This window comes from Myotis myotis, unplaced genomic scaffold (assembly GCF_014108235.1).
Source record: "Myotis myotis isolate mMyoMyo1 unplaced genomic scaffold, mMyoMyo1.p scaffold_m19_p_3, whole genome shotgun sequence".
In the NCBI taxonomy this organism is placed as follows: domain Eukaryota; kingdom Metazoa; phylum Chordata; class Mammalia; order Chiroptera; family Vespertilionidae; genus Myotis; species Myotis myotis.
This window is the reverse complement of record NW_023416335.1, coordinates 53984819-54273176: the sequence shown is the minus strand read 5'-3', so window position 1 is coordinate 54273176 and position 288358 is coordinate 53984819. Positions and strand designations below refer to the sequence as shown.

Here is a 288358-nt window from a genome sequence, read left to right as displayed (position 1 = left end):
TGAAGGGTCCCAGGTTGGATTCTGGTCAAGGGCATGTACCTTGGTTGTGGGCACATCCCCAGTGAGGGGTGTGCAGGAGGCAGGTGATTGATGTTTCTAACTCTCTATCCCTTTCCCTTCCTCTCTGTAAAACATCAATAAAGTATATTAAAAAAAATATTGGTAAGGGGATTTTCAACTCTAAAAAAAAAGGAGGAGGCATGGCTGGGTAGCTTGGTTGATTAAAGCATCTTCTCAATATGCCAAGGTTGAGTGTTCGATCCCTGGTCATGGCACATACAAGAATCAACCAATGAATGCATAAGTGAGTGAACAACAAATCGATGTTTCTCTCTCTCTTTCTCTTCCCCTTCCTCTCTCAAATAAAAAAATAAAAATTTAAAAACAAATAAACAAAAAAGTGAAGAATATTTAATTATAATATTTTTAAAGCATAACAAGAAAACAAAGAAATATATAAACTATACATACTGGAATTATGATTCTTTAAAAACATCTCTTGACATTACAGACTAATGCAAAGATTAGTGGCTTCAACTCTGCTTGCACTGACAATACTTGTCATTCCAGGAGAGGTATTGTATGTAAAGCTAAGAGTAAACAGAACCTAAGTAGGACTCCTAAGATTGCATTTCTATACCTTAATTTGGACAATTATTGATTATATTTAACAGGAAATATAGTTGACTTCCCATAGGAAATAAGCTCCTCCTGCACTATTTTTCCTCCCACTGGAAAGAAAATATTTTGACTGAGAAAGTAGAATAGAAAGCCAGTTATATAGATGGTGTTCAAAACAAAGTTATTGATTTTAGACTTCATTATAGCTTGTGTTCAAATAAATCAAAAGAGACCTACGAGACAAATGAAGAAAATAAAATAAAAATAGGGGTTATTCCTGTCTCTTTAAAAGATCACTAAAGAAAAAAAGAGGATGAGTCACAAACTACCTCAGCAGAGCTGAAAATTGGGGCAATTCCCTAGAACTCTGTGTGGGGAAGTGGGGGTGTAGTGTGTTTCTACTTAGCAAACAAGCACCTGGCAACAGCAGGGCAGTGACTCAGGACAGTGACTGCTCCAGAGAGGGAGGAAATGGCTCAGCCACTGCTAGAGGCAGGTCTGAGAGCTGTGTCTGAATAATCAGTACATGCCAGGCTCCATTGTCTTAGAAAGAAAAGGTCAGACTGTTTATCCTTTATTCTTCTTAAACAACACTCCAGTCGCCTCTAATTTTCACATTAAAGGCAATTCTATTGTATGCTGTGATGTTAGTCTCTATCCAAACTGTTCTAGAACTTCATAAAGGGAAGTTAATAGAGTTAGATTACCTTAAGAATGAGAGAGAGAGAGAGAGAGAGAGAGAGAGAGAGAGAGAGAGAGAGAGACTAATCTGAGGCTAATTTGACAGATAATGTGCCAAGATTTTTGGCTTCTTGGTTGGTCTTTTAGGAAAGACCTAAAAACCAAAAAAAAGTCAGAAACTACAAAATGTAAGTTCAGCCCAGTTTTAAGGAAGGGTCATAAACAAGAAAGAAACTAAGGTAAATCATTCCAAAAGATAAAATGTGTGGACCTCAATTGTTATTGTGCATAACATCAAAACAAGCTGAGCAAATACCTATCATCTCTGGGAAGCACTCTGAGTTGCTTCTGAACCTAAGGAATCCTGTAGCCAGACAATTAGAAGTCAAAATGAAATCTGAATTTATCTTTTGGTATTGGTGAGAGCTCAATAATAAGAAAGTCTTATTTTGCTTGAAATCACTATCCATTAGATTGTCTAATGCCTGCTGTGACCTATTTGAGTTGTATCTGAATTTTAAAAATCGTTGTTCCATAGATTTAAACAGGGCAGTCCTGAAGCTCTTTGAAATGTAAGAAGTCTGATCCTATCTTATCCCTGGTGATCTTCTTTGAAAGCATGCAAGTGTATTTGTTCCACATATTTCTCCAAAGGAGGTTGCCAACCATCTTTTCTTGACTTGATCCCCAAATACTAATGTCCTGGTGCAGACCTAACCTCCTGTAAAATATTGCGTCTCTATGTTAAATGAACTAAAAGAAAAGAGTCTGGAGGCTTTGTTGGAAATAAATAATAGAGATTTGTTCAAGGGTCTTGGAGTTTGCAGATGGGATACACAGCTAGACAAAACCTCAGATGTTTTCCAAAGAAGAAAGAAAAGTTTAAAACTTCTTATAGTAAAAGGTACATTCTTGAGAAATATCAGTCCTGCATTCTTAGACCTAGGGTTGGTCCAGGATGTCAGGCAGTCAGGAAGATTCATGCCATGTGGTCTGGAAGGTGGGTGCCAATAAGTCTGGTCAGTCTCAGACTGGTCTGGATAATGGATGCCTGATTGGATGTATATGTGAATATTTCAGAGGGTAATCACTGGGTACATGAGCCCTTCAGGGGATAATTAGAAGGTTACCTAGAGGTCCAGATGTATATCTAGGCATTGATACAGGACTGGAAAGTTAAAAAAAGTTGAAGTTCCCAGGCTAGTTAAACAAGGGTGATGTCTTTCCAAATGCCTCAAACTTCATATGTTAATTATTTTAGCAGCTCGGTGAAAATGACTCCATTTTATATGTTCCATATTTTCACTCTTTCCTCACCTAAAAAATAAAAACAAAAACAGAGTGAAATGAAAAATGACAAACCGGTTTGGCTCAGTGGATAGAGCGTCGGCCTGCGGACTGAAGGGTCCCAGGTTTGATTCCGGTCAGGGGCATGTACCTGGGTTGCGGGCACATCCCCGGTGGGAGATGTGCAGGAGGCGGCTGATCGATGTTTCTCTCTCATCGATGTTTCTAACTCTCTATCTCTCTCCCTTCCTCTCTGTAAGAAATCAATAAAATATATTTTAAAAAAAAAGAAAAAAGAAAAATGACAAAGAAGAGCTCTTAAAAATCAACAATATGGCCCTAACCGGTTTGGCTCAGTGGATAGAGCGTCAGCCTGCGGACTGAAGGGTCCCAGGTTCGGTGCCTGTGTTGCAGGCACATCCCCAGTAGGGAGTGTGCAGGAGGCAGCTGATCGATGTTTCTTTCTCATTGATGTTTCTAACTCTCTATTCCTCTCCCTTCCTCTCTGTAAGAAATCAATAAAAAAAAAAAATCAACAATATGGCTTTGCCAGCTATGCTCAGTGCTTAAACGTTGACCTCTGAACCAAGAGGTCACAGTTTGATTCCTGTTCAGGGCACATACCTTGGTTTCGGGCTCGATCCCCAGTGGGGGGCATGCAGGAGGCAGTCCATCGATCAATAATTCTCTCTCATCATTGATCTCTCTCTCTCCCTCCCCTTTGCTCTCTGAAATTAATAAAAATATATTTTTTAAAAAGCAACATGCTAGATAATAAGAGATGAAAAATTATCAGAAAATAAGATAAAAGGATAAAGAAAATGTAATATACATTCTAGGGATTAATGTAGGAGAACATTTGAGGAAGGAGGAGTTTCAGAAAAAGAGCACAATAAAATTTCCTGGAACTGAAGCCATGAGTCTTCAGATTGAAAGGACCCCATTAAGTGTCAGCAGAATAAATGAAAGGCATATAGTCATCATATTACAGAACATGAGGGATGAAAGAATATTGAAAGTGTATTTCAAATCAGTTAACAGGCAAGGGAATAGGAACTGCATGGCATCTGACTGGTTAGAAGCAATTCAGCAACCTAGGAGAAAATGAAGCCATTCTTCAAACATTTTTGAGACAATGATTTTCTTTTCTTTTTTTTCTCCTTTTATTGAATTTATTGGGGTGACACTAGTTAATGAAATTATACAGTTTTTGGTGTACAAGTTTGTCAACACATCATCTGTACACTATATTGGGTGTTCACCACCACAAGTCAAGTCTCCTTTCACTACCATTTATCCCCTGTCCCCAAATTTCCTCCTCCACCTCCCACCCCAGACAATGATTTCTCTTAGACAAATTAATGGTTAAGTATGAGGATAAAGAAAAACATTTGAAGACAAATGATACTTTAAATGTATAGCTTTTGTAGGAAACTACTGAAGAATATACTGCAACAGATGAGAGCGTACCTCTGATCACAAACTTCAGGGACCACAGAAAGGAAATAATTTGACATAGGTAGGAGGCAAAGGAAAGTCCCAGAGTAATAGCGAAAGGACACCCTAAATGATAGCTGTGCAACAAACCCACAATCAATCAATCAAGATTTGAGCAGAAGTTGGGGGTAGCCTCTGGGGAAAAAAATAGAATTGATAAATTATCTGATATGTTTGAACACTGGAAAATACTGGTATTTGACAGATATGATGGAACATGTATAACATTTTTCATGAGAAATTATAAAATGAGGCTGTTATTGTTAAGAAATGACAAAATATGGCAATGATTAATTCTAGGAAAAATAGTGTTTTACAGGAAAGAACATGACTCTGAAGTGTCAACATTTACACAGACATGCAAACGTAACTCTGAATACCAATTTAACCAAAGATGCTATATAATAAAAGCCTAATATGTAAATTAGGCTAATATGCTATATAATAAAAGCCTAATATGTAAATTAGGACCAGGAGTTCAACCAGGGGACGAGACCAGGCCGGCTGGCCAACTGCCTGCAGCACCTCCCCACAGTCGGCCCTGCCTTGCGGGCAGTGGTGGCAGGTGGCTAGGGGAAGGGAGGCCCTGGCCAGCAGCTGGCAGCTGCTAGCATGTTAAACGTCCAGCCTGTTTTGTCTTTTGGACGGAAAGTATAGAGTCAGTCACTGGTGACTGACATGGCGCTTAACATGCTAGGGACCTTACCCATGCACGAATTTTGTTCACTGGGCCTCTACTTGCATTATAACTATCTTCGGAGAGTGACAGATATAAGGAAAGTGGGATTGGTAGTAGAAGAAATACAAATCTTAATTTACCTTTACGGGACATTAATAAATAAATTTGAAATTGATAAATAAGACACACCAGTATAAACAGATTACTTAGACATATGAAGCTAAATACCAGGGGGAAAAAAAGGTAAACGTTAAAAAGAGTTTCATCTGGGATAGGAGATGGAGATGAGCAAGGGATTACAGTAATCATAGTAAGAATACTGTATATTTAAAAGGTTATTACTTTAGCCCTGGCTGGTTTGGCTCAGTGGATAGAGCACCGGCCTGCGAACTGAAGGGTCCTGGGTTCGGTTCTGGTCAAGGGCATGTACCTTGGTTGCGGCACTTCCCCAGTGGGAGGTGTGCAAGAGGCAGCTGATCGATGTTTCTCTCTCATCGATGTTTCTGACTCTCTATCCCTCTCCGTTCCTCTCTCTAAAAAAATCAATAAAATATATATTTTTTAAAAAAGGTTATTACTTTACTTAATTTCTCTCTCCCTCTTCTTTTCTCTTACACACACACACACACACACACACACACACACACACACACTTCTGTGAATTATGACTTTGAATGTCCAAAGAGAGAAAACCATGAGCAAAGACTGATTTCCATTTTTATCACAATTTAGCTTATGGACTTCCTTGTCTTGACTGCTAAATGATAGCAAGACCTTGAATGGAGATGACAGAGTTAATCCCAGGACGTTGGAAGTTTTCTGGGACATAGTTTGTTGGGTTAAGGTTAGGATATGAGTGAGGCTAGGGCTCTGGGAGGGCTGTTGGGGTGCTTTAGGTAGTATATTACAAGTTAGGTTGCCCAGAGTGGAGGAGCAGAAGCATATAGCCAGCCTTGCCACTAGCCCAAATCATGTTTTTGTGCAAATTAGAAAAAAAAAACAACCACTTTCTCAAGCCATTTTACTGCCATCTGCCAGAAAATCATGGAAATAAGTTCATAAATCAGGAATGACTACTGATGTGAACCAAGACCTGTAGAATCCTGTAACAGCTCTGCCTATAACCAAAGGTGAGAAAAGTCTTGCTTACAAACTAATAAAATGTCTCGGACTCAATCCCTGAGAGGATTTGAGTGCTCTGAAGAAAAGCCTTCCCTGTTTCATAATTTCCTTAGGATTATTAATATTCTTCGGAATATTTAGATGATTCATTTCCCCTAAAGTAGGATCTATAAAAATGGGATATGTGTCATATTCATTTCTACAAAGCTCATACTAAACACTGATAATTTCACAAATGAAGGACTAATGTATTAAAAATTATAAAATCTGCCCTAACCGGTTTGGCTCAGTAGATAGAGCATCAGCCTGTGGACTGAAAGGTCCCATGTTCGATTCCGGCCAAGGACATGTACCTTGGTTGCGGGCACATCCCCAGTAGGAGGTGTGCTGGAGGCAGTTGATCGATGTTTCTAACTCTCTATCCCTCTCTTCCTCTCTGTAAAAAATCAATAAAATATATTTAAAAAAATTATAAAATCTTTGCATTCTGTTACTAGGATTTTATTCCTTTCACTTTTGAAAAGTATAGAGCCAGGGCTCTCATGACAACCTGTTTTGTTTTTTTTAATTATTAAATGTATTGAGGTAACATTGGTTAATAACATTATATAAATGAAGAGCATTCTCATAGTAAACTTCAACCTTAACTTTAACTATCAGGTCATAAGCCACACATCTAAGTACCTCATGTAAGTGGAATCATACAGTATTTGTCTTTTTTGTGTGACTGGCTTATTTCACTTAGCACAATGTCCTCAATGTTCATACATGTTGTAGCCAATGTCAGAATTTCTTTTCTTTTTTTTTTTTTAAGGCATATAATATTCCATTGTATTTACACACCACATTTTTCTTATCTATTCCTCTTTCCATGGACACTAGAGTTACTTCCGTGTTTGAGCTATTTGGAATAATGCTGCCTAACCATTGGTGTACTGGTCTCTTTGAGACCCTGCTTTCAATTCTTTTGAGTATGTACCTAGAAATGGAATTGCTGAATCATATGGTAGTTCTATTTTTAATTTTTTGAAGAACCATCATACTGCTTTCCACAGTGGCTGTAGCATTTTACATTTCCATCAAAGGTGCAGAAGGGTTCCAATTTCTTTATATCCTCACCAACACTTATTTTCTGATTTTGGATAGAAGCCACCTTAATGGGTGTGAGGTAGTAACTTGTTTATATTATTAGGATTATTTGGCCTACTTTGAATAGTTTTATAGCCTAAGTACTTTTGTTTCTATTGATTATTTTTTAGTCTATTTATAAAGCTTTGTTTTGTTGTTAGCAATTAATAGATAAAACATACTGCTCTCATTTTCTGAATATTGATCTATAGCATTTCTGACACGAAATAATCAGTGACCTTGAATTGATGACAATATCACATGTGCTTTCCAACCTTGAAATTTGATGTAAAAGTCAGAAAAACAAACCGGTTTCTTTTGTTTGTTTAAGGATTATATATTTGATAATATTAAGAATTACTTATAGGTAGACTATTATTTTAGCTATGACAATGGATATTTTGTGATTATATTTTAAAAAGTGCTCTTATCTTTTATAGATCTCTACTAAAATGTTTAAAGACAAAAGAATATTTATGTTTAAGATTTGCTTCAAATTAATTCAGTGGCAGGTAGGGAATAAGAGTAGGTAGGTTATAGATGAAAAAAAGATTGGCTATCAATTGATAATTGTTGAAACTGGGTGATGTATTCGGGGAGGCTTATTATATTAGTCTCTATTTCTGAGCAAATTGTGATTTTTTTTCCTTATAAAAAGTTTCTAAAGCTGTGTTTAATCTGTTAAATATTATTTAAAAAGATAACATTGCTCAATAGGTTGAGCATCATTCTGTGCACTGAAAGGTCTCTGGTTTTATTCCTGGTCAGGGCACATACCCAGGTTTCAGGTTCGATCCCTGGTTGGGGTGCATACAGGAGGCAACAAATCTATGTTTCTCTCTCATCTCTCTCTCTCTCTCTCTCTCTCTCTCTCTCTCTCTCTCTCCCCCTCCCTCTACCTCTCTCTTCCTGTTTCTCCCTAATCAATAAAAATATTTTTTAAATAAATAATAACATTTGTTAAGTATGGTGAGAGGAGCTTTTTAGTTAATTCAGAAAAGAAAAATGTGAAATGAAATGTGTATATTACACTCACATATTGCTTTTCTTGCATTTGATCCTTACATAGATGATTGTTCTCAAGTATATTAAATTTATATTTTTAAAAATGACTAAATATGCATAATTAGTTGAATGAAACTGAAGCAAAAGCACATTACGCTTGAATTGATGCATAATCAAATCATGCCACTTTCTGCCTACAAACCATAATACAGCTCTATCCAACAGAACTTTCTGCAGTGATGGAAACATTCTATGTCTACTCTGTCAAATATGGTAGCCACTAGCCACATATGGCTATTGCCCTAGCTATATGAGCAAGTGCTTAGTGGGACTGGGGAATGGAAGTTTACATTTTATTGATTTTCATTTATATTTTTAAACACTGTCACTAGAAGATCTGACAAGTTATGTTTTTCAGTGAAGATATATATCCCTCTGACAAGTGAAAAATAAAATTATAAAGTTAATCCATAAATTAAAAATTTGAATTAGAAGTCATACTACTTGACCTAATATACGTTATAGATGTTAAATGTTAAACTGAGGTAGCATTATAAATAAATTGCTTATAAATAATGTTACAGATTTTAAGTGTAGTTAGTCAATTATTATGTGTCTTGTTTTAATATTTCAGTAGAGTACCTTATTAAGGATTTTAAAAATATATATTTTTTTTGATTTCAGAGAGGAAGGGAGAGGGAAAGAGATAAAAACATCAATGATGAGAGAGAATCATTAATCAGCTGTCTCCTGCATGCCCCATACTGGGGATCGAGCCTGCAATGCAGACATGTGCCCTGACAAGGAATCAAACCAGGATCTCCTGGTTTATAGGTTGACACTCAACCACTGAGCAACACCAGCTGGGCCCATATTAAGGATATTTAATAGCTACTATTATTACTACTCCTACTGGAATGCTTAGTATCTGAGGCACTATTAAAGCACGTTATATCTATTCAGTAATTTTATATGTATTTAATGTGTTAAGATTAACACATTTAATCCTTATACCAGCCCTATCAGATAGGTACACTCTTAATCTTCCCATTTTTCAATTAAGAAACCAAGACACAGCCCGGCCGGCATGGCTCAACGGTTGAGCATCAACCTATGAACCAGGAGGTCATGGTTTGATTCCTGATCAGGACACATGCCCAGATTGTGGGCTTGATCCCCAGTGTGGGGTGAATAGGAGACAGCTGATCAATGATTTTCTCTCATCATTGATGTTTCTATCTCTCTCTCCCTGTCCCTTCCTCTCTGAAATCAATAAAATCAATTAAAAAATAAAAAGAAACTAAGACACAGAGAAGTAGTAACTGACTCAATTTTATGCTAGTAACTGCTGGGACTGGGATTTGAATCCAGAAATATGGCTTAAGTCCACATTCTTGATTACTTTGCTATTTTCCTCTCTTGCAATGTGTTAATAAAGAATTTTTCATCACTTTGAAAATAAACCAATGTAGGGTATTGTATTATAAGATTAAATGAAAAAAGGTTATAAAATCAAATATAGAGAATTATTCACTATGTTCACTTCTCCGGGCCCCAAGAAACTATACTTAGGAAAAAAGTTTAAATATGCTTTTGTATCTTTTTCTGTATGTTCAAAATGTCTATAATCAGAAAAATGTTTATTATTAAAATTATAAAGCATATTTAAACATTCTTTCTGGTTTACATTAATATTTCATATTAGAGACAATCTAAATCTAGATTTTATAAAAGTTCATTAAAAATTCTCCTGAGAAGTTTGGTCATATATGTTCCCAGATCCTCACCCTGAGAATTACATTGGTCTTAGTTTAGTCTGAAGAAGCTTTTGCTTCCAATAAGTTATTAAGTCCATATTCCTTAAAGATATGATTTTTATTTGTCAGATACATAAAGTTAAACTTCATTTTTTTCTTGAAGAGAAAAATCATTGGTACTCCATAAAACTGAACTCTTTGAAATGACATTGTAATCTCTCTGATGTTATTATTTAAGATTAGGTCATACTGAAGTAGGGTAGGGCCCTAATCTGATATGACTAGTGACCTTTTATTTATCACTAGAGGCCCGGTGCACGAATTCGTGCACAGGTGGAGTCCAGCTGGCCTGCCCCAATGGGGGCTGATCAGGCTGGCCAGCATGAGGGGGCAGGCCCGGGAGGTTGGCCAGCCAACCCTGCCCCTGACCTGGGGGGTGGGGGCAATCAGGGGGAGGGCCAGCTGGGGGGAGGGGCTGAGGGCCATTGGGAGGAGCCGATCGTGGGCTCCCAAGTGCATGTCATAGTGTCCGATCATTGGTCATTCCGGTCGTTCCGGTCTTTTGGCTTTTATATATATAGATTATTTTTTTTAAAATATATTTTTATTGACTTTAAAGAGGAAGGGAGAGGGAGAGAGAGAGAGAAACATCAATGATGAGAGAAAAATCATTGATCTGCTGCCTCCTTCACGCCCCATACTGGGATTGAGCTTGCAACCTAGGCATGTGCCCTGACCTGAAGTGAACCAGGATCCTTTAGTCCACAGGCCAATGGTCTATCCACTGAGCCAAACCAGCTAGGGCATTGGTGACTTTTAGAAACAGAAAATTTGGAACAGATATGCACACAGGGAGAATGCCATGTAAAGATGAAGGCAGAGAACAGGTTAACCCTTCTAAAGCCATGGAATGCCAGAGATTTCCAGAAAACCACCAGAAGCTAGGGAAGAGGCATGGAACAGATTCTTCCTTACATCCCTCCAAAGGAACCAACCCTAGTCTCTGACTTCTAGCCTCCAGAACTGAGAGGCAATAAATTCCTGTTGCTCAGGCCACTCAGTTTGTGGCTCTTTGTTACAGCAGTCCTGGGAAAGTAATACAAGTCAACTACAGACAACTCAAATGTCCATCAGGTTTTAAAATATGGTATATTTATACAAAAGGGTATGTTGATGCAAGAAATGTCCAAACCTGTAGAGAATTTTTATAAGTTCATTTGAGCCATTCTGACTATATATGCCAGAGAGCAAGATCTTAAATACTCCAGAGAACAGTTTGCAGCTTCTTTTATTCATTTGAAATTAAGGAGAGAAGATTACATGGAGGTGGGGGAAAACAAGTCAGGGAATGGATTATAGGATCACAATTACTACATACCAACAAAAATGAACTAACTACAGCTACACTCAACACCACCAATAAATCTTACAAACATAAACAAAAGAATCATACTCAAAAGTATACATGTAATATAATCCCATGTATACCGAGTCAAAACTATAAATTAGTCAAAACTAATTTATGGCCCTGGCCAGGGTGGCTCAGTTGGTTGGAATGCCATCCCATACACCAAAAGGTTTCAGGTTTAAATCTCAGGCAGGGCACATACCCAGGTTGTGGGTTCTATCCCTGGTCAGGGCTCATATGGCAGGCAACCGATGGATGTTTCTCTTTCTGCCTTTGTCTCATTCTCCCTTCCCTGGTCATCTGAGTAGTCATTTTTCAGGCATACAGCTTCTTAAGTAGAAAATTGATCTTTACCTTAAGCAAGCTCTGTCCATTTTTTTTTTTTTTGGTGCATTTAGTGTAACACTTCTTTTAATATGCCCTTTTTCAGACCCCTCAGAAGCAAAACCGCCTAGTTTAACACCTTTGAAAGAATTAAAACTGCCCTTAAGAGAGCACATAATTTTGTTAACTATCTTGTAATCCAAGCTCCACCTTACTTTCCCCCTATCTTCATGTAATCTTTCTTTCTTTCTTTTTGTTATTTAATTCAAAATGCATTAAAAAAGCTGCAAACTGCATTCTGAGAAACATTTTCTCAGTCTGTTGAAGTCTTGCTCTCGGCCTATCCATTGTTTGGCTCAAATAAATTTTTATAAAAATTCTCTATAGGTTTGTCAGATGTTCTTACCTTAACACTGTTTATTGGACATTGATCTTATTACTACAGGGTTCTTTGTGACTGAGCTGTAAAGAATTTCATCCTAGCCCTGGCTGGGTGACTCAGTTGGTTGGTGTGTTGAACTGTACACCAAAAAGATTTCAGGTTCAATTCTGGTTGGGGCGAGTAAGAGAGGCAACTAATTGGTTTTTTTCCTCTTAAATAGATCTCTCTCTCTCTCTCTCTCTCTCTCTCTCTCTCTCTCTCTCTCTCTCCCTCTCTCTTCCCCTTCTCTCTCTAAAAAAAAAGTCAATAAAAACATGCAGGCCTCCCCTGACCTTGTCAAGTTTAGTGTGTAGCCCCTTTTTCTATTCACAACCCTCAAGAGAGCACATAACCTTGTTAACTATCCTGTAATCCAATCCCCTGCCCTTTTTCTTCCACTTTAATGTAATTTTCCTTAACTTCCTCCTTAATTTCAAACGAATAAAAGAAACTGCAAAACTGTCCTTCTCTGATGCATTTGAGATCTTGTTTCCAGTCAATTATCATTAGTTTGAGTCAAGTAAACTCCTAAATTCTTTACAGTTTTGGACATTTCTTACAGCAACAATATTGTTTAACAAATTAGGCCTGATTCCTGTTATGGGGAAAAAAGATAGCAAATGATCATCAACATGTTAAAAAAGCCTTGACAGTATAGGAGATATTTTTCTCTCCCAGTATTTTATACACACAGCCACACCCACATGCATATGTGTTTGTTTCCTTACCTGATGAACACACACTAGTTAGTCAAGAGAAACCTGTTATAATAGGCAATATACTCAGTGCCAGCCCTGCCCTTCTGTGACAGGAAAAAGGAGACATAACACCATACAATGTTCTGCTTTAGAATGGTCAAAGGGCCCGCTCTCCCTCCTGGAGCATTCCTGTGCCTTTCCCTCTCTATTTCCCCAACAGGCGTGTATCTCATAAACTCAAAGGGACCCCACCTGGGGAGCAATGGGCAGGGGCAGCTCATCTCAGGCTAATCCCCTGAACCTGTCCCTAAGGCTCCCTTTTCTCTGATTCTACCCACCTAGTCTCTCTCCTGTTGCTTCTCCTATCCTAGGCCTTTCCTCGTTTCACTGTCCCCAGGTTTAATAAATGCACTTTCAAATTAAAAAACAAACAAATCAATGAAAATAGCCTTCTGTACTCAAGGTAAAGCAAAGCCATTTCAATAACTAATGATTTAGCCCAGTTTAAAATATGTAGTCCCTAAAGCAAAATAGCTATTGATTTGCTCACATTTATTACTCATGACCAAAAAAAGGAACAATTAAAATGTAAATAAAAACGTTGTTAGGACTGAGATGTGGTTTTTAAGAATCTAAGTATTTATTAATTGTTGCCTGGTGATGCCCCTCTATATAAATGTACCTATAAAATATAAAGCCTGGCCAATGTGACTCAGTGACTAGAGCATTAGTCTACACACCGAAGGGTCTTGGGTTTGATTCCTGGTCAAGGGCACATACATACCTGTGTTGCAGGTTCTATCCCTGGTTGGGCATGTGGTGGTGTGTGCAACTAATAGGTGTGTTCTCTCTCTCTCTCCGTCCCCCCCCCCCCCCCCCCCCGCCTTCCACTCTCTCTAAAAATCAATGGAAAAAATATCCTCAGGTGAGGATTAACTATATATATATATATATATATATAACTTATTTTCTTTCCCATCACCATTTACCCTCCCATACCCTCTTCCACCTCCACAATCACCACACTGTTGTCTGTAAACATGAGCTCTTTCTCTTTTTTTCTCAATCTCCCTCCTCCCGCCCCGCTTCCCACCCCAGGTGGTGAAGATATCTTGCAGGTATGATACATAATGTCACATAAGAAAATAGCAACAATGGAAGATATTGAGGGTTTTTCTGAAGATGTGAAAGAACAGTTGTAGTTATTTAACACAATTTTGATAATATTAACAGTGTTCTATCACTTTACATCTTGGTACTTGTCTAGATTGGATTCTCTAGGAAGCAGATGCTGATAAAAAGTTATGAATTTGAGATATTTATTGGGAAGTTAACATTTGGGAAAGTAAAAAGGTTTGGGCAGGAAAAATTGTCACAATATACTGCAGAGCTGACAAAGTCTCTGCCAGTTCAGCAGGGAGATCTGAAGAAAAGATAGGCCCTTACAAAGGTCCAGTGTCAGGCTAGGCCTATACCGCCACCTGTTCAGTCAACGGCCCAGTGCCACCCTGAAAATAGCATGACCTCTATTGAAAGCTAAAGGAAACCCCTACAAAACAGCTGGAGTTCCTTGTTCATCACACTCGTTGCTGCTGGAAAGAGTGCTTTCTTGACAGGGAATCCAGGCTGCTTACCTCCGTATCTACCCCAGGACTGTAGGATGGCATGAGTAACATTTTGGTGGCTGTGTATTTGGAGATGAAAATTAATTAGGCTAGAATAAGAGTTGTTCGCGAAGTGCACTAGAATTCTAAAATTCCACCTGGGTAATTTATAGTGGTACATGACCATCAATTCCTTAGGCAACTAGAGTGGTCACCACCACTAGATTAGGGATTTAAAATATTGGATGTTGCTTAAGACCTCTAAAATGATAACAATATTGTTATTCCCATTTCATCCCAAATAAGTTGCTCCCAGTGGGACAACTCAGGATTTGTGCTTGTGATGGCTCATAACAGGTCAAACTGCCTCAGTTGCGAAATGGGCAAAGTGAGCTCAGAATGGCTCTTGGAGGATGATGAGAATCATTTATTTTATAAAAATCAAGAAGAATTTAAGAAAGCCAGATGGGTTCTTTTTGATGCATCACTATTTTTATTTGCGTGTTCTGTGCAAGTTTCACAGTAGTGATGGACAGAAAAACAAGGGTTTTTGTGGGGGAGGCCAGGTGGGGGGAGCGTGCATTATAGCATAGTGCTCAACATAGGGATGGTTCTGGAGTGTCAGCAATTACTAGTGATTGGGCTTTGGACAGATTTCTGAACCCTCAGTGCCTCAGTTTCCTGATTTGTTAGACAAGGACTGCAATTGTGCCGACATCATGGAGTTGTTATGAGGATGAAATAATGTAACACATGCAATCCCTGGCTGGGGAAGGGCTCAATACCTGTTAGCTATTATTCTACTTCTCTTTCTCCTTCCTCTTCCTTCTCCAATGGGGGGTAAAATGCTTTCCAGTTGAATTTTGTCACCTGCTCTCAAGATTAGCAAAACGTTAACAAAACTTGGGAGGAGGGTAAAATTGAGAGAGTCCATAAGTCTGACAGAATTCAGCATGTCTGCTTTGGGCCACGTCTTTGTTTTTCACCACTATGTTCTCAGTACCGTTCTGTGTGAGGAGCTAGGTGTAAAAAAATGGCTGCTACCCTGAGCAGCAGTCTATTTGAAAAACAAATGGACATATAAATGATTAATGAAAATGAAAGTACACATAAAAGTAAGTTCTAAATGTACTGTATAGAGACCATAAGCAATGTAGGAATCTAGTTTCATTTTGCTGAAATTGGCTGGTGTGGATTTTTTCCCCCCAAAATTACATACGATCTTTTTTATTTTTCTTAATATATTTTTTTTATCAGTGTCTATTGTTTTGATCATTGAAAGGTGATACCATTTGGGGTGAAATTGTGAGGGTGAGCTCTTGTACAGTAATACAAGGAAATGTCATATGTTTATCTTAGAATTTAAAATACATTAAGCTAGCTCAAAAGAAAGCAAGCTTAAATTTAAATATGATATCATTATATCTTAATATTGTTAGCTTATTAATGCTCTCAACCACCAGATGTGTTAAGATGGCAAACATAGGAAGAACTGATGAATGCTTTGAAAAAAGACTACCAGGAAGGCTTAGATTTTTTTAGTTGTTGATTTCTCAATAAGTTTGTCTTTAATGTATTTTTACTATTTTACCTAGCCAATCAGGCTCATCCACTGGCCTTCTTCATTCCAGGAATCCCTTTTGGTCATTCAGTAGTTAAAGTAAAAAAGGTAGCTGGGCCAGATCATGTAGGATCACAGTTTTCAGACTATAGAAAGCAGGTCTTTGGGTTAAAAGGTACTTTACATTGCCCATCATACTCTTCTCCTCCATGGGTAAACATGCTCTGTGCCTTGTGGGAGATACATACACACACACAGAGTAGGTATGGATGAAAACAAAAAGGGGGTTCTATGGAAAGTAACCTCATCGGGCGATCTGATCTAAATTCCTAACTGGGCAGGTTATGTGGGGTAGTCATGCCCTAGACATATAATTTTAGTGAAAGGTTTTAAGCCAGCCCTGTCCATTGTTCTTATGCATCTAGGTTAACACACCTGTTAAATACTCTTCAGCCCTAGCCGGTTTGGCTCAGTGGATAGAGCGTCAGCCTGCAGACTGAAAGGTTCCAGGTTCGATTCAGGTCAAGGGCACATCCCCAGTAGGGGGTGTGCAGGCGACAGCTGATCGGTTTCTCTTTCATTGATGTTTCTAACTTCCTATCCCTCTCCCTTCCTCCTTATAAAAAAATCAGTGAAATATATATTTAAAAAAAAAATCCTAGCCCTAACCGGTTTGGCTCAGTGGGATAGAGTGTCAGCCTGCGGACTGAAAGGTCCCAGGTTCAAGTTCCCAGGTTCGATTCCGGTCAAGGGCATGTACCTTGGTTACAGGCGCATCCCCAGTAGGAGGTGTGCAGGAGGCAGCTGATCGATGTTTCTCTCTCATCGATGTTTCTAACTCTCTATCCCTCTTTTTTCCTCTCTGAAAAAAAAAATCAATAAAATATATTTTTAAAAAAATAATTAAAAAAAAATCCTAGAGATGGACCTGCCTGCACGCTCCCCGGCTGGGTGAGTAATGAGAGGAAGTGCTGGTAAACGGGAGGCATGTCCTCAGGTGTCCTAGGAACGCGCTCCCTCCCTCCTCCCCGTCTGCTTCTGCGTGGCGTGACAGTGCACCAGCCCGCGTCAAGAGACCAATCCAGGACGGCGACACCTTCCCCCGCTCGCCCCACCCGCCCCTTTCGCCATCGCCCACTCGGGACAGGCTGACAACCTAGACAGCGCCCGGGCTTGTCTGACTGTTCCATCTCCTCCCACCCGGCCAACGCCCCCGCCGCTTGCGCGCGGCCCGGCTGCCGCAGTCCCCAGCGAGCATGCGCGACCGGCCGAGCATGCTCCGTAGCGCGCGCGGCGCCCGGGAGCCTCGCCGAGCGGCTGCTGACGCGGAGGTCTCTGCGGCAGCGGTGGCAGAGACAGGAAGTGAGGCGGTCCGACCGTGTGACCGCGACGGCGGAGACCGAGGCGGAAGGGCCCCTGCGGCGACGTCGTCTACCGGGTGGGCCGAGGGGGCTGAGCACTTAGGGGACTCGCCGGCTCCGAAGCCGGATCCCGAACCGGGCAGGATGGATCATCACCAGCTCGGGACTGGCCGCTACCAGGTGGTGAGTTCCTGGCCGCCGCCCCCGCCCCCGCCCGGCCTCCGGCGCCGCCGGTGGCCCGGGGACTGTCTCCCGCCGCGGCCGCCGGAGTTCCCTCCCTCGGGTTATTCCCGGAGGGGACGTGCTGGCTTTCCCCTTTCCTCTCCTGGCCGGACTTGCTTCTTTCGCGTCTCCCGTGGAGCCTGTCTCTGCCCTCCTTGGAGACCCTGCCCTCCGGACTCGGCTCCTTGCGTAGCTCCCCGCCCCGCGCCCCCACCCTCTGCGCCGCTGTCAACATCCCCTCCATTGGAACACGTCTCTCAGATATATTTTCTCGCTTCCTCGATCATTTCCTCATTTCCTGACCCAGCCACTTGGGAGCCATTCCCCTGGATTGTCTGCTGGAATGGCACTGAGCTCACGTACCTGCTGGGAAGGTGATCGGCGTCACAAGTGGAAGTGGGGGCGGAGCGGGGAGGGGGGATGTCAGCATTCCGGGGCGCGGCCCGATGGGGACCTGCCAAAACATGGTGGGTTTAAACACGGTGCAGCTGGAGAGCAGTGGTGATGCGGCTCTGGTCTCCGAGCTCTAGTTAACCTTGTCATTTTGTCCTTTTTCATATTGCTGGTATTAAAAGTGACTGTATTCTTTTTTTTTTCTATCCCCGTATCATGTATGTATGTATGTGTTTGCCGGTGGGGAAACAGGGAGTTTTACTAGAAAAATGCTAATCTTGTTAGAAAACACATTTTTCATTCCGTACATGGTTTTCCAGTTGAACCTTATAAACCTTTGTGTGTTGAAATGAGTGAAAAGTGTTCCATTTTCAGTGTCATGTTGTTGAATATAGTTTTCCCTTTAGTATTCTGGTAGTATCATTGGAGATTCTTTTTAAAAAAATATATATTTTATTGATTTTTTACAGAGAGGAAGGGAGAGGGATAGAGAGTTAGAAACATGGATGAGAGAGAAACATCGGTCAGCTGCCTCCTGCACACCCCCTACTGGGGATGTGCCCGCTACCAAGGTACATGCCCTTGACCGGAATCGAACCTGGGACCCTTGAGTCCGCAGGCCGGCGCTCTGTCCACTGAGCCAAACTAGTCAGGGCTCGTTGGAGATTCTTATTGTGAACCCTCTTTAAAAAATTGACCTAGCAATAGTTGGCTATTTTGTTGCAGCTAAGTAGCATGTTATTCCGTAAACTTTGATATAGTAATTTATTTCGTTAAACCTATTTTACTGAGAATGGAGAAAAACATTAATACGCTTATGGTGCAATTAAATAGTACTCTGTGACATTTTACAAATGTATATATGTTAGTGGAGATTTCACCTTTCAAATCTATTTGCACATGTGAAAGTTAGTTGTGAACTTGGAATTTCAGTTAACTGCATTTTGAGAAAAATGAAGGCTACTGGAAGATGAAATCCCAGGGTATGTAAGTTTGCATTTTTCTAAGATAAAAGCTCATGATACTTCCATTTCATCTGGTTTACATCTTGTAAAACCTCCAAATGATCCATATTCTGAATTCTTTGGGAATTTATCTTTTTTTTTTTTTAGGACAGTTTGGAAAATATTGCTGCCAACATGTAAGGCATTTTTCAAGTTGTCAGTGTATATGGGTTTGGTGGTTTTATTTTTTTAAAAGGTATTCTTATTTTTGCAGACATTAACAAAAATAAAATGCAGTAGGTAAATAATGAGTACTATTGCCAGTGGGACTTCTGGTTTTTTTTTTTGTTGTTGTGTTTTTGTCATCTTGTTTCTTTCCTGTTCCTATTTGCTTTCCTTAATGGCATTAGCTGATTTGAATTCTTTCTCTTTGGGGATTTTGCTTATCAGAATTAACCACGTTCTCATGCAGAAGTCACTACTCAAAACATTTTTAACTGATATAGCTGTGCCTTAAACTAATTTATTATATTGTCACATTTGCTTTCAGTGGTTACAACTAGTTAAAACTTAACTATTAGCTTTTAAAAGTTTCTAACACCAAAGTATTGAAATTTGCTCTTTCAGTTTTAAGGCTTTTGTTCCCTCTACACCATCTTTCAAAATAAGTGGACAATATCATATTTTATTGTGTGTGTTTTGTTTTGTTTTCAAACTGGAGATATGTCCTACATAGACTTTGAATGGGTGGAGGCATTCCCTTAGAGTAGAGGGCAAAAATCAGTTCTAAAGATACTACTCACTTTAAGTAGATAGGGCATCTGTTTGTTTTCCTTGAAGGCAAAGTGTTGAGAATCTTAGCATAGTTTAAATTTGGATTTTAATTCCTGTTACTACATAGTAATTTCATCTGGTTTTGTTAAAAACTGCCTGATCAATAACTGTAACTAGGTGTATGCCAGAGAAGCAGCTGACTTGGTTTCCAGTAGGCTATTATCTAGGGACCAATCTGTAGTTGTGGCTCATATGATGAACACAACTTGTGTGGCTGCCTTTAGCTCAGTTTTTTTTTTTTTTTTTTTTTTTTAATAAACTCTGGAAAGATTAATAAACTTGAGTAATAAACAATTTAAGTTGTAAAGCTGGAGACAGGCAAGCATGCTTAGGAGTGAGGTATTTGGCATTCCATATTGGAGATTTAGCATAGATGCGCAGGACCATCAAAATGACTTACGACCATTAACCAATGCACAAGTTTTATGTGGAAACTTTTTCCCATGGTCTCTTCCCTTCCAATGTTAAATGGGTCTGAATTTTGTTAAGTAAAGCAGTGGATAACAGTGTAGAGCTACAAAAAGCCTTGATTGTTATCTGTCTAATTTCAGAAAAAGTCAGGTATGATAGGTAGTTTCATTGTGTTATGGGAAATTCAGTTTTGTATAGTAGGAAATGAGCAATGTTGCCAAACTATGAAGTAGTTGACATGGCTTGAAGCTGTTAGGCCACATTCTACTTTGATGTTCTGTATTTTAAAGGATTATAGGCCTGTAACAAGCTAACTGCTAAGATTTCAAAGGTATTCTGTGTCAAAGTTAAATTGGCACTGTATATTGTAGCAGCAGTTTCCCAAACTGTATTTCAGAATGATGAAATAGTCTTAGAAGATTTGTAACATATGTTAACATAATAAAACATACATTTGCATTTTAAAACCATGAGAAATTCTGAAGTATGATGGTTTGGATTTGTTTAACCTAGCCTAAACCTTGGCCACAGATTTTTGAAAGAAAATTTTAAGATTATATTAGCGCCAGCACCAGTTTGGCTCAGTGGATAGAGTGTCAGCCTGCGGACTGAAGGGTCCCGGGTTCGATTCCGGTCAAGGGCATGTACTTTGGTTGCGGGCACATCCCCAGTGGGACATGTGCAGGAGGTAGCTGGTTGATGTTTCTCTCTCATCGATGTTTCTAACTCTCTGTCCCTCTCCCTTCCTCTCTGTAAAAAATCAATAAAATATATTAAAAAAAAAGATTATATTAACATTTCCAAAATGTTAGTTTTCTATGAACATAATGAAGTGTTCATATTATAAAGATACTTTGCTGTTTTATCTGGAGAATTAGTTACCCTTGATAAATCAGCTGGGAAGGAGTTTGACTATTAATGGTTAAAAAAATGTGTTAAAGTCATCGGGGCTTATATTTAGGATGTGTTTTTTACAATTTGCGAACCCTTGGCTTCATTAGGATTATTATGAGTTATATAATATAATATACTTATTATATATAGTATATATTATATATACTATATGTCTACACTATATACATAGTATAGAGACTGGTACATGAAAAATAAATATTACAAATAATGTCAAGTAAATAAACTATAAAATATTAAAAATATTTTGGAGAAACCAATATGGCGGCATAGGTAAACACCGGAAATTGCTACTTCGCACAACCACTTCAAATATACAACTAAAAGACAAAACGGACATCACCCAGAACCACAGGAAGGCTGGCTGAGTGGAAATTCTACAACTAGAAGGAAAGAGAAAAGCACACTGAGGCTCAGAGGAGGTGCAGAAGTAAAGTGCAGAGGTACGGAGGCACACGTGGAAAGGGCTGGCAACTGAGGACGCTGTTGTCTTTTTCAGTTGGGAGGGAGACACAAGCTCCCGACTGCTCTGAACTCCAGTTCTGGGCGAGTCTCTGGGTACATACGGGGAGAAACTGGACTGTCTGGCATCGGTCAGAACTCGAGGGTGGCTTTCTCTCAGAGGTGCTTGCAGCGATTACCGCGGGACACTGAGACCCAGGGCCTCTTAGGGCAGGGCTGAGGATCAGCCATAGCGGTTTGCTCTGCCCTGTTGATTCCCTGAGACCCCGCCCCACCCAGATTGTTCGCAGAGGCTTTTGCATATGAATGGCCTGGTCCTGTGCAATCTAAAATTACCTAACAAACTGCAGCTGGGCCAGACAGACCCAGAACATCCAAAAGAAGGCCCATGTCCCCAAGCAGCTTGCATTGCTTTACAGCTGGGCCTCATTTGGGCACCTCAAAACCCCAAACAAAGAAGAGGAATCTGCAGATCTCTCCATAGCTCCTGCTGGGTAGCCTCAGGCAGAGGCTAAATTAGCACCTCGTTAGACATCCAAGAGCCAGTGTACCCAGTGATCAGAGTGGGACCATCCAGATTACACCTGGGTAACCCAAACGACTTCCAAAATATAGAGAAGGTATTAGCAAACTAAGTTCCAACTTTTGTTTTTGTAAATAAAGTTTTACACAGCCATACCCATTCATTTACAATGGCAGGAATGAGTATTTGAGCCAGAGTCCACCAAGCCAAATCTATATTTGTTATTCTGCCCCTTACAGAAAAAGTTTACTGATTCCCCCATATAGACCATTACCGTCATCTGGAACGTTCCCTCATGATCCCTCCCTTTCAATTTCTACCCCTCACATGATCTTTATTCTGTTCCTCCCCACCCTCACACTTCAAATTAGTTTTGTATATACTAGAATCATACACCATATTGTCTGCAAAGTTTCTTTCACCCTGCATGAAGTTTTGGAGATTGATCCATGTTATTGTGTATATCAGTAGCTTATCTCTTTTTATTGCTGAATAGTACTGTATTTTATTGTATAAGTTGTATAACTATACTACAATTTGTTTATCCATTGCTCTGTTGATAGACAGTTGGATTGTTTCATGTTTTTGGCTATTTTGGATAAAACTGTTAGGAATATTCTTATTCAAATTTTTTGTGGACATGTTTTTTATTTATTTCTCTTGGGTAGAATTACTGGGCAATAGGGTAAGTGTATATTTAATTTTATGAGAAACCACTAGACTTTTCCCCAAAGTAGTATCATTTTTACTTCCACCAATACTGAATGAAAGTTTTGGTTGCTTTACCACCTTTCCAAAATTTTGACATAGTCAGTATTTTTAATTTTAGCCATTCTGTTAGGTTTACTGGATTTTTGAGGTATAAATTTCTGTTCTAAACATACATATCCCTTGAATTGACCTTCCTATATTGTACAGTGCCATATCTTTTTTTTTTGTACAGTGCCATATCTTAGCAGTTCTTGTCTCCACCCCCCCCCCCCCCCTTAATTTTTATGCACTAACTGATGGAGTCCAGCAGAACATCCTTATTCTTAAACCATAATGTATTCTCTCTTACATTCCTGTCGGGGTTTTTCCTGTTTATTTCTCATTTAAAGTTCTGTTCCACACCCTTCTAGGTTGTTTGCCTCAAAAAATCCTATTCTTTAATGTAAAAACTCCTACGAAACTGTAATTGGTAGAAGGAGGCATCTGTCATCAATGTCAAGGTAGAGGAAAAATTGAGAATCACCATATTAGAGAACTTGTTATCCTGAATTATCTTTTTTGGTGTGTCTTTCTACTTCTAAACTGGTGTTCTTTCTCACAGGTGTTACAGAGGTCTGTGAATATCTGATTTTTATTTCATCTTTAAAATAGGTTTAAAAAACTGTAGTTGAGGAAATTCACACTCCAGACGTGTTTTATACTAAGCTTCCAAAGTTTGAAGACTAGTATTGTGTTAACTTGTGTTGCCAGGGTAATTTGTTTTGGAGTGGACCCCAGATTAAAGTTTCTCTGGCTATTTCTGTGTGTGTAGTGGTATTAACTGAAAGTATGTCATTGAGTTCAGCTCATTAAAAAAAATTATATGGATGAATATACTACATCAGTTCATGTGAATGATGCTGAATCAAATGCTAGCCATTACTTAGGCATATTTGAGCAGTACAAGATGTAGTAATGGTATAATATTTGTGTACTAACAAGTAAATACATTGGCATTATATCATGAAAATACAACATTATAGATAGTTTATATGCTTATTTTATGTTTTGAGTGCCTCTTGTCAGATTTATGCATAAGTAAGGTTTTAGATATCATTAAACTATGGCGCAAAGGTCCTTTGACTAATTTGTTCACTTCATATATAATAATTTATAAAGTATCTCTGTATGCCAAGTTCTAGGTACTGGTGAACAAGACAGTTAAGTTCTTGTCTCATGTCACATACTTTGGTGGAGGAGAAGTAGATAAGTGATTTAAAGAAAATGAAGCAGGTTGATGGAATAAATAATATATTTTATCAATACTAGTGTAGAAGTAATAGAACAATAATGACTGCATTATGTCAGGAATATGCTGAGAACTCTACTAAATGCTTTAGACATATGAGCACATTTAATCTTAAGTTTAAATAACTATGGAATACATTCTGCTTACATGTATTAAATGTAAATTTACTGACAAGACATTGTAATTAAGACTAGACTATCTACCATGTGATTGTCAGTCATCCTATGTCTCTGTTTTCATGCCATGTTGTTATGGTTTCTTCAAAAGTTTGATCACTTAGCTGAAATTAATGTGTGGGGAAAATTCTTGTTAAAGACGTTCCAAGTGCAAGTTGGGAAATGTTGCAGTACTCTTAAGACTTACTATCAGATTATTTCAAGGTTCTGACTTGCTTGCTTTTAGGATTTGTTTGAACATGAATAATTAACATTTTGAAAGTTTAGAAATGTGCTCTGGTTTAGATTGTCTATGATGTTTCTCCAGAATTGCCCATTACACCATGTAAAGAAATTGTGCTGTTTGGCAGAGGCTTTGAGACTAAGGAAATAAACTGAATGGCTTTATCCCATTACTAATTTTGAGGCTCTAAAGACTTGTAGCCTGTTGGATGTTGGACAGAAGAAATCCAATAGTGTTTTTATAGGACAAATGTTTTTATAGAATATTTGTTCTCACTTGGGTGGGACTTACATTTATTTCAGCATGACTTTTTTTTGTGGTTTCCTCAAAATGGAGAGGGATATGAAATATTACTTGAGACCCTTTTAAGTTTTTGTTTGTAACCTTTAGAGAACAAATGAGCCTTTGCTTAGCTCATCACTGCTTGATTTGTTATTGTACTGCACATGAGCTATACATACTTTTTTTAGTTAATTTTTTTAGAGGAAGAGGAAGGGTGAGAGAGAAACATTGATGTGAGAGCAAAACATTGACTGACTGCCTCCTGCACCCATCCTCCCAGAGATCGAGCCCCCAAAACCCAGGCATGTGCCCTGACCAGAATAGAACCTGGAACCTTTTGTTGCACTGGATGATGCCCAACCACCTGAGCCACACCAGGCAGGGTGCTATAAATATTTTTATTTTTATTTTGAACTATAATACTTTTTGTTCCCTTGTCTAATCCTTCTCCATCCACCACTTCAAACCATGGTCTCTCTTGCCTTCTGGCTTTTGAACATAGTATTCCCATTTTCTCATTTCTCCAGGACTAATATCTATTCTTTATTTAGGTCTGTTTAGATGTTCTTTTCCTCTCCTGCCTCTCCACCACCATTTCCCACCCTTTAGTACCAAGTTCCGTGTTCTTTTAACACTGTACACTTATCCCTATCATAGTCCTTATTCCATGGTATTTTGTAAACTCAGTGGGAAATAGGGCTTAGATCTTATAATAGTGTTTAGTATAGTTGCCAGTCCATTAAAGGAGCCTAGTAAATAATACTATTGAAATAAATGAATGCCTTTTCCAAATGATTTCAAGAGTGTGCATGAGGTTACTGGTATATTATGTTTATAAAGTGAAGTTTCCTATATTTCTATTATGTAAAAGTAACTATGTCTTGTCTATCTTATACAGTGTTGGTACTCTTTTTTTTTTTTTAAGATGAAAAGACATTTTATTATTATTTTACTGTATAACATAGTAGTGAATATACCTGATTGCATTTTCCCAAATGGCAAATGAGTCACAGGATAGCATTTCTTTTTGATTACTGAAAACCTCAATATGATCTGTCTTTTGGAGGATTCAGTTTCTCAGACATCTATGATACTGCCACGAAGATACCAATGGTGCTTAGTAGTAAAGAACATTTTGCTAAGTTCTATTATGGGTCCTTGCTCAAACTGTTCATCTAATCTGGTTTTTATGACTTGATACTGTGTTTCTTCATAATCATGCACATGATCTGACCAGGGATAGGTTTTATGTGTTCATATGGAATGTCCACAGAAAGATTATAGTAAACTATTCCCCTACCTTCAGATGTCAAAGCAAGCTCTGTTTTGCAATTATAGCAATCTGGAAGAGAAGAATATTTGGGTTTATGACAGACACAATATAAAGTTTCATTTTGAATTGGAAATAAATGTTTCAAGATAGTTCTGTTTGATATTGCCCATTTCACTGCTGATACTGCCATGGTGGATCAAGATGTTTATCAGGCGGCATGGAAAAAGATTTGAAGAGAAAATGCTATTAAATGCTTTTAAAATTTGCTTCTAGGCATATCTATTTTCATACCTTTTCAGCAGCTCATGGCAAGCCCACCATCTTGCCTTGATCCGGGTCCTACAGAGTTGATATTCTTGTTGTCCACTATTAGGATATGTATTTTGCTTTTAGTGTGTAGTGCCAAGGAATCTGTTTTGGAGAGTTCTGGTACTTTTGCATAATTCCTCACTTGCTTGGTCACTTGCAATTGCAAAATATTTAACCATGGTTAGGTTATTTGGTCTACCTATGGAAAGAAGGAAAAACTGTTTCCAGATGTTGTAGAAGTAGTTAGTGGTCATTTTCTGCAGCCTTTTAATTTTATAGCAGGTTGTCCAAGGGAGAATCTGCTTAAGGTTATGCAGTGAAGCTTGGAGGGCAAATTTTATTTTATTCTAAATTTATCAGTTGAGTTAAAATATATCAAAGATCCCGGGAAAGAGAACTTTTATTATAGTTAACTTTCTTTTATTCATAGTGATGCCAGACATGAAGAGTATGTATGGATGGTATAGCATGAGTCTGGTAATCATGTAGCTAATAAGTGGACCTAGCTGGTTATCCAGAACCCACAACTCAGCAATAATTGAGTGGGCTGAATTCAGCTTGTGGACAAGTTTTCTTTCACCAGCATATTTTAAAAAAATCAAAATAATGCAGATATACAGTTTAAAAAGTTAGAGTACCAAAAGATAAGTAATGAGAAATAGCAGTTCCCTTTTCCATCCCCATTGTCCTCCAAATCTTTCTCCTCAAAAGACAGCACCTTTAAACTGCTTTAACTCTATTTTTAACATATATGTATATTCAGCCACTTGTTGGTTCATTAATTTTACTTTTGTTTCTTACGTGTCCTGCTTTCCCTTCCCAGATCATGATCTTCGTAGTCTCATCTCTTGGGTTCAAATCTTGGCTCCTCACTTGTAAGCCCTATAACCTTGAGCCAATTACTTAACCTCTCTATGTCATAGCTTCCTCATCTATAAAGTAAGGATAGTACAGGTCCTTACCTCATAGTATTATTGTGAGGATTAAATGTATGAAAAAATCTAATCTTTAGTTAAATTGGAAATTAGTATTTACATTTTATGACTGTGAAAGTACTGTTCACAACTGAGTCAGGGTAATGTGTATAACTTTTTAAATTTTTCATTGAGTTGCCTAATTTTAAGTCTTTATTTTTCTATATATCTATTGTTAATTCTGTGCATAGCCTCTGGTAATTTTTCAAAATTTGCTCTTCAGCTATATTTTTGCATGGTCAAATGCATAAAATAATTATTAGTTCTTTTATTTTGTTCTTCGAACACATTCTTCCTAGGCCCCCTCCATCCTCCTGTTTCTGTCTGTACTGTTTGTTCTGTAGGCCTGATGCACAGCTGTCATACCAAGACTTTCCTTCATCAAGAAAGTGGAGTCTCTATTTCTTGAACTCTAATCTTTCTCTGTTTTTAGTTTATTCCCCAACTGTAGTGGGAGATATTTTCAGTAGGTTTCTTAAAAAAAGATGCCTAGAGGTAAAAAATTAAATTAGTTTTTGAATTTGTTGGCATCAAGTTCTTAATCTCTTATTATCATTTTAATGTGTGTAGGTCTGATGATAACCCCCTTTTCACTTCGAGATTTGGTTTTTCAATTTTTTCTTTGATAGTCTAGCTATAATATTTTTCAATTTTGTTGATCTTTTCAAAGAACCATCATTTGGCTTTGTTAAATGTCTCTGTATTCTATTTTACTAATTTCTGCTTTTACCTCATTTGTGTACTATTTCCTTTTGTTCTTTCTGGTTTACTATACCTTTTATTTTCTAGCTTCTATTGGTGGAAGCTTTGGTCATTGACTTTAGACCTTTTTTTCTAATGTAACATTTTTTCCCTAGTGTAAGCATTCCTCTAACAGTGTTTTTGCTATGTCCTGCAAAGTTTGATATTTTATATTTTTGTTATTCAGTACAGATGCTTTCTAATTTCTCTTATGATTTCTTATTTGAACTATACATTATTTAGAAATGTGTTAAATTTTATTTAGTTGGGATTTTCTTAGATAATACTTTTAAAATTTCAAATTTAATTCTTTTGTGAATCTGTAATCTCATTTCTTTTAAATTTATTGAGACTTGTTTTGTGGTCCAATATATTTATCTTGCTAATATACTATGTGCGTTTAAAATTTGTATACTCTCCCATTGTTGGATATAGTATTCTAGGAAATGTCACATAAGCTGGTTCATAGTATTATTCTGATCTTCCGTGTCTTTACTGATACTTGTTTTTTTTGTTGGTCTATTAGTTACTGAGTAAGGGATGTTAAAATCTGCTGTGATTATAGAGTTATCTCCCTCTCAATTTCTTGCTTCCTAAATTTTGAGGTTCTCTTATTATGAAATACTCTCTCTTTATCTCTGGTAGTGCTCTTTGTCCTCAGGTCTATTTTATTTAATATCAATATTAGCCATTCCAGCCTTATTTTTTTGCATGGCATATCTCTTTCTATCTGTTTACTTATAACCTGTCTGAATCCTTTAAGTATTTCTAGCCGTGGCCGGTTTGGCTTAGTGGATGGAGCGTCGGCCTGCGGACTGAAGGGTCCCGGGTTCGATTCCGGTCAGGGGCATGTGCCTTGGTTGCGGGCACGTCCCCAGTGGGGAGTGTGCAGGAGGCAGCTGATCGATGTTTCTCTCTCATCGATGTTTCTAACTATCTCTCTCCCTTCCTCTCTGTGGAAAATCAATAAAATATATTTAAAAAAAAAAAAAAAAAAAAAAAGTATTTCTTTCTTGGTATGATATGGTTGTTTTTTTGCCATGGTATTGTTTTCTGGTTGTTTTTTGTTGTTGTTGCTGTTGTAGTTTCTCTTTTCAACCTTTTCTGTGTTTTTATGGATGATTTGATTAAAATTTTTTTTTTCAGTGCCCTTTTTGAAATTTCCAGTTTTTAGATTATTTCTATTTATATTATTTTTTGCTTCCTCTAAGATGATAATAAATAGTGAAAAGTTAGGTATGTATATATAACATTAGTGTCATATATGTAGAACTTTGTAACCAACCTTGATGTTATATGTATTATATATACATTTATTGAAAACCCTAACAATGTTACAATTTTTGGTTGAGTGACACATATTTTTAAAAACTTCAGAGGAAAATTTATTTTTATTTATCACCCCCTATGCTCTCCTCATTCCTGAAAAGTTTCTCTTTATTAAATGTTTCAATCCCCCCCCTCCCTCAAAAGAAAAGAAAACACACGAAACAAAATAAATGTTTTCGCCTAAGGAACTTCCTTTACCATTTCTTAAAGTGTAGATCAGCTGTTAATAAATTCTCTTATCTTACTTTCATCTGAAATGTCTTTATTTTGCCTTTATTCCTGCAATATATAGGTATATATTTTGGATATAGAATTTTTGGCTGAGTTATTTTCTCTCAGCCTTTTAAGATGTTGTTCCATTTTATCCTGACAACTATGGTTTCTGCTGCAAAACCTGTAGTTATTTGAATCATTGTTTCTCTGTATGTAATATATTGGTTTTCTGAGGCTGCTTTCAATAACTATTTTTGATTTTTAGACATGTTATTATGCTGTGTGTAGGTGTGGTTTTCTTTGAATTTATTCTGTTTTAGCCTTACTGAGGTTGAATTTATAAATTTACTTCATCCCTTTGAAAAGTTATGGACATTATTTCTTCAAATTTGTTTTCCTGTTTTAGTCTCCTTTTTTTTTTTGTTTCCTTTGAACCTCAAATTACATGTATTTTTTAGATCTTTAAAATTTTTAAAAAGTCCATTTGTTTGCTTATTTAATTTTCAATCCTTTTCTGTTCTTTAGAATGGATAAATTCAAAAAAATCAATTTAATTCACTGCCTCTCTCACTCTGGCCAGGTAGCTCAGTTGGTTAGAATGTCATCCCAGGATGCCAACGTTTGGGGTTCAGTCCCTGATCAGGGCACATATAAGGTCAGCCAATGAATGCATAAATAAGTGGAACAAGAAATCTCTCTCTCTTCCTCTTTCTCTAAAATCAGTCAATAAAAAAAATTTAAAAAAAATTAATTTACTGGTTCTTTTCCCTGTCATCTTCATTGTGCTGTGGATCCCAATCATTGGATTTTTTTTTTTTCATTCCAAAATTTCTGTCTTTTTTGTTTGTTTGTTTATATTTCTCTGCTGAGATTCCCTGCCATTTTATTAATTTCAAGGTAATTTTGCTTTACTTCCTACAACAGCAATAATAACTGCTTTAAAATTGTTATATGATAACTATAATCTGAGTCATCTTGAATTTGGCATCTCTTGGTTGCATTTTCCCTGGAGAATGATTTATATTTCATAGTATTTTGTATTTGTAGTAATTTTGGATATTTTATCCTGGATCTTCTGAGTGTTGTGCTATCGTCCTCTGGAGAATATTTTGTTTTAGAAGCAGTCGACTCAGATTTAGATTGCAAATACTGTTTCATACACTGTTCAGTGGTTCAAATCTAAGCTTAATTTCTTAGTCCTTTATAATCTGTTTTGTGTAAGATCTACACATGCATTGTTCGAGGGTTAGAGATTTCCCCTCACTTTCTGGCTTTCCCAGGTGCCATTCTATGCTTTGTGTGGCTAGAAATAGCATGATTTATAGTGGGGGTTTAGCACCTAAGCCATGATGCCTTTCCACAAACAACTATGGTTCTGCTTCTGAGCAAAACTGCAAAAAGAAAAAAAATGGGGAAACTCTCATCTGTACAGGTTGCTTCTCCAAATTTTAACTTCCCTCTACATCCCTGTTTGTTTTTTAATTCAGAATGCTCAGGTACTTTTTATTTTTTTGTATTTTGTTCTAAGTTTATAGTTGCTGTCAGTGGGAGGGTCAGACTGTAGGGGGCCTACACTGTCTGGAACTTGAGGCGACTGTCGATTTTTGTTATTGTTGTTAATTCTCAACCTAAGATCATTTTCCATTGATTTTTAGAAAGAGTGGAAAGAAGGGGGAGAGACAGAGAAACAGCAGTGAGAGAGAGACATTGATTGGTTGCCTCCTGCACAAGTCCAGACCAGGAACCTGCAACTGCAGTATGTGCCCTTGATCAGAATTGAATTGAACCTGGGACCCTTCAGTTTGAGGGCTGACACTCTATCCACTGAGCCAAACTGGCTAGGGCCAACTGTAGATTTTTGTTTTTGTTTTTCTACTCCTTGCATTAACTTTCCTCCTAAGTGGGGTGTGTGTGTGTGTGTGTGTTTCTTTAATGTTGGAAGTGGTTTTTTTGTTTGTTTGTTTTTTTGATGGGGGGGTGGTTTATTCCTTCTCTGTCTACTTATATTCTATGAGTTATGCTTGTGTGTTTTTGACTTACTCATCAGTGGGCCTCAGTGTTGTGTCAGTTCTAGGTGAGCCAGCCTTTTCATTGGGGGCCTCCCAAATGTCAGTGTTTGCAGTTTAGTTAGGAAGCTATGGCAGTAAGTTTAGGTAAGAGATAATGGGGCTTGGATTAGAGTAGTAGCATTTAAGAGTAGTAGATGAGTAGATTCATAGGTGTGTGTATAGTGTACCCATAGTATTGGAAGTAGTCATAAAGGTAATCTTGTGCCAGGGTAGATTACTGCCTATAAATTTTTATTGGAGGCATCTTAAAATAGAAAGAGCCTGAATTTAGTGACAGTAAAACCTGAATTTGAATCTTTCTTTGCCCCTAATTAGGTGTGTCAATTCAATTATTTAAAGTTTGTTCCATCTTACCTCAAAGGGTTGTTCTAGGAACTAAAGTAGATGATATGTATAAAGTGCTATTATTTATTTATTTATAATATATTTTTATTGATTTTAGAGAGTAAGGGAGAGGAAGAGAGAGATAGAAACATCAATGATGAGAGAAAATCATTGATCGGTTGCCTCCTGCACACCCCACACTGGGAATTGAGCCCACAACCGGGGCATGTGCCCTTGACAGGAGTCGAACCCAGGACCCTTCAGTCCGCAGGCTAACGCTCTAGCCACTGAGCCAAACCAGCTAGGGCTATAAAGTGCTTTTTAAAAAAACAACTACTAACATTTATTGGGCTTTTACTATGTCAGGCATTATTCTGAGTATGTATAGGTGTTCATTTTTGTACTCTACATAAACCATGTGAGAAAATAGACCCCACTTTGTTGATGATACTAGTAAAAATGCGTAAGTTCTGGAGCTTAGGTTGAATATAGAAAAGTTTATTCCAGCACCTCTGTACTTAACCAGCATGCTTCTTATTCTTAGCTCCATTTTAGCGGTTGAATAGTAGTCTCAGAAATAGTTGTTCCAGTATTTTTATTTTTCTGTACACAACATTTTCCTACACAGTGCCTTTTTTTTTAATGCACGGTGCTTTTTTCATTGACCTTGATAAGAGCAAAATTAATGTATAACACAATACTTTCAAGTCTTTATCAGTGTTTTAATTATGCTAACTAAAGGATTCTCTTTAAAGCAGAATTGTCTTTCAAAATGTAAAGTTAAAATTTAGATTACCAGGGTTTTTTCTCCTCCAAAACTACTTGGTAAATTTGTTTTATTATGTGTGCTAACAATTGGAATTTGAGTACTAAAGAAAACTACTCATCTTCTCTCTGGTTCCTTTAAAGGCACAAGTTATATTTTTTGTCTTGTGCATCTGTACTTCTAGTGCAAATCAATGCAGTAATGGAATTCACGTGTTAATTTTTACTGGAAAATGACAGTCATGTTAAGTTTTGTGGAAAACCTTGGTGTAACAGTGTTTTTGTATTGACTAGTACTTTTAGAAATGTGGCATTATAGTGATCGTTGTAATATGAGAATAAGTATTATTTATACAGGAATAAAGAAATATATAAATATTTATATAAGAATAAATATGTTTATTTAAAGTTAGCACATGTTTGCTAACTTTTTGAGAGAGAATGTGTATATGTGTGTGTGTGTATATATTTGGCTTCTGCCATTATGAAATTATTCAGATTATGTGTATATTTTTATCAGCCAACTTTTGAGGGTTTGTTTTGGCATATAATACTTTGGTGGATGAGCCCTTTAACTGTTGCCTGCAATGGCCTCTTGGCATTTGCTATGCTTCCTGGATGAATCATCAACAACAACATGTCTTAGTAATTGATATTACTCAGTATTTAGTTTTGCTTGAGGATTCTGTTCTTAGCTTCTCTCTGTTTGCTGGGGAAGAATGAAACTTTCTCTGAAGAATGTTGGTGTTTCAGGCCTGGGTCTTGCTGGTCTTGGTCCCCAGTTTACCTATGATAGAATATGTACCCTTATATTTCCCCTTATTCCCCACGTTGCAGCCCTTGCCTCAGAGGTCCTAGTTGCTAGAAGCTGGAAGTTCTAGAGATTGATGGCCTTGGATTTGTACCTATTTCTTGCACCCAATATAGTACCTAGAACATAATAGTAATTTTGTAAAGTTTGTTGAGTGACTGATTGATAACTGACTGAATGGATGAATCACAGGAACAAGGTGAAGCTGGAAGACCCAATCAGTTTTATGTAGCTAGGAGGTGGTAGATCTGTACCTTAAAATTTGATCTTCTAGCATCAAATATCTTCTTTTCTAGTTATTCATGTACCATCTACCTAATCATCTAAAGAATGAAATCAAATAAGACATTACACCATACTAATTTTTTAAATGACAAATGAATGCTTGTAATAGTAACTTTAACAATATTACATGGAGTTAGTTGTCTTATGCCCTTGCAAATGAAACCTATTACACAGCATTTACCTTCTATTCAGTCTATGTATTAGAGGTAGCCTCCACAGTTCTGGATTCAGTTTTAGCTAAGACAAGATGGCAGAGGAAAATTAGGGTCCCTATAAAAAGAAGCAGAATGAATAGTGAAAGGAAAGAGGAGAAGCAGAAAGGAATAGTTCTCTGGAAGCTAAAGAAAAACCAGTTATAAACACTCAACTGTGTTGAATGTATTAAAGATTTTTGGAGTAAGGACTGAAAAAAAAAGGTTTTTGGATTTAACAAGTAGAGGATCAATATTCTTAGCAAGACCTGTTTGAGTGAAAGCCAGTTGGTAATGCATTAGAGAGGAAATGAGCATTGGAAGTGCACAGAATGACGATAAATAACTCCCCCCCCCCCCCTTAGGGTATTTGTCACTGAAAGAAAGTGGGAGATATGGAAATAGTTTGGAAAACACTAGAGAAAGTTTATAATTTTAGCTGGGGGTAGGTTTTTTTCTTTTTTAAGTAAGACATGAATAGAATGTATGTGTGGGTAGAAAGAAGTTAGTGGAGAAAAGGAAAGATGTTATTTAAATGAAAAACAATCTTTTAGGAGGTAGGATCTTCTCTATACAGCTGTCTGGCATTTCAGAGCAAAGAATATGTTAGGATGGATGCCATAATGATAAATTTAGAGATGCAGAGGGAGATAAGTTGGAGGAATTTTTGCTTGAAAACCTGTTTTCCTCTGTGAAGTAGGAAGCAAAGATTTTGACTGAGAGTTCCATGGTTGGAAGTGGGGAATAGGAGAGTGGTGTAGCTGAAACACCTGCCATAGTGATGACTGGTTCTGACAGCCCTGCTAGGATCAGAAACCAAATTTGTACTGGCACCTTTCTACACAGTTATGTGATGTGTTTTTATCTTTGACAAGGAAAGAGTAGACAGAATGTCCCAGATTGGGTTTCAGTGGGGTAGATGTGGCAGAAGATATGGGAACTAGGAATTGAGGATGAGTATCATGCAGGTTTTTCACTGTATAGTCTAGACCAGTGGTCGCCAACCGGTGGTCCGAAAGGTTGGCGACCGCTGGTCTAGATTATATAGGATAACCTGGAAAGTAACCAGGTGGCAGCAAATGGAAGGCCCAAAGAATAGACGTAAGTGGAAGCAAGGGAGTGAGGTAAAAGCCAGGAGGAAGTTGTGACCAGGAAGTAAAATGTATAAATCAGTTATTTTCTAGTAGAAGCAGTTCTAGATGAGGTCATGGAAGAACTGATGTAGTTACTGGACCACTCAACTCTGGGTATTATTACTCTTCCTGTTTTATAGTTGAAGTGTTAAGTTGGTTTATCTTGTATTATAGTAGGATTTAAGGTAGAGGAGACAATATTGGGGGTATAGACCTGGCTTGTCTTACTCCCTGGGGAATGTTTGGAACCTTATAAATACAATCAGGATGGGAAAGCATCTGGCAGGTTGTATAGATGTGTGAACTTGAGAGATTCTTGATCTAGAACTGGCAGTATTCAAGAAAATTTTCCTTCATCAAGGATTAACATTCTTCATTGAGAGGCCTTTGAGGAATGTAGTGCCATCATAGAAAACTAGATTTAGATTAAAAGTGGAAAAGTCGCAGTGCGGAAAATACAAAGGTGCGGAGGTATGCGCGGAGCGGGCTGGTAGCTGAGGGCGCGGTTGTCATTTTCAATCGGGAGGGAGTCTCAGATTCTGAGCTCCAGTTCTGGGCGAGTCTCTCGGGACCCAGACTCAAACGGGAGAAGTGGGACTGTCTGGCATCAGTCGGAACTCGAGGGCAGCTTTCTCTCCGAGGTTTGCAGCAGTTGCTGGGACTCTGAGAGGCAGAGCCTCTGGGGACGGAACTGAGAGCAGCCATAACTGCTCCCTCCACCCGCTCTGTTGATCCCGTGCGGCCCGCCCCACCCAAGCCCTGCGCAGAGCCATTTGCCCGATAGCCTCAGGCAAAGGCTAGATTAGCACCTCCCTAGAGGACAGAAGTTTTCCCACTGCAGACACAGCTGATTCTCACAGCCAGTTGGCCTGGAGGTCAAATCCCCCTAGTATTAACTACAACAATCAAGGCTTAACTACAACAAGACTGCGCACAAAGACCACTAGGGGGTGCACCAAGAAAGCATAAAAAATGCGGAGACAAAGAAACAGGACAAAACTGTCAACAGAACCACACTTTTAAGGTCTCTCAAGAACTGTCTAGAAGCCGCCGATAAAGTTGAGATCCTCAAGAAATATAATGAGACCCTCTATGTTATGATAAAGAACCAACTAGAAATTAAGCATACACGGACTGAAATAACGAATATTATACAGACTCCCAACAGCAGACCAGAGGAACGCAAGAATCAAGGCAAAGATTTGAAATGCGAAGAAGCAAAAAACACCCAACTGGAAAAGCAAAATGAAAAAAGAATCCGAAAATACGAAGATAGTGTAAGGAGCCTCTGGGACAGCTTCAAGCATACCAACATCAGAATTATAGGTGTGCCAGAAGATGAGAGAGACCAAGATATTGAAAACCTATTTGAAGAAATACTGACAGAAAACTTCCCCTACCTGGTGAAAGAAATAGACTTACAAGTCCTGGAAGTGCGGAGAACCCCAAACAAAAGGAATCCAAAGAGGACCACACCAAGACACATCATAATTAAAATGCCAAGAGCAAAAGACAAAGAGAGAATCTTAAAAGCAGCATGAGAAAGAAACTCAGTTACCTACAAGGGAATACCCATACGACTGTCAGCTGATTTCTCAATAGAAACTTTGCAGGCCAGAAGGGAATGGCAAGAAATATTCAAAGTGATGAATACCAAGAACCTACAACCAAGATTACTTTATCCAGCAAAGCTATCATTCAGAACTGAAGGTCAGATAAAGAGCTTCACAGATAAGGGACATAGAGAGGGAATGGACTCACTATTCTTGGTGGGGGAAGGGGTGTGGGAGATTCGGGAAGAGACTGGACAAAAATTGTGCACCTAGGGATGAGGACAGTGGGGGGGGGGGGGTAAGGGCAGATGGTGGGGTGGGAACTGGGTTGAGGGGAGCTATGGGGGGAAAAAAAGAGGAGCAAATGTAATAATCTGAACAATAAAGATTTACTAAAACAAAACAAAACAAAACAAAAAGTGGAAAAGTCATTTTGTAAAGTGACTGAAGGTATTAGAGGTTTTTAATGATATATAGGGCTTCTAAGCAATAGAGTGGAAATTGTTAGAAGCTGGATTATAGAGTCTTAAGTTAATCTTTCATTTTATACAATATATATTTTTTATTTCCTTATATCTTTTTGTTTTTTTTTTTAACTTTTTCTTAAGACTAGAAGCTCAGCACACACAAAATAGTGTGCGAGTAGCTCACTTCTGCTTGCCTTAGCTGGCCGCCCTGCCCATCACTGCTCCTAGCTCACTGTCCTGCCTTCTGCTGCTGGTAGCTCTCCTCTGCGAGAGCCGCTGCTCCTGGGCAGGAGGGAGGGACTGAGAGGTGCTCAGTGCACCTCCTGGTGGTCGTTATGGCGTTATGGCCACGGGCCTTTTATAACATAGATAATTTTAGATTTATAGGTGGAGGGGCCGCCTCTGCTCCCACGTCCATGGCGGCGCCTCCTGGCGCTGCCGGCCTTCAGCCCTTGCAGATGCTGTGGCTTTGTCCAGATGGACATCCGGAAGACGTCCGGTCTAATTAGCTTATTACCCTTTTATTAGTATAGAAGATTATAGGTGTTAGCATTTTGCTGTATTTGTTTAAGGTGTTAAACTTTTATTTTTAATCCTCAATGATGAGAGGGAGAGAATCATTGATCACCTGTCTCCTGCACATCCCACACTGGGGATTGAGCCCACAACCCGGACATGTGTCCTGACGGGGAATTGAACCATGACTTCCTGTTTCATAGGTTGATGTTCACCCCCTGAGCCACAACAGGCCGGGCAGGAACTGTGCATTTAATGTGAAGTTTACTCTATTCCCTAAACTCTGCTGCTTGTTTCTGGGGGATACCAGTATGAATAAAGCATACTTTCTAAATTTCAGAAGCTTATGATCTGATTGGGAAGATAGAAACATTCCCAAATCTAATCAGAGTTTGCCAGGGTCCCTAAGCCTTCAGGACCTCATGAAGCACAATTTGCAACTTGTAGTTTCCTGGAAGAAAATGGTTGCAATGAGAATTTATTAACTCTTGTTTTCCATTCCTGTGCCTGAATAGTTGTTTTTAAAATCTCTTGAATGTTCAAATTCTGATTGGTGTTAAAGGGGCTTATTTCAAGTCTGATGAAACCTATTTTGATATTTTTACTTTGAGATCTCAGTTCTTTATTATGAAATACTAGAGTCCTAGTGCACAAATTTTTGTGCACTGATGGGGGGTGTCCCTCAACCCTACCTGTGCCCTCTCACAGTCTGGGACCCCTCGGGAGATAACCACCTGCTGGCTTAGGCCAGCTCCCAGGGTGGCAGATGGCAGGCCTGATCCCCCAGTGCCTGCCCCGCCTCCCCGGGTTGCACATGGCAGGCCCGATCCTGGAATTGGGGTGACGCCCCGGGTTGTGCACACGGCAGGCCCGATCCAGGGGTTGGGGTGGGCGGCAGATGGCGCTGCCCCGCCCTGCTTGCAGTATGCAAATTTAACGGCTGTCTTTGTTGGGGTAATTTGCATACTCTTCTGATTGGCTGATGGGTGTAGCGAAGGTATGGTCAATTAGCATCTTTGTCTTTTATTAGTGTAGATAATTCTTAGCCAATTTTGCTTTTTAAACTTTATCCGTTACCACCTTTGCTGACTAATTTTGGTGCATGCAGGTCAGAAACGTTCTGAAGAATCTGTGAAAGTGTTCTTATTTAATTTGATTAAGGAAACAGAAAGGAATAAAACCTTTCATTACAGCCCTAACCGGTTTGGCTCAGTGGAGAGAGTGTCGGCCTGTGGACTGAAGGATCCCAGGTTTGATTCCAGTCAAGGGCATGTACCTTAGTTGCGGGCACATCCCCAGTAGGAAGTGTGCAGGAGGCAGCTGATCGATGTTTCTCTCTCATTGATGTTTCTAAACTCTCTATCCCTCTCCCTCCTCTCTGTAAAAAAATCAATAAAATATACATATATAAAAAAAACACCTTTCATTACAACTCGCATTTATCATTATGTTAATCAATGCCTAAGTTAGATAGGATATGTTAGCTTGTAAAAACCAGAACATTGGACTATTTTAAAAACTCTGGATTTTTAGTAGTTTTATAAATTAAAACATCACTAAAATTCCTTCTGCTTTTGAAAAGTGCATAAGAGCATTTTCTCTAGTGGGATTTCTAAATTATGGTCCCCAAGCCATTTATGGAAATTTTAAACACTGGAATGACTCTGTATTATTATTTGTGATAAACCATAATATGATGAAAGGCACATCTGTCTTGGAATTATTCATCTGTATTAATTTAAACAAATACTAAAAAGTGCTGTGGTGTTTCCTTAGCTGTGTTGAGGAAGGAAGAGAGGGTCTCATCTCTCTCCCAACTTTTACTGTTTTGTTTTTTTTTGTTTGTTTGTTTTTTGCCAGTCACCAATTCTCCCTCCATCATCCATTAGATATCCTCTAAGTAGATCATCTTAGCTTGTTTCATTGCCCATCTTTGACTCAGGCACCCTGCCCAGAGGGAGGGCCATGCTGGTTGGGAACCAGTTGCTGTGCCAAAGAAGTACATTATCCTGACTGATGTAGATAGTCAAGGCCTAGTCCTGGAGTCAAGTGGCTTCAGTCTCACCCAGATTACTGTTGTGGGGAGGAAAAAACTTTAATCTCAAGGTTCTTTTCCTGGTCTTATCAAATAAACATGAGATAGATTAACAGGAGAAAATAACCAAATTTAATTACATATATATGTATGGTAGCTCCGCATATATGAGGGAGTCAGAGAACCCACATACATGAGAGGTTTAGAGACAGAAAGGGAAATTGAAGGATATATGTCATTCTGAGCTAGGAATGAGGTATTGCACTTCAGAAGGTAATTGTAGGGAGAGCACATGTTCAGTAATTATTAGTTTGCCCTGTTATCTCCACAGGTAAAAAGTCATTTCTAGTGATAAGTCTTATCGTGGGCTAGGCTCCTAATTTAAATTCTTCTAGATAGTGAACACTCAGACTTTTCTTTTGGATCTGCAAGGTCTTGACAGCCTTTAGCTCAAAATAATTCTCATAGCACAGAGGCATATCTTGGTGTGGCTTCTTCTGAACACCTACACTGTGAATCTATAATGAAAGAGGGGTGGAAGGGAATTTTAGGAAAACAGTCGCATATCTACCATAGATAACCTAATTGCTTAAGCCCACAGCGTAGTCACTAATAAATATATCTGAACAAATTTTGCATTGTAGAGAGAAGAAAACCCAAGTTAGTGGCCAGACTTTGAAAAATGCAATCTTTTTAAAAATATATATATTTTTTATTGATTTCAGAGAGGAAGGAGAGAGAGAGAGAGAGAGAGAGAAACATCAGAAACATCAGTGATGAAGGAGAATCATTGATCAGCTGCCTCCTGCACGCCCCACACTGGGGATTGAACCCGCAACCCGGGCCTGTGACCTGACCAGAATCGAACCATGACCTCCTGGTTCATAGGTTGACGCTCAACTACTGAGCCACGCCGGCCAGGTGAAAAATGCAATCTTTTAAAAGTAAATTTAAAATGTGTTACATGTAAAACATATTTTAGTATAAAACCACAAAAGGTGAGGCAGAACAATTTCCTGTGATGAAATATATAAATGTTTATGGCATATATATGGTCTCATGCTAAATTGATGTGAGCTAGATTGATAGGTTATGAGGAGACCTTAAGGAGGCTGGCAGGGAGAGCAGTGCCCTAAAGACAGTCTTAGATAAAAGTATGACAAGGTGCCCACAACGCCTTTAGCTCAAAATAATTCTCATAGCACACTCAAATACTTCTCTGTCTGCCTTTTTTTCTTTTGAGGACTGTGAGATCAGCAATCTTTGTTAAAATCATATTGATCTATTGATAAAGAGGCATAATTGTAGGGCAGATCTTCCTTTAGGGTCTAGCATATTTACATTGATGTTTTAGCATTTAAAAGGTATTTAACCAGAAATTGAATTCTTTTGAAAATAGAAATTTAAGATATTTACTCCATCTGTTTGGCTTTTTGTTCTTGGAGGTCTTTGGGATGTGAGTATATTCTTCCTCCTTACTAAGTAATAGTTGCTGTTAGGAATGTCAAATACTTGGGTTAACAAGGTTATTCTCTCTCAAGGCTTTTTATTTTATACTATTGTGACTGGTGACCTCTATTGTATTTTCTTTTAATTTTAACCAAGGCTGAATCCAAATACTTTGGAGCTTACTTTTATTTTCAGTGTTTAACAAGACATATATAACTTCCACTTTTGTAGAGCTCTCATTTTAGCTGGGAAAGGAGACTGTAAATGAATGAGTACATAAATAATTACTATTGTGATACATGCTCTGAGGAACATAGCCTTTAAGATTATATCAGAGAACCCTAATCTGCTTTTGGGAGATAAGAAAAGCTTTCCTGAGAACTTAATTTTAAGCTAATATCTGAACAGTATGCAGAACTTAGCTAGGCAGTGTAGTTTGGGAAACAAAGAATTGAACATACACAGCCCAGAGCCTTTATGTAAGAAATGAATTAAATGAATAGATATACAGGTCTGAAGCTCAGAAAAACAGTTTAGTCTGGCAATTTAAACTTGATCTATTTTTTAATCACTTTCTTGCCCCATTATCCCTCTATTTTTCTTAAAAAGCATACATTTTCTTCCCTAACTGGTTTGGCTCAGTGGATAGAGCGTCAGCATGCAGATCAAAGAGTCCCGGGTTCAGTTCCGGTCAAGGGCACGTACCTTGGCCTGGGGCTCATGCAGGAGGCAACCAATTGATGTGTTTCTCTCACATCAATGTTTCTGTCTTTCCCTCTCTCCACTCTCCTTAAAAAAAGTCAATGGAAAAATATCCTCAGGTGAGAATTAACAACAACAACAACAACAAAAGCATACATTTTCTGATTTGAGTTCTTTAAGTATGTCTTTTTGTGTTTACAGTGACAGATTGTATCATTTTCAACAGAAATTGCATAGGCATATATATTAACCTGTGAGAGCTATTGTAATGATATTACGTAATATTTTATATTAGAGAAAGTTTTTTATCATAAAATATGGTGTCTACCATAACATTGTTGCATATGAAACATGCCAAATCAGAAATTAGTGATTTCATTTTATTGCATTTTGGTTTTATTAAAAATTAAAAACTTCAAATTATGTTTAGGGTGAAAAATTCAAATAGAAAATGATGGACTATCTTTCCCCACCAGCCCCTCTTTGCTGTTTGTTGTGTATCCTTCCAGAAATTTTGATTACCCACCTATATAATAAAAGCCTAATATGCTAAGTGTCCAGTCAGCTGGTTGGCCGTTCAACCAATCAAAGCATAATATGCTAATGATATGCTAAGGCCTGTCAACTGCTCACTATGATGTGCACTGACCACCAGGGGGCAGATGCTCTGACCAGTAGGTTAGCTTGCTGCTAGAGTCTGGCCGATGGGGACTGAGCAAGATGGGCCAGACACACCCTGGAGCCCTCCTGCGGTCCCTCCCCTTTGGCCAACCTCCCACATCCCTCCCTGGCCCTGATTGTGTACTGCTGGGGTCCCTTGGCCTGGCCTGTTCCCTCTTGCAATCTGGGACCCCTTGGGGGCTGTCGGAGAGGCAGTTTCGGCCCTATTCCACAGGCCAGGCCGAGGGACCCCACTGGTGCATGAATTCGTGCACTGGGTCTCTAGTATTTATTATATAAACAATATCTGATTATTTAAAAAATTCAATTATACTGTATATATTACACTTTTCTTTCAGTTGACATCTTGAGCAGGTAAGAATGGCTAAAAAATGAAATAAAAACCCTTATTTGTTTAAAAGAAAACTTAGTTGTGTCTTGATAAAATATCTTGTTAACACTTGGTTTTGAACATTTTTTTTTATATTTATTCCCCCCCTCCCCCCCATGCCTCCCCTCCTCCTGCGGCCCGCTCCCGCTGTGCGCACACCCGAAAGGGCAGGGTAAACTTTTTTTTTTTTTGCAAATTTGTTCAGGTGATGGGGCATCTAGAACTCATGGTGCTATCTGTGGAATACCATGACATGGTATTCTCTCATACTAACAAGAAAGGTTTTTACTAGCAGAAATATGCCTGTTTAATTTTATGAAAGTGGTTTACTCTTTTTTGACACCTTCACTGTTACTTGTTTTAGTTGATTTTGCTTAGCGTATATCTGTACTGTTATTTTCCTTCACTTGCTCATCTAACATTTTTTTCTCTTATAAGTATGATTATAGATGACTAAATTAGGATTCTCCTGGGTACCCTGTAATGGGAAACATGGGAGATGGTTTGTGACACTGCGGAGAGTGCTGCTAGTCAGGAGAGTGGTCATTTAGTGCCTACTTAGTATTGAGGTTGTATCTTTAGAAGCTTTACTTTTCTTTCTAATGCACAGTGATTGATCCATGGTAGACAGTGTTTACTGTGGGACTGAATTAATCTGAATCTGTAGTCAGACTGTTTTCTCTTCATAAATTCTTAACAGTTTGAACTTCATCTTTATTGTAAAGAAACTATAATTCTAAAGCTGTTAGAGACGGACTAGGTCTCTTAAAATGTTTGTTCATCTTTTTAAATACTATTTTACTTTCTTTATAGCTAAAAAGTGACCCTATGACTGAAATGATCTTCAGTCTGCAGGCCGACGCTCTTTCCACTGAGCCAAACCAGTCAGTGAAATGATCTTTAAAAATTAACATAAATTTAAAAAAGAATCACTTTAATATGTCTTCTTTTCTTTGTTTTCTTAGCTTTACAATGAAGAGGATAATTCAGAATCATCTGCTATAGAGCAGCCATCAACTTCAAACCCAGCACCACAGATTGTGCAGACTGCTCCTTCAGCATTAGTATTTGAAACTGACTCTTCTCCTCCACCTTATAGCAGTATTACTGTGGAAGTACCTACAACTTCAGGTATTGTTGTGTTTTTTGTTTGTTTTAAATATATTTTTATTGATTTCAGAGAGGAAGGGAGAGGGAAAGAGAGATAGGAACATCAATGATCAGAGACTCATTGATCAGCTGCCTTCTGCACACCTCCTAATAGGGATCAAGCCCACAACCCGGCCCTGACCTGGAATCAAACCGTGACTTCCTGGTTCATAGGTCAACACTCAACCACTGAGCCACACCAGATGAGCAGTATTATTATTTTTATTATGAAACAACTAATGTTTTTAATAGCTCATGTTTTTTATTCATTTGTTTTTTACCAGTATGGTTACTTTTTTGGTTTTATGATTTAAAAAAAAAACTGTTTTCCCAAGGATAGTTTGTAAAATATTTACTTCATACATTACTTACCTCATATTGTTCTTTTTAAAATTTAATTGAAAAATGTAGCTATTTAAATTTTTTTATGCTTAACTAGGATCTGTTCCCAACGGACTAGCATGTGACTTTTAGAAGAAATGAACAAACATATATACACACATGCATATATATGTATATACACACACATGTGTGTGTATATACGTACATAGTCATAAAACAAGGTGTTATTAATGATGAGTGTGAGTGAGAATGTGGAATGTGTTAACAGAGGTTAGGGTGTACATAATGTTATTCCATACTCATGGTAATAATTCTTAGACATAAGGCAGTGACTCCTGCTTGCTACTGTTCATCTTATCCTTTCAGGTCATTCTAAAGAACTACCCTCATCTATTTCTCTGGCCACAATTTGCTTTTTCCCAGCCACACTAATTTAATTATTATAGTGTTTTAAGTATGACTTTGTATATACTATTATAAATAACCGAAGTATTTTATATATTCTTTATGAAACATTTAAAAAATCAGTTGTTGAAAAGCATTTAAAAAAATAAATAAATAAAAAGATGAATGAGCCTGGCCAGGGTGGCCCAATGGTTGAGCATCAACCTATGAACCAGGAGGTCACTGTTTGATTCCTGGTCAGGGCACAAGCCTGGGTTGTGGGCTTGATCCCCAGTAGGGGGCATGCAGAAGGCAGCCGATCAATCAATAATTCTCTCTCATCATTGATGTTTCTGTCTCTCTCTCCCTCTCCCTTCCTCTCTGGAATAAAAAATATATTTACAAAAAATTTAAAAATAAATGAATGAGATACATTAAATTTTAAATGACAGTGTGTTCTGGCCTGGGTTGATGAGGGAATCTTTTCACTGTCTTTTTTATATTCCAATTATATGTAAGGTTAAATTACTTTTGTAGAAAAAAACACTGAACAGATTAAAATATCAATGCATATTAATTAAACCTTTTTTTCTAACAAAAAAAGAAAAAAAAAAGAAAAACATTTTAATGTAAAAAATCTTTCATTGTTCTATAATTAGTGTCATCTAGCTTTCTCTGGTTATCATTTTTGCTTGTCCAAATTGTATTTAGACCACATAGGATGTGTAAAAAGAGTGGTATTTTTTACATCAAATTTATTTACTTTTTTTATGTAGTTAGTGAAAATCATCTCTATAAATATGTTCTCACTGGTTAAATTAATAAAGGCTTACTTCTTCTATCTATAATAATAAAAGTATAATATGCTAATTAGACCAGACAGCTGAATGACCTTCCGGACGATCACGCTATGACACTCATTGGTGCCAGGCCAGCCAAGGCAGATGTGATGTGATTGGTCGGCAGCCTGGCCATCATCCCATGATTGCCCTGCAGAGGGTGGCCCAGGCCAATGGCTGGCCGGACTATCAATCAATTGGGGGTGCTCCACGATCGTCCCAAAGGAGGAGGCCCAGGCCACCGACCGGCGGGCTGTGGTGTGTGGTCGGGGTTTCCCTCTGTTGGGTGAGATCGATCACATGATTGCCCTGCAGAGGGAGGCCCAGGCCACCGGCTGGCAGGGTGATTGATCAATCTGGGGGCTCCATGATCGCCCCAAAGAGGGAGGCCCAGGCCACCAACTGGGAGGTGGCGGATGGGTGGGGCCTCCCCTTGTGGGGGCACAATCAACTGCCTCAAAGAGGGAGGCCCAGGCTACCCCGAAGCAATGCTCCATTGTGGAGCCCCGGCCGGGTTAGCGGAGCCTACCTCTTTGGGGCAATTGATTGCGGGGCTCCTGGACTGTGAGAGAGCACAGGCCAGGCTGAGGGACACCCCCCCCTCCTCAGTGCATGAAATTTGTGCACTGGGCCTCAGTTTGTATATAATGTTATTTGATCAACATGCTTGTTCAGCGCTCAGTTTGATACACAGTTTTATGTTGATTTATATGTCTTTGGCTATAAGATTTAATGACTGCTTTCTAAAATCTATTATGGGCTAACTTTTCTTCATTATTTTACAAGTTTCCAGAGTATATAGTACAGTGAATTTGCTACCCTAGATTTTTTTAAAAAAAATATATTTGATAGTAATCTTGAAGGAAAAAAATCCTGAAGATGTCTATTTCTGAATGATGGAAGATACTAAAAGTGGAAATTGCAATCCTTTTGTTGTGACTACCATTGCTGTGCTATGTACCAAACTACCTCAAACTTATTAGAGTTATGTAGCAAATCATTTATTATTATTAATTCTCATAGTTTTGACTGTGAGATTATTTGGGCAAATAAATTAATTCTTTGAGCATAGCACTGTTGTTTACTTCTCTTATCTTGCACTCCTTTTCAAAATCTTTTTCTTAAGGTTCTTGTTTTGTGTATGAGCCTTTAGATAATATTTATTAGTCCTTTTTCTTTATAATAAATATAGGACTAAAAACATATGATTATAGTAGTAATTTCTGGGTTTTATAGCTTATAACATAGGACTACAATAGCAATAATAATCCTTAGTGGCCTGCCTGTTGTAAATTATTAATTATGTATTTGGCTATAAAAATTATATAAAATAGTTCCTTTTAATGGTTATCCTTTTTAAATTCCTTTTCTTCAGATGCAGAAGTATACAGTGAGTTTTATCCTGTGCCACCTCCATACAGTGTTGCTACCTCTCTTCCTACGTATGATGAAGCTGAGAAGGCAAAAGCTGCTGCAATGGCTGCTGCAGCAGCAGAAACATCCCAAAGAGTAAGAAAGTTTTATTTCCCTTTGAGAATATTATTTTTATTAATTGATATGTCTATTTAGTAATATCAAAAATAGTGGTCTGTATTTGAGTGTTTGTGCCTGTGTATATTTTTCATATTTTACTACTACTTATATGTGTCATTTTTAGTGAAATAGGTACTCTCCTAGTTAAATTTACCTTTTTCATTCCTTGACCTCCTCATTTCTATTTCTGTTTCTTTTGATCTTCCCCTTTATCCCATCTTACGTTGTGGTCATCCTAGACCTTACCTTTACCCATACAATTATCACTTCCGAATTCTTGATTTTAGGCATCTCACGCACTGGCCTTAACCTCCCATCCTTCTGACTCACACTAGTTGTTGTTCTCTTTCACTTAGATCTCAAGTCCATCAACCTCTTCACTGTTGATGTCCTTATTTCCCTCCTTATATAGTTTACAGTCCATGGTCCATCACTGTATTCAAATTATCTTTTTTTCCTACTCATATTTTGTATATTAGCATAATCTAAATTCTTCAATATCTACTCCAACCCTTCAAACTAACATTTCCAATGTAGTCCCAAAATATGAAAACTCTAGTGTCTATGAATGAACTCAAGGTAGGTTAAAAAGCACAGAGAAATAACTAACAAGGCCTTTAAATTATGTTTGTCAATTCACTTTTTTCCCAAATTCACTTTTATTTTGTCCTTTTAACACATCCCACCCTAGAATTTTGAATGATTCTCCTTCCCTGTTCTCTCTCATCTTCCTATCTTAGTAGTAGAGATAATCAATGATATACATAAATGTTATTTCTTGTTTTGGTAAAAGGAGTGGCTGTCTCAGTAAAGATATACATGTATGATCTTCTACAGCCAGGTAAAGGCAGAAATTATTTACATTTTAGTTTGGCTGCAAGTAGGACTAGGGTTTGTTGCCCTTTTTTTGCTTCAGACTTTGGGATGTTATTTCAGATCCCTAAATTCATCCCATTTTGTTCAGGAAAAAGACAGAAAAAAGTAACTTCACCCAGTGAAGCTAGAACTAGGTTCAGGGCTAAGAGAGAGAAAGAGGCGTTTCTATGTATAGCATTTTCCTCTTGCCGCTGTTAGGCCAGAGCCCAGCAAGTAGATTCTCTGGTAATGAGCATTTTATTGGATGGATTTCTTTCATTAGCTAGAACCCTTTCCACACCTGCTCCCACTCCCATCCTCCCAATACACACAGAGTTAAATGTCAATATAAATAGCTTTGGGCACATAAGTAAAGATAGTAAACCCCAAATTTAATATTTATTCTTTTTCTCTCTTAGGGAGAAAGTAAGTCTCTATTAAGGTGGTGCATAAATATAACTCAGTCAATAAAGATTTTTTATACTGGGAGGGGAGACTCATAAAGAAAGAGGATAGATCTATGAAGTGTGGCGTTTCTATCAAAATCTACTATAGGTTGCTTAGTACATATATGTTTGTACGTGTATTTGTATACATGCACACACTCTCAGCGACGTAGAGGGACAGTAACCCCTTTTCTCAGCTAAGTGTCTCCCTAAAGACCTTGGAAATACAAATGTGCTTAAAGGGTGTCATGAACTTTGTGTCTTTACTGCCCTAATTTCCATGCAGTAGGATTCCTCTAAAGAGAAAGTAGGAAGCATTAAGTCTTGTTCTCTGTGCTTTGAGAAAAGCATAAGGGATTTTACCTTTTGAAGAAAAAACTCCACAGAGTTTTACTGTTCTATCTTCCACTATCATCATTTCCAGCACCTGTTTTAGAAAGTATTTGATTCCAGCCTGAATTGGGAACATGTTTATAAAGAGACGTTTTCTGTTTTAACTGCTTTTAATATAACTCTACCTGTGAGGGTTGTGGAAAATTTCATGGAAAGCAAAATAAAATTGTACAGGAGACTTACTTAGATGTTTATAAATAATCTTTTAAATTCATCAGTTTCTTCTTTTTTTAATCCTCAACTGAGGATATTTTAGAGAGAATGGAAGGGAGAGGGAGAGACAGAGAGAAACAGTGATGTGAGAGAGACACATCAGTTGGTTGCCTCCCACATGCCCCCCACCAGGGTCGGGAGCCTGCAACCAAGGTATGTGCCCTTGAATAGAATCGAACCCGAGACCCTTCAGTCCGCAGGCCGGTGCTCTATCCACTGAGCAAAACCTGCTTGGGCTTAAATTCATCAGTTTCTAACCCAGTGCTCTATCACTTTTTTCTACAAAATATGATTATATTTCTTTTTATTATTATTTTTTTATGGATGGATTGATTTTAGAGAAAGAGGAAGGGTGATTTTAGAGAATGAGGAAGGGGGAAAGAGAGAAAAACAAACATCGATTTGTTGTTCCACTTATTTATGCATTCATTGTGTGTGCCCTGACTGAGAGGAGATCGAACCCACAACCTTGACGTATCGGGACGACACTCTAACTGAGCAACCTGGTCAGAGCTCTAGTATGTGTTCCTATACTTGATTCAGATTTTTTTTTTAAAGTTCTAATTAGTTTTGAGTATAGGCATACCTTGGAGATAATGTGAGTTCAGTTCCAATCCACACGATAAAGCAAATATTGCAATAAAGCAAGTTGTAATCTTTTTGTTGGTGAAGCATTTTGCCTTCCGTTCAACATTTGTGAAATGCAGTAAAGCAAAGTACAATAAAATGAGGTATGTCTGTATATTCACTTGTCAGTGAACCTCAGCTGGGTGACCTGAAGCCTGTTTCTTGAATTTGTTCTTCTTGGGAGAATGGCAAGGAGACTTGGAAACACTATTTTCTATTTCTTATGTATAGGGTTGCATGTTTCATAAGAAAAATTATAAGCTTTATGAAAATAAACTTATTTTTAATATTTCTGTGAAAAATATTTGAATTCTAAATAATCCACTTTATAAAACTTTTAGAACATGGCTTGTTCTTGTTTATCAGTTAGTCTCACTTTATAACCCTGTCATGGGTAGGGTTCGGATGTTTTTGTAACGTGTTTTATTTTTTATTATTTAAAAAAATATATTTTTATTGATTTCAGAGAAGAAGGGAGAGGGAGAGAGAGATAGAAACATCAATGATGAGAGAGAATGCCCTGACTGGGAATTGAACCATGACCTCCTAGTTCAGGGGTCCTCAAACTACGGCCTGCGGGCCACATGCAAATACAAATATTGTATTTGTTCCCGTTTTGTTTTTTTACTTCAAAATAAGATATGTGCAGTGTGCATAGGAATTTGTTCATAGTTTTTTTAAAACTATAGTCCGGCCCTCCAATGGTCTGAGGGACAGTGAACTGGCCCCCTGTTTAAAAAGTTTGAGGACCCCTGTAGTTCATAGGTTGATGCTCAATCACTGAGCCATGCTGGCCACGCACGTGTTTTAAATTGTGTGTCACTAACTTGTCTTTTGACATAAAAACTAGCATTTAATAAATTGTGAGCAAATCCAGGACAAGGACCTTATATTTATGATTCCAGCACCTATCTATCATCTGGGACATATTTGGTACTTAATAAATGACAGTTAGTTAATGAATGCTTTCTTTACATTTGCCAATGTGGGAAATTAAGAAGAAAATACCAGAGTTGTTCTTCATTTTAAAATATTTTAGTGCCTTTTGCCAATTTTAGGATTTATAAATCAGCATGAAACATAGTTATAGTTGAAATTATTGCACAGATACAATCTTTTATTTTTTAAACATTCTATTTAAATGTTTCTATTATTTTAATGGTTGAATAAAATTCCATGGAATCAATCCTATATAATAAAAGCCTAATATGCTAAGTGTCCGGTCATCCGATAGGCCTTGCAACCAATTAAAGCGTAGTATGCTAATGTATGCTAAGGCCTCTCAACCGCTTGCTGTGACATGCACTGACCACCAGGGGTCAGACGCTCCGACTGGTAGGTTAGCTTGCTGCTGGGGTCTGGCCTATCAGGACTGAGCGAGATGGGCTGGACATGCCCTGGAGCCCTCCCGCAGTCCTTCCTTGGCTGGCCAACCTCCCATGTCCCTCTCTGACCCCAATCGTGCACCAGTGGGGTTCCTCAACCTGGCCTGTGCCCTCTGATAATCTGGGACCCCTTGGGGGATGTTGGAGAGCCAATTTCGGCCCAACGGTGAAACGACTGGTGGCTATGATGTGCACTGACCACCAGGGGGCAGACACTCAACACAGGAGCTGCCCCCTGGTGGTCAGTGCACTCCCACAGGGGGAGCGCTGCTCAGCCAGAAGCCAGGCTCATGGCTGGTGAGCGCAGCGGCAGTGGCTTCTCGCGCCTCCATAGCTGTGCTAAGGATGTCTGACTGCCAGCATAGGCCCACGCCCCATGGGGAGTGGGCCTAAGCTGGCAGTTGGACATCCCCTGAGGGCTTCCAGACTGTGAGAGGGGGCAGGCTGGGCTGTGGGACCCCCCCCCCCCCAGTGCACAAATTTTGTGCACCGGGCCTCTAGTGTACTATAATTTAGTGGCCATTTCTCTCTAAGAATCTTAATAGCCATTTCAATCTAAGTGAAAATTAGATTGTTTAAAAATGTGTATCTTGTGTGTGTGAGTGTGTGCGTGTGCGTGCATGTGTATGCATGTGTTTTCTGGTGTTAACCTTGTAAGGAACATCTTTGTGCATGCATATTCTTCTGTCTTTTTAAAAATGATGTTCTGCCCAGCCTGTGTAGCTCAGCTTTGACCTATAAACCAAGAGGTCATGGTTTGATTCCCAGTCAGGGCACATTCCTGGGTTGCAGGTTTGATTCCCAGTAAAGGGTGTGCAGGAGGTAGCCGATGAATGATTCTCTCTCATCGATGTTCTATCTCTTTCGCCTTCTTTCTTCCTCTCTGAAATCAACAAACATATTTTAAATAAATAAATAAATAAAATGATGTAAAAATCTCTGAACTGGTGTTTCAAAAGAGTTTGAAATATTTATATTCTTCCCATGATATTGACAGGTTTTTCCCCCAGGGTTTGCTCATACTGTACTTGAATATTTATTTCTTAAGTTAACTTGGAATTATATAAAATTTCATTAGTATGTATTTAATTGTTGCCATTACATTTACCATAAAGGATAGCCTAGGATATAAATGCAGAGTTTAAGGAATTTTTTGCCCAAATAATAAGAAATATGGTTTTAAAAGTCTTTTTGTTTTATGAAAGCAACCTATGTAGTGAGGCTATTATGATTGAATGGAAAGATCAGTGTCCTGGATTCAACTCCTGTCTTGATGTAACTATGTGATCCTGGGCAGGTCACTTAGCTTCTCTGATCCTCTCTGTGTACTAACACAAAATTGATACATCCAACACCCAGCTGAGGTTATCTATCTGTAACATGGAGATAATGTATATGTATATCAGGTCATGCCACTCATTTGATCAAAACCCAGTAAGACCACTGAATTCACTCAGTAAAATATAAAGTCCTTCAGTGGACTTCCTGACCTAATGTCTTCCTATTTCTCTCTTAATGGCAAGGAACTACCTCCTTGCTATTTTCTAGCATGCCAGGTATGATCCCATAAGGTCCTTGTGAGGCACTGCTTATCTCTCTGTCTGAAACACTTTTCTGTGAGATATTTACATAGTTAGTTAACTCTTATCTCTCCTTTAAGTCTTTGCTCAAGTGCCATCTCAACGAGGTTTCTTGACCACCATATTTAATACTGTAACCTGTAACTTCAAGCATTCCTAAACCATCCTTTCCCCTTTTGTGTAGAGCATTTACACCTTTTAATAATATATAAGTAACTTATTTATTATGTCTTTCTTTATTGTCTAACTCCCCTTACTGGAGTATAGCCTCCAGAAAGGCAAGCATCTTTGTTTTATGTACACTCATGTATCCCCAATACCAGGAAGCTAAGTCTTGGGTAGAAGGGATATTTTGTCAATATTTGTTGAATATTAGACAATCAGTGATAACAGTCTTGTACATACTTTCAGAGAAGTTCTCTACATTTACAAGCAAATACATTAATATCTTAGTATATTTTTTGTACACAAAAGGCATTGTACTATACACATGATTTTTATTCAATATATTTTAGAGATTGTTAAGAGAATACTAAGAACTTTTGTTCTTTTTTATTTATTTAAAAATTTTACCTTACTTTTTAAATTTCATCAGATATTCAGTAACTTATTTAATTGGTCTGTCAAGAATTGTGAATCATCTGAGACTTTACCATACTTGGCAAACTACCTGATTAGCTTGTCAATTTTGGGAATGTTGGCAGAAGACACGAGACTGCTCAGGTCAGAGACAAAAACTTGATTACCATCAATGGTTTTAGCCAGAGTATTAGCATTTTCTTACACCAGTTTCTTGAGCTTTAGTTCCCACAGGGCAACTCAAAGATGGCCACATGATTCCTCCACACACAGTGTGGAACCCTGAATGTAGGGAACCCAGTATTTTCTAATGGTAACTAAGCACGCCCACACTTTGCTCTGGACAGAGAGACTATCTTTCTCTTTCGGAGCAGCCCACTGTATATAAAGATCCTTGAAAAGATAGTACAGAAGAAAGGCAAGCAGTGCCTCTACCTGGAAGACATGCAGAAACATGAGAAACTCATGGAGAATTATCTCTGACAATGGTCCATTATTGATGGGCATTTATATTGTGTCTAATCTTTTGCTTTTATTAACGTTGCTGCAGTGAATTATCTTTAGTACATTTCTTATAAGCGAGAGTATATGTACAATGTATTTGAAGAGCTGGAATTGCTGGGTCAAAGGATATGTACAATTTTATTTTTGATAAATATTGCCACCATTGATGTTTAAGGGTCCTGTTTTCCACTTGATACTAATGCAACAATGTCACATCTATCTTTCTTAATATAATTTTCATTAATTCAGTGTTATTTAACTTTTATGTTTTTTGTGTTTACCTTTGAAATTACTCTTTTCAAGGGTGCCCATTAAAAATGAACACTTGCTAGAGATTGTACTCATCTGTTTTGTCTATACAATAAATTGAGAATATTAGATTTTATTTAAATTCTTATCTTTATATCCAAGGTAATAAAGTTGTAATTATTTTAGTGTGTTCTAATGTCTCATGTTTTACAGATTCAGGAGGAAGAGTGCTCACCAAGAGATGACTTTAGTGATGCAGACCAGCTCAGAGTGGGTAATGATGGGATTTTTATGCTGGCGTTTTTCAGTAAGTGATCTTTCCTTTCCAAACTTTTTTTTTTGCATATATTGGCTATGTATTTTTAAAATAACAGACAGTGAAGAAAGGCAAATATTGTTAGCATGTGTCTACCTTTTTTAAAATGTAAATTGTTCCTGCTACTAGCTAAGTGTGATCAAATGTTACAGTATAAACCCTAGAATTTATTAAATACTTATCAGATAACTGTATTGTAGTCATCATGCTAGATGCTGACAATATAGAGATATATAAGCATCTTTAAGTTAAATACAGTTTTATATGAGAAATGCTGCATGTCCATTCAGTATTGTAGGAGCATGTAGAATGAAACTATAAATTCTGCTTTTGAGGCAGAGGACTTCCATTTGAGTGTCTTCAAATCAGAAGAGAAGTTAGAAAAAGAAATATTCTGGGCAGCTAGAACCATGTGGTTTGAGACACAAAAGTATGAAAGTGTAAGTCTTATTTGAAGGGAATGGTGAGTAGCTAGAAGCCCAGAAACCTAAGTTACATTTTGTAACATCTTGCAAAATTAATATTTAACTTATAAAGAAAATTTAAGATACTTGTGGGAAAACTGTGTTATAGTCTTTATTATTTCAGTTTCTAATTGGCACAGTGTAAACAGTAAATAAGATTATGAAATTCATTTAAATTGAAACTATTTAAATTGCTAAAATAAGTTTTGGAAACCTGATATTCATGTAGTCTATATATGGTTAATTATGTAGTCTATATATGGTTAATTTCTGTCCTCAACTTAGTTAGATGATCAAGTTTTTATACCTTCTTTGATAGAATGCTAATATAATTCATTTTAATTCATGATATTTTGATAATAAAACCCACAAATAGTTTACTTACTTAAAGTACCACATTTAACTTTAAAAATAGAAAATACATACTTTCTGAATTGAATTACTTTTGAATCTGAAAAATTACTGACCTCCTCCTCTATTTTTTTTAAAAATTGACTTTTAGAGAGAGAGGTAGAGAGAGAGAGACAAACATTGATGTGACAGTGAAACACTGATTGGCTGCCTCCTGCACCCGCGCTACCAGGGATCAAGCCCACAACCCAGGCATGTGCCCTGAGTGGGAATTGAGCCGGCAAACTTTTGGTGCACAGGACGACATCCAACCAACTGAGCCACATCAGCCAGGGTTCTTGCTTCCTTTCTTCCCATCTTCTGAAGAACAGAAGTAGATAATCACTCAGAAGTGGGTGGGTGAATGGGTGGGCAGTTATATTTTTCTCTTCAAATTTATTAAATTATATTCAGGTAGGCCAGCTAATATAATACAGTATTTAAATCTCATGGTTTTAGTTAACAATTTCTATTTAAATATGATGTTAGATACAATGCAAGGAAATGAACACTTTAGCTACAAATAACTACTGTTTTTTAATGTTAGTTTAGTGAACCTTGTTTGTTTTCTTAGTTTTAGTTCAGCTAATAGTCCTTTAAATTGATAGTACACTTCCCACATATTTTGATTATGGTCATGTAAACTTTGATTCCTTAATTAGAAAAGAAAGAATTTAAATTTATTGTACTGTGTGTAGTATAAAAACCTGTTTTTTAGGAATAAAAATGTTATTTGACACTATCTAATTATTTGACTCAGAGCTTAATTATTACTCCTCCATTTCTGTAGTTCACTAAATCATAATCTTCTTATTTTTTTTAGATTTGAAAACATTTTATTAATGTAACAGTGATGTAAATGCATGGTAACCTAGACACTTGATTGACTTTATTTTTGGCCACTGGTGATATATTAATTAATGTAAATGCAAGTATTTATATTAATGTATATAACGGAAATTATCTGACTTGTTTTAAATTTTTACTGAATTATGTTTCTACAGTTTATATTTTTGTACTATTTCATAGTCAGCAAATATTGCACTGATATTATAAAGTTAAATTATAAATTATTATTTATCTTTATTTCCTTATATATTTTTTTCTGGTGGCTATAGGCCAGAGCTTGAGCTTATTTGCCTTAATGAGCATAGATTTATTTGTGTTCACTACCACCTAGTGGCTGTTCTACAAATTGCAACTTGCTATATTTTCCATGCTTAAACTGTCTAGCAGTTGTTGTCTAAATTGTTCTGTTGTCTATTTCTAAGGTTCAGAAATAGATTTTCTTTCGTGTGGCTTAACTTAAGCATTTTAGGTTCTATAAGTTGTATAAGTAAAACTACAGTAAATATCAATTATAACATTTTAGTTAAAACTTTTTGTTGGTTTAATTCTTGCTATCTGTTTTTAATGTCTACATTTCTTTCTCTTATCACATGAAACCCTATAAAAAGTTTTACCCTTAAATATGATAAAATAATTGCATGTTCATGTTCTGAAAATGTAAAGAAAGAAATATATGTATCCCTGATAATGTTCTAGCTTCTATAATCCCTTGAACTGTCATTGCAAAATGCCTTTTACACGCCTAACTGCCTCTGATCTTATATTTAACAGGTTTTCTCTTTGAGAGAAAGGAAGTAAGTTATTTATCAGTTAGAAACTAGAAATTAAGATTTTTATCACTGGATAATTGACAGTCTGTGGAAATGAACCTGAACTCTATTACTTAAGAATGTATTGGGCTCTATCTAGAAATTGTTTCTTCTAAGGTTGAGCCTTTTGTGTCATGTGTGAATCTTCACTTCAGTGTGCTATATTAATAATTATTTCCATTTTAGATGTGAAGATCACATAACTAAAGAAATATTAAGTTAATTGTGCCTTTAAAAAGAATTAGAAGAGTGTTTCGCAATGTAAATTCTGACTTGTAAGAAATTACCAAACTCTCTTCCAAAGAGGCTGTACATTCCCACCAGCAGGGAATGAGAATTCCTGTTGCTCTGATACTCATTGACATTTAGTGTTAATGTTAAAAAAAAAAAAAAAAACATTCCAGTAGATGTGTGGTGGTATGTCATTGTGGTTTTTATTTGTATTTCCTTAACAATTAATGATGTTGAACATCATTACTTAGTAAATTCCTTTGAGCCCCTCCATGGACAAGTCATGAAAGTTATAGTTATTAAAGGGATTGTCTGAGCACCACACATATGAAAAACAGTATATTAATGATTTGTTTTGTGCATGCAAAGCTGTGGGGTTTTTAATAGGTTTTAGATGACATTTCACATTGTAAGTGAATCCAGAGAGAGAACATTTAAGCATTGCAATCATATCTTTAAAAACTCACAATATTTGTGAAGTATTAAATTGTATTGAATTTGTTATATTTACAAGAAAAAGTTTTTAATTTAATTTTCTATAATTTAGTGGAAATATCTTAAAACAATGTCTGTTTAAAAAATAATTTTTATTACTTTTTAGAGAGAGCATGGGAGAGGGAGAGAGAAACATCAATGTGAGAGCGAGACATTGATCGGCTGCCTCCTGCACCCCGCCTACCAGGGATGGAGTCTGCAACCCAGGCATGTGTCCTGACCAGGAATCGAACCAAAAACCTTTTGGTGCATGGGACGACACCCAGCTAACTAACTGAGCCACTGTTGAGGGCTAAAACAATATCTTAATACATTGCTATATCATGTCTTTCTAAATGGCTGATAGTTTAAACAAAGAGCCTAGATAAGACAGAAATTTATCCCTGTGTAGTTCAAAATGAAGTATAATGAAATTGATTATTCTTTGAGAACCTATTGTCTTAGAAACCTTGTGTATTTATATGTGATGAAATTTTTCCCGTGATCAAAATATTAATAAGTTCCCAATGTTTGCATATTTATCAAATATACATATATATCATCTATGATTTTCATTTGTTTATTTTCAAAACAAGTATCAAGTTTTTTTAATTTTAAAATGTTTATTTTGAAATACTTTAAAACCTAGGAAAAAGGTTGTAAAAATAGTGCAGTTCCAAACTTTTATCCAGCTTTTCCAAGTCTTAACATTTTACATGACTTCAGTTCAATAATCAGTATTTGGTAATTAATATTAATGAAATACTAACTGGTTTACAGATCTTACTCAAATTTTGCCAACTTTCTCATTAATCACCTTTGCCTGATCAAGAATCTAATCCAGGATTACACATTTTTTTTAGTTGCCATGTTTCCTAAGTCTGCTTTAATTTGGAGGAGTTTCTTAATCTTTTCTCTTGTTTCTTATGACTGATTCTTTTGAAGAATACCAACTAGGTGTGTGTGTGTGTGCGTGTGTGTGTGTGTGTGTGTGTGTGTGTGTGTGTGTGTCTGTCCTTTGTCTCTTTCTCTCTTTGCAAAAATACCACAGAAATGATGCGCCCTTCTCAGTGCATCATAACAGCAAGGAATGATCTAGATATGTCTAACTACTGGTGATACTCTCATCAGGTTAAGGTGATGTCTGCCACCTGTCTTCACTATAAAGTTGCTATTTTCACCTTTTTAATTAATAAGTATCTTATGGCTACTGAAAATTAAAAGTATAGTCTTCCTAAACTTTTAATGGATAAACTGTAGCATACAAAATTACTTTCTGGGTTATCCTGATAACCTTTTTGGGTAGGTGGGAGGTATAGATGGTAAAAAGAAACAGAATATAGGTAAAAGACTTGGATGTTTCAGTCCTGGCTATACCACTTACTTGCTTTATGACTTTATGTGCAGCTTAATTGTTCTGAGTCTCAATTTGTCTTTCTGTACAGTGGAATTAACTTGACCTTGCCCTTCTTAAAAAGCTAATGTGAAGAACAAAGGAGTGAAAATATATGAAATGTCATAATTATAGCATTCTATTAAGTGAAGGTGGTGATAATGTTCTCCTTCCCCATCCTTACCTGAGAACTCACCTTTTAGCTATAATAAGTAATATGATTTAAAATGATTTTCAAATGTCATTAACTTGTCCGAACCTGCCTAATTTGCTTTCTTACAAAGAAGGGCACGCTGAAGGTGAATGTGGAGAAGTGTAATCGGAGCAACAGTAAGCATTCTTTACCAACTTTCCTGAGTTTATTGCCTTGCTTCCCTGCTGCTTGCTTCCCCAAATCTTACCTAAGGAATATAGGCTACCTAAGGTTGTTGCTTCTTTGGGTTTTACCATGGGCCTTGTTATAAGGGGAATAGGTGCCCTATGCCCTTTAAGCTTCCTTATTTTACCCTAGGTTTCCAGGGGAACATGCATGAATGACATAGAGTTGAAGGAAAAGTATTGTCTTCTTTCCTAGGCATGTATAATATGTTCTCCCGCCTCTACTATATGTTGTTTCTTTTGCAGATTTTACAGGTCTATGGTTTAGTGTACAGTTATTAAATTCTCTTTTTTGCCAACTCTGACATGTCATAGAGGATCCAGAATTGAATCCAGAAATGATTCTGTCCTTAAAGACCTATCCTGCTTTACTTCCTACCTTACAGGCCAAGGGGCATAAAAGTGAATCAGTCTATGCTCAAGTGGTCACTGTTTTCCTAGTGCTTAAACCAGTTAAAGATGATTAAGTCATGTATTTGTCTGTTGGGTCTGCCATAATGAAATATTGCACACTGGGTGTCTTACAAATGGAAATTAATTTTCTCCGAGTTTTGAAGGCTAGAAGTTCAAGATCAGGGTGCCAGAAATTTTGGTTTCCGGTGCAGAATCTCATTTTGGCTTGCATGCAGATGGCTGTCTTCTTGATGTGTCCTCACATGGCCTGTCCTCTACATATATGTGGTGAAAGAACTCTCTAGACACCAACCCTATCAGATTAGGGTTCTACCCATATAACCTTGTTTGATCTTAATTACTGCCCTGAAGCCCCTGTCTCTAAATACAGTCACATTGGGGGTTAGGGCTTCAATCTACAAATTCTTTGAAGTGGCACAGCTCAGTCCATAATAAGGTATTGTATCTGAGCATAGTTTGTAGGAATCGATACCACTGGCAGATAGCAAAAAGAAAACATGATGGTTTAGTAAATACTATTTTGTTCTTTTGGATTTTATTCCTAATGAGGGTGCAATATGTATAATAGATATTGGTAAGTCTGATTTGAAGAAGCTAATTGGACAGTATTTGAGTATACTGTATATGCAAATATAAAAATATACTTTTGAAATATTTTGCTGTTTTGGATTTTCTCCATCAATGTGTCCTATGTTTTAACAACATGGCATGCTTATAAAATGATAGCATATTTACAGCATACTAGGATAAAGGAAGAAGGTGGTCAAGACTCATAGCAGTCTGTCCTCTGTCCTAGCCCTCACCCGTCTGCCCTGAGGCCTGAGGAGAGAAATATATCAGCCTGTTACTAACACATATGTGGCATATGTAGGCAATAGAGTTGGGAATCTCTGCTGCTACTCATTGGTATAAATTCTTTATTTTAAATAGATATAAAATTATTTTTGATTTGTTAAGTATTTTTTGTTTTCCCCTACAGCTACCACAGATATTAGCCAATTAGGTATAGAGCAGTTATGTCTAATAGAATATTCTATGATAGTGGAAATGAAATATTCTGTATATCAGCTGACAATATGGTAGCTGCAAGCCACATATGACTCTTGAGCACTTGAAATGTGGCGATTGCAATGGAAGAACTAAATTTTTAATTTTATTTAGTTTTAATTTAAATTTAAATAACCTCTTTTATAGAGGAGGATATGTTCCTGGGGCACAGTAAGAAGCAGTGTGGCTGGTGGCATTGGATAGCACAGATAAGGAAGATAGCAAAATACTGATCGATATCTAGGTTTAAAAAAAGTAGAAAGTTAAATAATCTTTATTTCCAATAGTGTCTCCTGAATTTTTTTTCTGCAGAAAAGAGGACCCACTTTGTAAGGTGAAGATATTTTATATGGCTAGTAATGATAGCTAACACTTAGGCAGCTACCATGGGTGAGGTTCTGTACTGTGCTAAGCTCCTTACATTCATTATGTCACTTAATCCTTTTATCAGCCTTCTGAAGTAGGTACTTACAGATCAAAGAACTGTGGCTCACAGAGGTCAGCAGTGAGTCTAAGGTCACATATCCAGTAAGTGAGCACACCGAGACTCAAATATGGGTCCTTTATTTCAAAATGGATTCACCTATGTCAGAATGGTTTTGGCTACAAGTAATAGAAAACCGCTACTCAATTGTTTTAAATAGGAGATTATCCCACAGGACAAGAAGAGCATGGATGAGCAACCTGAAGGCACAGACGTATCAGTGTTGTGGCTCTGCTTTCCTTTGCTTTTCTTCACTCTCCCCCACTTGGAGTGAGAGTTTAATCCTCAGGCTGATAAGAGATCCCAGCAGCTGTTCAAGATATTATGTCCAAACATCCAGAGGAAAAGGAGGGACCATTTCTTCTTTTTTTTACATAAAAGTAGGCAATAGTATAATAATCTCCATGTATCCATCACCCAGCTCCAAAAGGGATCAATTTAGAGCCACTGTTACTTAATCTGTATTCCATCCTCCTTTCCCTTGCTATGTTCTTAAGAACCAAGGAATGTTTTTCAAAAGTCCTATTTAAAAAAGAAAAATTGGAAAGGAGTTTTGGCCTCCTGTGATTTTCCCCCAGACTACTTGGGACCCACCTTTTGGGGTTAAGTGTGGGATCCAGCCTTCCGCAAGGAGTCTGCAAAGGTGGGTGGGTTCCTGTGGAGGAGTACAACAGGTTTTGCTAGAGAGGAGGAAGAGACAGTGAAGAATATCTGTCTGGGAACCATCTTTTATAATTTATTTGGCTCAGCTTTAATATTGGCTGATTGGTTGACTGACTGCTGAGGCTGGGCTTCTTGGGTGGGATCTCATGGAAGCTACATTGTGACGTGGTTTTTATCTGGTATAAATATGTTTCACCCATTGTGATAGGCTTTAAGGAATTGATTCTTATTGATTAAACTAACAAGAAACCAAGCTTACTCATTTGTTAATGTCTGATAAATAACTTACATTTGCAAAAGGTAAACTGTAGTCTACAAAGAAGGCTTAATTGGTACAGAGTTAAAAAAGAAAAGGGAATTGCTATTCCCATTGAGCAATAAAGTATTGCTAATATCAATCTCTGTTAATTTGTTTCCAAAGTATAGTTTTTAAAAGAACTGTTTCTCTTGCTTTTAGTGGCGTTTATTTTCAACTGGCTTGGATTTTGTTTATCCTTCTGTATCACCAATACCATTGCTGGAAGGTATGGTGCCATCTGTGGATTTGGCCTTTCGTTGATCAAATGGATCCTTATTGTCAGGGTGAGTGTCTTGATAATGTCTATCATTTTTATCTTTAAAATTAAAATATAGGAAATGTCCTATGTAGTTCATAAATTTTATGCATATAAATTCAATTATTTCAAGACTTATTCTTCTAGACTTTATTATTCTAGTGATCTCTGTGGTGTGAAAATTTATAACTGTATTTATATGAGAGCTTGCTGGTACAGTAGTCCCTTCATCTGCAGTTTTGCTTTCTTCGGTTTGTGTTATTTGTGGTCAGCCATGGTCTGAAAATATTAAGTGGAAAATTTCAGATATTTTGAGAGAAAGAGAGCAAGCAAGCACATTCATATAACTTTTATTATAATATATTGTTATAATTGTTCTATTTTATGTTGTTAATATTTTACTGTGCCTAATTTATAAATTAAACTTTATCATAGGTATGTATGTATCGGAAAAAAACATATTATATATAGGGTTCAGTGCTATTCAGTTTCAGGCAACCACTGGGGGTCTTAAGACAGACATATCCCCTAATGATAAAGGGGGACTACTGTATATGGAAAGAACTTTGAAAGCAGAAAAACTTGTTTGGACCTCATCTTTTTTATATCAGGGTGCTAACTTTAAGTTTTTAAATTCTTCTGAGCTTTAGTTTCTTCATAATAGGTTGATAATAGCTGCCTTTCAGGATTTTTGTGAGGTATGGAAATAATATAATTAAGCTCCCATGCCTAGTTGCAGCACAAAAACATGTTCTGAGTCACATCACGGCTACCACTATTTTGATATAGTGCAGGCATTTCTAAGTCAGTTAAAAAATAGTTTCTATTAGTTAGTAAAATTACCATGGATTTAAATATCTTCTTGCTCTTTATGCTTTTTTTAATAACCTAAGAGCTCAAAAGTAAAATTATAGGCTTTTGAAGTGTTATCAGAACTCACCTTTTCTCCTTTATGTTCCTGCTAAGTCTTCTCATTTTCCTGTTGTTCCTAGAAATCAACCTCTGTCTGCTGCTTATGTACAAGACTAGAGGCCCGGTGCACAAAAATTTGTGCACTCGGGTGGGAGGGAGGGTCCCTCAGCCCGGCCTGCGCCCATTTGCAGTTCAGGACCCCTTGGGGGATGTCCACTTGTCGACTTAGGCTCACTCTCCGGGGGATCAGGCCTAAGCTTGCAGTCAGACATCCTCCTGGCAGCCAGGGAGCCCTCGGGGGATGTCCGACTAAAGGCTTAGGCCCCCAAGGGATTGGGTCTAAACTGTTAGTTGGACATTCTTAGTGCTGCCACGGAGGTGGGAGAGGCTCCTGCCACCACCTCTGCACTGGCCAGCCATGAGCCAGCTTCTGGCTGAGTGGCACTCCCCATATGGAAGTGCACTGACCACCAAGGGGCAGCTCCTGCATTGAGCGTCTGCCTCCTGGTGGCCAGTGCACGTCATAGCAACCGGTCATTCTTCTGTTCAGTCAATTTGCATATTAGCCTTTTATTATTATTATATAGGATGTACCTATTTCCCACCTTTTGTCCCCTCTACCCAGCTCTTGCCCCCCACTTCTCTCTGACCATCACTATACTGTTGTCTGTGTCCATGGGTTGTGCATATATTTTCTTTGGCTAATCCCTTCTTTAAATTCACTTCTTTAAATTTTTATTTTCAGATAAGTGCTTATAAATGCACTATTATATATTTTCTATTATATCACTTAGAATTAAGATATCCTTTAATTGAACCCTTGTAAATTTTAGCACAGTTTAATAAATTATGCTAGAAGCAATTAGGAGATTTTTCATGTAATGCAGATATATTTCAATTAATATTTTATTAATTTTTAATTTTTTAATATTTTAATTTGAAATAATCTCATACATGTAAAAAAAACTATAAAATACTACAGCATATTATATGAACCCTTCACCCAGTTTCTTAGGTGTTAATAATTTAAACATAACCATTATACAACTAACAACATTTGGAATATATTTTTCTTATAATCTCTTTAATGTTACTTAATCCATTTACTTTGTTTTTGTTAATCTTCACCCAAGGATATTTTTCCATTGAATTTTAGAGAGAGTGAAGGGAAAAGGAGAGACACATTGATTGGTTGCCTCCTGCACATGGTCTGATAGGGACTGGGGATCAAGCCAGCAACTGAGGTACATGCCCTTGACTGGAATCGAACCTGGGACCCTTCAGTCCACGGGCTAATGCTCTATCCACTGAGCAAAACAGGCTGCAGCTTAATTCATTTACTTTTAACCTGTAGGTGTCTTTATATTTAAAGTGGGTTTTGTTTTTGATTCACCCTCATAATCTGTCTTTTAATTGGTGCATTTATGCCACTGACTTTCAGAGTGCTTACTGATAGAGTTACTGCCATATCAGGTGGCTTCTGGGGCTTTTGGAGCCCGCCTGTGACCTGGGATCGGATCCATCACAGGGGGCAGGCAGGCGGCTTCTGGGGCTTCTGGGGCTGGCATGCGACCCTGGATCGGATCCATCACGGGCGGCAGGCAGGCGGCTTCTGGGGCCCGCCTGTGGCCTGGGATCAGATCCGATCACGGGCAGCAGGCAGGCAGCTTCTCGGGTCACACACGGGGTCCTGGGTGGTGGCTCGCACTCACGCTGTCCTGCCCTGCCTGCAGTATGCAAATTAGCCGCCATCAGCATATCACGCTGATTAGCCAATGGAAGGTGTAGTGAAGGTACGGTCAATTACCATGTTTGTCTATTATTAGATAGGTCTAGAGGCCCGTTGCACGAAGATTCGTGCAATAGGCCTTCTTTACCTTGGCTGCCAGCACCAGTTTTCCTCTGGCACCTGGGACCCAGACCTTCACTCTGGCCACCGCCTTCCATTTTCGCTCTGGACACAGTCTTCGCTGCGGCTGGAGCCTCCAGTCTTTGCTCCTCACTCTGGCCGGAGTCTTCAGTCTCCGGCCAGAGCTGCTCCTGTAGCTCCTTCCGCCCCCCACCCTCCCCCTCATAGCTTGATCTCTGCTTCGCCTGCAAACCTCGCCAATGGGTTCCTGGGTCCCGGGGGGCCGCCTAGCCTGCGGCCTGGCTTTCTGATCATGATCACAATCATGATCACGGGCCGCAGGCAAGGTGGCTCCTGGGTCCTGGGGGGCTGCCTTGCCTGAAGCCCAGCTTTCCGGTGGCTCCTGGGGTCGCACACGGGGGTCTGGATGGCGGCTTCCAGTGTCCCGACCTGCCTGCAGTATGCAAATTAGCCTCCATCTTTATTGACAGTCAATTTGCATATCGCGCTGATCAGCCAATGGCGAACGTAGTGAAGGTATGGTTAATTACCATGTTTGTCTATTATTAGATAGGATAATGTGTAGGGAGAGAGCAACGACACCTCCTTTTCTTTTTCCTATCTCAGGAACTTTTCTAGTACTATTGTTATCATAATCTCCCAGCAACTCTTTACTTTTGCCTCTTGAAGGCCCTTTTTGGCTCCTTTTTACAAAGCTTTTTTCCTGGTTTCCTTAGGATAAGGCCCAGGAAAATTATCAAAAGTACCTTTATTTATTGTTTTAGTAAGTCTTTTTAAAAGTTACCACACATTTAAATGTAGTCAATAAAACATATACTTTCTAGTAATCAAATTTATTTAAACATTGATTTCTAATTGAATGAATCCAATTCTCAAATTTTCAATAGAATCGCAAACCTAATATGTCAGCTGCTCTTAAGTGTTTCAGACACTTCAGTTATGCACCTACATTATCAAATTGATTAAAACATTACTAACTATGCCCTAATGGTTTGGCTCAGTGAATAGAACGTCAGCCTGTGGACTCAAGGGTCCCAGGTTCAATTCTGGTCAAGGGCATGTACCTTGGTTGTGGGCACATCCCCAGTGGGGAGTGTGCAGGAGGCGGCTGATCGATGTTTCTCTCTCATCGATGTTTCTAACTCTCTATCCTTCTCACTTCCTCTCTGTAAAAAATCCATAAAATATATATTTTTAAAAATTACTCACTACAAAAATATTTAAACTATGGATTTAATGTGTTTCTTCATTATTTTAAAACCTATTTTATCACTTTTCAGGGTTTCAGTAATCTTACCAGACTCTTTTCCTGTTAAGACCAAATTACAGGTTTTGGTTATTAATAAGTTGACTCTTAGTTGGGACCTGTGGATTGGCTTCTTCTAAGATGTTAAAATTTGAACCATTGTAGGAATAGCCTTTTGACAGACTTTTCTTCTAGTTTCATTTTAAAAAAATGTAAAGTGGGTTCCAACCTAGAGCATAGATCTGTTAGGTGTTATGAAACATAAAAAGATAGACAATTCCTATCCTTGCAGAAGTTATTATGAAAAAAACAAGAGTTGGAGCTAGGTAAGTCCAAACTTGGTTATATTAGTAATAAAATTACTTAACTATTATTCAAATGGTATTTCTCATCTAAGTTACAAAACTCAGAAAATAATTTGAGGACATTTTTCTCATTTCAGCTAAAGCTGGCAAATTTTTAATATCATTATAGATTCATAAAAAAGAAATTAGCCCAGCCCTGGCTGGCTTGGCCCAATGGATAGAGCATCAACCTGTGGACTGAAGGGCCCCGGGTTCAATTCTGGTCAAGGGCATGTACCTCGGTTGCAGACTCCTCCCTGGCCCCTGGGGCTCATGCAGAAGGCTGCCAATCGATGTGTATCTCTCACATTGATATTTCTCTCTGTCTTTCCCTCTCACTTTCACTTTCTCTAAACATCGGTGGAAAAATATCCTTGAGTGAGGATTGAAAACCAAAAGAACCCAAAAAGAAATTAGCCCTTTATATGCAACCTATCCCTTTAGGGCATTAGGTCCTAATTCTCTGATAGAACTCTATGTGATTAGGTGGGGAACTTAAATTCAAAGACTGGAGTTTCTCAGAGTTCTGTAAGGTATGTATTAGCAGCCCTAGCTGGTTTTGCTCAATGGATAGAGCATCGGCCTGTGGACTGAAGGGTACCGGGTTTGATTCTGGTCAAGGGCACATGACAGTGTTGTGGGATTGATCCCCATTGGGGGGCATGCAGGAGGCAGCCAATCAATGATTCCCTTTCATTGATGTTTCTATCTCTCCCTCTCCCTTCCTCTCTGAAATCAATAAAAATACATATTTTTTAAAAAGGTATGTATTAGCATAAAGTTTGATTATCAGGACAATTTAATTTTCCTTTAAAAATACCTTTACTGAGCTAAGGGTAATATTATACCTTTAAAATATATCCTATCTAATAAAAGAGAAACATGGTAATTAGCCGTAGGTCCGCTACCCTTCCCATTGGCTAATCAGGGCGATATGCAAATTAACTGCCAACCAAGATGGCGGCCCGCAGCCAGGCAGCTTGAAGCTAACATGAGGCTTGCTTGCTTCAGTGACGGAGGAAACCAACGTTCCCCGCCTGCCTTGCCGGCCTCTGAGCTTGCAGTTTGAAACATTGTTACAAATATAGAAGCTAAACAAAACCCCTGAAACCTGCTTTCAGCCAGCCAGGATATCAGAGCTCGAGTTGATTCAGAGTTTCAATTATAGAACCCAAACAAACCAGATACCTGCTTTCAGCAGCAGAGGCCTCAGAGCTGGAGCCAGAGCTAAAGCTGGCCCAGAATAAAAAAGAAAAGAAAGAAAGGAGCAGTTGGGAGCTTCAGTCACCCACCAGCCTGAAAACAGCCCTCAGCCCCTCACCCAGACTGGCCAGGCACCCCAGTGGGGACCCCCACCCTGAAGGGTGTGTGACCAGCTGCAAACAGCCATCATCCCCTCACCCAGGCTGGCCAGGCACCCCAGTGGGGACCCCCACCCTGATCCAGGACACCCTTCAGGGCAAACCAGCTGGCCCCCACCCATGCACCAGGCCTCTATCCTATATAGTAAAAGGGTAATATGCCTCCCAGCACTGGGATCAGCGGAGCCGCGAGACCTCCCAGCACCGGGATCAGCAGAGCTGAAAGGCCTCCTGGCACCGGGATCAGCATGACAGGGGGCAGCGCCCAAACCCCCTGATCGCCTTGTGGCTCTGTGTGTGACAGGGGGTGGAGCCACAACCTCCCTATCCATCCTGTTCTGTTCGTGACAGGGGAAGGCGCCCCAATCCCCTGATCAGCCCTGCTCTGTGCCTGATAGGGGGGAGCTCCCCAACCCCCTGATCGCCCTGCGGCTCTGTGTGTGACAGGGTGAAGCGCCCCAACCCCCTGATCGGCCCTGTTCTGTGTGTGACAGGGTGCGGTGCCCCAACACCCCCCCCCCCCCCACGGGCCCTGCTCTGTGTGTGATGGGGTAGAGCCATAACCTCCCCATCGGCCCTGCCCTGAGTGTGACAGTGGCGGTGCCCCAACCCCCTGATCCACCCTGCTCTGTGTGTGACAGGGGGCGGTGCCCCAACTCCCCTATTGGCCCTACTTTGTGAGTGACAGGGGGGAGCTCCTCAACCCCCTGATGGGCCCTGCTCTGTGCGTGACAGGGGGGAGCTCCCCAACCCCCTGATGGGCCCTGCTCTGTGCGTGACAGGGGGTGGCGCCACAACCTTCCCATCAACCCTGCCTTGAGTGTGACGGGGCGGTGCCCCAACCCCCCAATCGGCCCTACCCTGAGCGTGACTGAGGGTGGCATCGCAGCCTCCCGATCCGCCCTGCTCTGTGCATGACAGGGGGCGGTGCCCCAACTCCCCAATCGGCCCTGCTCTGAGCCCAACCAGGGGCTGCACCTAGGGATTGGGCCTGCCCTCTGCCACCCGGGAGCAGGCCTAAGCCAGCAGGTCGTTATCCCGAGGGGTCCCAGACTGCGAGAGGGCACAGGCCGGGCTGAGGGACCCCCCCTCCCCGCCGAGTGCACAAATTTTTGTGCACCGGGCCTCTAGTGTGTGTGTGTGTGTGTGTGTGTATGTATGTATATCATATCAAATACATATCAAATTTATTTAAACATTGATTTCTAATTGAATGAATCCAATTCTCAAATTTTCAATAGAATCACAAACCTAATATGTCAGCTGCTCTTAAGTGTTTCAGACACTTCAGTTATGCACCTACATTATCAAATTGATTAAAACATTACTAACTATGCCCTAATGGTTTGCATATTAGCCTATATATATATTTATGATACAAGAAGGATATTTTTTAAATCTTTTGTATCACTTTGTCACGTACACTAGAGGTCCGGTGCACGGATTTGTGCATCGGTGGGGTACCTCGGCTTGGCCTGTGGGGATCAGGCTGAAACCAGCTCTCTGACATCCCCTGAGGGGTCCCGGATTGTGAGACGGCGCAGTCCACACCTAGGGACCCCACCAGGGGTGCACGATCAGGGCCAAGGAGGGGCCACGGGAGGGCTCCAGCGTGTGTCCAGGCCAGGGAGGGATCCAGGGGGTGTCCAGCCCATCTTGCCCAGTCCCAATCAGCCGGACCCCAGCAGCAAGCTAACCTACCGGTTGGAGTGTCTGCTCCCTGGTGGTCAGTGTGCATCATAGCGACTGGTTGAACGGTTGAACAGTCAGACACTTAGCATATATATATATATATATATATATATATATATATATATATATATATATGACCACTATGCTGTACATCTGAAACTAATATATATATATATTTAAAAGCCTAAGTGACCATTACAACCGAATGACTAACCAGTCGTTTTGATGCACACTGACCACCAGGGGAGAGACGCTTAACATAGGAGCTGCCCCCTGGTAGTCAGTGCACTCTCCTGCGGTCCCTCCCCCTGGTCGGCCAACCTTCAGCAGTCGCTCCACCCCTGGCCTGCCAGCCCCAATAGGCCCCTCCTACCCCCCACCTGCTGGACCTGATTGGCCCCAATCAGGCTGGCCAGCCAACTTCCCACGGTTCCTACCCCCTGGCCAGCCAGCCCAATAGGGACTGGGTGAGATGGCCCCAATTGGCTTGGATCACTGGCCAGGCTGAGGGACCCCACCCGTGCATGAATTCGTGCACTGAGCCTCTAGTACAAAATAATATTGAATGTAAACTGTAATCGAAAAATTAAATTTTAAAAATATTTTCTGTGGAATAATAATAGCTGCCATTCATTGAGTACTTTTAATATGTCCCAAGCATAATTTGTTACAAACACTAAATTCTTTAATCCTATCAGTGATGCTGCTGATAATCTAGCCATTTTATTAATGATGAAACAAAGAATGAAAAGATTCTAATAGCTTGCTTAATGTCCCACAGTTTGTAGGTGGGTTAGAATCTAGCTTGTTTTCTTTTTTAAAAAATATAAAAAAACATTTTTATTTCAGTTGAAGTTAACATACAACGTTATATTAGTTTCAGGTGTATACCCCAGTGATTAGACGTTATATAACTTAGTGATCATTCCAATAGATCTCTTAGCCATCTGACACTATACATAGTTATTAGAATACTAGACGTCCAGTGCACGAAATTCGTGCACTGCGGGGGTGGGAGGGAGGGTGTCCCTCAGCCCAGCCTGCACCCTCTTCAATCTGGGACCCCTCAGGGGATGTCCGACAGGATCAGGCTTAAACTGGCAGTCGGACATCCCTCTCACAATCCAGGACTGCTGGCTCCCAACCACTCACCTGCCTGCCTGCCTGATTGCCTCCTAACCCCTCCCCTGCCAGCCTGATCGACGCCTAACTGCTCCTCTGCCGGCCTGATCGCCCCCAACTGCCCTCCCGGCCTGATTTCGCCCTCAACTGCCCTCCCCTGCCGGCCTGGTCACCCCCAACTGGCCTTCCCTGCTGGCCTGGTCAACCCTAACTTCCCTCCTCTGCAGGCCCAGTTGCCCCCAATTGCCCTCCCCTACCGGCCTGGTTGCCTCTAACTGCCCTTCCTGCTGGCCTTGTCACCCCAAACTGCCCTCCCTGCCAATCTGGTCGCCCTAACTGCCCTCCCCTGCAGGCCTGGTTGCCCCCAACTGCCCTCCCCTGCCAGCCTGGTCACCTCTAACTGCTCTCCCCTGCCAGCCTGGTCCCCCACATCTGCCTTCCTCTGCTGGCCTGGTCACTCCCAACTACCCTCCCCCATCAGCCTGGTCGCCTTCAGCATTCCTTCCCTGCTGGCCTGATGGCCTACAACTGCCCTCCCTTGCCGGCCATTTTGTGACCACATGGGGGCAGCCATCTTGTGGGAGGGTGTGACGGTCAATTTGCATATTAACTCTTTATTATATAGGATTACTGACTATATGTATTCCCTATGCTGTACTGTATATCCCCATAACTATTTGGTAATTACCAATTTTTACTTATTAATCTTTTAATTTTTTTCACCCATTCCCTGAATCCCCCTCCCATCTGGCAACCAACAAAATGTTCTCAGTATCTATGAGTCTGTTTCTGTTCTGTTTGTTTATTTATTTTGTTTTTTAGGCTTTTGTTGATTGATATGTATTGCCATTTTATTGTTCATATTCTTCTTTTTCAAGAAGACTAACATTTCATGTAATGCTGATTTGGTGATGATGAACTCCTTTAGCTTTTTCTTGCCTGAGAAACTCTTTATCTGTTTTCTATTCTAAATGATAGCTTTGCTGGGTAGAATAATTTTGGTTGCAAGTACTTGCTTTTCATCACTTGAAACATTTCTTGGCAATTCCTTCATACCTGCAAAGTTTCTGTTGAGAAATTAGCTGACAGTCTTATGGGAGCTCCCTTGTAGGTAACTAACTGCTTGTCTCTTGATGGTTTTAAGATTCTCTTTTTGTGTTTAACATTTGTCATTTTAATGATGATGTGTGGTCCTCTTTGAGTTCATCTTGTTTTGGACTCTCTGCATTTCGTGAACTTGTATGTCTATTTCCTTCATCAGGTTAGGGAAGTTTTAAATCATTCTTTTCTAAAATAGATTTACAATTTCTTGCTTTCTCTCTTTTTCTCAAACCCCTATAATACGAACGTTGGTATGCTTGAAGTTGTTCCAGAGGCTCCTTACACTATCTTAATATTTTTGCATTCTTTTTTTATTTTGGTATTCTGATTGGGTGTTTTTGCTTCCTTATATTCCAAATCACTGTTTTGATTTTGGACTGCATCTAGTCTACTATTGATTCCCTGTAAATTAATCTTCATTTCAGTTGGTGCATTTTTCATTTCTGACTGGTTCTTTTATGGTTTCCATGTTCTGCCCCCACCTCCCACCTCCAAATTACAAGATAAAGTTTATTTAGAAAGTTACAGAGGTAGCAAAGTGAGCCAGCTGGGCTGTGTAGGCTCAGGAAATAAGTTACAGAGGCAGAAGAAGGGCCCATGGAGCCTAGGCAAGAGAAAGGCTTAGGTAATGCACCTAGGGGGAAGAAGAGGGTGAAGGGAAATGTGCAGGCATACTTCCAAGAGGAAGAGCGTGCTCCATGTCCTTTTTTATGCTGTTAAAGTTCTCTCTGAGTTCATCTACTCTTCCCCTACGTTCATTGAGCATCCTTATAACTAGTGTTTTGAACTCTGCATCTAGTAGATTGCTTGTCTCTGTTTTGTTTAGTTCTTTTTTTTGGAGATTGGTTCTGTTCTTTCACTTTGGACATGTTTCTTTGTATCATTTTGGCAGCCTCCCTGTAGAGCTGTTGTGTCTCCCAGGCTTCATAGTAGTAGGGGACTAATGTAGTGGCATTACAAAATTAGAAGAGACACTGAATTGCCCTAGTGGCTTAATGTAGTAGGGGACCTATAGGATCCGGTGGAATAGCCTTCTTATTCACCCAAGCTGGGCACCATGGGGACGCCCCTCCCTGCCCCCCAATATGGCTGTGTATACCCTCCTGTTGTAGTTGAGCCTTGATTGCTGTTGGCACCTCATTGGAAGGGATTTACCCCGAGTCTGATAGGCTGCAAGGACTGGCTGCGGCCACTGACCTCTGACCACTGTGGAGGATCAGCTGTGCAGGGGCCCAACCCATGGAGCAGGACTTAATTTAGCAGGGCTCTGGTGCCTGCTGAGTCTGATCCTTGAGTGTGTCCTTTGTGGAGGTGGTGGTTTTGTAGGCGGCAAGAATGGCACCAGGTACTAGACTAGACCGGTAGGGTCAGACCAGATCTGGGTTCAGCAACCTCAGTACTTGAGTTCTGGCTAGGAAGAATTAAGAGCCAAGACTCAAACTATAAGAGAACATTATAATATCACAGAAGTGGAAGAAATAATTCATAGAAGAAATGGGCTTAGGAAATAAGTTATAGAGGCAAAGGAAGGGCCCTAGGAGCTTGGGAGTGAGGAAGCTAATGGTAAAAAGCCTGGGGGTCAAGAAGGAAAAGGGAAAGGCTTGGGCTTGCTCCCTGGAGGCGAAGCTCAGTGGGTGTTCCATCCAAAGGGTTTTAAGGGTAGAGATTTTAGGGGAGGTCCCAGGAGAAGATTTTAATAGAATATTCAGCAGCTTTCCAGGTGTGTCCTTTCAGGGTCTAGGTCAGTGATGGCGAACCTTTTGAGCTCAGCATGTCAGCATTTTGAAAAACCCTAACTTAACTCTGGTGCCGTGTCACATATAGAAATTTTTTTATCTTTGCAACCATAGTAAAACAAAGACTTACATTTTTGATATTTATTTTATATATTTAAATGCCATTTAACAAAGAAAAATCAACCAAATAAATGAGTTCGTGTGTCACCTCTGACACACGTGTCATAGGTTCGCCATCACTGGTCTGCTCCAGGGCAGGGGTCATTATTCAGTGCAGCTGGTCCTTAGGTCAGCCTCGGGGTTGCTGGTCTGGTTTTGTTGCTTTTCTGGGCCTGGAGCTGAAATACAACTGAGGTCTAAATGTTATCTCTAGAGAGGAAAGGTTAGGGAGTCCAAACTGCATGACCAGTGATATGCTAGGGGAGGAAAGGTCACCCTGGGGGTGAGGTCCCACCCTCCAAATTGTCTTCTGCTAGACACCCAGGGCTTTCCACCCTGGTGACCTTCTGTGCCTGGCCAATCATTCTTGCTGTGCTCATGTCTGTCTAACTGCCTACCACAGTTGGGTGGTGCTTCACTGTGGTCTGAAGTTGTCCACCAGGTGTGCTGGTTCTGGGGTCTCCTGGAAGGTGCAGGCCAAGGTCAGCCACTATAGTCTGCCCGGGGGTCTCCCAGCATGAGCTACAAAGTGATCTGCAGATGACTGCTACTTGTATTGGGCTTGGAGGTGCCCAGGTGTGTCCTAAACTGCAAACCAAGGTGGCTGCCACTAGTGCTGAGCATGAGGCCACTTAGCGAGAGGTATGAGGCTCACCAAGACAGGCTTTTCATATGGAAAAGTCAGTGGAAACAGCTGAGTGGGCCTGATAGTTGGGCATGGTGGGCTCTCAGGGAATCACCAGGGGGCAGGGTGACCAGGGTGACCCAGGTTGCTGGAGACTCAGATATGGCCCCTGCTTACTGACTCTTTGGCAGAAGGGCTCAGAAAAGGAATAATGGCTCTGCTCACACTTTTATCTGGGAGAAAGCTGTCCCTTCAGCTCTCACCTTGATTTCAGATAGTTCAATTCCACCCCATATGTCCCTGGTGCCTTTCAAGCTGCTACCCTAGTGGTGGAGCTTAGAGTGAGTGAGTCTGAGTGAGTCCGAGTAAGTGCATGCACCTGTATACAGGCTCTTTAAGAGAAACTGGCTGGGACTCCAGCAGCCCTCCATCTTATTCAGCCTCAATCCACACTGGTTTTTACAGTGAGAAATTATGGGGACTTCTCTTCCTAGTACTGGAACCCTGGACTGGGATGTCTGGTGTGGGGTTGGGATCCCTCTTTCTTTATGGGAGACCTCCACAGCTGAGATATCCCTCCTGATTTTTATCCGCCACCAGCCCATTCACGTCTCTACTCCTCCTATCATTCTCCATGTGGCTCTTCTTCATATTCTTAGTTGTAGGACTTCCATTCTGCTAGATTTCAAGCAGCTCTGAATGATGGTTGTTCTGTAGTTTAGTTGTACTTTTTTTTTTAAAATATATTTTATTGATTTTTTACAGAGAGGAAGGGAGAGAGATAGTCAGAAACATCAATGAGAGAGAAACATCAATCAGCTGCCTCCTGCACATCTCCTACTAGGGATGTGCCCGCAACCCAGGTACATGCCCTTGACCGGAATCGAACCTGGGACCCCTCAGTCCGCAAGCCGACGCTCTATCCACTGAGCCAAACCGGTTTCAGCAAGTTGTACTTTTGATGTGGTTGTGGGAGGAATCGAGTACTGCATTTTCCAGTTTGTTCTCAATTCAGTGTCTCTTCTAATTTTGTAATGCCTCTGTACTTTACTTTTATTATAGTGCTCCAAGCAATAAATTCCCCTTCAACATCAGTGCTGAGAGAAAGGTTTTCTCCCAGAAGCTTGAGGGTTTCCTTTTATTAGACAATAAGTAATTTCTAAGTCATACTGCCTTCTTTTTTATTTCTGAGTTGCATGAACTTCAGATTTATTGTATCTTTTGTCCAAGATTCTGATATTATTTCTACCTAAGGCTTTTGATGTTTTTATTATTTCTTTCATTCATTCATTCATTATTCACTTTGTTAATTCTCATCCAAGGATATTTTTTCCATTGATTTTTAGAGGGGGCGGGGACACAGAGAGACAGAAAATAACATTGGAGAGAGAATCATTAATTGGTTGCCTCTCGTATTCACCCTGACCAGGAAGTGAACCGGTGACCTTCTAGTGCATGGGATGATGCTCAACCAACTGAGCCACACCAGCCAGGGCTACTTTTTTTTTTTTTTTTTTTTTTTTAACAACAGCTTGACTCAACCCTATAATTTGTAGTGTTTTAACACATTTTGATAACTCAGTAACGAACCCAAAAGCTTATTTATCTTTTTTACATAGTGAATTTCTTTGACTTCAAGTTGAAGGTAATTATATTCTTTTCTTGGGAGTAAATAAAAAATAGCTTTAGGTAAATATTTTGGGTGAAGAATGACATTGTTCTAATTTTCTGGTTGCTTCTTGCTATGTAACATTATGTATTAAATATGTTTTCAAATTATCAAGTTAAAAATATATTGCTTTGATTCTTTTTCTTAGCCTATAAAATCTGTATAAAAACCTTTCTTTCTAATTATTACTTTATTAAAAGTAGTTTAGTGCTATACGTTACAAGCTATATTTTCCCAATTTTCTAGTTCTCCCTTCATAGTACATATTTTAAAGGTATTAGAGTATGTGGAATTTGTATCTTTAATGATACTAGTAAATTTTTAACCTTTGAAATTTCTGACACTCTAAGCTGAGAATTTATAGCATGGTTCATTTATAAATTATAAATACTTCCTGTAAAAGTACTTAAGAGGCTTTAAAAAACAGATTAAAAAACAGTTATTTTAAGTGTTCAGATGCTAAAGGATAATAGGGAAGAATTATCTGAAGTAGCTCTGAAGAAAATTAGATTGAAGTTTTAAAAAGCTTTTAAATAATAAATCTTGATGATTAGAGTCTAATCAAGGGAAAGTACCCATGTCCAGTATCATCAAACCCTGCCTTCCAACTGCCTTTTCATATTCTCATTTCAGAGAGACTATAAAACTGCCTACCATGGCCACTAATAGGAACTGTTGAAATGCCACTTCAAGGCTCATTTAGCTGTTCACAGCTCACTGTTGGGAACTGAAAGCTGGCCCATCAGTTTGAAAATAAAATGACTAATGAGTTGGGGTCTTTCTGTGCTTGGTATTCTTGGCAGTAATTAGCAGTCGGGGGTGTACAGAGGGTCAAAAGCTCTTCCTTTTAGAGGTCATCAGAACATATCTGATAAGATTAAACTAATATGGCTTTGGTGCTAATATCTAAAGTAGGGAGTCGCTGTAATGTATTTGGGATGGTAGTCATGGCTTTGAAAGATTATGAAAAAGGATCTAATGTGAACTCTTTAATGAGAAAATGTTGTATTCAGTTATATAGCACTTACCCTTTTTTTCTTTTTTTTAATTATTTTTTTTATTAATGAATTAATTTTTTTATTTTTTTTAATTAAATCTTTATTGTTCAGATTATTACATTTGTTCCTCTTTTTCCCCCCCATAACTCCCCTCCTCCCAGTTCCCACCCCACCCTCCGCCCTCACTCCCCACCCACTGTCCTCATCCATAGGTGCACGATTTTTGTCCAGTCTCTTCCCGCATCTCCCACACCCCTTTCCCCCCCAAGAATAGTCAGTCCATTCCCTTTCTATGTCCCTGATTCTATTATGATCACCAGATTATTTATTCACTTGATTCTTAGATTCACTTGTTGATAGATGCATGTTTGTTGTTCATAATTTGTATCTTTACCTTTTTCTTCTTCTTCCTCTTCTTAAAGGATACCTTTCAGCATTTCATATAATCCTGGTTTGGTGGTGATGAACTCCTTTAGCTTTTCCTTATCTGTGAAGCTCTTTATATGACCTTCAGTTCTGAATGATAGCTTTGCTGGATAAAGTAGTCTTGGTTGTAGGTTCTTGGTATTCATCACTTTGAATATTTCTTGCCATTCCCTTCTGGCCTGCAAAGTTTCTGTTGAGAAATCAGCTGACAGTCGTATGGGTATTCCCTTGTAGGGAACTGAGTTTCTTTCTCTTGCTGCTTTTAACATTCTCTCTTTGTCTTTTGCTCTTGGCATTTTAATTATGATGTGTCTTGGTGTGGTCCTCTTTGGATTCCTTTTGTTTGAGGTTCTCTGCGCTTCCTGGACCTGTAAGTCTATTTCTTTCACCAGGTAGGGGAAGTTTTCTGTCATTATTTCTTCAAATAGGTTTTCAATATCTTGCTCTCTCTCATCTTCTGGCACCCCTATAATTCTGATGTTGGTACGCTTGAAGCTGTCCCAGAGGCTCCTTACACTATCTTCGTATTTTCGGATTCTTTTTTCATTTTGCTTTTCCAGTTGGGTGTTTTTTGCTTCTTCGCATTTCGAATCTTTGACTTGATTCTTGCGCTCCTCTGGTCTGCTGTTGGGTGTCTGTACAATATTCTTTATTTCAGTCAGTATATGCTTAATTTCTAATTGTTTTTTTATCACAATATCGAGGGTCTCATTAGATTTCTTGAGGATCTCACTACATTTATCGGCGGTCTCACCAGTCTTTTCGAGGGCCTTACTAAGTTTATCGGCAGCTTCTAGACAGTTCTTGAGAGACCTTAAAAGTGTGGTTTTGAGCTCTATATCTTCCATTTCTGACATTTGCATCCTGTTTCTTTGTCTCCTCATTTTTTTATCTTTTCTTGGTGCACCCTCTAGTGGTCTTGTGCAAAGTCTTGTTGTAGTTAAGCCTTGATTGTTGTCGGCAATAGTGGGGGTGATTTGACCTCCAGGCTAACTGGCTATGAGAGTCCCCTTTTTTTCTTATAAGCAGATGAAAATTGATTTTTCCCAAAACATTTTATATATGTTTATTACATATAAAAGGGTTTTTTCAGATAATTTTATATGTATGTCATTAAGTATTTTTTTCTTCTCTAATTTTCTTTTTATGCTGCTTTTAAGTGCTAAAGATTATTTGAGATAAATCATTCTGAAACTGAGACTAATCTATGATTTTCACATTTAAGTACACAGACATGATTAATATATTTATGTTCACTCCATAGTTTTCTGATTATTTTACTGGATATTTCAATGGACAGTATTGGCTTTGGTGGATATTCCTTGTACTTGGTAAGTTTATTCTTAATGCATTTTACTTTGATTAGTTTGTATTTAGTTTAACTTTGATATTTCCTAAAATTTTAAGGTATAAATACATTGTGTTACAAATTATATGGAAATAAATCTACTGTAAATTTCTCATGTCCAGATACTTCATCATGTCAGCTATTCATATAATTCTACATAGTACTCCAGGTTTCTTAGATTGGAAATTCAGAGCCATTCAACTTAAGGACTCACTGGTTTAATGACAATTGAATGTTACAAAACCTGAAAATCCTAATATGGTTAAAAATAATTGCCTTCAGTATTTATCTTGGAAAATATTCATACATAATTTCTTTTAATGAACTTAGAAAATGTTGAGAGTAGGATAGTTGGATGTTCTATCCTGTTATTTTTGGATCACTGAAACATTCTTTATACTTCTGAAATGTACTCTGCATTAGTCATTAATCAGCTAGACATAAGGAAAGGTTTCATGCCTAATGATCACTGTACTTCTTTTGAGTTGTCTCCTTACAAAGCATGTCTTTTATTCGTATTGATGAATTTTGGACATCCAACTTCTGTTCTCCTGTGTTTTTCATGATGTATAATTAAATTAATCTTAAAATCACATTATACCTTTAACCCACATTTCAAATTCATTTACTGACATGAAGTGTACATTTTGTTTCTACTTAGGTTTCAAAGCCCACATTTCTATAGTGGAGTAATTGTACCAGAAAATAATAGCATTTCAGTAGGTGGCAGTCTTCTCCTTGAGATTTTATTTAGTCCTGCTATTGGGTCTTTAGGGTCTTTGGGGACATAACTTCTTAGTGGTCAGTTAAGGTCACAAAAGACCCTGGATTCTTTCTCTAGTAATTATAGTGAAGTTACTATTCTAGTGTTGTGATTTTGTTGGGGAGTAAGACTCATACAGGTTTCAGCCAGTTTTTTATGTTGTTAGTTATATTTTGACTGCCTGAATTCTGTGTTGTTTTTTTTTTTATTGAGTTTCTTACTTTAAGAAAAAAATGTATAAAGTTTATTATGTAGTTAAGCATATTAATTGAGTATATTTGCTTATATGTATTACTAGATGCCCGATGCATGAAATTTGTGCAAGAGTAGGCCTTCCTTTCCCCGGCTGCCGGCTTCCCTTTGGCACCCGGGACCTGGGCTTCCCTCCGGCCACAAGCAGGCACCTGGGACCTGGGCTTCCCTCACAGCCCCCGCTTTGTCCGGAAGGATGTCCAGAAGGACGTCCGGTCTAATTAGCATATTATGCTTTATTATTATGGATTAAGAGATTGAGGAATCTTAGAAAAACAACTGTGGGTTAGAGGGGAGTGCAGAGGACAACTCCAGTTCCACATCAGAGTCATGATTTAGACTTTAGGGCAGTGATGGTGAACCTTTTGAGCTCAGCATGTCAGCATTTTGAAAAACCCTAACTTAACTCTGGTGCCGTGTCACATATAGAAATTTTTTGATATTTGCAACCATAGTAAAACAAAGATTTATATTTTTGATATTTATTTTATATATTTAAATGCCATTTAACAAAGAAAAATCAACCAACTAAATGAGTTCGCGTGTCACCTCTGACACACGTGTCATAGGTTCGCCATCACTGCTTTAGGGGAATGTGAAAATTTACTCCATGATAAAAATGTTGCTCTCACATACACTCAAGAATGTTGAGCACTTTGTAGAACTCAGAAACAATAACTGCTGAGTGGTTTCTAGGTATTTTAAAAAATGCTTCACCAGAACAAAATGTCTTAGAAATAGCAGCTTCATAGCCAAAAAAGAGATTTCACAAATAATTTCGGTTTACATTTTTTAATAATACTTTTACATTTGGATCACAGTGTCCATTATCTTTGAACAGCATCTGGAAGGACATGCAGTGGATTCAGAGTGCGAGTCACAAATAGAAGGAGTTAGGATATAGGAAGCAGATGGGATCAGATTTAGCTAAAATTTAAACCACTTGTTTAAGTCATTGTTTGTATATCTCTTCTATCTTACCATTTGTTTTTTTGTTTTTAGTGCTTTGATTACTTGGAGTTGGAGCACAAATTTAGTTTGGGACTTCGCATTTTAAACTAACAAAATCTTCCTCCTTTCGAGGAAGGTTGCATGCATACATGTCTTCTGTTTTTGTTTTTGACCCCACGATTACCTGGTTAAAAATTTACTGCAGTTAATAACTGTTTTTCTTAGAATTGTATGCTTAAGTATATTAAAATTTAAGTCTACTAATAATGTTACTGCTTTTTATATTTAACTAACATTTTTCATCTGAAACTTTGAAGCATTTCACAGGTGTTTTTTAAAATTAATTATTAAGATACCTATGATGTAAGTGGCTATTATTTAAAAATACTGTTTAACTGAAGAGAACACTGAGGTAGATATGAGATTACTAGAGTGCTGCTTCCCAAGTCTTCTTTCCTGATTCTTTTCTTAATTTTTATTATAAATTCATCTTTTATTACTTAAAAAATAAGAACTAGTATTTAAAATTATTTACATAATGCACATATCTTTAAATATAGATTTCACCGATGACACTATACACTTGATATTGCTAGACAGGCTAATTAGTGTTATCCCACAATTGTTATCATTAACATGCATACATTCTCTCTTGAACACTATTAGATGTCAGTAAAAATGTCTTAGTTTGTTTAGTAGCTATATTAGTCGAAAATTTGGTAAAATGGGATTTTTATAAGTTGAATCAGTTTAAGTACCCTAGGTAACTTTGCTATTTAAAGAAGTCAATTAATAAATTTATATTTTTGTGTAATTCTAGATTTTCATGGCTGGATTTTGCTTTAATTTAATTTTTACTTTAGTTATATTTAGGATTAATAAGTTGAAATAATTTTTAGGTGGCAGTAAAATTTTATCATATTTCCTGATGATGGAGTTATCATTATAATGTTAAATATACTATGGAATGAATGAAATCCTACAGATAAGTTTCTTAAGCCAAAAGGATCTTGTTTATAATTGTCTATTTTAAATATATCATGCCACCTTTCTGTATAAGAACATAATATATTTGTATTATTTCAACCTCAGGCCTGCTCCTTTTCTTCAGGGGATTTGTTAATTATCTGAAAGTCAGAAACATGTCTGAAAGTATGGCAGCTGCTCATAGAACAAGATATTTCTTCTTATTATAGAGGTAAGACCTATTAATATATTAACTCTTTTTATTCCCTTTATTTATTTATATTCCCCAGATACATACTCAATGTTTAATATGTACTCATGTTATTTACTCAAATATAGCATATTAAATATTTTATTCTGTTAACAATCAACTTATTTAAATGTAATATGTTGTGAACTGTTAAAGATAATTTAGATTTGTAAACTTGAATTTCATAAATTTAATTTTTTAAATATATAATGAGTAAACTGAAACTTTGACCACAGGATATGAATGAAATAACCTCTAGCACAAAATTTGAAGGCTTGAAACAAACCATGACAAAGCACTTACACAGAAGGGATAGACATTTTGCATAAAACAATGTGAAATCCAATAGACATTTGGTTAAAAGAACAAAAAGCAAATCTGTGATTGAAAAGCAATTTCCCATGCACTGATCTTAACAAACTGGATCAAGGAATTAAAGGTGTATGAAAAAACTAGGAGCTCTGTTATTGTTTTCTTAATGCGTGACAGTTTGTATCAATAATGAAGGCTACAACTTGAATAAAAGGAAATATAAAGAAATGAGCAGAGGTGTTTTAAGGTATTTGAACTGCATAAGCAAAATATCTGCTAAAACACTTACCTTCTGGATTTATCTACAAGTACAAAATGTTTCAAAGTTGCTATATATACTTAATAATCTTTTAATAAATTGTGTGGTTTGTAATTTGGTTGCTTAAATTTTACTTTTAACTTAAATGAGTTTTATGTAAGCTACTATACTTTACTTATTTCTGCTGGAGAGTACAATGGGTACAACTGTATTTCTGGATCATATTAATGTATCATTTTAAATATTCCATTAAGACCTCCCTCCCAAAGATGTCATATTTTCTCCTTAATCAGTAAAATGTCTTTGCACACAGTGACATTAAGAATTTGTCAGTTTTGACTGTAAGATAAAGGCAAAGTAATTTTGCAAATTTAAATAATATTCTGTGAGTATTCAGTATGATTATTTTGTTTGCATTTTCAAGAGTCTAAAACATAATATAAAAGTTTTCTAGATGGTCTCCTAATCTTTAGAATATATTTTGATAAATGCTACTCTATGTCATTTTTATTAAAAGAACATTGTATACTTGATATAGTACTGCTATAAATGGGTTTTTACTGTACTATCATTTAGATAAATGCAATGTAATACATTTTAAGACATTCTTTCTTTGTCTCTAGACTGCATCAACCAGACATTCCTTTCTTACATCAATGTGAAATTTCCAGATCATCTTGTAAACCTACAACTTTAATAGGATAGAAGACTACTAATAACAGAAGACAAATTAGTTAAAAGATAGAGCTTCAAAATTGGATGACAGGGTGGTTTATGCTTAAAAGCCACTTCTGTTCATTCTCTTAAATATTTATATTTCATTTGTTTTGTGCAGTTGCATCTGTGCCCCTTCAAAAGATTTGCATATACTTGAAAGACACCATAAAGTTGTAGCAGTAAAGTACAGTCACATTTTGTTAATCAGTGTTTGATGTATTTCAAAGAGTTGAGTGATAAACAGTCTTCTAGCATGTAAATGCCATTGACTTCTGACCTGACTTTTAGTATAATAAAAATGAAATTATTAACCATGTCAAATGCTTTAGTTTCTGGCTCTCAGATTTATCTAGTAACTACACATGAAACATCCTTTGGTAAATATAAAGTCTTTTTGAAACCTGCAGTGCTGATTAGAAAGGTTGTGTCAGATTTTTGAACATGATTTTTACATCATTATTTAGTAAAGCTCTTTCTGTAAATAACCATGCATAAACTACTTTCTGCATTGTTTTCTTAGAAAATTGTGTCTAGATATCTTTTCATTAATTTTAAAATAAGTGAACTTAATATATATAGGAAATTTGGATGTTAAAGATAGAGTTTGTTTTAGGACAAATTTTAAGAAAATATGGGTATTCCACATATCCTTTATAAGAAAAAAAATTTAAGGGACTTGCCAATTTTAGGGATTCTCAAATGAGAAGCTTGGTTTTTTAGCATTGACCATCTTAAAGATTCTTATAGGAAACGATTGTATTAGATATTTATTTTATTTCATTTAAGGCATTTTTGAAAATTAATTTTTTGAGTATGATTCTCATTTGCATTTGTCTTTTAAAAAGCCAATAAAAGTATATTTCAGTACCATTGTAATAATTTTTAGATGTTTAATTTGTTAAATTTAGCAAGTAAAAACTTGTACTATTAATAGCTTCTTGCTTTGTGATTGTAGGGTTAACTTGTAAAAATCATAACCTGATATGCAGAATATGTTTTCAAGTATGGAAATGTGTCTGTGGAATATGGGGGCGTGGGGTGTGTTTGTGTGTTGCGAGAGTGTGTGTATCACCATTATTACAACTGGAATCTACTTTACATTCATAAGCTACTACATTTTGCAAATCATTTTGTGCCTCATTTATTTTTATTTTTAGTTATAACTTTGCTTTTGAATGTCAACATTAAAAATAATGGGAATTATATACTCTTTAAACTTAAAAATCATTTAATACAGGTAAATAGAACATATGCATACAATTGATTGTTTATTATTAGACATGACTACTACAAAAAGATACACCAAAAACTATTCAGGGACATTTTCCATTTTGAAAAAAAAAAATGATTATGCTTTATACTTTCTTTGTATTTATCTGTATTTTCTGATTTATTTTATTGTCTTTGATAATAAAACATACATTTTTGTTTTTGCTAATTGAGCCTATTTTTTGTTTGCCCTCATTCAGTACCCTCCCCTGCATAGAATTGTATTATTGATTTAAGTGCCTGTGTTACACCCCTTGAAGTAGAACAATAGCATGGGATAAAGAAAATAATACTTAATTTAGTTGCCTGATTTTGAAATTAATTAAAATTAGAGTGTACTAATAAGAAATGTAAACTCATGCTAGATCCCTTATATTAATTTCCTATAGATCTATACTTTGTCTTTTAATAATTTTTAAATGAAATTAGGCTATGCTGCATGCTAATTTTAAATTATTAGATCAGATAGTTGGTTTCTGAGTATGTATGTGTCACTTTTGATCCATCATCAAAACTTCACTCTTTGTTTTGATTTTTGTTTCACCAAATCATAAGATTCAAGTGTGTAGGTTATCTAATTTTCTATAATTGGTACAATTCAGTGGTAGGCTTAAATCCCATCACCCACTCGGAGGAACCAGGATATTATTTTTTAAAACCTTTACACCCCCTTTCAAATTTATCAGATCCTGTACATTTCACTTCATTTCCTGTGAGCTTGGATAGAACAGCTGCTGGTGTGTTTTGGGGACATATCCACCTTTGTACTATGCCTTAAAGATTAAAAATCAAAACCTTGTTAGGGTGTCTAAATTTTTGAATGAATGTGAACTTGGGCTTGGAAGTTAATGAAAAATTTTATTAAATTTCTGTTATATTTGAATAAGCTAGTTATGGCCAGATAATCCATTTTTATGTGTTTATGAAATAAACTAATATTAAGATAAAAATATTTTTCTTTGTTAAGGATAGATTTTAGAAATTTAAAAGGATAGACAAATCCTATTGTATTCAGTAAAATGAAAATTGTTTACTAGGAAAAAATACTAATCTCTAGCCCCCTTTTTTTTGAGTCTATAAGATATATCCATTGCCTTTGAGATTGTTTATGATTTCAACCTGTTTAAACAATATTTCCAGTAAACCTCTCCTAACAGGAAGAGTGGGATCTAAAGTCTATTTGCAGAAAAATTCAAGGTTCCTTAATTTTTTTTTTTTCCAACTGGTCTACACTGTCCCCTAAAGCACAAAAGTAATGATAGTGCATTTGATACTGTATTTAACTAGAGTGACATATTTCCTGAGCTTCCTCAGAACAGTCCTGGTTATTTCCATTCCTGGTTATTTCTCATCTTAAATAGGACATCTTCTCACTCTCAAATTGTCCTAATTTGGAGGATAAATTATATGATCACCTTATATATAACTATACTGGACTGAGAAGTGACCGTCTGAACCCCTTGCCTTTTGAGAGAAGAAACTGGAGTATTAGGGCAGAAGACAATTATTGTTATGGCCTTTCCTAGCCAAATCATTTGTCCGGTTTATAGAACATGTGTAGTATCTTTTTTTTTTTAAATAGAAATTGTTGTATTTGAGTGGTTCCAGCTTATGATAAATAGGAAACAATGAGCTTTATATTTTTAAACTGCTGTTAAATGTTATTTTAATTGTTTATTATTGAATTCTTCAAATAGTCATGTGGAATATTAGTGTATTATTTTTTAAAACCTCATTCTTGATAAAATTCAATTGTTAGTTGCTATTGTGCCATCTACTATAGGAATGTCCTTGCCCATATATAAAATATGCTGATGTGTTTTACTTATTAATAAAGTTCTAATGATGTGGAAATATGAACCTGTTGATGTGTCCTTTTGAAATCAATTTAATTCACAATATATTATCACCACGTTGGCCTCACTAAAATATTTATATGGCAGACCACACAAGATTTGCGAGGAGAACAACTTGCATGAAATTAGGTTGGAGTATGCAACATTAACTTGTCTCTGTAATTTATATGTTAGGAGATAGATTGCAGTTTAATTTTAATAAATACAAGAAAATCAACTTTGTGAAAATTATGTTCATTTCTATTTTGCAGTAGATCAGTGGTCACCACAGGTAAGATCTGCTTTGGGACTTGTTTTCTTATTTGGGACATGAGACTTAAAGTATAAAAACTTCCCCCAGGTTTTAAAACAAATAAAAAAAAAGCTCATTTCATCATAAAAATTTAAAAGGTAATGTTTGTCTTAAACTCAACATGTTGGCTTGTTTTAAGCTTGCTTTCTTGATGTCTTCAGGCTAGCTTTCATTTTTGTTTTGTGAGATTGAGCTACTTGCTTCTAAAAATCCCACTTGGTTTTCACGAAAACCAGTTAAAAAAAATCCATTAGCTAAATAGAAAAGAAATGGGGTATTACCCTTTTAACAGCTTAGGTTATAATAAACTGAAATCACACACTTCTGGTTCACAGAATCTTAGAAGTTGCTTCCCTATCTCTCATGCTTGTAAAAAGAAACATCTTATTACTTCCCCACACCTTTTCTGTTTGCTTTAATTAAATCAACACTTTTACCTTCAGTGACACAAGAAGGGGTATAGGCTGTCCTTCCTTAGAACATATAGTTTTTTTCTTTTAGCCTTACCAGAATCATAGCAAGGTCAGCAAGTAAAACAAAAGTTTGCCAAAGCTCAGAAGAAATTTGGAGGGCAGCCTCTGTCGTTGGAATATAAAAAGTTAAAAACAAACAAAAAAAAACCCCAAAACCAAAAAGTTGTAAATAATCTTGTTGGAAAGCATGAACTCTTCAGAGGTGCAAGAACAAACAGTACATGTGCATAAATACCTTATATATGTGGAAATAAATTTATTACTCCTTTAGCATCAAACTTAGATTCTTTCAGACATCTGAATTCCTGCATAATGATTTGGTTGGCTTTTCACTCCATGGGACTTGGGCTCTAAAATTTTAATTCACAGCTTATTCCTTCAGAGATAAGACCTGAAGACTCTTAATTGCTAGCAAGCATTGGTGAGCACTCATCCTGATATAATAGGTGGTGATGAAACAAGTATGAAGAATCACTGATTTGTAAAATGATGAGCAGATTATGGAAACATGTAGCGTCAGTACATTGAGAGTTATGAACTTTTAAAAGACAAGTTTTACATCTTAGTCCTATGAGACCTCCTGTGATGAATGATTGATGGAATGATTCTTAGGACCTCTCTAGAGCTATGATTGTTATTCAAGATGGTGCATTATAATCAACTGGGAGTTAGGGGGAAAGTGACAGTTCCGCTTCCATTTCCTGAAGTTCCAATGCAATACATATGGCCCATGACAGCACATTTGCTTCTCCTAGTTTGAAGTTCTGGGATTTGGGTCTTAGTACAGCTGATTCCTTTCTCATCATTGTGCCCTCTCTATCTCTAGCTCCTGGTATACACATGATAGAAAGTTACAAATGTTAGGATCAGCCAGCCTTCTTGCAGGGAAAGGAAAAGACACATAAAGCTGATCTTAAAGAGTTAGTGAGCATTTCATGAGCTCTTGCTCTGTGACCTCTGAATGAGAGCCCTTCTGGTTTTCATGCCTTTATACACGTAACATGCCTCTGCAGGGAGTGTGGCCAGGCCGTGGGGGCATGGTGACCATGGAACTGTCCATGCGGAGAAGGCAGTTATTTTCTCCATAATCTTGCAGAGCAAGCAGATTGGATTATCATATAGCTGATTTTTCATTGGCTGAAAAAATACAACTTCCCAGTAGCATCTTCCCTTCTCTAGTCTTAAGGAGCCTATGGATTATTAAGAGAGGCAGCTTTGTGTAACAGGAAGACTTGGGTTTTGGAGCCAAATTAACCCTGGACTCAAATTTCAACTCGCATGCAAGCTCAGGCAATTTGCTTAACCAAAGCCTCGGTTTCCTCACCTGTTTGTTTGGAAGCACCATATGTACCTGAGGATTAGGTGAGATTAATGAAAAGAAAAAGTTAGCATTATTATTACATCTTTGCTGAGTGTGTTTCCTGACCAGGCTGCCTGTTAGTGTTAAGCAGATGCCTCCAGGACTTGGAATAAGCCCGTGCCTGGTGTGAGCATTGTATCTGCCAGCCCCTTTGAAAAGAATGATTATAATAGGATCATGTTGACCTAGCCTTGGCTCCCTACATCTTCTCTGCGGCAAGTGGAAATAAAGCAAAAGTTGCTTAGGTGACAGTTGATATTAAGGGAGGGAGTAATCTGTTTACCAAGCAATAAAGCATTCCAGCTGGTAGGAAGAGCAAAAGCTGACACAGATCTCTCCTGGTTGAAACTTGGAGGGCCTGGAGGCCAGTCCCTTAGAATTTAACTACAAATTGATGAGATGATTGGTGACTCATTGCTTTTGCTCAGGGCAGTGAAATTCTGGTTGGGAAGTGATCAGAAAATAAGTTACTGGGAAAAGAAAAAAAGTTACAGGACCGGTTGTTTCTGATTCTAGGCCAAATTACTTCTCCAGTGTTCTCCTATAATCATGGGGTCTTAATCTTTAATTTGTTTTTTAAAATGTCTTTTACTGTGAAAAGGAAATACTTAGATGGGAGTTAAGTCCCCTAGACTCCACCTTGATCATAATTTGGGTCAATTAAATATTTTTGAGTGCCTATTTGTAGTTCTGAAGGGTGATGACCTGGCCACCATATGGTATTCCTCTCCTACTCTCTTCCTCTGTCCACCTTCTAAAAGAGCTTAAATGCCAGGTCTTTTGAGGAGCCTTCCTCATCCTCTTACTCTGATTCTGGTCCTCTGGTCCCATAGCCCTATGTATGATTTTTGTCAAGGCACTGACTGTCATTATTGATTTTTATGTTGCTATCCTCAGTGGCAGATACTCAACTTTTTTTTCTTTTTCTTTTTTATTTATTTATTTTTTTTATTGCTTAAAGTATTACAAAGGGTATTACATATGTGTCCTTTTTCCCCCCCCCGCCCTTGACAGTCCCCTGGCCTCCCCTACCCCCAGTGTCTTATGTCCATTGGTTATGCTTATATGCATGCATACAAGTCCTTCGGTTGATCTCTTACCCGCCTCCCTCCTGCCCCCCAACCCTCCCCGGCCTTCCTGCTGCAGTTTGACAATCTGTTTGAGGCAGCTCTGCCTCTGTATCTATTATTGTTCAAAAGTTTATAATGGTCTCTATTATCCATGAATGAGTGAGATCATGTGGTATTTTTCCTTCATTGACTGGCTTATTTCACTTAGCATAATGCTCTCCAGTTCCATCCATGCTGTTGCAAATGGTAAGAGTTCCTTCTTTTTTACAGCAGCATAGTATTCCATCGTGTAGATGTACCACAGTTTTCTAATCAGATACCCAACTTTCCATGCCTCTCAAACACTTAGCACAGAATTCAAAAAATTAAATGGATGGATGGATGAGATGAATGGGATTGGTGCTAGTGATGGTCTCTGTGTGAACTGGATATGTAAAATGCATTCTGCCCTTTCACTCATAGTCTAACGGAGGAAGATTTATAAATAGGAAAATGTGCTAGTGTTAGGTGGGAACAAAAATCATGTGAGCAAGTGATTGAACCCTGGGAGAACCAGGGCATCCTTCACTAAACAGGTGACATTAGCACTAGGTCTTAAAGAAAAAATAGAAATGTGCAAGTATGTTTAAACATTAATATTTTGCCATCTCTTGCCTTCCTTGATCCTCCTCAAAAGGAAGTAATTTTCTAATTCTCATGACACTTCATTTGAGCCTCTTGTTTCAACCACTTTCTACTGTGTGTCACAGTAATCGCATTCATGAGTCATCACTTCTGCTTGAGGACAGGATCCATGTCTACTTCATAGCTTCCAACATGCTTTACACATAGTAAGCACCTTTAAAAATCAAGTCCAAGATTTTTCACATCATTTTGAGCCACTCACTTTGCCACTGTCAATACTATTAACTTCAGAAGTCAATAGGCACCCTCTTCTTCAAATACAAAGATCTCCCATGTACTACTCTCATGTTGATTACCTGTTAACAATTTGTTGTATACTTTTACAGATTCTTTCCACATAATTTTTACTAGGATGATCCTGTTTTGTGATGACTTCTGGTCCCAGGTACAGTGTTGGAGACGGTGCCTTTTTCTCTGTATCTCAAGAGACAGCTTTCAGGAGAGCATACTATTTCTTCTTGCAAATGTACTTTATTTCTCCTGAGAAACCAATATTTATTTCCTTGGTTCTTTAGTCTCTAGATAAGGGTAACTTGTGTCTTCAAGGCCTTTGGGAGCTGGGCTATTCCAGGATCTGATATTTGCAGCATTTAAATGTCCTGCTTTATGATCTGATAGCTCCATTTTGGTGAGAAGGTCTCTGGAATCAGGTTATTAGGAAGAGAGGGGTTGGAATTGACAAAATCCAGCCTGAGTAGGTTTAGAGAAGACCAAAATTATTCTGGGTTTAAAATTAATTTCCTGCCCTAGCCATTTTGCCTTAGTGGTTAGAATGTCAGCCCACAGACTGAAGGGTCTTGGGTTCGATTCCAGTCAAGGGCACATACTGTGGTTGTAGGCTCAATCACCAGCCCAGCCCCAGTCAGAGAGTGTGGGAGGCAACCAATTGATATGTCTCACTCACATGGCTATTTCTCTCATATATATATATATATATTTTTTTTTCAATGAAAACAATTTTTTTCCTTGCTAAACTAATACATTTAGAACCCCTCCTTTCCTCTTCCCGAATTCTTCCTGCCTTGAGTTTGTGTGACACATGTGCCATTGAGGCAATAGTTGATAGATTAAGAATAAAGAGATAAGGACAAAGGAGCTTTGATCTTCCCTGACATTACAGAGTACTGCACCAGGCCTGGACCTGCCTATCTTTAATATTTTGTTCAATGAGAAAAATTAATTCCTATTTGCTTAGTTATTATTAGTCAGATGTTAAATTATTGATATTTAGGAACTATGCTTCAAGAAGAAAGTCTAGAGAGCCACGATGGCAGGGTAGGTAAACCCCTGTACTCACCACCTCCCACAACCACATCAAAATTACAAATAAGTACAGAACAACCATCATCCAGAACCACCTGAAAACTGGCTGAATGAAGTCCTACAACTAGAAAAGTAAATAAAGTACATTGAGACTGGTAGGAGGGATGGAGGCATGGAATGGTCTGACACCTACATGTTACGTGTTTTTAATCGGGAGGGATATCTTGTCTGCAGGGGCCACTCATGAGGATCAAGGGGTCCCAGCCCCACATCAGACCCCAAGCCCACACTCCAGAGCTGGAAAGAGAAGTCCCCATAGCTTCGAGCTGTAAAAACCAGTGGGGATTGTGGCTGAGTGACAGGGAGGCTGCTGGAGACCCAAGCAGTTCCTTTTAAAAGGCCGGTGCACAAACTTACGTGGTCCTGCTCCCTCTGAGCTCCAGCACTGGGGCAGCAGCTTGGAGGGATCCAGGGACATATAGGAGACATCGATAGTGATGCCTCCTGCACAGCAGCTCTTCCACTGTAGTTGAAGCTGGTTCTCACAGCCAGTTGGCTTGAGGGTCAATTCCTCGCCAACTACAACAAGGCTTAACTACAACAAGACTGTGCACACAACCCACACAGGGATACACTTAGAGTGCCTAGCTCAGGTGACTGGAGAGGCTGAACCACTGAGCCATATAGGACACCTAATATACAAGGCCACTTTACTAATTCCGAGAGATATAGCAGCTCCACCTAATACATAGAAACAAACACAGGGAAGCAGCCAAAATGCAGAGACAAAGAAACATCTCACAAATGAAAGAACAGAATAAATCTCTAGGAAAAAGCTAAATGAAGTAGAAGGAAACAAACTACTTGATACAGAGTTCAAAACAATGGTTATAAGAATGCTCAAGGATCTTAATGAGAGCTTTAAGGGACTTAGTAAGATTTCCAAAGATCTTAGTGAGAATTTCAAAGACATGAAAAAACACCAGTCAGAAATTTTAAGCATACACTAACTGAAATAAAGGATAATTTACAGGGATTCAATAGTAGAGTAGAGGATTCTGAGAATCAAATAAATGCTTTGGAATATGAGGAAGCAAAAAACACCCAATTAGAGCAAAAAAAAAAAAAAAGAATCCAAAAATATGAAGATAGTGTAAGGCAAACATGTCAAACTTGTGGCCCATGGGCCACATATGGCCCACAACGAATATTTTTGTGGCCCAGCCAATATAACGGTATGTAAGAAACATTTTAATAAAAATTTCGTAACTTAATTTTTACAATATCCTGTTATACATAGTTATTAATAATGAACTACAACATTCACTAATGACTGATTACTATAATTGTGTTGCATTCATTTCCCTTATGCACATTATGTGCTTTATGTGCAGGCACACCATTTCTCTCCACTAATACTAGCAGCAAATATGTTTGCAGCCAATTGCCACATCATTAGTCTTGTACTGACTTGTTTGGTATGTGCAACAGGAAATATTTCACTTTTGGAGAACAAGAAAAATATGTTTATTTGCATTATGCTTATTAATTTGTGCAGTTATTCAGTGTCTGGTAAGTTAATGTTCAAGAAAAAATATTAATTTTTATTAAAATGTTCTATTAGTTTATGTTAACAATTACTCATTTATTTCAGCTCTTTGTATTCAGCATGTCTCTATAGAAATAAACCTATGTTTCTATGAAAATTGAAGCTTTTGTTTTTTTGCAGCCCACATAAACTTAAACCTTGTTTATTTGGTGTTAGCTTTTGAGTTTGACATGCTTGGTGTAAGGAGCCTCTGGGACAACTTCAAGCATACCAACATTCACATTATGGTGGTACCAGAAGGAGAAGAGAAAGATGAAAATACTGAAAACCTGTTTGAAGAAATGATGACAGAAAACTTCCCCTAACTAGTGAAAGAAATAGATTTACAAGTCCAGGAAGCTCACAGAGTCCCAAACAAGAGGAACCCAAAGAGGCCCACACAAAGATACATCATGATTAAAATGCCAAGGGTTAAAGACAAAGAGAGACTCTTAAAACCTACAAGGGAATGCCCATACAACTGTCAGCTGATTTCTCAACAGAAACTTTGCAGGCCAGAAGGGAGTGGCAAGAAATATTCCAAGTGATGAAAAGCAAGGGTTTACAACCAAGATTATTCTATCCAACAAAGCTATCATTTCAAATTGAAGACCGGATAAAGAGCCTCACAGACAAAAAGAAAAGTTAAAAAGAGTTCATCACCACCAAACTAATATTACTTGAAATGTTGAAGGGTATTCTTTAAGAAGAGGAAGAATGAGAATAAGAATAAGAATAAGAACAAGAATAAATATGAACAATAAAATGTCAATAAATACATATCTATCAACAATTGAATATAAAAATAAACATACAAGAAATCTAATGAACAAAATAAATGGATGAATAAAATAAAATCAGAGGCATGGAAATATGGAACAGACTGAGGAATCTTAAAGGGGGGTGGGGGAGAGATTAAACAAAAAACGTATATACAAATATGCATTACCTACGGACACAGACAATACGGTGGTGGAAGCCTGGGGCAGGGCAGGAACTGGGTGCAGAGGGGTAGTGGGGGGGAAAAGGGGACATCTGTAATAACAATAAAGAAAAACACACAAATAAATTACTGATATTTAGGAGCAATCTAAACTGATACACTGGCATAACTATCTATGTCCCCAGAATTGACAGCAAAGCTGCTCAGGCCATCAGAAGCAACAACAGGAAAAAGAAGAGTTGTAAGTCTTACCTGCTTACAGGGGTTGCTGTCCATCCTAGCTCCAGTGTGTAAGCAGTGGGTTTATTTCTGCATTATTCACAGCCTTTCTCTTTATATTCCAGTTGGGAGTCCCACAGAGAACTAACTACCAACAATTGCTTTTAGAGATGGGCTTAGTGAAAATGTCAGCAGCCACAATTCAACTGCTATCTCAAAGATTATTCAGTGTTACCTACACTATCTATCAATTATCATTGCCAGAGAAAGCAGCTGCCATTTTCAAATATCTTATTGGTAAACACACACACAATAATTGCGAATGGGTCAGTTGAAATAGGCACTCTCTTTTACAGTGGCAGCTCCCAAATACATGAACTTATTTTTGTTTTTTTGAAATGAAACAAAATCTTCTTTTGCACCAAAGGGGTCTAGGTAAAGACCCCCTTTGTTGATAGATATGTATTTATTGACATTTTATTGTTCATATTTATTCTTGTTCTTATTCTTATTCTTATTCTTATTCTCATTCTTCCTCTTCTTAAAGAATACCCTTCAACATTTCAAGTAATATTAGTTTGGTGGTGATGAACTCTTTTTAACTTTTCTTTTTGTCTGTGAGGCTCTTTATCCGGTCTTCAGTTGTATGGGCATTCCCTTGTAGGCTCGTATAGGCCCAAAGAACACCCATGGTCTCCAATCCCACTTGCTCTGAGTTCTGCTCTCTGGCTAGTGCAGGATAAATGACCCTGAGATTCATTGGTTGTCCACACCATGAAAGTCTTGCACAGACACTTCCCTATAATGTATTTGCTTCTGTATAATGTATTTGCAGTGATTACTTAGACTGTTACTTCATGCTCCCGTTAATATTAGCTAGGAATATATATTTTCCGACCCCAAACTATCTTCCCCAGAAAAAAATAATTTTTCTCAGAGAAGAGTTAAAGAAAGAACATGTAAAGAAGTCCTACAGAGATAAATACCTCTTGCCTGTTCAGGTTCCAGATTCTGAAATTGACACTTTTAACTCTGGGGAGCAGGAGGCAGGGAAGATGGATGGAAAAAGTCTGGGACTGTTTACACCTGCTTGTTAGCAGTGACTACCTCCTACCTTCCCCTACCCCTTCTCTTCTTTGTTCCTCCTCACTTCCTTCCTTCCCTTTCTTCCTTTTCCCCCTTCTGCCTTTCTCACCCTTTCCTTGCTAACATAACCCTGGTTTATCATTGTCTGATGTCAGGAGGCAAACCAGATATAAAAAGTTCTGGCAGATCAATTACTTGTAATATGAACTCCGTCCTATGTATTAACTTCAGCCACTCATCTGCATTGGCAAATCCCTGGTCCTCAAATTCCAGGACAATTTCTCCAATAATGCTATTCTCTTACATGTTTGTGAACTAGAACTTTCTTTGTTTTTAGAAATTTTAATGTACTGTTGGAAGGTGAGGAGGAAGTTTCTCTCCTACCTTGGATATTGGTGGGAATATAATTAGTGTAACTCCTGACTGCCTTCCCTCTCTTTATTAGCTCTTCCCCCGGGGAATAATATAGTTGATGGGTGAGAGAAAGCAATATATGTTAAAAGCTTAAGCAGTTCATTGTGCTGAGCAAAAAAGCTAGAGGGAAGGTGTAATGGGAGAAGAGCCTGGAGACTTAAGCAGGCGATAAAGTCTTAGTACCAGAGAGCCAGAGAGCTGGAAGAGGTCAAGATATGGAAGGATAGAGGAGAGGAGTCTCCTGATGGATCAAGTTTCCTAGCAGAACAATGGGTGGTAGAGTTGATTCCAGGTGGTGGAATCACCTGGGCATGGATGTAGGACAGCTTATAGGGGTCAGTTAAGCAGGTATTTGCTTGATACCTTTAATATTCTCAGTTACAAAACACAGCTTTTCAAATTATAGTGTACTTACTGATGGTAATAATATAAGTGGTTTAATATGGTTATAGAAAACTATGTTGTATAGCACAATACAGACCTTCTGGATATTTTTGCTCATAAATAAATTAAAAACAAAATTATTTAAAGAAAAATATTATGTATGTAAGTGAGAGTCCTGGATAAATGATTAGGGCAGAAATTATGAAGGCACTAATTATGGGGTTGGGGAAGCTTGATAAAAGAAGTTAGGTCTTGATAAAAAGGACCGCAGGAAGGTTGTGGAGCTTGAGAGGTGTGGTGAAGGTTTGGAATAGCCACTGAAGGGGTGGGCCATGGAGTTCTAGGACAATGGTAGTGTTGTGGGCTTTTGTACTTTAGCCAATCTGTGCGGTTGTAAGATTTGTCCCAGCAGCTCAGTCACCTGCAGCAAGGACCAAGAAGACAGAATGGGGTTTTGCTGAGAGGATATGAGCAAAGGTTGGAGATACAGGGGAATTGAGGGAACCTCTGAGAAAGTGATCCAAGTCATCAACCATAGAGTGTAATCCCACTTCTCCGTATACAGCCAAAAGAATGGAAAGCAGGGACACAGAGCTATTTTCACACCCATGTTCATAGGAGCATTACTCACCAGAGTCAAAAGGTGGAAGAAGGCAAATTCCCATCAATGGGTAACCAAACTATTGTACATACATACATACAATGAAATATTATTCAGCCTTAAAAAGGAATGGAATTCTGATCTATGCTACAACATGACGTTGAAAACCTTATGTTAAGTGAAATAAGGCAGCCACAAAAGGAAACGTGTATGATTCCACTTCCATGAGGTACCTAGTGTTGGAGGAGGTCATGGAGGAGACATAATTTCCAGTTGACCCAAGAACTGCCAATCAGAGGCTCCTCAGCCCTCCCCTGTCCTTGGAATGCACACATTGCCCACCATTCCCCCAGCGGGAGCCATTATCAAGGATGCAGGCTTGAAAGAGCAATGTGTTGTCCAGGCACCATCTGGGCTGTGTAGGTGACTGAATCCCTTTAAGGCCTCTATATAAACGTTGATGATTCTGACAGCAGGTGCGGAGATCTGGTTTTGTGATTCCCCAGACAAGCCTTGTAAGTTTCCTACTTATTAAACCTACCATGTTCATAGGTCTCTCCTTGCCCTGTGTTTGGGGCCAGTTTCATATTTCACCTGAGTTTACAAATCAATACTTCAAGTAGTCCCATTTATAGACACAGTAGAATAGTAGTTACTGGGGTTTGAGGGGAGGAGGAATAGAGAGTTAGTGTTTAACGGGTATGGAGTTTCGGTTTGGGATAATGAAAAGTTCTGGAGATAATTGATGGTGATGGTTGTACAACATTGTGAATGTACTTAATGGTATTGAACTGTACATTAAAAATTGTTAAAATGGTAATTTTTTGTATATTTTACCACAAGGACAATAATAACAAACAAACTTTGAATGTATTAATTCGGTGAAAAATAACTAATACAGTAACATAATACTTGAATACTTTACCACTTGGGCCACTAAAACAGTCCTGATAGTGCTGAGGGTCTCACAAGATCTTTCAAAAAGTTTCTCCACTTCTTAAGCTACTCCTCTCTCAGAGAGACTCAGAACCGGCCTGGGGTGTGTTACAGATACCCACCCTCATTCTGTATCTCTCCCCCACCCCTCAGGAGCCTCAACCCACTAAAAACGTAATGCCTGCTTCCTTTAGCCGAATTTCTTGTCCCCGTTATCATAAGAAAAGCCAGAAAACCACAGGCTGATTGGTTCAAGTAAACACATGACCATAGTCATTGTCAGCTCCCCAATTTAAGATCCAGGTTTGAGCCAGATAAGACCCACTGCTATAATAAATAAGATAGATCATACTATTCTGAAAATAATGTTTATTTTGTTTGTACTCCCTTTACAGGGAGCTAGTCAATTGCGTACATTCTTAGTGCCTTACACTGGGCCAGACACATAGGAGCAGACAGGCATTCAGCAAATTTGTCCAGCTGAGCTAGAGATATTCAAGCAATTAAACTAAACATTTAGTAAGTACCTCTATTTTTATTTTTATTTTATTTTTTTATCTATTGCTGTGAAATAAATGACCTCAAACTTAGTGGTTTAAAACAACAATAATCATATATTGTCTTTTACAATTTGGTGGGTGATAAATTCAGGTGAAACACAGGAGAGATGGCTTCATGATGACTGGGGCCCTTAGTGGAAGACTTGAAGCCTGGGGGCGGGAATTATCTGAAGGCTCATTCATTCACATATCTAGTCCTTAATATTGGTGTCACCACATGTGACTCCTCCATGTGGCTTGGGGTTCTTCCCAACATGGCGGCTGGGTTCCAAAGTAAGCGTCCTACAACAGAAACATAGAAAGAGGCAGTAACCAAATATTGCCTGTATGGCTTATCTTCAGAAGTCACACAGCATCATTTTTGCAATATTTGGGACAGTTACAAAGTGTGGCTAGGTTCAAGGAAAGGAGACACAGACCTAATGGAGGCATGTCAATGGCACTTTGTAAGAAGAGCATGTGAGATGGGTTATATATTAAATGTGGCCCTCTTTGGAAAATACCTTTGCCACGGGGCTTTTAATGTGTCAAGCACTGTGTTAATGCCTTTTTCTAGGCTTTTAAAAAAAGAATTATTTATTTAAGAGTTCTTTTGGATGATTGAATAGAAATCAATGATAGTAACATTCTTTTGTTCTTGTTCTACTTCATGCTCTCATAAGTCTAAAAAAGCAGAATATAATTGGTTATCTTTTTTATGATTCAAGGGTGATTTACTTAGTAACTTGTTTGTTCAACAAGTATTTATTGAGCACCAACTGCCAGGCACTCCATTTAGGTGCTGAAGGAAGAGGTGAACAAAACAGAAATAGTTTCTGTCCAGGTGAAGGTTATAGTTTGGTTAGTGATGGAAGAATGAATTGTGACCATTGTTTTATTTATGTTCAAAGTCAATACAGAGACAAACAATAGAATGATAGATTGATAAAAGCATAAAGGACTCTTTTCGTGAAGGCCACCTTCCTTTCCTGGTAGGCCATGTCGACCAGAGGGTTGACCATTCTAATTTTCAAACTATCTAGGATACAAAAGAGGAAGTTTCTGACGGCAATAAAGCCTCATGGCAATTTAAGCTCATTTTTCTCTTCTCTGCTTTTCTGTGAAGCCACAGAAGTGGTCAGTTCCTTCATTACAAAAACTTGTTATATATTAAGTAATTGTTATTAAGTCATTTATTAGCTTTTCCCTTTTCTGGCTAAACTTTCTCAACTTTTAAACTTTTTCTCATAGGGGTATTGTCTATTCTGTAATCATTTTAATGTGTAGTCTTCTCTCAGACTGTACACAGTGTTTTGAATAAAGCCAAGGAGCCAAGAGAGTAAAAAGGTAACTTGTGGTCCTGCACATGTGAGTACACACTGATAACACTGACTTTTAATGTGAGACCACATTGTATGTGTTTTCAGGTTCACTGACTTTTCTGTTCCTCTTCTTGTAACATGGGTTCCAACTCATGTTTGTAACCTAGCTCTAATTTATGCTTTGTTCTTACTAGTAAATGTCCATGTTCAACCCCACTATGAGAATTAACACTTTAACAAATGAAATAGGCTCTGAGATCCTATTTCCTTACCTTGATAATTTAAATATTTTAGCATTCTTTCTTCCCTAGAATTGAATGCCTGAATTAAACAAACAAGTTTTGTTTTATTATTATTATTTTATTAGAGGCCCGGTGCACAAAAATTTGTGCACTCGGGGGGGAAGGGGGGTCCCTCAGCCCGGCCTGTGCCCTCTCGCAGTCTGGGACCCCTCGGGAGATAACGACCTGCTGGCTTAGGCCTGCTCCCGGGTGGCAGAGGGCAGGCCCAATCCCTAGGTGCAGCCCCTGGTTGGGCTCAGAGCAGGGCCGATTGGGGAGTTGGGGCGCCGCCCCCTGTCATGCACAGAGCAGGGCAATCGGGAGGTTGTGATGCCACCCTCAGTCACGCTCAGGTTAGGGCCGATTGGGGGGTTGGGCACCGCCCCCTGTCACACTCAAGGCAGGATCGATGGGGAGGTTGCGGCGCCACCCCCTGTCATGCACAGAGCAGGGCCAATCAGGGGGTTGGGACGCTGCCCCCTGTCACTCACAGAGCAGGGCCCATCAGGGGGGTTGGGGCTCTGCACCCTGTCACACACAGAGCCGCAGGGCGATCAGGGGGTTGGGGAGCTCCCCCCTATCAGGCATAGAGCAGGGCTGATCAGGGGGTTGGGGCACCTTCCCCTGTCATGAACAGAGCAGGGTGGATAGGGAGGTTGTGGCCCCGTCCCCTGTCACACACAGAGCTGCAGGGTGATCAGAGGGTTTGGGCGCTGCCCCCTGTCACGCTGATCCCGGTGCTGGGAGGCATATTACCCTTTTACTATATAGGGTAGAGGCCTGGTGCACGGGTGGGTGCCGGCTGGTTTGCCCTGAAGGGTGTCCTGGATCAGGGTGGGGGTCCCCACTGGGGTGCCTGGCCAGCCTGGGTGAGGGGATGATGGCTGTTTGCAGCTGGTCACACACCCTTCAGGGTGGGGGTCCCCACTGGGGTGCCTGGCCAGCCTGGGTGAGGGGATGAGGGCTGTTTTCAGGCTGGGGGTGACTGAAGCTACCAACTGCTCCTTTTTTTCTTTTTTCTTTTTTTATTCTGGGCCAGCTTTAGCTTTGAGGCTTGGCTCCAGCTCTTAGGCCTCTGCTGCTGAAAGTAGGTTTCTGGCCTTTGCTTACAATGTTGCGATCCTGCTGGCTGAAGCCCGGCGGACTAAAGCAGGTTTCTGGGGTTTTGTTTAGCTTCTATATTTGTTACATAGTTGCTTAGGGTTGCAGCTCAGAGGCCTGCAGCGGCAGGCGGGGAACGTTGGAGTCCTCCGTCACTGAAGCAAGCAAGCCTCATGTTAGTTTCAAGCTGCCTGGCTGCCGGCCGCCATCTTGGCTGGCAGTCAATTTGCATATCGCCCTGATTAGCCAATGGGAAGGGTAGCGGTCATACGCCAATTACCATGTTTCTCTTTTATTAGATAGGATTGATTTCAGAGAGGGGGAGAGATTGAAATATCAATGATGAGAGAGAATCACTGATTGGCTGCCTACGAGGGATCGAGCCCGCAACCCCGGCATGTGCCCTTGACCCGAATCAAACCTGGGACCATTCAGTCCGCAGGCTGCTGCTCTATCCGCTGAGCAAAACTGACTAGGGCTAAACAAACCAGTTTTATACACCCTTAGACTTGGCTTCAGTGATTCAGCAAATATTTATTGTGCACCTACCTGTATGTGCCAGGCAGTGTGCAAAGTGCGATGGGGCCTAATGCCCAGCAGAATCAAGCATGGTCTCTGCCTTCGTAGAATCTAGTATCTGGTAGGGGAGCTAGACATTAAATGGCTTGCAGGTCAAAAAAAAAAAAATTCTTACTTAATTAGAGGTAGAACAGTATTGATATGGGTTTGACCAGAGAACCTGATATTTTAGTTAAATGAACTTTTAATTTTTGAATAGTTTTGTGGTAGGCAGTTAAACAGACATGAGCAGAGCAAGGGCGATGGGCCAGGCACAGAAGGTCACCAGGGCTGAAAGCCTTGGGGGTCTAGCAAAGGACAATCATAGGGTGGGACCTCGCCACCAGGGTGACCTTTCTTCCCCTAGCATATCACTGGCCATGCGGTTTGGACCCTTGCCCTTTTCTCTCTAAAGATAACGTCTAGGCCGCAGTTGTATTTCAGCTCCAGGCCCAGAAAAGTAACAAAACCAGCCGTGGCTGACCTTAGGACCAGCTGTACTGAACAATGACCTCCTGCCCTGGTGCCAGCCAATCAAGCAGTGGAGACTTAGACCCAGAAAGGACACACCTGGATGGAAAGCTGCTGAATATTCTGTTGAGACTTCCCCTGGGATTGCCCCTAAAATCTCCAACATTAAAACCCTTAGTATGGAGGATCCAGTGAGCTCTTCCTCCTGGGAGCCTCTCCTTCTCCCTTTCCCTTTCCCCTGGCCCACCTCCCTCAGGGTTGTTACCATTAGCTTCCTCACTCCCAAGCTCCCAGGGCTCTTCCTTTACCTGTATAACTTGTTTCCTAAGCCCATTTCTTTTACCAATTACTTTTTCTACCTCTGTGATTTACCAAATAAATAGTCTCTTATAGTTTGGGTCTTGGCTCTGAATTCTTTCCTAGCCAGCACTCAAGTACCAAAGTTGCTGAACCCAGATCTGGTGTGACCCCACTGATCTAACACATGGTGCTATTCCCACTGCCTACAATAGTTTTAGATTTACAGAAAAGTTGAGAAGGTACTACAGAGCATTCTCATATACCCAGGGCCTACTTTTTCCTATTAAAATTTTATACTAGTAGGATACAATTGTTACAATTAATATACCACTGCCGGAAACCAATTCCAGCATGTTCAGCAGGGCTGAATCTGGGAATGGCTGATGGCATTTCCCCAAACCTGAATAGGATACATTAAATTGATTGCTTGGCTGCCAGACAGCTCAGGGCATCTTAATCTACATGTTATTGCCTCCTACTGGGCAAACACCTGAACAGCTGTAGGCTAATTTTTCCATTCTGACAATGCTTGCATATACCCTTTGAAGTGTATATTTCTGCCTTGCCTCAGGACAAGTTGTGTTAATAAAAAGCATGGGGTCCTGAGATGAGGAGAATTTAGAACTTAGATCTTAGCTCCTTCAGCTAGGCTCCTATGACCCCCAATGCCTTTCAAAATTATCTTTCGTCTCTGGACTCCTATTTAATCTACGCACAGCCTTCTCCAGATTCCTGAACCCTTCCTAATGCCGGAACAAGAGCACCAATATACCACTTAACACATTATCATTGATATGTAGAGTTAGGGCGCAGACTTGCTTTGTGGGTTCTTGTCCTACAAAGTCTGAAGAATAAAATTTGAGAACTAAAATGTGGAAGTTTATTGGAAACATACACAAACTCTCCCTGTGGTGGGGTCCCCAAATGGGAAAAGCCTGCTCTCTCTCTCTCTCTCAAATGTGAAAAAACCTAATCCTGTTCTGAATCTCTTTGTCTCCAGTTTATATAGGTCTTTGTCTGAGCATGACCTTTCTAATTGGACCCCCTCCCCATTTTATGACCCCATGCTTTCCTAATTGGTCACTCTTTTGCAGGGTATCAATTCCAAAGTTCAAAGCCCACCTCGTGTTCCCCTCTTCCTCTTTCCCTTATTTTGTAACATTTCTCAATCCCCTGTGAATGTAAGATAAGCATTCCGGTGGCTCCAAGCCTTCACCTATGCCAGTGATGGCGAACCTTTTGAGCTCGGCGTGTCAGCATTTTGAAAAACCCTAACTTAACTCTGGTGCCGTGTCACATATAGAAATTTTTTGATATTTGCAACCATAGTAAAACAAAGATTTATATTTTTGATATTTATTTTATATATTTAAATGCCATTTAACAAAGAAAAATCAACCAAAAAAATGAGTTTGCGTGTCAGAGGTGACACCATCTAAGGTGTCATAGGTTCGCCATCACTGACCTATGCATTCCTCTCCCATGGACCCCTCTTATTTCCTAATTGCCTAGCCTGTCTCTAAAATCTCTTTCATCATTTTTTTATTTTTTATTATTTTTTATTAATTAAATCTTTATTGTTCAGATTATTACATTTGTTCCTCTTTTTCCCCCCCAGAACTCCCCTCCACCCAGTTCCCACCCCACCCTCCTCCCTCACTCCCCATCCACTGTCCAGTCTCTTCCCACATCCCCCTCACCCCTTTTCCCCCCTAGAATAACCAGTCCACTCCCTTTCTATGCCCCTGATTCTATTATAATTACCAGTTCATTCTGTTCATCAGATTATTCACTTGATTTTCAGATTCACTTATTGATAGATGTGTATTTGTTGTTCATAATTTGTATCTTTACCTTTTTCTTCTTCCTCTTCTTAAAGGATACCTTTCAGCATTTCATATAATACTGGTTTGGTGGTGATGAACTCCTTTAGCTTTTTCTTATCTGTGAAGCTCTTTATCTGACCTTCAATTCTGAATGATAGCTTTGCTGGATAAAGTAATCTTGGTTGTAGGTTCTTGGCATTCATCACTTTGAATATTTCTTGCCGCTCCCTTCTGGGCTGCAAAGTTTCTGTTGAGAAATCAGCTGACATTCGTATGGGTACTTCCTTGTAGGTAACTGAGTTTCTTTCTCTTGCTGCTTTTAAGATTCTCTCTTTGTCTTTTGCTCTTGGCATTTTAATTATGATGTGTCTTGGTGTGGTCCTCTTTGGATTCCTTTTGTTTGGGGTTCTCTGTGCTTCCTGGACTTGTAAGTCTATTTCTTTCACCAGGTAGGAGAAGTTTCTGTCATTATTTCTTCAAATAGGTTTTCAATATCTTGCTCTCTCTCTTCTTCTGGCACCCCTATAATTAATCTCTTTCATCATTACCTAAAGTCCATAATTTATTCAAATTTTCTTATTTTACTAAATGTCCTTTTCAGGTTCTAGGATTCCATCTAGAATATCAGTTATTTCTAGTCATCATGTCTCTTAGGCTCTTCTAGAAGGTGTGACAGTTTCTCAAACGTTCCTCCTCACTGATGAATGACCTGGACAGTTTGAGGAGAACTGGATCAGGTATTAGTAGGATGTCTCTCTGTTGGAATTTTGCTGATGCTTTTCTCATATTAGACTGGGGTTATGGGTTTTGGGGAGAAAGGTCACAGAGGTAAAGTGCCATTGTTACCACAGCAAATCAAGGGTCAACATGACTTACCACTGTTGATGCTGGCCTTGCTTGCTGTCTGAGGTTGTGTTTGTTCCATTCCTCCACTGTGAACTTACCCTCACAGGTCCATGCCATGCTCTTCAGAAGGAAGTCACAACACACAGCCTACATGTAAGGAGTGGGGAGTTATGTTCCGCCTCCTTGAGGCCAGAACATCTCCATAAATTATTTGAAAATTTTCTGCATGACAGATTTGTCCAGAAAGTTTGTTTTAATAACCAGCTTTGTCATTTACTAGCCCTGTAAAGTCTGGCAAGTGGCTTCACCTTGCTGAGTTTGTTTTCTTATCTTTAAAACTACAGGCCCAGTGCAGGAATGCATGCATGGGTGGGGTCTGGCTGACCCACCCCAATAGGGGCTGATTGGGGGTGGGGCTGGCTGAGGCAGGGGCTGGGGCGATAGGGGCCTGGATCAGGCCAGTTGGCTGCCGCAGTGTGCCTCATAGCCACTGGTCGTTCTGGTCATTCTGGTTGTTCTGCTGTTCAGGTCACTGGGTTTTTATATATATAGATGTGTCTTCACATACATTTTTAAAAATATATTTATTGATTTCATTTTTTAAAATATACGTTTATTGATTTCAGAGCAGAAGGGAGAGGGAGAGAGAGATAGAAGCATCAATAATGACAGAATCATTGATCTACTGCCTCGTGCACGCTCCCTACTGGGGTTGGAGACTGCAATCTGGCCAGGAATTGAACTTTGACCTCCTGGTTCATAGGTGGAAGCTCAACCACAGAGCCACACCAGCCAGGCTTTGCATACTTTTTTTTTTTTTTAATCTTCACCTGAAGATATTTTTCCCCCATTGATTTCTAAAGAGTGGAAGGGAGAGAGGGGGGTGAGTGGGTGGGAGAGAGAAATATTGAGGTGGGAGATGATGAGGAATCCAACCCAAGAGCCTTAGGTCCTCAGGCTGACACTCTAACCACTGAGCAACCAGCCAGGGCTCACATACATTTTCGAGACATGGTAGACCAACATGCTTTGTGCTTTATGAACTGGGACTAGATGAAGGTCTTAGTAAATCAGACTTCTTGTTGAGTAGGCTGTCCCACTCCCAGCCCCGCCATTCCTGGAGGTGATCTAGATGGTGTTTTCCCCAGGCAGTCAGAGACAATGGATTGGCCACTGGGGCGTGGGGAGAGGCACTATGGCTTCAGGCGGTGATTGCTGGCTTACGACAGACCCTCACGCCCCAGTAGGGATTTCTGCTTTACTTTAAATTCCTCCCCTTCCTGCCAGGAAAGCTCCTCATCTTGGGTGATTGCTGCCGTGAAGATTACCCAATATAGCCGTTTTAAGGCCTATTAACCTCGCCAGAGGTATGAGGAAAAGAAGGGATTTTTCTAATCCGGTAACACGAAGAGAGTCTGAGGTCAGGAGCGTTTTGGCCCAAGGATTTCAGCAGCGGCCTCCGTCCCTTACTCTTCGGGGCGTCCTCTCTCTGTCCTTGGCTTCTCCCTCAGACTCTTCAGAGTATTTTTGGTTTCAGTTTTGTGCAAGTTCCTCAGGCAGTTGCAGGTTGTGATTAGGATGATTGTCTTTATGAAAGACACTTGAAAGTCAGGTTGGAACAGGGCGTGCGCGCGTTCTTTGCAGAGGATGTTGAGCGTGTTGACTGAGAGCCTGCCTGCCAGAACAAGATCCTTCCCCGCGCACCAGAAACAATCTGCTATTGTCTCCGGGGATAAAACGGTGCCAATAAAAGATGAGCACTCCGCGCCAAGAGGAGGAATACCGCATTAACTGCTTCACCACTAAACGCAATGACGGGAAGGGAGAGGGAGGGCGAAAACCCTCTCCTCTGTTTTCAGCTTGCAGCCCCAGAGCACAGATGGGACCAGAGCGGTCTCATGGGTGCGGGTACAGTGGAGGGAATGTTCACAGGGCAGCGCTCTTGATGCTGCCAGTGGAGAAAGCGGGGCGCCCCCTTGTTTCCTTTCACACTTGTCTCAGTCCCAGAAACTGTGACCTCAGGGACAGTCCTGTGCCAGGACTTAGGGAAAGGGAGGGGCAGCGGGTAGCTTTTAGGGCACGTTAAGAGGATAAAATGCTGTATGCATGGAGGGAGCCCAGGAAGAAGACGAGAGAGAGAGAGAGAGAGAGAGAGAGAGAGAGAGAGAGAGAGAGAGAGAGAGAGAGAGAGAGACCAAAGACAGTACACTGAATTAGGAAATGGGAAGGCCTTTATGCTTTAATTGGCCACTTCATGAGCAAGGGGCCATGAAAAGACAGGAGGGGGAACTAACGTTTTCAGAGCCCCCTGTCTTATGGTCTCCCTTAACCTCTGATTAATGAAAAGAAAGGGGTATGAAGTAAGTCTTTGTGGGGACTCCATTTTCTTTCTTCCCACAGTCTGTGTCAGAATCTGATCCCCCCCTGTTTCATAGGAAACACTCAGGTGATATTTTGGGCCTCCTGTTCTTCGCCTGACCACTCACCCAGCCCACCCCTATTCTGTCCTCACACAACTCAGCTTTCCTGTTTGGAAATTCAGGTACTGTGCACCAGCTCAACACTGCAGGAGTTTGGGTCCTGGCTTTATGTGAGCAACCACTAAAGGGTAAAGATATGGGCAACGGTTTGAGTCCCCTCCTTTTACCAAAGGCCTCTCACACAGAACCACAGCTCATTTCTGAGTCAGCACGATTCCTAGCCAGTTCTAATGTCATGCATTCCAAGTTTGTCTGTGATCCTTTATGAACTATCTGTGGTGGTGGTGGGGGGGAGGGGGGTGGATCAGCTCTTCTTTAAAAGTTTGAGTCTCACAATCTCAATAACTGATTCACAACTGGTTCTGGTTCTATTACGTATATTTCTCTCCGTCCTCTCCCTAGGTGTGTCCGATAATCTTGCAGGGAAGGCTGGACCTCATGTACGAAAAATTGTAGCGATCTAGATGGCGTTCTCCTTTTTCCCAGAGAGAATGTTATTTAGCTTCTGGAAGGCAGTTGGTAGAGGAGCAGGTCACCTTAATGCAATTAGGGAGCAAACTGATTTGAGTCTGAGTCAGAGTCTAAGGCTTTGACTATTTTGGGTTTGCCCTTATTTCCAAGATGTAGAAAGTCTCAAATGGAACCCTGGAGTGTTTACCTGGGCACCTCTACTTCGGTGGCCCCTGAACCCCCGCCCCCCACGTTTTTAAAAATCTCCCCAGCACAGTATTTCAGCCTCTTAGCAGGTTCTTCTTGGCTCAGCGCCTCTATGTGTTGGTGTGTACCACAGACAAATGGATGACTTTTGTTTTGTTTCGTTAATCTTCACTTGATATTTTTCCATTGATATTTAGGGAGAGTGGAAGAGTGAGGGAGAGACAGAGAGAAACAGCAATGTGAGAGAAACATAGATTGGTTCCCCCTGCACGTGCCCCAACCAGGGCCCAGGCAGGGGAAGAACCTGCAACCGAGGTATGTGCCCTTGACTGGAATTGAACTTGGGACCCTTTGGTCCGCAGGCTGATGCTCTATCCACTGAGCCAGACCAGGTAGGGCTCAAATGGATGACTCTTCAGAGGGAAAGTGGCTTGGACTATCAGGCTTTTTCCCTGTATTTCCGTTTTTTCTAGGACAGTGGTTCTTAACCTTCCTAATGCCGCGACCCTTTAATACAGTTCTTCATGTTGTGGTGACCCCCCAACCATAAAATTATTTTCGTTGCTACTTCATAACTGTAATTTTGCCACTGTTATGAATCATAATGTAAATATCTGATATGCAGGATGAATTTTCATTGTTACAAATTGAACATAATTAAAGCATGGTGATTAATCACAAAAACAATATGTAATTATATATGTGTTTTCTGATGGTCTTAGGCGACCCCTGTGAACGGGTTGTTTGACCCCCAAAGGGGTCGCGACCCACAGGTTGAGAACCGCGCTCTAGGATCTTGGCTTCTCTCATCTTGGGTCTCTCAATAGCCTTGACCTCCCAATTTTGACGCTCCTGCTCCAGGAGACTGCTCAGAGTTTTGCTCAGTTTCTCTGACTGTCAGCAGCCACTTTCTGCCTCGCCTCTAAATTAATTTTCCTTCTTTCAAGGATCTTGACCTCTCAAGTTTTTGACTACTTTTGTAGTTTCTCAACACCATCAGTAGGTGTATGTGTGCCTATGTGTGTGTGTGTGTGTTGCCTTGTTTTTCTGTTTTATATTTTTGTTTTTAGCAAAAACCTGCCCTTGTTTTAAATGCCACTAATGGAACTGTTGTGCAGTTTCTGTTTTTTCTGCCTTGTTTTGAGTCTTTAATTTTAACCCAAGGAACTTTTAAAAAAATGTTCTTGTTTGACTTTTTACCTATTGTTTAAATGTGACATCTCACATTTGGGAGTGTGTGTTTCTAAAGGACAGGAGTTCATATTTCTTGCTTCTCCCATTATGACTTACAGAGTAGGTACCCTAGAATAATTACTGAATAAGTGGATTTTAGAGTTGCCATCTTTCTGGGAAGAAACCCCCCACCGCCCCCACAATCCAGCTGAATGATTCAGGGTGACAGCCAGACAGAGGCTTCCTGCCTGAGATGGGACAGACCATCTGCATCTCACTGAGGCAAAGGAGAAAGGAAGCCAAGAGACAGAGCACGTCAGTTTCTTCGGCTGTGAAATGAATAGGATGACTGTAGACAATATCGAAGTCCTTTCCGGCTCTAACAGTTTGTGCCCCTGTTAGCCAACCCACACGCGCTCTCTGGTCCCTTTATTGAGGGTTTTGTTAAGGACAGCGAGCGCCACATCCACACTTTTGTTTCCTCAGGCCACTCACGTGCTGGGTGCTGCTCTGTGATGAGGGAGCCTGCAGGCTGGGTGCTGATTTTTGTATGAACTCTGTGCACCGCTTTGTGAATTTCCTAGAGTTACTGTGACAAATTAATCATAAACTAGGTAGCGTCAGGCAGCAGCAATGTATTCTCTCCTGGTTGTGGAGGCCTGAGGTCTGAAGTCAAAGTGTCAGCAGGACGGGCTCCTTCTGAGGCTCCGAGGGCGAACCATCACATGCCTCTCCCTTAGCTTCTGGTGGCGGCTGGCATTCCCTGGGGTGTGGATGCATCATTCCGATCTTTGTCTCCATCTTCCCATCACTGCCTTCTCTCTGTGTCTCTCTATCTGCTCCTCTAACGACACCAGTCATTAGATTTAAGACTGTACTTTAAGTCCAAGTTCACTTAATCTCAAGATCCTTAGTTACGTCTACAAAAATCCTATTTCTAAATAAGGTCACTTCCTGAGGTTATAGGTGGATGTGCATTTTTGGAGAGCACTGTTCAAATCACTGTAACCGAAGTAAATCTGATTCTTTCTTTTTTCAGTTAATGACTAGATTTTAATAGAATGTGAAAGTTTGACCTCTTACACTTTATTTTTTAAAAAATATATTTTATTGATTTTTTTCAGAGAGGAAGGGAGAGGAATAGAGAGTTAGAAACATCGATGAGAGAGAAACATCAATCAGCTGCCTCCTGCACGCCCCCTTCTGGGGATGTGCCTGCAACCAAGGTACATGCCCTTGACTGGAATCGAACCTGGGACCCTTCAGTCCGCAGGCTGATGCTCTCTATTCACTGAGCCAAACCGGTTAGGGCGACCTCTTACACTTCAAACAAATAAAACCTAAAAGTGACTTGATTGGTTCAAAATGGCTTTATGGAAAACCTAATCCGTAATAACACAGCCTTGAGTGCAAAGCTCTATCGTTTTTTGAGCAAAGTGCACAAGGGGACAGGGCAGCAGAGGAGAGGGGCCCAGACATTTACAATAGCAGGCACTTTCTCTTCCTCTTCCTGACGGGAGGTGGGCAGAGAACAGCTCGAAGAGCCTTATCAAACAGTCTTGAGGTCTCTCGGTGTGAGAGCCCAGCACTCCAGGTACTTACAGCACCCATCTCCTTAGCCGTGGCTAAGCCCTGCGAGTAGGTGATAGTGTCCACTTCTTCTCCTTCAGCTTCTCAATTGTGTCTTTCACATCCCTAAGATCAAGCGTAGTCCCCTCCAGGATGATGGGAGTGTTGGCACAATGGTGTCACACTTCAGAAAACCACTTTGTAGGAATGTTTTCAAATGACACAGGACTCACAAGAGAAAAGCAAATTAAAAATACATCTGTCTGCGGGTAGAATAGGGGACATACTCTGTCATAATCTTCTTGTCCAGCAATATCCCATAAGCCCAAATACACCGGTTTTCTATTGACCATACCATTGGCAGAATAGTTGTCAAAGGGCAGTGGGGATATATTCTCCAAGAATATATCCAGGAAATGCATTGGTTGTATAATTGATCAGTAGGCAAGTTTTACCTACAGCTGTCTCCCACCACCACACACTCCCGCCCCCCCCCCCATTTTTAAATTACATATTTATTTATTTTAAATATATTTTTTGTTGATTTCAGAGAGGAAGGGAGAGAGATAGAAACATCATTGATTGACTGTCTCCTGCATGCCCCACACTGGGGATCGAGCCCGCAACCCAGGCATGTGCTCTGACCGGGAATCGAACCGCGATGTCCTGGTTCTTAGGTTAACACTCAACCACTGAGCCACGCTGGCCGGGCCCACCACCACACGCTTGATGGCCTGCCTCTGGGCTTCTCGCCGGCTGCAGCACAGCCATGGGCGCCGAGGTGAGAAGCAGCAGGCTCTGGTGCAGGGGCAGCTGCCACCAAAGTAACTCTTAAAACCGTAGGCTTTATGATGGCAGGAATTATGTTTGTCTTGTTCACTGCAGACATACTGAAGGCATTTAACATTTGTTGAATAATAAATGAATAAAATTGAAATAGGGTCCAAGTGGTAGGTGTGCAATACGTGTTGCCAGCTACAATCAAATTAAGATGTTCGGGTGCTTGCTCTTTATGGGTTTTCAATGCATTTATGTAAGGTTTTATGCTTTACTGGGCTTCTAACTATTAACCTAGGACACAATCTATCAGCTAAAAGTGAATTACTTTGTGGCCTTCTTTAAAAAATTTGTCTTTATATCATATATTTATTTCCCTACTTATTTTTTTAATCCTCACCCAAGGAGATGTTTTTGTACATTTTTAGAGAGAGGGAGAGGGGGAGAGAGAGAGAGAGAGAGAGAGAGAGAGAGAGAGAGAGAGAGAGAGAGAGAGAAACATTGATGTAAGAGAGAAACATCGATCAGTTGCCCCCATTAAGCATCCCCACCAGGGATTGAATTGCACCTTGATATGTGCCCTGACCAGGATCAAACCTGCAACCTTTTGGTGTACAGGATGACACTCCAACCAGATGAGCCACCTGGGGAGGGCTATTTCCTTACTGTCTGTCTTCTTATTTCTCTTTCCTTTGTTTTCTCCTAGTTTGTGTTCTAGTAATACCACCAGTTACAAGTCTGATTTCTTCTGAATTCTTTTTTCTTTCCATGTCTTTTTAATTTTTCCAGCTTCTTATAATCAGGCTTTTAAAAGGTATGGGTGTGGAGTATAAATATATATATTTAAATAAATATATATTTTAATAAGACTTAGATGAAAGGGATCCCAAGCGTTTAGGTAGATTTGAATCTGAAAAAATAAAGAATGGAACTTAATGATTTTATATTGCGTTTCCCTGAAGAAAGGAGAAGCAACTATTTTGCATTTGAAAGTAGTCATAAGAGGAAGAGAATTCCATGTTTTCTTAAGGTATTGCTGTCTGCATGTCTTCTAACTATTAACCTAGGACATAATGAGGGAGGCGACATTATATATAATAAGCTGCTAGCCATCCAACTAAGAAATCCTTTCTCACGCCATTTCCTGCAGAGTGAGATTGTACGGATGCCTGCGAATATCTAAACTTGCTGCACTGTTTAAACATCCCTATTACCTTTCTGAGCCTTAGATGTAGTCCTTTGATTTGTTCTCTCTCAAGCTCCTTAAAGCTTCTTCTATGCCAGTTTGGATAGTATTTAGGGAATCTTGATGAATATGCTCATTATCTAATACAAAGTGACATAAAACACTCCTGCCACGAACTCTGCCACATAACCATACCCTGCTGAACTCCCGCAATTCATTCAGTGCTAGATTAATAGCATTTATGTTATTCATGGATCTCGGTTGACCTTGATCTGCTAGAAACTCCCTCCTTTTTATCTCTGTTCCATACTGGGAAGGTTTTGTCCCACATTAACAATAGCTCTTTTGTACATCAAAGTACACCCCCCACCCAACATCCAAAGTTTTAATTTTCCTTGCATGCATAATATGTATCTCTCTTCTGTTCAATGTCTGTTATTTCTTACTTATATTTAATTGATGAATAATAGAAATTTCTATTTGTTTTGCAAAAGTACTTAAAAATTAACCTTTTAAAATGTGATTTAAAAAAAGCAGCTTTATGAGTGAAAAAAGTTCATAGAATTGACTTTTTCCCTTTTTTAAAATTTAAGAAATATAGATTAAGTAGAGATCTAACCTGCTGTACCTCCATTTGTCTGGTAGCTTTCAAATAATAGTATTTATTTGTCTTGGAAAATATAAGAGGTTTAACTATACTGAAATGCCCCTATTTGGGTTGAGTCCTAAATATATATGTGTGTGTGTATATATCTATACATATATACACATATCTATATATATATAAGTATATATACATATTTATATACAACATGTACGTGTAATAATACAGACATTGAATGAAGGTTTGTGGGCAATAATTGAGAGTTTAATTCAGTGAGCAATTTTTCCATTCCTTTTAGGAAACTTCTTTGCAAAGTACTTACCAAAAGCCAAACACATAAGTAAAACAGAAAACAAAATCTAAAAACAAAATCCTCATATCCAGGAATTACTCTGTAATGTGAATCTTCCCTCCTCTTAATAAAACATGTAATTATAAAGTAACCCCTTCAATTAGTTTGTTGTTGTTGTGGTTGTAATCAGTGACTACTTATCTGGTATTTAGTAGTTCTGTATAAAACATTTGCAGCTCAGTTCTCTAGCAATTACTCTAGTAGCAGCAGTAGGTGGATAAAATCTTTTAAAACCTTTAAAACTCAGCGTTTTCTAACAGTCTCTTATTTTCACTTGAGGATTCAAATATTTATTTGATGTATTTCTAGTTCTGGTATATTACTTCTCTGTGAGGAGATATCCCATAACTATTTATGATAGCAAAGTGGGAATTACTTTACTTAGAAAAAAAGTCTAAATTCTCCAAATATCAAATTTTAGTGAGAATAAATAGCACCCGGGCAGCTTTTTTAAAATGCAGATTCCTGGGAGCCACCTTGAGAAATGATGACTTAACTTAGTAGATTTGGAGGCAAGGATCCAAGCCTGTGTTTTAAGAACACAGGCCTGTTGATGCCAGTGTGCTTGGCTACAGATCAACTCTGAGAAACATTGTTCTAAACTATTATGGAGCAAAGAACTAGTTCTATTGCTGGGGACCTTATGGAGTTTGGGGACCAAAGTACTTACCAAAAGCCAAAGTACTTACCACAAGCCTTGGTCTTGTGAACAACACAGTGGAAATGTATTCTGTAATGCTTATGTTGTACCTAGACATACTACAAAGATGCATAAGACACATAAACTAGGGAGAGAAAACACTTCTCAGGTTTGGCTTTCAATACCTTGCCAAAAGCAGAAAGGGGAAACCTTTACAGAAATTGGTGTAGAAGGTAATATGGAATGAGGAATGTTGTTGGAGGTGAAGGTGGCAAGACATTTTCCTCTTTATATCTATTGGGCTTATTTAAAACGAGCTATTAAAATAATCATGAAAAATAATAGGACAAGCTAAAAACTGCTCCTTGAGAATAAAATTATTCACCAACTCCTCTATACTTGTTTTTGTTTTCTAAGTTTTATCATAGTTGTGTCATAAGTATATTTTGGAAATGAAGAGATTCAAATCATTAGTTTTTAACTCCTTCAAGATAAATTGCTCATTTCCCCTGATTAATAGTTGTGGGCTATTCACAGTCCAAATTAGCATAATTAGTGTAGAGCCTACTTTAAAATGAGATCATATAGTTAATTGTTTTTTTTTTAATCTACATTTGACTTCAGTAATTACATGAGATAGTATACATGAAAGCGCCTGGCACAGAATCTGACATATGCTAAGTATTGAGATCCAATTGCCTATTTAGCATCTCCCCTCGGATAACTCACAACCAGCTCAAACTCAATAGAAGCCAAACTGAACCATCTTTTCTGCCTCCTCTCCAAATGTTCCCTAGGCTACCAGTTACTCAAACCAGAGCCTTTGTTTCATCCTTGATGTCCTATGTCCTTCTCCCCTCCAAGTCTTATTTGATTTTCTCCATATCTCTTAAATTATCCACATCATTCATTCATTGCTCAGTGAATCAAACAGTGATGATCTGTCTGAAGCTTCTAGGCAGGTAATGTGTGATCACCTTTAGATCCAAAGAGATTACAAAGCAGATAGTATCAGTGTGCAAGGGGAAGAGGTGGGGGGTGTGCAGAACACAAGGGACCTTTAAGCCATGTTAAGAATTTTTGAAATTGTATCCTAAGAAAAATGAGAAAAGTTTGAAGAGTTTCAAGCATGGAAGTGACATGATCAGATTTGAGGTTTACCAAGATTGCTTCTTTCCAATTCTCTGATTGCATTTGTCACAACACAAGACCAGGTTACAAGCATCTCTCCTCTGGAGTATTTACACCTGGTCTCCTTGCCTTGTTCCTTCTGCCCTCAAACACATGCTCTGCATTTGCAAATAAACAACGAAGCAATACACACAAATAAAAATCCTAGAAATCTGATTATATCACTCTCCTATTTCAAATCTTTTAATGATTTCCTAATGCCCTCAGGATAAAATCCAAATTCCTTGACAAGGATTCTATGGTTTACGGCTAATGCTTTTCTTTCCAGCCTCTTCTCTCTCCACTTTCCCTCACACACACTCCAGGTACACTGATTTCTTTCCTGTATTCTAATGAACATCTTATCCCTTACTCCAGCCTTACTCCTCTCCATGCCTGGGCGCCAACCCAGTCCAGCTCCATTTGGGGTGGCAAATTCTTTAAGCTTCACTTTTCTAACTCTTGACTATGTGAAGTTCCCTGCTAATGATTGCCATCTTTTTCAATTGAAACATTTATGACATGTTTTCCTGTCAGACTTAAGCTCCACCATATCTGTCCTGATCAGTAAGTACTTCAGTCATAGATCCTTGAACAGTACCTGCCATATGGCAGGCTCTCAAGAGACCTAATAGGATTTCTTTTTAAAAAAATATATATTTTTATTGATTTCAAAGAGGAAGGGAGAGGGAGAGATAGAAATATCAATGATGAGAGAGAATCATTGATCAGCTGCCTCCTGTACACCCTCCACTGGGGATTGAGCCCGCAACCTGGGCAAGTGCCCTGACTGGAATTGAACTGTGACCTTCTGGTTCGGGCCTGTAGAATTTTAGTACACACCTGCCAAATAAATGAATAAGCAGTACTTATTACCTTCCTTTTTCTTGCCTTTTATATAGTGTCCTTCTAAAGAGTTCTAATGTGCTAATTGGACCGAATGTCCTTCCGGGCACCATTCCAGACATCCTTCAACGAAGCTGGGGCGGAGCAAAGATCAGGTCCCGGGCGCCTGCCGGAGGGAAGCCGGTGCCAGCACCAGGGGAAGGAAGGCCTACTCTTGCATGAATTTTCATGCATCGGGCCTCTAGTATCTCAATAACAACGTATCTGCTTTGAATTTAGATGATATATGCTAGTCCTATTACAGTGTTGAAGATAAAGGTAACAAGTTAAATTTTAGATAGGGATGTGGGTTCTGATAGATTAGGCAAACAAGGAAAGACTAAGGGAAATTACTTCTATTCTAAATGAGGGATGCTAAATTTGGATATTGTCAATAGCTCTCCATGAAGGTTGGATTTATTTTCATGCCCACCAGCAGCAATCTAATTCCTGGGTCAGCAAACTGTTTGAACTTTGGCAATCTGATAATGGTAAAAAATGGAATTTCATTATAGTTTTATTAGTATTTTTAAATTATTATTTGATTGAAGATTTTTTATATTTTCAAGAGACATTTGCATTTACTATAGACTTTAGAAACAGACTTCTCTGTTTCTAAACATTTTATTGTTTTTTTTTCTTATTAATATCAAGGAGCTCCAGATATTAGAGAAATTAGACACTTTTGACAAATTGCAAATATTATTCCCAGTTTGTTTTGGCATTTTGACTTGATTTATGGTATAGAGACATATACATATATACCTATATTTACCATGTAGAAATGTTATCTTGTAATGTCATCAAATTTAAAGTCCTACTTTATGATTTCTGGATTTTTGTATCAATATTAAAAAGAATTTCCCTGCTCAAAAATTACTTAAATTTTTGTCAGTATTATGTTCTTAATGTTTTATTTTCATGTTTAAATATTTGCTTGAACTGGGATTTCTTTTTAAAAAATATTTTTATTGATTTTTAGAGAGAGAGAAAGGGAGAGGGATAGAGAGATAGAAACATCGATGAGAGAGAAACATCATCAATTGGCTGCCTTCTGCATGCCTCCTATTGGGGATCAAGCCTGCAACCCTGGGTATGGACCCTGACCGGGAATTGAACCAGTGATCTCTTGGTTCATGGGTCGATACTCTACCACTGAGACACACTGGCCAGGCAAACTGGAATTTCTTTTATTGTAACTTATGAAGTAAGGAATAATTCCCTGCCCGCACCGCCCCCCGCCCCCAGATGGCTACCCAGTTGTCCCCTTATCTTTTATCAATGGAGAATACTTTTTCTCCACTGGTTTGAAGTCTTTGTCAAATATTACATTTTACATTTATTTATGTAATTTCTATTTTGTTGCTCTATCTGCATGTTTATATGACAGAGCCATACTGTCTGTAATACCTGTAGCTTTACAATTGACTTGACATTGAGAAGGACTAGTCTTCCTGACCACCATTATTATTTCAGAAATTTTGTAGTTTTTGCTGTTTTATTTTTTAATTTTTATTTGTTTTTCCGTTTAGTTTATGTAATTAAAAAGTTCCATGTATATGCTTATTTTTTAAAATATGTTTTATTGATTTTTTACAGAGAAGAAGGGAGAGGGATAGAGAGTTAGAAATATCGATGAGAGAGAAACATCTATCAGCTGCCTCCTGCACACTCCCTACTGGGTATGTGCCCCCAACTAAGGTACATGCCCTTGACCAGAATTGAACCTGGGACCCTTCAGTCCTCAGACCGATGCTCTATCCACTGAGCCAAACCAGCTAGGGCGTGTATATTATTATTTGAATGAAGCTGAATTTATAAGCTAACTCAGAAAAATCCTAATTGATACTTGTCTTTCTATCAAAGAGCATGGTGTATTATTCTACTTTTTTTTTTTTTTGTCCAACTTTTGTTTTTAAACTGAAGATGTTTGATTTACTTTTTCAAGGCAAATTTATCTTTAGAAAAAAGTATCATTTGAACTTGAATTTTTCCTTATTTTGGTTTTCGGTCTTTAGATTTGGTCAAAATATTCCTTTGAAGTCACTCACCCATTTTGTGACTGACATTATAATGGGGGGTGGCGGGGAGGAAGTTTGTTCTCATAATGTCTTGTGAATACTTGGTCCTGAAAGCCTGAGCGGGTGGATGGATCCTAGCAATGCCATCTGCTTTTTGTCCTCAGAGACTTGGCTGGGAAACAAACTGTAAGTACTAACTAGAGCAGTCTTTGCTGCTTCCCGGCAGTGTTCTATAAGCCTGCTGGTGTATCCTGTGGCTGTGTTTTCCAAGGATTAACATAACTTTTTGTGGCCTTGGGACTTCGATAGAAAGGCCAGGTCACCCAGTTCAGGTAATACCACGGCAAGCAGCATATTAACACTTCCTAACCAGCCTCACTCTCATGCCAACATTCAAAAAGGACAATCTAAACAAATACTTATTTATGTATTTAAATCTTGTCTCAAATTCTGCAAATGAAACCTGAACCTTTGAGAAGTCAACTCCCTGGGTAATAAGAAATTCCTTGTCAATGTTGGGCATGTGCTGTACTCACCGTGTCATTGTTTTGGGAAGTACATAGATTTGGCCAAATAGTATTTTCAGTTTGTAAGGAGCTGCTGTGCAAATCTTATGAAACAGTTCTGACTTCTCTGCATGCTCTGACTTGCCATGGAGTGAAGAACTCCCTCTCTCAGCTAACCAAACACTCCTGATTCCTCACTGCCTTAAGTTTTAAGAGTGCCTGCTTCTCTGAGATGTACTTCTTTTTATTAAAATTATCTCCTTGCAGCACATATGTCAACACCTCTATTCTAGGGAACAGCATTTTTTTCTGTTTTTACTGATTGTACTTTGGGGACAAGAGGAAAATTTGAGGTTAGTGGCAAATTAACCTTATTAATTTGTGGAGATGTTTAATTTGGAAAAACATCCTGAAATGTATTTACTACGTTCTCCTTTCTTGCTGTATGGCTGCGCAGGGTCCAGTCAGGGCCCATGGTAACAGTGGAAGTCAACATGAATTTCGTTGTGGATGGAAGGCACTGGTTGCTCTTAATTTACTTGATGCTTCACAACGTTGGGGAAGTCATGCTACTATCTGTCCATTAACCTGGCCAGCTCTAAGTGTTTTTGTTGTCATTTGTTTGTTTTGATTTGATTGGTTTTGATTTTGGGTCCTCTCAGAAGAATCAAAAGAAGAAGGGATTGTTTTGGTGAGTTGGTTCCAAGTAAAAAACAAAATAGAATATGGGCCCTAGCTGATGTGCTCGGTGGTTAGAGCGTCGGCCCACCAGCCGAAGCATTTCAGGTTTGATTCCCAGCCCCGGTTGGGCCTCATGAGGGAGGCAACCAATCAATGTGTCTCTCTCACATTGATGTTTCTCTCTCTCCCTCTCTTCCCCATTCCTCCCTCCCTCCCTTCCACTCTCTCTAAAAATCAATGGAAAAAATCCTTGGGTGAGAATTAACCAAATAATAATAATAATAATAACAACAATAATAAAAATAATACTAAGATATGGGGTAGAAAAGGACTCGAGGATGAAAATAACTTTAGCTAGTGTGTACAGGGAAAGGCAGTGTATTTAAAAGACAGGATGCAGGCCAGTGTGTCTGGAACCTGGAGAACAAAGGTAAGAGGGCTTAGACCTAAGGTTAGAGCAGCTGTGGTGTGCAGCTTCTGACATGCTCCAACCTCTTACAATTAACACCCCTGTGTCATCCCCTCCCCTCCTGTGTGGGCTGGGCTTAGCGACTCACTTCTAAAAAACTGCATGTGGCAAACGGGATGGAATATCACTTCTGAGGTTAGGTTGTAAAAAACTGCAACCTCCTTTTTGTTTTCTCTCTTCCCTGCCTCTTTTCAACTCACTCTCTCTGGTGAAGCAAGCTACAACGCTGAGCTACCCTGTGGAGAGAGCCATGTAGTAAGGAACTAGGGTGGCCTTTAGACTATGTCACCTGTGAAGAACTGAGGCCCTTGGACCAGCAGCCCTCAACAAACTGAACCCTGCAGGTACTGCAGGTGCCACTGTTTCTTTCCTAAATATAGTCTGCATTACTTCTGATATGAGTCATGAATTAATAACCAGTAAAGTTGGCATAAAAAACATTACCGTTTCTTGAAATTTTATTTTATTTTATTTTATTTTATTTTTTTTCTTTAATCACTATGCTTTAATTATGTTCAATTTGTAACAATGACATTGGGGGTCACCACAACATGAGGAACTGTATTAAAGGGTTGTGGCATTAGGAAGGTTGAGAACCACTGCCCTAGACACTAGAGCAAAGTGAGCCTGGAGCAAGTTACTGTTGTGGTGGGGGGTGGAGGGAAAGCAAAGGTGAGAGACATAAGTAAAATCAGAGTGTGTACGAAAAATTAAAGGGAAGATATCCTAAAACTTCCAGGAGATCTCCACCAATGAAGCAAAGGAAAAAAATGCCTCTGTGAGCAACAAACCAAACTGAGTTGGGGTCTCATACAATTTGCTCATATGATTGCAAAGACAGAAAGAAACTCCCGGATTGGAGAGGGCTCCCCTGAGAGCTCCCAGTTTGGAGAGGGTGCAGGTTGGGCTGAGGGACGCCCACACCCCCCAGTGCATGAATGTCATGCACCGGGCCTCTAGTATTTTATAAAATCAAATGTTATACAAAAATTTGTCTTAAAGGATTTATTTATTTGTAATATATTTGATAAGTTACTAGATACCTTTTATTTTACTCAAACAAAACTATATGTAAAGACATTTTGAAAACTATAAAATACCATGTAAATGTGAATTGAGGAAATTAATTCCCATTTAGTCAACGGTTATGATTTTTATGATGTGAGTATAATTCACCAAGCTAGTTGCCTTAAATGCTTTCTGAAAAAAGGTAGGGAATGAACAGATAGGTAGAGTAAATCAGGCATCAAGTATTCTGCTGAATGTCAGCCCCTACCTTATCTCGCCAGCACACATACATGTTGATATCGTATGAATAAGTTGATAGAAATTAGATACACTTACAACACCAAAATATATGCTAAGGTTCAATGTTTTACTTCTTTATGAGAGCCATTTTTGTTTAAATATATGGAAAATGACCCACCTACTCAGTAATAAAATGGCAATAAAAAACTGAATTTTTTTTAACTCCCATAATCCTGGATCCCCATTCTAAACTCTGCCTCACTAAGCTATGTTCTTCTTCCTATTTTGTTTTTTTTTTTTTTAATTAAATCTTTATTGTTCAGATTATTACATTTGTTCCTCTTTTTTTTCCCCCCATAACTCCCCTCCTCCCAGCTCCCGCCCCACCCTCCGCCCTCACTCCCCACCCACTGTCCTCTTCCATAGGTGCACGATTTTTGTCCAGTCTCTTCCCGCATCTCCCACACCCCTTTCCCCCCCAAGAATAGTCAGTCCATTCCCTTTCTATGTCCCTGATTCTATTATGATCACCAGATTATTTATTCACTTGATTCTTAGATTCACTTGTTGATAGATGCATATTTGTTGTTCATAATTTGTATCTTTACCTTTTTTTCTTCTTCTTCCTCTTCTTAAAGGATACCTTTCAGCATTTCATATAATACTGGTTTGGTGGTGATGAACTCCTTTAGCTTTTCCTTATCTGTGAAGCTCTTTATCTGACCTTCCGTTCTGAATGATAGCTTTGCTGGATAAAGTAATCTTGGTTGTAGGTTCTTGGCATTCATCACTTTGAATATTTCTTGCCATTCCCTTCTGGCCTGCAAAGTTTCTGTTGAGAAATCAGCTGACAGTCGTATGGGTATTCCCTTGTAGGTAACTGGGTTTCTTTCTCTTGCTGCTTTTAAGATTCTCTCTTTGTCTTTTGCTCTTGGCATTTTAATTATGATGTGTCTTGGTGTGGTCCTCTTTGGATTCCTTTTGTTTGGGGTTCTCTGCGCTTCCTGGACCTGTAGGTCTATTTCTTTCACCAGGTGGGGGAAGTTTTCTGCCATTATTTCTTTAAATAGGTTTTCAATATCTTGCTCTCTCTCATCCTCTGGCACCCCTATAATTCTGATGTTGGTGCGCTTGAAGCTGTCCCAGAGGCTCCTTACACTATCTTCATATTTTCGGATTCTTTTTTCATTTTGCTTTTCCAGTTGGGTGTTTTTTGCTTCTTCGCATTTCGAATCTTTGCCTTGATTCTTGCGCTCCTCTGGTCTGCTGTTGGGTGTCTGTATAATATTCTTTATTTCAGTCAGTGTATGCTTAATTTCTAGTTGGTTCTTTATCACAACATCGAGGGTCTCATTAGATTTCTTGAGGATCTCACTACATTTATCGGCGGTCTCACCAGTCTTTTCGAGGGCCTTACTAAGTTTATCGGCAGCTTCTAGACAGTTCTTAAGAGACCTTAAAAGTGTGGTTCTGAACTCAATATCCTCCATTGACAGTTTTGTCCTGTTTCTTTGCCTCTGCATTTTTTATGCTTTCTTGGTGCACCCCCTAGTGGTCTTTGTCCGCAGTCTTGTTGCCTTTAAGCCTTGATTGATGTCGACAATACCGGGGTGATTTGACCTCCAGGCTAACTGGCTATGAGAGTCTGCTGTGTCTGTAGTGGGAGGGCTTCTGTGCTGGATCTCTAGGGCAGTGCTAATCTAGCCTTTGCCTGAGGCTATCCGGCAAATGGCACTGCGCAGGGCTTGGGCGGGGCGGGTCCCCGGGGATCTACAGGGCAGGCGGAACAAGCAGTTATGGCGACTCTCAGTTCCTTCCCCAGGGGCTCTGCCTCTCAGAGCCCCAGCAATGGCTGCAAACCTCGGAGAGAAAGCTGCCTTCGAGTTCCGACCGAAGCCAGACAGTCCCGTTTCTCCCGTTTGAGTCTCAGTCCCCAGAGACTCGCCCGGATCTGGAGCTCAGAGTCTGAAACTCCCTCCCGATTGAAAACAACAACCGCGCCCTCCGCCGCCAGCCCGCTCCGCGCGCACACTCCGCACCTGAGTATTTCACTTCAGCACTGCGCCTCCTCTGAGTCTGGGTATGATATTCTCTTTCCTCCTAGTTGTAGAATTTCCACTCAGCCAGCCTTCCCGTGGTTCTGGGTGATGTCCGTTCTGTCCTTTAGTTATATCTCTGAAGTGGTTGTTTGAGGCAGCGATCTCCGGCGTTAACCTATGCCGCCATCTTGGTTTCTCCCCCGTTTCTTGAAATTTTAAATGTGATAAGATGAAATTACTAAATTAGTAATAGGAGGGATACACACTTTATTATGTCACTATTTAAAAAAACCCTCCTGGCCCTAGCCAGTTTGGTTCAGGGGACCAAAGACTAAAGGGTCCCAGGTTCGATTCCGGTCAAGGGCACTTTCCCAGGTTGTGGGCTCGATTCCCAGTAGGAGGCATGCTGGAGGCAGCCAATCAATGATTCTCTCTCATCATTGATGTTTCTATCTCTCCCTCTCTCTTCCTCTCTGAAATCAATAAAAATATATTTTAAAAAAATCTCCTGAACCCTTCCCCACTATTTTTGTGTTGAAAATTAATTCATATTATAAGTAACTCAACATTTAGAAACACTGATGGGAATCACAGAACCTAGAAAGAACTGCTCTTGTTAAAGAGCTGCTTAGGGACCTCTTCCTGCTTGTTACTCCACACCCAGCCCTAAGGCTTAATTGGGGTGAATTAGTCACTGCCTAAAAGTGCTCAAATGGGTTGTCCCCCACCAGAAAAAAGAGTTGACCATATATTAAAATGGCCTCTGGAATCGTGCCAGCCTAAAATATTTTGTCTCCCTCACACCTGCTGCTTGTTGATTTTGTCGCTGTTGCACTTATTGGTTTTAATTTTGGTCTCAGAGTGCAATTTATTTTTCTTATTTAGAAAATCCCAGAGGGCAGCCTCACTATAGTTTCTAAATAATAGTTTCAATACTTTCTATAGTATGCATAATTCACTGAGCATATCTTTTTACTTTCTTTAAGTCAATTTCAGACTGAGCTAATAAATTCTCTTTTTCAAGTTCAGTAAATTGAATGTGATTAATATAAGATTATTGAATAATAAATGAATGAGCAAAAGAAATGATCTCCCTTCAAATTCTGACCCTTTTAGGCTCGGTTCAAGCCCTCCCTTCATTACAAATTAGAAGTTCACATACTTGTTCAGGAATATTTCCCCCCAGTCTGAAGCATAGTTGACCAAAGATGTATGCTACTTAAACGTACATTGATTTCAGAGAGGAAGGGAGAAGAAAAGAGAGATAGAAATATCAATGTTGAGAGAGAATCATTGATTCACTGTCTCCTGCAGGCCCCACACTGGGGTTCAAACCCGCAACCCAGGCATGTGCCCTGACTGGGAATCCAACCGAGACCTCCCGGTTCATAGGTCAATGTTCCACCACTGAGCCACACCAGCTGGGCTACATTTTTATTCCTGAACTCATTTGGTATATTAAGCTTAGTGTTTAGCTGATCCAATATCTATGCCATTTTTTAAAATATATTTTATTGATATTTTACAGAGAGGAGGGGAGAGGGATAGAGAGTCAGAAACATCAATGAGACAGAAACATTGATCAGCTGCCTCCTGCACACTCTGTGCCCGCAACCAAGGTACATGCCCTTGACTGAAATCTAACCTGGGACCTTTCAGTCCGCAGGCCCATGCTCTATCCACTGAACAAAACCAGTTAGGGCTGCCTTTTTTTTTTTTATTATATTAGAGTAGGAATCACCTCAATAACCAAGCATATAAATACAATAAAAAAAGGGTCGGGTTTATCACTCTAAAATATATACAGTTAATAAAATTCTAAGAGTTTGTTTAGTTTTTTTTTTGAGGTAAGTGCTAATTTCAAATAGCATGATAAAATTGCATTCTATTATGAAAAGAGTAAGGTGTTTGCTTGTGTCAGCCTAGCATCTAAAAGAATGCCTGGCACATAGCAGAGGCTCAATAGTAATTTATGGGATCATTTGATATGTTTAAATTGAGTTTTGACAGTGAACATTGTTTTTGAAAGTGTTTTTTTACATTTCATTTTAATGATTTACCTGAATGACTAGGAGTGTATCTGACCTCAGGGACTTGAGAGTAAAATAATGTTGTTAGGTCTGCTCTCACTTTGCTTCTCTCTGCTGGTTGGCCATGTACTCCCTCTTTCAAAAGCACTTCCTGAGAGCAGTGGTGAGAGCAGGAGGTCCTAGCCAGAGACTGCGTTAAGTTAGCTTCTTCAAAAGGAAGAGGGAACTCCTCCCTTCAGAGTTCAGAGAAAGACTCCATTGGTCTGGCTTGGGTCACATGCCCATCTTTGGATCAAGCATGATGTGCTAACCAGAGCTTGGTCACATGCCCACCTCTGTGACTAAGGGCATGGTGACATCTGTGATAATCAACTGTGATTAGCATTTGGAGTCAGGTAGAGTGGGAAGATGGGGGAAAGGGCAACAGTCCCCCCTAAGTAGGATTGTTGTAACCAGAAGAAATGTTGAAAGGAGACTAGGCGACAAAAGGAAATAACACCTTTCCCTGGATCTGAGCTCGATGATGATCTTTCTGCCCTGAGGGTACTCAGTGAAGTCGAGAGAAAGGCTTATTTGTAAGCTGACACATAGCAATTCAAAGGGGAGAGTTCTAGGGGAGAAGGTCCACAGTGCCACGGCCCAGCAAACACCACTTGGCTTGGGAAACATTGAAATTTCTTCTCAGAAAGGATGCCATAAAGAGTGAGTTGGAGTTGGCAGGGAGGGTATGCATAGCATGCAACAAATATTTATTGGTGAATGAATAAAAGAATGTTAAAATAGAGTTTGAGACAGTGATCAGCTTGTATAAAGAGATAGGCTGTAGATAGCTGTTGTATTTGGGGAATGGTGAGAAAGTCATTGTGTCTGTCCTTTTAAATGAGAGGATTTAGAAGTGAAGGTAGAGGAAAGAGGTGAGTCTTGAAAGCTTAGTAGGTTCAATAAATACTTATTATTGCCAATATGTCTCAGGCACATATAATAAAAATATATGTAATAATAAATTTAAGACAATTGAACTGAATTTATTTGGTACGTACTAAGGAGTGAAGTGACCAGATTTTAGTTTTAGAAAGGTAATTCTGGCAACATGTGTAAATGTACCTTACCAAGAAAAGATCAGATGATTATTATGTATTCATTCATCTTTACCATTTATTTATTTCATTTGAACATGTCCACTTCTCTGGGTCTTTTGATTTCATCTCCATTATCATAGTACTTCTGGCATTTTTATTCGTCTAGGGAGGGCTACCACTTCTCCAAGCTTCTCTGAGCCACCCTCAGCACTATTAAGGTATACTGTCTTTGCTTTGTCGGAAGACCCAATACTTGTTCTGTGGGATTATATTTTGACTTAATTCCAGTTATTGGTCTGATGGCTAAGAGTTGGAAGTTGGGATGTTTTGTGTATAATCTTGTGAGGCAGAGGTCTCTTTGTAATTTTTTAGGAAAGGGAGGTTAGTCACTAGCCTTTAACAGGGAGAAATGGGCTGCTTCTACAGGCCCAGAGGGCTCAAGAAAATCTGGGGACTCAAGATTTTTTAATGTATCAACTCAGATGTCCCCACCCAATATCTTAGGTTCATTCCTACAACTTCACAGTCGGGGTCTTGACCTTGGTGTAGCAAATGGGTCGAGGTTGAGAATACAAGCTCTCCTGTAGCTCTGGTACTCTTAAATTAAGTCCTGGGCCTCTCCCAAAATTTTCTTGTCTTTTGGTTGTAAGAGATGAGGATCTTTTAATATATTATTGCTGGAGGAGGCCCTCAGCTTGAACACTTTTACTTTAATTTGGTGATTAATCTCTCTCAGCTGTTTATTGTCTTTTCCCCAAATCATCGATTGATCCCAGCAACATGCATTCAAATGGCTGATGTATTTGCATCATCTCATGCACTTCCTTCCACCAGTACACAGGCCCAGATCTGCACTGGTGAAAGTTTTAATAATTGCACTGCTACCTATGTGAGGACTCTCTGTGCTCTTCTTACCAGTGAGGGGGTCCTTATGGCTGGCAGGTGAGCTGCTCATCCTTCAGAGTCCACTTCCTTGGACCACACCTCATCCTTGGAAAGTAGAATCTGAGACAGAGATTCAGGGTAGGAAGTTCATTGGAGAATTCGGGAGTTCTGTGGGGAATGAAGGAAAAGGGTTGGGCTTAGGGGGAAATTAAACTACAATGCGCTGGGGTGGGGGTGGGGGGGCAATGAGGGGATGTAATACCTGAATCAATAAAGAAAACAACAACAACAACAACAACAAACTACAATGCGCTGGCAACAAGGCCTCCACCAATTCTAAGGCTTTAAACATCTGTAATTAACCAATCATTGGATAAAGGTGAGTGGGTTGGTGAACTCTGGGTGAGAGCGTTGTTTCTGATGCAAAGCCATGACTGGAGATAGACACAGCTGAGAACTGTTGGCAATCCACACACCCAATAGAGGGTGAGTGGTTCAGGATCTGGGTTAAGCTTCTGGTACATCTGAGGATTCCGTGAGAGTGGGGAGGTGAGCGGGTCTTTTGTTTTTACTAATGAGTTTAATCTTTATTCTGTGATGGTTGTAATTGCTAGTAAGCTGACAACACTACCAATACGGTAGTGTTTAAGGTGGGGGAGAATGTGTCAAAAATGACGTAGAAAAGATATGGTTTTACTTTTGAACAAAAGCCGCGAAGTATACAATATTGGGTATGTTCAGTAAAATGGTCTGACTTTTTTTTAAAGCTAGCTATAGCAAACACCTTTATCTACAAATGTCCTGCATAAAAACGTAACTTTTTTGTTAGTGAGTCTGAAAATCTGGATACTCTAAATTCCTTTCCCTTTAGAACTTCATGGGAAAAGTTGCTTTTGTTTTTAAGACATAAGTTTTCATAGACACACAAAGGCCGCTTCTTAGGAGTAATGAAAGGATCGACACAGACTGAGTGTGCACATTACTCTTCCCTGTTAGGACTAGAGTCAATGTCATCTACAGTATTTAAACAACAGATCCTTCATGATTTTAAAAACGTTTTTTCAAAAAATTTACCTTTATTGTTGAAAGTATTACAGATGTCCCCTTTTTTGGCCCCAATGCCCCCCTCCACTCTGCTCCCGTTGAAAACTTTTGAGGGAGAAAAACATAGCACTCAGATTACCAGTAGTATTCCTTATTTATGTACTGTTTACTTTTGTGAAGTCATTTTGTTATCTATTTTTTTCTAACGAACCCTGAGTTAGTATAAAAAACAAAAAAGCCTTACTTTATATAATTCCTTAGATTTTATAAGTAATTTTAAATATTTTTTCTTCTTATTCTATACAAGTTCTTATTTATGTTATCACACACTTTTAAAGATGAAGGCACTAAGGCTTTGGAAATTAAGTGAACTGCAAGAGTCTGTGCTCTTGCCTCCTAGAGCCTGTAACCCAGCGGTTTTCAACCTGTGGGTCGCGACCCCTTTGGCAGTTGAACGACCCTTTCACGGGGTCACCTAAGACCATGCTGCATATCAGATAGTTACATTATGATTCATTACTGTAGCAACATTACAGTTATGAAGTAGAAACGAAAATAATTTTATGGTTGGGTCACAACATGAGGAACTGTATTTAAAGGGCCAGAAGGTTGAGAACCACTGCAAAACCTTTCTAATTACAAGACCTCAAATTTAATTATTTATTTATCTTGCAGCCAGATAATTTGACAGTGTATCTGTAATTCATACTGGAGAGTGGGGGAAAGGTGCGGGAGAGTGTGAACTTTTCTGAAATGCAATTACGTTGCATAAAAGAAAAGGAGAAATCTCATTTTGCCTTGGGCAGTGAAATACCTTGGACCCACCCTGGATATAGGAAGAGGGGGAAAGACCAAAGGGATGTGAAGAATTCAAGAGATTTACCCCAGGGTAGGGAAGTGATTCTGATGAAATGGCACCTGAAAACCACATTTGTTCTGGGAGCCAGAGACCAGGGAAGATGTAGACATTTTCTTGGAAAAAGTTCAGATAAGAAGTCAGGAAGATGATTGAGGGGGTTGGAGGGACTGACTTAGGAGGACAGGTTAAAATAATGAAATGGGTTCACCTTGGCTTAGGGACAGCAAAGATAAGCCTTGATCACTATCTGCAGTTATTTGAATGTATAAATATTGAGAAAGTCAAGTGGAACAAAGGAGTATAATTACCTAAAAATTAAGGCAATGAAAAGAAAACTTAATATGGAACAATTTATATTTATAAGAATGTTCTTGAGAGATCTATGATAAACTTTGTGGCTTTAAAAGGCCAACTCACCATAGATAAAAACTGCAGAACATAGTTTATTACCTCAAAAAATAATCTTGTTTTAATGCTGTGATTGTATTGAACTTGGATTCAAGTATTATCTAAAAGCAAACAAAAAAACCACTATAGGACTGTACTAAGCAGATTGCACCATTAGCCCACTGGGTGCCAGGGACACCATTCCTGATCTGTGGAGTGACCCAAGGTGACCGGCATGGCAGCGGATGTTCTCTCCAGGAGAGAGGTTCAGTGACCTAAGCGGATGGCTGACAACCAGAGGACACCTGGACAGGTCAGCGCTGGGGCTGTGGTCAGGCAGGCTGTGGGTTTTGTTTGTGTGCCGTGAAGAAGGAACTATGTCTTGTCAAACTCATCCTGCCTTCATGGTAACATTTAACCTGGATGTTCAGATTCTGCCCTTGGTTCTTCTGCTATATTAACCTGCAATCTTTACCTCTCTATGCATTATATATTTCTTTTATAACCTGGTTAGAAGTTTCTCATATTTTGTGAATATTTGCTTTCATCTATTATTACTTAGACACTATTTTGAGGCAGCAGTATATGGAATTGCTAATCTATGATGATTTTCACCCATACTCATGTAAGGGTTGATTTGTTTTGGGGAGGAATTTTAGAGTTCAACCGTGCTTCCCACACTTCCTATGGTGAAGAATTAAAGTTTTTCCTTTAATTTTCAAGTTCTTGAGGACTGATACTTTTTAGAATACAGTAAAATTATGAGCAAAATGAAATAAAAACTCTAAGACATACAAAGTGCAAACCCCCCTTTTTATTGTCTCTTTTTAGATTTAACAAGGAAAATTTACTCTGTCAATTATTTTAAAACTTTCTAAACACTCTTAGTTCTGTATTTCACAAAAAGGTCTAGGGTTCTTCTTTTGATTCTGTCATTTCCTAACTATGTTGCCTCAGGCATCACACTTTACCCACCCAGAGCAGAAGTTTTCTTACACCTGCAATGGACATAACAAGTCCTGTCCTTTCTCTCCAGGCAAGGACTGTGAAGATCCTGTCGCAGGCAGGAAGGAAGCTTGGTTTGTAACTAGTGAGGTGCTAGTTACACATTATAGCCCATATGGGTGAAATGGTGCATGTGTGATGAATGTGCTTCAGAAAGTTTCCATTTGTCCTAGCAAATAAGTAAGTTTTTCATCAAAGTAAATCTCTTACATTAAGGAATTGTCTTAAAATCCATATTTAATTTCAAATATTTTTCTTTTAGGAATATTTTTTACATCTTACTGGTCAGTGAAATTTAAAAGCCAGGGAGTCACTAATGTATCAAGTTAAGTGTATCAGGATAACTAGGCTGTTTCAAGACATACAGGTTGGCCCCTGTTCCAGATTCTGACCTATTTCCCTCCTCCCAGGGTAGGATAACATTTTTGGAAGTTCATATGTTATGCCTTTCCCTCAAGATCTTTGTAAGTGTCTTACAGGTATACATCAAGACATCAGAGGGAGAAGAATGGGGGCAGGGTTGTACAGGTTCAAAATATCACACAGGAAATTCTGCTATTTCACCCATGCAACCCTGCGCATTTTGATACCCTACCCACTCAACTCTAGTTTGAGAACAATTACTTTCTTCATAGTGTTAGTTTGTAAGGCTCACACATAGATTTTAGGAATTAAGAGATTGAGAATTTAGGAAATAGAGGTATTAGCTAATAGCATGAGAAGTACCTGCAGACTAATTAAGGAAATAATAAACTGGGGACAACTCAAGTAATATGGAGACCATCTGCTTAACTTGAAATATCAAGGTGGATTAAGCTAAAAGAGATTCGTCATCATTAAGGTGTAAAAAAGGGGAAGGTATAATAGCTTTCAGTGGGTAGGAATCTGCTAAATTACTGAACTTTCAAGAAAGTATATGGTGGATCTGATTTTTCTTGGCTATTTCTTGGATTTTTCTGTGCTTCAAAGATTTAGTGGATCATAGAATGTTTGTCTTTTGTTTCCTGGATCCTAGATATGTGTCCTGAAATGGGACTCCTGACTCTTCTGGAATCCCCTTAGTGATTGTGTGCCATTTCATTACTTTTTTCATTTATTCGTGTTTGTGTCTTCATTCAATTATTAAAAAAATCTATAGGCATTAAATGTAGATGATATTAACAAAATAAGATTTTGACACATCCCTTTATACAATACTATTAATTTGTGATTCTACTGTATGAAAAATGGTACATACATGCAAAAGAAAACCTTAAACTGTATTCTAGAATACTTCATTTAGAATTATGAAGCAGCTCAGAAAATATTGCATATATAATCTCACATTTTTTTCTTTAGCGTGTAACATTGAAGTAAGAATTTCTAAAATTTAAGGCCCTGATAAAGGAAGAGTGTGGGTTTGAGATTCAGATAAAACTGAGTAGTTAGCTTTGCTTTATCACTTACTAGATGTGTGACCCTGGGAAAATTACCTAATTTCTCTCAGCCCCAGCTCCTTTATCTGTAAAATGGAGCTAATCTTGCTATTACCAGTGATGTCGGCTCATGGTTCTTGAATTTGGCAAAGAAAGAATTTAGAGCCAAGAACTCTAGTGCAAGATAAAGTTGATTTAGTATGCAAAGAGAAAGTATACTTGAAGAGAAGATACTCAAGATGCTCAGAGAGCTGCTTTGGCTTTTTAGAAAGAAACTCACAGAGGCACAATAAGTGAGCCAGCTGGGCTGCATGGACTCAGGAAACAAATTACAGAGGCAAAAGATGTTTTCTTGGAGACAGGTTCAGGGGTTTAGCCTGGGATGAGCTGCCTGCTGGTCCCCTGGTTGCAAGTCTCATGGGGACCCTTCGAGCTTAGGAGAAAGAAAATAAAGATACATACTCGAAGCAAGAAGGCATGGCTATGCTCTAGAGAAAGAGCATGAACTGGGTCCTTTGTCCTAAAAGTTTTTATCTGTTTTCTAAAGGCAGAATTTTAGGGGAGAACTCTGGGGAAGATCTGGTAGAGTATTCATCAACTTTCCAGGTGTCCTTAAATGTACTGACTCACCAAAATGAATGTATAGGGTCAGGGTTGTGGTCTCTCTGATGGATTGGTGCTAGGGTAGGGAGTCATTGGTCATTGCATCTGGTCCTGATGTCAGCCATGGTGTCACTTTGTCTGGTTTTACTACTTTTCTGGGCTTGGAGCTGAATCACAACCGAGGCCTAGATGTTATCTCTAGTTTGACCAAAACTCTGTCTCTATGGTCAACAGACCTAAGGCTTTGTTCTTAAGATTATTTGATGCTGATCAGAACCTCATTGTCCTAAGGGTTTAATTCTTAAGAGAGTGGTCACAAGAAGGAGGCAGGTGAGTCAGGGTGCTGGGTAAGGCCAGTTTGAATCAGCTGTCTCAGTTTCCCTGTTCCACTTGCTAGGGAATTTTCCTAGCTTCTTACTATCCAGCCTCATTGCCTTCCTTACAGAGTTGTTACAGGTTTAAATGAAAAGCATACGAAGACATCTAATATTGTGCCTAGTACAGAAAAGGTATTAATATTGCCAGAGGGAATGGCATGGCAATGAGGGGGCCTAATATATGGTGACAGAAGAAGACTTGATTTTGGGTGGTGGATACATGGTGCAATATACAGATCTTATAACATAGAAACCCACACCTGAAACCTATATGATCATATTTGCCAATTTCACTCCAATAAATTTAATTTTAAAAAGGTATTATAAATATGAGTTTCTCTTCTTTTCTTTTAGTGACCTTTTGGGATTTTGGATTTGTATACACATTTGTCACTGTTGATCCAATACTTACAGTGAAATGAAAATTGTGAAGTTCATACAACTTTGGATGACTGGAGATAACAGGGTCAGATTTCTACTTCTGAATATACCAAGACTCCATCTCCATTTCATTTCAGAAAGCAGTTTCTTGACTACAATGCAATTTTGATTTACATTTTAATAGTAGTGATTTTTAACAATCCTTTTATTTTATGTTAATCTTAGGCCCCACAAAAATACTTTGGTTTCATTAAAATTGGAGTAATTTTAAAGCTAACTTGAATGCAATAATCGGGAGCTATTATCCTGAACTCTGTTGCAGTTTCTGTCTGACTATTTCTGGCAGTTCTTTTCATGGTTTCGGCCCTATCCCACAGGGCAGGCTGAGGGACCCCACTGGTGCACGAATTTGTGCATAGGGCCTCTAGTTGAGTATATTAACAGAGAATGACTTAATAAAATGTTCTGAGCAGGGAATATAATGTTTGGAGACTGCCTTTTTAAAATATGCCTTTTGTTAAATTATATTACACTAGTGGCCCCATGCACAGATTCATGCACATTGAAAGGAAAATCATTAGAAGAAATATTTTAATATTGCTATTTGCGCTTTCTCAGTGCCTGGGAGCTGGGCGGTGGTCCCGTCTCCTGCCACTGCCACTGGTTACCATCTGCAGGGCAATCGGTGGGGTGATTGGGCCCCTGCTTGCACCCACCTTGGCCTGGCGCTGCCTGCTCACCTGCTCCACCATCCCGCTGCAGTCCTACTCTCATCAGGGCCCACTGGGGCTGGCAGTGCCTGCCATGTTCCGCGTCACCTCCTGGTGGTCAGTGCATAGCAAGCGGTCGAACTCCCGGTTGAACTCCTGATCTCCTGGTTGAACTCCGGGTCTCCCAGTTGAACTGTCAGTCGAACGACTACTCGAGGGGATAATTTGCATATTAGGCTTTTATTATATAGGATTTTTGTTGTTAGTTTTCCCATTCAACAGGAATGTGAGTTGCTTGATGTTGCAGTTTTTTTCATGAATGTGTATCTGCAGCACATTTAAGTATAGGATTAAAATAGAAACACTAGTTCATAGTAACATTATTCACAACAGCCAAAAGGTGGATGCAGCCCAAGTATCCATTGATGGATGAATGGATAAACAAAGTGTGGTATATACATATAATGAAATACTATGCAGCCTTAAGAAGGCAGGAAATTCTGACACAGGTACAACATAAACACAGGACATTATGCTAACTAAAGTAAGTCATAAGATAAAACCTGTATGATTCTACTTATATATGAAGTACCTAGAATAGTCAAATTAATAGAGATAGGAAGTAGAATGGTGGTTGTCAGGGGCTGGGGTGAGGGAGGATGGGGAGTTGTTGCTTAATGGGTATAGAAATAGTTCTAGTTTTTCAAGATGAAAAGAATTCTATAGATTGGCTATACATCAGTGTGGATGTACTTAATGCTAACCTGTACATTTAAAAATGGTTATAATGGTAAATTTTGTATTATGCATATTTTTTAAAAACCATAGTTTTTAAAAAGACTATAATTTTAAAAGGCTTTACTGTATTCTAATTCCCCCCCTCTACTTTATGACCTCATATAGTCCACTGTATAATCTTCTATATATATAAAAACTTAAGAGACTGTTTGACCGTTTGACTGGTAGCTATGATGCACACTGACCACCAGGGGCAGATGCTCAATGCACAGGCATGGAAACATGGAACAGACTGATGAATTTCAGAGGGAAGGGGGGAGGGGGGAAGGGTGGGAAAAGATTAACCAAAGATCTTATATGCATACTAGAGGCCCGGTGCATGGATTCCTGCACTGGTGGAGTCCCTCGGCCTGGCCTGTGGGGATCGGGCTGAAACTGGCTCTCCAACATCCCCCAAGGGGTCTCAGATTGCAAGAGGGTGCAGGCCAGGCTGAGGGACCCCACTGGTGCATGAATCTGTGCACCAGGCCTCTAGTTTAACTATAATAACCTTGGTATTAGGACATCAAGAATGTAATTTGTACAATTAGAAATGTTCTCTCTCCAAATGACCCTCATTGTCTGTTATCAAGATTGTGTGAATAGAATATAGATACAGAGGCAGAGAAGCATTGAACAGACTGCCAAATTTCAGTGGGAAGGCAGGGGAGGGTATGTGGGGGGGGGGGGTAAGAGATCAACTAAAGGGCTTGTATGCATGCATATAAGCATAGCCAATGGACACAGACACTAGGGGGGTGAGGGCATGTGCTGGAGGGTGGTGGTGGCTAGGGAGAGGTCAATGGGAGAAAAAGGAGACATATGTGATACTATATGTAGTACTTTAAAAAATAAAGAATTAGAAAAACTATGACAAAAAAAAGATTGTGTGAACAGGTTGTGGAAAGGTTAGAAGAGGCTGCTGGAACTTGCCCATTTGCTGAAATATATAATGTGTATATTAATTTTCTCTGACCTTAGCCATGGTAGAGTACAAACCTCATGAATTCTGTTACTATCTTCTCTTCAGTGTGTTTCTTCATCAGTTTTCATTTCTGTCAGTCAAAGTCACACTGCACTTCCGGTTTTATCCCCATTTGACAAGGTTAAGCCAGTTAATGATCTGCAGTTTCTATTCAGCTTTATTTTCCATAGATTTCTCCTGATAACCATAGCATGAACTCTACAATGTGTGTTAAGAACTGAAAAGAGGGCAAAAGGTCTTTATTAGTGTTTTTTATTCCCATATTCCATAGTTTTCTGAGGGGCAAAAATGTGTCAGGGTCCTCTCTGAAAAAAAAATGTAGTTGGGCAAAAGAAAAATGCTTTTATCCTTACATTAAACAAAATGCAAAGTAAAATCTTACTGATGACATCTGCCTTTTATGCTCTTTCAAAATCTATTTACTTTTTAGAATATACAGTAATTAAGTGTTCTGTTGCTCTTTGCTCTGACATATTCTAAGCTAATATGGAAAACTGCTATGATTAATCTGATATTTTAGAAGTATTTGCATTTGGTATCAGGTGTTAAAATGAGGAGAGATAATGCTTCATTTTACTCTTAATTATTTTGTGTTGAGTAACTATAAATATGTCCAGTGGATATTTTTATTAAGCTCAGATTATAAGAGGAATAATTGCAAATCTCTGTCCTAATAATAGCTCTTTTCCTACTGCATGGAGGATGAATGCTGGTTAAATGTTCTTTCAGAACATTATCAATCAAATCATCTGTCCACCTCAGTTTATACATTATTTTTCAGTATTTGGAGATATACTAACAGACCACAGAGACCTTTATTTGGCTATTTCTTTTAATAAATAGAGGAGATTATGAATTGTTTCTGCAAACTAAAGTCCAAAGCTTTCTTTTTTTTAAAAAAATATATTTTTATTGATTTCAGAGGGGAGTGGAGCGGGAGAGAAAGAGAGAAACATCAATGATGAGAGAGAATCATTGATTCGCTGCCTCCTGCATGTCCTCCACTGGGGATCGAGCCCACAACTTGAGCATATGCCCTGACTGGGAATCAAACCATGACCTCCTGATTCATAGGTCAAAGCTCAACCACTAAGCCATGCCAGTTGGGCAAGTCCAAAGCTTTCAAATGGTTTGTAGGACCTTATCTTATACTGAATCTCTTAAGATTCTGAAGCAAGCAACTTTCTGGGGCTCATGTTTGGCTATAGTCATTAGGATAAAGACATATCACCTGCATATCATAAATGGTCCATTCTGGTCATGAAATATGATGCCTACTCCTGCCAAAGATCAGGGATGGAGTGAGGAGAGAGATATAACTGACATGGAGGAGATGGAGGGGAGGAAGTGAAAACAGGATGGGACTGTGAGGAAAGTCCTTTCCCATGAGTTCACAGGTTAGGGAAGAGACTTGGGTCCAGTAATAGGGAGGAGTCAATATGGAAATTCTTGTCTGTGAGGGGAGGTGATGGTGCATCCTTGATTATTATTTTTTTCAATAACGGCAATGCTTGTATCAAAAAACAATCAGGGCTATGAAATTTGGGTTTTGTATATAAACAAGGGCCACCAGAAACTTGAGCCCATGGGAACACAGACTTCATTCCAGGGGAATCAGCTGGAATTAAAAGCTACGGGCTTGCCTCCAAAGTGAACTTTAATAATGAAGATTCAGATATTTGAAGAAAATGTTTTCACAGCCCATTTACAAATGTACCAGGATGTCCAGTGCTCACTGATCTAGGAGAGAGGTTGCAGGTAGAAAATCATTACAGGCAGCTGAAATGGGGTTAGAAAAGGTAAAGACTTTCATGCATATGAAGTAAAATTGAGTAAAGGTATGTGCCTGATTTTTTTTCTCCCCTAGTCCTTTTTCCCCCATTATCTTCAGGTCATTTGACTCCTGAAGTATAACTTTACCTGAATTCCAAGGTTCTTTTTGACTTTCAGGAAGAGGTCCCTCTGACAAGTTTTCTTGACTTAGCACTAAATCATTCTTACCGATTTGGTGGAAGTGATCTCTTAGTTCTGATAACTGAGCTTTACTATATTAGCAATGTTCTAGAACTCTATTGTCCTATATTTTTGAGTCCCATATTTATCTAACAATTATTCATTGAGCACCTACTATCTACCAGGTATAGGGAATAATGAAAATCTCTCCTGCCCCATGATCTCTAACCAAGGCAGAGGTCCCACTATGTGTTGCTGGTTTCCGTATGCTGAAGTTTATTTATTGGCGTTGGCTACAAGGCTCCTTATCTCTGGGTCCCTTTTGAATGCCCTTCCATCCAGATGTTCTATTTTACACTTCCTACATTTATCTGTCTGACCTTATTGCCCCCCCTGGATCTGGCTCCCTGACTGACCTTCCAGCATTCCCTACTCACTCCCACCCCGCACCTTAGTGAGCACACGTGTTTGCAGGTCTCAGTCTCTCTGAGTCAGCCCCATCCAGCCTGATTAACATGATCCAGGGAAGAATGATTCCAAGAAGATGATAGTTTTCCAACTGCAAGGTCATGAGAAAATGTGTAGGCTAGAGACACATCTAGATTCAAATCTGGCTGTACCATTTGGCAAGTGACCGAAAACAAGTTACTTAAGCTTGTTGAGTCTTAGTTTCACTGTATGTGAGCTTCTAAAAATCGTAACTTCCCTCCCAGGTGTTTTGAGAGGCTTAAATGAGATGATGTATCTCAAGCATCTGGCACACAGTGGGTACTCAGCGATGCTTCTCTTCCCCTTTTGACAGTTTCATTGTCTATTTTTTTATTTTGCTATTGAATTTATTGGGATGACATCCTATATAATAAAAGCCTAATATGCAAATTGTTCCCTTGACTGGGAGTTTGACTGGGGGTTCGACTGGGGGAGGAGCTGGCGGTGATGGCAGCAGGTGGCTGGGGGAAGGGAGGCACCCCTGCAGGCAGCCACTAGGGACCCTACTCGTGCATGAATTTTGTGTACTGAGCCTCTAGTTTGTTAATAAAATTATATATATTCAGGTGTACAATTCTATAATACATCATCTGTGTCATTGTCTGTTTTTATAATAACCATGGAGAGAGAACAGGACAGGGATAGAATTCTTCATTGACAAGTAGAGAAAGTAATCTTGAGGAAAGTTGTGAAGTAGTCACATCTGGTGGCTACTGGTTTGAGGAGAAGGGAGTATGAGGAGCCAAGACTTCTAACTAACTGTACAATGGTTTTCTGTTGTTTTTGTTTTTTTCATTCAATGGTGGTGCTCTTACCTAAAAGTTAAAATAAAACAAAATTTGCAAGAAAACTTCCACTGCTTATTATATTTACTTTAAACATGTTGGTCAAAGTGGCCAAGCTTGCAGTTCTTTTCATTTTGCTCAATTCTTGCTGTCAATCTTTTCTTAATTTGTTCATGCTGAGTATAAATACTATGTGGGAAGGAGCAACAACCACTTGGCCATAACCAAAACATATTTAGTTTTCATTATGCCTGAGGCCTTGAAAGTATTTTAAATGTTTACTCATTTACATCCCTCATCAACATTTTAAGATGATAGAACTGAAGTAAAGAGAGTTTACATGAGCCCATGTTTGCAGAGCTAGTAAGGGGCAAATTATGCATTTGACCCAAGTCTGCCTGGCATCAGAGCCTAAAACTGCTTCTTAATTACCTTTTTAAGTGTTTAGTGTACTTTTAATTTATTGCCATCTGCCTTAGCATTTCATATTGGTAAGTTAAATATCTGTTTACAGTAGCATAGGCTAAAGGTGGCAGAGCCAGCACAAAGTGAAAAGAGGACTTTGGATTTTTAAATTACTGCCAGTAGGAATAAGCTTAGAAATCTATTCTGTGACCTTGGGCTTTTTCTTATAGGATGACTCAGAGGACAGAACTAAGTACAGAGTCAGGAATTACAGAGAATTATTCATAGAGAGTGGGACTAGACTAGACTATAATCGAGAAAGTCCTGGGCAGTAGGACTGTAAGATTGGCAGGTAGGAAGAGAAAGGAAGAATATATAGTATGCTAAAATTTATATATAATTGTATCAGATGATATAATTACATATAAAATCCAATATAACTTATCAATAATTATTTAGTTTCAAAAATTATGCTAAACTTCTTAAGGCCTTCAGGTAAAACATTCAAATAACTTTCAAAGGCAAAACAATTAGATTGGCATCAGACTTTTGTAAACTCACTTATAAAGCAAAGGCAACAAGAGAGCACATTAAAAAAAATCAGTGAAGAGAGTGAAAGCCACGGATTTTTTATTGAACCAAGTGTCTGTCAGTTATTAAGATACTAGAGGCCTAATGCATGAAATTCGTGCAAGAGTAGGCCTTCCTTCCCCTGGCTGCTGGTACCGGCTTCCCTCCAGCTGCCGGCAGGCACCTGGGACCCTGGCTTCCCTCATAGCCCCAGCTTCATCTGGAAGGCAGTCCAGAAGGATGTCTGGTTTAATTAGCATGTTACGCTTTTCCTATATAATAAAAGGCTAATATGCAAATAGACTGAACAGTGGAACAACTGGGACAACCGGACAACCAGTCGCTATGACATAAACTGACCACCAGGGGGCATGTGCGGAACATGGCAGGCGTTGCCCACGGCAGGATGGTGGAGCAGATGAGCGGGGGTGCCAGACCAAGGCGGGGCACCAGTCACTGTCATCTGGGTGAGGCTCTGGTGGTTACTGAAAATTTTTTGCTCCTGCGCTCTGCAGTGCCACCCGGCGCTTGCACCCGCTGCAGGTGCCAGCCCTGCTCGAACCCGCAGGCAGTGCCTGGGCCACCACTCGCACCCACTGCCTGTGCCTGGCACCAGTCCCAATCACTTGGCACCATCAGCGGGTGTGAGCGGTGGCTGCTGGCCCTGATCGCCCTTGAGGGCTTCCCCACCTCCCCCTGCTCCTGAGGGGTGATTGGGCCAGCAGCTACTGCTCACACTCACTTATGGTGCCGGCCCCACTTGCACCACTGCTGGCTCTGGCCCCAATTTCTCTGTGCCCTCAGAGGATGCAAACGGGGCTGGTGCCGTCAGTGCATGGGAGCAGTGGCAGCAGGAGTGGGGCTGCCAGCAGATGGGGGTCTGGGGGCTGCAGCAGGAGAGGCTGGGCTGGGGCATGGAGGATGGGCTGAGATGCACCCCTGTGCCTACCACAGCCTCGTGGCCCACAGTTCCTTTTAAGGTGCATGAATTCATGCACTGGGCCCCTGGTATTATTTATTTTTTAAAAAAATATATTTTATTGATTTTTTACAGAGAGGAAGGGAGAGAGATAGAGAGTTAGAAACATCGATGAGAGAGAAACATCAATCAGTTGCCTCCTGCACACCTCCTACTGGGGATGTGCCTGCGACCAAGGTACATGCCCTTGACCAGAATCGAACCTGGGACCCTTGAGTCCGCAGACCGCGCTCTATCCACTGAGCCAAACCGGTTAGGGCGCCCCTGGTATTATTATAGATTAAAAAACAGTTCTCAGCATAGGAGAACTTAGGGAATTCTGTACTTAACACCTATTTTTGAAGAGTCTATGAGAGGATGAACTTTATCCAACCAGATGGTAACTGGGAAAATTTCAGCAAAAGAACTGATGATGAGCACTTACAAATATATAAAGCTGTATCTAAGACTCTGTAAAATGAATTTGCAAATGCCACATAACAAAACAGAAATAATGCAATAAAAATTGGGAGGAGAAGAAAATAGAAAAAGCCTATTGTTGTATAAATGGACATTAAAGGATACTTGGGGCGGGGGGCCTCCTGATAAACTAGATAGTATAAAGTTATATGAGAAAGCAGGATACTAAAATCATTAAAAAAGGTAAATGTATAAAGGTAATCACTAGAAAAAAGATAGAACTGGCAGATGGCAAATGGGCAGCTACGGGACAAATGGTAATGGGATGAGGAAGAGTTACACTCTTTCCTGGGTGTAAATTTTAAACAGCTTTGACTTTTATGAACAGTCATGTTTCATAGACTCAAAAAATATAAAGTCAACCAGGACGTAGAGATCCCAAAATTGAATATAAACAGTAACAAATAAACCTAACTGAATTACAAATAAATAACAATCTCACTGAAGGGAGTGGGGAAGATAAAAACTAATCTGAGTAACTTGGAGAAAGTGTAATTTAACTGTGTTGTGTGGCTAAAAACAAAACAAAAAAGGAAAAACACCATCCTGTAAACAAAAATTATACTCAAGTTAGTAAACCTGTTTCTTACAGGAGGTGTGGGTCAACAATTCTGTAATCACTTTGTGAGTATACTAAGATTGAGGGAATAAGTGAATGAATTGTAGATACTGAGAGGTTTATTTCTATCAGAGAAAGATAGGAAAAGAGGAAGAAGGAAAAGAGGAAGACTAAAATGAATCTTGTATTGATTTAGTCAGAGGTATCAGTTGGAACCCAAGGTATTTGAGATATAAGCACACACACATAAGTAGGTATAGATATGTGTGTGTATAAGTGTGAGTTGGTATATACATATGTTCATAGTTGTGCCTGCTGAGAGGACTAAGAACAATGGCACTCCAGTAGCAATAAGCAAACCTAGAATCCAGATGTGGTTTTCTAAATACGATTCCCCAATAAGGGGAACTAGAAATTCCCAGAGAAATGGTAAATTCCAGGATTGGAACAAGAAATATTCAAGATAAGCCTGGACTATCTTGTGGTACCTGGAAAAAAAGAAAGTGATGAAAAAAAAAAAAAAAAGAATTGGGGAATGTCAAAAGGACACAAAAATCAAAGTAAAGAAGCTCCAATAGCCAAAACTGGATGAATTTTAGAAACAAAATATTTAATAATAGCGTCGGATTATAGTTCACAGATTAGACTAGATATTCACGAGTCCATACTGATGTAAAAAAATTATAAATGGGAATAGGGGATAGCCCCCTTTTAATGAGAGAATTCAAATTGACATGTAGGAGGAATGACAGAAATATAAACACCACATTAGGCAACCACCTCAGCAAAAATTGTTGCAAACAAAATGCTAAAATCAATGGGCAAAGTCTGGAGAGAAATAGGACATTGACACAGTCCAAAGTATCTCTACTAAGGTATTTATCAATTGCAGAGGGAAAAGTAACATTACAGTAAAATATATACAAATTTACTCAATAGTAAAGTAGGTAGAAGACTTGAATAGACTTTCATAGAAAAGGATATATGACTGGCTCATAAACAAATAAAGAGATGTTTAATTCCATTAGTAATAACTCAAATGAAGTATAAAACTCGAATGAAATAAGATTTAAAGCTTACCAGACTGGCAAAAGTGAAAAGTTAGGTACTGCTAAGTATTGGAAAAGATATGGATCAATGGAAACCTCATGCACTATTCACTGGTACAGCCTTTGCAAAAACAGTTTAGCTTGACCCAGTAAAGGTAAAATTCATGTTTAGGACTCCTGGAAGAATTCCTGAATATGACCATCTTGGGACATGTACATAAATGCTCATGAGTGCATAGTTTTGAAAAGTCAAGAACCAGAAAAACACACACAAATGTTTATTAACTATAGAAATTATAAAGTTTGGTGTATTTATATCATCTATGTAGCTGTGCACATAAATAAATGAAAGCTACAAGTGTCAACATAGACCTTAAACCTTACATATTGAGTGAAATAATCTTTAAAAATTGAGTGAAAGAAGCAAGTCATGTAAGCATGCATACTGCGTGATTTTATTTATGTAAAGCTAAAGAAAAAGGCAAAACCAAGCAATAAGTTTTTTGTGATCCACCTATCTGAAGTAAATCTATTTTAAAAAGGAATTATTAATAAATTCCTTTATTAATAATAGAGAAAGAAGAGCTGATCAGGGAGGGGCACCCAGGGGTCCTCTTAATATATTGGTATCATCTATTTGTCTATATACATTTTAGGTAAAATGTATATAAAATATTTTATATACTATTTGGTTTGTATGAGAGGATAAAAACATTTTTCAAGGAAAGAAAAATATTGCTTGGAAAATATTATTCATCAAAAGCCTCTGTTCCTAAAGAATGTTCTTTGTAGCTTAGAGATAAATACATATAGTCTCTCCCTGGTTTGTTACTTAAAATGACCCAGGATATTTTTTTCAAAAAATATCTCACTGTTTAAGAATAGGGTCATGAGTTTGAGGGCTGTTTCTCTGATCAAGAAAAAAAGTGAAGATAATAACTTGGCTTCTGTTCCATCCAACACTTAAGTTACTAAAGAACATTAGTCCATACTCGGCCATCTGCCATGTAATGTGCAGCCAAGGGCAGGGAAAGTAACTCGTGTGAATTCAGAGACTTATCTCTCTGACATTCTGGCCCAGAAAAGAGGAACAGAAATATAGTACTATCCATTGAGACAACATTTTCCCACAGTCTGTCTCAAATTTCATAGTCCTTGTTAAGTAAGTTGATAATATCAGTCCTATTCCCAGTGGGCAAATGTTAATGTCATTCAAATAGAATCTCAGGAGGTGATTTGATGAACCAAAAAACTTCCTGAAGCTATTGAGTCATAAGGTTGGAGGTTGTAACAAAAAGGAAAAATTTTTGCCCCACCATTTTGCAAATTATTTAACCACTAGAGGCCCGTTGCACGAACATTCGTGCAATAGGCCTTCCTTCCCCTGGCTGCTGGCAATGGTTTTCCTCTGGCACCAGGGACCCAAGCCTTCACTCTGGCCACCGCCTTCTGTCTTTGCTCCGGCCAAAGTCTTCGTTGAGGCTGGAGCCTTCGCCGAGGCCAGAGCCTTCAGTCTTCGCTCCAGCTGGAGCGCTGCTCCTGTAGCTCCCTCCGCCCCCTGCCCTCCACCTCATAGCAGGTGTCCCGCCCCGCCTTGCTGCTCCATGCCTGCATGGGTGCTGTCCAGAGGCCCAGAGTGACTGGGGGGGCGGGGCCACTGCCATCTTTGTCGGGTTAATTTGCATACTCACTCCTGATTGGCTGGTGGGCGTCACAGAGGTATGGTCAATTTGCATCTTTCTCTTTTATTAGTGTAGATGTGCTTGAAGGAGAGAAGGTAAAGAGGATCTGGTTTTAAATTTTTTGCTTTACTGTAAGCAGGTGCAACCCCCTTTTAGAATATCTATTTTACTTTCATTCTCTTTTCTCTCCCACTGTCTTTGCTTTAGTCTTTCTATTTAAAAATATCTTTTAATATTCTTAGTTATAGATCCATTAGGTAGGGACAAAGTAAAGATTAAAGAACACCAGCTTTACTGTTTACTAATGCAGGTTTTGTAATCAAGGAAAATGTGATAATTTCAATAGAAACGTTAAAAGTGCTTTATTCAAAGTAATGTCCATTGCTAGCTACACATTTCCTTCATCTTTCAGGTAATTTGTGGATACCGTCCCAATAGAACTTTTCTTGGTTTGAGGCAAACCATTCAGAGACCTAATTTTCCACTTCTTCATATGTTTTGAAGTGCTGCTCAGAAAGTGCATGTGCCATTGATCAGAACAAGTGGTAATCTGAAGGAGCAAGGTCTGGTGAATATAGCGGCTGGGTTAATACTTCCCAGGCAAGATCTTTTAATGTGTCTTTAACTGGTTTTTAAGTGTGTGATGGTGCATTATCATGAAGCAAAATTACTTTGCCATGTCTTCTTCTGGCCCATTCTGGTCGTTTTATGATCAAAGCGTGGTTCAAATTGATTATTTGTTGTTGGCAGTGATCAGTATTAACAGTTTCACTTGGTTTTAGAAGCTGCTAATACACCACACCTTCCTGATCCCACCAAACACAGAACATTGCCTTCTTTCCGAAGTGATTTGGCCTTGCAGTGGATGTTGATGGTTGACCTGGATCAACCCATGATTTTTTGCATTTGGGATTCTCAAAATAAATCCACTTTTCATCACCAGTCACAGTTCGATGCAAAAAAGACTCATGCCATTGAAGCAACACTTTACGGATGACTTTTTGGTTTTCCATTTGTCTTTCGTTCAGTTCATGTGGTACCCATTTTCCTTCCTTTAAATTCTTTCCCATTGCTTGTCAACGATCGGAAATTGTTTGCTGAGTAACTTTTAATCTTTCTGCAAGTTGTTTTTGAGTTTGACACACATCTTCATCCAATAATGTTTGTAATTGTTGGTCTTCAAACTTTTTCGGTTGACCTGGACGTTCTTTGTCATTCACATCGAAATCATCACTTTTAAAGCATTTAAACCAGCGTTCACGAGTATCTTGAGATGGAGCATGTTCACCATAAGCTTCCTGAAGTATACGATAACTTTCAGCAGCACTTTTCTTTAAAATAAAGTAATGAATTAAAACTTCTCGCAAATGCTCTTTTTTTTGGTACGAAATTTGACGTTTTTAAGTGTAAAAATATCTATAATGTTAACACCTTCAGAAAATTTTGACATATGAAGTTTTGAAGCTTGCTGTCAATACAACAAAATAGCATACATATCAAATTGCATATATATCAACATATGTGTAATGCCATCTATTGAAAAAAAATCCACATTATTAACCAGTACACCTGGTAAGTAGGGTGATTATGGCCTTGTTTTTTCCTTTTGCTTTAAATGCTGGTTAGTACAGGCTGGGTGTGAGAATAAATCTGTCTTCACTACCATGTGCTTCAAGAGAGATACAGAGTAAGCAAAATATATCACCTAAATTGTGCCTCTTTGATAGAGAGCCTTTCTATCAAATATCCTTTATAAGTATTAAGGCAATATTAAGTGAGTGACAGAACTTGAGGAAGTAACAAAATGGAAATGTTATATGGTCCGTTTTGATGTATGAGGCTCCAATCCCACAAGCACAAACATGGCTGTGTTTCTTCTATTCATACCTGCCATGAATTTCTGAGCAGTACAAGTGACAAGTTTAGTGCCTAAACAAGCATTTAGGATTGTTTAGGCACTAAATTGAATGTGTTTGGGCTTAGGACTTTCTGTTTGGTCATGCAAGGAGATAACATCCATATTCTAAATTCTAAAACATCATGTTCTGTGTTTTGGAAATGAGATTTTTTTGAGTTTCTGTTATAGGTAGTAAAATGAATAACTTGGCGTGGTTGCCAAAAAGCATAGTAAATGAAGTATCCATACTTATTTTTTGAAAGATTTCTACTCAGGCTAAGTAAAAAATTCACAGTAATTTCACTTTTCTTCTTGTTGAAAGATTTATATAGATTGACATTTCCCAGGACTTTTTGACCTATAACACAAGTTTCCATGTGAAACTTGATTGGTTCTCCAAAACCATATGCTAATTAGAAGACATGGAATTTCAGAGATTAAAAAAGAGTGATTATTGGAATGGGAAGACATCTCTGCAAAAATGATTTCTATTATTGACTTGAAAGTTTTACCAATCAGGACATATTTCTAGATGACTACTGTTAAAATACAAATGACCTTGGGCAAGTAAGACAATAAGATAGGTGTGTGCATTAACAATCTAGCATGGATTTGTTTCTCTAAGGAGCCAAAGGGAGGAAAAAAAAAGTGAATAAATGAACATTCTACAATGGGATAAGAGAGAATTAGTATAAATTGCAGCGAGAGCCATCCAGCTTGCTGCTTTCTTTTTAGATCCTTTGTTATTCTTCTTGCAGGGTTTTCCATGTTAACATGGGAGCAAAGTTTTAAATTAAAAGGATTAAGCTCTTATTGGGGGGATTTCAGGCTTCACCCAGTGGGTGACAGTTATCTGGGGAGACATTGAGACTTTTTCATGCCCCCAAACTCATGTGGTGAAGGAGGCAGCTGCTTGCTCCAGTTATGAGGGGGATTGATTACAAGCCTGAGACTCATTGTCTTCTACAGCTTGTAAACTGGCTCTGAAGGCAGTTTCCATAAAAGAGTTCAAAGCTGAAATAGGTAATTAGCCCCCTGAAGTAAATACTTTGAAGCGCAATACCCATTTTTGCATGTGCTCTGGTCTATGTGATAAAAGAGTCTGATTAAATTATTTTTCCCCCTCAGGAAGACTGTCACATGAAAACAAAGGGGAGGAAGGGCAAGAGCTTTGAAGAAGATGATGAAACTGAGACTGGCTCTCACACTTACTAGCTGCTTGTCTTTGATTTAATCTCAAAGCCTCTCTCTAAGCCTCAGTTTCCATTCCAATCAAATGGGAATAATAATATCTATTGTGTCAGGTTGTCCTAACATTTATTAGAAAACACTTCATGAGATAACGCAGTGGTTGTAACAGATGGAATTCTAATACTGCATTTAAAGAAGAATGAATAATATTGCCTTGCATAGAATAGGCAAACAATGAATGCATTATTGGTTCATGTCAACCAGATCAATTGTTGAGCAACTTCAAGTAATTATTGATCAAAAATAGGTTAAAGAATTTATTTTCCATTGATGCTGTCTTCAACTAAAATACAGTGTTAAGAAGGAATAGATTCTTCAAGGAAAGTCTCAATCCTATCTATTATATATAGTATATTTGATGCTTGCTACTTCTCAATAATGTCATAATAAGGATAGCATTTTTATTTCCCGAATTTGGATTTTGTAATTATTTTTCTTACAACAAAGTATGTCTATAAATCCATGCTACCTTAATTAAGAACCATTGGGAATGTGCAAGAACACTGTATCCGAGGTTATCATTGACATGCCAACATTAAACCTAGTCCTGTTAGCAAATATTTTTTAATGATAAAGGTCTCTTGCTTAATTACACTCATTGGTATATCGTAAGTTCTGATGAAAGTGAAATTGAGGGATAAAATGGTATACATAGGGGTTTTGTTCTATCAGAGATTTGGTCGCTTTGCTGAATTATGTTCTCCTTCCACCTGCCCTGCTCCCAATCCACTGCAGATCTATATTTAATTGCATTTCATTTCTAGGCTTCCTCAACACTTTTGAAATAAATACTTAGCACTTACCTGGGTAAGTCCCAAAGCAAGTGTGTTCTGCCGCGACACTGTGACAACATGAACATTTTTCTCCTGTAAGAATGGGCTGCTAGAAACACGTGCTTTTTAAGTCAGATGGTGCTGCTGCCAAGCATGGACTTCTCTACCTGAGCCCCTGCTGGTCCCCCCTGAGGCCAGGTCTCCAGAACCCCGTGGGAAACTGAAATAAATTAATGGACAATGGCTACACCATATATAAAATAGAACTCTGACACACAACCTGTAGCAACCTGCCCAGGAAACCAATCATCTCCAGTAACCAGACTAGAGCCAGCCTCCTACTATCTATAAGTCAGACTTGTAGGAGGTCAGACCACTATTTCTAACAACCAGCCCAGAAACCCCTGAAACAGTAAGTGCTAAATGGCCAGGACTTGATTCATAACTGACAGCTTTCCTAAATTTTGTCTCTGCTTCCAAATTAGGACCAACCAGAGAAAGCCAATATGTATTCACATCCAATCACTTAGGATGCCCTGCTTCTAGTGAGCCCATATCCAACTCTCCAAGCCTCCAAACCGAGTACACCATAAGCTTTCTCACTCTTCTGCCTGCCTTTGAGTCTCTGCTAAAACACGTGTGACAGTGGCCAACTGCTTTGCTACAGAGAGTCTGAATAAAGAGCCTTTGCCTCCTGATGTGGTTGGTCTTTATTTTCACACCTAGGTCCTGGCATGGGTCAGCATGGTTTGTTGAAGCTGCTGCATAAATCAGTGCCATTCTGATCAAATATGTGCCTTCTCAGTGCCAGGTGTTGTCTCCTTAGCCCAGTGTTAGTCTGCACAGATTGGCTGCTCCTTGTCAGCTCTGCTCACCCACCCAGAGAGCACACTGTGTTAACCCCCTGAATACAAAGGGCTGGTTCTCTCTCTCTGTCCACTTGATGGCCTACTGGGGATGGCTTAGAATATAGGTGCCCCATGTCTATTTGGTTTTCTTTGGGGCTGGAGGTGGTGGGGTGGGAGTGTACCTCCTCTCAAATCAAGCCTTACCACCCCCCCTTTTTTTTTCTTCTTGCTAAATCAGAGAAAAAGAACAAGTGATCTGTCTGGCATATCATCTTAGTTGAATTTCATCTCACTAGAATTCAAACAGCTTATTTGAAAGGCCACTGAATGTTTTAGTCAGATAGATGTTCGGTACCTAATTGGCTCAAATCCCCAGGATGGAATAATTTATACTGCCTTTAATATGGTACTTCCTATGTGACAGGCATTTATACATTTTACATATGTCAGTGATAGTTCTTTCAGCCTCCCTTCTCACTGCCTCAGCTCCAGTTTATCATCTTGTGGATCACTTTAGGTTTTTAGACCCTAGAAAACATTAGCTCATTGTTTTAGGTTAAAACAATCAGTTTTCCAGAGTCAAATATGTGGTTTATTTATGGTAAATTTGTGTACTCCAGCTTTATTGAGTTATTTAATTCCTTTCTTGTTCTTCTGCATACACAATGCCTTATTGTTTCTAGACTGCTTTATAGTGTAATCTCTATGTAAACATGTTAAATGAAACATGGTAAAATGCACCATTTGTTGTGCAATCAGTGCAAATAACCTTGGTGACTTGATAATCTGATGAGCAGATGCCTTCCACCCTAGGCTAAGTTCACATTGCATATTTACAAGTAATGACAATGTTGTCACAGCTTACTTCTCTGAAGCTTTCCTTTGATATTGATGTTAAGATACCGCCTGACTTCAGAAACATTAAAATATGAAAAAATGCATCTTGGAATTGAGAAGTGTGGTCACAATAAAATGAGTCAAGTTTCATTCCTTCCTAATTCAAAAAGCTTACCCAGGTTTTACCATCAGGGTACGTGGCTTGTCGCAAAAGCCAGAGGCCTGAAAAGACAAAATTAATTCCTAGCCCAGCAGCAAGTCTTGTCATTCTGCCTCTGAAACACATCTCAGCTCTGTCTCTCTATTGCTGCCATTTTCCAAGACATCATCACCTTGCTCCTGGACCACTGCGGTGTCTGTGTATTCATGTTTCCTCTTTCCCTCTTTTCTCCACAGCACACAGATAATAATCCTATAAAATAAAAGGCTAATATGCAAAGTGACCAAAAGGCAGAACGACCGGTTGCTATGACAAGCACTGACCACCAGGGGGAAGACGCTCAACACAGGAGCTGCCCGCTGGTGGTCAGTGTGCTCTTACAGGGGGAGTGCCGCTCAGCCAGAAGCCAGGCTCACAGCTGTTGAGTGCAGCGGCAGCAGGTGGATATCCCCGAGGGGTCCTGGACTGCGAGAGGGTGCAGGCCAGGCTAAAGGCCCCTATCCACCCCCGCCTCAGTGCACGAGTGTTGTGCACCAGGCTTCTAGTCTTTTAATAAATGTGATCACATACCTTTCCTGATAAGACCTCTTTAGTGGATCCTAATTGCAAATCTAGTATAATCCAAACTGCTTCATGCTTGGCCTGCCTACTCTCCAAGCTCATCTTTGCTCCTCTCCCCATCATGCTGACACATTGGCCTCCTTCCCATTCCCCATACCTATTAAGCTCTTCTATGATACACAGCCTCCCACCCACCCAATAAAACCACTTTCTTCTCATCACTGACTCATCATTTTTCAGGTCTTGGCTTAAATGTCAACCCCTCAGAGAGACCTTTCTGACAGCCTTGTCCAAGTAGGTTTCCTCTTCCTATTTCTCCACCTCTGCCATCTGCATTTCCTATATTGCAGCATTTGTTTCCTTCAATACTTGTCCTTATATGAATTATACGTTTGTTTGTTGGTGAATAGACTACCTTCTATAAGGGGAAGCTTGGCACATAGTAGTGATCCTTATTTAATTATCTGTGGGATACAGACATCAAAGGAACAGCATTCTGGACACAGGGCTAGAGGTCTGTGTCAGCAAAAGGGCCCAACACCTCAGACCTAGAGGAAGAAGCGTATTCAATGGGCAGCATTTTATAGTGGAGAGAATACTGGATGGGGAATGAGAGGTCTGGTTTCAAGTCTTGGCTCTGTCACATAATAGCTGCATTAAGTTGAATGGTTTTTTAACCTCCCCCAAATGCCTACTCTACAGCCTGATTATTGTAAAGATTGTATGCGATTGATGTTTATGAAACTGCCATGCAAAGTTAAGTCATTATTCAGATATGGAGATAAGGAAAGAGTGATCGGAACTGTTTAAGGCAGGGCCTTTAAAATAGCGGGTGACAAAAGGCCATGCACTAGTCTTGGGTAAGGATGAGAGCCTGCCTGCCTGCAGGTGTGACTGACCATGAGGTTCCAGATCTGCTTAGTTCAGGATCCCCAGTTTTCCACTGCCAGGGTCAGAATTTGTCCCACAGTTTCCTTCGGGAGGAAAGGGTTCACAGGGTGCCCAGGTGCTGGCCATAGGTTTGAGAAGGCCTTTAGGAGGGAATTCCATAGCCTTCTCTCCTCAGCATGTCCTCTGGCTCTCATATTCTCATGCCTCTTTCACTTTATCAATGTCTTCTACAAAGAAAAGAGCAGAAAGCCACATAAGTGATGTCTCACTTCTAGGCCAAGGTATTGATCAGTGCTCTGCCTTCTTCATGTTTCCTGGCCCCTCCCACCACTGAATGCAGATGATGACATGGTTCTAAGGAATGGGGAACCTTAGCATGGACGGAGTCTAGGTCCTGACCCCCCTGAAGTGGAAAGCTGTCTGTTCTCCCGAAACATCTGGACTGTTAGATGAGTGAGAAATAAACTTCTCTTGGGTTGAAATACTGTGTTTATTTGTTATAACCACTAGTGTTGTAATTGATATGGTACCTTAGCTCAGAAAGCTCCCAGGGCTTACAGGCATTATCGCATTCATTTTGTTCATCAAGCCCTACATTGAGCAGGTATGAAGTGTTACCCATTTAGAAAGGTGGTGAAGACAGTTGGCGGAAGGTGTTATTTACTCCAAATGTTTTTTTTTTCTTTCTTTCACTTTTCTGGAGTTATGTCTCATCTATTAAATTGATACATTCTGGGATTAAAATAGAAGACAGCAAGCAATTCTACTTAAAACTCAAATGGAAGATCTCTAACCATATAACTAAACATACTATGACCTAAATTATTTGCTGCCTGAACAGAAGTCAACACCAATTGTATAATCTAAATATTAGTGATGGGGGTTAATAACCACGAAAGATCAAAACACCTATTAGCTTTAGCAGAATAAAATGCTCTAATATGTAAATCAGTTTGGAGACTTTTGTTTCCCCCACCTCCTAAGACGACCAAACTGCGAATGGTGAATTATCAAAACCTGTAAAGCGAGTTGAAGGCAGTAATCTTTGTATCCATCAGACAATGATGATTTATTTTTATTTTTGACGTGGCATCTTCCTGTCCTTTTTTAATCTTTGTCTGCCTTATTGTTTCTAATATTACTTTGAGAGTCAGCCAGAAGGTGGTAAAAGCCTGTGTTTCTCCAAGTCAAGGAAACAGCTGACATCCTGTCTCTCTATGAATGAGTAATAGACAGGTGCATATTTACCAGTGGCTCCAGCTGAATTATGACAAGACCCGTCATGAGCCGGCTGGGAGGCTTTTCTGCTCTGTGACTAAGGGTGGTTCAACAGAACAACTCCTGGTTTTCTCAGCAAGTGGGGACAAGTTTGTGCGTTGCTGGCTCTCTCCAAATAGTCCTAACAGTTGTTTTTGTAAAGGGCCTTCCAATTATTCTCTCTGCTGATGTTTGTTCTGCAGAAAATCTGTTAGGTCTTTTGTGGGTGAAGCGAAAGCATGCAGAGTTTAAAAAAAAAAAAGAAAGAAAGAAAAGGAAAGAAAGAAAAATTGCTGAAGATTAGCAACAGCATTAGAATTCAGTGTTCCTGAGAATTCTCCATGCTCCTGAGGCTCTTGGCAAGATACTGGCCTTTTCACTTAGAAGCTATGCTATTAATTTCAGGGCAAAGGAGTCCTCTTGGTGACCCACAGAAATAATGCATCTTGTTAAAGTTTCAATCTGGGTAAAAACCTGAATATGGTACCTTAGCTCAGAAAGCTCCCGGGGCTAGCGGGCATTACACATTCATTTTGTTCATCAAGCCCTACATTGAGGGGGATTGAAGTGTTATCAGTTCAGAAAGGTGGTGAAGGCAGTTTGCTGAAGGTGTAATTTACTCCAAATGTTTTCTTTTGCTTTTCTGGGCCTATGTCTCATCTACCCAAGTGAGCTATGTGAACAGGAGTCAGGCATTATACTTGTGAGTTACTCCCTGAAGCCACTCTCACCGTGTTATCAAGCCTTAAGGGTGTCTCATAAATATTTGTGAATAAACAAATGGCAACATGTGAAGCAAAAGGTGAGGTTTAAAGTGACTGAGTGAATTTTAGAGCACGATGTCCTATTGTCTAGACACTTTTTTTTGGTTAATATTAAGAAAGAACAGATTGTGCAACTCCTGTATAATTCTTACTGCAGGCAGTTTCTTTAATATGGTTAACCTTGCTTCCAAATACAAATATTTTGCACACCATCGGTCATTTAATAAATAATAGAAAAACTCCTTTGTGTTGTAAGAAAGGAACTTGATGTCCCTATAAACCCCCATAACTATGCCATTGTTAAAAAATGGTGAAATACAGTTGTTTGGGGATTAAATAATATAAGAATAAGAATGATTATAATACCTTCAAAAATATAAAGAAAAATGAGTTGCACAGGAGAATGAAGGGAAAGGCAGAATGAAACTCAGGCTGCATACATGTCTCCTATCTCAATGGCATCTAATTGCCAGAACACTAGTGTTAACCCACCGGTCTCTATACTGGAGAAACCACTGAGATTTTTTAGTTTGAGTCTTTGTATGGAATCTTTCAAATGAAAGGCATCTGATATAATTAAAAAATGATGGGCTTTCACTTTGTTCAGACTTGTGTTTACAGATCTGGCTTTGTCACTCACCAGTTCTGTGAGTTTGGATCTAACCTCTCCGTGCTGCACTTTCCCTGTGTATAAACGGATTGCTTACTTCTGCCATTATCATAAGGTGCACTTATACTAATTATTATTTTATTGCATTTAAGTAATTTGACTTGTTTTTTTGAGAGTAAGGATCTTAGAGAATAAGTAATGTGGGAGAGAAAAATAGTTTTCCTTGTTTCATGATCATTTAAAACACATTTTTTTAAAAAAATATATTTTATTGATTTTTTTACAGAGAGGAAGGGAGAGGAATAGAGAGTTAGAAACATCGATGAGAGAGAAACATCAATCAGCTGCCTCCTGCACACCCCCTACTGGGGATGTGCCCGCAACCAAGGTACATGCCCTTGACTGGAATCGAACTTGGGACCTTTCAGTCCGCAGGCTGATGCTCTATCCACTGAGCCAAACTGGTTACGGCTAAAACACATTTTAATATATCAAGTATCATTATTCTCATATTTATTCAACTTTAACAGAAAAGTTAAATATACTAGTATATCCATTATGTAATAAGTCATGTGAAATATATGAGTTGAGGATACTTGGTGATTATTGAATTATAAATCACTAGTTTATTAGTATAGTCTTGATCCTAAGTCTAGTGAATAGAGTTAGCAAAGTAATCTGAAGCAGTGATCTTGAAGGTAGAGAGTAAACCTACTTAGGAATATTAATATGAGACAATTAATTAGGAGTAGATGCATATCATCTGTAAATTTATACATACATACAAATCTATTTCAATAGAGATCATAGCTATCTGCAATAGCTATAAATATCATGAGGATACTTGATTTAATAATGATGCTTTGTATTGAATTGGTATGTGAAAATCATACTTTTTATTTTTAAAATTTCTTAGTAGTTGGTAATTTTACTTATGTTTAAATAGAACTGCGGGGATACCTGGCTGGTGTGGCTTAGTTGGTTGGGTGTTGTCCCATGCACTGAAAGTTTGATGGTTTAATTCCGGGTCAGGCCACAAGCCCAGGTTTCGAGCTCGATCCTTGTTAGGGGGCATGGAGGGGGCAGCCAATTGATGTTTCACTCTCACATCGATTTTTCTCTCTCTCCCCCTCCTTTCCTCTCTCTCTAAAAAAAATAAATGAATAAAAAAAATCAACAAATAGAACTGTGGAGGACATTGTAGTCTAGAATAGTATTTCTTAACCTTATTTTCTTATTGAAAGTTATTTATTTTTTAAAACTTCTACAATGAAAAGTTTAGAGCATATTTAGTAGACCAAACAGTGTAATAAATTTATCTATACCTATAACTTACCTTCAAAAATTATTAATTCTGGGTCAAAGCAAGTTATGTGTTTCCTCATTAATTACCTTTCCCCATACATTTTGTAATTTACTTAATTTTTTAGAACAATATTTTATTTACAGAAAAATTGAGAAGATATTATTGTTTCCTTATTATTAACAGCTTACATTAGTATGATGCATTATTTTTTTTACAACCAATGAACCAATATTGTTATGTTATTACTAACTAAAGTCCATTATTTATTTAGGTTTCTGTAGTTTTTACCTAATGTCCTTTTCCTGTACCAGGATCCCACCAAAGATATATAGTATTTTATACCTAGGTGTCATTTCTTCTTCTCCTCCTCCTCCTCCTCCTCCTTCTCCTCCTCCTTCTTCTTCTTCTTCCTCTTCTCTTCTTCTACTTTTTCTTCTTCTTCCATGTCTTTTTAGGTTCCTCTTGACTTATATTGTTTTTGATGATCTTGAGAGTTTTGAAGAGTACTAGTCAGGTATTTTGTAGATGTTCCTTATTTGGAATTTGTCTGATGTTTTCCTCATGGTTAGACTGGGGTTATGAGTTATTGAGAGAAAGGCCACAGAGATAGAGTGCCATGTTCATTACATCACATCCAGGATACAGAATCAACATGATTTCTGACTGCTGATGTTGGCTTTGATCAACTGGCTGAGGTAATGTTTGTCAGATTTCTCCACTATAAAGTTACTCCATTCCCACCACCTCCATATTGGGAAAGTCACTAGGTGCAGCCCATGCCTAAGGAGAAGGGAGTTAACCTCCTCTCTTTGAGGGAGTATCTGGATAAATATTTGAAATTTTTTTGCATGGGAGTTTTATCTCTTCTCCCCCTCCCCCCCCCGACACACACTTAATTGATTCAGTTACTTATTTATAACCATGTTATTTTGAGAAAATTCTAGACATCATGTATTTTCCTATGAATTTCAATATTTATGAAACTATGTAAAAAAACCTTTCTTTTAAAAAATCTTTCATGTATTTGTCTGTCCAACAGGTATATTTATAGTGCAGAACATGATTTACTAAAAAATTTAATTTAAAAATTAAAATACATTTAAAAATAAAAAAATCTAATACTTGTTCATTCAATAAATACTTATTGAACATATATTATGTGCCAAGTATTATGCTAAGTGCTGGGAATCTATACTAATAAAAGAGAAACATGCAAATTGGTGTCACTCCACTATGCCCATCAGCCAATTAGAATAACTATGCAAATTAAACCAACAAAGATGGCGGTTAATTTGGATATGCAGGTGTGGAGTGAAGACTGAAGACCACTGAAGATGGCGGTGGCCACGGAGCTGGAGCGAGCAGGAGGCTTGGGTTGCTCCCAGCGACAGAAGAAGCCAAGCTTTCAGCCAGCCCTGGCCTCCGCTCGAGGAGCTGGGGGAAAAAAAAGGAGGGACTGGGAGTAGCCAGAGCAGAGAAACCAAGCCTCGCTGCTGCGGCCGAACCAAAGGCCTGGGTCCTGAGTGCCAGAGGAAAACTGGTGCCGGCAGCCAGGGGAAGGAAGGCCTATAGCGCAAATCTTTGTGCAACGGGCCACTAGCTTAATGATAAATATGAATAGACGGTGAATCAGAAATTACATTTAAACCAATCTCACATGAGTCTCTGCCTTTGCCTTAATATAAATACTGAAGGCAAATACTTGTATAGGCTTATTTGTGCCAGGCACAGTAAAAACCATTTTCTCATTTTAAAGACGAAGAAACTGAATTGTAGAGTGGCTAAGTGACTTGCCCAAGGTCATTTAATAAGATATTCTAATGTACCTTGATCTCAGGCAGTGTGGCATCAGGTCTAACTAGAAATCTGCAAATCACTTCTGTTAAGGTATGGATATTTAATATTTGAGGTTGTATACCACATGTAATCTCTACTGTTGTTATTTCTTCTCATTATTTTTCTTTTTAACCCCTTACAAATGTAAAATACAGCTTGGATTTTAAGTTGAGGGACACATAAAAACAGGTCACAAGCTGGATTTGGCCCGCAGGTCTTAGTTTTCCAACCACTGCTAACCACTGCACTAAACCATCTCTTGTTAACATCTTCAGAATGGTCACACTCAGAATGACCTAAGAAACTCCATCACCCAATAGGGCTTATTTTTTCCTTTGTGATGAATTGGATTCATTTCCACTTGTTTTCATCATCATCCATGATGATGAAACACGAGGCTTGAGTTCCTAGATAGTTTGCCTATTAGATATGTGCTCTAGGACATGGGTGAATGAATGTAAAGAACTCAAAAACCCAGAGTCTCAAGGAAATCTGAGTTTGGGGGTAGTTGATTTGAGTGACTTTCCAGAGTACAAAAGGATGAGTGGTCTAAGCAAGCAGAAGTGGCATACATAGTTCTTCAGAAATGAAGGAGGCAATTCGATCTTTGTGGTCACAGTTCCATTGTAGGGTCTTTGGTGTTTATGTGGGAAACCCACTCACCTCTTGGAGATACGTTAAATCTGGAAGAGATGCTTTCTGATGGAGAAAACACCCAGATGACTCACATCTTATTCTAAAATGATACCTTATCTTGTGAATTGTGAATAAGGAGGACTAGACATAGTCATGGTCCTGGCTCTACCACCAAAAGGCAGTAAGCTTGTGGTTCTTTATAGTCTATACAACTGAAAAATCATAAGCAAGGCTAAGATGTCATGCATAACAACTGAGGCTGAATGTAACCTCACTGAAGAGTTGATACCTCTAACTACATTTATTGGACACTTAATGTGACACGGGTCATGCTAAGCATTTTACATATGTTATCTCACTTGATCCTCATAACTTAATGAGTTAGCATCATGTGCCTATTTTACAGATGAGGTTAAACAACTTAAAATAATAGAATTAGTAAGAGTGGTGCTCAAAACCGGATGTCTGATTGTAATGTTTCAACAGGTCATTTTTGAGTACCTACTAGCTAAGCATACAGTAGATACTCATCTAATAAAATGTATCAAATACCTTGTAAGTACCAGGTATAGTGCTAGGTACTGGGGATATTATGAGAAACAAAAGAAAATTCCAGCCCTTAGGGAGGAATGTACCCTCTTCTCCCTTGCAGGTCACCACCTCCATCTTTCATGTATCTTTCTACCTACACATTCACCTTCACCTGTGATAACATTCATTATACAAATTCAACACCTACGTGAATAGACACAAACACCTGCTATCTCTTTCTTTACATTTTCCACTAATAGGAGGAAGAAAATGCAGTGGGTCATGACAAACAAGGATATCTTAATGATGTGCCACATGTCACCCGAAGAGACCCCTGATTCACATCGACTTCTTGGAGCCTTTGTGTCTCTAGCCGCAGAGAGGATAAATTACATGTGACAACTGTTGTCTAGTAAATATAGATAGTTTGTACTTACAAACATCCCCACGGATGAATATTCATTAAATATTTTGGGTCATGGTCATGTATAAGCTTGTGGTCATTTCCTATTATCCAGTTTATTTCCCTATTTCTCATCTCCATTGATATTAGAATATACTTTTCTAATTTGTAAAATCAGGCCTGTGGCTTTACAGAATCACATAAATAAATATAAGCATGCTGAGCCCTAGCTGGTTTGGCTCAGTGGATAGAGCATTGGCCTTTGGACTGAAGGGTCCCAGGTTTGATTCCTGTCAAGGGGCACATGCCTGGGTTGCAGGCTCAATCCCCAGTAGGGGGCGTGCAGAAGGCAGCCAATCAATGATTCTCTTATCATTGATGTTTCTATCTCTCCCTCTCCCTTCCTCTCTCAAAACAATAAAAATATTATATATATATATATATATATATAATCATGCTGAAAATTGTTTAAAAATGTGAGCTACTCACTACTTTTGATTAGATCCAATCACCTGATCATTGTGAACTTTCCTAGCTCCTTGTCTACTTGGTCCTGGAGTTTTATTTCATTCAGAAACCCAGGGATCAGAATCTCTCATAAAACAATTGTGGCTAAGAATATGGTTTTTGTAATCAGACAGCCTGTGTTTAAATTATAGTTCTACCACATTCAAGCAGTGGACTTTGACAGTTTGTTTAATCCCAGACCTCTCAGTTTCCCCATTTGTAAAATGGGGGTAATACTACCTCATAGGGCTGTGAAGAAGATAATAAGAGGTGCTTATTAGTACCTGCCTTATTAGTACATTATAAGGAATAAATATTAGTCATTTTTAATATTATTAAAATATCAAGTTATGAAAATGTAAAATACATAGTATAATTTGGAGCTGTATGAATTGGTTTTGATCCTTTGGGTCCATTTTTTTTTCTTTTATGATTGTTCATTCATTTTTATTTTATTTTTATATATATATTTTATTGATTTTTTACAGAGAGGAAGGGGGAGGGATAGAGAGTCAGAAACATCGATGAGAGAGAAACATCGATCAGCTGCCTCCTGCACACTCCCCACTGGGGATGTGCCGAAACCAAGGTACATGCTCTTGACCGGAATCAAACCTGGGACCCTTGAGTCTGCAGGCCGACGCTCTATCCACTGAGCCAAACCGGTTAGGGCTGTTCATTCATTTTAAAATCCTCTTATTCATGGTTTTTTTTTGACTCCTGCAATGTTATTGGTGTGCTTGGTATTGTGGGAATAAAGAAGGAAATAAGCTAGTTTCTGCCTTGAGGAACTGATAGTGTTAGGTATGTACATGTTAAACATTTATGTAAAGACAAAACGACATGTGATCATTAGTGTTACAGACCTTTACTTCCGTGTGCATGCAGAGCCTTTGGGGATCTCGTTAGAAGGCCGCTCCTGGTTCTGCAGGCTGCGGTGGGGCCTGAGAGTCTCCATTTCTAACAAGCTCCCAGGTGACGCCAGTGCTGCTGGTTTCAGGGAGCACTTTGAGTGGTACAACCAGTGCTTCAGGACTTCAAAGAGGGCAAAGATTATGTTGAAGGTCATTAATCTTGTTCTTAATATTAACAAAAGAAAGAAAACAACGTGGACTTCTACATCATTTCATAGGTAGAGGTTTAATATTTTTTCGTGATAGTGAGAACAATTACATTTTGCTGGGAAACACCAGGGCAGTGCTTGCAAATCTCTCACAGCAATCTTGTGAACTATAAAGACAAGAGTGGTTATGTTGGCTGTTTTCTTTTCCTTTTTTTTTTAAATTTAATTTCTATTCTACTAATTTTATTATGCATGTTTTTGGCTGTAAGTTGCCTCCAGCCTTTATTTGGAAAAGATGAAACCTAAATCAATGCATTTAATTGCATTGTTTTAGCCAGTCATCACTGGTTTCAAAAAATTTGAAGGCTTTTAAGTTGAAAATTAAACCCAAGAGAAATAGACCGAATAAGTAATTCTAATGAGGCAACATCTTTTGTCTGTAAATCAGAAGCTCTTTCTTTTTGTGTGAAAAAAAGAGCTATGGGTTAGAACCATCTTTTAGACTCCACCTCCATATATTTCATTTAGGTAAAATGAAAATCAACTAACAAGCTATGGTAATGCTCTTTTAGAAATGAGAAGTAATAATAAAGACTGGAATCCTGGATGGAAGATTCTGCTAAGATATTTCTTTAGACTCCAGTGTTGGAATGTCAGTGAGCATTGTCAAGACATTGCTGGGTTCAAAAGAGAATGACTTTGGTGGATCTCCCCTATTTATTTCACAAATATCTCTGTCCTATTCACTTTTATCTAAAGGGTTGCTATTATGTCTGCTTTTGTCCTACTTTACTTTCATCTTGCATATCAGGGATTGAAACCCAGGTTCCTCTAATTGTCTCTGACAAGAAGCTGTCAATCTTATCTCCAGGCCTTTATTGAAATGTTCCAGATGTGTGGCAGACTCTAGGATAGTAGGCATGACTGGCCCCTGATTCTTAAATGGTCAGTGCATCCTCTCCTTCCCCAGCCTCCAGGCCTGTCCACCAAAGTCATGCATGTAATAGTACTTCAAAGCACCTTTTTTTTTCCCCCCCAGCCTTTTATTTTCCTTCAGCACAGTGACCAGATAGTCTGTCATTTTCTCTTATTGGCAGTGTGCAAGTCTCCAGTTCCCAAGGAAGCACACAGATAACCTCTCGTGAAGAGTTTTACATCTTCAACTCATCAGTCTAAGCTCCAGTGAATTGGATTTATGAGTAAAATTACAAATATTATTTCTGTATTCATATAGACCCCAAATCAAATATAAGTATATTGAATCAAAGGTTATCAACCTTTGATTGTCTGCCTATCAATGTATTGTCTTTAATAACCTTTTAAATTTTTTAAATCACCAAAAAGCTCCCATTAGAGCCATTCACATTTCTTTTTATTACATTTATCGTTATTGTTGAAAGTATTACAGATGTCCTCTTTTTCCCCCCTACATTGACCCCCTCCACCCCTCTCTCTCCCCCTCCCCAGATCTTCCCCACACTATTGTCTGTCCATGGGCTATGCATATACGGATGTAAGTTCATTGGTTAATCTCTTCCCGTCCCATCCCCCCGAAATACGCGTTTGTTGCATGCTTCAATGTCTCTGGATCTTTTTTGTTCATTGCTTTATTTTGTTCATTAGATTCCACATATAAGTGAGATCATGTGATACTTGTCTTTCTCTGACTGGCTTACGTATTTCCTTTAGCATAATACTCTCCAGGTCCCTCCATGCTATCTCAAAGGATAAGAGATCCTTTTTTACAGCTGCATAGTGTTCCATTGTGTAAATGTACCACAGGTTTTTTTTTTTTTTGCTTAAAGTATTACAAAGGGTATTACATATGTGTCCTTTCCCCCCCCCCCACCCTTGACAGTCCCCTAGCCTCCCCTACCCCCCAGTGTCTTATGTCCATTGGTTATGCTTATATGAATGCATACAAGTCCTTCAGTTGATCTCTTACCCCCCTCCCACCTGCCCCCCAACCCTCCCCGGCCTTCCCGCTGCAGTTTGACAATCTGTTTGAGGCAGTTCCGCCTCTGTATCTATTATTGTTCAAAAGTTTATAATGGTCTCTAGTATCCATGAATGAGTGAGATCATGTGTGTACCACAGTTTTTTAATCCATTCATCTATTGATGGGCACTTGGGATGTTTCTAGATCTTAGATATTGTAAATAATGCTGCTATGAACATAGGGGTGCACATATTCTTTCTTATTGGTGTTTCTGGCTTCTTAGGACATATTCCTAGAAGTGGGATCACTGGGCCAAATGGCAGTTCCATTTTTAAATTTTTCACACTGTTTTCCATAGTGGTTATACCAGTCTGCATTTCCACCAGCTCCACATCCTTGCCAGCACTTGTTGTTTGTTGATTTATTAATGGTAGCCATTCTGGCAGGTGTGAGTTGGTACCTCACTGTTGTTTTAGTTTGCATCTCTCTGATGACTAGTGACTTAGCATTTTTTCATGTCTCTTGGCCATTTGTATGTCCTCTTTGGAGAAGTGTCTGCCTATTTTTTAATTGGGTTGTCTTCCTTTTGTTGAGTTGAATGAGTACTTTATATATTTTAGAAATGAACTCCTTATCAGAGTTAATTTGTACTCCCATATAGTGGATTCCCTTTTCATTTTGATGGTGGTTCTTTTGCTGTGCAGAAGCTTTTTATTTTTATATGGTCCCATTTATTTATTTTTTCCTTTGTTTCTCTTTCCCTAGAGGTGTTGTATCAGTGAAAATTCTGCTATGTAAGGTGTCTGATATTTTGCTGCCTATGATTTTTTTCTAGGATTTTTATGGTTTCACAACTTACATTTAAGTCTTTTATCTATTTTGAATGTGTTCTTGTGTATGGTGTAAGTTGGTAGTCTAGTATCATTTTTTTTTTTTGCATGTACCTGTTCAATTATCCCAACACTATTTATTGAAGAACTGTCTTTACTCCATTTTATACTCTTGCCTCCTTTGTCAAATATTAATGAGCATAACAGTTTGGGTCAATTTCTAGGTCCTCTGGTTTTTCCATTGATCTATATGGCTGTTTTTGTGCCATTACCAGGCTGTTTTTATTACAGTGGCTTTGTAGTATAACTTGATATTTGGTACTGTGACTCCTCCAACTTTGTTCTTCTTTCAAGATTGCTGTGGCTATTCGGGTTCTTTTTTGGTTCTATATACCTTTCTGAAGTATTTGTTCTAGGTTTGTAAAATATGCTGTTGGTATTTTGGTAGGGATCGCATGGAATCTATAGATTACTTTGGGTATTATGGACATTATAATGATGATACTAGAGGCCCAGTGCATGAATTCATGCACAAATTCGTACATGGGTGGGGTCCCTTGGCCTGGCCTGCGATTGGGGTCATTGGGGCCGGCCAGCTGGGGGAAGGGACTGTGGGAGGTTGGCTAGCAGAGAGTGCACTGACCACCAGGGGGCAACTCCTGCATTGAGCGTCTGCCCTCTGGTAGTCAGTGCACATCATAACAACCAGTCAACTGGTTGTTCTGTCATTGGTTGTTTGGTTGCTTAAGCTTTTATATATATAGATTAATTCTACCAATCCATGAACACAGTATATTCTTCCACTTATTTATACCTTATTCTACCTCTTTTCTTAATGTTCTGTAGTTTTCTGAGTACAGGTCTTTTATCTCCTTGGTTAAGTTTATTCCTAAGCATCTTAATTTTTTTGTTACAATGGTAAATGGGATTGTTTTTTTTATTTCTCTTTCTGAGAATTCATTATTGGTATATAAAAATGCCATTGATTTCTGGGAGTAAATTTTGTATCTTGCTACATTGCCCAATTTATTTATTAAGCTTAGTAGATTTTTGGCGGAATCTTTAGGGTTTTCTATGTACAATATCATGTCATCTGCAAATAAGTACAGTTTTACATCCTCTTTTCTAATTTGGATGACTTTTATTCTTGTTTCTTTCTTCTTGTTTGATCAATGTAGCTAGGACTTCCAGTACTATCCTATATAATAAAAGGGTAATATGCAAATTGACCCCAATGGCAGAATGACTGGGAATGACCAGTCACTATGACGTGCACTAACCACCAGGGGGCAGATGCTCAATGCAGGAGCTGCCCCCTGGTGATCAGTGTGCTCCCACAGAGGGAGCTCAGCTCAGCCACAAGCCAGGCTGACGGCTTGTGAGTGCAGCATTGGTGGCAGGAGCCTCTCCCACCTCCTCAGCGGCACTATAATCTGACTGATGGCTTAGGGCTTCTCCCTATGGGGAGCGGGCCTAAGCTGGCAGGTGGACATCCCCTGAGGGCTCCCAGGCTGCCAGAAGGATGTCTGAGGGGTCCCGGACTGCGAGAGGGCACAGACCAGGCTGAGGGATGCCCCCAAGTGCATGAATTTTCATGCACTGGGCATCTAGTGTTGAATAAAAGTGGTTAAAATGGACAACCCTGTCTTGTTCCTGTTCATAGAGGAAATGGTTTTAGTTTTTGTACATTGAGTGTGATGTTGGCCTAAGGTTTGCCATATATGGCCTTCATTATGTTGCAGTACATTTATATTTCTTTATGTCTCTCTCCTCCAATCTGGTCTATGGACAGATGTGTAGACCAAAGGATTCATTTTCAGGACATTCTACTACAATTAAACTGTGTTCATTAAAAAAAATTAATATATATTTTTATTGATTTCAGAGAGGGAGAGATAGAAACATCAAAGATGAGAGAGAAACACCAATTGGCTGCCTTCTGCATGCCCCCATATTGGGGATTGAGCCTGCTCCCCAGGCATGTGCCCTGACCAGGAATTCAACCATGACCTCCTGGTTCATAGGTCAATGCTCATCCACTGAGCCACTGGCAGGACTAAACTGGATTCATTGTAGACTCTCTAATCAATTGTGGCTTGTCTAAAATATAAATGTGCCCATTGTCCTTTTGCTGTTGTTAATATCATAAGCTCACAATGACATTGCTATTTTCCCACCCCCATTTTCTTCTTTATTTTTATATCACCAATTTATTGTTCCTTGAGGGTCACAACTAAGTCCAGAGTTGTCGTTCCAATATCCTTCCTCTAAGTCAGACTGATAAGACATTATTGAATATTCTTTATTTAGCCAAGTAATACAACTAACAAACCTTTGATTAATTGTGGCTCTTTATTGCTTTTTATCTTGTATTTATACCTATTTTACATATGATTTTATCTGACTGTTTAATTGTCTATCTTTCACTTGGCTGTGGGGGCTCCAGGAGGGCATGGACTTAGTCTTGACTTTCTGTTGCAGTAAGGAGAGCAGCACCTCTTTCCTCTTAGTGGGAGCCTAGTCCATCCATCGAATGGTAGAAAGTCCATTCTTACAAAAACCTGCTTATCTCTTAGTTCAAGTTATAAAATAAAACAACTGTAGATATTTCTTAAGTTAAAAAATTATAAAAAGGAACTACATGCACCAGGTGAAGAAGGTAATGGTTAATATGGGCAGTCTGTGGGTCTCCCACTTTAACATGAATATGAATATATACATAGGACAGGGCCTAAGATTCTGTGTTTCTAAGAAACATTAAGGTGATGTTGCTGTTGGTATTCTAGGGGTCGCATTTTGAGTGGTGAGTCCCTAGGCAGGGTCTGAAGCTTTCTTTGTCCTCAAATCACAAATAATGATTGGTTTTGCCTGGTTATTAGATTTATTTTAATTTCTTTTTCCAGTTTCCAAGGTCTGTTATAAAAATTTTAGGCATTACAGAAATAAAAATGTAGGAAGCAAAAGTTCTCAATAATCTTTCTTTCTAGAGACAGCTGGTGTCAACAATGTAATGCATACTCTTCCAAATTATTTTCTCACTATGTGTGATTACTTTTTAGGAATTGACCTCGTTCTTGCTTTTCTCACTTTCCAATAGATTTTGGACTTTCTTCCTCCCTGTCAGAACCTATAGGTCATTCATTCTATTTTAAGAATAGTTCATCTATGCCTTATTTAGAAGTGTTTAAGTTATTAAGAAGATATTTATGTAAACAAAGCCTTTCAAATGAAAACAACAGCAGCATTTTTGGCAGGAGTCAATGTTATGTAAATGAATAGTTTCAAATAGAAAGAAGTGAACATACCTCTAGATCATGCACTGATGACACTTTTAAAGGAATGAGAAGGCGGGGTCAAATGAGACATTGATGAGGTTAGAAAGGAGAAATGATTATTTTCCACTATGAAATGACTATCTCTTGGGCTTCCCTGGAGGCCTGGGTTTGAGGTATTTAAGGACAATGACTATATAAGAATATAAAAATACCCAGGGGTTTTCCCAAGACTCACACTCAGGGTCCTGAGATCAGTGATACCATGGTAGATGCCCATCACCTCTCTCCCTCCCCACACCAGGGCTGGAGTTGCCAAAAGCTTTTTGCCTGAGGCATGAGGGTGAGCTGCTGCACACAGCCATAAGGCAGCAGTTGACTTTGCTGTATGTGACCTGAGCATTCCTCAGCCCAAGGCAGTATGACTTTCAGAGGCAGTGACTGTTTCCGAGAGCTGAGAGCAGCGCTGCAGGCCCATCTCAGAGACCCACTTTCTCCTGAGGGCGAGGCTCCTGGCTTCTGATGCCTGACAGGCATTGAAATTCTCCAGCCAGGGAAGCTGTGAGTGTTTGTACAGAGGAGCTGTTTTACACAAACAATAGGCAGCATACGTGAAAAACTCTTCAAATGGGGGCTAAGCTACAGGGAGACCTGTATTGGCTTGAGCTCTATACCTTTGATTCCATACCAGGAATTCATAAAGGCAGATATCTCTGTTCTTTCCTGTCTCTCACTTAAGGATAAGAATTTCTGGCCAGAAGAGTCTCTAAATTCCAATCAGAATTGGAATGACCAGCCTAGAGCTTTGCAATTCATTTGACTGAGAATCTTTTCACAATAAAAAGGCATTCTTCCCTCCCCTCCCCGCCCTGCCCCCAAACCAAGCCAGAAATATGATAGATTCAGTTAATCTTCAACAGGCAGTTTCAGACATTTTAGATCCACTTCTACTGTGTGATTAATTGCTTCAGTGTTTGGCAAGTATTAAACGGGAGAGTTTTGTGGGGAGGAAGTCGGAGTGCAGGCTGCAGCTGGCCCGCTGTTTGTTACTGCTCTGGCCCAGCCTCTGTTCTCCCTCAACAAAGCACAGCTGCTTCGTGTCTGTCACAATCAATGGGATGACATTTCCCAACTGGTAATTACCAAAAGGATTCCTGTTGATGCCTTTTGGAACTGCCAATCTTCAAGGTAGCTCTTGGCTCCTGCCAAGTACAGTACGTCTGCAGTTTGGCTTTTTATCTCCACTTTCCTACTTGAACTGAAAGAGAGGTTTGTGTGGAGACTTGCAGCTCACTCCTGGAACCTCTCTTCCTTCCCCTCACCTGTCTACACATTAAAGGAAATCCTCTGCATGCACTGAGTGAGACCAGTCGAGGCGTAAACAAGGCAAAAGGGGGCCTAAGAAACACTAATGAAAGAATGAATGCCAGTTCCAAATGAAGGTATTTATTATATTTTCCTGTTTTGTGAGGAAAGGGTAAAGGCGGTTATTTTTCAGGGACTTAAATGAGAGCCTTCCTCGTAGTTTGGTGTCCACCTTAGAGAAGAATTCAGAGAATTCTCTGGATTTAGCCATCTAGGAAAAACACTCCAAGTTGACATGTATCTCTTCCAACTGCCAGGATGCCATTTATTAGGCAATTTTTGAAAGAAAATAAATAATGCTCCTAACTGGATGGTTCTATGAGCGGGATAAACCTCTAAACATAGTTAGAGGAATATGTTTATTCCTTCCTTCACTCAATAATGATTTATAGCGGGGGTGTTATATGCCAGGCATTGTTTTAGATGCTGAGAACTGGAACAGTACCAGATGGATCTTGGGGTGGGGGTGGGAATAACACTATTTAGATAGTTCCTCAATTGAAGTTGAGAGACACTCTCATTCTACCTATACTTTCTCTACCAATCCCAGACTCATAAGCATTTGCTAGTTTCCTCACTTGTCATATTTTGATGATAAGATGGCTCTTGCCTTTGAGCCTTTGAGTTAAAAGAATTAAACACATTGAATGTAAATAGATTAGCGAGCCCAGGTACATGAATGTAGCTAAGAAGTGCAGGCAAGGAGAAATTCAGGGCAAGTAGACATTTAAAATGATAAAGAAAATACATGAAAAAGAAGAAAAGGGAGAAAAACAGAAGATAATTAGTACAGATCTGTTGTTTAAAGAATGAGGTACTTTGACAGAGTGCCAAGACTAAATGTAGATTCGTGGCTGCCACAGACTGGAGGTAGTGGAGAGTAGGGAGTCACTGAGAATGGGATTAGGTTTCTTTTTTAGGGTGATGAAAACATTCTAAAGTTAGGTAGTGGTAATGGTTGCACAACCTTGTGACTATACTAAAAACCACCAAATTGTATACATTAAAGTGGTGAAGTTTATGGTATATGAATTATCCTATATAATAAAGAGGTAATATGCAAACTGACTGTCACACTCTTGTACAAGATGGCTGCCACAAGATGGCCTATAGGGGAGGGCAGTTGTGGGCAATCAGGCCAGCAGGGGAGGGCAGTTAGGAGCAACCAGGCTGGCAGGGGAGGGCAGTTTGGGGCAATCGGGCTGGCAAGGGAGCAGTTAGGCGTTGATCAGGCTGGCAGGGCAGTGGTTAGGGCAGTGATGGTGAACCTTTTGAGCTCGGCGTGTCAGCATTTTGAAAAACCCTAACTTAATTCTGGTGCCGTGTCACATATAGAAATTTTTTGATATTTGCAACCATAGTAAAACAAAGATTTATATTTTTGATATTTATTTTATATACTTAAATGCCATTTAACAAAGAAAAATCAACCAAAAAAATGAGTTCGCGTGTCACCTTTGACATGTGTGTCATAGGTTCACCATCACTGGGTTAGGGTGTGATCAGGCAGGCAGACAGAAGCGGTTAGGGGCAATCAGGTAGGCAGGCAGGCGAGCTGTTGGGAGCCAGCAGTCCTGGATTGTGGGAGAGTGGTCCCAGATTGGAGAGGGTGCAGGCCGGGCTGAGGGACACCCCCCCCTCCCTGTGCATTAATTTTGTGCACTGGGCCTCTAGTGTTTGATAATATTAAAAAAAATATTTTAAAAATCTAAAAGCCACCTGGAAGATGCCTCCCAGAAGTAAATGTAAACATTTGGTTGTATTTTTTCACCTTGCTTTATATACTGTTTATACAGTCTCACAAAATTTGGGGTGTATTATGTATACTCCTAACTTTTAGTCCAAGCTTTACCATTTTCACTGTGAAGTACAGTGGCTAAGACTGTTGACCCTGGGCCCTCACTGCCTACCTATAAGGGCCAGCTCTACAACTTACTAGCTACATGTTCTTGGTCAAGCCACTGAACTACTCTGAGTTTTGGTTTCTTGATTTGTATCATGGGGATAATAATAGTGCCTACCTCTCAAAGTGGTTGTAAGGTTCAAATGAGCACGTGGAATGGTGACTGGCAAATAGCATTTGGTATTATTATTATAATTGTAACCCATTTCAAGCACTACTTGGACTTACAGAACTGACACCTTCCTGAAAATTCTCTTGGCACTCAAGTTTTCCCAAAGGGGAGCCAACCAGTCTATTGGCTCCAGGCTATAAGTGGTATCTAGCATATTCTCTCTCATTCTGCCTTCTTTTTGTTGATGTCCTCTGCTCTCAAAATGGCTAACAGTATCTTTGTGGTTAGCAGTACCTGGGGTCCATCATGGGAATCCCAGAGTCCATGCCAAAGGTACTGTCTTCCAGTTCTTTCAAAACCAGCACACTTGTAGGTTGTCACACTGTTGAGTTTTCATGTGAAAATAGAGAGATCGACTGAATTCTGTGTGTGGTAGCCGCTAACTCTACTCCTAAGGGGCTGCCTTTTGTTTTGTTTCTGATTCTGCAGAGTGGATGATTACATATCAAAGTTTCTCTCTTGATAATATTGACATTTTTTAAAGTACAACTTCCATGAATTATTATGAAAGTTTCTTTTCCTACCAAGAGTGTGGAGAGGATGAAACAAAGTGGGGGAGGGGGGAAGTGAGAGAGGAAAATCTTGCCTTACCTCTCACAACTCCTTACCTACATTAGAAGTGTAAGCTCTTTGAAGATAAGTGCTTTCTACACTGTCTAATAGAAGATCAGTAAAATCTTTGACCCATAAAAACCCATTGGATATATTAAAATGTATTATTTTCAATGTTACAGAAGAAGAAAGCCAGATATTAAGAACCTAATAGGTTGCAGACACTCTAAATATGTTATCTCATTTCATCTTTATAGTGATCTTTGAGGAAGCACTTAAGTTACTAGCCTCTTCTTACAGGTGAGTTAACTGAGTCTAAGAAAAAGTTTAGCAGCTTTCCTGGGTCACATCAGTAGGTGACAGAAATTTGGATTTCACTCTAGGTCTGTTTAATAGACTCCAACCTTGTTCCTCATGCAGCAATGCTGACTTTTAGGATAGGCAGAGAGGTTATTCTAAAGCAGCAGCATGGTGGACAAGTGGAAACTTAGCAATTTACAACATGATAGCTTTTTTAGAGAATTAAAATAATATATCAGCTTAAGGGATGGGGGAATAACTTGACTGTGAGCAGAATCCAACTTAATTGAATTTATTCTGAGTTTAGAATAAATTTAGGTTAATCTTTACCAGTCAAAACATCTCTTACTTAGTCTTAAGGAAAAAAGTTTACTAAAAATTTTCTTATATAACGTTGACATCAAATAATTCTTTCAATAGTACATTTAGAAAAAGAAGCATATAAATTTTGTATATCTTGAAGTACAGATTTAAAAATGAAGTAATTTAATTAAAGACTTAGGTTATAGTTAGCCTATGACCATTATTCTATTTAAGAAGGCTTAAAGAGATTCCCAAATGTGGATTTCCCACTTTTTGCTTCTTAGACACTTCACAAATGAGTAGAGTTGGTTGAAACCACAACCTGAATATATGCCCTGACTGGGAATCAAACCCACACCACCTTTTGGTGTAAGGGACGACGCTCCAACCAACTGAGCCACACCAGGGGCAAGCATTCTTTTGAGTCCCTCTCAATGCTCTCTATTAAAGCTAGTTTAACTTTAGCCAACCCATCACTTTCTAAGAGACATCATTTCCTCTTCCACTGTCACTATGGACCACTTAGGAAAAATGTGTTTGAACAAGAAGCCGTGCTATCTTCCAACCTGGGCGCTTAAAAACCATTCACATGTTTCCAGGCTTCAGACTCAGAGGAGTCTTCATGAACAACTGAATTGTGGTGAAATCAATCATGAAAAGATCTGTTTACTTTAGGTCAGATATTGAGGAACTTTTGATATGTAGTCATTAGGTGAGTGGATGTAAACATCCTCTTAACTGTCCAGGATAAAGAAAGATCACAATAATTTCTCTGTTCCTTATCTCTGTTTTTCAATAAGGTGTCCCCAGATGGCAGTCGCTGGAATGCAGCCATATCCTCTGTTGTGCATTTATCGACAGATCTCTGCCAGTTGACTTTAGGTCTAGCTTTTCTGTTGTTTAACAGTGATGAGATAACTAGTGGTAACTTATTTAATCAATACTCTCTTTTCTTAATATACTTTAAATTTAATAGAAGCTAACTTCATAAGAGCATTGGGAGCTGATTTGGATGTGTTTCCCTTCATTTTCTCCTCTTACTAGTGACTCTTTAGTGATGAGAGTTCAATTTTCCTGTGAAAATTGTGATGTTGAGTTAAAAGACTTACACAGAGTAAGAGATGGTCTCACAGGCTCGGTTTGTCAACTTATTTACTGGGCACATTTTGTTAGACTTTTTCCAAAAATACATTGCATCTAATTAGAAAGTGTTCTGTCAGTTCTAAATATTTTATAATATTGTTGAGGTATCTTTAATTTTTAAAGAAAAACTATTACATAGCTTTACATATGGATATCACCTTAACAGGTTGACTGGTTTGCAAATCAAGTGGCAACAGTTATAAATAAAAGGGACAGTACAAAGAATTAAAAACACTACATACAGCAAATTCTGTATTTAGACTTGACATAATATAATGACCAGGGAGAAATTTTACACAAGCATTACTAAAACATGCTTGAAAGTTTCTTTGCTATGACATTAATTAGAGAAGCTCCTAGTGATAACAAGACTTTTTTGGTGCTAAGGGCATATAGCATGTTGCACATTAGCATAAGCAACTGGTTTATAAAAATAAATATGTGGATATTGAGCACAAAATCTGATGAAATTTTTTCAAAGGAGAGCATGCTTTCCCTAGGTAAAATGTGTTGTAAACCAATGTAATTTTTCCAATAAATTTATTTCACTACACAATTACTTTTATTTATAAAAAAATCTATAATAGCCTTTCCAAAGCTTTATTAGATACATTCATCCTATACATAAATAAGCACTAGTATGTGAAAGGCAGTATACCAGAACTGTGGATAGAACAACGTGAAAGATAGAGTTGTATCTTTGAGCATTTTAGTCTAGTGAGGGAGAAAGACAATGATACATTATGATAAACACTAAAAATAGAGTTATTTCCAAGTGATAGGGTTATTAAGGAGAAAATATCTGAATCCTACAGGCAAACTAATCTGGGTAGATTTTTCAAAGGACCCTTCACCTTCACCTGTATTCCCTGTATGTGCCCTCATCCACCTGAGGGTTAAACCAGAATCTTCCAGCCTTCTCCATTGTTCCTAACATCCCACCCTACTGCAGTCATCAGAATTTTGGAGGTAGTTGTAGAGTTTATTTCAGGCATTTATAAAATTTAAAAAATGTAAAAGGAGCTTCCAGATCTTTTTCTTTAACAAAAACAACTTAATCTTGTTTTACTTTCTTAAAAAAAACCACTTAATTGATGAGAGAGAGAGTGAGAGAGAGAGAGAGAGAGGAGAGAGAGAGAAAGAGAAACATAGATCAGTTGTCTCCTGCTTGCAGTCCAACTGGGAATGGAACACAACCTAGATATGTGCCTGACTGGGAATTGAACCTGCCACCTTCTGGTGCAGATGACACTCCAACCAACTGAGACATTCGGCCAGGGGAACCTTCTTTTACTTTTATTATTATTATTTTTTGTTAATCCTCATTGAGGATATTTTTCCATTGATTTTTAGGGAGAGTGGAAGAGAGAGGGAAAGACAGAGAGACATGAGCACTGACCAAGGCCTGTGCCAGGGAGGAGCCTGCAACCAAGGTACGTGCCCTTACGGGAATCAAACTCAGGACCTTTTGGTCCTCAGGCCGACGTTCTTGCCACTGAGCCAAATCGGCTAGGGCTTGTTTTACTTTTATGAAGTAATATAGTGTTGATATTTTGCCATGTGCCTAAATGGAGTGTTGTGTCAAAGAGCAGGCGGAGGGGAAAGGGAGAAGATGAGGTGAGTTCAGAGGATTCCTGTGGAAATAGTTCCAGACAATTTTCTTTTAAAATGATTTTTAATAGAGATATTTGTCAGTGAATTTGGGGAACTCTGGACAAACTCTGGAAACTTTGCCAAGGACCTCCTCACTATCTTTGCTGAGGCTTATTTTGTATTGTTTTCACTGATGGTCTGTGGTTAATTCCTAAGAAAACCAAATATAAATGCACCAAAAGCCAGAAAAACAAGCCTAAGTCCTAAAATTCAACCTAATGGCATAATGATGATGGTTCTACTTAAGCAAATACTTAACTGAGGACAAAAAACTACTTATGTTAAGCCAAACCTCTTTAACTATCCAAGGGATAGTCCAACCCAGTGATCCTCATGGAATATCTGTTGAATGTATCAATTCCGCAGTCATACATTCCCTCCTAACCACAGGAAGCTACTACAATAATTTCTAGAGTAGTTAATGGAAGATTGTTGTTAGATTAATCTCCTTTACAATTACAAATATAGTCCAGTGGATTAACATAATAGGACTCTCTGAAAACAACCCATCTGTTTGTTCATGACTTGGTACAAAAGGATTTTTTTAAATTAAAATATTTAAAAAATATATTTCTATTGATTTCAGAGAGGAAGGGAGAGGGAGAGATAAAAACATCAACGATGAGATAGAATCATTGATTGTCTGCCTCCTGCACACCCCACACTGGGGATCAAGCCTGCAACCTGGGCATGTGGGCATGTGAGCATGTGCCCTGACCAGGAATCACACTGTGACCTCCTGGTTCATAGGTTGATGCTTAACCACTGAGTCACGCCAGCCAGGCTCAGAATAATTTTTTAACATAAATTCCAAATATCACGAAACAGTGCATTCAACTATCAATGCTCCATTTCTGAATCTTAAGGAAGATGCCGAGGTGCTGGTTTGCTTCCAGAAACATCTTTTGAAAAATAGCTTAAATGAGGTGCACTTTACAAACAAATTTTTTACCCATTGTAAGTGTACAATTAAATGCATTTTAGTAAAGTTATAGAACTATCATCACAGTTTGGTTTTAGAACATTTCCATCACTTCGAGAAGTTCCCTCTTGTCTGTCTGTAGAATGATGCACTCCTAGTGCCAATCCTAAGCAACTACTACTCTGCTTTCTGACTCTGTAAACTTGCCTTTCCTGCGCACTGTATATGAATGGAAGTGTACGGTATGTAACCTTTTGTGTCTGCCTTCTTTGACATAGCATAATATTTTTGAGATTTATCCTTATCATATAGCTTATGTCAATTTATTTTTTTCATATTTTGTTAACTTTATTGAGATATAATTCCTATATCATACAATTCACTCATTTATAGTATACAACCTTTTAAGATCTTTGAAACTTAATTTTATTATTTATTTATTTAATTCTTTTATTGTTGAAAGTATTACACATGTCTCCTTTCCCCCATTGACCTCTCCCAGCCTGCTCCCTCCCTCCAGTAATTTGCTTATTTATAGTATTTCATGTCACCGAGCTGTATATGCATGGAATCTCATATCAGGTATGTACATACATTTTAAAAATTAAGATATAATTTACATATAACATGTTGTATATACATTTTCCAATTCTCAGTGTCTCTCTTGTCATGCATAGAAACATTAGAATGGCTTCTTAATGGCAGGAAAATCAAACAAAGTGAAACAAACAAAAGACCTAAGGGTTTCATTTACTGACTATTAGCATTCTTGGGAAGATTATGATTTTTTAAAAAAATGGGTAAATGCAAATTGGTTATATGGGTCCTCTTCTTCCCTCTCTGACTTGGGATTCTTGGATCATGGAGTTATGAGTCCCCTTAAATTCCATACTAAAATTTGTTTGTGTGAACATTACTTTTTTTTTTCTGGGGACATGGTCCATAGCTATAATCAAATTCTCAAACAGTCTGTCACATAAAACAGTTTAAGAGAAAATATTAGTGTTCCATTTGGTTCCACCCTTGACCATTTTTCATTCTCCCTCTATATATCTTATTTGGAAAATATTTACTTTCATGGCTTCATGGATTCAACTACCATGCAGAGAGATTACTGAGAAAACTCTGAAAGAAATTTATTTCTTATCAAAATTATGGGCCATCTGATAGTTTTAAATGTATTTTAAACTAGAGGCCTGGTGCATGGATTTGTGCACTGGTGTGGCCCCGCGGCCTGGCCTGTGGGGATCAGACCAAAACCGGCTCTCTGACATCCCCCGAGGGGCTCCGGATTGCAAGAGGGTGCAGGCCAGGCTGAGGGACCCCATTGGTGCACTATCAAGGCTGGGGAGGGAGGCAGGAGGTTGGCCAGGTGGGAAGAACCATGGGAGTGCTCCAGGGCATGTCCAGCCCATCTCCCCCAGTCCTGATTGGCTGGACCTCAGCAGCAAGCTAACTTACCAGTTGGAGCACTTGCTCTGGTGGTCAGTGCACGTCATAGTGACTGGTCGAATGGTCAAATGAACAATCAGACACTTCGCATATTATGCTTTTACTATACTAGTACTAGTGGCCCTGTGCATGAAATTCGTGCACATTAAAAGAGAATTAATTAGAGGAAATATTTTAATATTGCTATTTGCCCTTTCTCTATAATAGAAGTGTCAGAGATGAAACGAAATTAGTAAAATGTATATGAAAATAATATATAAATATATTAATAAATAAACAATAACAAAATGCTACCACAACAACAAAGACATGATATGGAAACAACAAAAACATGATATAAAAACAACAGTGATGCAAACAATAACTGATAAAATGATTAAACTTATTCTAATATCTCCCTGTATACCACATTAAGAGTGAAAACACTTTCAGAGTGCTTGACTAATTTCCCTTGTGATGAAGTGTTTACAACTTTAATGTCACATACTCTTTGAACTCGAGAGATAGCAACATATATCTGACCATGTCCGAAAATGGGTTCAGGTAGGAATATTCCTACTCTGTCTAGAGTTTGTCCTTGTGATTTATTAATAGTCATCGCAAATGCTGGCATCACGGGAAACTGTCGTTGAACTAATTTAAATGGGAGGCCAGTGTCAGATGGGGACAAATTAATTCTTGGAATCAGAACAACTTCTCCCTCTGCAGATCCTGTTAATACTTCAGCTTTGATAATGTTAGGTCGTAATCTTTTGATAATAAATCTGGTATGATTACAAAGACCCTATTTACTACTAAGATTTACTATTAAGATTTACAAAGGCCCCATTTACTATTAAGATGTCCATACAGGCTGGGCATCTCAGTAGCATGATGATTGCACCCACTTTCAATTTTAATTTATGACATGGCATTCCCAAAGGAGTAATACTATTAAGAAATTTGATGGGGAAAATTTTCCTTTTCAGCTTCATCTGTTGAATCAATGGAATCATCATTCAAATGTGTGTGAAAATCTCCGAGTATATCCAAAATGTCTTCATTTAATTTTTGAACGTGCTCATTTTTTTGGACAAAGAATTGATTGCACATTTAGATATATTTTTAATATTATCTATAGATATACTATTTCCAAAGGTAGCTTCAATAATAGATCCGTTACAAATCATTTCACAGGGGATTTCAATAATATCCATTCCTAAATGAAAACTGCTATCAAGTTTGCCATCTCCAAGTTTTACTAATCATTTACTATAAGCAGAATCCTCTGATCTCATATTTGTTTTAAGAGACAACTTTCTGAAACATCCCCAAATTACAGTACTTTACACTGGTTTGTCCTATGGCTGATCACATAGCATGCAGTACAATACTGAGACGTTGTCGAAAATCCCCTCAGAGAAGGAGAACTTTCCCACCAAATGCAACATTCAGATTCATAATTTCTCTTAGTAATCTGTCTATGGCATCTATAGCATGACTGGATGCCATGGTGCATTCATCAATAATGAGAAGTTTGGCCTTTTTAATGGTTTTAAAAACTTCACTCTTTATATCGTGTCTAGAAATTAAAGTTTCATTTAATGGAATTGTGCCGGGGTTCTTGTTCTAGTATTAAGAAGGGTTCAGGAAATCTGGAGAAGGCTGTGCGTAGATTAAATAGGAGTCCAGAGACAAAATATAATTTTGAAAGGCATTTGGGGGTCAGAGGAGCTTAGCTTAAAGGAAACTAAGATCTCCTCATCTCAGGACCCCATGCTTTTAATTAACACAATTTGTCCTTAGGTGAGGCAGAGATATACACTTCAAAGGGTCAGGGTTTCAAATACTGAGTCCATTGTCCGATTTGGGGGAATTAGCCTAAGGCTGTTCAGGTGTTTGGCCAGTAGGAGGCAATAACATGTGGATTAAGATGCCCTGAGTTGCCTGGCAGCAAGCAGTCATCCCTTTTCAGGTTTGGGGAAATGCCTTTAGCCATTCCCAACAGGTGACAACATATGTGACTCAGCCCTTGTTGAGTCCCCAAGTTCCATCAACCTTTTGATGAAACTCTTGCAGTTATGACATGCTAGAATTGGCTTCCGGAAGAATTGGTAATTTATATTGGGAATGAAAGGTTCTTCCACCGAGAAGTAAATTTGCAGCAATTCCTATAGACACTGTGGGTAAAATAGTACCACCACGACCTCTAATATAATGTATTAAAACTTTATAAAGATATGTTTTTTCACTACCACCTAGACCAGCCAAGAAAAAGCATTTGGGGTGTACAGTTTGGTCTTTGATGGCTGAAGTTATAGTCTGAAAGGCAGCTTCACCTCAGCTCCAGGTGGGACATTAGCACTGGGCAGGCCTGGGCGTGCCTCCACTGGGGATGGAAGTCCCCACCCCTGTCTCCGCCCCCAGCTCCTGTGCGTGTGCAACCCATTGATAGGTTGTGACTCGGACATTGTAACAAACAAATTAGCATATTACCTCTTTATTATATAGGAGAGAATTATAAGGTAGCCATCTTTTTATAAATGTGGTGTGAAGTTTGTGTCCCTTCTTATCTTTATAACTCTACGTTAAACCTCAAACTTCTCCACCTTGAAGGGACAGACAGGCTGGAACTTTGCGTTGCCATTTTCTCTCCAGAATCTATCACCTTTCATCACTTATATCTATGCAGCTGAGGCTGAAAAACCACTGCAGTTTGCCCAATCCTCGCCCATATGCATATACAGTAAATGGCACCAATTTTAAATGCACAGTTTAGGATTTGAGTGGAATCCCACTTTCCATTCACAATTCATTGGTTTATTATCTTAGATCCCCTACAGCTCTATTATTTTCCTCAATCCACTAAATTCATAACTATGAATATTTTTCTCTAAGGAATCTAAGAAATGGTTTTGGGATGTGACATCAGACTAGAATGCTTTGTTTAGGGATTTGTAATGGTCCCACTGGATAAGAATTACTTCCATTTCTAAGTCCAGGTCCCTTCCTCAGATTGCAAGAGAAGCAGCCATCAGTACTGGGAGTTTTCTGAGAAGTAGGACTATCACAACCACTCACTCAATCAATCAAACAAAAAGCATTTCTGGAGCCCCTCATTCTAACAGCACAGTGCAGGGGATGTAAGAAAAACACTAAGGGGTGAAGAAACAAAGTCAACACACCACTACCATCTCTTATCAATGTTTGTATTAATCTGCAAACTTGATCTATTTCTCAAACATCCAGACCTGACGGTGCAGCTACTCAGTGGATATCTCCCTCTGCGGGTACTACAGGCAAGTCCCCAAGTGGACATCTCATCTTGCCTCTCATGAATCCTCTTCCTCCTGACATCTTTTTTTCTTTTATAAACTATTTTTTAATATATTTTTATTGATTTCAGAGAGGAAGGGAGCAGGAGAGAGAGATAGGAACATCAATGATGAGAAAGAATCATTGATTGGCTGCCTCCTGCACACCCTCTACTGGGATCAAGCCTGCAACCTGGGCATGTGCCCTTGGCTGTAATCGAACCTGTGACCTTTCAGTCCACAGGCTGACACCCTATCCACTGAGCCAAACCGGCTAGGACCCTCCTGACATCTTAATGAGTAGGCCCAACATCAGCATGGTCTCCCAAGTCTTTCCTTGCTCTATACCCATATTTAATGGACAGCAGGGCCAATTATACCTGGGAAATGTCTGTCACATATGGTCCTTGCTCTACATCCCACTGCCACTCTCCTATTTTGGGTCCTCATCTATTGCATAGATTCTTAAAAGAATATTCCAACTGATCTTGTCACTGCCAGACTTGCAGCCACCAGTCATTCCACCCTGCTGCCAATGTGACCCCTGCTTCAAAATCTTTGCTGCTTCCCATTGCCTGGGATGAAGTCTGAAACCAGATGCATGTAGGACTCTTACTCAGTGTGGCCCAGCTCTGCTCTCTGGCTCATCTGCTGTCCTTCCTCACCACGCACTGCATTCCAGCTAATGCAAACATATCCCTGTCCCCCAAACACTACTCCTTTGCATATGTCTGTGCTTTGGGAAAGGCTAAAGAACTAATAAAGTATTATCTTGTTGCACATTCTCTTATCTATATTTAGCATTCTTCTCATCCTCAGCCCCTCATCCCACCCTTTTTGTTTGCCGGGCTACCTCGCATTCAGCAAGTCCCTGTGTAAGTATCATTTCTTTTGAACCACCCCTGCAGGCTCCCATCTTCAGGAAAAGCTAGGAGTCCCTCTAAGTGTATCTCCCAAGTTCCCTTTATTCTGTAGAAATTGTTTATATTTAAGTCTCATTCTATGTGGGCTCCTGGAGACCATAGCATTTTATATATTCAGTGCTTCACAGTGCCTGGCATACAGTAGGTTTTCAATAAATGCTGAATGAATGAACGTGAAATTGCAGAGTATGGTAATCATATAGCTGGCCTTGCTCATTTTACTAATGAGGAAATTGAGACCCAGTGGGATTAGGAGAATTGCATAATTAGAGGCAGATTCTGGAACACAACCAAGGTGTTTTGACTCTTAGTTGAATGCCCCTTCCACTACACAGCATGATATGATTAATTTGATGGATGTCTAAGGAAAGAATCTTTAGTTTTAGTGACAAAATGTAACTTGGTAAGAAGAGATTTATTGGTGGAAAAAGAAAGAAAAGTGGTTTGTTTAATTTCACAGGGGTTATCATATTATTGTATTAATCTTTGTATCCAATAGAAAAATATATGAAGGTGATTGGAAGAGAGCAATAATTCCAGTACAGGGAATAGTCTAATGAAGCAGTGACAGCACTTTACTTAAACTGATCAGTTAGTACTTGGTAATTTAGAAAGATTTCTTCTCTTAAGCTCTCAAGTTAGTGAGATGTGGAAACTTCACAGATCCCCAGGGATCAATGCTTGGCTGCAGGACTGGCAGTGAGAAGAACAGGAAAGCAGTGTTTCTTTTGAAACTGAGCCAAACACATGTTTCATTATTCTTAGTTCCCTGTTTGAGGCAAGTGACTTACTTGAAGATACTCAGTTCTGGAAAGAAGCTGTAGTTGTGTTTGTATTTTCATGAACATTTTTTTTAAAATATATTTTTTTATTGATTAAGATATTACATATGTGTCCTTATCCCCACGTTACCCTCTACCCCCCTCCCCCGCTCATGCCCTCACCCCCCCCATTGTCCGTGTCCATTGGTTAGGCCTATATGCTTGCATATAAGTCCTTTGGTTGATCTTTCCCCCTTACCCCCACCCTCCCCTACCTTCCCTCCAAGGCCCGACAGTCCAATCAATGCCTCTCCGTCTCTGGATCAGTCCTTGTTCATCAGTTTATGTTGTTCATTATATTCCACAAATGAGTGAGATCATGTAGTATTTATCCGCTCTCCAGTTCCATCCATGCTGTGACAAATGTTAAGAGTTACTTTTTCTTCTTCCTCTTCTTAAAGAATACCTTTCAGCATTTCATATAATGCTGGTTTGGTGGTGATGGTCTCCTTTAGCGATTTCTTATCTGTGAAGCTCTTTATCTGACCTTCTATTCTGAATGATAGCTTTGCTGGATAAAGTAATCTTGGTTGTAGGTTCTTGGCATTCATCACTTTGAATATTTCTTGCCACTCTCTTCTGGCCTGCATGGTTTCTGTTGAGAAATCAGCTGACAGTAGTATGGGTACTCCCTTGTAGGTAACTGACTGTCTTTCTCTTGATGCTTTTAAGATTCTCTCTTTGTCTTTTGCTCTTGGCATTTTAATTATAATGTGTCTTGGTGTGGTCCTCTTTGGGTTCCTTTTGTTTGGGGTTCTCTGCACTTCCTGGACTTGTAAGTCTATTTCTTTCACCAGGTAGGGGAAGTTTTCTGTCATTATTTCTTCAAATAGGTTTTCAATATCTTGCTCTCTCTCTTCTTCTGGCACCCCTATAATTCGGATGTTGGTACGCTTGAAGCTGTCCCAGAGGCTCCTTACACTATCTTCATATTTTTGGCATTTTTTTTCTTTTTTCTTTTTTGGTTGGGTCTTTTTTGTTGCTTCGTATTTCAAATCTTTGACTTGATTCTTGGGATCCTCTTGTCTGCTGTTGGATCTCTGTATATTATTCTTTATTTCAGTCAGTGTATGCTTAATTTCTAGTTGGTCCTTTTTCATATCCTCGAGAGTCTCACTAGATTTATCGAGGGCCTCACTAAATTTATCAGCAGTTTCCATAAAATTCTTGAAAAACCTTATAAACGTGGCCTTGACCTCTATATCCAGTCATTTGATTTCCACCATTTCTGTCATTTGTGACCTGTTTCTTTGTCTCCACATTTTTTATGCTTCCCTGTGTTGGTAGAGTGGTTTTGTGTGCTAGGTGTCCTGTAGGGCCCAGTGGCTCAGCCTCCCCAGTTACCTGAGGTGGACACTCTTGGTGTACCCCCTTGTGGGCTTTTTGCAGAGTCTTATTGTAGTTATGCCTTGATTGTTGTAGGATCACTGGGAGGAATTGACCTCCAGGCCATTTGGCAGTGAGAATTGGCTGTGTCTGCAGTGGGAGAACTTCTGTGCTGAAGACATCCTTCTGGGGCAAGACTTGCTTCAGTGGGGTTTTGGTGCTCACTGAGTCTGCACCCTGAGTGTGTCCCTTATGGATCCGAGGAGTTGTAATCTGGATGGTCCCCCTCTGACCACTGGGTACACTGGCTCTTGGATCTAAGGAGGTGCTAATCTAGCCTCTGCCTGAGGTTACACAGCAGGAACTACGAAGAGAACTGCAGATTCCCCTTCCTTTTTTGGAGTTTGGAGGTACCCTGATGAGGACCAGCTGTGAAGCAATGCAAGCTGCTGTGGGGCCTTGGGCCTTCTCTGGGAAGTTCTGGGTCTGTCTGGCCCAGCTGCAGTTAGGTAATTTTCAGGTTGCAAAGGGCCAGGGCATTCATATGCAAAAGCCTCTGCCGCAGCCTGGGTGGGGCGAGGTCTCAGGGAATCAAAGGGCAGAGCAAGCAGCTATGGCGGATTCTCAGCCCTGCCTTAAGGGGCCCCGCGTCTCAGTGTCCCGGTAATTGCTGCAAGCACCTCTGAGGGAAAGCTGACCTCAAGTTCCGAGTTCTGCCCGCTGCCAGACAGTCCAGTTTCTCCCCGTATGAGTCCTGGGTCCCCAGAGACTTCCCGGAACTGGAGTTCAGAGAAGTCGGGAGCTTGTGACTCCCTCCTGATTCAAAAAGACAGCCGCGTCCTCAGGTACCAGCCTGGCGAGCCTCCGTACCTCTGCACTTTACTTCCGCAGCTCCTCTGGCTCTCAGTGTGCTTTTCTTTCCTTCTAGTTGTAGAATTTCCACTCAGCCAGCTTTCCTGTAGTTCTGGATGCTGTCCGTTTTGTCTTTATGTTGTTTTTTTGAAGTTGTTGTGGGAGGCAGCAATTTCCTGGTGTTTATCTATGCCGCCATCTTAGTTTCTCTTCATGAACATTTTAAATACATAGAACGGAAAAGAAGTTTGGAGAGGTGAACCAAGATTAATGTCTTATTTTCAAAAGAAGATGCTCAGAATAGGGGTGCATGTCATGGAATGGAAAAGGTAGAATTTTGGGTCTTTTATTTAGAGTGAAAACAACTATAGATAAGACTAATTTGGTAGGCAAGTAATCATTCTAAATAATAATGATTCTTTGAGCAGAGTACGTCTACCTCACCTTGTGAAATTGAGGAAGATACAGAGTATATGAGAGAAGTATAGGTTACATTGTGGAGGTGCAGTTTAGGGATTAGAAATTAATTTTAAAACACACCTTTGGCAGAGTAGGAGTCATGTGAATTTCAGTGCCATTAGTTCAGCTGCTATAGAGAAGAGCAGGGGAATGGTGAATTCATATCAGGAACCAGCTGCTGTGTGAGGAGGACACAGAGGAAGGGAGCCATGGTGATCTATGCTGGTGGTGGTAGTGGTGGTGGTGGGGCACTCTGAGACCATAGAAGAGGGTAGAAGCAGATGTGAGCTGTTGAGAGCTGAAAGCAAAGATGCCAGTAGAAAGGAAGAGGGGATGGAAACAGTGAAGAGAACATGCGTACAAGGATTAGCCTTGGAAGTAATTTGAGTAGAAATCTGCTGTAGTCTCCTCTCTCTCTCTCTCTCTCTCTCTCTCTCTCTCTCTCTCTCTATATATATATATATATATATATATATATATATATATATATATATATATATACAGTTATCACTAAGAACATGAGTTCTAGGGCAACTTCTGGCTCCATCACTTCTTGCACAGATGATCAGAGCAGTTAGACTGGTTCCACCTGTACCAGCATCCAGTAAGTTCAGTGTGCATTTGGGGACTATCTCTTTCTTTCTGGTCATTGATCTCATTGCTTCCACGGACTTCATTTAGCCACCTTGCTGTCCAAGAGTCTCACATTCTCCCCTGTTCATGGTCTGGAGCTTTTATCATTTTTTTTTTCTATTCTCTATCTACAATGTTAATTTATTCACTTTCTTTTTACTTCTTGAGGATCTTACTCTCTACTTTTTAAGAGACCCACCTGGGTCTGGAAAAGTACTCTATCAGTTTGTGATGTGATACCTACCTCAGGAAATGCATTGATTTTTAAGAGCTTGTCCATGTAACAGAAAAGAGTGGCCCTAATGGTTCTAGGTTCAGGTATCTTGAAGTCATAGAGGTTGAGACTAAAACGTAAGGAAATGATAGAGAAGCAGGAAGGCTTCCTGAAGCATCCTCAAAATGCAAAATTCTAACTAAATTATGCTAAGATGATATGTGTGAAGAGTTTCTGGGTACCTTGCATGAGAAGTCCTAGGCAAATGCCAAGTATTAGTATTCCTGTCATTATAGCGTCCCAGGGCAGGGAGGCACTGAGGAATTTGCAATCGAATATCTTCCTCCAGGCCCTTTAGCACCTTCTAAAGATTTCATAAATCAGGGAATATGCCACGGTTTGCTGAAGGGATAAGTGTTTGGGAGGTGATGAAGTTTACTGGAGAATTTAGAGTTCAGTTTTATTTGAACTAAAGCTGTGAATGAACCTACAGTGCTGAGGATCCTTCTGGGCCTGTTTAAATAGTAGCTCCAATTCCCCTCTCGAGCAGTTTTGTATGTCAGCCAGTGAGTGCTACAAATGCTGATCTGTACTGCATGGGGCCTGACCTGGGACAGGGCATGCTCTGAACTCCTTGCAACCTAATCCCTTAAGCACCAGCTCAAGTCACACGCCTGCCATGAAGTTTTTCTTGACAACTCCGGGGCCTGTTGGTCCTTCCCTCCTTTGAACTCATATGTACTTGTGGGTGTTGCACTGTTCATTTAGCCTTTCAAGTAAGTGTGTGAAACAAGATGAAGAGTTCCGTCCACCGGAAATTCTGGAAGCTGCCGCTACTTGGTTGACGAATGACATTTCCGGCAGCTGCCTGAGAAGGTTGGTCACTGGTGAAGAGCCAGCCCTCTTGGGTATGCAGCATGGGGTGAAGGGACCTCTCTGGACGCAAAAGAGTGGGAGAGAATTTACATGCTTCTCTCAGTGTGGGCTTTTGCAGGGAGGAACAAATGGATACTTAGAAATGATGAGCAGGAAATGTGTGTGTGTGTGTGTGTGTGTGTGTGTGTGTGTGTGTGTGTGTGTGTGTGTGTGTGTGGTGCTGCATATAAAGTCCATAGCTAGCGTCTACTTTAGTCTTAGAGTTGCACTAGTCTTCATGTTCATTGTTTGCCTATTCATATATGCATCTTTATTGGGTTCCTATTATGAGCCAGGCACTGTTCTAGGTCTGGAGATTTAGAGTGAATAAGACAGATATTTAAGTGGGGGAGGCAGATAATAAATAACAGACAAGTAAAGTGGAAACAGATGAGATAATGTCAAATATTATTAGATTTATGAAGAAAACAGAATGGAGGAATGTAGTGGAAACTGATTTTGTTCAGCTTTTTGTGGCTTAATCTCCAAAAGTAGATGTGAACTGTTTATACACCTTAATATGCACCATTCTTTCCACAAACTTCCTAAGCCTTTCTATGTAGTTAATATTCCAAATATGTTCATGAGTCCAAGAATACAGTTCTGCAATGAGACAATCTGTTATGTTTCTTAATAATTTTTGTGGCATAGGTGCTTTTGGTAGTTTGATGAAGCCTTTGTTACTTTCTTGAAATATTTTTATTTTTACTTATTTATTTTAAAATATATTTTTATTGATTTCAGAGAGGAAGGGAGTAGGAGAGAGAGAGAGAGAGAGAGAGAGAGAGAGAGAGAGAGAGAGAGAGAGAGAAACATTAATGATGAGAATCATTGATTGGCTGCCTCCTGCATGCCCCACACTGAGAATTGAGCCCATAACCCGGGCATGTCACCTAACTAGAATTGAACCATGATCTCCTTGTTCATGGGTCGACACTCAATCACTTAGCTACACCAGCCAGGAACCTTCTTGGAATATTTTTAAATTGCACAAAATGAAACACATAGGACTGCTTTGGAAACTAATAAGTACAAGCCTGCAGGCTGATAATCACTGGGAGACAATACTGTGTAAGTATTCTCCATAGAAAGTATTGTAAAGGAGAAACTAAGCTTCGGACATCATAGCTTTTTTTAATTTCTACAATTAGTACTAAACTGAGCACAATAACTAAAGCAAACCATGCCTGATATTTAGGGGGAAAGGCTAGTGATTCTTCTGGACTTACCTATCAGATGAGGTTGGACACAAGTACATAGTTGGTAAGACAGAGGCCCAGAGAGGAAATGCCAATTCACTGGTTTGGTATTCTCCTCGCCAGGCTGTAGGGCACTGTAGCTTGAAGGACACACCTGGGGGAGTAATCACGGTATTGGAAGTAATCACTATGACACAAGAGGAGAAGAAGTGAGCCATGAGGCCCTGGCAGGACGGAACTTGCTTAGAGCTAGCCTATAGAGAGCCCCCTCAGAGCGGGCAAAGCTATGTAAGGGCACAGGTGAGCGAGATGCAGATAGGGCCCCGAGCATAGAAGCAATGGTCCCTGCAGGGGTCCAGAGACTGTGGTGAAGGATGTAAGTCAGAAGTCTCCAGGCTTTCCCGGGAGTGGGATTTTTAGAGGGAGTTCCCTACAGAATTATAGATTATTCAGCTACAAGTCCAGTTTTTTTGATAGAGTTGTCCTATTGAATAGGATTTACTCTTTGGATTTAACTTGAATAAGTGAACAATGTATAGGATATAACAGAGCCACATGCCTTGAGGCTTGTGACTCTCAAAATGCAGTATGGTTGGCACCATCTTCTGTATTCTTTCCATCCTCTTCAAGTCTCATATGGCCCATCTTCAACTGGATATGCCCCACAATGACCTCACCCTCAACACATCCAAAGCTGATCTTATCTTCTACCTATCCTTTGTTGCTTTATGATAACATTCATTTCCAAGTTACATTAATTAAAAAACAATGGAGCATTTAAACATCTTTCTCATCATGGTTTGCAAGCCCCCATGGTTCATACATTTCGAGCGGATCTCATATATTCCTTATTCAAGAGCAGCAACTCTTGAGTGGAACATCATTTTACCTTATTTCTAGATTTTTACCTTAATCTTGTGACAGTTCTATTTTTTGCAGCCTTCATTAAAATTCTTTATTCCCCCCCCCCCCTCCCTGGAACTCCACCCTTTCCAGTTCAGGAAACAAATACAAACTATCCCAAATGATGTTTAAGGCTCTTCACATTAATTTGTATTTTTTTTGCTCTTTGCATGCCTGATGATTTTTGATTAAGTGCCAAATATTGTGAATTTTACAAGGGTGGGTACTGGCTTTTTTTTTCCTTGGGGGGTTGGGGTTATACTTCTTTAAATATTTCTTGGCTTTGATCTGGGTTGCAATTAGTTGGTTGGCATAGTTTGATCCTTTTGAGGCTTGCTTTTAAGCATTCTTAGGCAGGTCCAGAGTAGCTTGTAGTCCATGCCTAATTTGGCACCATTACTAAGGCAATGCCCTTCTGTGGACTCTCCCTGATGCTCAGATTATGAGGTCTTTCCACTCCGGCTGGTGGCATACTAGTAGGAACTCTTCCTAGCTCTGTGTGAGTTCCAGGGACCATTCCTCCTCCTCCTCCTTTCCGGTGGCTTTCTCCGGCTTAGTAGTTTCTTCGCACACTGTTAGATACTCAAAAAAGCAAGAGAACATGGCAGATTTGTGAACGTGCTTTCTCTCTCTGCACCGCTCTTCTCTAGAGTACTCTGACCTGCTAGTTCTAGTTGCAATGGTCTCCTGATTTTCAATTCTGTGTCCTCTTCTCAGAGCTCTGTTTGGGTTCCCTCTCCCTTCGCCTCACTGGGAAACTGTCTCTAGGCTTGAGACAGGAGTGAGCAAGGTTACTTGTGGAGCTACCCTGTTTACCTTCACCTAGAGATCCCTGTCCTGTGCTACTTGTTGCCCAAAGTCTGTCAAGTATTGTTTCGTATGTTTTGATTGCTTTTTCTTCTTTTTAAATTTAAGACAGGTAGGAAAATCCAGTCCCTGTTACTCTATCATGATTAGATGAGCAGAAATGGAAGTCAATACATCTATAATTAGGACACATTTTACCTATTTATCCTTATCTCTTACTATTTTTTAGTTTGAATTGTACTTTAGTTACAATGCTTATTCACTCCTATACTGAAGTCTGGGATGATCAACATTCCACATCTTTGGATGGTTAAAAAAAAAAGAGTATCTGTCCCTTTCCCTTGCAGATAATATAGTCTAGTAGATAAACAAATGTTATACAAACTCTAGACATAGTAGTTAGTAGTCATATTTGAAAGAGCATATTTATGCTTTAAAAAACATGTAGAATGAAACCATTTTATCTTTTCACTTGGTAAGATGAATGGAGGCTATTGAGTGAAAAATGAACTGCTACATATAGTTCTCATTAATATCCACCACTCACATCTCACCATATCCCACGCATCTCCTCATTCAGTAGGTGCTTGCTAAATATTATAAACTTCAGGAGCAAAGGAAATTATCACAGAACTCCTTGTGGCCTTCTGCATATCATTGATACATGGGTACCTTCTAGCCCTAATTGAGATTTCTTACAGTTGAATATTGAATCTACCATGACTCATATTAAGTCACATTGCAAGGCTATTAAGACAAGATCCATTTTCAGTTCAACAGTTAATTGAGGGCTTAAGGTGGCAGTGATCCAATCTCCAAGGTTTACACTTCCAGACTCAAGGAGAATTTTCTTGAAGTACAGATGAATCAAGCAGATTTTGTTCCTGCATGTTCAGACTTATTATATTCAAAAAACAATGAAAAATAACTTTTTATATAGTTCTGAATCTTAAATTCACTGCATGAGTCATAATTAAGATATATTCAAGTGAGTTTTTTTTTAGTTGACCAGACCTTTTTTTCTTAATTTTATAGTATATATATTCTTGCCTTACAAAATATCTAGAATTATAACTTAACAATCAGCTACAGATTTTCACTCTTGAAATAAGTAGGTCTTATTCAAACAAAAGAACAAGAAATTTTGGAATTAGAAAAAATTAATTAAATTACATGAAAACTGTTCTACCACCAGTATTTACTATTTATGAACATTGACGAAATTTCAAGACAATTCCCCCTAATTTTTTGTGTAGTTGGAGTGTTATTTCCCTGCATCCAAATGAAATTTAGAGTAAGCTCACAACTTTTTGGTCACTTTCAATAATACAAACTCCTTGAGTTGCTTTTAGTCACTAAGAGTCTAAATTGAGAAATATGTCTAGTCAAATGCAATGGGATTAGGGGGCACGTTTTCCTCATTCTCCATTTCTATGCTTAGTGTCTCTACTCTTCTCTCCTGGCCACTGGGCAGTCTTCTCTAGAGTTAATGTGGGGTGGGATGGGGTGAGGGGAGATAAAAGGGACATAAAGGATCTTTTTTGACTGTCTCTGACATGGCGAAAGTGTACTTAACCATGGCAGACCTCAGAGGTGCTTGGGTCTTTGAGGACATTCCTCCATGCCCACCATCACATAAGATCATATGCATGAGTTTCTTTGAAGTGGATGAATGTACCTTCTGTGGTGATCACTTAGTCTTCATTTCCTGAGAACCCAGCAGTTCCTCCAGTAGCTTTCTGCTGGGGTTCTTTACACCCCCCCAGGGGGCTCTTGCACAGCATCTGAGATGACTTTGCCATTTACTTGCTCATGTCCCACATCAACATATGAGAAATGCACATCTGAGACTCTCTGTCCCTGGGAATGATACTACTTTTCAAACTATGGCTTGTGCTCTGTTGCCCCAATCAGACTCTTGTCATTGTAGATTACTCAAGTGACTCAGACACACCAAATGGCTCTGTCCCTCCACTTCAGGGGACACATTTCAAACTCTTTCACGGTCTCCTCAAAGTCCTTATAGTTAGGCTTGAGGTTAGAAGGCAATACCACACTCCCACTTCACTTCACTCTCAAAATGGGGGTGGATGGAGACTCAGTACAACTACAGTTGTCCCTAAAGACATGTCCAATTCCTCTTGGCTCTTCAATTGTAAACTTTTTATAACTTATAGTGGGTTTTAGATATCAATGTCACAACCAGATTTTTAGCCACATTCTTTGCTAAAGTGATATGGAATTATATTTTTGGATGTTTGAATCGTTGGCATTTACTTGCATTAAGACCTCAGCTGAAACTGAGACTGAAATAATTCCATTTAAAAACTGTTTTACAAGCCCTGGCCAGTTAGCTCAGTTGATTAGAGCATCATCTGATACATCAGGGTTGCAGGTTCAATCCCCAGTCAGAGCACATACAAGAATCAACCAGTGAATGCATAAATAATTGGAACAACAAATTGATGTTTCTTTCTCTCTCTCTCAAAATTAATAAATTAAAAAATTTAAAATCCTTTACGTTTACATTTTAAGTGGAGTTAGTGTGTCCAGACCACTAAAAGAAAAAATATCCCCTCAAAGGAACATTTAAAAGATGACTTTGAATGTTTGGTTTTACATTTTTAATTTAATTAAATGAAATTTTTATGTTTTTTAAAAATTTACTTTCTGATTACTTTAGGTATTTTTAAGTTACATTTCAAGAATGGAATCTTAATTTTACAGCATTGTGCTTCTAGGATACGGGGTGGGGCAAACATAGGTTTACAGTTGTTTGAATGGAAAATAATACAATAATTAATCTATATAAAAGCCTAAGTGATCATTACGACTGAATGACTGGAATGACTGGAACGACCGGAACAACCAGTCAACCAGTTGCTATGACGCACACTGACCACTAGGGTGCAGTCGCTCAATGCAGGAGCTGCTCTCTGGTGGTCAGTGCACTCCCACAGCCAACCTCCCACAGTCCCTCCCCCTAGCTGGCTGGTCCCCATTGGCCCCTGGTGCTAAACCATTCATAGAGACCTGCTTCTGGGTCAGGGTTTCCTATGTAGCAGAGCAGTGCCCTTGCTGCGATCTAGTGAAAGTCAGCCCTCAACACAAGTGTTTTTCTTGCTCCCATCCTTTCCCTTCCCCGGGAGCCACCCGCCTGCCATGGTGGCTGGGCGGTGGTGAGGGAAGGAGGAGGCGGGGACGTGGGGAATTGTGAGGTGGCGGGGCACTGACGGCAGTGTCAGTGTCCAGCATTCATTCCTTCTGCCCAGTGACCATTGCCTCCTATCCTGACCCCGTCAGGGCCTTCGGGTCCAGGCTGTGATGGGGAATCGGGGGTGGGTGGTGGCGGACACAGCCCCTTTCCCAGGGGTGCCGAAGGCCAGCTCCCTCCTTGGGGCTGACGGCCAACCTCCTGCAGTCTCTCCCTCCCCTGAGCTGGCCAATCTCCTGCAACCTCTCCCCCTGTGCACTAATTCGTGCACCGGGCCTCTAGTAAAAAAAGAATACAAAATAAACTCTGTATTTCATGTACTTACAATTGTAAACCTACATTTGTTCCACCCTCTAGAAGATCAGGGGACCATTTAGACCAGCAGTCGCCAACTGGTGGTCCGCGGACCACTGGTAGTCTGTGAGGTCCGAAAACTTGGTGACTGCTGATTTAGACTGTACATTAGGGAATGTTTATTTATGTTTTGTCCAGAAAATTCCACTGTTGGTATAGTACTCAAAGGTGGAAACAATGGAGAAGAATACACCTCAATACGTGGAGCTCCTTCTAAATGAGCCATACACGAAGACTGGTGTCTCCTGGGAGCACCAGGTTCTTCCTCTTGGGTGCTCTTTTCTATAGATGTGAGAGTAAAGACTTCTTCCTACTTTCCCCACTTCCCACCTTTGCCTCTCCTTAGTTTAAAACATAAAAAGGTGTTCCATCTTGCGTGAAAAACTGTTCTCTGCAGCCTTAGTTGTGTCTGGAATCCTGCACAGTGAATCAGCAGGTGGCCACCAGGGGACAGCTATGCACAGCTTTTGGGTTTAATCTGCAGGCACTGGGGAATTATGGAAGGTTTCAGAGCAGGAGTGACCTAGTGAAAGTGTGTATTAGGAAGATTAATTTGGCAGCCAGGGAGAGGGGGACAAAATAGGTGCAGAAAGTTAGATGTGGAACTACCTCTGTGATTCACAAGTATAGAGGGGCAGAAGTGGCATCAAGGTAGAGAGGATGAGTGGAAAAGAAATTCAGAAACTTAAAAAAAAAGAGATGTTAATTCAGGACTGCATGACTGAATAAATATAGAGGGAGGAACAAATGTAGAACAAGTTTTCTGCTTTGAAAATATTCTGAAAATGAAAATAAAGACACTAAGACAATTTCCCTCTTTATGTATAATCCATTCCATTTTTAAATATATTTTATTGATTTTTTACAGAGAGGAAGGGAGAGGGATAGAGAGCCAGAAACATCGATGAGAGAGAAACATTGATCAGCTGCCTCCTGCACACTCCCCACTGGGGATGTGCCCGCAACCCAGGTACATGCCCTTGACTGGAATCGAATCTGGGACCCTTCAGTCCACAGGCTGATGCTCTATCCACTGAGCCAAACTGGTTAGGGCTAATCCATTACATTTTAATAAAATTTATTAAAAATGTGAAGTTGGCGTGGCCAGCAGGGCTCAGTGGTTGAGTGTCGACTATGAACCAGGAGGTCACGGTTGGATTCCCAGTCAGGGCACATGCCTGAATTGTGGTCTCGACCCCCAAAGTGGGGCATGCAAGAAGCAGTCAATTCTCTTTGGCCTTCCAATGTCTCTTTTGCACTTTCATGCAAACGCTGTTGTGCGCTGGTCTCCAGCAATCACTGGATGTTTCTCTCTCTCTCTCCCTCTCCCTCTGTCTTCCTCTCTGAAATCAATAAAAATATATTTTTCAAAAAGGGAAGATATTCTAAAATTTTCACCTACCCAAGAGACTTTTTGGAATAGTTGAAACTTTAGTCTCTGGACAGTTTCTGGAAAATGAATCAGAGTAAGGCAAACGTGATGTCTACCCCTCTTTCCTACTTCCCAAACCCCCCCCCCCCCCCCCCCCCGCCCTTTCATTAAATGATAAATGTTTGGAGAAACAAGGCCCCGACTCTACCCTTCTTGTTGGGTGGAGGACAAGCCAGTGGAAAGTTGTGTTGTGAGAGGACATTGCCTCAGGAGATCATTGTGTTACTACTCGTGTCCACATTACTTCATGGAGCTTACAGCCTTACCTTATTAATAAGATGACTACGAAGAGAAAACATTTCCCCAAGCATAAGTACCTGCTAAAATGTATCTCATGGGGGACCCAATGAATTAGAACCTTAAGTCAGTTGCGATAGTCAGGTGGAAGAGAAAACTTGTTTTTAAACCAAATGACAAAAATTATCTTAACCAATACTGACAGAGAGGGAAGATCTTAAGTAAGAAGATCTTACAGTAAGACAGTAACATATTGAAATTTTATCTGAGTTTATCAAAAAGGATAGAAACGATATGGCATTTGTCTGCTAATGAGTAACATCAACATAACACTGTGGGATTATGAGTTCAGTTTTGACAGCATGTTTAGAAGGAATAAAATAATAAGGAAACTCATGTTTGTGAAAATGTTCTATAAACTACCTACAATTAGGGCAGTTCTAGAGTCAGTGTCATATGTCATTTTGTAGCCTAAAAGCTTAAACCAGCCATGGGCAAACTACAGCCCGCTGGCCAGATCCGGCCCATTTGAAATGAATAAAACTAAAAAAAACTAAAACTAAAAAAAAAAAAAAAAAGACCGTACCCTTTTATGTGATGATGTTTACTTTGAATTTATATTAGTTCACACAAACACTCCATCCATGCTTTGTTCCGGCCCTCCGGTCCAGTTTAAGAACCCACTGTGGCCCGAGAGTCAAAAAGTTTGCCCACCCCTGGCTTAAACTCATGGGAAAGAATCTAAAATAGAAAGATTTCAATGGGGCAGGGTGGGGGAGGGGGCATGACATGTAGAGAAATAAGCAAGAAAAATATTCTGGTTATATATTGGTGTGTAAAAAATCACCCAAACTTAGTGGCTTAAAGGGACCATTTCTTTCTCTTTTCCCCTCTCAATAATGTAGACCAGGAATTTGGGAATGGCTCCATACGGCACAATCAAGGGAAGCAAGCTCAGGCTGCAGCTTTTGTGTCCGACATGGCTTCTTTATGCACCCATTTGGTGCCTCAGCGCATCTCGGCCTTTCTGTCCATATGGAGTCTCATCCAAGAGGATCTCAGCAGATGACTTATGCTTCACACAGCTTGGCAGTCTTAAGATATTCAGATATTTTACATGGTGACTTAGAGCTCTCAGAGAAAGTGCTCCAATAAATCCTGGCAGGAGCTGCAAGGCTTCTTATAATCCGGGCACAGAAGTCCCTGTGTGCCACTTATGCTGCTTTCTCTAGGTCCAGCAAGTCACTAAGACCAGTCAAGATCCAATGGGAGATGTGGCAAAGAATTTGCAGACAACTTTAATTTGTTAAGTCTGTCTTTTGGCCACAAAATATTTACCTCCCACCCCCCAAACAAAGGACACATTCACATATTTCAAAGCCCCAAGTCTCATCCTTTTTGAGCATTGACTTGAAGTCTGGGATCTGATCAGCAAAAAATCAGGCCCAGATGTGATTAAGTTCCTTGAGTACCATTCTGAAGACTGTGAACTGAAGAGACAAGTTTTCTTCCGTCTTTCCAGTAGCCAACATAAAAGGGTAGGAGCAGCACAGGAGAACCACAATAGACATTCTGGCTCAAAAAGGGGAAAATAGAAGTCATATTCTCAGTCACTGGTACAGAGCAATGATGAAATCCAGGTGGGCACGTGTTGCCACTTCCTTGATGAGGGCCTGGTCCTGCTGAGAATGATTCCCTTGGCTATTTGTTCTGCCCTCTGAGCTCTTGGTTCTGCCTACTGAGTCATCCTTCCCTCTCCGTAAGAAATGGTCTGTTTCCAGCTGGCTAGTTTTTTTTTGTTTTGTTTTGTTTTTTGTTTTTTGTTTTTTTTTAGCTTGTTGTCTCTCCAAAGAAATTCAAGAATTTAAAGGCCTCTTTTCATTTTGTAGTTTCCAGTTCAAACTAATATAATTTATTTTAAAACTTTGGATTTGTGTGTATCCAATTAAAATCTACTCCATTACTTCAAAGCCAGACTATACTACTTTCTGAATTTTTTTTTTTTAACCTAGGCGTCAGGATTCTTGGCAACAATATCGTTAAGATTTCTAGTGGCTCTTTTGTATAGAAGAAAGGATCTGAAAAGGAGGACCATAAGATTTTTAGAAGCCCTAGTATGTACACCCTTTGATCATTCATAGCCATATCCTCTATATAATCACCTAAGGTGGACGCTTTACTAGTAGAGCCCAGGATTTGGTACTTACTCCAAGGCCATCCCTTATTTTGAGAGACTTCGCTGACTAGAAAAACAAGGATTTAAAACAGTTTTATTTATTTATTTTTTTAAACATATTTTTATTGATTTCAGAGAGGAAGGAAGAGACAGAGGGAGAGAAACATCGATGCCTCCCATATGAGCCCCGACCAGGGCCAGGGATTGAGCCTGCAACTTGAGGTACATGCCCTTGATTGGAATCAAACTTGGGATCCTTCAGTCCACAGGTTGATGCTCTATCCACTGAGCCAGGCCGGCTAGGGCTTTTTTTTTTTCTTAATTCATTTCTTTCTGTACATTCTCAAACACAGTTATCAGAACTTGGTTGTCACTTTTGTTTAAAAAAAAATATTTTTATTGACTTCAGAGAGGAAAGGAGAGGGAGAAAGAAATAGAAGCATCAATAATGAGAGAGAATCATTGACTGGCTGTCTCCTGCATGTCCCACACTGGGAATCAAACCCACAACCTGGGTATGTGCCCTGACCAGAATCGAACTGTAACCTCCTGGTTCATAGGTCAACATTCAACCACTGAGACACATTGGCCAGGCTGCTTGTCACTTTTGCTATTCTACCTGGAAATCTTTTTAGACAAATTCATCAGTTCATTAGGTACATTTTCTTTATTTTTTTCCTAGTTCATATATATATATATATATATAGTTCCCCTTTTTAAAAATATTACAGGGGACACAGTGTTGCCATTTTTTCTACTGCTACTAAATAGGGGTGTCCTTCTCCTCTGGCCTTCAATAACTATGTCCTGTGAAGAAGTTCTAGCTTTTGCTCACTTCTGGATTCGAAAGTTAATGCCACATCTTTTAGGTTTTTGTTATATTAACATTTTAATTCAGGCACCAAATTCTGTTCTGTTTTGTCTATTGCTGCACAATAAACCACCTGAAAATGTAATGGCTTAAAAAACCATTTCATTTTGCTGAGGGTTTCTGGTCAAGACTCACTGGGCAATGTGTCTCTGATTTATTTGTGGCATCAGCTGCAGTATTTAGAGCTAGAGAATCCTCTTACAAGATGGCTTCTCCACTCACATATTTGCTCCTTGGCCTCGTTCTCTCTGAATATAAAAGATGTCTCATCCTCCAGGACCACTCCATGTGGCTTAAGCTTCTCAGAGCATGATGGTCTCAGGGTAGTCAAACTTCTTACATGGTGGCTCAGGTCTCTCCCTTAGTGATGGGAGAAACCGCAAGGCTTCTTGTCACCTGGTCTCAGAAGTGCCAGAACAGTCCAGCAGGCATTGGCAGTGGTTGAGCATTGACCTATGAACCAGGAGGTCACGGTTCAGTTCTCAGTCAGGACACATGCCCTGGTTGCAGGCTCAATCCCCAGTAGGGGGCATGCAAGAGGCAGCTGATCAATGATTCTCTCTCATCCTTCATGTTTCTCTCTCTCCCTCTTTGAAATCAATAAAAACACATTTGTAATACCTTAACCAATAAAGAAATTAAAAAAATATTTTTTAAAAAAGAAAGAAGTACCAGAACAATCCATCTGCTGCATTCTACTGATCAATCAATGTACCAAGGCCAATTCAAGAAGAGCAGAATTAGACTGCAACTCGTGATGGGAGGAATAGCAGAGGATTTGCAGCCACCATTAAAGATATCAAGAAGTTGGGAGTTTCACATATCTATGCATAGCCCATGGACACAGACGACAGTGTGATGAAGGTCAGAAGGAGGTTCGGGGCAGGGACTGGGTAGATGGGGGCAAAGAGAGGGTGGAATGGGGGACATCGGTAATAGTGTCAACAATTTTTTTAAAAGTTGGGGGTTGAGAGATTCTAGCTGTCAATTAGATTTTAGAATTTTATTCATTCTAAAGGTAACCAGGCATTAATAACCTTTTGTACCTCCTCCTTGAGTACATCATTATGCTGGGTTGAAAAATTTGAGTTTCAGGAATTTGAAGAGTCAATCAGGGAATAGAGGCTGCTGTAGAGTTTTACAAGATACCAAAATTTACGCTTGTATTCACTAGTTTTGCTCTAATACTAAATTTAAAGGAAGAAAATTGAGTTACCAAAATATCCAAGCCAATTATCACATTTGTTGCTGAATAATTTAGGTACCCAGACACTAGATATTTTCTTAACTAATAGATTTTATGGGGTTTAGCTTCTTAAATTTCAGAGAAATATAGAACTTATATCTTAAGCCACAGAGAGTGTATATTTGAGGGAATGGAGCTAAGGGGAGCAGAAATTTTCACAGATTTATATGGCTCTGGCTTAATGGAGAAAAATGCATGGAAAACTCACACTTTGGTCTTTGTTCCCACAGTCTGGCTACTGTCATTTCTGCAACTCCCTGCTGATATAGGAGGAAATAGGATCTAGGATCCCCAATAATTAAGACCCTATGGAAAAGAAAGAAAACCGCTTTCCTATAGAGTCCCGACATGGTTTTGATTCTTAAAATCTTCCTAACATAAAAATAACAAGATATAGGTTGCACTCACAGAATTTCAAGACACATTTTAACTTATATATTCATTTAAAGACACATTTCTAACTATAAGGGGAACTTACTTTATATACTTTTTTTTCTATTAGGCTTGGGAGATGTCAGGCTTTACTAAAAAACTGATATATTTATGTATGTGTGCATATTAACACTTTTAAATATGTTAAAGAAGCATAAAATCAAACTTGCTCACCAGGCCAATTTTTTTTTCAAGCTTTCTAAACTTTCTTGCATAGGCAATTGAATCTTAATCTTACCACAGTCTAGCTTTTGCCATTTCCCCAGCAGCCTGATAACTATTGGCATTAAGATTTCATTCTCAGGCTTAGGGTAGACAGACATGCTGCTGCCCAACACACACACAGAACGAATGGCAGTAATGAGATAATGACTTGATAACATGCATATGTTCCTCACTCTTTGAGTATAAGCTTGGGCAAGTATCAGTTATGACAGATCTGAACCCTTTATCCAAGTTGGGCTAAACCAAGCCAAATATCATTGGCAATTTTCTTCTACAAGTAAGATATTTCTCACGAAGCAGCTAACTTCTGACTTAGAAATAATTACTTTTAAAACCGCTGTGCTTTTGTTTACACATTCAGAGGTAACTATCAGTGAAATGGCAAGACCTTGGGAGAGGCTTTTGCTGATTTGGAAGCTGGACTGTGATCAGGCAGACAAAATAAAAAAGGCATATTCATGAAAATACAGAGTTTAGAGAAGGCAACTAAAAAGTCTTTTTATTTTAGGAGAGGTAGTTGATGACATTCTGATCAACAAAGTATTGCTACTAATAATGTGTGAGAAAGTAAGCTTGTCACAGTTTGAACACACCAAATTCTGAAGAAATTCTGCACAGTGTCTGGTGTGTCCATGACCAATTATAGCATGTGCCCCCCTCTCCCACCATTTTTGGTGTGGGAAGAACATATCTGGATGATATCTAGAATTGGGAGTTGGAAAATCCTCAGAGTTGATCTCATGCAGTGATTTTCAACCAGTGTGTTGTGGCACACTGGTGTGCCACAAGAATTTTTAGTCAGGGGCTCTGACCTCTTTTCCCTTAAATGGTCAAATAAAAAAATGACAACAGCCAGCACAACAATAGTTATCTGGTGTGAATAAATCAAAATTATACCTTTTTTTGGTCAGATCAGCAAAATATATATATGTTTTTTGGTGTGCTGTAGAATTTTAGTAGCTAGTGTATGCGTTCCATAAGATGAAAATGGTTCAAAATCACTGATTTGGTGAGTCCATGATCTAAGGAGTTTAGATACTTTGCTCCTGGATATAGTACTGACTGAGGTTTTGTGATCCAACTCAGTGTGTTTTTGACCATTCTATGCTGCCAAGCCGAATCCCACTGTTTTATTCTTCTCAACTACATTTTAGGTATCAGCGACTTTATGAGTTTAGTGACTCAAGAAACTAGCCATCTTTGGCTAGGAACCAGGAATACAGAACTAAAAAAGGAAATGTCTGTCCTCAGCAATCTTACTTTCTAGAGAGAGATGAACAGTAAGCAAAATGTTGAACTACAATGAGATTAGTGATAAAATAGGAGTATTTAAAAGATGCTTTAAGAGTATGGACAAGAAAATGTAAAATTCTGCTTTGAGCTTCAAGAAAAATTTCAAAGAGGAGATAATATTTGAACTCGAAGTTACAAAGTGACTAGGAATTTCTAGGCAAAATAATAGGACATACTTTAAATGGAGTCAAGAGTATGGGTGCTAGAATGGAAGTTTGAAGAAGCACATGTTTAGTCCTGTTCTCAACCCCCAGAAGGGAGGGGAACACAGACAAGGCTTCCATTGTGGGAAAACGAGGAGAAGGATAGAAGACTTGATTGTCCTGGAAGAGAGCTGAAAGAGTAGATGCTGGGATAGTGGAGGGTGTTACCCTGAAAGCCATTAGTAGGAATATAGAATTGAATGATGAGGTCAAGTGGAGTTAGACTAGAATTAGAAGAAATAGAATTAGTCACTATTCTCAATATGTGTGAAATTAGGACATTAATGAAAAGTGGACCAAGGATTGAGAAATGAATAAGAGGAAGAAATCGGGGTAATAAATGAACAGTGAGGAGTAAGAGGTGAGGAATGAGATTACCAGTGGATGAAACATGAGAGTTTCAGGAACCTGTTTTCAATTCACACCTTAAGCAGGCAACCAAGTTCTAGGTGGTTACTTAAGAAGCTGCATAATTGGGAAACCTAGGAGGTACTTGTGTATGGAAGAAGTTCTGGGAGCATGTGGTAGAGGGAGGTGGGGAATGAGGCCAGAAAGGTAGAAAGTGATCAAATTGTAGAACTCTAAGCTTAAAAGTTTAGACTTCTCTGAAGGTATTTAGAAGACACTGAAGGATTTTGAGTAGGGTGATTTACATTTTAGAAAATGTTCTGGAAACAGTGTCCAAGATGAATCAGGGGTATAGACAGTGAACTGGAATGAAGGACTATTTATTAGAAGATTATATTAATAACTAGAGGCCCACTGCACAAAAAATTTGTGCACTTGGGGGGGGGGGTGTCCCTCAGCCCGGCCTATGCCCTCTTGCAGTCTGGGACCCCTCGGAGGATGTCCACTCAGAGGATGGGCTCCTGGGGTATCAGGCCCAAGTTGGCAGTCAGACATCCCTCTGGGAGCCTGGGAGCCTAGCAGCCCTCGGGGGATGTCTACTTGCCAGCAGGGAGCAGACCTAAGCTGCAGTCGGACACCCTTAGTGCTGCTGAGGAGGCAGGAGAGGCTTCCGCCACCACCACTGTGCTGGCAGCCATCAGCCTGGCTTGTGGCTGAACAGAGCTCCCCCTGTGGGAGCGCATTGACCACCAGAGGGCAGCTCCTGCATTGAGTGTCTGCCCCCTGGTGGTCAGTGTGTGTCATAGTGACCAGTCATTCCCAGTCGTTCTGCTGTTAGGATCAGTTTGCATATTACCCTTTTATTATACAGAATAGAGGCCTGGTGTACGGGTGGGGGCCGACTGGTTTTCCCTGAAGGGTGTCCTGGATCAGGGTGGGGGTCCCGCTGGGGTGCCTGGCCAGCCTGAGTGAGGGGCTGGTGGCTGTTTGCAGGCTGGTCAAGCCCCCCAGTGGGGACCCTCACCCCATGGGGGTTTGGCCAGCCTGGGTGAGGGGCTGATGGCTGTTTTCAGGCTGCCCAAACCCCCTTCAGGGTAGGGGTCCCCACTGGGGTGCCTGGCCAGCCTGAGTGAGGGGCTGGTGGCTGTTTTCAGGCTGACCAAGCCCCTCGGCGACCGAAGCTCCCAGCCTTTCCTTTTTTTGTTTTTGTTTTATATTCGCTCCAGCTCCATGGCCATGGTGACTGGAGGCAGGTATCTGGGGTTTATTTACCTTCTATAATTGAAACTTTGTTGCTTTGAGTGGAGCTCAGAGCCAGCCGGGAAGCTTGGCTTCCTCCATCATTGGGGCAACCAAGCCTGCTGCTTGCTCCAGCTCCGTGGCTGCTGACCGCCATCTTGGTTGGGTTAATTTGCATATAGTAGCTCTGATTGGCTGGTGGGCATGGCTTAAGGCATAGTGAAGGTACAGTCAATTTGCATGTTTGTCTATTATTAGGTAAGATGCCAATGCAAGATTATGAGGACCTGAATTAATGCAGTGGCAATAGGAGCAGTGAGAAAGAGAAGGATTTGAAAGATATTTAGGTACCAAAATAGACATAAAAAGGATTATATGAAAGAGGTGAGAGAAAGGGAAATTGAGACCAATTTTTAGTACTCAGCTTTAGAGATATATTATTCAAAATAGACTAGTATAAGAATTCAAAATCTTAATGGGCTTACTTCAGTAAAGGTTTATTTTTTTTTCTCATAGCACGGTCCAATGCATAGCAGTAGTGTTGAGTGGGGGTGTCACTATTCCATACAATCATTCAGGGAGCCAAATTCCTTCCATTTTGTGGCTCTACAATCCCATAGGGCTTCAGATTCTTCCTCTGATCCTTCATCTAGCTGGCTGGCATAGAAAGAGTGTGTGGAGGATTGTGATGAGATTTTTAGGCCCACTTATGGAAATTTGTGTATCACTCCTGTCACATTCTATTGGTCAGAACTGATATACATGTTCACACCCACTTGCAAAGGAATCTGGGAGATATAGGCTCTGTGAGTGTCCAAGATGAGAAGAGAATGAACTTTGCTGAAGACAAAGATGTGGTCTGCCTTTCCAACCCCCAAGTGTATTTTTCACTATTCCTCTGTCACATAGAAGATACTCATCATAGTCAACCTAAAGTCCTATCTAGCCATGCATCCTGCTCAACGTGCACAATCAGCAGATGATTTACAATGGATCCAGGGCTCCTCATAGTTTGGTGAATTATGGTCTAAAATAACAAATTTTATTACCCCCTCCCCCAAATACAATAAGCACAAATAAACACTCCTATCAGAAAGCGACAGAATGGATAACACATGGTCACTGGTGTATAGCAACTCTGAAATTCACTGGACAGACATGAAAAGTCTCCTTTTCTGGAGGTAGGGGACATTCCTTAATTAGTTCCAGCTATGCTGTCTTGGAGAAACTCATTGGTTCTATCCCCTGGGAGGCTGGTGCCTAATTGTATCTTCCTTGACCACATCGAGGCAGATGTTGGGAGTTTGCCTTTCTTGAAGGAGATGCAGTTTTTGTAGCCCGTTCTTCCTTGACGGATTTTTAAAGGCTCATTGAATACTCATGCCAAGGTTTATAATTTCTTTGTCATTACAACTCTGTCAAAAAAGTAGGAGGCTTCTGATCTTACTGTTTCCAGTCAGTTTCATGTGACAGTAACCACACTCTTTCCTAGTGTGTTTTTTTCTACATTGCTTCCCATATTTGCTTTTAATTTTCCTCTTTAAATGATTTTCTCACTTCCATACTTCACAACATAGTAGAGGCAACCTAAGGCTCTCTGCAACAATAAGCATGGATAGGAGGTTAGGAACATTCATCATTCTTTGCCACAAGGTTGAGTTATTTTAACTAAGAAGTTTAACTGGACATTTTTTGTTTGAAGGTTTTCTCTTTTATTATTAGAGGTCTAGTAACAATGGGTTCTTTAAACACCTTAGTCTCTTTCATTTCTGCTTGAAACAAGCCAATTCTTTTTAATGCTCATCTTGTAATACCTTGCCTAAGGAAGCCATTAGCAGGTAAAACATTCTAATTCTTTCTAACTACTTTCCTAGATCTTGAGATTGCCTCTGCCACCCTAGAGCCTCTGACTCTGCCACTGGGTTTTGTGATTCTGGCTGTCAGAGAAGGGCAGAGAGAGAATGTGAAGAATTTTGATCTAGGAGTAGCATACTTCTAGAAATAATGGGTGCAGAAGGTTTAGATAGATGATTGGGGGAGGTAAGTATGTTAGGGATAGATGGTGGTTTTAAAATTAAAAAATTCCTGTTGATCTTGAGATGTCTCTAATTCAAAGGGAAAGCACAGGAAGTTATTATAAGCATCAATCCAGAGCTCAGATTTATATATAGACCACTACTTACACACCCAACATAATTTTACTATGTCTACTGCTCCTCAACCTCCAACTTTCTTTTACTCTTACTACTCTGCCGTAATTCCTTTTTTAGGAGGGAGGGGAGAACTATTTCATGCTTTCTTTTATTTCTTCTTTTACTTTTTTACTTCCTCTTTTTCTCAACCTTTCCTTTACCTTCACTCTCTTCATATTCTGCTAGTACATACTTTAAGTGTCTAAAAATATATATGTTAATAATTAGAATTTTAAACAATAGAAATGTTGAATTAAGAAGTATACCATTAAAAATAGATGATTTATTTTATAATGGGTATTTAATAGTAATCAAGAAAAGCCATAGACATTGATTATTACCACATGTATTTATATTTGAATTGGCAAAACACTTTCTCAAAGAAGCTGGGTAGAAACTCTGGATTTCATTTTTATAAGCATGTCATACTAATATTTTTCCAAGTTAGTGTCCAATACAGTTAATCTCTGGAGTATTTCCAGTTTGCTCTAACTGTAGCAGATGTTTGTATATTCTCCTTCTGTCCCATTGCAACAGACACATAAGAACGATAAATTTTGTATTTGGTTTCCTAGCCAGACTTATTATTATTGTCTATCAAGTAACTTAAAGAAATACCTTTTGGGAAGTTATATTTAGCTGAATGAGCTACTGGCTCTGTGAAAGAAAGAACAAGGACATTTGGAATAAAAAAAGACAATAATATAAAAGGGGTCACTGGGAATGCCAAGGGTTTATATCTAAAGGAGCTATGGCATGAACATCTATCCAAAATCATGTGGAGTCCACAATAGTGGTGAGGACAGCACATATTGGCCAGACAATGGAAAGAAAAATGCTGTCAAACAGAACTATCACGCATGAAATTGAAATGGTAATCTGTGTGTATATGTCCTCACCATGTATGAAGAACCTGAGGTAGAAGCCCTGAAAAGAGTCTGTTCTGGAGGTGTTGTAGGAGGATTATGAATTTCTTCACATGAAAATCTTTTTAGGCTATATTTTGCTCCTTCTCACTTCACGTTAAGGCCTTTGTTGAAGAGTTGAAGTGGAATACCTTTTTTGGTGTTACTTCCAAGTCTAACCTAAAGGGTAGTAAAAGGACTTTGTTCAGTTGCTCTTCTGAAGCATCGGTGAAATGAGAGGAACCAAGTAAAATTTGTGTCATTAAAAGGAGTTTTAAGAAAGTTACTTGAGATGTTACATGACTCTTACTTTCAGCAGTATGGATGGATTACACATTCTAAAACAATCCTCACACTGAGAAAAATGTAGGTCTGGATAAGCAACAAGAACAGCAAAATACTTTTATACATATTGCTCAAATCACAAAGAAGAAAGAGGAAACCCCGTAAGGGATACAAAAAAAGAGAAAAGAAAATTTAGTAAGCATACATTAGTTAGCTGAAACAAGAGTGGTAAATAGAAGAAGCAGCTTGAACTGTCTTGGGATCGAATATCAAAATCAAGGGTTTTGGATATTAACTCCAATGAGAGATAATGGGAGAAATGAAGTATAAGGAGAGCAGCTGAACTTAACACCATCACATATTCCTGGGCCCCGTGAAAGAACTACATCCTTAGTGAAAATGTGACCATAAAAAAAAAAAATCTGATCTCTCAAAGCTAAATTTAAAATTGTGTGTCTCTACCTAGACTCTCAGGAGAATTATGAGAACTTGTTAGCATACATTTACCCTCAAGTGGTTCTGGAGTCTAAACTTAAATTACCTGTGCAATTCACAAACCCCAAGCTAACACACTAAATAAATGTCTTTGCAGATAGATAAGGCAATCTGGTTTCTAGTAGAAGCAAACACAAGTCTCTTTATATGAAAGCATCCTAGACACAGACTTCCACAAATTAAAATTAAAAATTAAATCAATTTTTACAAAAAAATGAGGAAACAAGTGATGAATTAGAAAAAATAATAAACTTAGGTTCTCAAGAACTTTAGGTATTAAAATTATCTGAAATACAACATAAAATAATTATATATAACATTAAGTAAATAAAAGATAAAATCTATATATATATATATAAAATCCTAAGCCACCATCTGACCATCTGACCGATAGCTATGATGCACACTGACCACCAGGGGGCAGATGCTCAATGCAGGAGCTGCCAAGCTGTGGTGACTTGTCAGCTGTGGTTCTTGGGTGATGCACTGGGAACCAGAGAGGAAGGAGCCTGATTCCAGGGTGCATCACCCAAGAACTACCCTCTCACAATTGAGGACCCCTCGGGGGATGTTGGAGAGCCGGTTTTGGCCCCATCTCCACAGGCCAGGCCAAGAGGCCCCACCAGTGCATGAATCCATGTACCGGGCCTCTAGTTTTAATGTAAGTAAGGAATAAAAAATCTCTAAAAGTATTATAAAAAAATATAAAAAATATGGGAAGAAAATGTGATCATTGAAATTATAACCAACTGCCATTTCTGGTCATGACTGACTAATTTTACCAACTCTCACTGAGAGCAAAGGGGCAATAATAATGCTGTCAGTGTTTTTATGACTTCTTAATGGAGGTAATGGAATGACATGTTTTGAATGCTTAAAGAAAATATAATGCCATCTAAAGTTCTATATTTAGTGAAAACATCCTGTAAAAATAAAGGTAAAATGAAGATATTTCCAGACAGGCAAAACCTGAGGGAATTCTTCACCTTAACTCTCACACTGAAGGAAATCATAAACGGTGTTCTTCAGGAAGAAAAAAAAAGAGAGGTAGAAAGGGGTGAAGAAAAGTGAAAAGGTTAAATAAGTGGGTAAATCTAAATAAATATTTATTGTGTAAAATAACAAAAATATTATCTATGGGATTACACTATATCTAAATTAAATACAATATGAGAAATCATGGTAGTTACAAGAAGGTGAATGCAGTGAAAGTGTCTTAAGGTTTTTACATTATAAAAGTACAATTTATGTTTTAAAATTTCTTTCATTTTTCAGTTACTGTTGATAGACAATATTATATTAGTCTAGGTGTAAAAGTACTATTTTATGTAAACTCCTAATTAATAAGGTAGGTTGAATCTTGCAACCTCTAGAAACCAACAACCAAAGAATCCTAAAGATATGTATAAATATAAACCTGAAAGAAGAGAAAATGGAAGAATAAAAAACAACCACCAAGCTATTAGAGGGCAGGCACTAGTAGGGAGATCTAAACATACATCTTGTTCACCTGGAGACACCTGGCAACCTTTTAGGCTTGTGGAAACCCTTTCTGTCCAATCAGGAAGTACCATCAGGAACCAGTGCAGACCCTGGGATCACCAGATAAGACCAAACAGACCAAAACTACTTTGAAAGGGCTCTGAAAATTAAACTGTCACTGGAATCATGGCACAAAAATAGGCCAAGACCCATATGCTAAATCTAAATAGGGTAACTACCTGTTAAAATAAATACATTAAGCAGTTCCCAGAGTCTCCTAACATGCTAGACAAAATGTCCATGATACAATAAATACTTACCTGTCATAGCAAGAACCAAAAAACCAAAACGAAACAAAAAACACACACTGCAACTTAAGTCAATCAATTGATGCCAACACTGAGATGAATTAGAGATCCATGAGACAATAACCAAGACCTAACATTTGTACCATTGCAGCTGCAGGAGAGGAGAAAGATTGGGGCTGAAAGAGGATTTGAAGAACTAATGGCTAAAATTCCCCAGATTTGGTAAAAGAAGCAAACCTGTCAATTTAAGAAGCTGAGAAAATTCCAAACAGGATAATCCCAAAGAAATTCATGCTAAGACAACTCATAATTAAACTTTTAAAAACTAAGGGAAACTCCTTTGACAAGCAGCCAGAAGGAAACAATGCATTACCTATAGGCCAGCACCAATTTGAATGATGGCCAACTTCTCATCTAAAACTATGAAGGTCTAAAGGAAGTGGCACAACATTTTATTTTTCTTTCTTTCTTTTTTGTTGTTAACTTTATATTTGAATCATCACAAATAAGTTTCACTGAAGGCTTAAATCAGTAGTCTCCTTTTCTTCCAAATAGACCAAGGAACACACTAGCATTTATTAAGTATCTGCTAAGTGCCACATCTTTAGAGACAAGCAGGGGGAGGAAGGATTTCTCTCAGAGCAAAAAAGGAGTACTTTTTTAAAGTTCACTGGGAAATTATAAAAATTCCAAATTAGTGTTGATTTGTAGAAATGAACAAATTCTTTCACATTTATTGGGAAATTGAAAAAGCCAGAAATAATGAAGATTATCTTAAAGAAGAACAAAGTGGGAAGATTTACTTTGTCAAGACTATAATAATTAAGTATTATGTGTTATTAAGTATATACAAATAGATAAATGGAACAGATACAGAGTTCAGAAACAGACCCAAACCTATTAAGATTATTTAATTTATAAGGATGGCATTACAGAGAAGTTGGGAAGGATGGACTTTTAAATAAGTGGTACTGGACTTATTAATGTTCATATGAAAAGAAACAAAATGTTATACCACTTACAGCATATACAAATATCAGTCCTGAATGAATTATAAATCTAAATGTGATATGTAAAACGTACAACTTCTAGAAACTAATATGGGAGAATATCTCCAAGCCATTCTATTTCAGGGTCTCTGTATTACTGCAGCTTAACCAATGCCCTAAATAACAAATAGCAAAAGTGAAGAAGTTTTAGTATATGTGAAATCAATACAGGAAAATAAATTGTATTTCTATTTTCTAGCAACATAAAAAAGGTATAACTTAAAGTTGGTTATACACAAATTGGGAAAATCAAAGTAAATTTAGTGACTAATAAGGTTTTTCATAGAAATTGACAAACTATTGTACAATAACCATGAAGGAGGAAACAGCCCAAAATAACCAAAACTAGTATGAGGAACATCAAGGTAAAATAGTTTATTTATTTGTTTGTTTATTTAACATACTAGAGGCTCAGTGCACAAAATCAGTGCATGGATAGGGTCCTTAGCAGCTGCCGGCTGCTGCCCAGGGCCTCTCTTCCCCAGCTGCCGGCTGCCAGCCAGGGCCTTCCTTCATTCCGTGCCACCCCTTGGTGGTCAACACACATCATAGCAAGTGATCGAAATCCCAGTTGGTCAAACTCCCGAGGGGACACTTTCCATGTTAGGCGTTTATACAGATAGATAGCTATAGGTCATTAATTTATTATTTTTAAATATACTTGTTTGATAAAAAAATATACATGGTGTATGTTATAAATCATTGTAATAAATATTCATCATCCAACTCCAATATCACAAGTAACTTGCATCTACATACATATTTGATTCTTCCCATCACATCTTCTCTGTGATAGACTGGTATGTCCCTGCCAAATTCATTATGTGGAAACCCCAACCCCCACAGTGACTATATTTGCAACCCATAAGAAGAAAATTAAGATTATATAAAACAGTAAGAACTAGGGATATGACTGGCATCCTTATAGGAAGAGGAAGAGAGATCAGAGGTCTCTCTCCACTAGCAGGTACTGAGGAAAGGTCATGTGTGGTCATAGCCCAAGGGCAGAAAGAGAGTCTGCAAGCCAGGAAGAGAGCTTTCAGTGGAAACCAAATCAGTGGGTACCTTGATCTTGGATATTGAGGATTGGCTTTAAAGACATCAAAAGTTATTGTAAAGTATAACAATTTATAAATATAATGTGAATAAAGGGTTAGATGTTAAAAAGTCCCATTTATATCTGGAAATTTGTTATATAATGAGGAAAAAACTGTAGGGCAGTGAAGAAAGAGAAATGCATCAATAAACTGTGCTAGGATTATTGGCTACCCATATGGAAAAAAATAAAGTTAAATTGCTATTTCATACCATATTAAAAACTTTATTCCAGATGTTTTAAATACATTCATGTAAAAACCAAAACTAAAAACTTTTAGAAGGAAATATAGGAGATTAGTTTTATAACCTTATGATAGGGAAACATTTTTCAAACAAGCTATAGAAAGAAACATAGAGAAAAATATAAATAATTCACTTCTGCTTGAATTAAAAACATCTGTTCATCAAAGGACATCATTAAAAAATGACATGACACACCAAAATCTGGGGGAAAAGTATTTGCAAGTATAAAGTCAACAAACAATTTGGGTTCAGAAAAGATAAAGAATTACCGATAAGTTAATAATAGAAACACAAACAACTCATTCAAAAATGTGGGCAAAAGACACAGATAAACTTTTCCAAGATGGTGACAGACTAGGTTGATATTAAATTTATCTCCTTCTAGGACCAAACTGAAGTTACAACTAAAATATAGGACAATCAACCTGAATAACCAACTGAAGATTGGCTGAACAGAAGTCTTATAATTGAGGATCTCACAGAAAAAGTCACATCGAGATTGGTAGGAAGGACAGAGATGTGAAAAGTTCTGGCCATGCTCATGGGTGGAGTCTGAGATTCTGGGGGGATATTTCAGCTGCAGAGATTCCCCCTGGGAAGCATGGAATCTCAACCCCAAGCCAGGCTCCCCAGCCCAGAACGCTTGAGCTGAGAAAAGGTGCCTACATAACATCTGACTATAAAAATCAGTGGGATTCTGTCCGCCAGGGAGAGATAGGAGTCTGTAGAGACACAGGTGCCCTCTTAAAGCGCCAATGCGCAAAATCTTGTTCACAGCCATTCACCCTGGGCTCCAGTGGAGGGGCTGGAATTGTGTGAGGAGAGACTGGGGTTTGTGGCTCTGGGAGGAGAGCTGAAGGGACAGCTACCAGGATCCCTGTGCTTAGTCACTCTCCCACACTGCAGGCATTACAGGCCTACCTCAAAAAGAAAGAAAAATCTCAAATCATCTAACTTTAAACCTAAAAGAACTAGAAAAAAGAACAACAAAGTAAGTAGAAGGAAGGAAATAATAAAAATTAGAGTGGAAGTAAGTGACAAAGAGACTAAAAACACATAATCTTCATTGTGGTTTTAATTTGCATTTCTTTGATGATTAGTGGTGTTGAGCATCTTTTCATCTACCTATTGGCCATCTGTATACCCTCTTTGGAAAAGTGTCTATTCAGGTCTTTTGCCCATTTTTTTAAATCAGATTTTTTGGGGTGCTGAGTTGTATAAGTTCTTTATAAATTTTGGATATTTGTCCCCTATCAGGTGTATCATTGATGAATATGTTCTTTCATTCAGTGGGTTGCCTTTACATTTTGTTGATGGTTTCCTTTGCTGTGCAAAAACTTGTTAGTTTGATGTAGGGAACCCACAATGAGATATCACCTCATACCTGTCAGAATGGCTAACATCAATAACTCAATAAACAGCTAGTGCTGGTGAGGATCTGAAGAAATGGGAATCCTCATGCGCTGTTGGTGGGAATGCAAATTTTGCAGTCACTATGGAAAATAGGATAGAGTGTCCACAAAAAATTGAAAATGGAACTGCCTTGGACCCAGTGATTCCACTTTTGATAATAAACTCAAAGAATCCTGAAAAACTATATGCATCTCTATGTTCATTGCTGTGTTATTTACCATAGCAGCCCATGTGTCCATCAGTAGATGAGTGGGTATAAAAGCTGTGGTTCATTTACACATTGGAATACTACTTGACCGTAATATAAACTCGCTGCTTTCTACCTATGTCATCTTGGGCAAAATACTTAAATGTTCTGTACTTCAGTTCCCTAATCTATAAAATGAAAATGAGAATAATAATCCTCATAGGGTTGTTATATTCAGCATGTAATGCATGATATGTGCTGAGAAAGTTTCTGACAGATAGAAAGTATTTAAAATATTAACTATTGTAACCAGAGGCCTCAATTTCTGAACCCAATTATGTCTTCATTTCATAGACCTACTTTCCATGATGCCGTTATTTTGTAGTGAGGCTCCCTAAAACAAAGTCTTATAAACTTCTTATTATGAGCAGGTGATGGCATTAGCTACCATTTTATAGATGAGAAAACAGATGCTTAGAGAGTTTTATAGTTTGTCCGAGGCCATTTCATCAGCAATAAGCACTCACACTAGACCTGCATGATTCTAAGCCCTGCTGTTAACCACTTGGCCATGCTTTATTTGGCCTGATCAACCTCAAGCATGACCAAGCATAGACTGGCATGTTATGCAGCTAGAAGTCATCGTTGTGATGCAGCTAGAAACTCCATTTTTGTGGTTCACATTTATTCCTTTATAAATAGGAATGTTCTTAGCTCTTCTGCTCAGGGTTAAAACACCAACTTAATGGAATTTTGGTGACCTAATAATGTCAGCACAACTCACTTTGACAGGTAGAAGATAAAACCACTACTATTTTTATCACTGTCATCATTGCCCCTAATCCTATATAATAAAGAGGTAATATGCAAATTAACCCTCATGTCCTCATAAGATGGCTGCCTACTACCAGGCCGGCAGGGGGGTTAGTGAGGAACGACCAAACAACTGAACAGCAGGCTGCATGGGGCGACCAGGCTGGCATGGGGGGCTGTGACCAGGCCAAAAGGGGAAAGCAGTTGGGGGCTACCAGGCCGGCAGGGGGGGCAGTTAGGGTCAACTAGGCCAGTGGGTGGGTGGGGGGGCAGTTAGGAGTGACCAGGCCGGCAGGGAGGGGACAGTTGGGGGCGACCTGGCCAGCAGTGGGGGGATAGTTAGGGATGACCTAATCACTTGCAGGCAGGCAGGCAAGTGATTAGGAGCCAGTGGTCCAGGTGAGAGGGAAGTCCTACTGCTGGTTTAGGCCCGAACCCTGGGATTGGGCCTAAACTGGCAGTCAGACATCCTTCAAGAGGTGTCGGATTGGAGAGTGCAGGCTGAGCTGAGGGGACCCCACCCCGTGCACGAATTTCGTGCACTGGGCCTCTAGTAATTAATAATTATGATAGTAATGATACCGGTAGAATTGTATACCTGAAAAATCTCATGGAAGGATACTTAATTTTTCTCTCCTTGCATTTAGGTAAGATTCATCTAACTTCTTTCAGTCAGATAAAAACCTCTTCTGTTTAGACATTTGCAGTGTCAGATGACCCACTGCCCATGAGTTATGGGTTTGTCTGGGTGGGACTTTATTGTTTAAACTGGGAAAGTCCTGGGTAAACTGGAACAAGTTGGTCACTCTGCAGATGAACCCTAACCTATTCTGATGCATCTGTTCCTTCTATCTTTGCTCTGTTTACTGGGTAGAGACAGAGACAGCTGGTTACCATTTTTTAAAATTACAACCCTTCACATATCTGAAGACCGTTATCATGTCATTCTTTTCGCTTCCCCCCCTAGGCCAACCAACAGGTTTCTATCAAGCACTTACTTAACCTGGTGTATTGTACCCACTGTTCTGAGGGATGCAAAAGAAATAGGACTCAAAATCCCTGCCCCAAGGGAGCTAAATAAGGTGGTCCCAGCTCCTTTCACCTTTGCCCATAGGCATGCTTTCCAACTCTTTAATTATCTGTATTGATTTGCTTTGAAGTTTGTGCAAATTCACTATATCTCTTGTAATTGGTGGAGACCAGAAATGTGCACAATACTCAACTTTTAAGTGACTGCACAGAGTAGGATCCCGCAAGGCTCTGAGGACCCTACTGCTACTTTTATTTTACTGTTTTAAATCGTCACCACACCACAGCAGATTCTGGCTTGCTTCGGATGCAGTTTTTTCACCACAAGGAGTAGGATAGTCCATAAACCACTCTGCTTTGTATTAATCTCAGTGGTTTGAAATATAAAAAATTATACTTGAGCTGGTGCTTACAAATAGTTTTTACAACAAGAAAATGAACTGCATAACTTCCATAATTCTAACCACCAACTCTCCCCAATTTACCATCTGCCCTTTATTAGGTTTCATTTAGACTACTTTCTCTAGAAAAAAAAAATTCTATCCTTGCCAGTTACCGTCCTACACATTAATGTGTTTAGGAATTCAAGCTCATGTCATAGTGACCTTATTCCTTGATTTGAATCCTTTCACCATTTAAACAAAAAAATATTTCCTTGAGACAGGTGTTAAGAAATATCTGGGGAAATCCAAACTGCTTAGACAGAAATGATTTCACTTTGTGCTTCTATCTTAGACCCTGGAAATACTTAACCATGTAGCATTTTGTTTTCGAAATACAATATCATTTATGGTCTAGACACCACGGACAGCTGTTTAAATTCAATTCAAATGGGCCCTGTTTCTGCTGTATTTATTTAGCTTGTTTAGCTAAAGCTCTGAGTAATTTTGGCTTGCGTCCTTAATCAGGGATTAAGAAGTATGAATTGTTAATTTTCTTTTATTTTTAGGTGCATACTAGTGAGAAATTTCTACAAAAGTTTGGTTACTAGTTTTGAGCAAATAATTTGCAATTGTTTTTTATTTGTCCTTCTTTATATGGCAGCCAGTCAGCATTGCCAAACATTTAGGAAAAACTTATAATAAGTGAATTAAATGGAAGTTTACCTTGAAATATAATCTCTTTGAAAATATCTTTTAAAAATAAAGGTTTGGATTTCTCTCCTCCCTGTTGACCACATTATATGTTGCCACATTGGAAACTATCGCAGCTTTAATCTTCGAGGAAACTGGGTCATTTAAACTATAAACATATATTTTAAAACAGCAAGTTTTTTTTTCTATTCTCATTGATACATATTTGTATAAATTTCATTAGGCCTGGCAATATTGTTTTTTTTTTTTAATAAATCTTTATTGTTCAGATTATTACGGTTGTTCCTCTTTTTTCCCCCCATAGCTCCCCTCCACTCAGTTCCCACCCCACCCTCTGCCCTTACCCCCGCACTGTCCTCATCCATAGGTGTACGATTTTTGTCCAGTCTCTTCCCACACCTCCCACACCCCTTTCCCCTGGAGATTTGTCAGTCCACTCCCTTTCTATGCCCCTGATTCTATTATATTCACCAGTTTACTCTGTTCATCAGATTTTTTATTCACTTGATTTTTAGATTCAGTTGTTGATAGATATGTATTTGTTGTTCATAATTTTTATCTTTACCTTTTTCTTCTTCCTCTTCTTAAAGGATACCTTTCAGCATTTCATATAATACTGGTTTGGTGGTGATGAACTCCTTTAGCTTTTTCTTATCAGTGAGGCTCTTTATCTGACCTTCAATTCTGAATGATAGCTTTGCTGGATAAAGTAATCTTGGTTGTAGGTTCTTGCTATTCATCACTTTGAATATTTCTTGCCACTCCCTTCTGGCCTGCATAGTTTCTGTTGAGAAATCAGCTGACAATCATATGGGTACTCCCTTGTAGGTAACTGACTTTTTTTCTCTTGCTGCTTTTAAGATTTTCTCTTTGTCTTTTGCCCTTGGCATTTTAATTATGATGTGTCTTGGTGTGGTCCTCTTTGGATTCCTTTTGTTTGGGGTTCTCTGTGCTTCCTGGACTTGTAAGTCTATTTCTTTCACCAGGTAGGGGAAGTTTTCTGTCATTATTTCTTTAAATAGGTTTTTAATATCTTGCTCTCTCTCTTCTTCTGGCACCCCTATAATTCAGATGTTGGTACCCTTGAAGTTGTCCCAGAGGCTCCTTACACTATCTTCATATTTTTGGATTCTTTTTTCATGTTGCTTTTCTGGTTGGGTGTTTTTTGCTTCTTTGTATTTCAAATCTTTGAATTGATTCTTGGGATCCTCTAGTCTGCTATTGGGTCTCTGTATAATATCCTTTATTTCAGTCAGTGTATGCTTAATTTCTAGTTGGTCCTTTTTCATATCCTCGAGGGTCTTACTAAATTTATCGGCGGTTTCTAGAAAAACCTTATAACCATGTTTTTGAACTCTATATCCAGTAGTTTGCTTTCTTCCATTTTTTCATTTGTGATACGTTTCTTTGTCTCCACATTTTTTATGCTTCCCTGTGTTGATAGAGTGGCTTTCTGTGCTAGGTGTCCTATAGGGCCCAGTGGCTCAGCCTCCCCAATTACCTGGGGTGGACACTCTTGGTGCACCCCTTTGTGGGCTGTGTGCACAGTCTTGTTGTAGTTAAGCCTTGATTGTTGTAGGTATCACTGGGAGGAATTGACCTCCAGGCCAATTGTCTGTGAGAATCAGCTGTGTCTACAGTGGAAGAACTTCTGAGCTGAAGACACCCTTCTGGGGCAAGACTTGCTTCAGTGGGGCTTTGGTGCTCACTGAGTCTGCCCCCTGAGTGTGTCCCTTATGGATCTGAGAAGTTGTAATCTGGATGGTCCCAATCTGACCACTGGGTACACAGGCTCTTGGATTTCTAAGGAGGTGCTAATTTAGCCTCTGCCTGAGGCTACCCAGCAGGAGCTACGAAGAGATCTGCAGGTTCCTCTTCCTTGTTTGGGTTTTTGAGGTGCCCAGATGAGGCCCAGCTGTGAAGCAATGCAAACTGCTGTGGGGCCTTGGGCCTTCTTTTGGATGTTCTGGGTCTTTCTGACCCAGCTGCAGTTTGTTAGGTAATTTTAGATCTCAGAGGGCCAGCCTATTCATATGCAAAAGCCTCTGCACACAGCTTGGGTGGGGTGGGGTCTCAGGGAATCAACAGGACAGAGCAAACAGCTATGGCTGCTCCTCAGTCCTGCCCTAAGAGGTCCCACATCTCAATGTCCTGGTAATCGCTGCAAGCACCTCTGAGAGAAAGCCGCCCTCGAGTTCCTCCCGCTGCCAGACAGTCCAGTTTTTCCCCGTATGAGTCTGGGTCCCCAGAGACTTGCCTGGAACTGGAGTCAGGGCCGTCGGGAGCTTGTGCCTCCCTCCTGATTGCAAAAGATACCAGCATCCTCCTTTGCCAGCCCCTTTCTGCACGGGCTCGAGCCTCCATACCTCTGCACTTTACTTCCACACCTCCTCTGAGTCTCAGTGTGCTTTTCTCTTTCCTTCTAGTTGTAGACTTTCCACTCAGCCAGCCTTTCTGTGGTTCTGGATGATGTCTCTTTTGTCTTTTAGTTGTATTTTTGAAGTGGTTGTGTGAGGCAGCAATTTCAGGTGTTTATCTATGCCGCCATCTTGGTTTCTCTAGGCCTGGCAATATTGTTAAATATTGCCAGTGATGGCGAACCTTTTGAGTTCGGTGTGTAAGCATTTTGAAAAACCCTAACTTAACTCTGGTGCCGTGTCACATATAGAAATTTTTTGATGTTTGCAACCATAGTAAAACAAAGATTTATATTTTTGACATTTATTTTATATATTTTAATGCCATTTAACAAAGAAAAATCAACCAAGTGTCATAGGTTCACCATCACTGGTCTAGACGTTAATTTATCAAAAGAATAGTAAAAAATTGAATATGTTGCTGTAGCATATAAACATAAAAGTTTCTGAGTGGTATTACATTTAAGAGCTATTTTTAGATTAATTTAAATTTGCTTCTAAAGTATTAGGAACTATAAAATTATACACGTATTACAATAAGGTTATCTCATATATTTGGGTCAAGGCTTGTAACTGCTGCTACCTTTCCCTTAGTATATGAGAGAGACAAGAGAGTCAGCCAATTTCTATGCAATGCTAGCACATACATTATTTTGTTGTGTTTTGAAATAATGTCTTTACCTGGAATTAGGCAAGCATAGTCATTTTGTGTCTCCCATGCATTGAGGAGGAAATTCCCTACCTCTGATGTTATCAGATCTTCCCTTGTGGTGTTGCTTTTCATTGGGAGGAAGCAAGTAGTTAATTCTGACTACTATGATTGGTTCCACACATTTGCCCTAATGTTCTCATTTATGATTTTGAAATGTTATAACTTACATACAGTGAAATTCACCCTCTGTGAGTTTTGACAAATGCATGCAGCCATGTCACCACCACCACATCAAGATACAGAACAGTTCTTCTACCCTCTTATTTATTTTTAAAATGTAAATGGAAAAAAGTTCAGTGCCTCATACATTCTGTTCAGAGACATTTGGGCTGACTGGGTCAGGTACATAAACAAGGACAAAGAGTTCCAAAGAATTAATCTATTCATTTTCTTATTATACTAATAATGTGGTTATAATGATGATGCTTATGCTTATAAATCACTAATTATGGCTACACACTGTGTTAAGCACTTTTTATGCCTATTGCATTCAACTCTCTCAATAATCCAAGAGCTGTCACCCATATTTTACAGATGAAAAATCTCAGATGCATGGAGATTAATGAACATTCCTTTCATAATATGACCAGAAGGTGGTAGAGGTGGGATTTGTACCCATCTCTGATTGCTAAATATATGCTTTTAAGCCAGGATATTATCTACCTGGCTTTTGATGGTGCCAATGATATTTAGAGGACCTAATTTTTCCTGATACAACCCTCATGAATACTGATAAAACATTGAATTATATTAAAATTAACACTTAGTAAAATACTTAATTGAGTCAACGTATATTATTGGATGCTTATAATACACTAGGCATGGAGTATATAACAGTGAATAAAAGAGACAAAAATATCTGTCCACTTGGAACTTTATTCTAGACAATAAGCCAAATAAACAAGTGTGATACATGGTTTGTGGATGCAATACATAGTGTTGTGGAGAAAGAAAAACAGAGAAGGGGGATAAGGAATATTGAGAGGATGTGTCCAATTTTATCATGTTGGTAACTGAAAAGCTGATCTCTGAGTAAATACTGGAGAAGGGGTGGAGAGTAAACCCTTTGGACATTTGGGGGAAGAATGTTCCAGGCAGTGGAAATAGCAAGTGTAAGAGCCCTGAGTCATGTTTGTGCCTGATTTTCCTAAAGAACATTACCCATGACCTAGAATGCAGAGAGGAGTGAGGAAAAGAGTAGGGGTTTTATCACGATTGCTCTAGCTGTTCTTTTGAAAATTGATTAAAAAGGGGTAGCATGGAAGCAGATGACTCATTAGAAGGCTTTTGAAAAACCCAGGTGAGAGTTGATGGTGGCTCAGATCAAGTGTTGGTAGAAAGGTGAGACATTTATTAAGAATATTGGTTGGCTCACAGAGTCATGGAAAGGGCTGCAAAACCACTCATGAGTTGCTTGCAACTAAGAACTTGACTAGTATGTTGTTCAGTGTCATTTCCTGGTGTTATTGGTATCTCTCCTAGCAGTCCTTACCCCTGCCCAATCCCAAATCTATGTCCAGGTGTCTGGAACAAATAAGGTTCTGTATGACGAGAATTTGCAATTGTGATCACAAAATTGTGATTAAGCTCAATATGAATCATGGGTAGTGCGAGAGGTACAAAACAACCAGTCAGAAAAGTGATGCAAATGTTAGAAAAGGGATTCAGAAGCTGCAGAAAAATGGACCCTGCCAAAGTTTAAAAAAGGAGTAAAGGACTTTAATTCCTCTTCTGGGGAAGGAATTAATGTGGTTTTGGCTGTATACAGGGTAGTTTTATCATGTTAGATGGAATGGATCCTTCTTATTATCTTTGTGGTTTTAAGGAGTGGGTATGGGTGCCAATTGACAAGAGATGAACTGGTGATGATTAATCTTATGGGTCAACTTGACTGGGTTGATAGATGCCCAGAGAGCAGGTAAAACATTTCTGGGTGTGTCTGTGAGGGTGCTTCTGGAAAAGATTAGTATTGGAATGGTAGACTGTGTAAACAAGAGGGCCCCCACCACAGCAGGTGTGCGTGATCCAATCCATCGAGAGCCTAAATAAAAAAGCAGAGGAAGGGAGAATTTGCTCTCTGCCTGAGTTGAAACATCCATCATATCGTGTCCTTGGACAGGTTCTGAGTTCTCGGGCCTTCAGACTTGGACTGAATTACACCACAGCCTGTCTTGGTTCCCCATGTTACGGATAGCAGGCTGAAGGACTTCTCATATGAGCCAATTCCTGCAATAAATCTTCTAATATATACACTGAGTGGCCAGATTATTATGACCACCCCATCAGTACTTCGTTGGGCCACCTTTTGCCTTCAATACTGTGGCGATTCTTCTTAGCATTGACTCCACGAGATGTTGAAAGGTGATGTGAGGAATCTGACACCATGCCTGATGAATACCATGCCTGATGAATAGCACTGTCCAGTTGTGTGAGATTTGATGGTTGTGGAACCAGCTGCCTGATGGCTCTTTTAACTTCGTCCCACAAATGCTCAAATGGATTGAGATCTGATGATTGCGGGGGCCACCTAAGCAAGGTAAAGTCTCCCTCATGTTCTTGAAACCACTCCTGCACAATACAAGCACTGTGGCATGGCACATTATCTTGTTGGAAGAAGCCATCTCCATTGGGATACGCCATCAACATGATAGGATTAACTTGATCAGCATATTTAGGTATGTTGCGCTATTCACATGTTTATAATGGTCTGGCCCTCTAGCAACTTCAGCGCAAAATTATAGATAATTTGCCTACAAATGTCAGGTGGTCATAATAATCTGGTCCTCAATATATATGTCTGGAAAACCCTGGCCAATCCAGTGCACTTAGAAAATTGTCAATGGCTGAAATATTAATTTCACAAAGTATTAATTGATGGACTCATAGCAACTGTAGAGAAGTCTCTGGAGGTTTAGCACTAGGCTTTATTCCATTCAAAGAAAAACTTGTTCTATTCAAAAGTTTAATCAAATGTAGGTAAAGGCATTGAAAGTCTGCTGATGAAATTTCTGGGTGATACATAGCAGAGAGCTAAGGTCACTATAACAGTATTGCTTATAAACTATTCAGCTCCCATGGCATCCAGTTATAGACTAGGTTAAGTATGTAGGTTGCCCCAATTGGGGCAAGAAATCAGAGATTATCTCTCTCTATATATATAAAAGCCTAAGCCACCGTTATGACTGAACGACTGGAACAATCAAAATGACTGGTCAACCAGTTGCTACGATGCGCACTGACAACCAGGGGACAGACGCTCAATGCAGGAGCTTCCCCCTGGTGGTCAGTGTGCTCCCACAGCCAACCTCCCATGACCCCTCATCCCGGATGACCCCTCCCCCCCATCAGCTCCAATGTGGGGGCGGCCACCAACCTCCTGTGGCCTCTTCCCCTAGCTGGCCAGCCCCCCAATTGTCCCTGATCAGGGGGGCTGGCCAGCCTCCCACGACCCCTCTTCCTGGCTGGCCAACCTCCCACAGCCTTTCCCCCTGGCCAGCCAACCTCCTGCGGCCCATCCTTCTGGCCTGCCCAACCTCCTGTGGCTCCTCCCCCTGGCCAGCCAGCCAACCTCCTGTCACTCCTTCCCCCGGCTGGCTGCCCCTCCCCTGCCATAGGCCTCCATCGCCAGCCAGGCTGAGGGACCCATCCATGCATGAATTTGTGCACCAGGCCTCTAGTAATTTTATAATAGTCTTTTCAATGCCTCATCATTACATTTGAGCTAATGTATTTACTATGTCATGAGCATTCAATGCATTAATATATGTAAAGTGCTTAGAATAGGGCTGTCACATAAGTCAGTGTTCGCTATATGCATGATCATGACTACCAAGCTATTGAATTTAGACTTGGATCTTGATACTTAAAGAGGGGGATGGCATAATAAAAGTGATATTTTAAGATTTGGGCAGACCATAGGGTAATTTGGTAAAGGAGTCACTAGAGGATAAGCTCTCTAAATTTTTTGCCTATTCCTTCAACTATGGTCAAAAGTATATATTTTTGTATCTGAAACCATGAAAAAACTCCATATATTTGAAAAATTAAACCATTGAATAAATAGTCAGGCTTGACCAAGTAAAACATGTGTTCTGTGTTAGAGAATCTAGAGGTAAAATTTGTCAAGCACCAAAAAGTGTTTTTGTTTGTTTATGCATATGTTTGTTCAGCTGGCAATATAAAATACTTAAATGGAGAGAGGAAAAGTTATTTTTTATATGTGTTTGTCTATAATTAACACTCAGAAAAATGATGCCAAATTATGTGTTTATTTATTATAGAATAATAATAATACACAAGTGGCAGTTATGAGGATTGTTTTAACTTGTAAATACCTTAAAACCATGCCAATAAAATAGCATTTTAATTTTTAATTCCGTTTAGATGCTTCAAAACGTATGAATTGTGCACATTTTCCCTAGAATTCAAACTCATACAATCTGCTGAATTTTAGACCAAAAACCTTGGATTCATCATTAATTTCTTGATTTATTGCACAACCCACATCTAATCCATCAGCAGGTGATGAGAATTCTAGTTTTGAAACATATCCCAAATCCTGACACTTCTCAGTAGAAGGCTGCTCACACCCGTTCTGATCACCAGAAGTGACCATTTGCATGACAAGTAATTTTGCATCAGGAATTCGAGCTTATAGTCTTTGCTACTATAGACATTGCCAGCAAGAGAGAATGTGAACTCCCCAGATCTATGCACTCTTGTGTCCCAGGTCTGAAATCAAAGTCTGGTGCTCTGATAGACAGAGTCAAGATTACATGCCTCACCCTGGGTGCAAGGAGAAAGTAAGTATACAATATATTCATCTCCTTGTGGTCTTGGTTCTCAACCAAGACTCACAAAGTAGGACAGCCCCTAAACATATAAAGGAGTTCAGATTCGCCTGTTTTCTATGATAGCTGTCCACTACAGACAGTAGTATAGAAGAAAAATGAAGTTACAGCTACAACATTTCATCTGTCTGGGATCATCTATATAAGTAAAAGGAGCCAGCCCACAAATCTTATTATCCTCTGAAGATACTGACATAGATTATCATTCCCAGGATTCAAATATAGAATGTGAGATTTGGAAAGTTTAAGTTACCTGTCTGAAGTTACACACAAGATAGCAGAGTCAGAATATGAACTCAAGTCTCTGTTTTAAAAAATCAGTGATCTTTCTGTTGTACCTTTCTGAGAGGTGTCTTCATATACAGACAGGTATTTATTTTGTAGATAATTGGCACTATTTAAGTAGCAGTTTTGAACATCTAAAACAGGACTAGTAATTTTATTGAAATAATCCCATTTAATTATGTCAACAACCTTTACAGAAATCTGTAGGCTCCTTTTATAGGATTTTGAGAAAATCAAAATTCAGCAGTAAATAACTCATTCATGGGCACCTAGTAAGTGAAGATGCAGAATAAAATTTTATGCTTATTACACGTATTTAAAAATTAAAATAATACCTTTAAAATATTTTTATTTGACCAATTACAGTTATAACTTGAAGTGTTATTTCATCGTAAAAAGAATCTGTGCCATAATACCTTCTCAATTTTATTCTCTCATTAGTATATATTTTTCCAGATATAAACATTTTAACATTTGGTTGCATATGAAATTTGAAAAGTATTTTAGAAAAAGGGTAATTTCCAATCCTTATTAGAAGTGTAAGTTTATTATATGGTTTTTATTTAATTGCAAAAACAAACACATGGACTAAAAAATAAAATGGCACAGAAATAGAGAGAGAGAGTAAACATTCCTGCTCTCTTTAGAGATAACCACTTAAAATCATTTTGGTTTCAGTACTTCTGTGGATTATTTGATATTATTAATAACTAGAGTCCTGGTGCATGAAATTCGTGCATTGGGTGGGAGGGGGGGCCTCAGTCTAGCCTGCGCCCTCTTGTAGTCTGGGAGCCCTTGGGGGATGTCCGTCAGTCGGACATACTTAGTGCTGCTGAGGTGGGAGAGGCTCCTGCCACTGCTGCTGCACTCGCCAGCCATGAGCCTGGCTTCTGGCTGAGCAGCGATCCTCTTGTAGGAGTGCACTGACCACCAGGGGACAGCTCCTGCATTTAGCGTCTGCCCCCTGGTGATCAGTGAGCTCATAGCAACCGGTCATTCTGCAGTTTTGTCAATTTGCATATTAGGCTTTTATTATGTAGGATGTGTTTATATAGGTGACATTTCTTAATTTGCCAACTTTAGACAACATTTAATTAATTCCTTTTTTTAAATATATTTTTTATTAAGATATTACATATGTGTCCTTATCCCCACGTTGCCCCCTACCCCCGTCCCGCCTCTCATGCCCTCACTCCCCCCCGCCCCCCCCCCCCCCCGTTGTCTGTGTACATTGGTTAGGCCTAAATGTTTGCATATAAGTTCTTTGGTTGATCTTTCCCCCTTACCCCCACCCTCCCCTACCTTCCCTCCAAGGCCCGACAGTCCAATCAATGCCTCTCCGTCTCTGGATCAGTCCTTGTTCATCAGTTTATGTTGTTCATTATATTCCACAAATGAGTGAGATCCTGTGGTATTTATCCGCTCTCCAGTTCCATCCATGCTGTGGCAAATGGTAAGAGTTCCTTTTTTTTCTTCCTCTTCTTAAAGAATACCTTTCAGCATTTCATATAATGCTGGTTTGGTGGTAATGAACTCCTTTAGCTTTTTCTTATCTGTGAAGCTCTTTATCTGACCTTCTATTCTGAATGATAGCTTTGCTGGATAAAGTAATCTTGGTTGTAGGTTCTTGCTATTCATCAATTTGAATATTTCCACTCTCTTCTGGCCTGCATTGTTTCTGTTGAGAAATCAGCTGACAGTTGTATGGGTACACCCTTGTAGGTAACTGACTGTTTTTCTCTTGCTGCTTTTAAGATTCTCTCTTTGTCTTTTGCTCTTGGCATTTTAATTATGATGTGTCTTGGTGTGGTCCTCTTTGGATTCCTTTTGTTTGGGGTTCTCTGCGCTTCCTGGACTTGTAAGTCTATTTCTTTCACCAGATAGGGGAAGTTTTCTGTCATTATTTCTTCAAATAGGTTTTCAATATCTTGCCCTCTCTCTTCTTCTGGTATCCCTATAATTCTGATGTTGGTACACTTGAAGTTGTCCCAGAGGCTCCTTACACTATCTTCATATTTTTGGAATCTTTTTTCTTTTTTCTTTTTTGGTTGGATATTTTTTGTTTCTTTGTATTTCAAATCTTTGACTTGATTCTTGGGATCCTCTTGTCTGCTGTTGGATCTCTGTATATTATTCTTTATTTCAGTCAGTGTATGCTTAATTTCTAGTTGGTCCTTTTTCATATCCTTGAGGGTCTCACTAGATTTCTTGAGGGTCTCACTAAATTTATTGGCGGTTTCCATAAAGTTCTTGAAAAACCTTATAAACGTGGTTTTGAACTCTATATCCAGTCATTTGCTTTCCTCCATTTCTGTCATTTGTGACCTGTTTCTTTGTCTCCACATTTTTTATGCTTCCCTGTGTTGGTAGAGTGGTTTTGTGTGCTAGGTGTCCTGTAGGGCCCAGGGGCTCAGCCTCCCCTGTTACCTGAGGTGGACACTCTTGGTGCACCCCCTTGTGGGCTTTGTGCACAGTCTTGTTGTAGTTATGCCTTGATTGTTGTAGGATCACTGGGAGGAATTGACCTCCAGGCCAATTGGCAGTGAGAATCAGCTGTGTCTACAGTGGGAGAACTTCTGTGCTGAAGACACCCTTCTGGGGCAAGACTTGCTTCAGTGGGGCTTTGGTGCTCACTGAGTCTGCCCCCTGGGTGTGTCCCTTATGGATATGAGGAGTTGTAATCCGGATGGTCCCCCTCTGACCACTGGGTACACTGGCTCTTGGAGGTTACCCAGCAGGAGCTATGGAGAGAACTGCAGATTCCCCATCCTTTTTTGGAGTTTGGAGGTGCCCTGAGGAGACCCAGCTGTGAAACAATGCAAGCTGCTGTGGGGCCTTGGGCCTTCTCTTGGAAGTGCTGGGTCTGTGGCCCAGTTGCAGTTTGTTAGTTAATTTTCAGGTTGCAAAGGGCCAGGGCATTCATATGCAAAAGCCTCTGCTGCAGCCTGGGTGGGGCGGGGTCTCAGGGATTCAAAGGGCGGAGCAAGAAACTATGGCGGATTCTCAGCCCTGCCCTAAGGGGCCGGGCGAGTTTCAGTGTCCCGGTAATTGCTGCAAGCACCTCTGAGGGAAGCCGCCCTCAAGTTCCGAGTTCTGCCCGCTGCCAGACAGTCCAGTTTCTCCCCCTATGAGTCCTGGGTCCCCAGAGACTTCCCGGAACTGGCGTTCAGAGCAGTCGGGAGCCTGTGACTCCCTCCCGATTCAAAAAGACAGCCGCGTCCTCAGGTACCAGCCCCCTTCCGCGCACTCTCGAGCCTCCGTACCTTTGCACTTTACTTCCGCAGCTCCTGACCCTCAATGTGCTTTTCTCTTTCCTTCTAGTTGTAGAATTTCCACTCCGCCAGCCTTCCTGCAATTTTGGATGATGTCCATTTTGTCTTTTTATTGCGTTTTGAAGTTGTTGTAGGAGGCAGCAATTTCAGTGTTTCCCTATGCCGCCATCTTAGTTTCTCCTAATTAACTCCTTTTATGAAAGGAAGAATTGAGCTAATTCTATTTTCTACCTTTTCCTCTTCACCATATTTTTTTGTTACACTTGATATACTATTAATTTATTCTATGAAATTTCCTTTACCATTTAACATAATAATATTAAATTTCTGCTTTTTAATCTATCAACTTCAGACAATGTGTTCTCTTACATTTTTCTGTCCTTTTCCAGATCTTCACATCTTTCAGCGATCCTTTTACATTGCTAAAGTTTAGAAACATTGCACTTTGCTCTGCAAGTATAATTTAGTCTTCTGTGTCTTGACTCTAAGTTTATTTTTAAAATTGAAAAACAATAAGTATTTGCCATTGTTAATAATAGCCAGGCTAAAAAGAAATAAATTGAATTATTTGTCACAAAACTTGTGCTATTCAAGGAATAATTACAGTCAATGTCCAGTGGATCCTCTTTTCTTTTACTTCATTAAATATTCATCACCATTTCACAGCTAAGTTTGCCTTCTATGTAGACCCCAATTTTCTTGTTTTGGCTGTTTCCCCTCCTCCTCTGGAGCCTCTAATTGGTTTTTTTTTCCCTCATTAAGAGCAAAAACATGTACTTTTACCTTATTCCTAAAATAATTTGCCTTGTTATTATTAATTATGTAAGTGAATCGACTTTCCTTCTGAAGATCTGCCTCTGGGCTTTAACTGATTTGCTGCTGGGGAGAAAGCAACAATATAGAGCTTCTCCCACCAGAAATGTCAAAATAAGAGGGACTTTACCCTGGGGATGACCTCAACTCTAGCATTCCCCTGGATATGATATGGTTTCTTTAGTAAATTCATCTCTGTTTTCCTCCCAGTGTGAACACTCCTGCTCCCATATTTCTGTATGTGTGGAGGAGAGGTGGGTGTCGAGGTGATCTGGCCCAGCTGTTTCTGTATTGCCCTTTATCAGTACCTTGATTACTCACTTCCCATTCCTGCTTTCTAAATCTGCCACACTTGTGCTCAGAGTCAAGCGGAAAGGTTCCCACATTTGCTTGGCCCTTCCCTGGACTTGAACTTCCTCCTCTGGCTAACTGGAAATAAAACTTCCATATGTTTTCTCTCTTCTGGTAATTTGTCATGTCTCTGGTATGTTGATGGGTACGTACGTCTCTGGTATGCCCTGCCTCTCTCAGCAGTGTGATGAATTTATTCCCTTTTATAAATCTTTACTGAAATTTCACTGGGATTTTGAGAAAATAGTTAACTTGTGCACTTGGTTTATTCTCTAGTACCAAACTTTCCCTACTCATGTTGGTTTTTTATTGCAATAATGGCACACTATTTGAGATTTCAAAGGAAAGTCACATTCTAGTTATTATGCGTTGAATATGGACTCCAGAATGGGTATAATATATTTTATAAAGACTTCTTTTATGACTTAGAAAAATGTAAACAATTGTAGTATATAAAGGAAAAATTTCAGTTACCTGAAATATTTGCTCAACTAGACTACCTCATTCTTCAAAGATTCCAGCTATACATAGCATCATTGAATTTTATTATTTATTTTTAGAATTTGGAGGTATTATTCTTTTGTACTTGTTTTCTGCATGTTAATTGTCAAAACTGTGCAATCATCTGTCTTTCTCTCTCTCTGATTGCTTTTAAATCTTTTTGCTTCTGGTCTTTAGCATTTAATTGCAGTATGCCTGGAGTAAATTTATTTATACAGGAGTGGGGCAAAGGAGGTTTACAGTAGTTTGGATGGAAAAAGACATGCATATGATAATTACAATAGCTTTTTAAATTCAAAATGCAACTACAAACTACTTTTGTCCACCCTATCCTGCTTGGAGTTAAACATGAGTAATTCCTTGACAAATCATGTGATGATTCGTGTCTTTTGTAAATCCTGGAAAATTCTATTTCTATGTTGTTAGGTATTTCTTCTCTGACATATCTCTATTTTCTTGTCTTGAAAATATCACAGCTTATATTTTTCATCTACTTGACTTTCTGTGCTAAATAAGAGTAATATTTTCATCTGATCTTTCATCTTAACAATTTTCTCTTCAGCTATGTCTCATCTACTATATTTAATCCATTAATTTGGTTTTATATTTCAATAGTTTTTAAAAATAATTCTGGAAGTTCCTTTTGGTTCTCTTTCAAATTTGCCTTGTTGTCTTTTCTTAGTAATATATTATTTTAATGTTTTTTAGTCTTTCGATTATGTATTTAATCAACTTTAGCATTTTCATTTCATAGTTTATATTAGGGACTTACATTATTTGAATTTCATGAGAGCAGAGATCTAATAACACTGCTGGATTTTCTGTCTCTTGTTCACAAGGATTGATTTTTCATGTATTCTGTAATTTTGGATTGTGAATTCATCAAAAGTAGGGCTTTATCTGTGAGAATTCCTGTCTAAAAGCCTGTCTTAGAGAAGTTTTTAATTTGCTTTTGATAGGCACCGCCAGCTTATTACTGACTTTGTGTTGATTTTTAATTTCTCCTAAAATTTTCAAACCATATGAATATTATAATTTCAAGTCTCAAACCCATGGGAGTTTTTACCCCATAATGAGGAATTGTCAAGGGAGATTATTTTTCCCCCATCCAGAGTTTTTAGACTGAGGTAGACATGCTTTCTGGTTGTCTTCTTGTGTTTTGGGGTGAATTATTATTTTCTAATTGTTACTGGGATTACAGTCCTTTGAGTGTCCTGACATCAAATCGGGCTCTTATAATTTCTTGATCCTTGCAGGCCCAGGCCATATTTTCTGTTCAAAAACTTGGCATTAGAATTAGTAGCTGCAGTTTCTGTTTGAAAACTTACCACTTTGGTTTTCTGTTTTTTCTTCAGTCATTTTTGGTGTATAAAAGTTCTACCTCATTTCCTTGCAAACTTGCCTTGTGTTTTAGTGGATATAAGTAGTTTTCAGTCAGAATTTCTAGGTGTTTTGTAATGAGAGCTTTGTAATTTCTATCTTTTTGCAGTTGTCTTTTCTGTTATTTTTCAGGAAAAGGAAGTACATAATTCACTTTTTTTAAATTACATAAAAAATATAATTTTAAAAGAATGGTTTTCTGTAAAATGTTTTTAATTTTGTCATTTTATATATCCTCTTTGATTTAAAGTTATATTTTCTGAAGAAGAAATGGCAAAATATCAAATTTAAAATTGTGACCATTTCAGCAGTTTTAATGGTGACATTCTTGGCAAAATATCAGTAGTTATTTCAATTATGAATCACTTTAATACCTTCTCATGTGGAAAAGACAATATCATTTTATAAAAACAAGGCATATTTTCTTTATTTTTAAAAAATATTTTTTATTTATTTCAGAGAGGAAGGGAGAAGGGGAGAGAGAGAGAGACAGAAACATCAATGATGAGAGAGAATCATTGATCGGATGGCTCCTGCATGCCCTCCCACCGGGGGTCAAGCCTGCAACCTGGGCATGTGCCCTGACCAGGAATGGAATCCTGACTTCCAGGTTCATAGGTTGATGCTCAATCACTGAGCCACACCAGCCAGGCAAGGCATATTTTCTTAATAATTACAGTGATATATTTTTAACAGCTTTATTGAGCTATGAGCTATAACTGATATAATAAGCTGCACATATCTAAAGTATATATAATTTGATAAGTTTGACATACACATACACCTTTGAAAATATCATCATAATCAAGAAAGTGAACATATTTATTACCCCTACAAGTTTTCTTGTTCTTCTCTTTGATTTTTCCCTCCTGCCCTTACCCACAACCCCAACTCTGTGTCTAGGCAACTATTAATATGCTTACTGTTACTATAGATTAGTTTGAATTTTCTAAAATTTTATATAAATGAACATAGTATATACTCTTTTATGTCCCCTATCTTTTCCTCAACATAATTATAGAGATTTGTCCATGTTGCTTGTGTACCAATAGTTTATTCTTTTTATTGATGAACTAGAGGCCCACTGTATGAAAATTCATGCAAGAGTAGGCCTTCCTTCCCCCAGCTGCTGGCACCGGCTTCCCTCTGGCACCTGGGACCCGGGCTTCCCTCCTTAGGCTGCCGGCAGGCACCCAGGACCCAGGCTGGCTTCCCTTCAGCCTGGCTTTGTCATGAAGGATGTCCAGTATAATTAGCATATTACCCTTTTATTATTATAGATAGTATTCCATTATACTGATATACCACACTTTGTTTATCTAGTCACCTATTGATGAACATTTGACATGTTTCCAGTTTTGGGCTCTTGCAAATAAAGCTCCTATGAACATTTGTATGTAAGTATTTTTTTAAAAAAATATATTTTTTATTGATTTCAGAGAGAAAGGGAGAGAGAGAGAGAAACATCAATGATGAGAGAGAATCATTGATTGGCTGCCTTCTGCATGCTCCCTACTGGATTGATCCCACAATCCAGGCATGTGCCCTTGATGGAATCAAACCCAGGACTCTTCAGTCTGTAGGCCAATGCTTATCCCATGAGCCAACTGGCTGGGGTTATATGTAAGTCTTTGTAAGAACATGCAGAGAGAGTAAAATGTATTCGTTGGTTGTAGAATGTGAGAAAAGGGAGTCAAGGATAGCTTCAAGATTTTTGGTCTGAGCAATAGAAATAAGGTACTTGCTATGGATTGAGAAGCAGAAAGCTGCAGGAAGGACAGGTTTTGCTGTGGGTAAGGTGTTGAGTGGAATTCAGTAGTTTGTTTTTTGACACATTGAGTTTGAGATGCCAATGAAAAAAAATCTAGGTAGAGATAAGGAATAAGTTATTAGATGATGAAGTTGATTAGTGTTATCATGGTATATTTTTCTTCATTCATTTTTATTTTTTTAAATATCTTTTTTATTGCATCTTGTGTTTTTGGTCCATTCTGACAATATCTGTTTTTTAATTGGTGCATTTAGAGCATTGATGTCCAGTGATTATTGATATAGTTGGATTAATATCTGCCCTATTCATTACTGCTTCCTATTTGTTGCCCTTGTTCTTTTTTCTTATTTTTGTCTACTACTCTTTTTCTGTTTTTATAGTTTTTACTGAGCAATTTATATGAGTCCATTTTCTCCCCTTGACATCTTGGTTATACTTCTTTTTAATTTTCTTAGTGGTTGACCTAGATTTTGCAATATATATTTACAGGTAGTCTAAGTTCACTTTCAAATAATACTGTACCACTTCATGGATAGTGTGAGTACCTTATAATAACAAAATAATCCTGATTCTTCCTTCCCATCCCTTGTATCATTGTTATTATTTGTCTCACTTATATATAAATATATAATATATGTGTATATACATATTACACTTATGTATGTGACATATACATAACATATGACATATAGTACATAAGCATACATGATAAAATACATTATTGGTATTGTGAATAAGCTCTTAACTGTGAGATCAATTAATAATTAGAAAAATATGTTTTATTTCACGTTTACTTATTCTTTCTTTGATACTGTTTCTTGCTTTACGTAGATCTGAGTTTCTGGCCTAGATTATTCTTTCTCTCTAAAAAACTTCCTTTAACATTTCTTGCAAGGCAGGTCTACTGGCAGTAAATAGTCTCTCTTTTCCTTTTTGTCTGAGAAAGTTTTCATTTCTTTACCTTTGAATGATTTCACAGGGTACACAATGCTAGATTGATAGGGATTTTCCCCCTCTCAACACTGTAAATATTTTACTCCACTCTTCTTGCTTGGGTGGTTCTGAGGAGAAGTCAGATGTAATTCTTATCTTTGTTCCTCTATGGATACATTTTTTTTTTTTTTGGTTATTGTTGTTTTTAACTTGGCTTCTTTAAGGAATTATTCTATCTTTGATTTTCTGCATTTTGAAAATTATTTATGCCTAGATGTAGTGTGGGGTTTTTGTTTATTTGTTTTGTTTTTATTTTTGGCATTTATTCGGCTTGTTGTTGTCTGAACTTTTCAGATATGTAGTTTTGTGTATGACACTAATTTTCAGAAATTCTCAGTCATTATTGTTTCCAATAATTTTCATGTTCCTTTCTTTCTTCCCCTACAGTATTTCCTTTACATGTATGTTACAGCTTCTGTACTTGTCCCTTCATGCTGCATAGTCTGTTCTGGTGTCTTCTTTTTCTTCTTCTCCTCCTCCTCCTCCTCCTCCTCCTCCTCCTCCTCCTCCTCCTTCTCCTGGCTTTCTTTTCTTTTCTTTTTTGTTTTGAGGGTTCTATTGATATATCCTCTAATTTGGAGATTTTTTCTTCAGCCATGTACAGCCTACCAATAAGCCCATCAAAACATTCTTTTTTTCTTTTACACTGTTCTTTTTATTTATTTATTTATTTATTTATTTATTTATTTATATATTTTTAAAATCTTTATTGTTCAGATTATTACAGTTGTTCCTCTTTTTCCCCCCCATAGTTCCCCTCCACCCGGTTCCCACCCCACCCTCTGCCCTTACCCTCCTCCCCCCTCCCCCGTCCTCATCCATAGGTGTACGATTTTTGTCCAGTCTCGTCCCGCACCCCCACACCCTTTTCCCCCAAGAATTGTCAGTCCACTCCCTTTCTATGCCCCTGATTTTATTATATTCACCAGTTTATTCTGTTCATCAGATTTTTTTTCACTTGATTTTTAGATTCACTTGTTGATAGATGTGTATTTGCTGTTCATAATTTTTATCTTTACCTTTTTCTCCTTCTTCCTCTTCTTAAAGAATACTTTCCAGCATTTCATATAATACTGGTTTGGTGGTGATGAACTCCTTTAGCTTTTTCTTATCAGTGAAGCTCTTTATCTGACCTTCAATTCTGAATGATAGCTTTGCTGGGTAGACTAATCTTGGTTGTAGGTTCTTGCTATTCATCACTTTGAATATTTCTTGCCACTCCCTTCTGGCCTGCATAGTTTCTGTTGAGAAATCAGCTGACAGTCCTATGGGTACTCCCTTGTAGGTAACTAGCTGTTTTTCTCTGATTGCTTTTAAGATTCTCTCTTTGTCTTTTGCTCTTGGCATTTTAATTATGATGTGTCTTGGTGTGGTCCTCTTTGGATTCCTTTTGTTTGGGGTTCTCTGCGCTTCCTGGACTTGTAAGTCTATTTCTTTCACCAGATAGGGGAAGTTTTCTGTCATTATTTCTTCAAATAGGTTTTCAATATCTTGCTCTCTCTCTTCTTCTGGCACCCCTATAATTCGGATGTTGGTACACTTGAAGCTGTCCCAGAGGCTCCTTACACTATCTTCATATTTTTGGAATCTTTTTTCTTTTTTCTTTTTTGGTTGGGTGTTTGTTACTTCTTTGTACTTCAAATCTTTGACTTGATTCTTGGGATCCTCTAGTTTGCTGTTGGATCTCTGTATAACATTCTTTATTTCAGTCAGTGTATGCTTAATTTCTAGTTGGTCCTTTTTCATATCCTCGAAGGTCTCACCAGACTTATTGAGGGTCTTACTAAATTTATCGGCGGTTTCTAGAAAATTCTTGAAAAACCTTAAAACTGTGGTTTTGAACTCTATATACAGTAGTTTGCTTTCTTCCATTTTTTCATTTGTGACCTGTTTCTTTTCTCACATTTTGGCTGCTTTCCTGTGTTGATAGAATGGTTTTCTGTGCTAGGTGTCCTATAGGGCCCAGTGGCTCAGCCTCCCCAATTACCTGGGGTGGACACTCTTGGTGCACCCCTTTGTGGGCTGTGTGCATAGTCTTGTTGTAGTTAAGCCTTGATTGTTGTAGGTATCACTGGGAGGAATTGACCTCCAGGCCAATGTCTGTGAGAATCAGCTGTGTCTACAGTGGAAGAACTTCTGTGCTGAAGACACCCTTCTGGGGCAAGACTTGCTTCAGTGGGGCTTTGGTGCTCACTGAGTCTGCCCCCTGAGTGTGTCCCTTATGGATCTGAGAAGTTGTAATCTGGATGGTCCCAATCTGACCACTGGGTACACAGGCTCTTGGATCTCTAAGGAGGTGCTAATTTAGCCTCTGCCTGAGGCTACCCAGCAGGAGCTACGGAGAGATCTGCAGGTTCCTCTTCCTTGTTTGGGTTTTTGAGGTGCCCAGATGAGGCCCAGCTGTGAAGCAATGCAAACTGCTGTGGGGCCTTGGGCCTTCTTTTGGATGTTCTGGGTCTTTCTGACCCAGCTGCAGTTTGTTAGGTAATTTTAGATCTCAGAGGGCCAGCCTATTCATATGCAAAAGCCTCTGCACACAGCTTGGGTGAGGCGGGGTCTCGGAATCAACAGGGCAGAGCAAACAGCTATAGCTGATCCTCAGCCCTGCCCTAAGAGATTTTGGGTCTCATTGTGGTAATTGCTGCAAGCACCTCTGAGAGAAAGCTGCCCTCGAGTTCTGCGTGCTGCCAGACAGTCCAGTTTTTCCCCTTATGAGTCTGGGTCCCCAGAGACTCACCCAGAACTGGAGTCAGGGCCGTCGGGAACTTGTGCCTCTCTCCTGATTAAAAAAGACAACCGCGTCCTCAGTTGCCAGCCCTTTCCGCGCGCACGAGCCTCCGTACCTCTGCATTTTACTTCCGCACCTCCTCTGAGTCTCAGTGTGCTTTTCTCTTTCCTTCTAGTTGTAGACTTTCCACTCAGCCAGCCTTTCTGTGGTTCTGGAAGATGTCTGTTTTGTCTTTCAGTTGTATTTTTGAAGTGGTTGTGCGAGGCAGCAATTTCAGGTGCTTACCTATGCCGCCATCTTGGTTTCTCCTACAGTGTTTTTTTGTTTGTTTTGTTTTTGTATCTCTAGCATTTCTCTTTGAGATTTTTCTTAGGATTTTCAACTCTCTGCTTACTTTGTTTAACTGTTTTTGCATTCTATCTACTTTATCCATTAAAGCCTTTAGAATATTAATTGTAATATTTTAAATTCTTGGTCTGATAACTTTCAACATCCCTGCCATGCATGGTTATGACTCTTGTTCTGTCTTTTTAAATTGTGTTTTTTGTCTTTTAGTGTGACACAGGTTTTTCTTAATAACTGAATATGACATACTAGGTAAAACTGCTGAAACTAGGTCTTTATAATGTGTCTTTATAATGTGGTGGTGAGTTGTCAGAGGAGGAGAAATGTTCTATAGTCTTGTGATTAGGTCTCAATTCTTTAATAATCCTATGACTCTGGACTATGAACTTCACAGGTATTGCTGAATTTTTGCTTCCCTCAGTAGGTGAGACAGAATGAATAGAGTGGGCTGGAGTTCGATATTTTTCTTCCCCTAGCTTAATTAGGCTCCAGTAATACCCAGCAGGTTAAGCCCTGGTTAACTAGTTTTTGCAGATGTGATTAAGTTAAAGGTTTTAAGATTGGCAGACTACCCTGGATTATCTCTGTGAGTCCATTGTATTCACAAGGATCCTTATAAGAGGAGGACAGGAAGGCCAGAGTCAGAGGCAGTGAGAGAGGAAGAGAGGGAAAATAGAGAGGAAAAGACTTCAAGATGCTAAGCTGCTGGCTTTGAAGATGGAGAAATGGACCATGAGCCAAGGAATGCAGGCAGCCTCTAGAAGACAGAAAAGGCAAAGAAATAAAGTCCCCCTGGAGTCTCTAGAACAGCCGTGTGCAAACTATGGCCCATTTGAAATGAACAAAACTAAAAAAAAAAAAGACCGTACCCTTTTATGTAATGATGTTTACTTTGAATTTATATTAGTTCACACAAACACTCCATCCATGCTTTTGTTCTGGCCCTCCGGTCCAGTTTAAGAACCCATTGTGGCCCTCGAGTCAAAAAGTTTGCCCACTCCTGCTCTAGAAGGAACATCGTCCTGCTGTTCCGTGATTTTATAGCTAAGAGAGTCTTCTGACCGCCACAACAGTAAGATGATAACATTTTGCGGATTGAAGCTAGTAAGATTGTGGTGATTTGTTACAGCAGCCATAGGCAACTAATACAAAGTCATAAGATTGGATGACATGACCTAGAGAGTGAGTGACAGCTGACAAATATCTTTAGAATATTGCTGTTCTTTGCCCTTTGCCTGGACTACTTTGTTCCTTTTTGTCTCGCTGGTTAGTAGCCACACAGGCCCAATTCAGTTCTCACTCCAATCCCTTTCTGCCCTGTTGACATGGAGATGAGGAAGGTTTGTTCTCTGTGACATTCTGGCCTTGGGTCAGATCTCTGAGGTTTTGAATGATTGTGTCTCGCTCACTAAGGCCACACTTGATCTCCGGCTGTCTGGGTACTTCTGCAGCTTCTGGCAACTTCAACCTGTTCTTTGTCACTGAGGTTCTTCAACTTCTTGATTGTTAATCGTCCACTTGTTTTGGAGCCTGCATATGCTCTTCTTTGCTTCATGCTCCTGGGTTTAAGATTCTTGCGTACACCAAACAGCAGTGGATATATACCTTTCAGGTATCCACTATTTTGTTTAATCAGCACAACACACACATGCACGCACATGCACACACATGCACACGTAGTTTTAAATACAGGACATAAGATTTAAGGAGTTCAGACAAGGTGTTCAGGGTTCCCAGTGGACAGCCAGGTTTGAAAGCACCCTGGTGGGCTGGGGAAGTCCACGCTCTGTTACGCTGCTACCAGGGCTCCTTTGATCTCTCAGCCTTCTGAGAGTTGACTTGCTTCTGACAGCTCCTCTCCCGCAGCCAAGCTGAGGAAGATTTAATGCCTCCTTTTCCAGTCCTCACCCAGACCTCTCGCTGAGGCATGAACACACTTCAGCTGTTACCCACTTCTATCTACATTTGCAAATGTTTTACCAATATGCAAACATTTTACCTAATAGATTTAGAACATTTTAATTTATGTCAATGATCTTTCTGACAATTAATTCAGTAGTAAAACAGTTCTTTCCCTTGCCAGTGAAACTGGAGATGGGGATACCTCATGATATTAAAATAACCCAAACCGTTAACCTCTGCTTGAAAGGTTCACACTCTTTCTTAACACAAACAAATAAACAAAAAACGATGCCATTAAGAATGTTATAGTTCCAAAATATTGCCATTATGCCTAAGAAAATTATTTCTATAAACTGTTTCATTCCTTATATCTTATTTCACCCCAGATCAAAGGCCTGGGCTCTCCACTGAAGAGAGAAACCCAAGAGGGTCCCAAGCCAGTGAATCAGCAATATGTAGGAGTTTCATTGCAAGAGACTAAATGTGAAGCTTCTATAATAAAATGTAGCAGCAGAATTGTTATTTTTACTCACCCTTTATATAACTTGAGAATTCTCAGTCTCCAAATTGAGGCTGTTCCTAAGTGTGGCAGACTCTAAGGAGAGCTTGCACATGCCAGGGGTTCTGGTGGGGGCTCCATAAAGTCCCTTGAAGTTGTCTGCTTTCCTCAGCGGGCCACTGCTGACCTTGCTCTGAATCCTGGGGAGAATTCAGGCCTGTGTGAGGCAGGTAAAGGCTCAGAGCTCTTGGGGACAGGCCGGCATTATTGATGTCTATGCAGCAGGTTGACAGCGATCTTTGGGCCCTCTCCTGTGTCAGCAATGCCTCACGTACAGCTGTTGTCAGAGACCACATGGACCCCAGAAACATCACTCATGTTTTAGGGGGGGCGGTTTCCTGCTCACACTACCTCTGCCATAAGGACACACAAAGATGAATGGCCAGCCCCAATGACAGGGCTGCTTCTCTCTGCAAGCGGCATACAGAGCGCTTTGTATGGCAATACTTCCCTTCTGGCAGAGGCCGGCTGGCTTCTCCGGGGCTGCGGAAAGTAACGCTTGTTTCTGAATTGGTTAGAGTTCAATCTCAATTATGTCTGGAAACAACACGCGTTCCTTTCCCTCCGCTGTATGACTGCAGTGTTAATTTTCAAGTAAACTTGTGCAAGGTACTTTCAAGTTGAAATCGCCACGCAGCACTGACATTTATTAGGCACTCCCTCTGGAGCCTTCCTGGCAGTGTGGCCACGGAGGTGTTGCCCCTACACGGGGGCTCTGAGGCTCACTCTTTCCAGCCTTCACGCACCACCCTAGAGTGAGGCTGGAAGAGATTATTTGAATAGGATCACATTCAAATCTGCTCTCCTCCACCCACACAAAGACCAATTTCAACTTTCCCCCAAGTGGTATAAAACTGGAACCCCAGCCCAAGTCCAAGAAAGAGAAGAAAGATGATATCATTTAATTTGCTTGCCATTTAAAAGTAACTTTTATTATGTGCGTGGCTGGCGTCGTAGACTTTCAGAAGGTAGCGTTCTCACCAGCAGTAAAAGAAAAGTAATCTTTCTGTTGCAGTTTTAAGTTCTACCCTTACTGCTTTTTTAAAAAGCACCCAGACTCGGCCATTCAGAGAGGCTGGTTAATTTGCCATTTCTCCATATGTTCTAGCCTCCACTTCATGAAGTTGCTAAAATTAATCATCCCAACACATACACTCCCCCCCCCTCTTTTTAAAATTTGATTTATTTTTCTTATTATATCATTTCATTTGTTTATTATTTTACAGTACTTTGTTTTATTTAAAAATTGTTTTAGCCCAGCCAGTGTGGCTAAGTGGTTGAATGTTTCAGCTCACCATGTTTGTGAATTCCTTCATGTGCCTCCCATACATACTTTATTTAGATCCTGATCTGATGAAATGAATGCTATGCTTTTTTTTTTTTTTTTTTTTTTTTTTTTTTATGGCATACAACACCACCATTTTCGTCGCGAGGTGCACCTGTTTTTAGTATCTGCACATACTCAGCCAGGGTGTGTTGCTGAGTCTGCTCCTGCAGCTGTTGTTTTGCCATAAAAGATACTACTATATTCGTGTAAGTGTAAGCCTCGTGAACTCTGTAACTTGCACTTGTTAAAGGGAGGCAGGGAGGCTCTGTCTGGACTGCTGATAATAGGTTAGATAAAGATCCCACACTGACCCTCACAGAGCAGCGCTCACACACATGGGAGGAAGTCGCTCCAACAATGTACAGTCCAGCAGACAGCAGATGTGGACCATGCAAAATTAATGATTAACTGCGTGCCAGTGTGTTTGTCAGGGAACAGGACTGCTCTTTAAGGGGCTTATAGAGTCTCTGAAAGAAATTAGCTCATGAGAGGGACTCATAAGGATGAAAGAAAAAACTTAAGTAGAGGCTTGACATATCCTGCTTTTCTCACAGGGCAAAAGTTAAACATAATGGTCTCCTTTTTATAGTGTGAAGTTCTGACTGAAGTTGGGGCAGATCATCCACTTGTTAAAACAAGACATGAACATTCTTGTTATTCCTTCCAGGGGAAGAGGGATGGTGTGCACTCAAATTGAACTCTAAAATGTACCAGAAAGAAGGGGGAAATTATCCAATAATTATCCCAGACGTGGAAGACGTGAAACCAAAAAAATAATTAGGAAAGTGACAGAGAAGCAGTAAATAAGACAAGATGTTCATAATTCATTATCCCTTTGGACTCAATTGGCTTTTAAAGGGCCAGAAAGCATCATCAAAGTTCACAGGTAAAAGTCAAGGTAAGAATCAGTTAAGTATTAGCAGCCTTGTAACTTATTGAAGGCATGTTGCAAGGAATATAATCTCCCAAAATATCTAGTTAAAATAAATTTCATAATGAAAATTTCTTCACATGACTTAAATTCCCTTCCTGAATCCCAATGATGGTTGAGCAGATTAGAGATAATAGGAATTTAGGAATTGCTGCGACCAATATAAATCCTATAATGTTCATCTGGTTGAAGAACCCCTGGGGCCCTGGGGCCTCTGCCAGCCCCGAGTCCCCTCCGGAAAAATCTGCTTTACTTGAGCCAGCACATCTTTGCAAAGATGAGACTCAATCCATAAACGTTGAATGACTGTTTATAAAACTTAGAGTCTGGTACATGTTGCTAACTTTAGTGTAAGGAGTAAGGTCACTGGAATTATAGAGAGAATAGGATCAGGAGTAGGAGGAACAAAGAAAAGAGAAAGAGGAGACTCTCCAACTTTTTGCCTTACAACCAAGGCCTTCTATAGACTGGCTTAGATCTCCTTATATAATTCATTTCTTCCTGCTCCCCACCTACCCACCCAGACTCGGCCATTCAGAGAGGCTGGTTAATTTGCCATTTCTCCATATGTTCTAGCCTCCACTTCATGAAGTTGCTAAAATTAATCATCCCAACACATACACTCCCCCCCCCCCTTTTTAAAATTTGATTTATTTTTCTTATTATATCATTTCATTTGTTTATTATTTTACAGTACTTTGTTTTATTTAAAAATTGTTTTAGCCCAGCCAGTGTGGCTAAGTGGTTGAATGTTGACCTATGAACCAGTTGGTCATAGTTTGATTCCCGGTCAGGGCACATGCCAGGGTTGCTGGCTAAATCCCCGTGGGGGGGGGGGGGGGCATGGTTAGGAGGCAGCCAATCAGTGATTCTCTCTCATCATTTATGTTTCTCTCTCTCTCTCTTCTTCTCCCTTTCTCTTTGAAATCAATAAAAAAGATATTTAAAAATATTTTAATTTTTTGAGGACAGGGAAAATATATTACTATTAATTTTTACATTCATGTTTGTGTGGGTATATGTGTATCCCTTGCAATAATTGGCATAGGGTTAGCCATGAAAGAGGTGATTAATTAAAGCTGAGGAACACGTGTTTTATTACATTTAATTAAGTTTATGTTATGTTCTTGTTCAATTTTAGATGATGTAGTTCTCTTCACATAAGAAGGAATAGCCACATGGTAGCTTCCTAATCTCACTTCCTATGATTTACCTACCTGGGTTCTGAAACTGTTTTTTGGCTGAAATGTAATTTTATCAGATTAAATAGCTTCACAAAATTTACTTGAGGCCAACGTATTATTAATATAAGTTGAGCCCTGCTATGAAGAAGAATTATGTAGAATTCTCTCAGACTGAGAGATGCATCATTTGGCCCGTCTCTCATGAAGGTGTCAGGCCAGTCCACCTCCCTCAGCAAGGAAGCTCCTTGTCATTTGGGAGGGCAAGTATCACTAAAATTTTATAGGAGGGAAGTTGGAATGACCATCTCACAGGACACAACTTTTAAGCCTATAGAGGCATTTCCTTAAAGTCCTTCCTCCGTCACTTCTCTGGACTTATTTGTTAGTTTTTATCTCTCTGGGTTTTTTCTCTCACAGAACCTAGCTTCTATATTTACTGTGTTGTTGTTTTTTTTTTTAGTACTCAGATTCTCATTACTACCCTCACTTCCTAATCCAGCTCTTTTTTCCCTTACATTTCTGGATCTTACCTAAATTTAAAAACGCAAACCCCTCAACACACAAGTAAGGTGACCCACCTCCCTTAGACAGCAGGCCAGGGTTCAGGTGGCAAACTGTTCCTTTCTCTAATATAAATTCCTCTCCCTACTGCACCCCCGCCCCACCCCCAGACTTGAATCACTTTTCACAGCAGCCCATTCGGCCGTAAGGGATCACTGCACAGGGCAGTAGTGGGGTTAGTGTAGCTCCAGGCACACTCTTTCTCTGGTTAGCATTTAAGATAATCTTAGGCAGCTCCAGTGGCTGGTAAAGATCAAAGGTATTCTGCCGCTTGAGGTCAAGATCGCTCTTGCTTTGCAAGCCTGTGTATTCCAAAGTTATGTCAGGAGATACAAGGCTACTGCTTTCTCTCCCAAAAAGTTTCTGCGAAAGATACTAAGGCAGCTCCTAAGTCACAAAAATTTAGTTCCCTGGACTCTTCTCTTGAGATAGTTTGTATGTCATAAACTTGAAGTTTATGGTACTTCTTGTAATCCTTCCTTTCTATCTGTGAGCCACTTTATTTAGGACATTTCTGGAGAGAGGAAATAAACAAATCACCTTCCAATTAACTCTATACCTAGCACTCACCTTATGGCAGCCAAGCTTTCCCCATTACTTGTATGAGTGAATTGCCCCAGACTATATCATTTAAAGGTTAAAAATTAGTATTCCCTGCTTAGTAAATTTTAGGAATTTTTACTGCACATAAATGTAAAAAACAAAACAAGAAACCCACCCTCCTATTGTAGATAAAAATGAAGGGAAAAATAGCAAAAGTTTTCCAAGTAATTCACTGCTACAATGTGTTGAGAAAGAAAATAGGGAGGGTTAAAATGATTCAAATTGCCTTAAATAAACGTCTTTGAGTTGCAAGTGAAACATTCTAAACAAACTAGTTTAAGTGAGAAGGGATAATTTATTATAGGCATACATACTCAAGACTAGAACAAAGGCCTAGAAAATAGAGGCAGCTAATCTCCTACCTTTTCTTTGTCTCTTGGTTCTACTACTGTCTACACATCTGCTTTCTTCCCCGATCTCTGCACACAGGTGTGCTCTGCTTCTCTGAGCACGTGGTAAGTCAGGGATGCTCAAAAAACTCCTTCAGTGATTAAAAAATATTCTATATCTGTGCTGTTAAATATGGTAGTCACTAGCTGTAGATTCCATTGACCACTTGAAATATGGCTGGGGTAAATAAGGATCTGAATTTTAAATTTTACTTAATTTACATTTAAACTTAAATGGCCACATATAGATAGTGTCTACCATATTAGACAGCAACATGGAAAAAGATAAATATCTGATAATGCCTTCATTTGCATACCTTCATTTTGAGCAACTAGCAGAGAGTTACTAGCATTCTTGAATTCAAATTATCAACTTCTCAAGAGAAATGTTAATTGGCCCAATTTATGTTAGGTACCACTCCTAATTCAACCAGCTTTTCCAAAGGAGTAGGAATGCATATGACCAACATGGCAGCCAGGACCAACCCTATGTGTAGAGAGGGAGGTGTAATTCTTAGAAGAAAATGGCCATGTTCTAGGTAGTCACTTCAAAAGGTATCTGCTCCTCAGGTTAACTTCATGTGCTGAATAATTTCATTGATTAATTTTCAAATCCACTCATCACTGCAAAAGAGACTTAAGATTCTTATTTATGCAAAAAATAGGGACTATACTTCCCCTGACAGCAGAGAGATAACTCAGTGGGATGTAATAAAAACTCAGGAATGATTCAGAAATCAAGGACCAATTTCTGATTTCTAGAGGCATTAACCTCATTTTAGTTTTTTCTTTTATAGGCAATTTAGTTTAAAAGAGTAATAGAACACTTGATTAGGGCTCTAGAAACACAGGTAGGATGTTGTATTCTCTCTCTCTCTCTCTCTCTCTCTCTCTCTCTCTCTCCCCCCCCCCCCCCCCCCCCCCCCCCCGTCAAAATTAACCTTTACTTTTGAAGCAATGGAACAGGTAGAAGCATCACTCTAGCTGGGCAACATTTGACCCTGGATGAAGCCTTCTGTCCTAGTGTTAGGTAACCTTTCTAGTATGGGTAGATGAAGGGTGTCAAGTACAGTCTAAGGTCAAAGCTCTCACATTTCTTAGGTCATGCCCTTGATTTAGTTTATCTGACTACCTCATCTGGCCTGACCTTTGAGGCTTGTTGGCTCATTAAGATCTTGGTTATTGACATCTGACTGATTGTAGCCTCAAGCTTTGCTTTCTGGCTTCCCAACCCTGAGTGCTCCTTGATCCCAATTTTTAAATAAGCTTCCCAATCTCTAACTTGTCATGATCCATATCAGGCATGGTTCCTGATTTTTCAGATTTTCTGTCTTAATGGTCCTCCCTGAGGGCTCCAGTCTGTTGAGTCTCACTGCCTGCCACGACAGATGTGTTCTTTAGCAAATATTTTCAGTTGAATGTGTTTCCTACTTTTCTGTTAAAAAGTACATGTGGTGCACTGATACTTCAACTAATGACAAACACATGGCCTAATAACCCTTCTTAAATATTGTCAGAAACTTTATAAACTGGATTGAAATAATACCAGACCAATAGAACTTGCAATTCTACTTAAAAAAAAAGTATCCAAAACCTTTAAATAAGGTCCAGAGAATGGCTGCATTATCTTTTAATGGCATGTTTGAGACCTATTTCCAAATTATTGAATTTATTATTATTAACTTTGAAATTTATTATTCATTGGTACCCAGACATTGTGGAGTTACATATTTACATGTATTTTTTGTTTCATAAAGATGCATACGATTTGTATGTGGTAGAAGAGATACACAATGGTTTGTTGCATTGTAGAACATTAACCAGTTTTGTGTCAAACTAGCAATCTTATTCTAATATTCCTTTTTGTTTTTGGAGTTGCCTATAAATAGTCCATTAAAATGTCTTTTTTTAAAAATATATTTTTTATTGATTAAGATATTACATATGTGTCCTTATCCCCACGTTACCCTCTACCCCCCCTCCCCAGCTCATGCTCTCACCCCCCCGTTGTCCGTGTCCATTGGTTAGGCCTATATGCTTGCATATAAGTCCTTTGGTTGATCTTTCCCCCTTACCTCCACCCTCCCCTACCTTCCCTCCAAGGCCCAACAGTCCAATCAATGCCTCTCCGTCTCTGGATCAGTCCTTGTTCATCAGTTTATGTTGTTCATTATATTCCACAAATGAGTGAGATCATGTGGTATTTATCCTTCTCTGACCAGCTTATTTCACTTAGCATAATGCTCTCCAGTTCCATCCATGCTGTGGCAAATGGTAAGAGTTCCTTTTTCTTTGTCCTCTTCTTAAAGAATACCTTTCAGCATTTCATATAATGCTGGTTTGGTGGTGATGAACTCCTTTAGCTTTTTCTTATCTGTGAAGCTCTTTATCTGACCTTCTATTCTGAATGATAGCTTTGCTGGATAAAGTAATCTTGGTTGTAGGTTCTTGCTATTCATCACTTTGAATATTTCTTGCCACTCTCTTCTGGCCTGCATAGTTTCTGTTGAGAAATCAGCTGACAGTCGTATGGGTACTCCCTTGTAGGTAACTGACTTTTTTTCTCTTGTTGCTTTTAAGATTCTCTCTTTGTCTTTTGCTCTTGGCATTTTAATTATGATGTGTCTTGGTGTGGTCCTCTTTGGATTCCTTTTGCTTGGGGTTCTCTGTACTTCCTGGACTTGTAAGTCTATTTCTTTCACCAGGTAGAGGAGGCTTTCTGTCATTATTTCTTCAAATAGGTTTTCAATATCTTGCTCTCCCTCTTCTTCTGGCACCCCTATAATTCTGATGTTGGTACGCTTGAAGTTGTCCCAGAGGCTCCTTACACTATCTTCATATTTTTGGATTCTTTTTTCTTTTTGCTTCTTCGGTTGGGTATTTTTTGTTTCTTCGTTTTTCAAATCTTTGACTTGATTCTTGGGATCCTCTTGTCTGCTGTTGGGTCTCTGTATATTATTCTTTATTTCAGTCAGTGTATGCTTAATTTCTAGTTGGTCTTTTTTCATATCCTTCAGGGTCTCACTAAATTTATTGGCGGTTCCCATAAAATTCTTGAAAAACCTTATAAACATGGTTTTTAACTCTATATCCAGTCATTTGCTTTCCTCCATTTCTGTCATTTGTGACCTGTTTCTTTGTCTCCACATTTTTTATGCTCCCCTGTGTTGGTAGAGTGGTTTTGTGTGCTAGGTGTCCTATAGGGCTCAGCCTCCCCAAATACCTGAGGTGGACCCTCTTGGTGCACCCCCTTGTGGGCTTTGTGCACAGTCTTGTTATAGTTATGCCTTGATTGTTGTAGGTATCACTGGGAGGAATTGACCTCCAGGCCAATTGGCAATGAGAATCAGCTGTGTCTACAGTGGGAGAACTTCTGTGCTGAAGACACCCTTCTGGGGCAAGACTTGCTTCAGTGAGGCTTTGGTGCTCACTGAGTCTGCTCCCTGAGTGTGTCCCTTATGGATCTGAGGAGTTGTAATCTGGATGGTCCCACTCTAACCACTGGGTACACTGGCTCTTGGATCTAAGGAGGTGCTAATTTAGTCTCTCCCAGCAGGAGCTACGGAGAGATCTGCAGATTCCCCTTCCTTTTTTGGAGTTTGGAGGTGCCCAGATGAGGCCCAGCTGTGAAGCAATGCAAGCTGCTTTAAGGCCTTGGGCCTTCTCTTGGAAGTTCTGGGTCTGTCTGGCCCAGCTGTAATTTGTTAGGTAATTTTCAGTTTGCAAAGGGCCAGGGCATTCATATGCAAAAGCCTCTGCTGCAGCCTGGGTGGGGCAGGGTCTCAAGGAATCAACAGGGCGGAGCAAACAGCCATGGCTGATCTTCAGCCCTGCCCTAAGGGGCTGGGTGTCTCAGTGTCCCGGTAATTTAATTGCTGCAAGTACCTCTGAGAGAAAGCTGCCCTCGAGTTCTGAGTTCTGCCCACTGCCAGACAGTCCAGTTTCTCCCCCTATGAGTCCTGGGTCCCCAGAGACTTCCCGGAACCGGAGTTCAGAGCAGTCGGGAGCTTGTGACTCCCTCCTGATTAAAAAAGACAGCCGTGTCCTCAGGTACCAGCCCCTTTCCGCGCGCTCGAGCCTCTGTACCTTTGCACTTTACTTCCGCAGCTCCTGACTCTCAGTGTGCTTTTCTCTTTCCTTCTAGTTGTAGAATTTCCACTCCTCCAGCCTTCCTGTAGTTCTGGATGATGTCCGTTCTGTCTTTTTGTTGTATTTGTGAAGTTGTTGTAGGAGGCAGCAAGTTCGGTGTTTACCTATGCCGCCATCTTGGTTTCTCCCAAAATGTCTTATTGAAACCATTTTATATTCTGCTGGTGTCTTCATTAATTAATGAGTTGAATAAATTTTGCACATGCTCATTTTATATTTGTATGAGTCAGTTCTTAAGTTACAAAAATTATATTTTATCACTGCACATGAGATATAAAGGTTAGTAATACTAAAATCATAACAGATACAAAAATCAAATGTGAGTCTTAGGAAGGTGGGAGATAGTGAAGATACTGAAGTTGAAAGGAGTGAGAGAGTGCACCTTGGTACTCAGCCAGGGAAGAATATGTCAGACAAAAACATCCATTTGAATGTAAGATGGAGTTCCAATAGGTACATGAGTGTTATCTTGGGCTAATTATGTTCCTTGTCATATCACCAAGGAGCCATGAAGGAATTTTAAACAATTATATATCTTTATCACCATGTATCTGTTTATACCTGAAATTTTCTTCATAAGAGGGAAAAACTGTAATCTAATATATGGAAAAATAAATTTTTTTTTTTGTTACACTAAAATTAGCTAATACTAAATGAACCATTTTACTAAAGAAAGTGGCAGAGAACTTTAGGGAGAACTAGAGTGAAAGGGGAGGGTTTGGAATAAAAGAATGAAAAAAGGGATAAGAGAGGATATTTGAGAAACAAAAGTCAGTTTTCATGCAATACTTTATCTTCAAATCTTCACTTTCATATGTATTTTTATTCCTTTTTTTAAATAGGGACTTCATTATTGAAAGAGTTTATTTTCAAATAACTTATTAAATGAGGCATTTTTCTTTTTTTCGAAAGTACCAGGGGACCCAAGTTCTAGTCACAACATCAACCACTTGCAAAGTGTGTTGTTGGTCAGAGTCAGAGACAGTATATTATTTCCTTACCAGGCTATTTTATTTTATTTTTTAAAAATAATTTTTCTTAGTATTTAATTACAGTGGACATACAATATTATATTAGTTTCAGGTATACAACATAGCGATTAGACATTTATATAACTTATTAAATAACCACCTGGTAAGTCTAGTACCCATCTGATACCATACAAAATTATTACAATATTATTGACTATATTTCCCACAGTTATATACCTGCAACTGCTTTTATAACTGACAATTTGTACTTCTTAATCCCTTCCCCTTTTCACCAATCCACCAAAACCCCCCATCTGGCATCTATCAGATTATTTTAAAGAATGAGTAGAACTGTTAGCAGTGGAAAAAGTGGCACCAGGTGTTAGCGATGAGTTAGGCCTGACCCCCATTCAGCATCCTCAGTATTTGAGTTCTGGCTAAGAAAGAATTCAGAGGCAAGACTCAAACTATAAAAGAAAGTCACAAAGGTAGGAGAAGTGAACTGTAGATTACAGAGGCAAAAGAAGGGCCCTTGGAGTTTAGGAGAGAGAGAGACAAAGAACAAAGAAAACATGCTGTGAGGACAGAAGAGGGGGAAAGATTCCAGTGTGCTGAGGTCGGGGGAGTGCTCCATAGAGGGAGCTGTGCTGGGTACCTGTACCAAGGGCTTTTATCTGGAGGTCTCAGGGGAGAATTCCATAGAACTTTCATCAGCTTTCCAGGTGTACCCCTCTCATGATCTCCTGATTGGTCAGTGCCAAGGAGCCATTAGTCAATGCAGCTTGTCCTGATATTGGCCATGGGATTATTCTGTCTGATTTTTCTGCTTTTCTGGGCCTGGAGGTGAAACACAGCTGACACAGATGTCATCTTCCAAGGGTTAGTGCTTAAGAGAGTGGTCATGCAAGGGTTCCACCCTGGTGACCCTCTGCACCTGGTCTATCATTCCTACTCTGTTCATGTCTATATAACTGCCTGCTACAGAAATATCTACTTTAACTTCTGGGTCAGGTTCTATTTAAGGGTAACACTTTTTATTCTGTGTTGTTTTCTTAAAATTTTACTTGTGAAAGAAAATGTTGCATTAATAAAGAAAAATAATATGGGCAATTGTTCTCATTTCAAAGGAGTTTTCACTTTTTAAATAAATTCATAACTTAGGTCCTTTAAGTAGCAATTTTTTTTCAGTACATCTGAAATATGAATTTATGTAAATTAAAGGAGGAAAATAGGTATCTAGGAACACACCTATTATGTAATTTGAGTTACTGCTGGAACCTTTCTACTGCCATCATGATAATTAGATGAAGAGTCCCTGTTTCACATTAGTAGGCATCTTCAGTTTCTGGAATGACACCAAGAAACAGATGGAATAAAAGCAGTAGAGTCCTTGCTTTTTCCTTTCTCTGATCCCCTCCTGTTTACACCCCTCCCTCCTCTTTCTAGTATTCTCTCTCTTTCTCTCTCTCTCTCTCTCTCTCTCTCTCTCTCTCTCTCTCTCTCTCTCTCTCTCTCTCTCTCTTTTCCTTCTAAGCTGTGTTCATGGGGAGGCAGTTCCAATGTGTTGCAGCTAAGATGACTTGCTCCTGCTCCTGCTCCTGCCTGGGAAAACATTCCTTTGGGGATTGTGAGTTCTCTCCATTAGCCAAGGTAGAGTCAGTCGAGTCATAGTCATCCTGCCTAATTCTAGGGTGTTGAAAGAATGGTTAGCAGTCTGTCACTTAGGGTATTATTCAGATTTATGTTATTAAAAGGCTCTGACCAGGCACCCTAGAAGGCCAGTCTGTGAAATCTGGATGGCAGCCACCGCGAAAGGGTGCTGAGGGCCTTGAACACTCCCAGAAAGACCAGTCGGCTTGGGTCTGTCTCTCAGAACTGTGGAAAGCAGGAGCCACAGACAGTTGGAGAAGTTCTCAGGAAGCTTGGGAAAGGATCAGACTGAGGAGGCTTCATTCCTTGCAGACCTCCCCTTCCATCCTTCACCTCCAATTAAATTTGCATACTGATTATTATGTGGCCACACCCATGGTCAGGTGAATGTCCAGTCAGATGGAGTGTGGAAATTATTGACCTGTTATTATATCCTTCCATGAGGAGAAGCAGTAAATTTCTCATCCAGAAATCTAGTTGGGTGGGATCTCAGTTAAGCAAATTACAACAAAGATTTATCCTACTCCTAGTCTAATCGGAAATTCGGCCATCGGGTTCTTGGCAGGGAAGACATGGAGTTAAATGTGACGACAGACTGAGAAGCTTCAAGCTCTGTTGGTATAGCAAGTAGGGGGGAAAGGCAAGAAAAGCACTTCCTCAACCTCTACCCAGACTGTAAATTTATTTTGTGTCTTTTAAATAGGTTGTTCAACTTTTCTGGTAAAATGACAAAATGAGATTTTCAAATCTTTCTTTCACATTTCACAAATATGAATGGTACCAGATTTACCATTAAGAAAAAAAAAATCACAGTTGAGTTTCCAGACTGTACCTTTTTTTCCTTTTTTCATTAATGGGTTCTTTCCAAGTCAGGAAATCAACAGGAGAGAAAATTTATAGCTAGTCTAAGTTAAAGAATGCTCTTTTAGCACTGGATTTTCTTTTCTGCTTTTAAATATCCCCATTTGTCTTCACATTTTCTTTTCCAAATCTCTCCCCATCCTATTCCACGCAGTCGATGCTTAATATGCTAGCCCTTAGGAGAACAGAAGGCTTTCTCCAGAGAGAGTCACAGAGCTGTTCTGTGTGACTGCCAGAACCACTGACCTGAGCCCTCCCCACACTGCCAGGATGCAATCTGTCTCCAGTCCCATGCAGACGAGGGGCCCAGGGGCACTTGGGAGTGGACTGGCTTTCTCCTTCCAGAATTGAAAGATGGCTTCAAAGATTGAGCAAAGTCTCTGGATATATATATCTCTGGATATATATATATATAATAATTTCTTTTTTAAATAAGGTTATCAGTGGAGGTGACCAATGGGAAAAGATACTAGCTAGGGACAAAGTTTTTCTTCGCAATTTCTCTCTTCACTCCAGACCCTCTTCTCATTCTGTTAAAATCAAAGGATTTTTATTTTACATAAACAATTTGTGTTGCTTCTAATAGTATGTGCTGAGATGATTCAGATAGGGCTCTGATCTTATATTTATACAAGCTATTATGCATAATTATATAAGGTAAGCTTTTAAAAAGAAAAGGAAATAAATATATACTTTAATACATTTTTGTCTCTTAGTACCTTGGAATTGTGAAAGGTCCTAGAAAGAAGAGGACATTATCACAGACCTCAAGAACTTTCTTTTTTTTTAAAAAAAAAATATATATTTTATTGATTTTTTACAGAGAGGAAGGGAGAGGAATAGAGAGTTAGAAACATCGATGAACGAGAAACATTAATCAGCTGCCTCCTGCACGCCCCCTACTGGGGATGTGCCCGCAGCCAAGGTACATGCCCTTGACCGGAATCAAACCTGGGACCCTTGAGTCCGCAGGCCGATGCTCTATCCACTGAGCCAAATCGCTTAGGGCTCAAGAACTTTCTTTTTATTCATTATTCTTTTGAATTTAAAAATGTAAAAAAAACCAATAAAAGTGTTAGTTTTTTTTATATAATCATATCTGCTAGTATGAGTAAGAGATGAGGAAATGGGCATTTGAAACACTGCTTTATGAGGATAAGTTGCATAGATTTTGGGGGGACAATTAAAAATACACATACAATTTATAGATGAAATGACATCTGGAGTTTGCTTTTAAACTACGCAGTAAGGACGCAGTTGGAGAAAAGTTGAGTGGGAAGAATAAAACAAGATTGACTCTATATTAATACATTACGTACTGCATAGAAATCTCTAAGACATACGCCAGGGACCGCACGTTTTTCGGCAAACTGCACGTTATTTAAATCATCATAATGCATCTTAGGTGTTGTTTTTCAATAATTATAACATTTTTATTTACAAAAACAATTAAACAATTAAAGTTCCTAGTACTTTTTTAACGTATGGTACTGCGTAAAACTTTTTCCTCTATGAAGAGGGACCAAACAAAATTTACATAAGTATCTAGATTTGCTCCTTTTTCCATGGGCGTGAAACACGAGAAAACTCCTGAGCGGTCCTTAACAGATGGCGCGCAAAACACAAGAAAACTCCTGAGCGGTACGAAATGTGTTAATAATGTTGAAATTCACTAATGAATGCATGAAGATACCTTAAACTATTTTTTCTAATTTGTATGTTTTTAAGTTTTCATAATAAATGCACACATCTTTTCATGCATATGTTTACTCATTAAACACATTTCTCTGTGCTGGGCACAGTTCTAAGTGCTGGGGATATAGGAGAGTACAAACATCTCTTCTCTCAATGAGCTTAATTCTAGGGGCAAGAAAAGGACTGTAAAGATGTAAAAAAATGAACATAAAATATAGCAAGTGTTGATTATTGCTATAAAAGAAGGGGTAGGTTAAGGAAGTGTTGCAGGTGGAATTAGGGACATTTTCAAGACAAGGTCCCTATGGGAAGTCTCTCTGATAGTATGACATTTTAGCAGAGATATAAGAAACAATCTCTGTGCATATCTGGCAGAAGAACATTCCAGAAACATTTCAGGATAAGTAAACAGGATGTGCAAAAGCCCTGAGGTAAGAGCACAGTGGTATGTTTAAGAACTAGCAAGGACAGTCTGTGAGGCCAAGAGGCCAAGAGGGTGATGATATGAGAATACAGAGATACTCAGAGGCAAGATGACTTAGAGCCTTGCAGGTCATTGTAAAGGTACTGGCATTGTTCTGAATGAGATGGGAAGCCACTAGAATTCTGAGCAGATGGTTGGTAGAATCTGGATACAATAAGAAGTATCTCTTGAGGAGGGAGCGAGTAAGAGTGAAAATAAAACTGCTGAGAGGTATTTCTCTCATGTAGGAGAGAACTCACACTAGAAAGAGTTGTTGAGAAGCCACTGGATTTCTGTGCATTTTGATGGTAGAGTCAACAGGATTTCTTGATAGAGTGGATATTAGTATGGGAGAAAGAAAGATGGCTCTAGAGTTATTGGCCTGAGAAAACAGACAAATGTGTACACAAAATTGCAAATGTATAGTAGCCATCTACACATCTATGGTTAAATGAAATCAAGGGTTAGGTTTTATGTATGTGAAAGGAAAGTTAACTTTAGGTTGGGCTGTTGAGTAAGCAGTTGGATATATAGTCTGGAGTTTCGGGAGAGGTACAGACTGGATGTATAAATTTGGAAGGAGATGGTATAGAGATAGTTAAAGTCATGGAACTAAAGGAAACCACAAAGAACAAGTATAAATAGAGAAGAGGTCCAAAGACCAGGGCACTTGCAACTTCAATGCTAGAGTTTAAGGAAGGTAAAGAAGGGTTAACCAGCAGAAGAGGGTGGAGAATTACAAACGATGCATGTCCTCAGTGTTTCAAGAACTAATGACAGATGCACTGGCCAAGTGCTGCTGATAGAGGACTGAAGTCTGCACTTTGGATTTGGTGGTATGGGATGCATTGCTGTTCGGTGATAGTGGTGGGGCAGAAGCGTGACTGAAGTTTTTCAGGATAAAGAAGGAAGAGAGACAGCACTGACAATGGTAATGACACAACTCATATAGGGAGTTTTGTTGGAAAGGGGATGACTCATCCGCATGGCAATGAATTGATGGCACACTCAACTTAGGTAATTTGGGATTTCAGTAAATGGACCGTTTACAAAGATTTGGACAGAGTAGGGAAACCACAAGGAGTAGTGCATTACCATGTGGCTACCTGACAGTGGGCTATATTACCACCCTAGGCCTAATGAGGCGAGAAGAGGGAGTCATTACTAGAACCTGGAGAGAGAAAAGGAGAAGAGCTATATGGAGAGGACTGCCTTACAGGAATTGTGATGCTCACTGGAGGGATGTGCTTAGGCCCTGGCAAACCTTCTAGGGAAAGGAGGAGTCAAATGAGTATATACTCCAACCTCACTCTCTTCTCTCCATCTCTCTAAAATCTTGCTTCATGCCTCAGTGGCTGAATCCAGCCACAAGCAAGAAGGCAAGAGAGCTTGTCATAAAAGTCTGTACAGATCCATCTCCTGAGACATAGAAGTATAAGAGTAGATATGGAAGATTCCCAATACAAAGAAGATCAATCAGAAGTGGACAAGTGACTGGAGGGAAGATAAGGGTTAAGAGAGCAAAATTTGATGGTACCAGTTATTCCACTTTCAGGGATTTCTCCTAAGGATATAATAAAAGATACACAAAAATGTTAGCTATAAATTTACATCTCCTGGATTGCTAATAGTAATGTAAAATGGAAATCTTATAAATATTTATCCACCTAGTGAAGTTCTATGTAGCAGTTAAAAGTAATCTTGTAGAAGAATATAGAATCTACACTAATAAAAGACAAAGATGCTAATTGACTGTACCTTCACTATGCCCACCAGCCAATCAGAAGAGTATGCAAATTAACCCAACAAAGATGGCGATTAATTTGCATACACAGGCACCTAGGGAAGACTGAAGACAGTGCAGAAGGAAGCCAAGCACTGCAGAAAGGAGCCAAGCTGCGGAGAAGGGAACGGATTGGAGGTAGCAGAGACGGGAGCGGAGCTGAGGCAGAGGACATGGGAGGGAGCGAGATGGTGGACACGGAGGGAGGTGAAGCAGAGGATATGGGAGGGAGCCGAGGTCGCGGGGAAGGGAGGGAACAAGGCGGTGGAGATGGGAGGAAGCGAGGCAGTGGAGAAGGGAGGGAGCAAGGCAGTGGAGCTTCTCTTCTCTGCTTGTAGTAATCTTCTTGCAAGGGACCTCTAGTGATATAATAATCATGATAAATTAGTAATTAAAATAAACATTTTATTTTGTAAGTGCATCATGTATTATGATACCAAATTTTCAAGAAGAAAAATACATCTGCTTACCTGGAAACAAAACTGGAAGTATTTATACCAAGTGTTAACTGTCATTTTCTTTGAGTAATGATATTTCATGAAATCTCTTTTGTTTTTTGCTCATGTTCTTCATTGTGAAGAGTACATGATGGCCCACTTTTCTTCTATCTTAATGCACTGTCCTCCTTCCTTATATCATTGGAATCCCAGGTTGACCTACTTATGCTTCTTGCTCCTATTCTACAGATGCGTCATCTTACTTGAAGTTCCAAGGCATCTATGCGGAGCCTTAATCACGTTTTACTTTGGCTCCCTCTGTTTTTTTTTTTTTTTTTTTTTTTACAGCAAAAATCACATACTTAAGTGTCTGGTTGCCACACATCCTCTCAGTAGGGAATGAACTGAAGGAAATATCAATTCCAATTCCATGCAGAGGAACTGGAAACTTGCTGGAGTCACATAGTTGCTGATGCTGGGATGGATATTAACTATAGGTCAGACGTAGAGCTGAGAGAGGAAGCAGACAAAATATTGCCATGGCTAAAGTCCATCTTGTGGACACTCTGTGGAGGTGGTTGATGGAAAGGTAAATGGTGATTGTGATGAAACTACATCAATTATCAGTTAATAATCTTTACTTCAATAAAGAGAAGTATGTATTAAACACCTGTTCTGTGTTGAATGTTAGGTTGGCAATTACTGGGGAAGAATACAGGAAGTGGCTTTGGTGCTCAAAGAACTTATTTAGCTGGACATAAAGTTAATACATGAACCAAAATGAATAATAAAGTAAGACATAATTATAAAATTTCTTTCAGGCTATAAATTCTATGCAGCTCAGAGGAAACAAGGAGGATGGCATTAATTAGGAGAACTAATTAATTAATTAGTTCTTGATCTGATCTTTGAAGGCAGAGTAGGACTTGAAGAGTCAGAGAAGAATTTCGTTGGGAAACTAAATAACCAAGGTCTTATAAGGGCTGGATTGAGGGCTCAAGAAGCAAGAGAGGGCAGGGAAGATGGCAGATAAAAATTTTTAAAAGCCCCACAAAACTCAACTTTCCCAAATTAACATGTATGTATCAGAATACTCCTGTCCTGGGGGGAAAATTACATCCTTCAGCCAACTGACTGTAATGTGACATGAGAATTAATTAAAACAAAGCAAAGCAAAGGAAAACAAAACAAAAAACCCCTTTGGAGAAAGACAGCCACTTGGTGGGGAGGGGATTTAGTTTAACAGGTCATTGAACAAGTTAGTAAACATGAATTTTAGTCCCCATAATGACTCTTTTGATATCAAGTCCGTTAACCACTTTGATGTTACACCAGGGAAGACCATTACATATGGAATGAGTGCCCTATGCTAGGCCTCTGTGTACATTGTAGAAGTCATTTTTTTTTCTTTTAAATCTACATCATACAAATGAAGAAACGGATCCTCAGAGAAGTCAAGAAACATACCTAAAGATACACAGCTAGAAGTGGAAGGGTTGTGCTGTAAACTTAAGCCATCCGACTCCATGATGCTACAGTGTCTCAAATAGGCTTGGTTTCAGAATGTCAAAGTGTTTCATGGTATGCAATAAACACACATATGGGGAGATTTACATGAATTCCTCCTTTTCAGACCCTCATAGGTTTCTGTTTTCCCATCTTGTGTTAGGGCATGACTTCAATCATACCATAGCTGCACGTTTCACAAGAGAACTCCTTGAAAACTGAAGTATCTGTTTTCAAATAGCCCTGAAATTCTAGAGGCCAATATGTCTTCTACGAGTGAAAGCTCTTGGCCCAGGACCCAGGCACAAGAGTCTCCTGCTATGTGCTTCCATGGAAACGGGTCAGGGATGTCCACAGCTACAGAGCAGAGGAATGTAGCCCTTGGAGAGATAGTAAGGGAGGGTGAGAAGCAACAGAAAGAAATGGCTACGTTTCAGTAACCTGCAGGACATGGAATTCACAGGAAATAATTTCTTCCCTTGTGGGAGCTGAGGCATTCCAGTAAATCTGAGTGCCTGTCAGAGAGGCAGCCACTCCTAGGCTTGCTGATTACATTCACAGTTAAAAAACTGACAGACAAACAAACAAAACCCACCAAAATACACCCACCCATTATAGCTCTGACTTTGAAAATATCTTACAGGGCTCTTTGCAAGTGTCTCCTCTACAAAACATTGACTCTTCACCGAAAATCCCTGCAGACCACAGAGATAAGCCGCCTGTGTAGACACAAAGTCCTTTTCCCCCAAATGTAGATGGAATGGGACTTGGGTGTGTTAATCAATTTCTACGTACTCAGATCTGCCTGGAAGGTTGAGTAATTCCTAACAACATCACCCTTTACCTTGGATTCACAGAAGGCCATTCATATTACGTGGGGGTTTTAAGCCTGGTGTCTGATTGGTTTGGTTAAGTCAACTGAAAGGCAAACTATTCAGAAACCCAGAAGAAACTGGTGTAGACTTTTGAAAGCTCCTTGTGAAATGATGCTGGCTCTTCTGGGGGTGCGTTCAGCCAGCTGGGAAGGCACGGCAGCCCGGTCTTTTCCCTTTGCAGAACTTGGAATTTTAGAAATCTCTGATGTGTGGAAGGGGAAAAATGGCACCTGGTGCAAAAACAATCTGTAAAAAATATATGTCTGTTACATACATATTCTCTTCAGACTAGAAATAGTGCCTTGATGTAGTTCCCTTAGTCTGAGAACCCATCAACTGCTATTCCACACTGGAAATCTCTATCCAAATGAAAAGAGTAATCTAATGCTTTCATTGGCCACCTTTCAGCTTCAGAGTGACACCCTCTTTACATTATTCCCAGGCCCCCTGTTAACATTTTGGAGGCCAGGTAAGCAGGCTACACATTTAGTTTTGGAGATGGAGTTTTTTTCCACAGCTTTGAAACCACAGCCTTTCCTCTCTTTATCTCCCCATTCCTTCCTCACAAGTCCTTCCCTTTCACCCTGTCTCTTGCAGAACACCCTTCACTCCATTTTCTTTTTCTCGGTTCTTACCTTTCTTTCTCCTTTCCTTCCTCCTTTTTTCTTTATGTCTTTCCTCTTCCCAGTCTCTCTCCATTCTTTTCTCCTTCCTTCTCTCAGAAACAAAAGTGATAAACACAAATAACTCATATCCACTGGAAAATTTAATGTAATAAAACAGTGGGTCCTAGCCAGGTTGGCTCAGTGGATAGAGCGTCGACCTGCGGACTGAAGGGTCCCGGGTTTTATTCCAATCAAGGGCACAGGCCCGGTTGCAGGTTCGATCCCCAGTAGGAGATGTGCAGAAGACAGCTGATCAATGATTCTCTCTCACCATTGATGTTTCTATCTCTCTCTCCTCCCTTCCTCTCTGAAATCAATAAAAATATATTTAAAAAACACACACAAAAAACCCCCAAAAAACAATGGAATGGCTTCCACATGGGCTGACTTTAACTTCAGTCCAGTTGTTTGGGTGTGATTTCTAAGCAGGACAGGCCCCAGTCCTATACCAGCACTCTTGCTTTTAGGTTGCTGTTCTAAAAGTGTTTACGTAGCAGTGGAATTGTAATCATTTAAAAATATTGTCACGAATCATTATCTTCATACAGGTTTAAGATTTGAGTTGGCAGAAGTCAATCTTTATAGACAGAGAAACTAAGTACAGAATGGTTGATGACCGAAAATCAGACCAAACGCTGTAACGATCAAGTCATCCACAAAACACTGCTAAATTCCTGTTATTTTTACAACATTGTAATAAGCAAGGTGAGGCATATAGCAAACATAGCATGGTTCCTCAACCTCAAGTAGCTTACGATCATGTTAGACATGACAGGAAAACGATACATAAAAAAATAGCTCTAGTTAATATTTATTGGGCATTTGCTAATTGTCAGCCACTGTAGTGAGCTTTTTCTCTGTGTCCTGTTCTGTAATTCTTGTAACGACTCTATAATGTGTGATGCACACCATTAGGATCCGCATTTATATGGATGAGGAAACTGAGGCTTAGAGATTAGGTTTCTTTCTCAAAGTCTCACAGCTAGCATGGGGCGAAGCTGGGACCTGGAGCAGTATAAATCGGTAAATGTTAAGTCCCAGAGGGGAGGGACAAGAGAATATTCTTAATGTTCAGAGCTGGGAAATGAACAGTGTACTGGGGAAGGTACAAAGACACGGCATCTCAGGACTGGAGGACATTTCAAGATTTGAATCTTCCCACCGGGGGAAACTGGGACCCAAGGACAAGGGATAACCTGCCCCAGAGCAGTGACATTGGTCATAGGTCGCCTCTGCACTCACAGTTATGTGACCTTGATAACTTATGTCAAGATTTTAAATCTTGATTTTAAATATCTGCCTCACAAACCAATGTATGTAAATAATAATAAAATCCAAATTATTAAACCTCTTTTATGTGTAAATATGAGGTAATAGATATATTGGTCTCTGCTCCACGTGGCTCAGAGCTCCTAAAATCCTTGTAATTTCCTAAGTGATCAGAACACTAGGAACAGCTCTTATTCTCATATTTGTCTTTGGTCCCACCCCTGACTCAGGGCCCCTGACACCCTGCATTTGTAGGCTGAGCAGGGGTTTAACTATCTAGATGGAGAAGGCTGGCTGGCGTTCCAGGGAGGGACACAGAGAGGATGGTCTCCTGAATCATATTTCAATTGTTTTTGGTATTGTTTTATTTTCACTAAGAACATTTTCTTAATATCTGATATGTCTAAAAATGGTTCCGGAGAGAGGAGTTTGGGGAAGGAGGAAGAAGAGGAGATTTGTAACTGTTCTGACCTCTGGCAGTTTGAGAGTTCTCACCCCCGTGGGACTTCTGGTCAGTCCAAGTCACCATTGCTCCTGTCTATCGGATGAAGTCCCCTGGATGTCAAAGGTGTAACTAAGGCCCAGTTATCATGGCTCAGTGGTTGAGCATCGACTATGAACCAGGAGGGCACAGTTTGATTCCTGGTCAGGGCACATGCCTGGATTGCCGGCTTGATCCCCAGTGTGGGATGTGCAGGAGGCGGTCAAGCTATGATTCTCTTTCATAATTGATGTTTCCATCTCTTTCCCTCTCCCTTCCTTTCTGAAATCAATAGAAAGAAATATATATATATTTATATTTTAAATATATACACACACACACACACACACACACACACATATACACACACATATATATATATATATATATATATATTTTTTTTTTAAAAAAGTATAACTAAGGACAGACAAGCAAGACTGAAATTAGGCTATGGTAGAAAGAGAAAAGCAATAGAAAAATATGTCAGCATGTAACCTAAAGCTTGGGAGCTGGAAAAGCCAAGCTTGTGGGATAAGCCCACCTAGTCTCCTTTCTCTGTGCTACCGTCAAACAGAGCACAGTTTTATATAGAATGTTTGGGGCAAAACTAGACACAAATAGTTCCGAGGATTAGCTTTGAATTTCCTGGATTTGGTGCGCATAAATCAGGGCCTTCATGCTATTTTAACACTTTTTGAAAACAAGATTCTTATGAATAAATGGCAAAAGTGGGTCAAGAAACGCTTTATTCATTAAAAAGTAAAATCTAGAACTTGGACTCATGCTCCCTAATTATGAAATGGGCAGCACTCTGTCCTGGTTTCTGATTGGCTGACATCAGTTTGAATGCAAAGCTTTATTTCACTGCAGAGTCCTGGCATACTTCACACATTAAAATTCTAAGCTGTCTAAGTAGGTGTGAAACTAATTTTGTGTTTATTTTTCAAAACCCACCTATGATCATTTAGAGCCATCCACTTCACTTCGGGAGGGTAGCACCCGGTTGTAGGTGGGCCCTGGGAGACAATAAAGGAGAGAAGAATTTCTCAATTGGCTTAAGCCAGAATATTTATTGCTTCCTGGAATAGTTGTAGCTACTTATCCATTTTTCCAGCCATGACTTTTCTTAATAAGAAGGGCTTTGAAAAACCTGCTAAATCTGGGCATAAAAGGAAGCAGAAGTTTTCCTAGAGCCGTGGAATTTTTTAAAGTCACATAGTAACCTTATTGATGAAACCAGGAAGAAAGCACTTTCAGATCAGACTGGAGGGAGGTTATTTACAAAACATAGGATTTTCCCAGCACACCAGGCACATTCTATGAGGTTACCTGCAGCATGAAGAAATATGCTATCACTGATTTGTAATCAAGTCGGACTGTCTTCTTCTGGGGAAATGTTAAATGGAATTACCAACAACTGATTCATGCAGAACCACCAGGAAGACTATTTGTGGAGGTCATTTGACACTTTTAAACAACCAAACAAAACACAAAACCCTACAAAAAGTGTGTGTGTGTGTGTGTGTGTGTGTGTGTGTGTGTGTGTGTATTTTCTGTTTGGATATACTGTATCTCCCTTGGATTAGTCTCATAAAAGCACTTTCTGGTTTATGAATATTTATCCTAATAAAATTTTGTTTTAAAATTTAGTGCCTTTTTTGGGCCACAGACAGTCTGATCAAATACACATTTTGGAAAAGCCATATTCATATTGACCATCATTAAGAACAGATGGTTTTATACCTTCACCCCTATGTTTTGTTGCAAAAGGAGGGCCTCTAACTCAAAATATGCTCATTGGAGATCTATGACCAAGGGAAGTATTGTTTTTCCTCTTGTTCTTTCTCCCAATCCCACTCCTTCCTTATAAGCTTAATTGAGTACTGAGAAAATAATTTGGAATCTTGTGAAATGTTGTAGAATAAAATGCTCCTCTCTAGACTGGTGATCTACTCATCTAGAAGTCACCATCCTCTCTTGGTGAGATCCTTAGAACAGAGCACTGATAAAAAAGAGGTTGAGTGTGGTCCATGCCTTCCTGCTGTTCTCCTCACACGGCTCAGCCTGACCAGGGTTCTGCCCCTCCATTTCATTAATGCTAAAACTCTATAGTAAAGCCGGGGCCCTCAGCATGGCACAGGCTATGTGGAACATACAGCCCATTATAGACAAATCAGAGACATCAACTTTGAATGGAAAGGGCTTGCATCGTGGCTAAATAATAAGATCGCTCTCACAGTGAGGACATGGTATCACGTGCAACTCCTTTTATCTCTTGACAAATATTATGGAGCATTTATCTAATGTAAATTTTTGCAGCGCATTAGGAAAAATTCCAAGATGTATAAGATACAAGATCTTCCTTCAAGAAGTTTTAAGAACAGTAGATGAGATGGTTCATGAACACCAAGAACCAAAATAAATGGTTATAAAATAGCTATTGTTAGCATAATCAAAAAGGCCGTAAGATTTAGGAAAATTCACTTTGGGCTAGGGAAATAAATCTTCACAGAATAAAGTAACAATTATGTTTTCCTTTATTAAACACCTGTTAACTAACATACACTGTGAAATCATTTTGCACATATTATCTCTTTTAATCTCATAGCAACCAGAGGAAGCAGGCTTTAATTATCCCCATGTTGACATATGAGGAAACGAATGCTTAGCCAATTTAAGAGATATGCGCAAAGTATATGGGTGGCAGAGGTGGGATTTGAATATCTAAGCATTCATATAGCTGTCTCCAAAGCCTATATTCATAATCACAAATTAACCCTGTGTTTTACATACCAATTATTTACCCGTTCCTCTAAGCTAGATAACAGTCTAGTTTTTCTTGTCTCTTTGTAATATGCTTACAAGAAGCAGCTTATGAGAGCACCCATCTGAAGGGCCAGATGACTCACTGAACAGGGGTAAGGAGAGGGCATGGAGCTGAGAGATGATAGGAGAGAAGCAGGAGGATCCCTGGATGCAGTGGCCTGAGTGAGGGGTACTGGTAAAGACAGGAGGATGCTGAATAAAAGGATCCAAGTGGGAATTTTGACAAATGTATGTGTAACTAAAAGAATATTAAAGGGTGGCTCTATTGTTGTAGGGCTCAATCTCACAATTACCCTCAGAGACCCTTAGAACATATATCCTGTTTCTTATAACCAAAGAGACATTAATAATAATAGTTCAATATTATTTGATTAGAGGGGAATTAGTTACTTTAGTTTTGTCCATGTGGGAATTAGGCATGAGTATTATATTTACCCCTTCTCTCTAATCTCTACTTCCATATATTTTGCTGATTTAAATCTGCACTTAGTGTCTATCAGTTAAGATCACAGAAGTGCTGGGGATGATATAAGGAAGGCAATGCTTTTTATTAAAGTATCAGTAGAAATGGGACTCCCTACAGGGTAGTCACTTATAAAGCTTTCCTGGAAGGATATCAGGTTCTCATCAGATTCTGGTATCTGAATGGACCATAGGGGCACACACCATCCTTGGAGGGATGACCCTTGGGGTATTTGTTGGGATAGAAGGTAAAGAGCAGCACAGTTGGAATCAAATGATCTGCATTTGAACCTCAGCCTTACAACTTAGCAGCTACCTAGACCTGAACATTTTCATGCACAAAATAATCTAAATGTCAGGGGTATTGCAAAGAGTAAAGGAGACAATGGATGTAAAAATACTTTGTAAGTTGCCAAGGCTATTCTAAAGGTTCCTACTGGAGTTCAGGATTCCCAGATAGTAGTCCCTCATCCGGCCTCCTAGATTCCAACTAGTAAAGATGAATCACTGGAACCAAGAGGGAATCAACAGTATTAATGGAGGTCCAATTATTCCCAGAGTGTGGCTACCAACTAAGGTTGCATTGAAGAATATATGGTGAGAACCTGAGGCCAAATCCGGGAGCCTTCTAATGTGGGCCCTCAAAACTCAACGTTTGAACCCATCTGCAGGGAGAATTGGGTTCTGCAAATCAGACTGTGGCCAGAGACATGAAGAGTCTTATTCTGTTTCTCCAACCCTGTGGAAGGTAGACCCAGGGCCCTGGACTCAAATGTTCTTTGCAAGAGAGGAGAAAATAGAGAGGTCTCTCTTATCTTCTGTTTGTTCCATGTGTCTGGCATCTGTGAGAGAGAGACAGGGTGGAGCATCTTCCTGCTTTTTGAGACAAAGTAGTGGCCTTCCCTAGGGAGAGGGAAAGACTGGTTCTCCCCTGCCAAGGCACGCCTCCAGTGAGATCTGCCCCGTGTAGCGGAGAGACCTCCTCTGGGGACGGCTTCTGGATTTTAGTTATTCTGGAGCATTGGATTCTTTGAGAATCTGGTAAAAAGAAAAAAAAATATTATCTCAGGAAAAAAACCCATTAAAATGCATTGAAGGATATTCTTATACAGAAAGTTCATAGACAAGGACCATAAACTCTCATTGGAAGTTGGATTTAAAATTGCAAGGCTATATGGATGTTATTATAATTTTTCCTTATCCCGAGGGAAGGCTAGGGCCTGGACTAGGGAAGACGAAATACTATTTGTTTATCAGAAAGCAAAGGTAAAAGTAAAAAGTTGTTTTAAAACTAAATAGATTCCTAATATATCAATGTTAGTTTTTTATTTTTAAGGGGTTTTATTTGATAAACCTAGCAAACTTACTCTATGTAAAAGAACACTAAGTGAATTCATGTTTAAAGTTACTTATTATCTTATTTAAATTATAATACCTTACTTTAGGGAGTAAATACTTGTCCACCTTAGTTAATTGACCATTGGAAGAGAAATTTATTTAGAAGGCAAGTCTTAATCTGAGTCATTGTTTTCATCTTCAAACTGAGGGATACATAGCAACTAACTTTATGGAACTTGGAAGATAACTGTCGTCACTTCCCCTTTGCGCCCTCCTTTCTTTTCTACTCTATCCTGTGGCTGTTCGTACCCAGAATGCAGCCTCAGGCAGTGACTATAGGTATGGGTCTTAGTAAAAAATGCTGAGTCAGCCCTAGCTGGTTTGGCTCAGTGGGTAGAGTGTCGGCCTGTAGACTAAAGGGTTCCAGGTTCAATTCAGGCCAAGGGCATGTGCCCAGATTGCAAGTTCTACCTGCGTCCCCCCCTTCCCCCCAATCCGCCCCTAGTAGGGGATGTGCACGAGGCAGCCAATCAATGATTCTCTCTCATCATTGATGTTTCTATCTCTCTTTTGCCCTCCCTTCCTCTCTGAAACCAATTTAAAAAAAATGTCGAATCAGTCCGGCCAGTGTGGCTCAGTGGTTGAGCATTAGCCTATGAATCAGAAGGTCATTGTTTGATTCCCAATCAGGGCACATGCCTGGGTTATAGGCTTCATCCCCAGTGTGGGGAGTACAGGAGGCAACCTATCAATGATTCTCTCCCTTCTCCTTTCCTCTCTGAAATCAATACAAATATACTAAAAAAAAAAAAAAGTTGAATCAAACTTAGTCTTACCTACCCCAGCTAACTCTCCACCTGTCAATCCCCCTTGTCCCCGCTGCCCCCCCCCCCCCCCCAACATGCTTCTCTACCCCTATGTCAGTGTCTTTGCCCACTGCAGCTTCCCTCTCAAAATCCATTCACCAGGACACTGGCTACTCAGGCTCACTAGAAAACAATCCCTTCACAGTTTAGTTCCTCCATCTTCTAAGACCTTACAATTCCAGGAGAGATCTTTGTCTTCACATTGAAGACTCCAAAGGTCCATGCCTCAAAAAAACAACAGAAAAAAAAAAGCTCTTTTCTTCAAAGCAGTATTTAAAGCTCTACCTCTGGAATAATAGCCTGCTTGCCCTTTAAGATGAGAGCATATTCAGTAATCCCAGAGAATAAGGTTTTATAAGGAAACAAAAATTTAAGAGAATAGTCTCAGCTAACACTCCTTATTACAAAATGTATTTCTGTGCACATCATGTTATAAAACTATTAAGGAACAGTAAGGTTCATAGATAAATTCTCAAATATAAATTAGATGTTAAAATAAAAATAATAAATTTCCCTGATGCTTTTTTTTACAACTTTAAGTTTCTATTCATTTAGATTAAAGACCAATTTCACTTTGGATTATTTCCCATGTAAAATTTTTGAAATCAAGATAGGTGAGCCACTCTGGGGTCTTGTTCAGGTTAATGGCTGCCTCACAGCGGTTGGCTGCACCTCATTTAGACGTTCATTCATCACATGTCTGATAATATATTTAAGCTGCATAGGCGCTGAACAAACTCATGAACTCTGAGGAATTTTCAAGGTAATGTATAATCATGTTCAATACTTTAAACAAACACAAAGTTTACTTTGTAAAATGTTGTCAACTTTGGAGTCAAAACTAATGACAAATCTTAAAATGATTTTCTTTGGCAACAATCTAAAATATATTTATATTGTTTAGCTAGTGCTACAAAATAGTTAGTGAATACTATTTATATTCTGGCATTATTTTGTTTGTATTTTACAAATATATTTTTAACTGAGATATCATTTTAGATTTAATTATTAACATCATTCAGTAGATAAAAATGATAAATGCATACTGATAAGTGAAGCTGAAAAATCAGAAGCTTTTGTTTTCTATCTCTCTAGCTATAAATCTATACAATATTTCCTATCATATCAGAAGACATTCTTCCTTTAAAAAATAGTGATATAGTCTTGATGGAATAAAGAGTTGATATTAATAAAAATTGGTTAGTACTGACTATTTCCTGTACTGACTTAAATTTATTTGGATGAACAATTCTCTCTGTCCACATTGGTAAAGTTTGTCCTCTTATTCTTTCTGACTATACTTATGGGACAACAACACACCTAGTTGAAAGATAAAAATTTGAAATAGGGTGTGTTTTCTTATTTCTTTATGTCTATCATTCAAATTTGTTTGATTACTTCTTAAATGGGTTCAATAGTAATAAAATGATAATTATTGCTTCATTTTACAAAGATTTTCTAATTTAACTCTCTGTGGAATAGATAATATTTTCATTTTTTAAGAGATAAGAAAAATTAGAATATTTGTCTTCTGCCCATTTTGAATATTGATTTGCCAATGTTTTCTTCCTGCTTCACAGGAATGCTTTCTATATAATATATATACTTATATAATTTATTTAAAAATCAAGAAGATATTGTGTATATATATCTTCTTGATATTAAATAATCATGAGGATATTATATATTATATATACACTAGAGGCCTGGTGAACAAAAATTTGTGCACTCGCAGGGGAGAGGGGGTCCCTCAGCCCAGCCTGTGCCCTCTCGCAGTCTGGGACCCCTCAGGGGATGACCACCTGCAGGCTTAGGCCCATTCCCCGGGGGATTGGGCCTAAGACGGCAATCAGACATCCCTCTGGCAGCCCGGCAGCCCTCGAGGGATGTCCACTTGCCAGCAGGGAGCAGGTCTAAACTGCAGTCGGACATCCTTAGCGCTGCTGAGGAGGCAGGAGAGGCTCCCACCACCACCGCTGTACTGGCAGCCATCAGCCTGGCTTGTGGCTGAGCAGAGCTCCTCCCATGTGAGAGTGCCCTGACCACCAGAGGGCAGCACCTGCATTGAGCGTCTGCTCCCTGGTGGTCAGTGTGTGTCATAGTGACCAGTCATTCCCAGTCTTTCTGCTGTTAGGGTCAGTTTGCATATTACCCTTTTACAATATAGGATTGAGGCCTGGTGCATGGGTGGGGGCCAGCTGGTTTGCCCTGAAGGGTGTTCCGGATCAGGGTGGGGGTCCCCACTGGGGTGCCTGGCCAGCCTGGATGAGGGGCTGATGGCTCTTTTTAGGCTGCCCACACCCCCTTCAGGGTCGGGGTCCCCACTGGGGTGCCTGTCCAGTCTGGGTGAGGGGCTGAGGGCCGTTTTCAGGCTGGCGGGTGACTGAAGCTCCCAGCCTCTCCTTTTTTTCTTTTTCCTTTTTTTTAAATTCTGGGATTTATTTACTTTCTATGGCTGTCACTGGAACTGAGAGCCGGCTTTAGCTCTGAGGCTGGCTCCAGCTTGAGGCCTCGGCTGCTGAAAGCAGGTATCTGGGCTTTGTTTAGCTTCTGTAATTGAAACACTGTTGCCATCACTGCTGCTCTAAGCTCAGAGGCTGGCTGGCTGAAAGCAGCTGTCTGGAGCTTGTTTAGCTTCTATAATTGCAACATTGTTTCTTAGACTGCAGCTCAGAGGCCAGCAGCGGCAGGTGGGGAACGTTGGCTTCCTCCATCACTGGAGCAAGCATGCCTCCTGTTCGCTTCAGCTGCCTGGCTGCTGGCCGCCATCTTGGTTGGCAGTTAATATGCATATCGCCCTGATTAGCCAATGGGAAGCATTCGGGGGTATGGTCAATTTGCATGTTTCTCTTTTATTAGATAGGATTAATATACATACATATATATGGTATCCCCAAAAATGTATACACACTTTGAATAAAGGCAGTGTTTGTACTTCAACTGTATTTTCAAACTTCCAATAGCATTTTCTTTTTTTCCCATTGATTTTTTAGAGAGAGTGGGAGGGAGAGAGAGACAGAGAGAGAGAGAGAGAGAGAGGAAGAGAGAGAGAGAGAGAAACATCGATCTTGGGGCCAGGGATCAAGACTGCAACTGAGGTAGGAATTGAATCTGTGACCCTTTAGTCCACGGGCCAACACTCTAACCACTGAACAAAACCAGCTGGGGCTCCAGGAGCATTTTAGGATGACTTTTCTTTGTTCAAAGTTTAGTCTGGCTGAAAATAAAGAAATATCAATTGAGCTATCAGCTGTCAAAGTGTGTATACATGTTTTTGGGACACACTGTATCTATCTATCTATCTATCTATCTATCTATCTATCTATCTATCTATCTATCTATCATCTATCTCTATCTATCTATCTATCTATCTATCTATCTATCTATCTATCTATCATCTATCTATCTCACACACACACACACACACACACATATACACAAACACAAGGTAAGAAGGGCATATTATAGACAACTTCATTACAGTAATTTTGACAAATATAAAATGGACAAATTTCCTTAAAAATCAACCTATCAATATTGACACAAGAAAAAATAGAAAAATATGAATAACCCTATATCTATTAATATAATCAAATCCATAATTTAACACCCCCCCCCCCAGAAAACTACAGGCTGAGGATGGCATCACCAAGGAAAGATTAATACATTGATACATCAGAAATCATTAAAATTAAAAACGTTATTTATGAAAAATACCATTAAAAATGTAAATATATATAATATCTTATATATATGCATATTTTATATATATCTTTTATTATATGCTAGAGGCCCAGTGCACAAAAAAATTTATGCACTCGGGGGGGGGGGGGTCCCCTCAGCCCGGCCTGTGACCTCTCGCAGTCTGGGACCCCTAGGGGGATGACCACCTTCTGGCTTAGGCCTGCTTCCTGGGGGATTGGGCCTAAGCTGGCAATCAGACATCCCTCTGGCAGCCCGGCAGCCCTTGGGGGATGTCCACTTGCCAGCAGGGAGCAGACCTAAGCTGCAGTTGGAGGAGGCAGGAGAGGCTCCCACCACCACCACTGTACTGGCAGCCATCAGCCTGGCTTGTGGCTAAGCAGAGCTCCCCAATGTGGGAGTGCACTGACCACCAGAGGGCAGCTCCTGCATTGAGTGTCTGCCCCCTGGTGGTCAGTGTGTGTCATAGTGACCAGTCATTCCCAGTCTTTCTGCTGTTAGGGTCAGTTTGCATATTATCCTTTTACTATATAGGATAGAGGCCTGGTGCACGGGTGGGGGCCAGCTGGTTTGCCCTAAAGGGTGTCCCAGATCAGGGTGGGGGTCCCGCTTGGGTGCCTGGCCAGCCTGGATGAGGGGCTTAGAGCCATTTTCAGGCTGGGCACACCCCCTTTAGGGTGAGGGTCCCCACTGGGGTGCCTGGCCAGTCTGGGTGAGGGGCTGATGGCCGTTTCTAGGCTGGCCGGTGACTGAAGCGCCCAGCCTCTCCTTTCTTTCTTTCTTTCTTTTTTTTTTTTTAATTCTGGGAATTATTTACCTTCTATAATTGAAACTTTGTTGCCGTCACTGGAGCTGAGAGCCGGCTCCTACTCGCTCCAGCTCTGAGGCCACAGCCTGCTGAAAGCTGTTATCTGGGGTTTGTTTAGCTTCTATAATTGAAATTTTGTTGCTTTTAGAGCTCAGAGCTGGGCCGCGGTAGGCGGAGAGCCTTGGCTTCCTACATCACTGGAGCAAGCAAGCCTCCTGCTCACTTCAGCTGCATGGCTGCCAGCCGCCGTCTTGGTTGGGTTAATTTGCATATCATGCTGATTAGCCAATGGGAGGCGTAGTGAAGGTATGGTCAATTACCATGTTTGTCTATTATTAGATAGGACTAGAGGCCCGGTGCACGGATTCATCCACTGGGGGGGTCCCTCGGCCTGGCCTGTGGGGATCAGTGGACCTCTGTGCTACCACAGCCTGGCCTTACCTGCCAGCTTGTTGGGCTTTACCCTGCTGTCCACATTGATCCCGCACAGCACAAAGTACACAAAGCGGCAGGCGGCTGGAGAGGAGCCCGAGCCTGGGCTGAGTGCTGCGCTGTTCCCGCTCATCCCGGCCCTGCTGCACCTGCTGCTTCCATGACTTGGGCTTGCAGGGGGAGTGTCCATGGGAGAGGCTCACGTCGCAGCAGCTGTGAGCCCAGCGTCTGGCACCCGTCTAGCACCTGTCTGTCAGCTGAGTGGCGCTTCCCCTGTGGGAGTGCACTGACCACCAGGGGGCAGCTCCTGCATTGAGCGTCTGCCCCCTGGTGGTCAGTGCACTTCATAGCTACCAGCTGGTCATCTGGTCGTCTGGTCACTTAGACTTTTTTATATACAGTAGATCCTCAGGTTACTTTGGAGATCTATCTCTATGGCGCGAGGTAACACAATTTTGCCATAAGTCAGAACCCACCTACATAAGCACCTATGTCACTTACATGGAGCACATACATAGCAGTAATGAATTGAAACAGTAAAAAAAAATTTAAAAGAAAGATAAAAATTCCTGACCTTTACTTGTGGTAAATAAATAATAAAAAAACATAAAGCACATATGTACATATGTCGAAATGATGGAACTTTTTTTTTTAATACATAAATGGGAGATGGCGATGTAACCACAAAACGATGCACGTTGAGTCCGACGTAACCCGAGGACTGCCTGTATATGGATATATACACACACAGTATCTTATTCTTGTCTCCTCTTACCCTCCCTATCTGTATTTCTATATTTCAGGCATCTATGAGCTAAGTTATTATTTTTCAATGTTAATATTTTTAACAATAACATTCCAATCTGAAACTATATCTTTTATGCTTTGTCTATATGTTGATTCCAAAATTGAAAATTAATGAGCATTCGTAATATAGTATGCATATATTTTTTGTGTGAAGAACCAAAGAGTATAATCTGACACAAAGAGAAAGAAATAATAACTCTACCTCTCCAATATATCAATGTCAAATAGATTATTTTCTTTGTATTTTATACAATCAGTTGCTCAATGAATTGTAACTTTTTTAATTAAGCTTTTTTCCCCCTGAAGTTTTTCGTTGTCTCTAGCCTTGTGACACAAGGCATGTTTTAATCATGTCACTAAGTTTAAACTTCTTAATCATGCCATTTGTTTTGATGTTCTTGAAATTCTGACTGCTTGGAGTTCTGTCTTCCTTTTCTAATTCCAGTTTGATCTAACTCATTTCTGGGTTTGCCATAGAAATCCCAGGATTTATTTTCCTCATGCTCCTGGATTAAGTCTTCTATGTCTTGATATATGTTTATTTTTCAGGATGGATATCATCTTGGAAACATTTTACACTCTTGAAGAACTTTTTCAATAGATTTATTTTTCCTATAAGGTCCATGGAAAGTTATATTACTCAGGCCTTGTATATTAGGAAATATGTGTATTTAGTCTCTGATTTGTGGGCAGGATCAATCCCCCACTCAAAATTGGTTTAAATATTGAGACTGATGATGCCATACAATCACCAAGGCGGTATGAAAATTACTGACATAATAAGTCTTTCTGAGGAGATAGTGTCGGAAATGGCTTGAGTGAAGGGCGGGTCAGGTGGATTTGGCTTTTATGTGGTTAGAGGGTAAGGCCAGAGTGAGACTTTGAACTTTTTGCCATTGCCAAGGGAGGTAGTACATGTGTCATTCTTATTGCTTTGCCTAGATGTGCGGCAAGGGGGGAAAACAGAGGAGTGGATATTGAAAACTGTCAATGATATAGTATCAAGAATGGAGTCAGATTCATCCTCGTACTCAAATAACATTTCACCTGCATGTACAAGTTTACATTGAAAATCAAATGCCTCTAGAAATTTAAATACATTTCTAAGTTTTCCTATAGCATCTTATGCTGATGATGAAAAATCTGATGACAATTTCTTTGTAGATGAAAACTTTGTATTTTCTTCCTGGAAGCTTACTAAATCTATTCAGTTTCTTAGAATTCTAAAACATTCCGGTAAATTGCCAAAGTATAGACCTTTTTTTTTCTATATACTCTGTTTGACACTTACAATTTGACACTTATATTCACTTCAGAGGAAAAATAAATCTCTCTCAATTTCTTTTATTATACTCTCAAATGTTATTCCTCTTTTTCCTTTGGAGATTTTATTGGACCAGATTCCATGCCCATTGGGTTTATCTGCCATATCTCTGAACCCATTTCTTATATTTTATATCTTTGTTTTTTTAAAAAATAATCAGATGAATTAATTTTACTATATCCTTTAGCCTTTCTATTATTATTATTATTATTATTATTATTATTATTATTATTACTACTAGAGGCCCGGTGCACAAAATTTGTGCACGGGGGCGGGGGGGTGGTGTCCTTCAGCCCAGACTGCAACCTCTCCAATCTGGGAGCCCTTGGGGGATGTCCGACTGCCTGTTTAGGCCCGATTCCATGCCTAAACAGGCAGTCGGACATCCCCCTCACAATCCAGGACTGCTGGCTCCTAACCACTTGCCTGCCTGCCGCCTGATTGCCCCTAACCGCTTCTGTTTGCCGGCCTGATCGCCCTCTAACCGATCCCCTGCTGGCCTGATTGATGCCTAACTGCTCCCCTCCCAGCCCGATTGCCCCCAACTGCCCTCTCCTGCTGGCCTGGTCACCCCCAACTGCCCTCCTCCATGCTGGCCTGATCACCCCTCACTGCCCCCACCCCCCCCACTGGCCTGGTCACCCCACGCAGCCTACTGTTCAGTCATTGCATGAGGGCATCCCAAGCAATTTGCATATTTCTCTATTATTAGTATAGATTTGTTTTGTTTTGTTGTTTTTAGATTCCATATACAAGTGATATCATCCAGTATTTGTCTTTTTCTGTTTGACCTATTTCACTTACCATAAACCCTCCAGCCTACCCATGTTGTGGCAAATGGCAAGAGTTAACTTTTTTTAAATATATTTTTTATTGATTTCAAAGAGGAAGGGAGAGGGAGAGAGAGATAGAAACATCAATGATGAGAGAGAATCATTGATTGGCTGCCTCCTGCATGCCCCCTACTGGGGATCAAACCCACAACCTGGAATGTGCCCTTGACTGAAATCAAACATGGGACCCTTCAGTCAACAGGCTGATGCTCTATCCACTGGGCAAAACCAGCTAGGGCAACAGTTCATTTTTATGGCTGAGTAATGTGTACATGTACCACATCTTCTTTATCAATTCATCTATCCATGAACATCTAGGTTGCATCTATATCTTGGCTATTCCTCATACAGCTACAATGAACATAGGGATGCATATATCTTTTTGAATTAGTGTTTTCATTTTCTTTGGATAGATACCCAGAAGTAGAATTGCTGAGTCGTAGGGGAGTTCTGTAATTAATTTTTTAGAAACTTCCATACTGTTTTACATAGTGACTGCACCAGTTTATAATTCCACCAACAGAGCATGAGAGTTCTCTTTTCTTCACATCTTCACCAGCACTTAGTATCTGTTGTCTTTTTGATAATAATCATTCAACAGATGTAAAGTAATATCCATTGTGGTTTTGATTTGCATTCTTTGATGCTGAAAGATGTTGAGCATTTTTTCATGTGTCTGTTGGCCATCTGTATGTCTCCTTTGGAAAAATGTCTATTTAGGTCCTCTGCTCATTTTTTAAAAAAATATTTTTAAAAATTGATTTTTAGAAAGAGAGGAAGGGAGAGGGATAGAAACATCAATGACAGAGAAACATCATCAATTGGCTGCCTCCTGTGTGCCCCCTAGTTGTGAGCTTGAGGGTCGAGCTCACAACTTGGGCATATACCCTGATGGGTAATCAAACCAGTGACCTCTTGGTTCATGGTCCACACTCAACCCCTGAGCCACACTGGCAGAGCCATTTTTTAATTGGATTTTTCTTAATGCTTAGTTGTATGAATTCTTTATATATTTTGGACATTAACCCCTTATCAAATATATAATTGCAAATATCTTCTCCCATTCGGTAGGTCTTTTGTTGTTGTCTTTAATTGTGCAAGAGCTTTTTAGTTTTATTTAGTCCAAGTTGTTTATTTTTGTTGCCCTATCCTGGGACAAAGTTAAATTATGAAATGACTTGCAGAATGTAATAAAATTAGTGGGTTTAACAGGCTAACATTTTTATAAATGTGTATGCTATATATTTCTCCACATATAGATGTAAAATTGAAATAATAATGACTACCTTCAAATGTCATTTTAAATATTAGAAGGAAAAATGTCTATTTCAGAGAGATTTTGCAAAATCTCCAGAAGAGAAAATCTAGCCAAAAAATTCAGACTTTCACATGGGATACGTGCTAATAGACACAAGAGAAAATATACCCTTATCACTTATTTTCCAATCATTGTATAGCCATGACCATCACAATTTCACGTGACCAAAGAGCCAGCTAATTTGATTGATTTTATTTTATTTGTTTGCTTTGTGAGAGAAGAGAATGTTAAAAGTTCCTGGCCTTTTAAAGTTTCTGCCCCTCATGAGGTAGTTTAAAGAGATCATGGTGGATAAAACCAATGAAATTTGTCATATCTAATTCCAGTATTTCAGGGAGCTGTATCAATAGTTTATGGGTACCAAGTATTTCTTTCTATGAAAAAGAAAAGCTTGCTTTGTTGACCTGTGCCTTTGAAACATGCAAGCCTCTGTTCAAGTCCCAGCTCCTCTTGAGATTGGGCCTATAGGTGGCAGCAACTGTTAGCTATTGAGCTAGGGTGACATGGGCCACAAATTTTCTTGAAATACTTTGGATACTTTAAATACTCTGGGATCCTTGAAAATAAAATTGCCTCTAGATAAGAAAGTGAAAGATCAAACTTGAATTGTGACTATTGAGTGATCCATATGCCATAGTCGACATTACATAGATTTTAAAAAGTGTGGTGGTTGAGACATCCCATGGTTTAGAAGTCTAGGATGTGATGATAATGGGGTTCCTATTTAAATCCGTGACTGCTGCGGTCAGACTGGATATCCTCTGCTGTCGATTGTTTTGTGTAACATGGGGTTTTGAAGCTAGATTTTTCTCCAATCAGCTATTCTGCGCTTCACACTCAATAAAAGTTGAGATTTTAATTCACCTACCATCTGTTCTTTATACAATGACTATGCCGCAGAAACATCGAATACAATTCGAGTTTTTGCAAATTGAACAATGCTTACATGCATAAAGCAGCTTATGCTTGTAAGGGGAACTTTCAGGGAAAATCCTATTACAGTTGAATTATTTTGAAGTAACTTCTCATTGAAAGCTTGGAATAGTGTTAATTTATTTGTCTAGATGAGGGGCAGACACCTGTATTCAATAATGCCTCCCAGGAATCAATTAGGTTCTGGGAGAGCTGAGGCAATATGGACTTTGGCTGGATGTTTATAGGTGATTGCTAAACTACACTTTGGCATGTCTAATCTGATCACATCAATCATCTTCATGATTTATATAACTCCTGGTTCAATCCACTGGGATGACAGTGGATTGCATAGCTACATTTCCATCAACTGGACCCAGCTTTTATGTTTCCTGATTCTCAAGACAACTTAAAATGATGCTCTATTTTACCCACTGGATCTCTATGAAGTCCCTAAAATATCATACAGAAGACTAACAGCTTCAAATACAGACCTTTGACCACTCCAGCAACAACATGTTTATTTTATTTAATAATTTTCAAAGGAGGCTTCTTTTGGTGTGCATTGTTTAGTTGGGCTATTTCTATTGTGTAAAGAAAATGTCCTGTATCCCTTTACTACATTGACCCAATTAGAGGAAAAGAGTAACATCACTCTTGGAGCAAAAGTTTCAATGCAAGCCAACAGCAAGACTCACTGAATCAAAACAGATGGTTAAAAAAATAGTTTGGAATAGATAGTATAGATGTCTGTTAAATAAATTTAGAAAAATGAAGTATAGCCCTTTTATGTTGCAAACCTGGTAAAATTTATAAATTTTGATTTTGAAATTCAATGGTTGAAATTGAAATTGAGTGTGAACAACTGAACATTGTTTATACTGGAGCTCACCTTAGATAAAAATCAAAGGGTTGCCTTCCTCCTTTGGGATTAGTCTGTGATAGATCTGGGTGTTTATTTTTACTTTTTGAGTGTGCTGTATGAAGGAAAGAGGATATAGAACAGATACACTCACACTGACTTACAAAAGCAAATGTTTTGCATAATAAAATCAGCTACAATCTGTCTATAATCTGAGCAAAAGTCATTAAGTACCTCAAGAGAATGTGCTGGAAAATGAAGTGTCACATAGCTTTTAGGGCTCTGCAGAAGGAAGAGTCCAATACAAGGCAAAGGTACAGAAATGAAAGCAAGTGCTTCAAACAGATGGGCATTCTTTACAGAGGACTTCCTTGTTGTCCTAGCACTTGAAGATATAGTGTGCTGTATTTAATCCTTTGTTCCTTATCTTTAAAGATAAGGATTTGTCCCAATGATTATTTTGTTATTGCTCCAGAGTTTATATAAAATGTAACAAGTCACAGCTTATATATTTTCAAAAGGATGCTGCCATTCTACTTTTTGAATTCAAGTTTTATTATAAAATAAATATTAAAACAATGTACAAAACAACATTTAGGTGAAGTAGTACTCAATAACCAGCTAAATTCTAGATTTATTCTCTCCTTTGTAACTCCTAGGCTTATATCCTTGGACTTGGTCCTCATTATAAATTCTCTGTGCTCAGTGCATATTCGACATGCTATTCTCCTTTGACTTGAGTTGGGTGAACTTCAACCACTTGGACCTGAATAAAATGTCTTAGGGGATTCTAGAAGATAAATTATTGCTCTCTGGAAACTGTGATTTTGGAGGCAAAAATATAGGGTGCTTCCAGGAAGGCCAATCCCCACTCCTCCAAATAACTCCCTTCTCTGTGATTTTTTCTGAATTCTGAATTTTAAAAGGACTTCTTCCCCCACACACTCATACACACACATGCACACCATAAAATTAAGCTGTGATTAATAGTAGTATGTCACCTAAAAGGTGTCTTTTTACCATAGATTAGATTAATCATAAGAGTTTAAATTTATTAAGTATAAATGATTAGAGAAAAACAGCCAGATTTTTTTTTTTTTTTTTAATATACATATATAGTTGATTTCAGAGAAGGGGGAAGAAGGTGAGATAGAAACATCAATGATGAGAGAGAATCATTGATCGGTGGCCTCCTGCACACCTCCCACTGGGAACCAAGCCAGCAATCCGGACAGGTACCCTGGCCAGGAATCGAAACCGTGACTTCCTGGTTCATAGGTGATGCTCAACCACTGAGCCACACCAGCCAGATACCCCAGAATAATTGACTAAAGTCACTCTTTGTAGTCTCAGTATGGTTGTGTTGAATGTGTAGTAAAATGCTAATAATCTCTAGAATATAAGCTTTATGATGGCTGTATTGTCAGCTATTTTGTTCTTTGCAGTTTTTCCAACACCTTTACAGAGCTTGGCAGTGAATAGTTGTTCAATAAATACTTGTTGAATGAGTGAGAATTGTTAAGAAAATTACTGGAACAAATTGAATGGTTTTATTGTGATACAGTGTCTCAGTCTTTTCCAGTTTGGAATTAAATTCAGTTTCCTCCAAACACTGTGTCACTCTGACTTCTATTTCAGTTCCTTAGTTCCCAGGGACTTACTCTGTCCCTGTTCACTCACCAGACTTTAGCACTGTGGTAGGTTAGCAGCCATTTTCTCTTCAACATGCAGCAAACCTATCTCTACCCCAAGAAGGAATGCTTTCCTGTTTTCCTCACTCTTGAATGCTCTGAGGCATTGCGAGTTTCTGCTGTCTACTTGAACAGTTGATAGCAGTCCTTTGAAGTAGAGCTTTGAACAAGTGATAAGACATAGTAATCTAACCATAGCCTATGCTGGTAATCAACAGGACCATCTTGCAATTCAAGCCATGGAAGACTTTTAATCTCACTCAAAATTATATAGACTATACCTTCTAATTCTCAATGTATCGCTCTTCCTCTCCCTCCCTTTAGTACCCTCGATTTTTCTTAAGTTTTGCCCACAGGATAGAAATATAAACAAGAGTGACATTTGATATCAGCCCTCCTTCTCATGGGCAGTATGCACTTTTATTTCTGATTAACCATTTTCAAACAAGAACCTCTAAACAGAAGTGTTCTTTTAAAAAAGTGTTCATAGCAAATATGGAGAGTATTTTTTTTTGTTTTGTTTTGTGTTTTTTTTTTTTTTTTTTTTTTTTGAGTAGGTGGGACATTTGACAAAAGACACAAATGCTGGTACGAAGACTGAGATCGTGTTACCTACTGATTCAACCTCCATCCAGGAGGTGACAGACAGTTCAGTGTCATTGAGAGTCTGTTCTTACATTCTTATGCTTTAAAGTGTCTTGAGACAAATTTGCAAGAAGGCTAAAAAGCCACAGGAAAGTTTAAGTTACCTGTAAATTATCTCCACTCTTCCTTCATTTGGTCTGCACATTGTCCAAGAGAAAACTAGTCAAAGGGCTCATTTAGAAACGTTTTCATTCTTTTGAGACTAGTTCAAACATTTCCCCAAAGCTTCTTTCTATCGAGACCAACCTGGTTTTCCTGCCAAAAAAACTTACCCTCACTACTACTGGGATTCGGGCATTAGCTATTGATCGCTTTTCATGGTTTTCTCTGTTTTTATCTCCACGTTAAGTTTATTTGCCTTAATAAATCTATTTCACTCTATGAAACTTTTTGCTTCCTATTGCTTAAAAGCAGAGCTATAGGGAAAGGCAGCTCATGGCAGAGGCTTGGGACACTCCCATTCCCCCCCCCCCCCCCCCCCCCCCGCGCCCCCCCCCCCCCCCCCAGCCCCTCACAAGCAGGTTCCTGAAGTCAGACAATGTATTGTCATGCGGATTACACTGATTACCTCCAAGTCAGTTAGGTAACAGGAGCCCTTTCAGTGGTGTCCTAGGATTCTGTCAGGTTGACTGTTCAAACACTGGTTTTTGGGATCCCCTCCAGCATTCCTTAATGTAATCCAGGCACGTTATTGCAGGTTTTATTTGAGAAGGGGCTACTTACTTGTCACTTAGAATATTTTCAGTTTTAAGTCAAAACCTTCTTAGCAAAAAAAAAAAAAAAAAAAAAAAAAAAAAAGCAAAAGAAATGGGAGAATATGGTGTAAAGGGGAGGTGATTTGCGGGGAGGCAGAGAAGAAAAGAACAAAATGCAGTAGTGTATCAAATGCCAAACTTACATTAAGAGCACGTGTGCTCTGGGGAATGAGGTTTCTGTTTTGTTTTACGTAGGAACTGTAATGATTTTGTGCTGTTTAGGGTTTTGCCTTTCCAAGGAACCTCAAAGATCAGTGAATTCAAAGGCAGAGAAATACAGGTAGAAGTGTGCAGGTCTGGGCTGCTGTTTGGGCCAGGGTATGTGTTTCTGTGTTGCACCCTCTGTGGAGGGAGGGCTGCAGCCTGCTGTGGATGCCCAGAGTACCACCTTATGTGGTTGGACAGGATGCTACCACGGGAGGCAAATTCCTGGGTGCCAGGGCAGAGGCACTGGGTCCTGACGAGTCACACTGTTATTGCTGCTGGAAAGACAAGACCCAGCAACTCCTTGGAGGTGTTCGGAACTTGGGCTGAAGGCAGAAGGAGATGAGGCTTTAAAAAAACAACCATTGGACAATGCCTTCTAAGTCAATATTAAGTTTTGGCACAAATTTTCTGTGTGGCATCTCCCTAGATCCCTGGTGTAAGTCAGGCTTCTCCTACCTGCCATAGAGGAGAGAGTAGGCACAGAGGGTGTCCCAGGAGACTTTCTGTAGATTCTAATCAAGGACCTTCACCAGACCTGACCCTTTCTCCTCTTCAATTCTCCACCCATTCAAGTCCTATTCTGCAGCTCAATAAAGATACATAGCCCCATGGCATATGGAATATAAATATCCCATATCCCCTAGTCACCTCTAGACCAAATTTAATGAAAACAGCCTTCATAGAAGACCTCTATGGCATTTTTATTTAGGATTTCTGGACTATTTGTTAATAAAGCACTTCCCTGCCCTACCCAAACACACCCATACACAACACACATTCACAATGTACTTACAAACAGCAGTGAATATTCTGAATTTGTTGTTCATGTTTTTTAATCAGATTATACCTGATAGGTCAGAATGATGTGGCCCAAATTAGCTTAGGGAGGCAATATGGTAAAATGAAAAGTGCAGGCAAAGTAAAGTGTTCTTTTTAAATGCATTTATCAGTTATTTATCAGCCTTGGGTAGTTAATATATACTCTCCACAAGTTCAGGTCCCTGATTAGTTTTTTTTAAAAAAAGCTTTATAAAATTACCCACAGTATTGTCTTAACATTTAAAGAGATTTTGTGTGTGTGTGTGTGTGTGTGTGTGTGTGTGTGTGTGTGTGTGTTTTGGCACCCTGACCAGGAATTGAACCTGCCACCTTCTGGTGTATGAGATGATGCTCCAACCAACTGAACCACATCAGTCAGGGCTGTATACATATACATTTTTATATATACACTAGAGGCCCAGTGCATGAATTTGTGCATGGGTGGGGGTCCCTCGGGGTGGTCTGCAGGGATGGGGCCGAAACCAGCAGTCCAACACTGCCTGCCGCTCCTGCCTGCTGCTCCCACTCATCCTGACCCTGCTGCGCCTGCCTTGGGCTTGTGCCTAGTCAGTCTCAATCAATCGGTGGCATTTGCCAGCCATGAGCCTGCACCTGGCGCCCATCCCAAGGGGAGTGTGTGGGTGTGTGGGGGCAGGACGCAATCTTCCCTTGGGGTGGGTGGTGGGATGCCCTTGCCGCCCGGGTTCCGGATCTGTCCTGCTGAAGTTTGTGCTGGTTGTTGGGAGCCACCTGGCGGCCACTTTCTTCTTTGTGGAGCACCTAGGGAGGGGAAGTGGCTGTGGTGGCCGAGGCTGACTTCCAGGAGGCCAGCAGGGCTGTTGGGATTGTGCCAGCAGCTCCAGTCTGTTGGTGCCTAGCATGTTCTCTGGAGATTGGACCTGCAGGACTACTGAGGGAGTGAGTGGCTGCAGCCAGGCTGATGGGCCACCAGGATGGGCAGGTCAGCTGAGCAGCTCTCCCGCTATCGGAGCACACTGACCACTAGGGGACAGCCCCTGCATTGAGCATCTGCCCCCTGGTGGTCAGTGCGCATCATAGCGACTGGTCGACCAGTTGACTGGTTGACTGGTTGACTGGTTGACCGGTTGACCGGTCAACCTGTCATTTGGTCATTCGCTCGCTTAGGCTTTTATATATAGAGATTTTTAATGTGTCTATCTACCTTGGTGCCTGAATTATTTATAAGCACCTAGTAAATGGGATATACAGTTCTCTTTTCATTAGGTTGAAGTCCTTCTTACAATAATTGAGGCTAAAAAGAAACCAATTTGTGAATATTTTAAAAACTGAAATACTTTGAAGAATGCATTTCTTTCACTCTTTCACTCTTTTAATTTCCTTGGGTAGCTGGTCTTCTTTGCAGTTAGAAATATCATCAGGAGAATACATAAATACTGCCTTTGCTTTGTAGGGCTTAGATAGCTCTGGTGAATTATTAGCTAATTCATAAGACTGTTGAAAAAATGGAGACAGTGAGACACAAGAAGACTCTATATGTCAGTTAGTGCAAGTTACAGATCCCTGCTTTTAAAATTGTGTCATTCATTCTGAATTCTCTCAAACAGCCCTAAAGTAGATAATCCATCTCTAATGGTATTTACTGTGGCTATTTCCATCCCCTGTGAGTCCAACTTTCTAGCAAATGCACTTAAAAACAATACTTTCCTCAGCACTATCATCAGGACTCCCTGCCACTTAGATGCTTTCAATATCCTTTTCTGTAATCCCTCCGGGCTTCTCCCAGCTGTTGGAGCCATCTCAGGATGCTGCCAACTTCCACACCCCCTGGAGCAACAACCTCACCTACAGAGTGAGATGGGGGTAGGTGGTTGGGGGTGCACAGTCACAGTCCATCTGAGACAGAGGCAGTGTGTGCCCACATCCACACCTCTGTATTTTTTCCTCACAAGTAGTTGTTAAATTGTTAATTCTGTTTTTGAAAGCCAGGTTTGAAGAGTGGGGGTGAGGGTGGGGTAGGGGGGTGGGGGGAGGGGGTGGGGGTGGGGGTGGGGGGGGAAGAAATGCTCTGGCTAAAAGGGGCTCCAGAGAAGGGAGAGGTTGCTATGAGCTTTGAAACACGCACACATGCGTGTGCACACACACACAAACACACGGACAAAGGATAAACTGGAGAAAAATGCAGCAACCCCTGCCTGGTTTAGCAGTCAGTCAGCCCCCCAGATGAGGAAGTGCTGCTTTGTTGCAAGCCCTTGTTTTCTGGTGCATTGTCTCTCAGGGGAAAATCCGGGGATGTTCACCTGTCTGATGCAAAGTTAAACTGCTGGCTTTAATGTGACTGCATGGGAACTTGGGTTTATTAATGAATACAACATACCCTCTTTGATTTGAAAGCTTTCACCCTGCTGAAAAGATTCAAAAGGCATCGCTTCCTGCACCAGCGGCATTCCTTTATCTGTCTCAGTGGTTCACCCCTACCCAGCTGCTATATCTCATTAACAAGCATTTGACCACTGCAGCCGGCCTGGGAGTGTTGACACTTGAAAGGCCCAGGCAGGCGTGGGCAGGCCATCAGCTATGGCAACAGGAAACTGCCCCGGAGACAACACTGAGAAAACAGCAGCTGCAAAAGCCAAAGTCAGAACAGACATAAAGGGTTGCCTATATCCACGTTGGTCTGGGGTATTGGTGCGTGCCTATGGGTCTGAATTCACACGTCTATTTGCTATGTTTATTGGATATCAGGGTTGCTATCAACATGGATTGGACTCTGGATTGGTTGACAACACAGAATGTTTTTGTGTTTTTTTTTTTACTTACAGAGTTCTTGAATCCTTAAATTTCAAAAATCTTATTCTCCTTATAATGTATGTTCTTATAAGAACGTTCACTAAGAGGCCTTAAATTTGATATACACATCCACTCTGGTGGAAATCATATGTACAATAAAAGATCTATAGGCCTGAATCCTTATCTGCTTTTTATGCTATCACATTATTTTTTAAAATTAAGTCAACCTGTAAAATTGACATATAAATATGTCAGATTATTCTGGGAGCCTTTTGCTTAGGAATCAAACTGTGGTGGTTTTATGTAGAATATTTAAGAATGAAACAGTCATTTCAATTCTATAAAGATAGCTCATAAAGTTAAGTGGGATATTGCACACATATTACTGTTAATTACAATAATTTTAAATACCTATTTTAAAAAGATTTACTTGTTATTGAATTGTAGGCAATGCATTAAGCATACCCTTGAATCTACTTCTAAATGTTTTGTTTTTATATTCATCAGAGTGACTTAAAGTATAGATACTAATTAGATTGTCTTATGCAGTGTTTGGAACAAATATTTCTCCAAATCTTGTGTGTCTGAGGATAGGTAAGCAATAGTTCAAAAATCAAAGTTTTTCTTTCATAAGAAAATTGACCTTTTCAAAATAGGAAAAAGAGGCCACTCCACATTAGAGGAAGAAAGAAAGCTAAATGAGAAAAGACACTAATGCAATGTGTTGTGAGTGAAGTTGACTGCCATTCAAAGAGTGGTAAATTATTTTCCTGCCATCATCAGTGCAATAGACTATTAGTGATTATTACATTGACTTGCACTCATGCTTTTATTCCTCTTAATAATTTAGATTTACTTACATTTGTCTATCACTCATCAAAAAACTACCCTAATTTAGTCACATTGTTACACTAGTATAGTTAATTAGATAACAAGCATGTGAATTTACTTAAAAGTAGTGCCAATCAATTCTTTTTTTTTTTTGTCAGAAAATGTTTCTTGAGCACAGTTAATTTTCTATCTCTGCCTTTCATCTATCTGCTTTTTTCTTTAACCTTCTATGTTTCAAGAGAAGAGAAGAATGTACCAACTATCTCTGGAAATTTACATTTTTGACAATATGGTATAGATAGAAACATCATCCTGAGGGCCATTAAGGTATTTCCATTTGACTTTCGTTTTTCCGTCACCATCGTGTTGGGTCCCATTCATGCCTAAGAGGCAGGAAGGTGGCCAGGCTCTGGAAACAGCTTGGGAGGAGCTCACACTTCTGCTACTTACCAGCAAGGCAAACCTTGAGTGAGTAACTGTCTGTGTCTCAGACTCTTAATCTTTAAAATACGGGTAAGAATAATAGTACTTAATTCATAGGTTAGTGTAAGGATTAAGTAGGTATGTGTACATGTATGTACTTAAAAGAGTGCCTATCACATACTAAGCACCCAGTAAATACTATTACTATTAACATCAACCCCTTTTCTATCATATCATATTCTATCCTTCTACACTGTTTTTTATTTCCATAGAGCTTACTGTGACTTCTATTATCATTTGTGTGTTGACTTTTTTATCCTGTATAATAAAGAGGTAATATGCAAATTAACCTTCATGCCATCACAAGATGGCTGCACCCACAGTGGAGGTGGGGTTCCCGTAACGAGCCATAACGATCAGCAGGAACCTGAGGCTGTGTGGTGCCAGGCTTGGGCGGGGGACCTGAGGCTGTGCCCCCCCACCCCGTGGGGCTTGATGGGGGACCTAAAGGTACACCCCCCGCCTTGTGCTGGGGACGTGAATCTGTGCCCCCTGCCCCGGCGCCGGGTTGGGGGACTTGAGGTAGCACCCCCCACCCAGCAGGGCTTGATGGGGAACCTGAGACTGCACCCCCACCTTGGGGGACTTGATGGGGGCCCTGAGGCTGTGCCCCTTGCCCAGCGCTGGTCCAGGGGACTTGAGGGTGTGCCCCCACCCGGTGGGGCTTGATAGGGGTGGGGCTGGCCAGATCTAGATCTTGCCCAATGGGTGTGGGGCCAGCTGGGTCTGGGTCTCCCGTGATTTCGAGGCATGCGCGGGTGGGTGGGGACTTGACTCTGGGTCCCATGGCACACCCCAGATTCTGACAGGAGGAAGATTTTCATATACATTTTACTAATTTTCTTTCATCTCTGACACTTCTATTATAGAGAAAGGGCAAATAGCAATATTAAAATATTTCCTCTAATTAATTCCCTTTTAATGTGCACAAATTTCATGCACCAGGCCACTAGTTTTATAATAAAACCCCTTCTCTGTCATCCCCCACTGTAAAATACAAACATATGAATATAGCTTTATGAAATCATGGACGTTGTTTGTCTTCATTACTGCTGATTTCTTTGAGATTAGTATAGCATTGGTACATACTAATAGCTCAATAGATTTATTGAATGTTGAATACTGAATGAACACATTTCTATAGATCTAAGCTCAGAGCCAAATATAACCAAGGATGAGTTTTAATACATTAATCCCATAATGCAAAAATGATATATACAGTTCTAGGGACAGGACAAATACTATTTTAATAAATATCTATATTATAAAAATTATGGCAGTGGCCTGGCAAATACCTCAATAAGATTGCCACATTTAATTCTATTGGGCTGATGACTCAAAGTTTCTATCTTACTTAATTGTTATTCTAATCTTATTCAAAGAATTAGTTGTTTAAATAAAGGGCCCACAGTTTAGTCTTCTATAATATGCACTATTCTTTTTTTTATTGTTGGCACTATTACAGGTGTCCTCCTTAATAAAAATTGACATGATTCTTTAAAAATGTATTTTATTGATTTTTCACAGAGAGGAAGGGAAAGGGATAGAGAGTTAGAAACATTGACCAGCTGCCTCCTGCACACTCCCCACTGGGGATGTGCCCGCAACCAAGGTACACGCCCTTGACCGGAATCGAACCTGGGACCCTTGAGTCCACAGGCTGATGCTCTATCCACTGAACCAAACTGGTCAGGGCTGACATGATTTTTAAAGTGTTGTTTGGAGCTTTTTAAATTGAGCTTTTATGTTTGGTAAAAAAAAAAAAAATTCTGGTAGCTAATTGGAGGATTTGGGATGAGGGAAACCGTGGCTCTAAAATAAGAACATGTAATATTCAACCAAGATAGATTGGGAGCACCATATCTATAATAATAAAAGCCTAAGCGCCGAAACCGGTTTGGCTCAGTGGATAGAGCGTCGGCCTGCGGACTGAAGGGTCCCAGGTTCGATTCCGGTCAAGGGCATGTACCTGGGTTGCGGGCACATCCCCAGTGGGGGGTGTGCAGGAGGCAGCTGATCGATGTCTCTCTCCCATCGATGTTTCTGACTCTCTATCCCTCTCCCTTCCTCTCTGTGGGAAATCAATAAAATTTATTTAAAAAAAAAAAAAGCCTAATCGATCATCAACCGAACGGACGACTGAACAGGCTGCATGGGACAACTAGGCCAAGAGAGGGGTTAGTGAGGGACAACCAAACAACTGAGCAGCAGTCTGTGTGGGGTGACCAGGCCCGTTGGGGGGGGGGGCAGTTGGGGGCAACCAGGCTGGTGCGGGGGGGCAGTGAGGGGTGACCAGACCAGCAGAGTGGGGCAGTGAGGGGAGTCCAGACTGATGGGGGGAAGTTGGGGGCAACCAGGCCGCAGGCAGGTTAGTGAGGAGCGACCAAACAACCGAACAGCAGGCTGCATGGGGCGACCAGGCCGGCAAGGGGGTTAGTGAGGGGCGACCAAATGACTGAACAGCAGGCTGTGTGAGGCAACCAGGCCCACAGGGGGTGGGGGGGGCAGTTGGGGGCAACCAGGCTGGCAAGGGGGGGGGCATTGAGGGATGTGACCAAACAACTGAGCATCAGTCTGTGTGGGGTGACCAGGCCAGCAGGCGGGGGCAGTGAGGGGTGACCAGGCTGGCAGGGGGGCAGTTGGGGCAACCAGGCTGGCGGGGGGTGTGCAACTTTGGGTGACTAGGCCAGAAGGGGGGGCAGTTAGGGGCGATCAAGCAGGCAGGCAGGTGAGCAGTTAGGAGCCAGTAGTCCCAGATTGTGAGAGGGATGTCAGACTGCAGGTTTAGGCCCAATCCTGGGGGTCCTGGATTGGAGAGGGTGCAGGCTGGGCTGAGGGGACCCCCTCCTTGTGCACAAATTTTGTGCACCAGGTCTCTAGTTTTAAGATAATTTCTAGAAACAGCCAAGAAGTTTTATAATAACTTTTTTGAGCTGCACATTTTGAAATTTCTGGATATTTGCATATTTGAAATTTCTGGATTTTTGCATATTTGTGGGGTTTTTTTGTTTCTCTTGCCTATTCTTTGTTGTTTATACTCTTATTTTGGGGAAAGTGAGGAGCTTTTAAATTGTGTTCTGTTTTGGAGTTTGCTTTGAAGACTGATGGGCTCAGGTTAGATTAATAGAGGTACCTGTGAGTAAGGGAGGAAAATGGCTTGACACTTTAAGGACCTTGGACATAAAGTAGGGGTTTCAGGGGAATGTAGAAGCTAATCTCAAGACCTTAACCACAATGAGGCCTGAAGGTGCTATGATGAAGCTTCTCTTTAGAAAAATCAGTCTGGCATCAATATGGTAAATGCATCTGGAGGTGGTTATGATTGAAAGGAGGTGGAGCCTTTAGAAGCCATTATAATATAGAGTTATGTAAATAAATATGGTAATAATGTTAAAGATGGAGATCAGAGACCAACACTACTTATTTGGGGGAGAGTGGAGAAAGAATGACTTTCTGAGGAAGTGATAATTCATAGGTTCTTAAAGAATGGATGGCCTTCAACAGTAGAAATAGAGATGAGGATATTCCAGGCTAAGGAAATGGTACAGATGAGGCCATATGGGTAAGGGATTATTACAGATTATTCTCAGAAATAGAGTATAACCTGTCTTGTAGGTAGATGAGTACACTTGAAGCCCAGAATACCAGGGGGGTTACTACCGAGAAATAAGGAAGGCTATATGGAATCATAAACTCCTGGAATATTAGAGCTAAAAAGATCAGCAAGTTGAGTTGAAGCTATAGTACTCAAAGTCTTGAAAGCCAGGCTAAGGAGTTTACGTTAATTTAGCCATCCTTTGGAATCACTGCTAATTTTTGAGCAGCTATAAGTAAGTATTTCGTAATAATCTGAGAGAGAGGAGATTAGGGCTTAAGGTGCTTCTACTAGA

The 288358-nt window shown here is 39.5% G+C and overlaps 1 protein-coding gene, 1 long non-coding RNA gene and 2 pseudogenes across 3 annotated transcripts in view; 1 reads left to right on the top strand and 3 right to left on the bottom strand.

Moving 5' to 3' along the window:
* LOC118652057 overlaps positions 1-17760 on the bottom strand; it is a 35359-nt gene extending 17599 nt beyond the window's left edge. Inside the window, exon 1 of one of the 2 annotated variants that reach the window (XR_004966417.1) lies at positions 17740-17760. This is a non-coding gene — a long non-coding RNA (uncharacterized LOC118652057). Of the gene's footprint in view, positions 1-2432; positions 2613-17739 lie in introns of those variants that run through there. The other variant, XR_004966418.1, reaches the window with a different exon arrangement.
* Positions 17035-86477, top strand: NDFIP2 (Nedd4 family interacting protein 2). Its single transcript, XM_036301904.1, has 8 exons — positions 17035-17337; positions 43691-43856; positions 46815-46948; positions 54017-54110; positions 62173-62297; positions 78795-78861; positions 81937-82042; positions 83255-86477. The coding sequence occupies exons 1-7, from the start codon at positions 17050-17052 to the stop codon at positions 82038-82040; spliced, it is 978 nt and encodes a 325-aa protein (XP_036157797.1). The 5' UTR covers positions 17035-17049; the 3' UTR covers positions 82041-82042; positions 83255-86477.
* On the bottom strand, positions 25579-25998 carry LOC118649644 (annotated as a pseudogene).
* A 24342-nt stretch (positions 86478-110819) lies between the features above and the next one.
* Positions 110820-270345, bottom strand: LOC118650407 (annotated as a pseudogene).
* Positions 270346-288358: the final 18013 nt, after the last annotated feature.

Bases quoted from the DNA above. Each gene is read 5' to 3' on its own strand.
- NDFIP2 (XM_036301904.1), top strand. From the start codon at position 17,050: ATGCGCGACCGGCCGAGCATGCTCCGTAGCGCGCGCGGCGCCCGGGAG. The intron at 43,857-46,814 runs GTATTGTTGTGT...CCTTTTCTTCAG, and splicing joins GGAAGTACCTACAACTTCAG to ATGCAGAAGTATACAGTGAG. The intron at 54,111-62,172 runs GTAAGTGATCTT...TCTTGCTTTTAG, and splicing joins TTTTATGCTGGCGTTTTTCA to TGGCGTTTATTTTCAACTGG.